This window comes from Artibeus jamaicensis, unplaced genomic scaffold, assembly GCF_021234435.1.
Source record: "Artibeus jamaicensis isolate MK-2021 breed Jamaican fruit bat unplaced genomic scaffold, CSHL_Jam_final scaffold_1964, whole genome shotgun sequence".
NCBI classification, from domain to species: Eukaryota; Metazoa; Chordata; class Mammalia; order Chiroptera; family Phyllostomidae; genus Artibeus; species Artibeus jamaicensis.
Window position 1 is genome coordinate 13354025 of NW_026522030.1, and position 244589 is coordinate 13598613.

At 40.6% G+C, this 244589-nt stretch overlaps 1 protein-coding gene across 3 annotated transcripts; it reads right to left on the reverse strand.

Annotated features, from left to right (window-relative positions):
* Positions 1-3020: 3020 nt before the first annotated feature.
* SLC44A1 (solute carrier family 44 member 1) lies at positions 3021-174345 on the reverse strand. 3 transcript variants are annotated; one of them, XM_037152845.2, is made up of 16 exons: positions 174031-174345; positions 129208-129297; positions 118691-118833; positions 93333-93469; positions 80403-80493; positions 72774-72943; positions 70867-70956; positions 68432-68571; positions 67078-67264; positions 66001-66166; positions 65056-65212; positions 64282-64365; positions 57809-57946; positions 49103-49339; positions 47259-47339; positions 3021-4360 (listed from the first exon to the last, which is right to left on the reverse strand). In XM_037152845.2, exons 1-16 carry the CDS (start codon positions 174064-174066, stop codon positions 4346-4348), a joined length of 1962 nt encoding a protein of 653 aa, XP_037008740.2. In that variant the 5' UTR covers positions 174067-174345; the 3' UTR covers positions 3021-4345. The 3 variants fall into 3 exon arrangements, with proteins under 3 accessions (XP_037008740.2, XP_037008739.2, XP_037008738.2); XM_037152844.2 differs by lacking the exon at positions 3021-4360 and adding an exon at positions 41969-44335 and having other exon boundaries at positions 174031-174344; XM_037152843.2 differs by lacking the exon at positions 3021-4360 and having other exon boundaries at positions 44352-47339; positions 174031-174214.
* Positions 174346-244589: the final 70244 nt, after the last annotated feature.

Consider the following 244589-nt stretch of genomic DNA (forward strand, 5'->3'; position numbering starts at 1 on the left):
TGCTAAGCCTCAATTTCCCATCTGTAATATAGCAATCATAAAATAATTTCCCCATAGGTTTGTTGTGAGGATTAAAGTAGATCACGTATGCAAAACGTCTGGTTTAGCACGCATTTAACAAACAGTAACTGTTACTGTTATTACTCCCCTGCACATAATTTCCTTCTGTGCTGCTCGTGCATGGCTTTCTCCCTCTCTGTCTTCAGGGCCTTAGAAGTCATGTTCCCACCTCTCACTCCCTGTCTGCACTGTTCTACTTGTTTTTACCGAAGCACAATCACTGTCCTGATCCTGCTCTTTGTCAAAGTCCAACATCTTCGCCTGCTGCTCCCTGTTAATATCTGGCCTGAGTCAGCATACACTCCCTAGCCTGGGAAAACCTTGAGCTGCTCTAAGCCTCCATTTTTTCAGCTGTGAAATAAGCATCATAACAGTACCACCTACAAGGGACGTTGAGTGGATGAAATGAGACGGTCCATGTTACGTGGTTAGCACAGTATGGGGCATGTAATGAGCATTAAAAAATATGTAGTTACTTTCTCTTCCCGACCATAGAAACCTCACTCTTTTTTCCCCCTGCTCCCTTCTGACTGAAAACAAACTCACTGAAAAGCTCTGAAACTCCTTGGAACTCGGAGTACTAATTTCTGATCCTAGGAATTTATTATAGACTTTTAAATTCTCATATTAGGGAAAGGACGGTTCTGCTCTAATGTGAGCTGGTGTTCTGTGCCCTGGTCTAGCTCCATACTGACAAAGATCTAGAAACCAAGTGAGGAGACACATTCAAATACCTGTAAGTATTTAGCCTGGGGAGGGATAACTTGGGGAGACATGATCATTCTATTCAAATCTTTCCAGAGCTTTTGCATGGAAGAGAGAGCTGGCTTGTTCTCTAGCATCCCAGAGGTAGAATTAGACCCAATTAACAGAAGCTGTAGGGATATAGATTTCCTCTCAGCAAAAGTCCAACTTTCTAACACAGCCATACAGAACTGGACTCTGTTTGGTTAATGAGGTCCCCATCAGTGGAGGTATTCAAGCAGAGGCTGGGCATTTGCTTGGCAGAGCTGTACCAGGGGAATCAGGCCATGCATGGAAGGTAGCTGGCAGTGATAACCTTTGACATCTTTCTGAAGCCTAAGCTTCTATCATTCTGCGAACTGGAGACCAATAACTATTCATTCCCTTCCTGACTTAGCTTTGCAATTGCACTCATCTTTGGAATGCACTCTGAATTTCTGCTCCCCAACCCCACTTGCATATGATTTTTTGCAGGAGGCCCTATTCCTTCCTGAAAGGGGACATGAGAGAGGCAGTGAACTAAAACCTGTAGCCATTGTGATGTTACTATGTCATGATACTTTCTCTGTGTTCGAGGGCCTGTTTTATGCTAGGCACTGGAGACTGAAAGAAGTGAGGTCTGGATTTTCCATCAGATCCTGCCTTGGATCTAGAAATGCTTCTTGGTCAGAGAATGACCAAGGACAAAGTAAATTTATCTGCCTGTTAATCTCCTCCTTGTGAAAGGATGCTGGCCTCCAGCCCCTCTCCAGCACAGAGGTACAGACTCAGTGTTGCTAGTGAGAACAGGGTATGGGCCCCACTGAGACTGGGTAATTGATACTGGGGAGATACAAGGCCTTAGTGAATTGACTGTGCTTGTGTTTCATGGGCTGAGCACCCATCCTCTGGTTCCCGAATATCTGATTTCAAATACTAAGTCTACCACTTACCAGTCATGCTGCGTTAACCTCTCTGCACCTCAGTTTTCTTAGCTGTAAAATGAAAGTCTTAATGGTACCCACTTGAAAGGGTTGTCATGAAGATAAATGACAATGTAAAGTGCTTCAAAGAATGCCTGAGATATAGAAAGTACATAATATGTGTCAGTTATGTAATATTATTTTCTAAAGTAAATAAATCATCTCCTGCGTGCAATGCCAGGAAGCAATGGTGGCTGTGAGCCCTCTGATACTGTGGTGATTGCTGTAAGGTTCAGATGGTGCTATGGCCACGCTTCCCAGGGGAGTGAGACTCTTGCAGTCCACCTCTCACTTTGAAGGTCAGTCTGAACTTTTCTCTAGAGGGAAGGTGGGGACAGGACTTTTGCAGAAAAGGTTAAAGTTTAAGACAAGCAGATGAGAAGGGAAGATGGGACCCTGGGCAAAGGTGGGAAACACTGAGAACAGCTCCAGGGAATGGACAGGAAGCAAATCGAACAAGCAACCTTTGATGCCCAGGTACCAGGGAGGTATTCAGAAAACTTTGAAACATATAAAAGATGGAATACTCCGCAGCCATGAAAACTTATCTTTATGAAAAATACATAGCAATGTGGGTGAAAGCTTATGATATTACAATTTTAAAATAAAACCTTAGAAATTTGCTTTCAAAACACAAATGGATAATGTCTCTGGTAAGAAAGTTAGTAGTACACTTATAAATTTTTCGTTTGTTTATAACTTTTACCTTAGCTGATGTGGCATCATCTCTGGAAGTTTGGCCTGGTTTCCTGCTGTCCGATACACCAAATACATCACCTACAGATATTACACGTTTACTTTTCTGCATACACAACAATGAATGAAAGACAAGTACATTGGCTTTGAAACATACACTCAAACTTGGCATGACGATCCTATGATTGAAAACAAGAAAAGGGGAAAGTGGGAGTGGAGAGAGAGAGTCGTAGGGGTCAGATTGTAATGGTCTCTCAACTCCAGACTGGGTTTGGGATTTGAGCATGCGATGACTGGAAAACCACTTATAAGCGTATGAGCAAAGAGTTATTTTAGGACACTTGACTTGGCAGGAGGAAAAGGAAGAATGAGTGGGATGAGCCTGCAGTGAGGAGTTGCCTGGGGACTCAAAGGCCCAGACCTGGCCCTTCTACTCCTTGTCCCTTCACCTTCCCTAATTAGATTCCCTACGGCCCTCCACCCCCTCCCCCCTCCCCCCTCCCCCCTCCACCATCACCACCACCATTAATGATTACATTAGCATCATAAACCTTTAAGTAGTTTTTCTTTTTTAAAAATGATTTTATTTATTTTTAGAGAGAAGGGAAGGGAGGGAGGAAGAGAGGGAGAGAAACATCACTGTGACAGAGACACATCGTCCATTGCCTCTTGCACACGCTCCAATTGGGGACTGAACCCCCAACCCAGGCATGTGCCCTGCTGGGAATCAAACTGTTGACACTTCACTTTACAGAACGATGCCCAACCAACTGAGCCACACCAGTCAGGGCACCTTTAAGTAACTTTTCAGTCAAATGGCAAAAATAATAACTTAGCCTTAATGAAAACTGTTGGCTTCCTTCCCAAGTCATCTAAAACAGAGGTCAGCAAACTTTTCCTGGAAAGGCCCATATAGTCAATAGTGTAGGTTTTGCAGGCCCCATGGTCTCTGTCATAACTACTCAGCTCTGCCGTTGTAGAGAAAAGGCTGCCATAGACAGCACACAAGGACTTGGGTCTGGCTGTGTTCCCATGCAGCTTTATTTACAGAAATAGGTTTGGGGCTGCATTTGACTCGCAGGTCATAGCTAATCAACCTTGATCTAAAAGAACATTGTGTTATTTTGGTTAGAAAATAATTCTGTGATTCTCTGTTGCCTTGAAAACCACCTCGAGCCTCCTCAGACACCTCCAGTATTCTGCCCTCCCCACCTCCATTTACGATGGGAAGACCGGTGATAATACGACAGGTTAACTATCTCTGGGGCAGTGGTGGGCAAAGCAGCGTGTTAAAGGGAAGGGGCTTTGAATTCAGACCTAGGTCTCAGCCCTGACTCTGCCAAGTGTGTGATCTTAGGCACAGCACACAACCCTCTGAGCCTCCATTTGCTCGGGGCAAAACAGGGAGAAGAGGTGCAACTTAACAGAACTTTTGTAAAGATTAAATGTTTATAAAGCATTCAGCCTAATAACTGGCATGGAACAGGCACTCAATAAATAGTTATTAACCCGCACTGGCTCTATAAATAGCGCTTAGATAGGACAGACACAGACTGAATAGAGAGAACTCCAGCCTGCAGACCGGCAGGGTCACTTTAACAGACCCAAGGCTGACTAAGAAGGCAACACTAAAGGTGAAGATGCTGCTGCCAGACAGGTTTGTATCAAATGCTTCTGGTTAATTCTTTATTAGGCAGCCCCACTGTACCAAATCCACTTGGCTGTTTGTGGTTTGGAAACATGGTTACAGGCTCCCATTGCTTCCACTGCCGTAATAGGATCCTGCTCTCCATCCACGGACTCTCGGCAGCTGGCGAGTGGGAGAACCTGGCACAGTATAAACAGCCTCCTCAGAGTTCATTCTTCTGGGCTCAGGGGACCAGTCACCTTTTCTTCATCTGAAAAAGAAACACATTGGGAAAATGAATGCTCGTCTCCTGGGGGGACACGACACCATGAGACGCAATCGATAACAAAAAATACCATGGGATCATCTTTAGGGAAGACACTGTGAAATGTAAGAAGGCGGAATGCACACACACACACACACACACACACACACACACACACACACACATTGACACAGGAGAGAAAGATATCTGAGAGCCGGGGTTCAAATCCTGATTTTACCTCCCCCCCACCTCATCAGCTGCTTATTTGTGGGCAAGTTATTTAAGTTCTGTGCTCACATTTCCCCTTGTGTAAAACCAAGGTAACCATGGTATGTTCCTTCAAGGTTGTGAGGATTAAACACATTAGTACGTACAAAGTGCTCAGAACAGGACCTGACACGTAGTTACAAATGCTAGATTAGCGTTTGCCATTATTGGTGTTGGTATTATTCTCTGACAAAGATGTTATTTAGAATATCTGAACAACTGAATCAAACAGACACATAATGAATGAAACTCAGACTAATCTGAAATATCTGATTCTATGGCACTCTCAAAGACCCAACCCCGCGATTCAAACGACGCTTTGGATTTTTCACGCCTGTGACTCAGCGAGCGGTGGGACAGGTCCGACCAGAGTCATGAGTACTTCCATATGTCCGTTCAATTCGAGAAGAGGTGACGGAGTAAGTGTACCAAGGCTTATAAAGGGTTATCCTAATTCTTAGGAAAAGCACAATGGAGTTGTTAGTACTAAAGGACCATGCTGTATGCAAATTATTCTCAAATAGTTAAAAAATATTGGATATTCTGCATTTTGCCATGTATAATGCACACTTTTTTGTCCATCCAAAGTATGATGGGAATTAGTACTAAAACGTGGGTGTGCATAGTACATGAGAAAACATAGTACATGCATTCACATATAATCATGTATGTGTCATATACACACAGTCATGTACATATACACACAGAGAAAGAAAGGAAGAAAAGTTTAACAACAGGTGTAACAAGGGACTATGGTGTCCTGTACAGTATTCTTATTCATGCAGCTTTTTTGTAAGTTTGAAGTCATTTCAAAATAAGTTTTTAAAAACTCATAAGGATGAGTTAAAAGTAAAAAAGAGCATTTTTCTCAAGTTTGTCTATCAAACAGACACAGGGCTGCTGCAGGACAAGCAGAGTGACAAGATGCAATCTGACAAAGCACCAGGGGAGTGTGGACTCGGAGCAAGGGGACCTACAGGAGTTTTAAGACTCAAATGCCCCATGGAGTCAGGCTAAGGTTGTGTGACGCATCCATCTCCACAGCAGGCTTTGCTCGTCCCCAGGGACCCAAAAGAGGCTGTAAGTGGCACTAGAATAACATTGCTTGCAACCTTTGTTGTAAGTGTCATTTTAGGGCTTTAGAACTGACACTTCCGTTTCACATGCCCATTATTGCCTCTTTGCTGATTCCCCTGCCTCAACTTTTCCCCAACTGCAACCCATGTTGCAAACTGCTTATAGAAGAAATCCCTAAGTTGTTGCTCTTATTACTTTGGTTTCTCAAGGAATTATATGAAAGCTTCCTATTTTCCGCAACAGCTTATCTAAACATTCCTGTCTAATCCAGTTCATGTTTTGTGATTTTACATATTTGACTGGCAGTTTCAACTTTCAACGGTCTTTTCCCTGTCACCGAAAATGACAAAACCGATGATTAGGCTGCTAGGGATTGAGGCTTAGTTACAGTCCTGTAGCCTGGACACTGGGCTCATGCCAAAGTTATGCTTTATCTGAGATCGAGATAAAAGTTCTTTCCTCCATTTTTTAAAAATTTACGTACACTTTCAAATTTTAGAATAGTTTTTGGTTTACAGAAAAACTGCAAAAAAAAATACAGAGAGGTCCCATGTACCCCACACCTAATTACTAGGTGCTTCCCTTATTACTAACCTCTTTCATCACCACGGCACATTGTCACAACTACGGAACTCACATTGGTCCGTAGTGATTCACTAAACTCCATGCTTCACTCAGATTTCATTAATTTTCCCTAGTGCCCTGTTCTCTTCAGGCTTCTATCCAGGAGGCCAGAGTACATGTAGCGTTCCTCCCATTTTAAATTTTAAAATATATGTTATTTTAAAAGCCAAAAGTAAATGAAGTGTATAGTTTCCATTCTGTCTCCACAAATAGAAAGAAGAAGCAATTCACATAACAAAAAGCCTTCCCTGTTCTCTCACTGCCCCCCCCCAAAAAAAAAGATGTCCAGGCCCAAAATAATTCCTTCTCTTTTGTTATAGCTCCCCTGTCTCACTCTTCTTCCTGTAAAAACCTTCCATTTTACATAAGTCATTGGAGAACCCTTCTAGTTACCAGATGGGATGCTGCCCGATTCGTGGCCAATTACCTATCCAGTATCCTCAACTGAGCTTTGTTCTTTCGAGACCCTCTTCAGAGACCACCCGTTTACTTGTCTGCTGGGGACATGAAGGGGCTGTTACCTGGCCTCTCAGAACAAATGGTGATGTCTGGAGAACTTTATTTTTTAGCACACCTTTAAAAGTTTTCATTATGCCTTACATATAATAAAGTGCTCAAATCTTAATGAATTTCAGGCTAATGACTGAATTTTCATTAGCTAAAGAATGGCTAATGAACTTTTACACATGTATTTATCTACATGACACCATCCAGACTGATCTATAAAATATTTCCAGCAACCAAGTCTCCCGCATGCCCCCTTCCCAGACAAAGCACCTCCTAACATAACCACTGTGCTGATCTTTTACCATAGATTAGTGTTGCCTGTTCTTAATTTTGATTGGAGTGCAATCACAGCGTGAGTACACATCTGTGTCTAGCTTTTTGCTCAACATTCTATCTGTGAGATTTAGTCGTGTCATTTCAAGTTAGCTGTAGTTCATTCTCTGGTTCTGTGTAGTATGCATGAGTATACTTGAGTGTACTGCAATTTATGAATTCATTCAACTCTTGTGGACATTTGAGCAGTTTCCAGTTTGGGGCTCTTAGAAACATTCCATGAACATTATTGAACATGTCTTTTGCTGCACATATGCATCTATTTCTTTTGGGCACATACTCACTCAGGAGTGAACTTGCTGGATCTGAGGACATATATTTATTTTTAGCTTTAACAATACAGCCAAACAAGTTTCTGGTGTGCTTGTATTGATCTATTTTCCCACGAGCAGTGTATGAGTTTCAGTTGCTCCACGACCTAGACCACCGCTTGGATGTTAGCCGTGCTGGTGAGTGGGCGGCAGTGCCTTATTATGGTTTTAATTTGCATGTCCCTGACAACTGACGGTGTGAAACATCATGTCCTCACTGGGCATTTGACCAGCCTCTTTTGTGAAATGCTTACTCAAGTAGTTTACCCATTTGGGTCGTCCATCTTATTGATTGCAGAAGTCCTTCATACATTTTGGATGAGTCCTTTATCAAGTGTGTTTTGCAAATACTATTTTTCCAGGCTTGTCTTTTCTCTCTTTTAATGGTGCGTTTGGATGAGCTGAAATTCTTGATTTTTATTCTGTCAAATGGAAAGCTCAATTTTAAACAACTTGAAAAGGAAGCACTCTATTTAAAAGTCTGGTTTTCTGAGTTTGCTGTAATGCCCTGTGATAAGAGCTTGTGCTGAGCAGAAAACTGCCTTGGTCCCAGGGTCCAGGGTTCTGATTATTGTTCCACTACCATCAAGATTCAACCTTGCCAGACACAAACTACACACACCATGCTGCCGCAGGATCTCTGGGGCCAGTGGAAAGGAAGACAGGGTCCATCTTTGGTTGTCCTGGTGCGATACCTCAGAGCTTCGGTCCCTAAAGCTTCCAGGCACAGAAAATCATCGTCTCTTCCCATTTCTTTACACATTACTTGTTAATAACCTGAAATCATTTTGGATAAGTTTTATGCCATCCTGCAGATGCCTCCCTCCCCCCAACAAAGTGAAACAGAAGGGCAAGCATTCTGTTGTGCAAGGATGATAAAGTTCCATTACCTTTAACAGGAAGTGGCCTGAATAGAGATCGTTGGCCCACTAGCTAATTATTGAATTATTGACAAAAAGAAGGGCTACAAATCCACTGTTCACAAACTACAGCCACCATTCAACTGTTTTTGACTTATAAAAAGGTAATTTTTATATAATCGAATTAATGTTTTTGGTAACTTTGCAAATAGATTGTGTCGGAAGTATGCCAGAAATAAAAGTCCTCAAAGCAAAGCTGCTTTACTGTGTACGGTGTAGGGTAGGGGCTCAGTAAATATTTACCAGATTAATGTAAGGGCACTAAGATGCATGTACAGGGTTATGTCTACCTAAAATTTACTAAGCTGCAAATCTTTAAGCCACTCTATATGGACTGGAATTTGGGCCTTATTTGTCTATTTGCCTTGAAGGACACTCTTGGAACTGATCAGATTTCCACTCACTTTTCAGATGCATTTCCTTCTTCTCAATGCTCATGTCTCAGAGGAGGGTATCGATCTCCCGCCCATGCCGGGTAACCAGTAAGAAGTATACGTCAGTGTTCAGTTATGCTCCAGGTACTTGTCAGAGAACAAAACATACTAATTTCATTTCTGTACTTACCAAAAGCTCAACTATGACAATATAGCCCAATGGAACAGATTTGCAAGTCCAGAAATAAACCCATACATCTGTAGTCGATTGATTTTGGCTTTAATGAGAGCGCTAAGACCGCTGAGTGGGGAAAGAATAGTCTTTCAACACAGGGCAAAGAGAAGACAGGATATCCACAATGCGAAAGAAGAAAGTCGAACACCTACCTCATGCCATGTACCAAAATAATTAACGAGAGCAAAGACCTAACTTTATGAGATAAAACTTCTCTCAGAGGAAAAAATAGTGCCAAATCTTTGTGAACTTGGATTAGGCAACGGTGTCTTAGATGGGACAACAAAAGAACAAGCTGCCCCCTGTAAGATAGATAATGGAACTTCATCAAAGTTAAAAACTTTAATGCTTCAAAGGTCACTATAAGAAAATGTTAGAAAATATTTGCAAATTATATATCTTATAAAGTCTAGTATCCAGGATGTTTAAAGGACTATTACACTCAACCACAAAGCCAAACAACCCAATTTAAAAATGGGCAAAGGACCCGAACAGACATTTTCTCGGAAGAAGGTGTACCTTGGGATGCATAGGTTCTTTTGAATTGGGTATGGGTGGGGTGGGGGGAATGACAGGGGGACAATGGAGACAACTGTACTTGAACAACAATAAAAATATTAAAAAAAGAAGATATACAAATGGCCGGTAAGGACATGGTACTTAAAATCATTAGTCCTCAGGGAAATGCAAAACAAAACCAAAAATGAGATACTACTTCACACCCACTAGAAGGGCCACAATCAGGAAGATGGAAAATAGCATGTTGGTGAGGATGCTGAAAATGGGAACTCTCACACCCAGCTGCTGGTCATGGAAACTGGTGCATGTGTAAAACAGTGTGGCAGTTCTTCGAAAAGTTAAACATGGTTACCAACCACATGACCTAGCAATTCCACTCCCAGGTATATACCCAAGATAACTGAGAACAGACATCCACACCATAATTCTTACACAAATGCTCTTAGCAGCATTATTCATAATAACACAGGGCAAAGAAAACAACCTAATTAGGCAAACAACCTAATTAGCATTAACTGATGAATGGATAAACAACAAGGGGTATATTAAACAATGGAATATTATTAGGCCACAAAAAGGAGTAAAGTACCTCTGTATGTCACAAACAACTTGGTTTAAACTTGAGAACATTTTATGCTAAGTGAAAGAAGCCAGGCAAGAAAAATCCCACCTGTTATATGATTCTATTTACATGAAATATACAGGACAGACAAATCAATATAGAGATAACGGTCAGTGGTTGCCAGGAGCTGAGTGAGGGGACTCGGCACTGACTAGAAAGCAAGGGATTCTTCTGGGGAATGATGAAATGATTTGGCATTAGACAGTAGCCATGGTTGCACAGTCTGTGAATGTGCTAAAAACTATGAATGGTACATTTTTAACAAAAGGGCAAATTTTATGATAGGTTGGTATATCTCAATTCAAAAAGAATTGAGATATGTATATCTCAATTCAAAAAGAGAAGGTAACTATGAAAAACATTAGTAAAAATTATTTAGCCTCACATAATAAGAACTGTAATTAAGGCACACATATTAAGAGACAGGAAATGAAATTGAAACAAAATTGAGATAATACTAAAATTCTGCATGGGAAGAATGATTTTTAAAATTTTTTTTTCAAATTAATTTATGTATCTAACAGTCTTCTCATTAAAATTGAAGAGACCTTTTTGACAAATAGTAAACAGTTAATGAGTGATTTTATATGGCAAAGGATAATAAGTGCTATATAGACAAATAAACGACACTCATGGAGACAGAGAAGTGGTGGTGGATTTACCATTTTACGTCAGTAGCTCAAGGAAGCCCTCACTGATTAGGTAACCTTGGCCTGAAGCAGCTGAGGGCGTGCGAGGAGTGGAAGCGAGTACCAGTAGGAAGGCCCTGAGACGTGGCTGGTTACCTAAAGAACAGCCAGGGCCAGCAGGTCTGAGGCATTCGCAGGCTGAATGAAGGGAGAGTAGGAGGAAATGAGTTGAGAGCTGTATTAGGTGGGTCAGTGGGGTGAGTCATGCAGGTATGTTGAATTTTATTCTCAGTAAGATGGCAAGCTCTTGGAGAGTTTGGAGCAGAGGGGTAATGAGATCTGGCTTAGATTTTTCAAGGAACACTCTGACTCCTGCGTTGAGAATAATATGTGTGCGTGGGGGTGAGGACAAAGCTGGAAGGAGGAAGACAACTTAAGAACCTATTTCTATTTCTCAAACAAGAAATAAAGGGTGAGAGATAATTGGATTATGAATCTCAGGAAACAGAGTCCCAAGTGTGGATGGAATGAATGGACATGGGTGTGAGAGAAAAGAGTCAAGAATCATTCCGCAGGTTTCCTTCTCAGCAAATAGGTCAGTGTTGCCATTTACTGAGAGGGGAGTTTGATTTGGGAATGTTAAATTTGACGTGGTTATCTGATGAATGGTAGGTCACTGGGAAGGCCTAAAGTGAATCAAAATTTCATGTGAAAGAAAAAATGGGCAAGAGTTGCTAAGTAAAATTTCACAGTGAAGATTAACATAGCGAATTTGCCCTTACAGATATGAAAATGCCATCTAAAACTATAATAAATAAAACTGGCACAAGGAAACAGACAGAATTTGGTGAAATAAGAGATATACCCTAAAAGGGTTCCTAAAAGGCCTGTGTATTTGCAGATTTCAGCATTGTTGTTTTACTGTTTGCAGTGAAATACGGGATGATGATCAGTCTCTAACTTTGTGGAGGTATGCACTTTTTTAGTAAACATCTTCATTGTTTCTCCCTGTAAAAAATTAATATAATGCAGAAAAACCCTGCCTTCATATCCCTCTAGCCTTGAGATCATCTGGTTTTCTATCCTTCCAGACCTTCCTGCTAAGGCACAATAGGAACCGTGTGCCCAGTAGATGTGGAAGCCCATCGCTTAGCTGTGAGCGAGCCACGCTAATGCCCATTGTGGAGATGTGAAGGAGTTTTGTTTTATTTTTCACATCCCCAGTACCTCATTAAAGCTTTCTACACTGTGTGAGAACATCAGGGTTTATTAAAATATGAAAAACTGTATCCATATTGTAATCATAATCATGTAGCTAATTATGCTCTATCAAGTGTTTCCCTGGCGGTACCACCACATGCTAAATGCGCGACCTGCCCCGTTTGCCATCCCTTTTTTACAGATGAGGAGACTGGGTTTCTATGGGCTAAGTAACTTGCTCAGGACAAAATAATAGCAGAGCCAGGATCTGAACCCACGGGTCGCTGATCACAAAATGCAGAGTTAGGGGGTTAAGAAAAGACCTTTGAACAAAAAAAATGGAAAAATAACACAAAAATAATCCATTTATCTATCGTAAAAATTTAATTCATTTACAGATAAAATATCACTAACCCAGTGAAAAAATAAGGTATGCAGAAGTATTTGATATGTGATTGAAAAATTTTAATATCCCTAATGTATTAAAATCTTTTATCCAACAGTAAAAATGCAGTGATATCCCAATAGCAAAATTGGCAAAGAACATGCATAGAGAATTTAGAGAGGAGGAAATATAAAGTGTTGATAAATTAATGCAAAATATTTAATTTGCTAATAAACAAATGCAAATGGAAGTGAAGGACTGTCATCTTCTGCCTCTAGGGCTGTCAAAGCTGAATGAGAGTGACGTCACTAGTGTCTGCCAGGCGTGGGAAACGGGGGTGTTCACAGACTGTACTACAAAGGTCAGCTGGAAGAGCACTTCTAGAGGTCAATGTGTCAGCGTGTATCCGTCTTCATAGCTTTACCTTTCGTCCTGGTAACACCGTTTCCAAAAGTCTGTCTTATGGAAAAAATCAGCAGTGTGACAGATATCTTGGTACAATAATAAAAAATATATAAATAATCTAAAATTCTATTCATATGAGGGAATATAAACCCCTTATAAAAAATATCTTATTTTTGAAGAATATTCAATGATACGAAACATGTCTACTATATCTATATGCTATGTATATAGTGTTATGTAATGTTAATTGACAAGGACAAGATTTGAAAGTTTCTGAATGTATGTATTTTTTATCATCACTGAAAAGGGGCATGTATGTAGGTACATATAATAAATATAGATACAGAAATATATAAATCTAGCAGAAAATACATAAAAATCACAAATTAGTTATTCCAATTAGCGAGATAGAGCATAGTTTTTCTCCCTGGAAAATGTTTCTACATATTTCAAAATGAGAGTTACAGTTATAATTTAAGAAGAGGCTTTTTTGTTAAAACCATTTTTTTAAGTTAACTGAATTTTTTCCATCATCATTTATCCCCTCCCCCTCCAGCCCCTTCCCCCACAATGACCACACTTCTTGTCCACGTTGATGAGATCTTTCTTTATTTTTTCTTTAAAAAAAAAACCTTTTAGAAGTTCATTTTTTTGGCCTCATAAATCATGTAAGTTCTAGGAATGTATCCTTTTTTTTTTTTTTTTAAATTTTATTTAGTTATTTTTCAAGTACAGTTTTTTGTCTATTTTTCCCATCCCAGCCTCCCCTGCCCCTTGCTCCCCACCTCCCTCCCATTTCCTCCCCCCCCCTTAGTTCTCGTCCCTGTGTCCTTCCTATTTGTTCCTCCAAATCCCTCCCCCTTTTTGCCCTTAACTTCCCTTCCTTCTCCCCTCTGGTCACTATCCCCTTGTTCTCTATTTCAGTGTCTTTGTTTTTTGGGTTTTTTTTTTCTGCTTACTTGTTTGTTTTGTTGTTTAGCTTCCTGTTAAAGGTGAGATCATATGGTATTTGTCTTTCAGCACCTGGCCTATTTCACTCAGCATAATGCTTTCCAGTTCCATCCATGTTGTTGCAAAGGGTAGTAGCTCCTTCTTTCTCTCTGCAGCATAGAATTCCATTGTGTATATGTACCACAATTTTTGGATCCATTCATTTACTGATGGGCACCTAGGTTGCTTCCAACTCTTGGCTATTGTAAATTGTGCTGCTATGAACATTGTGGTGCATAGGTTCTTTGATATCGATGTTTTAGGATTCTTATTAATAATGGACAGAGATACAAAGATTTCTCTACAAAGATGATCATTTTAGCATTATTAATGATGCCTTAATTTTGAGAGGAAATTGCTATATTCAAAGATATATAGCAAATATATTTTATTCAGAAAGACTGAATAAAATATAGTACATTCAAATGAAAGAATATTATAAAATCTATTAGTTCTGTTTTTAAGGAATTTTAATAACGTAGGGGAAGTTCTTATACATATTAAGAGAAAAAAGAAGATAGAAATTATTTAACCTGTATCTTATTTACTATTTTTCTTTTTAATATGACCTGAATTAGATAGTAGATAGATAGCTGAATACACACACACACACACACACACACTCTTTTATTTCTGTATAGTAATTTTGTTTATTTGCTTATTTTTTTTATTTACCCATTTAACAATTTCTTTACTGAGACTGGGCTTGAATTCAGATTCTGGCAAAAAAAAATAACTGAGTTTGGGCAAATAAACACTCTTCCCTTAGCCTCCCTTTTCTCATCTGTAAAATGGGAAGAATGACATCTACTCTGCAAGAATAAATGAAGTAATGTAGATAGAGACCCAGCACAATGACCTACCCATAAAATATTTTCAAGAAATAACAATATTATTTGACTATTATTTATTTTTTTTAAGATTTTATTTATTTATCTTTAGAGGGGAAGGGAAGGAGAGAAGGAGAGAAATATCAATGTATGGTTGCCTCTTGTGAGTCCCCTGCTGGGAACTGGCCCGCAACCCAGGCATGTGTCTTGACTGGGAATCAAACTATGATCGTGTGGTTCACAGGCCCGCACTCAATCCACTGAGCTACACCAGTCTGGGCTGACTATTATTTCTTAAAATGGAAAAGATTCAGGAAGCATAACAGTAGAAGAAAACTAAAAATGTGTGGAATTATTTAACTTATACTTAAAACATAAAGTGTTTTATATTTCTGGGACTTAAAAGACATGCTAATGTCAATGTAAATCAAAGATCAAACTATAACTAAGATGGAAATATAATGAATCAAAAATAAGGTTAGGAATAATGCAATACACCCCTGCAAAATTTCCAGTGCTTCTTAATAACTATGATATTGCCACCTTGTGGGGTAAGTGATACATTACATATACCAGGAAATTGGAGACTTTATTTTGCATTTATATAGACAGGCTAAATGACACAAATACTGTTACCCAAAATATTAATATTTAACAAGGTGAGATCATAAACAAATTGTTCAAGCACATACTTAAATGTAAAATAAAAAAAGTTTTAATGTAGAAAGTAATATGATAGAAAGTTTGACAAATATACAGGAAGTCACCATAAATCTATCACTGCAAAGCAACATCATCATTCTAAAATTATTTTATTATTTTATCCCACTTCCTTTTCATTTCGAAGTCAATATTACATAATTAGCATTTCCCAGGCAGTGGCGTTCTTCACAATGATGCTTAACAGGTGCCTAACGTATTACTGAGGGGATGTGCCAAACCCTGGCTCTGCGTCCCCATAAGGCAGGACATCCAGACTTCCGCCCAGTGAAATGTCAAAGGCCTGTGACAGCTTTTGTACAGGTAGATACGAGTGCATTTACCGAATTTCACTCTGTATCATGTGCACCCACGTTTCTGACCCAAACTTTCAGGGAAAAAACCTTTCGTTTCAATTTGTACATTTAATTAATTAATTATTTATTTATATTTAGATACTCGCTCTTTGTATTATAAGGAAATTTTAGCATTTAGTTTGGAACATATTATGGTACAGGAAATTTGATGTAACAAGTAATTACAAATCACGAGAACAGATATCAGGTATTCAGGTACTCCCCACGTATAACGCACATCCTTATTTTTCCCTAAAAAGTTTGGGCAAAAAGTGTGTATATGGTGTTTAGTCATAAGGATTAAAATATGTTCTTATTCCAAAGATAATACAAGGTTATTATTTTAAAAGAAAAGCAAATTGAGGAAATAAACTACACTCACAATTTCCTAACCCAAATAACCACTGTAGTAGTAACATGACAGATTTTCTGTTTTGCAGGTGCTTTTTTTATTTTTTAAAGATTTTATTTATTTATTTTTAGAGATAGGGGAAGGGCGAGAGAAAGAGAGAGAGAGAAACATCAATGTGTGGTTGCCTCTAAAGTGCCCCCTACTAAGAACTGGCCCACAACCCAGGCATGTGCTATGATGGGGAATTAAACCAGCAACACTTTGGTTGGCAAGTCAGCACTCGATCCACTGAGCCACACCAGCCAGGGACACTTAACAGATTTTTAAAACTCACACATATATGGGTAATATATATGTAGTATCTATTCACATTTTTAAAAACAAAATGGAGTCATATTACTATATGACCTTTCTCTCCTTTTTTAAAATAAATTCTATCATGCAATTTTTCTATGCCACTAATACCCATAGAAAACTTGACTAAGTGGTGTCCCATTACACAGATATATTATTTGTACACACATACTATGAAGTACTAAGTTCTAGTATACACTTTATTAAACATAGTGCCAACAGTTTGGTGGGGCATTAAACAAATAGACAAACATACATGCAGAAGACTGGTTTGTTAAGAAATACCATAAAGGAGAAGAACAGGATACCAGGACAGAAAGTAATAACGGTACACAAGTCGATTGCAGAAGGTCCATCTTGGGGAACAGAGGAAGTCTGGACTTGAGGATGAAGGACTGGCATGTGAACACCGAAGAACGTTCTAGGAAGGAGCAGTAGGTGTGAAGGCCCTCAGGTGGGAAAATTCTTAGCAAGCACTAGAAACAGAAAGATGGCCCGAGAGCTCACACGTAGTGAGGCTGGGACAGAAGAAGCTGGAAGGCTTCTATGCCATGGCAAGTAGTGTGTACTGTATTTTCAGTCTGCGGCCGGAACATGATCTGATTTATATTTTAGGAAGTTCACTCTGCCTGCTTTGTGGAGGAGAATGGACTGGGAGTCTAGGGAACAGCACTGGACACCCATTAGGGGAGTATGGTGATACCCCAAACGAGAGACGATGGGAGTGGGAGTAGTGGATATGAGATACAGTGGAGTGGGGGAGTTGGTTTGCTCAGATAGTCGTCGGCAGTAATCAGTGCGTCCAGGATGGCTGCTAACATTTACGGGTCTGAAGCAAGAAGGCAAGTGGAAGAAGACCCTGCTCTCTTCCTTTTCTCATCTTTTGCTCCAGCCCACATGGTGAGTTGCAGTTCTCTCTCATACTCACCTGTGGACACCTGAGCCCACTCGTCCAAGCTCCATCCACACCACCTGCCACAGCCAGGATCCACCCTCGGGAGGGAGTGCCTGGAGAAGAGACTTGTGCAGGCCTGGTGTGAGAAGGGAGTTCTAGGGTTCTGGGTTTCTCTGGTGTGGTCTTGGAGGGAGGAGGTGGGCCTTGGGTGGGCACAGATTCTTAGGCCAGTAGACTCCTTGCCCTTTGGGATGGGTCCAGAGGGAGGAGGGTGAGAGTGAGGACCCTGATGCTCAGGTTATTAAGGTGGTACTGACTACATCTAGTCAAAATTAACTTTGAAAAATCTCTTAAATCATCCATAAAGGATAGTGCTGTATGTATGTTTTACAGGTACAATCCCATATCATTATTTGTCTTCCTTGTCCATGTTTCTCTATGGCTTTCAGTTAAATTAATCCACCTCCCTGATGTTGGTGGCGTCATCAACAGCCACTTACCTGGCTACTTAACCAATGTATTTCCTCTGTGTCCACGGTGAGTAAACCCTTGGAAATATTAATTTCTTCTGTATACATCAGCTTTTAGGCTGGACGCCATCTATCACTCGCTTAAGTTAATATATCTATAAAATGACTCTCTGTATGCTTTGGAAAATTATAGGACTTGAAATGACAGCTTGAAAGAGAGGGAGGACATTTTTAAAGGGTTCTGTTTCCAGCTTGAGCAACCGGTTTAACGGTGGCACAATTTACAACTGGGAAAGACCAGGGGAAGAGATGGGTACTGAGGTACCGTAATTCACTGACCTTACTGCCTATTGTGGGACGTGTATGTGGATTGTTATATTTTATAATTAGAACAAGATGCTGAGTTACAGCAAAATCTTTTCATACATCCTTTCTAAGTACAGAATTGCTGGTTTAACAGATGTGCACATTCTTTAGATTTTCAATACACATTGCCAAGTAACTTTTAAAAGAGCTGACTGTTTTCTGACATTAGGGTACATTTTGAATACTGAATCTCTAAGTCTTCCTCCCTCTCACTTTTCCTTTGTCCATTCAGTAACTAAGCTTTTGTCAAGCACCTACTATGTCCTACACAGGGCCTGAGATCAGTCTAGCTCTGTTCCTTGCGGGGGGCTGGGAGATGACTGGGGAGGAGGAAGAGCTGTGGAAGACTCCAGAGTTTTGAAGTGGATGGCTCAGATACACTACCTACATACCTTTTTTCTCTATGAAGCCAAATGTGTTAAAATTCCTTCTTCATTTAGGTTGGTGATGCCGCTCTGAGAATCTGGCAGAGGAAAATATTGCCTTCATGCAGACCACAAACAGGACACTGAGAGCAGTCTTTGCCCCAAGGAACTGTAATTGGAGGGTCTGATTTTATAAGTTCTTAAAATATGATGCCAATTTTACCCACTCAAACAGTGGCCACATTACCTCTCCAGGTCACGAGGCAGGCCCACCCTAGCCAGGGGTTTGTCTCATGGCAGTTGATAGAGGAAGAGGGAACAGGAGACCCCAGGTCAGGGCCGGCGTTCCCCAGTGTAAGGCCCCTTGGTGCACACTAGGGCCAGCCCCCACCCTTTGATTGAGGGTAGATGTCACACCACTTGGCTTGAGCACCCAAGTTGCTAGATTTGACTCTGACCTTGAGTTAAACGAGGCACTGGTGGGCTTCCTTATTGTTGTAACTCAGTTAAGGAGTCCAACCCAACAACATCTTTTTTGCCCTCTCAGTTGGCACTTAGAGAAAGACTTCAGCATGCACAACACCGTGTACTGCCAACCATTGGAAGACTCAGGCCCTACACATGGCTGAAAATAGTGACCATGCACCTGTGCACCCAAGGAAGTAAAAGGAGATTCCTGGAGTATTGTGAACCTAATGCAAGAGTTGTTGTTTACCAGTATGGTTGCTCTATTCTCTGACCATTGGCTATATGGTCCACTGTTAATAACTGTGGTTCTGACACTTATGTAACTTGCTAGAGGCCCTCTGCTCTCTAATAAGTTCCTTAAGTCTCTGAGTCATTGTGTTCTCACCTTTAAAATTCTACGTCTCATGATGGTTAAAAGAATTTTAAAAATCTTTAAAAGGATATAAAGAGATGAATCCATAAAGCCTACAGTTCAGTAGCTTTCACTTAATAAGACTTCAGTAAATGGAGCAATGTATACCATTCTTACACATCTGATTCATAAAATGTTAATGCATTTTATTGATCAGACCACCTATTTGAAAACCAGAGGAACTATTTCCAGGTATTGTTTTGTAATGAAAAACAAGTTAAAAGTAAAATGACTTCTAACAGGCGTAACATCTGCCTTCTAAAATTATATGATGTGGCCCTGGCTGGTGTAGTTCAGCGGATTGAGTGCCAGCCTGTGAACCAAGGGTCACTGGTTTGATTCCCAGTCAGAGCACAGGCCTGGATTTTGGGCTGGGTCCCCGGGGGGCGTGCAAGAGGCAACCACACTGATGTCTTTTTCCCTCTCCTCCTTCTCTTCCCCTCTTTCTGAAAATAAATAAATAAACCCTTTAAAAAATAAAAATATGTGATGTGGTTAAACCTTTGGAACTTTAGATATCTGTCAGCTTATTCAACACTTGCTGAACACTTTTCATTCACCCAAATCACGCTGTATGTCTGTGTCTTTCTGAACGGGCTCTTGCAGTTCTTTGCTCAGTAGGATATTCAAGCAACACAACAGCTGATCAGTCTAGGCTGTCCTAGTCAAATAAGCATCACTGACTGTAATCAGCTCAACCTCCCACACTTTGCAGACAGATTGACTTTGGAAGAAAAGACAGAGATGGGTAAAAAGTGAAAGTTTTCCCAGTGAAAGGAAAGCGTCTTTTTAACTCCCCCTCATGTCTCCAGCAAAAATTATGTTGCAGCCATGGCTGGTGTAGCTCAGTGAATTGAGTGCGGTCTGTGAACTAAGGGGTCACCGGTTTGATTCCCAGGCAGGGCACATGCCTGGGTTGCAGGCCAGGTCCCCAGTGGGGCCACATGAGAAGCAACCACACATTGATGTTTCTCTCCCTCTCTTTCTCTCTCCATTCCTTCTTTCTAAAAATAAATAAATAGAATCTTTTAAAAAATTATGTTGCAATGACTTTAATGTTTGAGTCTCAATAGGAGGCCAACATTTCCTAAATAATAAATGTTGTAGATGACCATGACTGTTATTTAATCAAGTGCTTTAACTTCCTCCCTCTTCCTTGGAACCTAGCAAGAAGCAAATAGGGAATTTAGTCTCTCCTCTCTCTTCCTGCCAGAACACTGGGGTGCTGCAGGCAGTGGGGTGCATTCCACCCACATCAGGAGATCCTGGATGGGCAGGGCTCTGGAGACGGTGGCACTTGTCCTGAGCAATGGCAGACAAAGGAGACCTGCGATCTGAGGTCTGAAGGCCTGTCAAACAGCTCAGGCACCAGCTGTTCCAGGATACAGAGCGGAGAGCCCTGTGGAAGGCACTCTGCTCTCTGACCACTGGAGCAGACAGCACAGAAACACACCGCCTCGTAAGAGGACTCCGGAACTGGCCTAGGAATCACTGAATTAATTTCTCTTAGCGATTAACAGTTGGCTGCACCCGCAACTTAGGAGATCCAGGGCAAACAAGACGCTTCCTGCACTATAGGGTGTTCAAACCATCTAAGTCCCAGACTGGAACATTGTCCGTCCAAAGGATTTTTCTCTGAATGTGTGTATTTCCTGAAAAATACTCCCTTTGCAAAATTACAATGAAGGTATAATGTCTTTCCTACCCTTTGAGCTTATGAAACACTAAAACAAAAATTATTTTGAACATCCTTTAAAATTGGAAGTACAAACAAAGCAGGGTAATGTTTCAGCATCATTATCATCTCCCCACGTCCATCACCAGCTTTGTCTTGCAGCCCCTCCTGGGCCGGCATTTGTATCAGTGCCACTTGGAAGCACAGAAGCTGTGCCAACCAGCGCGCTCCCTGTCACACGTCTCTGCGCTAACACTAGGGTTCTTCAGCTTTTTCTTTTGTGGCTTTTCAGTCTTGTGTCAGTCACTTGGCTCTCTTTTGACTGTCCTGTTCACTGCCAAACTTTGTGCATTCGCAACTTGCCAAAACCTTGGCCTTTCCAGGATATTAAGAGTAGGTGAGTGCGGCGTTGCAGGATAGGTGCAACGGGGACTGTCCCAGTGCACACTTCCTGTTGTCCCTTTCAGCCAAAGATGAACTTGAACCAAGTCTTTGAGAATAACGTCCTTCAGGCTGCTGGCTGATGAGCAAGGTCTGTTAGGTAACATCTGCCAATAAGAACAGTCAACACACAGCACCAGGGGCGAGGAGACCCTCTCGTGATTGGAGGCCAGGCCCCTCGGGCAAAAGCTGTCCATCTACGCAGATGGGGTGGCCCCGCCCATAGCTCAGGGGCTCCAGGTTTTGGGGATCACATCGAGGTTGTGGGCCCTGTCCAGTGATGAGCAAATATTGACAGAACTGGATTCCTCTCAGAACAGCAACTGGGGACGGAGGGCAGGTGGCTGGTTAATGACCATCGGACTCTATACCTGAAAAAACTCAAAATCTTTACAGGGTGATTGGGGCAGAAAATCTGTAAGCTAAGAGAAAGTATATTATTGAATTAACCTGTTTAAGAGGTAAGCCCCATAGAACAGCACAGAACAGCATGAACTGATTAATGGCTACGTATCACCATAGTAGTCTAAAGGCTGTGTGCTTCCTGGAGGATTTTTTAAAAGATTTTATTTATTTTTTTAGAGAGTGGGGAAGGGAGGGAGAAAGAGAGGGAGAGAAAAATCAATGTGTGGTTGCCTCTCATACACCCCCATCTAGGAACCTGGCCCACAGCCCAGGCATGTGCCCTGACTGGGAATCAAACTGGTGACCTTTTGGTTCACAGGCTGGCTCTCAACCCACTGAGCCACACCAGCCAGGGCCTTTCTGGAGTTGTGATGACTTAACTATCAAATGAAGAGAGGGACAGACACAGAAGGAAAAGGGATTCAGTTTTATGAAGGACCTGGTTTGTCCTGGGTGTTAGTCTCAGGTATTTTTAACATATTTTTCTCATTTAATCCTCAAGAGATGGTATTATTCGCTCCGTTTGCCAGGTAAAGAAAGAGGAAAAGTCAAGTGACTTCCAACATAAGTGGGGAGGGGGGCCATGCAAAGCGTGCAAGGATATGCACGGTGTGGCTGAAGACGGGGCAGCAGGGGTGGGGAGAGACAGAGATTCTGCTGCTCCACCTTTGGTGAGGGAAGGTCTTGACTGGGCAGCACCACTGCATTTCTTCCCATTGTGAAATGCAACATGGAAATAGACCCATGATCACGTATTCACTTTAAAAGGTGAAAAATTATGCAGAAAGTGATGAACTGATTTATGTCACACCTCAGGCACTGGCTACAAACTGGTGCTCAGCTTTTGGTTCTAATGAGGCCACCTGTGGGGTTTTCCTGGCGTCTGCGTGATGGGTGAGGCTGTGTGGGGGCCCTGTAAGGACAGAAATGGAGGCAGTACAGACTCTAATGCATGCAGGTGTTTATATAAACTAATTCATGCACACGTTGCCTTGGGTGATGTAGAAAGAATGGATCCAGACCATGCTTCATTTTTTATTGTGACTTTTCCAGCACTTGCCTGAATATTTCTCAAGGTTTTATAAGCAAAACAAATGCTGTATTGATTAGCAGCAACAGGGCACTCGAGACATATTTGACAATTCAAACTTTCAAATTAAAGGCGTCAGTAACTGGCCAATACTAATGCTCCCCCTCGAAATTCTCAGAAATACAAGGCGCAGAGTTACAGCTCTGCCAGATATGTGCATACAAAGAACATCTTATTGCAACGCACAGGCCGAATCTAATGACCAGACTGGTAGGAGACTGTCCAAACCAACTGGGCCTCTTTGTGTTGAATCTGCATAAAGTTTTCAACTACTAGATATAACCTTAATCCAGAATTTGGACTCAGGTTCGACTACCAATCCATTAAAAAGGAGGTGCTATACTTTGTGCATTGATATTCCATTGGAATAAACAAACTGATAAAAAGCAACTTTGAAGCTTACACACACTCTGCAGGTGTTAGTCACCACCTATGGGGTGAAATCTGACCTCGGCAGGTAGGTGAGGCCTGCCCTGACTGATTGGCTCCATCTCTCATCACGTCCAGACTCACACTTGACAAGAGCAAATTATTTGGATGTGACTGCCTTCTACACACAAATACCCCATAAGCCATTCTGCACCTCTATATCTTAACACATACCAGTCTCTCTTCGGGGAACATCTGACCTACAGATTCCCCGGGTGGAATTTGGAAGACTTGAAACCCACCGCTTCTCCCTGACTGCTTCTGCCCATTAGACACACCCGCCCTGTCCCCCACTGAGAGGAGGGCAGATGCATATTAGGTGCTGACTCAAAGAAAGGAACCAGTTGCTCTAAGACATGAAAATGTTTTATTTTTGCCTGGAGTCCTCAATGACAGACAGACATTAGCTTCTCATTATGTCCCTAAAACAACCACAAAAAAAATATGTTCCCTTGTTGAAGGGCTCAGGAAACCCTTTGAGAGGAAATCTAAATAAAAGTGGGAATTTGTTGCAAAATGAGTGTAACATAGGAATACGTGTTCCAAGAAACGTAAGATAACCGAAGAACAATATTCTTCAAGTGCCTATTAATTCTCCCCACAGCAAGTGAAAAGGGAATACAGATATAACAGCAGGTGTCCCTCAGTCCCTGGGGCTTTGCGTATGGTAATCACTGTTGTTAGAATTCGCCCACTAAAACGCAACCCCCACGGTACCATAGACTCTACAAGAAAAAAGCACCGTTGTAGTTGGAGGGGCTGAGCGTTTGCTAATAGTTCTTCTCCACCAGTAGGTGTCGCCAGAGATAAGCCAATTTGCTACGGCCACCTTCTCAAGGACGGTCACCAAAAATCCTGCTCCCCTTGGAATCTGGCTGCCTCTGCAGGTTCTGTCCCTCTGTGCAAGCATCATCTGGAACAGCCAGTATACACACTGCAGTTCTCAAAGCTTATTACACAGGAGAATCGCTTTTTTTGTGGGGGGGAACGGGGGAGTGTTAAAATGCAGATTCCTGAGGTACTCTGACTCAGTAGATCTGGATGGGGCTCCAAGTGATTTCCCTGACAAGCACCACCTTCTCATTCTCCCTTTGTGATGCACTTGGAGAAACACTGATTGGCACCCAGGCAGACCCTGCGATACCATCTCAGAGGCAGCCAGGCTGGAAAAGAACCCATTTGTCCATTCGTTCCCCAGACATCTATCAAGCCTCTCTCTATAGCATGCCAGTCCTGTGGGCACCTTCCTTCGCAAAGTGGCGCAGCTCATCCTCCTGTTTCAGGCGTGAGATAACCATCAAGGGACCAACACAGAAGCAACCTTTCCCTTCCTGCATTCACCCCATCTGAGACCCTCCACCCCTTCCCTATAAAAAACACACGTTTACAGAAAAGTCTGCCAAGAAAACTGATCCTTAATGGTTAGTTCAGAGACATGTGGCTTAAAGGATGTAAACAATTCCACTTATGCAGTTAGAAGGCGATTGTGTTACTAAGACTCGTTTGTAAAACAGACAGAAAATAATAAATCCATGGCTTTAAAACACAGACAAAACAAATAAACCCATGAGCACTCGAGTATCATTTCACTGCCACGTTAACTTTATAAATTCAAGATAAATAAAAATCCTAGTAGCAAAAAAAGTGGGATAAATTACATTACTACAAATAAAACATAAGCCGAAATGCCAATAGAAAGTCAAAATCGCCGTGATGTAGTTGAGGGGTTGCCACAGACTGCTTCCTTAGAAACTGCAGTGGAAGTGGTGTGTTCTCCTACAGATTACAGCTGAAAACCACTATCTGCTCAGTGACCAAAACTTAGTCCATCCATTTTGTTTTAAACAGACCATTAGGAAAGTTTTTGCTCTGGAACAGCGTGTAAAGGTCATTGACTCTAACCTTTGACTCCCCACTCAATACTGCTTTGCAACATCCCAGCTGCGAAGGAGCCCCACAGCCTCTGGGCACATTCCTCCGGGGTCAGGGGAACACTTCGTCCCCCAGAGTTCAGTGCAGCCTGGGACTAGTCCAGCTTTTAGGACGTTCTTCCTCACCAACTGTTAGCTCAGCAGGAAAAGGCAGTGGCTCCGCAAGAAAGCCTTTCCCCCTTGAGAACTTAGCATCGTGCCTGGATTAGGACTGCCTCTAGGCTGCATTGACAAGAAACAGGTCACAGTGTCTACCACAAGAAAGGGACTGATTCTTCTTATGTAAGAGGAAATCCAGAAGACAGCAAGCTCAAGTGGAAGAAGCTGTGCGAGGATGTGTTCCAGGCCCCAGGCTGCTTCTGTCTTTCTGTTCTGCTATGGTTTGAGGGTGTTTTTTGTTCCTGCTTATTCAATGACTGCTGCTGCTCCGGGCATCATGTCTGTATTCCAGACAGGCCCAAGAAGGGGAAAGCCAGGAGGATGGGCGGCATCTCTGTCTAGAAGGCAAAGCCTTTTTGGAACTCCCCCTTATAGGTCAGCTTACATCTTGTCGGCCAGAACCATGTCAGATGGCCGCCTCAACCTTCAAGGAAGTCTGGGAAGGTGGGAATTTTAGCTGGGCACTTGGCTGACCAGAGCAACATCTGGGCTATATTTTCGAGAAACAAGGGCAGAACAGATGTCGGGTAAGGCAATTAGCAGCCCCCACCTCAGCCTGATAACAAGAGGTGATTAACATGTAAGTTGATTGATGAAATCTGTCTTTCCAGTTAATCATTAGAACTCTTTAGGGGCTTAGGACAAGATTATAGGAACTTTTTTGTTCCTGTAGCATCGCTTCAGACACTTGAATACGGTGATTGTTTCTTTTCCCTTCTCCCACCCCAAGAGGTCTCTTTTCCAAGTAGATGTCTTTTTCAGGTGTGACTGGGAAAACACTCCCATTTGTTTATATTCTGGATCCAACGGACCTATAAAAAGTAATGCAGAGTCACCCCCTTCCTCTGTGAGTACACCATGCTATTAACAGAACCTAAAATCCCTTGAACAGAAACATCCCACTCTCCACTGATACAAAGAACACTTTGAACTCAGATGCTTGTGGGGAAGGGGTCGGGCAGAGGGGACACACATCGTTGAATGCCTACCCTGTGACAGGCACCTCTGCCATCTCCTATATGATCCACCCAGTCAGAACCGCCCCCAGCCTTGGCCCAAGCCACTTGAAGCTCATTTGGCCACTGAAGGCTGGTTTGATAGAGCCAGGGAAGCACTTTACCTTATCATTACTGACCTCCATGCTCTCAGACTTAGTCCATTGCCCCAGAACTTTCCTCATTGCCCATTGAGCTATACAGCTAGCATTTTTAGCTCTAAGTCACCTTAAAATATATCTTTGGTAGCAATTAAGATTGTGTTCAGCTATAATTTAAAAAACAAATGGCAGTTGCTAACGTAAGACATATAACATAATTAAAAAGTCCGAAGGGCCTCAGCCCAGAGCTGACGTGATGGGCCAGAGTGTCTGGGACACAGGCACCTTCCGTCTTCTTGCTCCAAAATGCACGGCTTCAAGTTTCAAGGTCTTGGTGGCCCAGGCTGGACACTGGACCTCTTCCCATCATGTCTGAATTCCAGCTAGCAGGGAAGAAGAAATCGAGAAAGGGACAATGACCCTTCCCTTTTAAAACATATTCTGGTTGTTAACATGTCATTTCCACTTACATCTCACAACTGAGCCACCTGGGTACCACTTAGCTGCCCTTGCAGCTAAGGGCTGAGAAATGTCATCTTTGTTCAGGATGGCCAGATAGCTGTCTAAAAATCAGGTGGCTGGTTATCAAGGACTGAAACAAAGAATATTGAGTGAAACTGTAGTCTTGGTCACAAATTTCATTTTTTTTTAGCCACATCACTGGTGAAAATATTAAACTGTTCAAGACTAAGGCAAAAGACCAACAATAACAAGAGTTAATATTTCCTGAGCACTTGTATTGCCCTCTGGACTTTACCTATAATAACAGAATTAATCATCACAAAAACTATCTCCAGTTAGGCACCATTACTCTATTACCTGTGTGGGAAGGCAGGGGCCTAGAGAGGCTGAAGCCAAAGTCATATAGCTCATTTGGGACACGGGTGTGCTGGAGTTGGAGCTCATGTGACAATGAATCACTACAAGGGCAACGCGTGAGAGGCGTAACCTTCTTTTTTCAGCAGCGGTTATTTTGGGATTTATTTTTGCTACTCACATCTGGAGTCTGCCTCTTCTACTGGAGTCCTCCCTGGAGTTGAAATTAATTAGCAAGCTTTAGTTTTAGTCCTTCAGTTAATGACTATTCCACTCATATTCCCTCTCAGTCTGCTTAGCTCCCTAAGAGCCTTGGTCCTTTGTAATTTGCATCAACGGGATCAGATCCCAGAACCAGGCTGTGGAAAGACAAATGGAAGGTACGACCTAAGTGGGGGGAGCCAGTGAGGCAGCCTGGCGCAGGGTGGTGCAGCATGGGGACCCGCAGGGCTTTGGAGCAAGAAAGAACTCAGGTCGAATTCTGGATCTGCCGTTTGCCCCCCGGACACACTCCTTAACCTCTTTGTCTCTCAATTTCCTCAGATAAGAGCTACGTGGTACATCTGTTGTGAGGAGTAAAATACACATGCATGTGCAGACACAAGCACACATCTGTACACCATGTAGCACACCTGTACACCATGTAGCACGGAATCTGGCCCTTGGCGGGCACCCCTTGCTTTATTACTCTCATGATGACCAGCGAAACTCCAATCCACTGTAGGAGTTTCAGGCATCCATGAAGGAGAAAGAATTGTGAAAGATTGAAGGTAGAAAAGATAGGGAGGAAAATAAACTGTTATTTACCAAAAAAAATCTCTTCTGATTCCTGGGAACTTATCCAAAGGAACAAATCAACTGAAGCAAAAACATAAATGCTAGATTTTCAAGTCTCTCTCTTAACAGCTAAAATCTGAAAGCCACTGCATGCGCACATTGGGGGAGGAAGAAGACTTAGTGTGCTGGGTACAACTGCTAAGTGGGACTATGGGGGCCGTTTAAGGGGAGAAGGATGGGCCTTTGCAGCGGCACAAAGAAGTATTTAGGACTTACTGGAAGCAAAAAAAAAAAGGAGGACATAAGGAACTGACATATGGCTGTGAAATATATATATATAATTCCTATGCAGAACCAAAGGAATGTTCAAATAAAAACAGATTTGACGCAAAGATGTAGGCAAGGGGTGTGATTTTTTTTCAATATTTTCATACTGTCTTTTCAGTAAAACAATAAAAATAGTATTCCAATGTGGCAGTAGGTTGAGAGACAGTTTTCTATATTTTCAGGAATAGCTACCACAGTGAGCACATCCAGTGCCCACGTCTCAGTTTCTAAATACCAAGTTCCATGAAAGGAAACCAGGGTTCCTTGAAGACGTGACTGGTCACGGAGCTGAGACACAGAAACCTAAGACGAACCTGGTACACCTGCGTTACGTCAGTAAACAAGAAAGTGTTCAAAGAGCAATGGAGGGGAGTCAGAAGTACACAGAAGCCAGCATGACTGGGCCGAGATTGGCCAAATCTGAGACCACTGGGGCATAAGAATAATGATAACAGGAACAAAATAAGAGCCCACAATTAAGTACTTATTCAGTGAATAAATAAATAAGTGGGAGAGCAGGGAGAACCCTTCCTGACATAACACCACTTACTAAATGTGGAAGCAGTGATGGTGTTAGAAAACCACCCCAATAGTAGTTGTTCCGGAGAAGAATCATGAAGAGATAGATGCTCCTGCCTAGAAACAAAATGGGTTTCTGTGTGGGTCTTGTAACCCACACGGGGCTTAATTCCTCTAACTCTGACTGTGCATGTGTGAATTCTTCATGATTTTTGGTATATAAGATAATGTCACCTACATACAGAATATCCAGAGACACATGAAGAGATGCTCAATATCGTTAGCTATCAGAGAGATGCAAATTAAAACCACAATGAGATACCACTTTACACCAGTCAGGATGGCTATAATAGACAAAGCAACAAACAACAAATGTTGGAGAGGGTGTGGGGAGAAGGGGACCTTAGTTCACTGTTGGTGGGATTGTAGACTGGTACAACCATTATGGAAAACAGTATAGAATTTTCTCAGAAAAATAAAAATCGACCTGCCTTTTGACCCAGCAATTCCACTGCTAGGATTATACCCCAAGAATCCTAAAACATCAATTTCAAAGAACCTATGCACCACAATGTTCATAGCAGCACAATTTACAATAGCCAAGAGTTGGAAGCAACCTAGGTGCCCATCAGTAAATGAATGGATCAAAAAATTGTGGTACATATACACCATGGAATTTTATGCAGCAGAGAGAAAGAAGGAGCTCTACCTTTTGCAACAACATGGATGGAACTGGAAAGCATTATGCTGAGTAAAATAGGCCAGGCATTGAAGGACAAATACCATATGATCTCACCTTTGACAGGAAGCTAAAGAATAAAACAAACAAGCAAACAGAATAAAAACAAAGACGCTGAAATAGAGAACAAGTGGGCAGCGACCAGAGGGGAGAGGGAAGGGAACTTAAGGGGAAAAAGGGGGGAGGGATTTTGAGGAACAAGTATGAAAGACACAGAGATGAGGACTGGGGGGGGGGGAATGGGAGGGAGTGGGGAGATCGGGCGGGGGGGGAGAGAAAAAAAAATGTACTTGAAAAGTAACTAAATAAAAAATAATAATAATAATGTCACCTGAGAAGAGACATCATTTTACTCCTTCCTTTCTAACTTGGGCGCCTTTTGTTTATTTTTTTCCTACCAATTGCCCTGGCTGGAGTCTGCAGCACAACGCCGAGTAGGAATGACAGGAGGAGGCACACTCGTCTCGTTGCTGCTCTGAGGGGAAGAGCTTTCCACGGAGGACGAGGTCGGCTGCGGTTTCACAAACATCCTCTAACAGGTTGAGTACATTCCCTCCACTGCTGTCAGTAACTTTTTCCTCCTAAAATGCAAACATCACCAAGCACTCCCTTGCTTGACATTCTTCAGGGAGTCCCCATTTTCTTCAGCATGAAATCAAGTCCCTTAGTACGGCGTACAAACCCCTCGAGATCTGATAGCTGGTGACTTCTGCAACTTCATGGCTCCTGCAGTGCAGATTCAGTACAGGGCAGATAAAGACATGTCTTCACACACGCTGTTCCCAAAAGGCTGCTGTTGCTTCTTCTTTTTTTTTCTTACCACATCCCTGTTTCCCAGCCCCTCCTCCTTCAGGTAGTCTCCATGCTGCCCCCGAGTTAACTCTGTTGCAGCAGCCAATACATTATATTACAAAAATCTACTTACCCCTTTGCTTCCCAAACAGACTGTGAGCTTTTGGAAGGTGAAAGACTGGGTCTCTCCCTTCTGTATTGTTAGTCAATATAGGACTTGGTCAATGTCTTTAGAATAAATGAAGACAGCCTTTCTGTTTTATTTGTGTGCGGTTGGCCAAAAAGTCCGTTTAGTTTTTTTCCCATAAAATAAAAGACACATTTTTCATTGTCACCAACAACTTTATTGATTTGGATATTTTGAGTACGTCAGCTATCTTCCACATGGCAAAATACTGATTGTTCTCCATCAATGTCTCAATTTGATTGCCATCAATTTCAATTGGTCTACCCAACTGTGAAGCATCATCCAGTGAGAATCTCCAGCATGAAACTTTTCAGACCTTTTTTGACACATTCAATCAGTCACAGCACCTTCTCCGTACACTGCACAATTTTTTTTTGCATTTCAGTTGCGTTATTACCTTCCTTGAAATAATAGAGCATAACATGCTGAAAACATTGCATATTTTCTTCCATCTTCAACAGGAAAATGGCTACACAAAAATTCCCTGATTTTGACACATTTTTTAAAATGCACGCTGGCATGACAGCTGTCACAATGCAATCTAACAAAATTGTTTCAGATGAAGTTAAAGACAACTAAGCGCTACTAGAGCCATCATACGGAAAAAAACCAAATGAACTTTTTGGCCAACCCAGTACTTAAGTATGTGACTTATAAGCCCTTATTGAGGCATATTTGACTAAGGATGGGGTAACAAATTAAGTTAAAGAATCAAATCAAGAAGTCAAAAAAAAAAAAAAAGAATCAGGAAACTTCATGCTTGGGCTCCACCAGCTCACCACCACCAAACCCCAACCCGAGATCCACATGCAGATTACTTTCGCTTTCACAGGAACTTGAAGATGCATATGTCTCCTTCCATCAGACAATACAAATAAACCTTGGTGTTTTCCTTCCTTTTCAGGTGGCTAGGAAGCTTAAAGTATTTAATATTTCACTTCTCAGTGACCATAATAGTTTCAGAGTCTAGTATATTTGTTTCCTCTTGTTTATATCTTTGCTTTTCTATTTTTATTTTAATAATCTTATAGTATACAAGCCTGTTCAGAGAAAAATGGAACACAAATAAATAAATGTCCATGTAGTAAAAACACATTGCATGTTTATTGTTAGCATGAAAGCACACAGATGTTAAGGTGACAACATAGTTAAGGCCGAGTTAGAGCCAGTAAGAAAGGGTTTGCAGTTGCCTAGGCTGTCCAAGCCACGGTTAGATCAAGATCTCTTTTTTGAAAAATTAGGTAGATTTGATTCATCAGGGAGTAGAAAAAAATTTGTTGTCACAGAGGAATATTTTCAGACTCCCAAACTCTTCTCCAGCTGGCTCCTTCTTCTCGCTGCAGAGACTTTGCACCAGACGACATTGAGAAGAAAGGTAAACATTCCCAATGTTCAGCGACTTAGAGAATCAGAGGCTGGAGGAATTGAACACCTGGCACGAGCCCCTATCTTTACATAAGGCAGTGGCATATACCATGCTGAGTGGAGGCCTCCACGGTTTCTTCCCCCTCCTCCCAGACCTACTGAGTCATCAGGACTGTTCCATTTGCCACTGGAATCTTCCTCTTCCCCTGGCCTCCTCTCCCCAAGTCTTCCTCTTTGCAGCTTCCCCTCCAATCCCATCACGGGCTCCTGGCACCCCTCGGTAGGCCTGCATGCACATGCTGGACTTCTGCATCCTCAACAGTCACCTCTTGCGACACATCCACAAATCCTTGGCTCTGGACATCCTAAACCACTGGTGTTCCCTCAAGCTGCTGTGTGGTTGCCCATGCTGTTCCTCTGGGTAAACTCTCTCCTCCCCCGGCCTCGCCTTTCATCAAGACTTGTCCTTCAAGACTTAGCTCAGAGAGCTGCTGCTAATGACCCTAACACCTCCCTATGTGCTCCTGAAGCACTTTGTACTTACAACCCCCACTGCGGTCTGTCTCCTCCTTAGGCTGTGAGATACTTAAGATCAGGGAGTGAATATGTACCTGAGTTCCCTGAATATAAATGGGGCTGACCAGAGGAGGTCTCAGGAAATGCTGACTGAGTCAAAGAGGGTATGACCAGCACACTGCTACAGAAGGCAGCGTAGAGAAATCAGGGAGGGGCCTCACTCATCACATTCTAGACAAAGTGTGAGCCGTGAGTCTCCCCAACTCCCTCCAGTCTATCGTTTCTATTGTTTTCCTAACACTTCTAAATTTGTTAGGTCCTCCTCACTCCTTTCCCTAATTACAACAAAAAAAATTAATTCCTTAATCCATTTGGATTTGACTTGGATTTGTTTTCAAACTGAAAGCCAATTGTCCTAAACACCATTTATTAAATGGATTCTTCCCTTTCTTATTGATTTGACGTGTATCCTTAGCTTTTATTACATCATTACAAATGACAGAATTTGTTTTGGGAACACTCTCTTCTACTATATTGTCCTATTATCACATGGGTTTAATTACTGTTGCTTTATTGTACTTACCTGGCTGTTTTCTCCTTACTGTAACTATTTTTTTTATATTAGAAAATATACAGGAATACTTTAAACACACAGATATGAAAAAATTAAATAATTAGACTCTCCATAATCCCATAACACAGACATAACTGTAATTCTTATATTGATGTAAAAAAGGTGGCCTTTTCAGCTGGCTTGTGCTTAACCATCAGATTAGCCGACATTCTCCAGCCCTTTGTAGAACGCTCGGGCTGACGCCCGCAGCAGGCTGACCGTTCAGGAACCGGGCCCTAAGCTCAGGGCCCTGCGTCCTGTTCTGAGCATCCGTAGACGGTGCTTAGCAGGCGTGTTTATTCCAACATATAACGCCAGAGGAAGTTGTTAAATACTAATGGTGTAATCATTTCAGTATTAAGTATATTGATATAAATGAGTATGAAGAGAGTAATTTCTCTGAACACTAAGTTGAATGCTTTGGAAAGACTTTAGATACAAAATATAGTACTCTTGAACTATGTATGCATGAGAATTATACACATTGGAAAGACATTATAAAAATCTGGGAGCCTATGCTCAGTTGGCTTCATAAACACTTCTGAATTCTTGACCCATTCTACAGAAATCAACATTTCACATTTTTATATTTTTTGGGGGGGAGGGGCTGCATTATTTGTGTGGTTAATGCAAAAAAGACAATAGACAACATCAGAGGGGCCAAAGAGTCACACACAAAAAAAAAGAGTTATACCTGTGTCAAGGACTGGCCAATGAATACTTACTTGCAGGTTTTTTAAATGTTTCATTTATAATGATTTTCTTCCTGAACCAAAATTTTCAATCAACTCACCAACTACTGGTGCCTACAGAATCTGTTATACGTTTTGTCATTTAAAACTGTATACAAATGTGATTTTACATAAATGAGATCATGCTATAAAAACCGCTTTATTCCCTTTTCCATCGACTCTATTGTAAACATTATTCCAAGTCATTAAATATTACTTACATCATTTTAATGCCTCTCCAGTCTCTCCTGCTGAAGTTCAAGTCAATGCTTCTTTCTATTAGATGTGAAACTACACACCCTTCGGGACTGACAGAAAAGTGAGTCCACTCTTACACTCAGCCTAGGTTTTCTCGTGCAGCTATTTTCCTTTTCTCAATTTTCACATGCCTCTTCTTAAAATTAGATTTCTAGCTTTGTGTTAACATTGTTTTATTTGGGGGTGAGCTGTGAGAATCCTCTCCAGCAGATGGAGAATTAGAGCTGACACAACCCCCCTACCACCCCGTGCCCGAGTGTAAGGTATAGGATGCGTTTGGAAGGCTGACAGCCCTCATTTGGCCTTGAAGGCAACCCCTGACTGTCACCTCTTCAGTCCACGGTGCCTAGCTGGGGGGCATGAAACCACCTAGAGAGCTTTAAGACTTCTACTGAAACTGCTATAAGCCTAGGCCACGATCTAATAGCCTAGCTCTGCATTTTCTGGAATCCTAAATTTAAGCTGGGTGCACCTTGTACATTCTTTTTGGACAGTAAATGCACGGTGTCAAACTAAAGGCACAAAGCATTTCTCACTTCCACTGTACTTGCCACAACTAAAACACGTAATAACGTGAGGAGGTGTGGTCTTATGGGTTAGTCCCACAGCAAGCTCGTTCAAGGTTATAAGGCCAAACAACCTCCTAAGATACTGGTTCTTTCCACGCCTCTCAACACCTGCAAGAGGTAGGAGCTATACAGCAATTCGGAGAGGCTCAAATTTCAATCATAATTGCATATAAATCTAGAGGGCACAAATAGTATGCTTCGTAAAAGAAATCCTCTGGGTTTTTCTTTATTTTCTAAGACTTGAGATTGAATAGCCAAAAAGACAGAAAAATTCTGGGTAACTTCAGGAGATGTGAGGCTTTTCCACAAGCTCTTTTATCACTAGATGGTCTCTATAACTAGAAATTGTGTACATCAGCATCAGAATCACTGTCCCCCCCCAAAGAATTAATGGTCCAGACTAGTTAAGGTTCTTCAGTATCTCAGACACCTCTGGTGTGTGAGGACACCTCACAAACATTCTATAACAAGTTCTTTTGACAAGATGGTGTAGAGAAACCCCCAGGGCTCTGATCTGGGTATCACCCACATTTGGTGATAAAGGCCCCCTGCACAGCAACCTCTCTGGAAAAACCCCAATTTACAGAACATCTCAGAGAGGTTTATGGGTATCCCCAGAAGTCTTTTACTTCATAACACCCTTTCCTTAGTCCCCTGAGAGCCTTGAGAATAAATTAAACGAGTTGGATTTTTTTCCAAACCTCAGTGAAGCACAGCTACTGCCTGTTATGGCCAAAGTGCCACAAACCCACTAATTCAGCACAGCTGTAAGCTTCAATTTATGTGCAGGGCGTCCAGCACAGTGTCTTCCATGGTAAACCTTATCTAACAGAAAAGTAGACCTTTTCTACTCTGCCTGGTCACTGAACTTGGTGGCAACCACAGCTCACTCAGGATGACTGACTCCAGCTTGGAAGCCTGGCTGGGCAGTGGATGAACCTGGTCTTTCGGAAATTAGTTTTCAGTACATTTATATTTCACGCTTCAAGGCCCCTAGGCCATGCTAGCAGGGAATAGCTGGGAAATTCCAGGGTTTCCTGGCTGTGTACTGACTACATTTGAAACCAGATGCTATTCGCAATGACTTTCTACTGAAGAGTAGTAGAATACGCATGCCACTCCCAAAATATGACCGTAGGAGTTGGGACATGCCACCTCAAAAAAATGCTCCTTTGGTATATTGATTATTTTGAGCTGTAGGCGCTGGAATAACAGCAAACGCAGGGAGAGGCCTTCTCTGAATGCTCCTTATCCGCCTGGAGACAGATTCCTCCAAAAGGCGTTAGCTTGTCATTATGCCCTTCTTGGGAGTTTCATCCTCCAGGACAGACTAACTCTTATCACTGGAGAGGAGACTAGAAGTTGACACCACACAGGGACAAACTTTCTCAAAAGCCACCACCTTCTAAGGGCCCATCCATCTTTCCTAACAATCATTTACTCTCCCCATTCCCTATTCAGATGTTATTTAAACTTGAATTCTAAGCCACCTCCGGGAGTTGCTCATTCCTCCCTGGGTAGCTCCCATGTGTGCGTGTTAATACATGTGTGTGTTCTTCTCTCATTAATCTGTCTTTGATTACAGATGTCTGAGCTGAGAGCCCAGAGGGTAGGTGGAGAACTATTCTCCTGCCCTATACTGTCAATCCCCACCCCGGGAAGGTGTCACAACACAGTAGACAATGACATTCTTTCCTATAAAATTTTATTTATTACATAAAAAAGTCTATACATTTGTTAGACTAAAATACAGTTCTCGTTATAATTCTGGCAACTGCGTCAGTACACAGAGAAAACTTAGCATTAGACCAGCACTTTTTTTTTCCTAGTTCATATTTCTGCACAAGTAAAACATTTCAAAGCTCCATTTCCTATAGGCTCCTTGCACTCTGAAGCCGGATGGAACGCCATCCAATTCAGAGCTCTTGGAAATTAATTTCCCAGCAAGAGGAGGTAACTCCAGAAAGTTAATTGCTCAATGTACACATTTTCAAAGTCCTCCGAGAGCACAATGCTCTGTCCGTAAAGTGTGCACTGCGTCAACAACGACAAGTCACAAATACCAGGGCTACGACCGTGTCTGGGGGCGTGTTCGAGCACCTACACGTGTGTCTCCCCACACGAACACAGTGTAGGGACCCTACAGTAAGGAAAAACTCAGAATAATGCTCAGAGACAAGGCCTTGAACTACTGAACACGCGGAAAGCGTGCCGGTGATCCCACAGTTCTCAATGGACACAGACAGGACATGACGTAAAGTTCATTTTGACACTATGGAAGAGAATGCACATGGGAAAATAAAAGACCAAAAATGCGGCACCACAACACACTTCTCATGCCGGACTGCACCGCAGTGAGACATCAACACCCACTGGTGTGTGTTTCTGTTCATATCGTCGTCCCATATGCTGGGCCGGGCCTGACATGGAATGTGAGGGCCTGAGTGGTCCCTATTGCACTGACTGGTCTGTGAAGCTTGGCTGCCTTATTCTAGGAGCTTTACCCTAAACTCCAGGAGCTTGGAGAGGCGGTGTCAGCAAACACATAAAGTCAGACCTTTGGTCTTCAGAAGATATACTTTTGTCTTTGGTTGTTTTTTCAGAGCTTCCATCATTTTGTGAGGTGCCTCCCACACTTATCATCCCCCCCTTTTTGTCTGTTAGTTGCAAAGTTTTTTACCCCATAATCATATCAGCTAATAACCCACTGAACTGCCAGCAATGGCTCAGTACCAGTTCGAAGCACAAGTCAGTGGCCAAGAATATTTTGAGACAGTATAATTGAGCCTTCTTTTCATTATGGAGCCCCCAGTACCCATTTACAGGAGGAAAGAAATCAGGAAACCTCAACTAAGGAAATAGAGGAGAAAGCAACTTTCCCCATGTGACGTCTTTCTCTGAAAATCAAAACTAGCAAAAAACAAGCGGGGCCCAAGAGAAGTTCCAAGCACAGACGACGGGAACCCAGTCTGTCTCCATCGCCCCCCGGAGCTGACTCAGGTTTGTCTCATCCCTGTGGCAGGCAGAATGGTCTGCAGGCACTAACTTCCACCCCAGACCCGAGCCCATTTACTTCTCTCCTTTTCAAGGCTTCCTTTTCCTTACATGGAATGGCTTAACACATATTCCTCAAAAAACAACTCTCTCACATGAATTCTCTAACTGATGGGATGGGTGGGTCAGATTCATCTGCAAAGGTCAGGACATTCTGTTTGAAATCGTACACTTCTATGACAAAAGGACATACGGAATGTAGATACTTACACTGGACTTAGGCCCTTTGCTCCCCGAGAGGGGCATTTCCACCTGTGGTCTCTCCATTTGCTCCTGTGGGTGGTTTATGAAAGCTCTTCTGGGGATGGGTGAGGGAATAGGGGGCTGACTTAACTCACCGGCCAGGGATGGGATGTCCTAGGCTTTCTTGAGCTTGAAAATGTAGGTGGTCTGATGTCTGACCATTCAGTAATGACCCACATGTTAAGAGAAATTCCACCTCCTAAGGATTTCCGCCAGCTCTTTCAGGAGCCCTGTGAGTTCTCCCTGTCGACACCGCACCCTTCCCTAACAGCGGTAACGTCCAGACAGGAAGAAATCCACACGCTCCCCACAGAAAGAAGAGGGGGTGGCCTGTGGAGGCGGGGCCCCGTTGGCGGTCGTCCAGGCTGCTCTAGTGGGGACCGAGAAACATCGCGGGACACCTCGACTCACGGGGAGAGAAAACTCCTTTTGAAGTTCTACCCCTGGCATCTGCTCTTCCAGCTTTCCACTACAACAACTCTTATCAACTGCTCGACTACACCAAGTTTGCTAATGTACCATCGACTGTTCTCATCGTGCTGACAAATAGATTTTTGGACGGTCATATACTGATAACACCACACCACACTTCGTATCAGAGCTACAAGGTAAAAATATCGAGTGTTCTGATAGATGGAAAATTACAGGATTTCCTACTCATTTCTGCTTGGATTTTCTCGTCCACTGCAAATAATTTGGTACCTTGCCCAAAATCCACCTCTGCCCACCAGACACATACGCCCTCATGCCTCCAAGGAAACAAATCTGACTGTCTTGGAGATTCAGTGTGGACAGTCTTGTTATGTATTCAGATTAGTGTGGTTTCTATTTCCAAAGCCAGCACTAAATCAAAGTCTTGTAGTTATAAAAATGACTTCAGGTCAGACGTTGGCAAGTACCATCTTAAAAATATCTTCGGTAGAGGCTTAATCACTACCTTATTTCAAAACACATTATCAAACCAACTTTAGAAACGCCTTTGACTTGTGCTCATGAGGCCCTGAGGGCACAGTGGGGGTGAGAGCTGGCAGTGTGAGGGCCCTGAAATTCTTATTTGCATCTTACATGTTCATAGATGGGCTACATGCATTGGAGAGATGGTCTAGTGTTTTCAGAAGCCTCTCAAAGGGGCCCATGTCCCAGTAAAAGATGAAGAACCTGATTTTGAACATCAAATATTAAATTCAGGTTTTAGCAAATAAAAGTGAAAAGTTTCTGAAACATTTAGGAAATACAAGGTTTTCATGTTCAGCTTGATCTTAACCAGACTACAAGTAGCCTGAAAGCTTTACTATTCTGAACCCTCTAGTCTGGAGTGTTTATCCCTCAGGAAATCACATAAGTTGTAAAACTGAATAAAAGAGCCTAATATTTGGGTCCCTAACAATTTATCTTTTCCACAATTTTACCAATGAATTCCTTCACAAAATATCACACATATATCCTGCCTGCGTCATTTACAAAAGTGGTCATTGTCCTGCAATGCTGAACTAGAAGCACCCTTTGTCTGGTTTCACACACACAAAAGTCAAGATGAGGAGGAAGAGTCTGATGGGGTTTCTGCAGAAAAGAAAGGTTTGCCACAGAAATGCTCAAGTTTAAAAACTCTGCATTAAAGATTTTTATAAGCGAGGTGTTTTCAAAAATTTAAATCTTAGATTCAAAGTTTCCTCTTGGAGAATAAAAATTTGGCTCCAATTTATGGAACCTGAATGGGAGAAAGTATACTCACTTTAAATGTATATGCGTATACAACATGATTAGCCTTTCATTCTGTTGTTAGGTTTGTTAGCTTTAGATTTTTCTCTTGGCCCGGTTGAGGCTGCTTTTTCAGAACTTGGGCTGCATGCCACTGAACAAAGATGAGCTAATTCCAAAAGCAGCCGCTGCATCTGAATGGTGCCCACTTTTCAGAGGGGCTAACATGCATCCCTAGTACACAAGGTACATGAATATGCATTTAAAGCAAAAGGCATTCTATGCTATGAATATATAATACACAAGCTTCTGCTTTATGCATTTACTTACAAACTCACAATTTTCCAATATGTATTCAAGGACCATGTCTTAACTCGAGGCAAGCCATTACAGTGCACTCCTGTCTGTCAGATGGAATATATGAAAACAGCACAGAAATTAACTGTGGCAGATACACTGATAAGCCTCGGGATGTTTTTGAAGTTGCAGTAAAAAAGCAGTGGAGAACTTACTCACTGAAAGGTGAAAGTTGAAAGACCTTTCTGAAGATAACTTCTCAGAGGCTCTGTTAAAGGCTGCTGGAAATCCCCAGAATTCAAATGAGAAGGTAACTGACCAAAACCAAAATAATGTTCAGGTCATTATAATTGGCAGCTCCAGTTTGGGAGCTGACCCCGCAATTCTACCCTGCAGATGAGGGAGGGCTACCTCCTGAAATGGCCTTTAGTAGCTAGTAGTGGTGCATCTGGAAAGTGGTTGAAGCCTCAGGGGCAATGATGTGGCCTCACTCGTATTTGGCGCCTGCAGTTCCCTTAGTTGTTCTGAGGAAGCAGGTGAGGGAAGTATTACTCTGGTTTAAAGCAGCTCGGGACCAGCGTAAAGGAAGGGGCCACTTCCTCGCTGCTCCTGTAACTGCCCTAGGAAGACAAGGGAGCCCTTGGTACATACCAAGGCCAGTGGTGTTAGGAAGTGGCAGCTTAATGACCTTTGCTGACAAAGAAAGAAAAGAGAAAAGGAAGAAAGGAAGAAAGGAAGAAAGGAAGAAAGGAAGAAAGAAAGAAAGAAAGAAAGAAAGAAAGAAAGAAAGAAAGAAAGAAAGAAAGAAAGAAAGAAAGAAAGAAAGGAAAGGAAAGAGAAGGAAGGAAGGAAGGAAGGAAGGAAGGAAGGAAGGAAGGAAGGAAGGAAGGAAGGAAGGAAGGAAGGAAGGAAGGAAGGAAAGCAAAGCATCTTTACAAAGGAAAGACTTTTATCCAGGATAATTTTTTTAATAGACTCAGTGACTACCTCTTCCTTAACCGCGATGGAAAAAGGTGAGGACCAACACACAGCTAAGCCACTCACACCGCAATAATGTAGGACTTAATTATGCTACAGGATGACATAAAGGCTTCCACCCTACATGTTAAGCATTGCATTAAACAGTTTAAAGCAACAACCTTCTCTGAGCTCTGCTCATCCATGCAAGGATTATACAATCTCAATGCCCTAAATTCCTAACATTTGCTGGAAGCACTGGTAAGTTTCCCATAAAAGATGGGTCTCCTTAAATTTATACAGAAAGGTAATGTTTTCCCTTCCGTACTATATGACAGCAGAGCTTACTCTGGAGGCAGGAGCCTAGGAGCTCCACATCACGCACCGGAGCCTTGATGATCTGGTGGCAGGAACCACAACAGCACTGCCGTTACCATGGCCATGATTCACAGTAGAGGACGTGAAGGTGAGTCCTGGATGCAGCTGTGAAGATCCGCCACAGGAAGAGACACAAGACCACAACACTGAGTCAGTGGTTTATAAAATTATTCGGGTAGCCCCATTTCACAGGTAATTTTTGTTTTTCATCTATTCTTCCCACTTGGGCAGAAGATGGAGGCAGTGAGTAAATAGCAACAAGGCAGCCAGCCCACAGCTAGCTGAGGAATGACTCGCAATGGATGAGAGAGGCAGCAGGAGTATCCAAACATAACCTCAAAGCATTTAAATGCTGCTGTAAAAAAAAAAGCCCGTGTGAGGCTTTATAAAACAAATCAGAGAATGCAGCTCATATGAGAGTGATACTACATATATCGAATAGCTCCGTGTGTGCCTGTATATGATGTATGAGTATCGGCACCTATCTACCGATACGGCACACAAGTTCACTCCAGGAAACAGCCTGGCCATTAATTTGGAACTCAAATGACATGGTTACACATAGATCATAGTTTCTAAACACCATGTTAGTAAAACAAAATTTATTTGTAAAACAGGACCTGTCATATAAAATGGCACACAGTCGAGTTATACAAAAATACAAAATTTCTTTCCGATTACAGTTCTAGTTGCAAATGATCATTAGAAAGCATTCCTGGTGGCTTCCAAATAGTTGAGATTGTGAGCATTTGGAACAGGGAGCAGCATGAGTCCATGATGCTGGCTTGTCCAAGTGAGTAGGACCTAATTTCCAAATTCAGGACTTCCATCAGGTCGCTTTGGAGGGACACCTCCTAAAAGAGCTAGCTCCTGGAATGTCTTCTGTTTTGATACCCATCTTCCAGCTTTTTGCCAGTCCTAAATTTAGTTCCCAATGTTTCTTAATGTCCAAAATTCCTGTGGTTATGGAACAGAAGGGATTCTGAATTTTCTCAGATGATTTGCTCTCTCACCTATTTGGATAATTGTTAGTTACATAATTACGTTTATTCCTTTCAACTGATATAAAAGAGTACAATGATACAGTCTGTCAGTGTTAGATGTTAACTTCTGGAGAATTATTGTTTCAGAATAGCTACTTTCACAATGTTGGTTTCCCAGATTTTGCCAAGACATGAGCTCTTAACTGTGTGTTTTCTTTAAAAAAAAAATTCAGACTCTTATTGCAGATATTCTGAAAAGTCAGAAATATTACATGAGCTTTGAAAAGAAACCAAGGCATTTAGCAAAGTTTAGCCTAGCTAAAGAACACGAATACTTAAAAAAAATACAATTTACCTTTTGCAGCAATTTAAAGGTCCAACCCTTTGAAAGGAAGCGCATTAGCAAACAGCTGCCCAGTAAGCCCTACTGACATTAATTGTACGCATCTCCCTAATACACTGGTCTAATTCGCTGCCTCATTCTGGTAGGAAGCAATGTTTTCTTTCAAAAGAGTGTCCTTCCATGGAATGATAAAATGCTGAGGCTTTTTTTTTTTTTGTACAGAGCCTGTATTTAGTGCAATAAGTTTAAAAAATTTGCTCTGAAATAGTTACTTTACATTAACAAAAATAGCCTTTTTTTAAAAAAATTGTAACAAAAAGGAGTTATCGCATAAACAGATCATGAATTATTCTTAGCAAATTACACTTTTTTTTCTTAAAGCATTCACCATTACAACAAGCAGAACAATGGAATATTAGCCATTCATATCTGGTAAGCTTCAGGAATAATAATTAAAAAAAAACAACCAGTAACCCAGCCCCAAACAAACAAACAAACAAACAAAAAGGTTCAACACTTGAGGATCAGGACATTGATCAATTCTTCAGTTAAACATTGTAGAACTCTGGATACTTCATGAATGGCCAAGGAGAGGAGCACCTGCCAGTGCGCTTTCAAATTTCATAGCAAGTGTTTGAATAAAATGGCTCTTCAGCCCTGACCCACTCATGTCCCTCTGGAGCAGAAGCCCACAGCTGGACTTTTCAATGCTCTGTGTTGCATGCGTCTCTCCCTTCCTTATCCTGCCCAGCTTTACTTTATCTGCAGATCAATATGCAGGAACGCATAGACTATACTCATGGGGTGCTCCAGCTTCCTTTCAAATCAGGCACAAAATGTGTGAGAGATGCTACTAAAGACAAAAATGAAAGACGAACCATAAGAAAAAAGTTTGCATAAGAAAGATTATCTACCCTATTCTTTTTTACCTACTCTCTTATAGAAGCGTTAGGGTAAACTACAAATACCTGAGGAGTTGGTTACTTTTTAATGTTGGCTGACAAATGCATGAGTGAGCAGTTATGAAACTTCCCATACTGGGCCCACTTGTGTGTTTTTAAAAATAAAAATGACATGGCTTCTTTGATTGGGGAGAACTGATTGGAGTAATTCCTTATTTCCCTGACAGCATATGCCTAGTCACATCCCACTAGCAATTACGCTGCAGTGAAATAGGATCTTGATTTTATGTACACATCAGGGAACTCACCCCTGATACCCTTTAGACAGAGAATTCGGTACAATAATTTTACCTCATTTAAATAACTAAAGTTAAAAATCTCCTCTAAGTTATTAAAAATGTTAATCAGATATGAATCTTAACATTTCCATTAAGACAATTACAATTGAAAACATTAAATGACGGCAGTTGCCTTGTAAAAGCCACCCGTATGAAAGGGGTACATGTTCGACAAAAATAAGCGTAAAAAAGGTATTAAATCCCTGTTCCTTTTCTCTGATTTTGGCTGATTATGTGTGTGTGTGTATATACATATACATACACACATACATATACATATATACACACGCCCACACACACAGATACATAGTTATGTGTATATATTGTTTTGGAATGTCAATTGGTTCCACACGGCCAGCTAGGTTCAAGCGGAACTTGCTCCCGAAGCCTAGAAAACAAAGTCATACAGAGTATAATCTTAGACAATTACCATTAGAAGGAGATTATGCATGACGTTACAAATACACTGAGGGACAGTCACAAACAGCAACAACGCGAAATGAACTGAGAATCCTTCTCCCCTGAAACTATTTGCAGGGGCTGGAATTTGTGTGGACGGTGGCAATCACATTGCTGGTTGGATAACCTTCGAGATACGCAGAGAATACTTCTCTGGTCTAAGACGCTATAGTGGCCAGGGTTTTCCTCCCTTTCCTCTGTAGATTTTTCTCCTGTATAAGCAGGTGGCCAGATGTCTCTTTCTTAAACCTCTATATCACATTTGGTAAATTTTTCTAAATCATCTTCAAACATTTGCAGAGAGGCCTCACAAACCTTTAAAGTTTCCTTAACTAGTAGAATCTATCAAAAAAAAATGTCCAAGAGGAGAACTGGGAATATTTATATCCAGTTCAATGATCCCCCTGTCAAAAGGAAAATGTAAAACCTCATTTTCCTGAACATTATTTTATAGGCTAAAAATAAACCCTAAATTAAAATATTCCATTGAGGAGGAAGGCAGACGGCGAATTCAAACAGTAGTGTCTCTACAGATACGGCAAACTAGGTATGACATGCTTTAAAGAACTTTCATCTATGGGAATAACGTGACTTGGACCGAGCAAATACAAAGAAGCAATATGAATCCTACCAATTCCCAAACTTTAGGGGGAAGTTTCTCAGGTAATTCTTTAGGGACACATACACAATAGTAGGGGTCAACTCTTACCATGCATACTGTAGAAAAGAGATAAGAATTAGAGGGACCATGTGCTTAAAAATTTTAACTACCCTCTGAGCAACATTTCACTCTTCTCTCCTAAAGAGTTTTTTAACCCCTTAAAAAACATTATTCTTAGGTACCAAATGCTCCATGTCCAAAGCTCCAGAAGAAAAATGCACACAGAAGAGGTATTTGGGACTTGCCGTTCATTGCCAAGCAATGAACTGATGAATAACAAAGACATTAAACTGAAGACTGAATGAAGATTTTAATGCATTGTTTGAGTTAAGGGAAAGCAATATTAGGATAAAATCTTTCTAAATTGCATGGCTTCTGGTAAAATGCCACATAACCTGGGCAATTCTCCTAGTGTTAATTATGAATTGGGGGTTTAGGTAAGAGAAGGTACACTTCATTCTGGTCTACCACAATACATTTGCCTTTGCCTTAAGAATACAGAACTACATGCCAATTCGTGGTCAAACTAGTGAGTCCTAAATCTCCAAATAGTTCTCCCTTCCTTTAAATGCATATTACTGCGCAATAATTTAATGAAAGCTTCCACCACTAGACAGAAAGAAAAGGGGGGAAAAGATGGTTTACATTTTAAGATTTTCTATATCCTTTCTAAGTCTCAGGCTTGGAACCTGAGTTCCTGAATAATTAAGACAACGAAGCAGCAGCAAGAAAGGAGTCTTCCTCACTTTTCCATGCCACTGTAGGGCATGGAAACCCTCAACGCTGCCACCCTGGCCTGCATGACGTAAGACAGGTTCAGAAAGAAGGGGGAGGAGGCAAGGCACCTGACAGGAGGGACTGCTGAATGGCGTCCCTTGCCCACCCAATCCAGTTCCAGCTAATGCACACATTAAACTAAGGGCCATACCATTGTCTACATCTTTTTACTTATGATTAGAGTGATCTGTGCTTTGGGAATCTGAACATTGATATTTTACTTTATTATCATCAAAACTATTAAGAGCACCAGCAATATATGTACTGAACGGGTTTACAAAGGAAAGGGTTTCTGTCTGGACATTCTGCTGAGACTCTAATTTAAGTTGGTTCTGCAGTTATTTTCCATATACATTTATGGTCTCTCTCACTCCCCTTAATGGAACCCATTTCCTTTACTCTTAAAAACTTCAGTGGGCTAGTTCTCTATATTTCTTAAGTTGGAAAATGATGAATCAAACCATTTGTTATAGTGTAAAGAAGAAGAGAAAGTCTTTACCTTATACTTTGGACATGATATGCAATTAGAAGTTGCAGTATTTAAAATGAACTGTTTACAGATATAAGCAATGATAGAATATTTTGAAATAAACATGCCACTTAAAAATAATACATTCATAAAATAAGTAGTAATTAGATGAATATATGTTAGAGACATCTGTTGTTAGGTGGTGATGAGGCATCTATGGGAAAAGCAGCTCCGGATTCTCCTACACTGAGAAGTTGCTTTTTTTTTTTTTGAATAAAAGTGGAATATATGCATCACTGACCAGAGGTAATTTATCCTTCTTACAATCCAGCTGAGGGTGGTGAAGACCAGGCTGTCTTATTTAGTGGGAAATGTGGGTGTTGATGAAAACAGATTTGTTTGCTACTGAAAAATAGCTTAAGAAACAAAGAAAGTACAATCCAGGCAACAAAAGAAAAAGTCAGCAAAGGGGAGAAGACAGCAACATAAACAAACCAATGTTTAAAAATGAGGGAATATGGATTTTAGCAAGTTGAAAGGAATTGCCATTATCACCTTCCAAATGATAAGAATCAAACCGTCAGTTTAAACACACAGCCAGACATTCAGCCCAATGAAAACTAGCCACTGACAGTCAAAAAGAAAAAAAAAAAAACCCAGCAATTTCACCTTAGGGACAAGAATATCCCCTTCGCTGCCATGACCACTCTGCCTTGTGACAATGCTGTGTTCCTTTCAGCTTACTTTTACAGAAGGTGGTTTCAACTGTGATAAAAATTCAGCCATCCAATTGATGGGTAAACACACAAACAGAAAGAGCAGCACGTCCTGCGTGATACAGACAACAAAAGCTTCTCCGGAAGAAGTGCAGTCAGTGAAGACAGAGAGAGAGAGGAAGTGAAAGTGAAATTCTTGGAGGGCGGCCGCCTCCTCATCTCCACCTACCATCGGTTTTAGCTCTCTGGCGTCGGCCACGCCTCCCTTGCCAGCTTCTTTCATTGCTTTCCTACTGTTTTCCACAAACTCCTGCAAAATAGGGACCAGAGGGCATAGATTCTTAGGTTCTTTCACATTTCGGATGGTAGAGAAATTCTAAAGAATAGTCGCATATTTGACTCAATATTGATAAATGGATGGCCTAAAACCACAGCAATAAGAATATTCAGTATCAGATGCAAGAGGGGCTAAATTTGTGAGAAAAAAAAACAGCAATCTGTTGATATAAAATCTTTTCTCCATCCATTCACTGTGACAATCTCACTTATAATAATGTTGAGGTAATAGCCAAAGAGAAAATACCTAACTTAAAAAAAGAAAGACTATTTTCCTGTATTTAGAATATACTTTTATTTGTTGATTTACTTTTCGCTTGTTGTTCCGATCATGGTTAAACGGAACAACAAGAACATTTTACTCCATAGCCTTCTCTCTAAAATAGCCCTAGAAGGTAAAAGAAAGCATTGATACGACTGAGTACAAAATGCTGTTTTTACCAAACTATAAGTAAGTTACTTTAAAAAAAGTCTATCTGGACTTGAAATTACCCCATAAAGGAGGAAGATGGAGTAACAACCAGAACCTGTGGTCAGAAGTACTGAAGGTGGACTTAAGCCCCTAAGGAAATGTTTCTATGCAGTTGAAGCTCATAGAGTGCTTCTTCATTAAACTCTTCAATAGAGTCCTCATCATTCTTATAGAGAAAATGAAAGCGAAGCAGTACTTTTACTCTGCTTTTGATCAATGGCTTAAAAACAAATATAAACTCTTCTCCTAAATGCCCTAATCCCAAAAGAGATGCTATTATCATGGGCCAAATTCCATTGTGAAAATAATCAGTTAGAATTATACTTTAGACATTATGAAAATGTCCAAAATTTAGTTGATGATGTGTTAATACCAAATAGGTCAGTTAACTCATTTGGTATTTTTGCAATTGAAAAAAAAAGAATCTAGTCTATTTATTAACACATTTATTTTAAATGAATAAATTTAATTTAAAACCATGTTTCTGAAGATAAATGATTGCAATATATCTAATGTTTAGTCTTCAATATTATCCACTCCTAAGATAGAAATATTTCACAGCTTAATAGCCAGTATTACTACTCAAAGGCATCTTTAATTTTGTAGCATATGACACTGATGATGGCTTAAATAAGCCATTTTAATATAGTTTTTTTTAATTTTTAAAAAGTTTGAGGTTCTAATATAGAAAAACTGCAGAGGCCACATAACTGTAAAGAATCGGAACATAATCCCCATGTAAAGGTTCAAACCTGGAATAATATAAAATAATGCAATCTGCCAGTCATAGGTCTGTTAATTTATATTCATCACAAAATACCTCCAGTTTAGCCCGGCATCTTTCAGATAATGAGTTTTAATGGGGTTGGCCGCAATAATACTTGGAAAGGTGGTGGATAGAGAAACACAGGTGGGTACTAACTACCGTCCAGGAAATAAGGCTCTTTGTTGTTGAGCCCCACTTCAGGAAAGGGCACTTAGAACAGCAGTGGTCCAAGGTCCTCACTGAAGGGCTAAAAGACAGGTCTACAAAGTCAATTCAAATCCATCTAACTGCAGAGAGTGGGGGCAGCAGGATCACCAAATAGTGTGAACTCAGGCCTCTTAAAAGGCGTTGCTCTACGAGCACTTGAAATGGTGACACCCATGCTAAGAGGTCCTTCTTCGCTGGTTGCCCCAAGACTGACCTCATTCATGAGTGTGGCAGGTTTCATTCTGTTGCTACTTTTATCCCTAAAGCAGTGGAGAGCATCTGAAATACTCACCATCAGTACTTTATCCATATAGAATTCTCGGCCAGGGCTCCCATCATTGTATTTTGTATCGATGGCAAAACACAAGAACAATACATCCACTACCATTTCATAAATGGACAGGAAGCAATGAGCGACTAGGAAAGCAAAGAGGCAGACGATGATCAGAGGCAGCACCCAGACTGTGTAATCTTGCTGGTGGTTGAGCAGCATAATCCCAGCCAAACCTGTGCTGCAGACTATCAGCACCTGGAGCAGAGAGAACAAAGACCACATTTAATACCCTATGCTGTAAAAAACCACTGCTTCTTCACCCTCTGCAGGTTAAAATTCTTTTTACTACTTATATAAGATTGTGAGCACTGTCTCTCAAATTGCGAAGTCTAATCCATATATATATACCCTATACAGAGTTATACATGCATAATCACATAATAGCCATTTAAAAAGCCCTTGTTGACATTAAAAATAATCATGTTTTCCAAATGTGATCCAAGCTTGTTTCCTCAAGCTTCCCTTATTTAGCACCTGTGGCAATTCTTAAGATTAAAGTACACATATGTTTAAAGAAATACACATATTCTTAGCCCTCAAAAGAAAATTACTGACATTTCACGGTATCGGTATGGATTTTTTCCTAAGCATTTTTACATTTATGAAACAGTATGCTAGAAACAAATCATTAAAAGCTCTTCATTAATATGTATAGTATCATTATAAATGTTGCATAAATAAATTCAACTACATAATTTCATTTTATGGGTGATTTAAAATTTATTTAACCATTCTCCTACAGTTGGAGACTTATATTGTTTTCAGACATAAACAATGCTGCAGCAAACATCTCTAAGAGCTTTTTCTTTATTTCATATTATATTTCAAATAGAATATGGGGTAAATTTAATATAATTTGCCCTGAAGTTTAGATCTGGACCATCTCGTAGAAAAGGGGTTGCCAAAAACATCCATAAATAAGAGAAATAACCAATTTGATTGTTGTCGAGAACCATCGACTCTGATGCTTCATCACCTCCCAGGCAGCACTTCACATTTTTTTGTGGTTCTTTTGGGACGTTTTATTTCAGCTTTTCAACAACCTCATGAGTGGTTTATGGCATATATCATCATTCTCATTTTAGACTGGGAAACACGCTAGCCAGCCAACCTGCCCAAGGTCACCAAGTAGAAGAGCAGATACCATTCGAATAAGGGCCTCGCTCTCTCCAGGTAAAAACTCAGCAGGTACTTGGATACTGATACAAAGCAGTAATAGGTTATACTGAATCCCAGGCACACTCCTGCCCAGTCCTTTACTTGGTGTTGCATCCAGTGTTAAATAACAAAGGAAAAGCGTCCTCTAGAACTACATCAGCCTTTCCTCGTCCAGTGCTGAGGACAGTCGGCCTGAGAATTCTTCTTTTGGCTTTTCTTTACTATTTATCAACACCGAAGCACCTCTCATTCACCATTAATTTAACCAGGAGTTATAATGCAGTAGATGGTACACTGGCTAAGCTGTAAATTTATCTTTCTCTCAGACAATGTTAGGGGCAAATCTGGGTCTGTCCATGATTTTTTTTTTTAAAGATTTATTTATTTATTTATCTTTAGAGGGGAAGGGAAGGAGAGAGGGAGAGAAACATCAATGTATGGTTGCCTTTCGTGTGTCCCCTGCTGGGAACTGGCCTGCAGGGAACTGGTCTGCAACCCAGGTATGTGCCCTGACTGGGAATCGAACCGCGATTGTCTGGTTCACAGGCCCACGCTCAATCCACTGAGCTACACCAGCCAGGGCTGTCCATGACTTGGAAGACCCCTCCCTGCACACACAAACCATTTTTGGGGGCAGCTCTTATGACTCTTCTCTGCTAGTGACTTTCCTGAGGTGATTTCCAGCTAACCAACCACACTCATTTTCTTCTTTACTGGCAGCATTTTAGAACGTGTTATTTCTTACATTTGTGCTCAAATTTTTGATATCCACCCAATGGAAAGGCTGAAGTTCTTTATGCTCTCACTATGCCACTAAAAGTTAAAACACATTTGGAATGCTTGAGTTAAAGCTCGTTGGAAGGTGTGGCTCAGGAAAACTCGATGTTGAAAGAAAAGCTGTTGAGGTGGAAAGTGGGTACTGTCACGTGAGAAACAACTTCAATATTACGTTAAGTGAAATAAGCCAGGGGGTGAAGGACAAATACCATACAATCTCACCTGCAGGTGGAATCTAATGAACAAAATAAGCTAATGAACAAAATGGAATCGCAGACATGTAAACGTGGAACAGACTGACAGTGACCAGAGAGGAGGGAGGAGGGGGATGATGGTGGAAAAAAGGGGCAGGCAAAGGTTACAGTTTTGGTGTCAGAAAGACGGAGCTTTGAATCAGAGTTAGTTAGTACTTCGTAGTTGTGTGACTCTTAAGTTCATGTACCCCTTCTGAGCCTTTTATTCCACCTTTAAAAGATACAATACATCCCATAACTTAAAATCAGCACTTTAAAAGCATTAACACAGTGCCTGGCTACTTTAGTTCCTTCATTTTTGCCACCATAAATCTTGCATTTATGGTATCCTGTCCCCATGGAACCCCTGATTTGAAAGACTTAGTTTACCAATAAAATAGCATTTACAAGTAATAGTTCATATTCTCATTTTTATTAATCCAAAGCCAAATAAATTGCCAACTAGGGTACACAATTATTATTAGAAAAAGTATTATAAAATAGAGGTAAAAGTAATTTCACACAGAAGTGAAGAAACTTGAGATTTTGGTTCTTTATTATAGCTTTATGGGGGGAAATCTGCAATGTCTATTAGACTTAAGTCTTACCTTTGAGACTCAGAGCCACTGATCACCAAGTCACAAGTCACTAAACCAGAGGAGCTAAGGTCCCTCCAAACCCAATTTTCCATTCCATTAAACCATTAAGCTCCACGGAAATGGAGTCCAGGATATTTTATTTTGTATTCTTTTGCAAAATTCAGGGTTTTAAAATTAAATATAAAATTTTGAGATAACTGTGAATTTGCATGCAGTTGTAAGAAATAACACAGAATGATCCCAAGTACCGTTTACCCAGTTCCCTTTGAGGACAACATCTCACAAAACTATAGGACGGCACAGCCGGCACTGAGACCTACACTGTCCAGACACAGGGCATTTCCATGATCGCAGGCTCCTTCACCCTAGCCTTTTACAGCTACCCCTGCAGCCCCCCAACCCCATCTCTCACTGGGCAACCACAGATCTGCTCTTCATTTCCATAATGCCTTCATTTCATGCATGTTCTATCTATGGAATCATGTACTATTTAATCTTCTGGACTGGCATGTTTCACTCAGCAAATTTACCTCCAGATTCACCCAAGTCACTGTGTATGTCAACAGTTCATTCCTGACACTGTCTTTTAGACGACCTACCTAGTTGAGCTACTGGATCAGAAACTATCTCTGCACACCAGCAACCACCTACTTGCACTCAAAGAAACTCATTTCAAAAAGATGTACTCTACTGGGATCAGAACTATATTTTTAAAAAGTTCAACTGCAGAATTTATATCCAGACTGTGTAAATACTGAGAATTTATCTTAGTATTTTGGACACTCAGAAGATTTTTCTTGTTATTTTTCTCCTTTTTTAGATTTCTTGATTACAAAATGTTTATCTCCCATGGTTATAGGTCATTTTTTTACAATGTTATAATTATATTATTCAAATTTATATCTTCCTGGAAAGCAGTTTGGCAATGCATACCAAGAACCTTATTACATACTCTGGCTTGTTAATCCCACTTCTAGGGTTCTGGCCTCCGGAAAGGAGCAATGACGTGGACAAGGATTTGTGTACAAAGGTTTCACTGCAGCGTACTTCAGTTTAGTAAAAAAGTAAGACAATCTAACTGGGAAAAAGGCCCAGGGGCTTGGTTAAAAAATGATACAACAGTTGTATAATCATATTTAAAATGTTTTTAATAAAATAGGAACTGTTCATAATATAATGCAAAATTAAAAGAAGAATACAAAATTGCCCTTTCTAGTGGATTTTAAATCCTCTTTATTGACTAGTATATGACCAACACCCAGGATAGTCCCTCGGGCATTACTATAAATATTTGCTGAATGAATACAAATATTCATTACGTGATAAACCTAAAGAAAAAATTTAGGTTTACATTTTTTCTGCTGGAAAACTCAACCAATTTTAAGACATAGTATTTTATCATCCATATATATTTTCCATCATAAAATGAATGCATGCTTAATATACAGAACTTTATCTTACTAGTATAAAATAAGGGGAGGGGTAAATTTTCATTCTTCTTCTTATGCACATTGAAACGCAGTATTGCGGCAGTCTAGCAGTTTTACTCAGCATTTTCACTTACTGTGTTATAGGCATTATCATATTATAAACTCTTAATAAAAATGATTTAATACGTGAATAATAGTCTGTTGACCATTATTTCCAACCATTTCTCTGTGGTTAGGCAGTACACTGTTTACAATTGATCACTGCTATAAATAATGCTGTATTTTTCTGTATTTAAAATTCTGTTTTAGCAGCAGTTTACCAATCACTTGGATTACTGAATCAAAAGACTTAAAAAAAAAAAGGCCTAAGGGTAAAGTTAATGTCAGTGGAAGTGATTATAATTATAGCACATAGTGATTAAAAATGTAGAAGGCAGACAGACCTGAGTTTGAACTCCAGTTCTGTCATGTTCTAAGTCTCTAAATTTGGGCAACCTGCTCAGCTCTCTAAAGTTTGGTTTCTTCTGCTATAAAATGAGGATAATAATAATAGATCACCTGACAGAGAGGCCACACAGAACCCCTCCCATAAAGCACTTCCCTCAGCACCGATACCAGCAAGCAACTCAACCAGAGTTCACTAAAATCACCATCACAACCAAATGTTGCCACTTAGGATAATTTTCTCCCTTTGTACAATTTGTTTCCCTACATGGCTTCTAATTTCCCTTGTATTTTTTTTACTCTGTGTGTGTGTGTATATATATATATATATACTACTATATATATATATGTTTTTGAGTTGCTTCATATCTTTCTTAGCAGTACAGATAAATTATAAATATGTAAAAAATCAGTACAAAAATGTGAAGTCTTCCAGAATTAGTCATATAGCACATAAATGAACATACAGCATATAATAACATTCAGCTAATAAGTGTCAGGCACTGTACTCATCAGCCTTTAACGTGGATTCATCCATTCAGTCCTTACTACTAGAAAAAACCTCTTATTGTAAAAACATGACAAAACAAATCCAACAGTCATAATGTAAGTTTAGTCATATATTTTCAAAACAACTCTGTTCAGTTTTAGAATTCTGTTTAGATGACTTTTACTTAAGGACATACACCCACACGGTGCTATCATTGCCTTTTTACACCAAATATTTTTCCTTTCAAAAACATTTTAAAAGCACAGTGGCTATAGTAACCTAAACATTGGGCAGTGAGAGAATATTTAAGAATAGCATCTCAGTTTGGTCAAGATGGAGGCGCCTCCTTGTACAACCATAGCAGAAATTACTACCAGATTACAAAACGAATGCCACCCAGAATCATCAGAAAATCAAGCTGTATGGAAGTCCGACAATCAAGGGATTAAAGAAGCTGCATCTATCCAGATGGGTAGGAGGGAAGGAGGCGTGAAGATGCACAGAGACGTGGAGATGTGTGGTGGTGATGCACAGAGAGGCAGAACGGACATTCCCACACCCACGTGCAGTAGATAAAAATTGGGAGAGAGACCTCAGAAGTGAGGGACCCCAGGACCACAGCAGACTACTGAGCCCAGGGTTCCAGCGTCAGGAAGGTAAGTCCCCATAACTTCTGGCTGTAAAAACAAGTGGGGGTTGGGGTAGTGGAAGAAACTGCAGGATTCTCAGAGGTTGCCTCTAAAAGGGCCTGCAATGGACTTATGACTTACACAGACTCACCCCCACTCTGGGACTCAGCACCAGGGAAATAGCTGAAAGGGCACCAGTGGCATACGGGGAGGCACTAAAGTGACTGGCGTCAGGGCGAATGCAAGGAGACAGCTTCCTCCCAGATGCCAGGCAGTGGCATTGTCCCCTCCAGGAGCCCTCCCCTACAGAGAGCCACAGAGCAGCAACTTGGGTTGCTTCTGCCCTGGTGATTACCTAAGGTTCCTCCCCATGCAACTTACTGGTACACTTTTCTACATTAGGCCACACTACTAAGACAGGGAGTCAAAGCAGATCTACCTAATATGCAGAAACAGAAGGAGGCTGCCAAAATGAGGAGACAAAGAAATATGGCCCCAGTAAAAAAAAAAAAAAAAAACAGATTAAAATTCCAGAAAAAGAACTAAACAAAATGGAGACAAGCAATCTATCAGATGCAGAGTTCAAAACACTGGTTATAAAGTTGCTCAAGGAACTCAGTGAGGATCATAAAAAAGATCCAGTCAGAAGTGAAGGTTACAGTAAGTGAAATAAAGAAAAATTTACAGAGAACCAGCAGTGGAGGGGATGAAGCTTAGAATCCCCTGAGAACCAATGATTTGGAACATAAGAAAGAAAAAAAATTGAATCAGAACAGCAATAAAAAAAGGAATAAAAAAAAAAAGAAAATAGGCTAAGAAGCCTCTGGGGCATCTTCAAAAGCACCAACATCTGAATCATAGGGGTGCCAGAAGGCGAAGATAAAGAGCAAGAAATTGAAGTCTTATTAGAAAAAATAATGAAAGAAAACATTCCTAATTTGGTAAAGGAAATAGACATAAAAGTCCAGGAAGCACAGAGAGTTCCAAACAAGGACACACCAAGACACATAATAATTAAAATGCCAAAAGTAAAAGATAAAGAGAGAATCTTAAAAGCAAGAGAGAAAAACAGAGTTACCTACAAAGGAGTTCCCATATGATTATCAGCTGATTTCTCAAAAGAAACTTTGCAGGCTAGAAGGGAATGGTAAGAAGCATTCAAAATGATGAAAAGCAAGGACCTACAACCTAGATTACTCTATCCAGTAAAGCTATTATTTAGAATCGAAGGGCAGATAACGTGCTTCTCAGATAAGGTAAAAGCTAAAGGAGTTTATCATCGAAAGCCATTGTTATATGAAATGTTAAAGGGACTTATTTAAGAAAAAGAAGATCAAAACTATGAACAATTAAATGGCAACAAATACATATCTATCAACAATTGAATCTAAAAAACAAACTAAGCAAACAAGCAAAACAGAAACAGAATCTCAGATATGGAGATCATCTGGAGGGTTGTCAGTTGGGAAGGGAAAGGGGGAGAATGGGGGGAAAAGCACAGGGATTAAGAAGTACAAATTGGTAGGAACAAAATAGACAGTGGCAGAGGATCGCAGTTCAATTCCCAGTCAGGGCACATGCCTGGGTTGCAAGCCAGTTTCCTGCAGGCCAGTTCCCAGCAGGGGATGCACTAGAGGCAACCATACATTGATGTTTCTCTCCCTCTCTCCTTCCCCTCTAAAGATAAATAAATAAATAAATATTTAAAAAAATAGACAGTGGGATGTTAAAAACAGCATAGGAAATAGAGAAGCCAAAGAACTTACATGCATGTTCTATGCACATGAACTAAGCGGGGGATTGTTGGAGGGAATGGGGGGTACCAGGTAGAGGAGGACAAAGGGGGGAAAACTGTGACAACTGCAGTAGCATAATCAATTAAATATATTAAAAAAATAGCATTTGATGAAATATTGACCATAACAATGAGTAATTATGAAGATTATCAAAGCAATACAAAAAATGCATGATATAATATGAAGTGAAAAGGGCAGAAAAAACAGGTGTGTATGCTATGATTGTTATACCATAGAAATATAAGCCTATGACAAAATGCTGGGTGGGAACAGGTGACACCGTTAAGTTATTAGGTTACAGAGGTGGTGTCTTTTTCTTCCAAGTTTTCTGAGTATTTTATGGTTTGAAATATGGACGGACACAATAAAATCCAATTATAATGTTATTTATTATTTTACAGATTTTAATAGCAGAATAGAATAAATTACCTCTTCTCAGACACTTTTAAGGACATTTAAGTCTCACTCCCCAATAACTCTATTTTAAAGTGGTTTATATATAGTAACAACGACAGCTACCATTCATTGAGAACTTATAATGTAACAAACAATGTCTTAGGTAAACTACATGTACTAACAAGTTTAATCCTCACAACTCTAAGGGTTTGGCATCATTAGTACTTCAAATTTATAAAGCACTAAACTGAGGCACAGAGAGGTTATGTATGCTGCTTTGGGTCACACAGCTAGTCAGTGAAAGAGGTGGGATCTAAATCTCCATGGTCAAGCTGCAGACACAGTACCCCTAACCACTTACCCAGGCTGTTACTTAGTTCTTTACAGTTCAAAATATGTAAGCAGAAATATAGGCAAGTTACACTTAACCACCCTGTGCCTCAGTTTCCCCACCTGTAAAATGATGATAACAACAGATCTTCCTTTACAAATTTGTTGTGAGGATTAAATGAGCACAATACATGTAAAGTGCTTGGAAAAGTGCTTCACACATATTAAGGACTTTGTAAGTGCTTGCTATATATTAAGTTACAATACTTCTAGTTTTTTTTGGTGGGCTAGATATTTTTGAAATTAAATTATCTATATCTATATACCTATATATAGATATAAAAATTTACTGTATACCTCAAGATAATATACTTGGTCTTACCTTGCCTAGGAATAACATGAAATCCCCCACTGTGTTGATGGCGGCCACTCGCAAAGCATTCTCCACGAGAATGACAAAGGCGTCCTTTGCAGAGGTGCAGAAGTTGGTGCTGTTGATAGCTGTGGCTGTGTATGCATTCTGGACAAAAGAGAAAATGATATTTTCATCAATAAACAATCTCACTTTGTTAAGAGATAAACCAAGCATAATTAAGCATAGCTTATAAAAAATATTTCACAAACCCATGGCTTTGGTGAGGTATAGATTAATACGAAGCATAAAAAAAATACGAGCTATTTAAAAAACTACCTGATATGGTAAAAAGAACTTTTCAGTTGGCTTAGTTATTATCCTTGAAAAACACTGATATTTATTAAAATACATACTAACCTTTCCAACATCCATTAACTTCTTCCCCGTCTTGGTATATCAAACATAACTGAACCTTTCCTAGATGTCTTAGGTGCATCCCTGTGAATATCAGGGATGCATTATCACCATTTCAGTGATGCTCTAAAAGCTACACAAATATGTAACGGCATCAGACTGCTGTGCTGTTTCATCTGGACCACCCACCATCTCCTCCGTGGTGCTCTCTCCTATGCTGTCTCTTCCCACAGCTAGTAGATAGCTGTTTGCTGCCCAATTATTTTACACCCTCCATCCTGGGAGCAGGACCTGAACTGTTTGTTATCTGAGAAAGGAGCCCTTCCCCCATTCTTCAGAGTCTGAGTGAAGCCAATACCACCTTCAGCTGTGGGGGTGAGCAAGTCGGGTTCAGAGACTGGCATGCAAGCTAATCAGAGCCATTGAAAGTAAATGACATGCCCTGGGACTTCTGGGAAGAGGTTTTCTTTCTCATCCATCGGTGCTCCTGACAGAGCGGCTCTCTCATTTTCCTGGGTAACGAGTGAGTTGCGAGGGTTTGAATTGCCAAGGATGTTTTGCCAATATAATAGGCAGAGCCTAGAGGTGCTGGAGGTCACAGTGTGAAACCGAGAGTGAGGCTAACCCCGGAGAGAAACCAGGTACTTGCACTTGCTGATGACATTTTGCATCATTAGGAACTAGCCAGATTCTGGACTTTTCAGTTACAGTGGCTAATACAGTGCTAAGGATCTCTCCCTTCTCTCTCTCTCTCTCTCTCTCTCTCTCTCTCTCTCTCTCTCTCTCTCCTTTTTAGGTCAGATTGAGCTGGCTTTCTGTCCCTTATAGTGCCGAGTCCCAGATGACCCACTTTTATTCAATTACACCTGCTTCTGCTGCCCCAGGTCGTCTCTGACCCACTAATCACAGACTGATTTCCCCCCTCTTTTTTATATTACATTTTAGAATAGCATTGGCATTTTCTGGGAAATGTAAATAAGCACTAGTCAAATGTGTCTGAGTCTTAGGAAAGTATATGGATTTTGTGACTACAACTTTTGGTCCTGAGGAATTTTTGGTTTAGTGCTGACTTAATTATCAGTATGTCCAAAATGTTCAATTTGCCAGAAAACCGCTAGACGTGAAGGCTGACTTTACACTGTGTTGTCCACAAAACTTTAAAAGCCCTGAGCTAGACAGAGATTTTGGTAGCTTGGAGCATAAATCTTTAATTTATGAATGTTCCAACTGAATGCTTATTAGTTATTAGGAACCTGGTATGGAGATGAGATTTGACTTATCAAAAATTTAATTTGCCCTTATGTGATTAAATTCGCTGATTAAAAATGCAGAGCATTCCAGGGCCAAGGAAAGAGTACTGTCCTGAGCAGATTACTGCTGAAGGTTCATAAACTTTTGCAGCAATAAAGCAGCAGAAAATTATGGTACTCATTGGGAAACACAGTTAGGATTTTAATATATGAAATTGCATCACACAAACTGGGGTAATTTATTATCAGAACACATTACTATATTATGTTTGCCAGCCTTTTATCTCCAAAGCTAGTATATACAGTGTTTTAAAGAAATCATACTGCTAAGTTTTCCTTGGCATTCATTTGCTGCGTGGCCTCTTCCGCTGTTACCTCAGTGTTTCTCATCAGTTAAAGAAGAGCAGGCACCAAAGAGTTAACTGCCTCGCTGCCGTGGCCCACATTTCTTCATTTTTTACAAGGCTCCTTTTGAAACATTCTGCAAAATGCCTCAATGACATCAAAATAAACCATGCTTTTGATCCTGTGTAATAGTAACCCTGCTGAAAAACCATGGAAAATTGCCCTTGTCTGAACTCTTCTCCAAAATCAAAACCCGTTCCCAGTTCTCACCAGTTCCCTCTGTACTCACTAAAACACACACACCCCACTTAGCAATTTATCAGAAAGCAGGGGTTCTCTAACTATTGGCTGTGGGTGAAATCTTGCCTGCTGCCTACTTTGCAAATAAAGTTTTATTGAAACACAGCCATGCTCATTTGTTTACCTATTGTACATGGCTATTTTCATGCTACAATGGCAGAACTGTGAGAGATTATATGGCCCACAAAGCCAAAAACATTTCTTCCCCTATTCTAAGACATGATCATGAGACTAATGAATGAGTTTCTGCGGTTCTTCGGTATCTGCGGTGTTCAGTTCCCGATGCCCCAAGATACCAACATCCGACAACACTTACATCCCCCTCATAAAATGGCATAGTATTTGCATGTAACATGCACATCCTCCTGTATACCTAAACCATTTCTAGGTTACTTATAGTACTAATATAATATAAATGCCATGTAAATAGTTGTTACACTGCTTTATTAGGAAATAATGACAAAAAAGTCAGTACATGTTAAGTACAGAGGCAACCATCATAGGCCTAACTACACAGTACACACCAGCAACATAACAACCCCCCTGCCACCAAAAGCATTTTCCATCCAAAGGGGCTAAGTATGCAGATGTGAAACCTGTGGATACGGAACACATGGACACGGAGGGCCAACTGCATTTAATAACAGGTTTTCAGAGAAAAATACCTTATCATATTTAATATATAATTTATATACATATGTATATATATATAAATGAGATGCTTCCTAAAGTATAAAAAGCATTATGTCTAGTATCAAGGATACTGAACAACCCATTTAAATCAACAACGTAGCCTTAAATCCCATCTCCTCAATAAGGACAGACTACTCTCTCTTAATTACGCTGTTCTACCCTTTCCAGTTTGAACTTGATTTTCCTTGTAAGAGGAGACAGAAGGGAGGACCCACACACCTCCAGTCTCTCCCGTTGTCCTCAGACCAGCTGACTCCGAGGCACCGGCCCAACATTTCCGATGTGAACTGCAAAAGCTTTTTTGTTGTCCTCCTTAAGCTTCAGAAGCATCGGTTTATTTGAGAACTAGCCTCATTCCTCCTCTGCTGCTTCTTCCTCCCCCCCCAACCCCGCCCACCCATTCCATTTACTCTTACAGCAGAAGCCCATTTATCTGTAGACACGGAAGGAGGAAGGAATGATTTTTTCTTCACTCCGCAGTTCCAGGCTAGGCCAAGCTCATAGAAATTTGATTTTCTATGGCGATACTCCTATAGGTCTGTGCCCCATTTTTGTACTCAACCCGACTGAAAACACCAAGTGGCTATTTTACAAGCTTTCTCCCACTCCCAGGGCAGTTGGATGAGCTGCATGTGATACACAAAGGTCACGCTGACCTCTTCAGAAAGAAAAATGTGCTACAGGTCACAGCAAGTCAATAACATTTCTCTCTGCTCCCGCACCTCCTTAGTCTAAAAGGGTTCACGCTAAGATTCTCAAGAAATCCCGAGTCCTTTGTAGCTTCCCAGAGGAACTGCTCTCTGGGCTTTCTTCAGACTACTTAGCTGAGATTTTTAGAGCCCATCCGCCTTCTTCTCAGACAGCCTTCCTGATCCAGAGCTAAGCAGACACAGAGAGGCACCACTGACTCACATTTGGCTGGTGCCCAACATCTGCTCACGCAGGACACAGGCTTGAAACTAATGAACTCTCAGAGCAAGAGAAAAGTTGAACACCATCCAGGAATCTCTTTAAAAGAACACCTATTAGCACAAGGGGTCTCTGGTAGCATTTCAGTGTGACAGGATATAGTGAACAAGTAGTGGACACGTGGAAGAAATGTGTTGGGACAGAGGTCGCCATGCAGGTAGCTCAGGTCTGCTTGGCCACCTGTCCCAGAGCACAGCCTCCCCAGTTTCACCCCTCCTTGCCTTTCTCCACTCTTAAAGTTTAAAATCTTACATAATAGTTCAATAAGGGCAAGCTAGATAGTAATAGTAGGAAAAGGGAAATAGGATATGCGTGGAACATGCTAAATTAAATAAGGGAAAAGGCAATTCAAATTATCCCTTTCTTATTTTGAGTGCAAAATGGAGGAGGCACAAAGTCCAACTTATGCCATAGACTTCATTCAGTTTGGTTGTGATTTTTTTTACTTTTTAGGGGCTCATCAGAATTATGTTGCAAATCATAATTCAAATGAGATTGTCTTTATAACCATCATTTATCTAAGTTTGCAGCACAATACATGAAAATTTGAGGTGTTTACATATTCTCTATAAACTATAATTTTGTTTAGTGTTGCACAGAATGTGTATATATTTATACAAGAAGTAGCATGATATCATGGCAAGAGCTGGGCAAACTTAGATTGAAAATTTCCTCCATTCTAGGTTTTGTTGATCTGTCATGAGGTCCCAGTCTCAATTTTTCACCTATAAAACAGGGAATGAGCCTTCCTCAAAGAGTTGTAGAAAGAAAGAGACTATGGAGCTATATCTATTATCTATCTATACATATAGTCTGCCAGGAAGAAGTCCTGCCAGCCATTGTTAACATAAAAGAACAGTTTGTGCAACACTGACGTAACCTGGCAGCCAAGGAGAGTGGACTGGAATGTGCATGTGTGAACAACGACGACTTCACTGTACTAGTCAGTGGGGGTGGTAGATGCTGTCGAGTGAGCATGTGCACTGTGTGGCCATCACATTCAAAATGAGTGAGTGACTAGAGCAACAAATCCCCATCCAATTTTGCATTAAGCTTGAACATTGCTCCATGGAAACTATCTGGATGATACAGAAGGGCCGCAGCTACAGCAACTGGTGATTGGAGCTTCATCATGACAACGTGCCCTCTCACGGATCATGTCTCATGCAGAGCATTTTGCTGAAACATCAAAGCATTGAGGGACTCAGCCCCACTACAGCCCAGATTTGGGGCCCTGCGACTTCTGGCTTTTCCCAAAACTAAAATCACCTTTGAAAGGGAAAAGATTTCAGACCATCGATGAGATTCAGGAAAATACAATGGGGCAGCTGATGGTGACTGGGAGAACTGTGTGAGGTCCTAAGTGCCTACTTTGAAGGGAACTGAGGTATCATTGCCCTATGTACAATGTTTCTTGTATCTTACATCTTCTTTAATAAATGTTTCTATTTTTCATATTACATGGCTGGGTACCTTCTGGACAAACTGTGTGTGTGTATGTGTGTGTATATGTTTAGTATAGTATCAGTTACTGGCGCTCAAAAAATATAAAAATGTTCTCTTCAACTCCCACTCAATACTATATAGTGAAAAGCTTTATAATCTTAAGAGCTTATCAGCCAGAGAGCAGATACCCTCCAGGGTTAAATGTACTATCTTCAAACAGCAAAACAAGGCCTGAGTAACCCAATGCCCAAGAGAAACAGATTCTGATTGAAACAATCTCTCCACCTAAACTGAGTTCTACCTGTTAGAACAGACGTAAAAAATCACCTCCATGTCACATTAGCTAAACACCTACAGAAACGAAGAGCAGCTCTCAGTTCACTCTGCTTATCTGTAAAACTCTAACATTTATGCTGAAAATACTACAATAAAATGGCTCATTTAAAAAATCTAAAGCTTTCTTGAAGCCAGCTGCATTTCCCATGCAGTGTGGCACTGGAGCGTGGTTTGGGATTAAGGCTTCCACACTGTTCTGCAAAACGACTCTGACCTATTCTGCCTCCGTATCAACACTCTTTCTTCTTCGCTGTGATCGTCTCAATTCTTTAAAGCGGAGGCAACTAACTAATGGCCCCTGACAACTGACATTGCATGGCCTACAGACCTGTTTGTTCTGGCTCACTCAGAGTTTTATTTATTTATTTATTTGTTTGTTTGTCTATTTATTTATTTATTTAAAGAATTAAAGGACTATGCCTAGAGTAAACAAAGTCTTCAGAAAAATCAAAAAGGAAAAGATAGAAACTAAGTCATAAGAGACAAATGTCTTTCCCGAGAGATAAACCCTAATGATATTAATTGATGCATCACGATGAATTAATGACGAGCCTTGGTAAGAACGTATGTGACTTGGAAAAACAAGGACATGACTGAACCAGAGATTCCTGATCAAGGAAAGCACAGGGCAGACACTGTGAGAGCACATGACACCTTTCAGCTGGGCTCCACCATTTTATCTCGGAGGAAGAAATGACCAGCACTGTGTTGGAAATGAACATTAGATTTATTTTTAAAATAGTTTACCTGATTTAAGTAATTTAGGCACTTTTCAAGACACCAAAGGCAACAAATGCAGGACTTCAGCACACACCGAGCACAGGCATTTTCCTGGAGAGGAGGGACAGTTGAAGTCAATTTTAGAAACGAAAGAATTAAACCGTCATAAAGAATACTCCAAAGCTTAGAAAAACAAAAAGTTTAAAAATCCTAACCTATGCTTCAGAACCTCCACACCCACCCCCATTTCCCTTAAAATGTAATGGCTGAACTATTTTTAATCAGCTGAACACTAATTCAGTCCCTGTTGCACATAAGATATAGCGAGGTATAGAAAACCAGCAAGGATTTTACAATCTAGAAGGAGAGGGAAAAATGCTACTGACCATAAAAGGGGTTAGAATCAGACTATGACATAGATACTAGTGCTATGAGCGTGGAGAACAGAGAGGGACACCATTTGGGAGGAATCAGGGAGGACTTCTTGGAAGGGGTGGCATTTCAGCGATGCTATGTTGAAATGCATGTTATTTCTATAGACAGGGAAGAGGTTCTAAGGAGGATGGTGTGTGACTTGACACAGGAGGAGAAGTACAGGACACTTATGGAAACCAGTGATGAGATGGATTTTGCTAGAGCTTATGAGTGCAAGAGTGGGGTGCAAGGGAGGAAGGGCTGGGTTCCTCTTTTCGGGGACTGAAGAAAACATTCACAGCTTTGGACACGACATCATGTACTATGTGCAGAAGCGATGTCTGGCATGTGTCCACAGAAAGTCCAGGAAGCTATTTTCCCCCTTACCTTTCCTTTCAGCTGACTGTGAATATACATAAGGATCATCCGTGGAATTTTGACTAAGGTGATGATGAAAGATCCTTTGGCCACAGTACCAAGGTGATAACGAATAAGGCGATTCACTGATGCCAAAATAGGTGTAAATGGCAAATTCCTTTTATCCCTATTTCAAAGATGACCAAAAAGACAATTAACACAGAGACTAGACCAGGATGGAAACACAGGAACGGTTTAGAGTCCAATGGGATGAAAAACTGGTTCATTTTTCTTACTCTAGCTTTATGACGAAAGGGTAAAGTAATACAGTACAACTGATGTAGATACTAGGGAGGTACCAGAAAAAATTAAAGTTTTATTTCTCTATAGTAGTTTCATGGGGTTCCTATGATCTAATATTTTAAGTTAAATGAAAGTGTGCTTTGGAAGTCCTTATTAGTAAATACTTAAGGGGGATAAACAGTAATGAAAAAATACAATTTTAAGAAAAAGAAAATGGAACTTAAAAAAACATTCGGTCTGAACCCGGCACCTCATAACCACAGAAAACAGTGAGGCCGACAACTTATATGCGGCTCCAAAGTCAGGAGAGGTAGGCACACAACTGTTCTGATCCACACAAATTAAACAAATTGTTTTCCTTTGATAAACTTTGGTATAAAGAAATGTATATAAGGCACTACTGCAAGATTTATTCTTTTGCTAAATATAATTTGTTACACAATGGTTTGCTGTTCTGATGCATTTCTGAGAAAGTTTTAGAAAAGTGTAAAGAATAAAATGACAACTTCTCGTTTTCCCACCTCCCAGAATCAGCAACTATCACATTTGTTTTTATTCACTTCCAATTACTTCTTAAAGAAATGACATTTCTTACAAGGCTCGGTGCCATTCCTCTCAGGCACAATCACTTAGATGATGACCTTCGGTTCTCTGATAAGCAGAATCTCTCACCTAGTAAAATAGTACGTCACCACGGCTCCCGCCACCGTCATCTGCTGGCAAGCCAGAATGAACTCGCTGATCCAAATCAGGCCCACCACGTGGTACCACCACATGTACTGCAGGGGTCCCGACAGCCGGAACTCCACGAAGCCCTGCTCATTCTTCACAGCGCTGCCTAGGAAACATCAAGGAAGGAAAGAAGAATCACATAAAGTGTAAACCCAAAACATGGCTATTAAGTTGAAGAGATTAATTCCATATCCAACGGTAGGTTCCCTACCCCCAACCCGCAAACTTATGATCACAGTGCTATTTCATTAAGGGACAAAATTAATTATCCCTTGAAAAGATGTGAAGCCAAATATCATATGATTCAAAATTTTGTTTTCCCCAAAGCCATGACATATAGCTTTTAAATTTTGTTCTATTGAATATAGGTCTTGCCACATTAGGCATGTGTTTTCAAATACTTTAAATTTTTTCGGAGCTATTACTTGCCTAATAATTACAGAACTAATTATTAACAAAGTATAGAAATTCATATTCTATTCAATTGGTGAATGTGTGCTGAATGGCCAGAGAAATTACATATAAGTTTACTAACCTCATGTTACTCCCCTCAGTTAACTCCATTTAGGTGTAACCTTTCATATTAAGTATGGCTACAAGCAAATCCCAGAGTCTGTGAACTGAAACATCACCGAGCTCAGATCATTCCCACACTAGAAAATCCCATGGAAACAAGTTGATCTTGGCTATAACTGAGGTTTGGGACAACTGTGAAGAGGCACTGCGCTCATTAGTTCAACTCAGCATGGATCCCAGTGTCTGAGTGAGCACAGGAGTTCACTTCAAGTCCATGACCAGGATGGAACGCCAGGCCTTACCTGGTTTCTGCCCACTCCGCTAAGATGATCTACAAATAATGGTTAGAAATTGGGTTACTGAAGCCCCATGACCACTGGTGGTACTGATGGCTATTAGACCTTAGTCAAATGTCTGAAGAATTACATCTCTTTGAAGTTTTAAATGTTTTAATGGGAATACGATTCAACACCAACAGAAAGAAGCAACAGGTCCTCTTACCAGTGGTGCCGAGGAAAAGAAGGGTCATGATCCAGTACACCCAAAACAGGACAAGGGCGAAGAAAGTCCAAAAGGGCTGGAAGACCAGCAATGGCAGGTGAATGAAGACTTTGCCAGCCACGTGGAACAAGGCGATGGTGAGAGCGACACGTTTGCGCATGAACAACATGATCAGGAACAGGATAACCTGTGTGGAGAGAATGGAGGGAAAGGTTTCCGTCACTGTTGAAAGCGGTGAAAACCCAAACTGAACAATGGTGGGAATTTTTACTGTAACCCCTTCACTCGGAAACTTGGGAGTTTCATTCTGAGACCCAATAATACTTTATCAGTCTGTGTATCTCTTACAATACATATCGCTTTCAATTGCATATTGGAAGTGCCCTTTAAAGCTTAATAAAAGGATTTCTCAAGTTACTACTGAATCCTAGAATTCTACTTTTCCTTTGTGTACTCATTATAAATCAAAATGTGTGGTTTGTCAGCCAGGATGTGACACTTTATTTGAATAGTCCGTGCTTGTTGCTTTGAAAAATAGGGGATAGGACCACAAGCCATTACCACAAAAGCACTGAGGAATTTGTACCTCATTCCCCATATTGAACCAAGAGCTCCCTAAGACCAGGGTCCATGCCAGATTCACCCTCTGCCCACCGGCCCCCACCCTCTTGCTCTGGCACCCTGGCGTAGATAATCGCACTTAAAAGATGATTAATATATCATCAATCTGTACAGTAGCAAATATATTTTGGCACCAATGATTTTATGATAGTTTTATTTTAGTTTTTGTTTTAGTGCTTAATAAAAAACTTGGGTTTATTCCTAGAAGCCGAGAGAAATGTCTTTTTTCTTTTGCTCAGAGAGAAGGAGATGAGCCAAAGATAAGAGTATAGATTATTTAACCACATGTTAGTCAGTACTTTTATTGTATAGTGGCTAGGCAGTCAAGCTCACCTATACTTTTGAAATAATGCTGTGAAAAGAAAACTTTAAAAGGAAAATTGGGAAGTAATTAGTAAACAAGCAAATGAAATGACATGAGGTGACTTAGTTCTTAACACACTTTTTTATAGTAAAGGGGAACTGCTTTGTAAAAAGTGATTACATTATGTTGTGACAATAAGAAATGCGTTCTTCCAGTAAATAACAATGTAAATATTCCAGGTGAAAATCCTCTCAAAAAAGCAGGCAGTGCAGAACAAAAATACTACATCCATCAATGAAGGAAGCCTTCGGTGGGACGGAGATTTTATCTAATGGAGATCAAGGTTAGGCAAGTGATAGCTAGAGGTGAGTTTCTGCTCAGTTAATGATCTCCTTGTAAATAGATGCATAAAGCTGAGCCCATACTCACTGTGAACACTGTAGCTGCAATGGCGTAGATGAGGAGGGCTCGAAGATTGTCTTCAGCTATCTGAAGCTGTTCAGGAATAACTGTTTCTTTGGGAGACTTTCTTTGCTTTGCATACAGCCACCACAGTACACCTGTGCCGCCTGGAAACAAAAACCATTGTTTTTGCAATAATTAGCACACAAAAATGTGTCATAAATCCTCAATTTTCTGGACCCTTCCTGTGCATCACCATGGGACTAATACAGTAGCTATAACATGTTTTTTTGCCAGCCTAAAGGGAGCTCCAATTATTCCACTATCTCCTTCCACATTAGACACTCACAAATCTTTCAGTATATCAGATAAACTTCCTTCAATTGTATTTGTTATTGACTTTGAAGCTGAGAGATATCTGGCAAAGACAGATACCCCCAAGAGGCACTGGTCACAAAGAGCCTCTGCATCAGCTTAAGCTGGGGAGCCTGCAAGGAGCAAGCAAGGGTCACAGAAATCAGCAACAAAGCCGAGGAAGGCAAAGATCGCCTCTGCTGTACTCCTCACAGCCACCCCAGTACTCAGTACTGACAGTCATGCCATTGATGAAATATTCATACTGTGAATGAATGAAGATCAAACAAATAGTTCCCACCGAAGGTAAAAACAAGGACAGAAAATCTCTGATAGCAGTGGGTGTGAGGGCTGGAAATTTCTGTCTCCGTTACTACTAGCTCAGAGATTCTGAGACAAGACTGAAGACAGAAGCAAACCCTTCATTTGACTCATTCAGCCAACATGTCGAATAGAGAGTGAATAAAACCAAGTCCCCACCCTCAACCCCCATGGAACTTACATAGTAATGGGGAGACAAAAAATAGGAAAAAAAACCCCTAAAAAGTCTAAGAAATCATGTGGTAAGAAGGATAGAAAGTGCCGGCATTCAGAAAGTATTGTGATTTTATACACAATGGGTAAGCAAGTCCTCACTGGTGAGATGAATTTGAGCAAGAGAATCAAAAACAGGGAGAGTGAAATCTATGAGACTAAGAAAAGGATGTCCCAGGCAAGAGGTAAATTCTAAGATGCTGAAGTAGGACCACACCTGGCAAAGGACCTAGAGGAGGCCACTATATCTGTGCAATAAATAAAGATAAGAGATGTGGGTAACAAGGTAGCTGGGGACCAGATTACAAGTTAAGGGTTTGCCGGCCACAGTAAGGAAATGACCACGGAAGAGTCAGAGTAGCATGTATGTATGTGTGTGTGTGTGTGTGTGTGTGTGCATGTAGGTGGACAAGATAAATGCCTGGAAGATAAGAAACTGAGCTAAGTTCTATGCAAGTCAACCTGACCTCTATCTTCACTCAAGCAAAGAGTAAATGGGGTCAAAGGGAAAGTCCATACCCTCACCTGTTGACAGGTTCTGAACATAATTTTTTTTCTATCGAAGATGAGTAAACAAACCCAAACAATGATAAGTCTATGAAAAATATTTCAGAGCAAGAAAAATAGTTCTATTTTGAAATCTTGAAGGTATAAGAAAATTATTTTTAAAACTAATGTTTAATAGCTTCCAAAAATGAAATAAAATATATGTCTCACACACACACACAAACACACACAAGAGGAAAATCGTCTGGATTTCAGTGCTAATGGTGGTGAACTGAGAGGAGGGAGTAAAAATAATTATAAAATTTTAAAAGGCAAAAGTAAATAACTAAAGAGAAGATGTAGCATGTGAAGATATAAGTTTTACTTTCTTTTTGTATTTCTATTTTCTACTATGGAAGCAGTTAGATACCATGAGTAGGTGTCACATTTGTAACTAAGAAGAGGAAATTATTATTTTTTAAATAGATAATAAACACAGAAATCCAAGAAAGTTTCATTACAAACAGTAAAACAAAACAGAAGATACAACAGAATGTCAATAGACAAAAAAACGAGAAACAAACTTTTAAACACACACACACAATTATGCTGCCAGGAACACTTTTCAACCAGAGAGAACTTTGACACTGCAGACTGGCTGATTCGGGCCTTCACCAAGTACCAGATAAAAGGAAGGGGTTCCTTCACCTGCAGGGCAGGGAACATTGGGGGAATCAAGTGAAAATTAAAGAGCCAAAAGCAAAACAGAGCCCCAGTTGTTGTATTTTCTCTGGGGTTCTTCCCCCCAAATTAATACTGACCAAAAAAAAAAAAAAAAAAAAGGAAAAGTTAGCCCCTGGAAAAAACATCTCCACTTGCCAATGACCTTACTATTTTATTTGATTTAGTGTTCTCGCAGTGATATAATGTCTATGTAATCCACTCACCAGTCTTTTTACAGTTAAAATGAATTCACATGCAGAAAATTTTTAAAAATAATCGAAGTAGTTCTAAATTGAGGCAGTGACAAAACCAACTGTTAAGTCTCAATTCTTAATTACCAAAAAACAAAGAAATAAGCAGCTTACCAAGTGAACCCAGTATGACCAGAATTGTTACGATCCACACAAGCACTCTTGATATATACCTGATTATCACCATCAAAATCATGGATAGAACTGCAGGGAAGATAAATAGAGAACATGTAGAATATTACTTGAAAACACTGGAAAATACAAAACCCTTTTTCAATTGTTTTCTCCTAGGGAAATAATTTGTTGCTATTGACAAGTTTATGACCCCGATTTAGGTAAGAAAGGAAACTGGCTGGTTTTGCCCTTTGACCTTGGTACTGGTGCCACTTGAACCCAAAGGCACCTAACTGTAGGTTTACAAACACAGAAAAGAATACATGCAAATGCACACGGTGACTCAAAACAGCACAGGACTATTGTGGATTTGGCACAGGGAGGTATCAGAACTCACATGCAAACACACATGCTGACACGCCAAGTGCAGAGAATGACATGTCATGTGGGTGACCAGAAAAATTATCACACGCAGACAGAGATCAGTTCAGTTAGGTGCTAAACCTCCTTGAGTGATCTACTCAACTTGGGACCCGTTTCTATGGTGCTTGGTTAACAAAGTAGATGGTAGTTTATCTCTTTCTGGCTGTGTCTCCTCTGAAATTCCAAGAGAGGGTCTGACCCTATGGAATAACATCCTGACACCTAATGAAGCCAAAAATTCCTCAGCTGGGGTTCAGGGTCCCAATGAAGAAGCTCTTCAAGAAGGAGCAAAGCTTAGTGTGAGTTCCTTAGCTACCTCTTCTATCCATCCCCAGCTAAAAATAAAGTGGGAGAATTTAGCCCTTTTATGGGGAAACTTACTTCTAAAATTATAATTTGTTCATCTTTAGTTATCTAAAGGCCCACCTCACAAACAAATGGACAAAGAACTTAAGCCTCAAGAAAAGCATTCTAATAAAAAGATAGAATTCCAATGGCTCATTATTATCACTATTTTTAAGGTTTTCATTTTTTTTCTTGGTAGAGTATTCAACTATTTCAGAAACCAAATAGTTCTTATGTAAAACTAAGCTAATAGTCAAGCTAGGTAACATGATTAAGATACTCACTTTTGCAATAAATGTACAGGAACCCAAACCAGATAGGAGCAGTTCAAATATTACAGAAATAGCTTTTCATATGGGTAGCATTATTTCAAATGAGTTAAGTACTACCTAAGCAAAAAGAAAATACTCTCTAATGACAAGATGGACATATAGCTCATCTCCTCAACAACTATGCTTGCTGTTAACAGACATAAATACTCATGTTACTTATATAATGAAATGGTTGTTCGCTTCCTGCCACTTTACTTCTCCCAACTAAAAAGGTTTATAAACTCTGACATGGCTACATACAGTTCTAGGATAATACAGGAGTTTATATCTTGCAAATAAGAGTTTTATTTGATTATATTGTCTAGTCGATGATGAGGAAACTCAACAGCTAACAAGTGGAGATTTCCTAATTTTTCCAGCAATACAGTGATATTATGAACTATTGCAAGGGAAAAAATATTTCAAAAGTAATCAATCAGAAACTCTACGTTCTTTGGTGGAAATAGACATAAAAATATGTGGCCTCTTTCTTATAAGCAAATAAGCCAAAGATTAGATTTATAACTGAAAACAAAGGGGTGTTGATTTGTTTAAAAGAAGCCTCTTGTTAGAATGTTAAAGGTTGTTATAGACTTAGTAACCCAAGTTTGGGAACCCACCAGTTTTCTCCAATGAGAAAAAAAAAGAAAAGAAATGAGTTTCAGATATATATATAAACATAACTATATACAATCTGAAACAATTATTTGGCTATGGGAGGTGAAACATTTTACAAGTATCCCCAGTTGTATTCATATTTTGGTTAAGAGAAAAAACAGTCTTCTGCTGCAGAACTACCCAATAGCTAATAATGAGAAAAACAATTACCTAGTGATAACAAGCAAAGTCCCAATATAATTTCTTTGCTGGTCATTACTCCACTAATCAGCCTGTGTAAGACACTATTGTCACTGACAAAGGTGATCAGGGCCTCTGCAAACTTGGCATAGCAGGAAATGTTCACAGGAGCACAGCGATGGAAGAATGGAATAGGTGCACTGGTGACACAAGAAAAAAAAATCAGAAAAAAAATTACTCCTACTTAATATAAATGCCACATCAAACACACAAATGAAGGGTGAATATGACTGCAATACACTCCACCCTCCGCACGTCGTATGGGAGCTAAGAGCTGTGAGCTGGATGCTATGAAGATGACTATCATGGGGAGTGACGCAAATCTTACCACAGACCTTATCAAAGAGGGTGGAGTGCACATTCCAACGGAAGACATTACCCTCCCCTTCTAAAAGGAAACACACACATATACGCACACACATATAAAACTACCGAAAGCAAAACCAAACACTTAAACTCCTCAGCCTACACATCTGTCAATCAAGGGGCAGATGACGAAGCTTACGAACATATATTCATTAAACTGAAAATGAATTTTTGCCATAAGCTATTTAAAAATAAAAACACACATGAGCTATTGCTTGAAATGTGCCACCATTAGCAGGATGCTTCCTCTAGCAGAACAGCATGCAAAACCTTATGTTAAAAATGGTGTTTGGGCACCAGCTTCGGAACTCTCATATAATAAGGGATGTCTCAGCATGACTTAGTACAGCATAGTATGCAGCCATTTCAAACACTAACCATGACCCTGACTAGTGTGGCTCAATGGACTGGGTGTTGATCTGCAGACCAAAAGGTTGCGGTTCCATTCCCAGGCAGGGCACATGCCTGGGGTGCAGGCCAGGTCCCCTGGTTGGGGGCGTGTGACAGGCAACCAATCAATGTTTCTCTCCCCCTCATTCCCTCTCCTTCACCCTCTCCCTAAAAATAAATAAATAAAATCTTTAAAAAATAAATAAAACAATAGCCATGAATAATAATGTATGGAAGTATGTATGATGTAAGAGAACAAGGGGGAAAAAAAACAAAATTTATATCTAATGTGATGTTTGCATCTCTGTATAAAAGATATACATAATGTAAGAATCAGAACAAAAATAGAAACACATGAAAAGTCTTTCATTTGGTAGGGTCACTGAATTTGAGGCTATCTGCTTTCTTTTTACATGTTGTTACCATGAGATTGTTAATATCCCAAAAGGAAGTAATCTTGTCAGACTACAGCTTCTACTTGTGGAGGAACACAGCTACCTACGCGTGACACATGACATTAATCAGGTTTGTTATTGACGAGGTTCTACTCTAGCTTCCGATGGGATGGTAGACAACTAACCCAGAAGAGATTTCAAACAGAGCTCTATGAACATGGCCTCAGTTGTGCTTTGTGTGGATTCTAAGAGAGCCCATATGTGGGTCAATGCAAGAATACACACATGTGTATGTTAAAATTTAGCCATTTAGAACATAAATCCCACATCTTCAGAACTATTTGTAGGAGTGTCAGTCACAGCTCTAGTAAAACATTTTGACGGGAATGATACAGTAGGTTTTTATTCTTGATTGGCACTGTATTTTGGTCATCGGTAGTTAAGATTACGTGGTCAAACATCAAATTCCCAGGTTTCTAATCTCTGTGAGGCAACTTTGTATACACACAAGCAAAATACTACCCTATTTTCCTTCCCCAAATGTTGGTAAATGAGTATCACTGGGAGTAAGACCAAGCAATTTCTTCCATACTGTTAAGCTTCATGGAACAATAAAATATTATAATATAATTTTTTTTCAGATGGATTTGCATTTTATTTTTTTTCAGATATAGTATCTTTTTATTAAGTATATTCAAAATTCACAGAGATATAAATTATAACTTTAAAATATGAATAGCAGTCTTTAAAGGAACATGTTATTAAAAAGAATTCCAGTGTCAATTGTATTATGAAGAAATTTTAAGTGAATCATGGAACTTACTATTTATTTATTTATTTATTTATTTATTTATTTATTTTTTAAATATAATTTTAAAGATCCAGCCTTAGTTATACTTCATTAAAATGTATCCCAAAATGATGCGACAATATGACCTGAATGTTTATTTTTAAAAGTTTGCATCTTGTCACCTGTGGGTGTATTTGTGTAAACCTCTAAAATGGCGATGGTGCAAGTTTCAGCACAAGTTGATGACAAAGACTTGATATTTTGCAGAAAACTGCAGAAAGCCAAAGCATTCTGAGTGATGCTTTAATTGCAGGTATGCAAGTCCTTGTGTTTTCACCAAAAGTTGTTTCACTAATGATATAAAAAGGTAATTAATTACAAAATACTTTGAAGTGAAATGGGCTTAGTTAGACATATTACAAGAAAGAAAATCAAAGAGGATTAACCTTAAGGTCCTAAGTCAATGGAGGTTGATTTGGGAAGGAAACCACTAAACCGATGCTGTCTAGATACTGTGCCTACCAGATTAATGTCCCCATCTCAGGGTCTAACCATATTTTTAACTAAGGCTTCGTTCTCTGGCCTTCAAGACTAAAGTCCTCTCTGGCCCATGATTGTGTGCGTCTTCCCCTGCTTTATTTATTAGCCTATCATCTCTGATGTAGCCTCTGTTTAACTCACTTGCCTCTGACCTTAAACATAAAATACATCCACCTTAAAGACACTGATGTCTTTTCCTTATTTTTAATAGCCACCAGTTTTCTTGGCCTGCTTTTCCTGTTTCCTTTTTCCTGTCAGATAACCATCGTAAACTTGATCCTCTGAACAGACATGACTCCACCTATAGCTCTCATATCCTAGCAGGATGTTGATGCACTTTTATACTCAAAGAAACACACATCATTCCTAAAAGAAATAAAGGAAAAACCTGGACTCACGTTCAAAAGCTATGAGCGATTCTCCTAACATTGCACCATTGAACATCACTCCCTCTCTCCCTCTCTGTTTTTCCATCTGTTAAAAACAGTTAAAAGGGTAGGAAAAGTCCTCTATCTTTTCTGATATTAATAATAATAACAATAATAATATACCTACCCAGAAATCAATGATTCTAAATTAGTAGGAACAGCAAGCTCAATATCTTTAGTATGCTTCTGCTTTTCAGACTTTAGAATGAGAATAGATCATTTGAAAAGGTTTCTACTGTTAAAATTCTAATCCTTCATTTTTTTCAAAAAGGAAACACTGTAATACCTGCTCTGAACTTACCCTTTCAGGTAATTTTTATAGTATATATAAATGTATGACCAATTGAAAAGAATAATTTTTCCATGTATCCCTCAGAGAAATGAAGCAAAATAGTAATAGTCCCTTGACTTATAATTCAATCTGTGTCTGTTAAAAAGGAAAAAAAAAAACCTGAATACCCTAAATTTGAAGGTTATAAAATTAGCACAAGTTGATTAGCTACGTTTTTTTAACTGATGACCAAAATGATCAAAATATGCTCTTACTGGTACAGAATAACAAAAATAGAAGGCAAAAGATAATCTTTGGACACAGTAGTAAGAAATAAAATTAAATACTTAGCTTTTAAGTAAAAAGTACTAGATTCCCTTTATATCTCATTCTTTTTCTCAGCTCTTACCCCCCAAAAATTTAACCACCCATTAGTTAATGCTTGAATTATTTTCTTACTAAAATGTCTAAGTAATCATGGCATTAATACAGTGTCTTATATTTTATCATTTAAATCCCATGATATAATGAATATAAGATGAGTTAGCTGATTTCATATACCTTTCAGAAAATGATAGTTCTGAGAGCCTAGTATACGAGATTTCTACTACAGTGGCTAACCTACATGACGCAGCCTGTGCTTCTTCACTGAGCAGACAAGCATGAAGAATTCTATTTATAAGTTTTGTTACTTTTTGAAGCCCACAGAGCATTGAATCTTTAAGAAGTCAATGCTGTTCCATCAGGAACTGATGCTGTTTCATGTGATCGAAACACTAGTCAACAGGAACAAAATGAATTTATAACGAGTCTTTTAAAGACTTTTCTTTTTAAATTAGCCGCTCGTTGGAAAACATACTGTCCATTTGCCTTTAAATCCAGACTATCACAATTAATGAGCCCCCTCAAAGTATGGGGACCAACAGTGCCTAGTATCTATTATCCATATGCCTTTATAAGAGAAGACAGGAGTTGGCACCACACATAATTATTTTAGAACTTCAGATTATAAAACGAAAAACAAGAGCAGTAACTCATAGAGACAGACAACAGGTCACTGGTGACCAGTGGAGGGAGGGTGAAATGAGTGAAGGGGGTGAATTACACAGTGACAGATGGAAACTAGGCTTTTGGTGGTGAGCGTGACATAGTAGATACAGATGTTGAATTATAATGCTGCATACTTGAAACCTTATAACATTATAAACCAATGTCAACTCAATTTAGAAAACTCTTCAGGTTCTAAATAAGCAATTACACATGATTTCTAATTAAAAGTTTTATTTCAGAAAGAACAACAACAAAGGATTCTAGCAATATCTCCATAGCACAGAGAAGACAGGAAAAAAGTAAGTCAAGAATCTGATGGTAATATGCAATGATTTTCATACATTTTACTTAATTTTTTCTCTTCTTTAATTACTGTACTTTCTTTCTCTTAAAAAAAACCCAACTGTATTACAGATTTTACAAGAACTTAGATTCCAATTCTGATTCCCAACAATGAGCTGTGTGCTCTTGAATAACTCATTTAATCTCTCTTACCTTCTATGTCCTCATCTATAAATTAGGACAATATCTTTAATAGGCTTTTGTGAGGGCTAAATGAGATAATACATATGAGAAGCTTACTATGGTAGCTGGCACACAGTAGGTAATTTATAAATGTTAATTTACCTTGAAGCCTTCATTTAACAATCAAAATAGACAACAATTTTTTTCTTGGCTGTTAGTCTCTCATTTCTATATTATGTTATTAATTCCCCAACATCCAGCATCCTTTCTGACATCCAGAAATACCACAATCAATGTTTGATGAATACTGATTACATAAGCTGAATTTATGTAATCTAGCTCCAATGCCACAATTTTCTCTAGCTATGCTTAAACCTTTAAGCAGTGTAAGAATATAGACTAGCTAGTCTCCCTGTTGCTACCACACTTAGCATGTCACCAATACAGTATTATGAATTTGGGTAAATATGGCTCTTTCTAGGTATTTGTTTTTAAATTCAAAAGCTCTTTGGAATCACAACCATTTGGCAATTACATGGGACTAGTTTTTTCCTGAAAATTAATTTATGATTGCCTTTCCCTAAAACAGGCACTGCCTTCAGCTGCAGAAGGTGCCTGGGTGCCCAGCAAGGTTGGGGAAAAGAGGGGGAAGCTCAAGATTGAAAGGCATACTACTCTCAAGTCAAAAACCAAGCACAATAATGGATGTGTGACACATATTACCTTATTTAACTTTTACAATCCCATGACAGAAGTAGTAAATTCCTGTTTCATATACGAGGAAACTTGGTTTACAGAGAGATTAAGAGAGTTGCTCAAGCTGACAAATAGAAAGCAGTGACACAGAACTCCCATCCAGGCCTATCTGGGCTCAGAGTTCAGCTCTTTCTGTCCTACTAGGGTACTCCTAGGAGGATGGCAAAAGAGACATGAAAGATGCTGCCATTTGCCTTCGTCACAAGTTTGCCTAGTGCTGGTGTTTTGGACACATTTAAAAAAAAGTCACATATAAAGATAGTCCCTAATTTTTTTAAGGACCGAGTTTCTTAGGGACACACTAGATTTTAGTCATCGTTTTAGATTTGGTATCTAATGCTAGTATGAAACAAGGGAGCGTTCTGAGTTTTTTATTAGAACAAATTTATTCTGACTTCTGATCCTTTCATTTTGCATGCCAAATGCTAAATGATGCTATTTACAGGGTCCAAATCTGCCTTCCTCCTATCAACTCTTTCTTCATTTTCCAACAGCCTGAGTTAAGATGGAAGTGGTAAGACACTTAGATTGTAAGGATCTTTAAGGTACAAACATTGCATATACTCAGTTTTCAGATGGTACAGTTTTGGCACTGCATCCTGGGTTACTGACACATTGGTGGATAACCTTGTTAGAAGCCAAGTCTGTCCATCTCTACACTCCAAGCCCCTAATACTACGCTTCGCCGTTTGGTGAGGACCCTGAGGATGCTGTGTGTGAAATGTGCGTGTATGTGCAGCCAAGACTAAAACACACCAAATAATCAGTAACGGGCAGTTCTCAATGAGATAGAATCAGAGGTGAGAGGAGGAGCATGGTTTGCAATATGAGCTGCCCTGGGCTCCCACCCATGTTATACAGGAGCAAAGCAACCTTATTCCCAAAGCTTTGGGGTTATGCTTTTATAATAGGTGTATGCCTTCAAATAGTGACTGTACTAAAAAATATGCATTTAAAACATAATTTAGCAATTCAGGAGGACATAGCTTTTCTTCTTTCTACATTGACAAATTTTCTCCAGTGACTGACTCTATTCAAATGACCTCTTTCTCTCTCTTGTCACAGCCTCCCTAATGTTCTCAATTTTCACAACTGGAGTCTCCTTACCTATCAGTCTAAGCCCATAATTTGTAGATCCCTTTTACTTAGTATCATTTAAAGTATTTCCTTAATTTTTATGTCCCAAAGACTTTACATTATAACGCCAATGGCAGCTTGACAATAATAAAAGCTGAAACCAATGTAGCTGCTCTATCCTTTGTCTACTTTTCAACAGAAAATTTCAAATTCAAGTTAATACAGCACAAGTTACACCCATAAGTAATCCAAAGGAAAGCAGACACGAGTCTCAAATTTTTGACCAACAGCTTTCTATAATATACTGAGATGCAATAAAAGTAGTTCAAGTCAGTATTCCCGGAAACGCTGACTCATGTCGTACCTGGGTTAGAGGTGCACGCTAAGGTTCCTGAGATCAGACATGCTCTAAATCCTATAAACCGAAGTCTGAAGATGTGCTTGAAAATTTGTTTCCTTTCTTAAAAATCACTTTATAATTTTAAAATTTGCTTTCCTTATAACTACCATGAGATTTTTCCTCATTCTTGTACCCATTACATGCCGTAGGTACTTAGTAATAAATGTGTGTTGAATGAGACCCTGGGTAACATATGTAAATGACCTATTACAGAGAATGGACCTGAAGGACATAACCTACAATAAACTATGGAGAATAATCACCGGCATATTTTTTAAATTTGCCATGTAAATTTAAAAATGTCCCCATTAGTATCACTGGGATCGACTTCTAAGAATCTTTAAAGACTGTGAGACTTGGCTTGTAAGTTTACTATAGATTTTATATTGATTCTGCAGTTTTGTACACTTACACATTATGTCAAAAAATATAGTGAGCCCCCAAAAGAAAATTTAAAAACCCGATAATGAGAAAAGCTGTTTGCCTGCATTTTTTAAAGGTATAAATAACATGTTATCATTTCTACTATTACGTTACAATTTTTGATGTGAAAGTACGGGACATAGGCAACTGGTATCATCAAGTGACTCTTTTCTCAGAATAACATGTACAGTTTAAAATCTACCCACGAAAACAAAACTCACAAGTTAACAATATACAGTAACATTTACCTCGCTGGAACTGGTAGTTTGGGGCAAAGAGGAGAAGCTTTTGAAGATGTGTATTCAGAAATCTTTAGGTTGTAGCGACAGAGTGCTGAGCCTGTTGAAAGAAAAGTTATACACATTAGCTAGCAGAGTGTGAATAAATTCTCTTTATTAATGCACTTTAATTTTATTTTGTATGTGAATATTAACTAGGCATATGCAACTTTCAAACATTCTAGAACATTATAGAATTAATAAGAACCTGATTTGGTCCATGGTACCAGTCCTCCATCATTTAAAATATTTCTTCTGCAGTAACTTATGTACAAATTTTAATTAATACTATTAAGGGTCATAAGTACCAGAACCACCTTTATTAAGGGATCGTCTGTCATATATCAGGCTATGTGTCAGTGTGTTTATTTTAAAGAATCAACTTTAATCATAACTGACCAAACTGCATCCAGGAATGTCTCCAAACAACCGAACTGAAGAAAAAGAAACATGACAAAATTCTCCTGTTGACAAAGCCAAAAGTTTTCACCAGCACTATGACTTCTGAGAATTAGGCCAAGCAGCCCATTCCCAAGCTGGTCTGTCCCCTCCTCCCATTATGCTGGGAACTTTTAGGAAGTTACTGGTAGGGTAAGTCTCTACCGCTCATCTCATAAATATTTATTATATCTTTTACCAAAACTCTATAATGCAGGCATGTATTATTAAACCCACTTATAAAGAAGGAAACAGAGGCTACGAGGTAAGTAAATGAGCTACCCAGCAGTAGCAGTGAGCTTGAACTCTAGATCTCTTTGGCCACAAAACTCATACTCTAGTCCCTATGCAACCTCTCTTTTCTATGCTCCTTAGGAGTGAATATTTAAAATTATTGCACATAGCACACGTGCATTCAGATATTACTTTTTTTCTTATTTAAAAGGCAGGAAATGCTAACTAAATAAACTGAACAAATTGATAAAACTGCTAAACTGATAAAAGGATCCTCAATTTTCAGATAGCTTCAAACAGCTTAAATTCAGTCCTAGATTGGTGGTGCGACCATCTGTTCTCTGACTATACAGCTAATATGTATGTGAACAACATACAAAATTCGGATGAATGCAGTCCTCCAAGTTGTTGATAAACCTTGTTTTACTGACTTGTTAATTTTGTACAATAGATATTGTTAACTGAGGCAACCTAAGCTATAATCTAATTTTGCTAAGGATCCACAGCTTTATATCAGGTAAACTGCTTATATTTTATTAATTGATGTTCCTAACGGATTACTAATTTGGTCAAATACTTTATTATTAAATACAGACAGGATAGCTTTCCATTTATATCACATAAATTATGAACTTATAATGTACCACCATGGCAAAAGTTTAAAATATAGTGTGAAATGAAAATGGCAGATTTTAACAATGAAATAATTATAGAAATGTCATGTGAGGATGTAAGAAGAAACCAGAACGGAATATAGAAAAAAGCTCTGTTGGGACAACACCATTAGAAGCGATTTTATTTCATTCAGATCTTGTTCTATCAATCAAAGAAAATTTTAGAAAGCCACAAAGCCTTCATTTATTTCAAGAATGCTGCTCCCAAACCAGCAACCAACTTGTCAAGAGTTTCGATATTGGGCTATAATAGCATACTTACATAAACACATGTAGCATCTATTTTACATAAAGATAACTCAAGGAACTTAACAATGTAAAATGTTTTTAAAGAGAGACTTGAAAGTTACATGGCATTGTTCTTCAAATTTCTTCAACTTCTTCAGATAAGACTTAATAGGAAACTAAGTTTTTGAAATTGTTTCTGAGCGTTCTTTTCCATTGTAGTGACTTTTTTTAAGTTAGCAAAATATTAAAACTCTAACTCTTCTGAAAGTAGTCTTTCATGTGTGAAGATAATGCCACTTGATTCCATGTACAGCAACGGCAAGCAAACATTTCAGATTAATCCCTGAAATAGCTGGGAGTCCTATTATAGAACTACGCACGATAAAAAATAGCAACTGTGCCAATAACTGCAAAGCACCCAATGCGATCATCAACTTCCTGATCTGAATTGTCAACTTATTTCTTTCAGAGTCCGAGATGGAATCGATTTGCACAATGGGAGGCCCTAACTAAAGCACTGTTCCGGGCTGTCAAACACCCAGCTCCATCTGAATTCAGTGGACATAATCTCCATCCCCGCCCTTCCCCTGTTTCAAAAAGGAGGTCAGCAGGTGCAGCTGAGTTCAATCTTATAAATGCTTTCCTAGGATAATGCTCAATGAAAGGATAATAGCCTTATCTTTGATGGTATTCTGGGACACTGGCCAGTACTAAATAGATCCTGTACTAAATGGATTAAAGGGAAAAGATCTTACAATGTGTTCATCATAACAATTATAAGAAACCTTATACTGCTTCCTGCTTGCAGGACTGATGGACAGAGAAGCCTCAGTGAAGAACATTAAAACAACGCCATCATGGCAAACACAGTACAGTTGTTTCTTTCATGTTTATTAGCTAATGCATTTTCAGTGAACATTTTTAGGGTAGTATCTTCCTTATTTTTTTATAGGGAAAGTATAAACAATACTAGTACAAGAGGTTTGGTCACAAACAGTAAGATAAAATTTTTCTTCTAATGTAAAATTAGGAAAAAGATCACACTTGAGTAATGAAAAATCTAAAAGAAAAAGCAAAAAGCTTTATCTAAACCACTCTAAGAGAACTCAGCCAGTGTTAATCAAATGTCATCACAATGAATTATCTTAGGAATCTAACTTTAGTATATAAACATTTGTCTCAGTAAAAGGTTGTATAGCCCCCAGAGTGTTTAACTACTACAATTTTTTCCAATGCTTTATAATATTCAATTATTTATTCTTCAGCTCAATATCACTTATAACTCCCATAAGAGGTATGTTTCTATCACCACACTCTAAACATTACAGATGAAAAAATGAGGCCTTATGAGCATCCACTGGAAAACTTAGAAATAGAATTCTTTACTTCTAGGCCACAATGTTTCTTCTGTGTCATTCCTAATAATCATAATCAGACAAGTATTCAATAAGCTCCTGGGCAAAAGATGTATTTCCCATAGATACCTCAAAAAGAACATATTTAAAAACATTTCTATATCCCATTCTCCAAATCTGCTCTATCTCCTCCCATATTGCTTCAATACTGGCTCCGTCAACCATGAAATCCCCAAGATGAAATGTGGAAGTCATCCTTTCTCTTTTTAAGTCTGCTGTCTCCTCCCATATTATTCAAGATATTCATGATACCAAGTTCTGACAATCAGATCTTTCTGCATTGTCTCAGACCTTCCTGAGTCAGATAAGCTCCTCTCCCACAGGGCTTCCCATCTCCATCCTGCACACCACTTTCCTCCAGGACTGTCTTTGTAAAATGGGCATTAGTTGTATTACATCCCCGTCTTCAGGATAAATCCCCAACTCCTTGGCTTCAAGGCCCTCCTACATCAGGCCTCTGCCTTAAACTCCAGCCTCATCTTAACATAACAAACTACTTACAGTGGCTACCATTTAACAAGCTGCCAGGCTTTTTCACCTGCTGTTGCCTTTGTTTGGGCTGTCCTTCCCCAACTAGTACCTGAGTGTTCGAGTTCAACAAGAACTTCTATGAGCTACTCAATCTTCACCTCCTCAGTCAAGCCTTTTCTGACTCACCCACACAAGGATATATACCGCTTAGCTCTGTGATAGAGTTATTAGCATATTACCTTGTAACTTTTTGATCTATGAGAGTATGTATCATCTCTAATTCTACAATGTGATCTACAATGTGAGGACTGGGGCCTTATGCTTCAAAACATCTGAAACTCCTATCTCGGGCACATAGGCAGTATTGAAGCCCAATATGTGGTGAGAGAAGACAGTGTGACTGTAGGTGGAGAGCACCTAGTGCAATGTACAGATCTAGTATTGTAGGAATGTACACTTGAAACCCATGTGAGCCTGTTAACCAATGACACCCCAACACATTTAGTAAAAATTAAAGAAAAAGAAAAAAGGAAAAAATGCCTATTTTAATCTCACGTTTTAGTCTTACATGCTATGTATAATGTTCATATGCTTTCCACTATGCACTACAAAACATGCTATCTAAAATTTCTCAGTCTCAGTGATGCTTTGTATTAGGGGATGTCCTTTGCATGGCAGGAATGTTAGCAGCATCCCTGGTCTCTACCCACTGATTCCTCAGTCAGTGGGGACAGTCAAAAAGGTCTCCTAACACTGCCGAATGTCCCCGGGTGAGGATGGCAAATGACCTTCACTTGTGAACCACTGGTCTAAAACACCAAACTATCTGAAACAAAGATACAAAGCAAAAAGTTGGTTAAGCTTGAGGCTAATTCTTCTTGCTTTAAAATTTTGCTTGATTTACTATTACTGTAATATTTGTAAGATACACTAAAATTAAGATCGAAAGATTCCTTAAGAAACATGATTTAGAAAATTCTAGTTAATAAAAAAATAAAATCTCTCAATACAGAACAATTTCCCTTATGAAAACCAAATTGCATTGCCATGCGAAGTCCAATGAATTTAATTCCTTTCTCTAATAAGGAAGCATTATATATTTACACACTGGAAAAATGCAAGGCAATTTTCAGTTTCAATTTGGAGTAACTAAGGAAAAGGATGGACATCTTTGCAATTCCCAAGAAGCACCCTTTAACCAGCTGCTGGTGTGACATCATGTCAACCACATTGGCACACAGCAGGCACACGATACCTATTTGCTGAATGAATTAACTTTGGACAGCTACATGCAAGACTTCTACTATGTACTGTGGATGACAAAGGGAAATCTGTCTGCTCTAATGCAAGCTCCTTAAACATGAGGACTGTTCCTTGTCTCTGTCTCTTGGGCACATACTTAATGAGTGCTATTTCATTATTTGTAGAATGAAGAATTAGTTTCAATTGCATTACCAAATGTAAGAATTTTTCCCACTTTTTAACAATCAAGTGTCCCTTGTGCGTCTGTGATTTAGCAGCAATCAAATCAGTTGCTAGGGTTTCTCACTTCATTCATGATAAATGATATCAACTACAATCTTTTGATTCACTGCATCAGAAAAAATCCACGGCTCTGTGGTTTAAGTTATATTGTTACTGACTAGATAAGGGTAATCACAAGTCTCAATATTCACAAATTTTATCTAAACAGATCAGTTAATCTGTCAAGGTTTTCAACGGCAAAAGGATGATCACCAGGGAAGCACCAAGTTGCATGGCTCAATTCAGAATGTGAGCATGGTTCAAGTGGCAAGTCCCCAAGCTCTCAAAATTTATACAAACCATGGTACACTGAAGAAGCACTGTTAAATGGGAGTGCTTTTTTACAAACTGCAAATGGGGCAAAACAAAAGGAGAATAAAATTTCTGCCAGTTTACTACTACGTTACGAAAACAACGTATACATTATAAAATATTTTGATAGGAATAATGTAAAAGGTCCTAAGGAATTCCATGTGAAATATTAGCACCCACTGAGAACATGCTTAATGTCCCCAAGTTAATCACAGGTTATTTTCATTTCTAAGCTGCTGTTTGGAATTTCGATGGCAAGTGAAAAGAATGAAAAAACATGCAAAGCATCTGGCACAGTGCATGGCACAAAACAGGCACCAATAAACAATATGCTGAAAGAAAATGCAGGTCTTAAGTATGAATGATCTGCTCTCAGCTGGATGCCCACGCCGAATAATGCGGCAGTGGAGTTGAGTGAAGGGTGGTCTGTTGGCCAGAGGTGGTGGAAAGGCCAGAATCAGAGAAGGGAGAGAGGGGGGGGAGAACTGTCTGAGCCCACACTCTTCCCCTCTCTTCGTCACCTGTCACTTCTGGCGGGGTTGGGATGAAAATCTCATGGAAGCTGACGTTAGCAACAGAGGGAGAAGGATAATTTTCCCTTCTTCAATGTACACGTTATTTGAGTTTTCAAAAATAATGATAATAAAAAGGACAGAAACCAGTTCATCAGAAAGTGGAGGGAAGGAAAGTTGATGGAATTCATGCTCTGCTGAAAACAAGACCTCAGATGGGAGCTCTCGCCAGCCAATCTCAGTTTCTCTGCGGGGCAGATGTAAGGTTAGGAAAGGGGACTCGAGAAAGAAGTGGCATGAATAATCACTTGGAGAGTACGTGCAAGACAGACGAATGAATAAATAAGATGAATTATTTAAGAGATGAATAAAAAGAACTGATTTCACAGCAATTCTGCTTACACTGAAGCTAAACAATTTACCTGCTGGTAACAACTTGGATACAGAACTGAGTACATTGAGAGAATGGGAAATTACTAAGTGGCAATAGCGAGGAAGAGGGAAATTCAGTCCATCATTCGTTCGGAAAACATTTATGAATAGCTACTATGTGAAGTCCTATATTAAGGCTGGAATATTCTGAGATGAATGCAGTGTGATCTAGCTCCCAGGAAACTCATGCATTACTGCAGGAAAATGATAAATGAAGTTTCACACTGAGTCCTTGTGGTTTTGGCAACTTTAATTTTTTTAAACCAACTTTGAAACTGTTTTATTCCCTCGCATCACGCACTATGAGTTGTATCATACATAAACTACGAACCATAATAATAAAATGCACATTCGTTGACCTACCACACAACTCATGCATAACAACTTATACTTTTATATTCATCTAAATTCTTCTGCTTGTCTTTCCAAGCTCTTGGCAGTGAGGCAGCATCTCGACATAACCAATCTAACTTTCAGCTGTTTCCTGCCAACTTTCTATTCTAGTCATGCATACTTGGCAGAGTGGTCCACAAGCTTACATGTCCAAGAAACCAACTCTACTTTCTTGTCTAAAAGACACAAAGAATTGAAAAAAAAAAAGAAACAAAGAATTGAGAAATATTTTATTTGCCTAATACATGCATTTCTTATAGGAACCAATAGCTTTCCTTTATGAAAAATTTAAATAATTTGTAAAGGTAATAGAAGTTCACATGAATAAATGGTTGTACATACTAAAAAGTACTCTCAAATGTTGTTGTGGAAGCTTTAACTTCTTTGAAAAGGATTTATATTATCTTTTCATTCTGGTAAAAAAGATGTTATTTTACCTTGCATTTTAAAATAAGGTTTAAAAAGATCATTTAAAAATTTACTATCATGCTTTCTCCTCAAACATTTAATTGAGGCAGAAGGCACATAAAACTTTAGCATCTTACTCCTGTGTAAGTGTGCCGTCCATGTGTAAGTGTGCCGTCCATGTGTAAGTGTGCTGTCCGGCAGCACTAAGTGTGTTTACACTGCTGTGCAGCCATGACCACCGCCCACCTCCAGAATTCTTCGTTTCTCGCAAACTAAAACTCTTTATGAATAACACAACTTCTCCTTCCTCTCTCCCACAGCCCCAGCAATCGCCATTCTACATTCTGTGTGTATACATTTGATTACTCTAAGTACTTCACATACGGGAGCTCATACACTATTTGTCCTTTTGTATTGTAACTGGCTTATTTCACTTAACATGGCACCTTCAAGGTCCATCTATATTGTAGCATGTGTCAAAATTTCCTTTTGTCAAAAAAAATTGTGGTGTAAACAACAAAATGTATCATCTTAAACATTTTTAAGTGTATCGTGTAGTAGTGTTAATCATCTGCACATCGTTGTGCAACAGATCTCTAGAATTTTTCACTTTGCAAAACTGAAACTCTGTTTCCACTGAATACCACCTCTCCACTGCTCTATACCCTCAGCCCCGGCAACCACCATTCTACCTGCCAAGAGGCTGACTCCATTAGATACCTACCCTGCAATATTTGTCTTTTTTGTGACTGGTTTAATTTACCTAGCACTCTATCCTCATGTCCCTCCATGTTGTAACATGTAACAAGATTTCCCTATTTTTTTAAGGCTGACTAACACTCCACTGTAAGTATGTGCCACATTTTCTTCATTCATTCATCAATGGATGTTTAGGTTGCTTCCTCCTCTTGGCAAAATAATGCTGCAGTAAACATAAGTCTGCAAATATATCGTTGAAATCCTGCTGATAATTCTTTCAGATAGACACCTAAAAGTGAGATTTCTGGATCATACAGTGATCTATTTTTTAAAAAGAATTTTATTTTTTAGAGCAGTTTTAGGTTCACAGCAAAACTGAGAGGAAGGAACAGAGATATTTCCATATGCTTCCTGTCCTACATATGTCTGGCCTCACCCACTATCAACTCCCCCAGCACAGTGGAACATTTGATACAGCTGATGAACCCACAATGACACATCAGAAAGTCCATACGAGGGGGGGGCCCAACAAAAACAGGAATTATCTTCTGAGAGTGCAGTACAGGCTTCCCCCACTAGGTAAGTGTTCTAGGAACTCATCTGTATCAGTGTACCAGCTGGTGTTGTTGTGAGAGGCTATGCTTGGCTTCAGTGAATCTTTTTGAAAACTCTTTGGTCAATGCTTCTTCCCATTTCATGATGGGTGACTTACAAGTGCACCTGCCCACACCACAGAGTGTTCAGCAGTGTTTGACCAAAACCAGCATGACCCCCATGCCCTAACCTCCCTATTCACCCAGTCTTACCCCATGTGACTTTCTTTTGTTTCCTCGGATGAAAAAAGCACTCAAAGAGAAATGCTTTGCTGATGTGGAAGAGGTGAAACAAAAAACAGCAGCCTTGACTGGTATGGCTCAGTGGATTGAGTGCCAGCCTGCAAACCAAAGGGTTGCCAGTTCAATGCCCAGTGTAGGACACATGCCTGGGTTGCAGGCCAGGTCTCTAGTGCAGGGCATGTAAGAAACAACCACACATTGATGTTTCTCTCCCTCTCTTTTTCCATCCCTTCCCCCCTCTCTAAAAATGAATAAATAAAATATTAGAAAAAAAACAAACAGCAGAAGCGCTAAAAGGCATCAAAACCAAAGAGTTCAAAACTGTTTTTGAGCAGTAGAAAAAACATCTCCATAGGTGTACTGCATCAAATGGACAGTACTTTTAAAGTGACTGAAGTTTAAAACATATAAGAATAAATACACAATTTTTAATAAACTAATTCTGGGGTCCCCGCTCACAGTTTACATTAGGTTTTACTCTTGGTTTTGTCCATTTTATGGGCATGGCCAAATGTATAATTCCACGTATCCAACTTAGGGCACTCTTACTGTCCTGACAATCCTCTATGGTGATTCTATTTTTAAATTTTTCAGGAACTTCATGCTGTTTTCCATAGTGGATGCATCGTTTTACATTCCTACCAACAGTGTTCCAACTTCTCTGTATCCTGACCAACACTCATTATTTTCTGTTTTGTGGGGTGTTTTGTTTCTGATTGTGGCCAACCTATTGGGTGTGAGGTAGTCTCTCACTATAGTTTTAATTTGCATTTTCCTTATGATTAGTGATGTTCAGCATTTTCTGATGCCTTTGTTATTAACCATTTGTATATCTTTGGAGAAATGTCTGTTCAAGTCATTCTTCATTATCTAATTAGGCTGTTTTTGTTGGTGGTGGTGAGCTGTAAGGGTTCTTTATATAATCTGGGTATTAACTCCTTACCTGGACATTACCCTTTACAAGATTTGCAAATATTTTCTTCAATCCCACGGGCTGCTTTTTCACTCTGTTTTGCCCTTTGATGCACAGAGTTCTGAATTTTGATGTGGTCCAATTTATGTATTTTTTTGTTGCCTGTGCTTTTGGTTCATATTAAAGAAATTATCACCAAATCCAATGTCATGAAGCTCTCTTCCAGGTTTTCTTCTGAGAGCTTTAGAGTTTGCTCATGCACTTTGGGCTCTTTTGTCAACTTTCAACAATTCTCTCTTACAGATTTGGAAATTTCCAACTTAAACCTAAATTATCTCTTAAAGATATTTCTCTCTGAAATTAATGATTGAGATCTATATGTTTGAGGTCAAAGGACCTATATATCTTCTAATAGAAGTACAGTTGCAACAATATGTGGACACCTGGGATTTCCTCTCTATTATAATTTCATAGTTTTTCTATTTGCTTTTTAAAATGATGATCTTCTCCATCTTCCATTGCTGGGCTTCTTGATGTTGCCATTATTGTTACTTTTTTAATATCTAAACTGTTTGCAAACAGCTGCCTCAAAAGGCTGAGGGTGTGCCTTTTTTGCTAGTTACCAATTTAAGAAGTCTGTTTTCTGAATAATGTTTATTCATTCATATGTGTGAACATCTGCTTTGTGCAAGACACTGTGGGAAATACAAAGCTGCAAGACTCACCAAGAGGGTCTTCTAACAGGACCTTCCTAGGCCACACTCAGTATCATATTGCTTGGAAGGCTGCTGGCCTGGGAACAGAGCATGCTGGCAGGAAACCAGGGCCTTTCTTCCCTACGGATCAACACAGTAGGGAACATAGCCAACAAGGAACTAGCTCCCTTTTGGCCTTCCGGATGACAAGCCAGGTTCAGGGTCCAAGACACATCCAGTAGGTTCAGGAGAACATGTTACAACAGCCATCCCCAACCTTTTTGGCACCAGGGACTGGTTTCATGGAAGACAATTTTCCCACAGACTTGGGCGGGTGGTGGGGGATGGCTTTATAGCCTGCCACCAGATGCAGGTTAGTTGTTACTTGCCACTGACTAATAGGGTTCTGATAATGAGTCTGCCAGCAATTGATTTATTATGGTCTCTGTGGTCAAACCTGTCTGCTGATGGTGGTCTGTATTTGCAGCTGCTTTGCAGCCCTAGCATCACCGCCTCTGCTCATCAGTCATTAGATGCTTATAAGGAGCGCACAGCCTAGGATCCTCACATGCACAGTTCACAGAAGGGTTTGTGCTCCTGTGAGAACGGAATGCCCCTGCTGATCTGACAGGAGCCACGCTGCTGTGTGTACAGCTATGTCTGGAAGCTGCGCAGGTGGTAATGTGAGCAATGGGGAGTGGCTGTAAATACTGATGAAGCTTTGCTTGCTCGCCTGCTGCTCATTTCCTGCTGTGGCCCAAGGATTGGGGACCCCTGTGTTAGAAGATAGTTCAACACTACATCATAGCTTTAAATGCCAGGGTAAGACACATAAAGTTTCATTTTATTACTTTACCACTGATATCTGGGCAATGGATTAACACGATTGAAGCTCCAAGAATATTAATACGGCAACAGCATGTAAGAGAGCTAGAAGTAGAGAGAGACTGGAGATAGGAAGACCATTACATTCCACTGGTGGAATAATAAAAAGATTTTCACAAAGGTAGCAATGTACTTTTTGCCAGATGCTGATCTAATCATGTTATGGAGAGGTATTAACTCTCCATAACAATGCTATGAGGTAGTTTAGGTACACACATTATCCCTATTTCATAGATGGAGAAACTGAGGTATGGGGAGATCAAGCAACTTGTCCAGGGTCTCACAGCTACTACATGGAAGGACCAATGTGTGAACCCAGATAATCTAGCTCTAGAGGCCATACTCCTAACCACTCAGTGACCCTACCTCCCAGAGTACACGGTATATGCTTACACTGTCTACGGTTTTAGGAAAACCCTTAAAGAGTGTCCCTCCCTAAGAACTCTGATAATACAAGGCTGATCATTCTGATATCAGACTCAGCACATCAACACTTTGGAGGATGTCATGTGGGAATAGAAAATGAAATCTTAAAGAGTAGCCAATACCTCTTTATTCAGTGCCCACAAGTATCCAATACTCTTCACACATCATCTCATTTAATCCTCACAACACTCTATGCCAGGAGAATTATTTTAAATTCACATTTTATCAGATGAGGCTGTACTTCCTGTCCTTCATTACAGAGCCAGTCAGTGGCAGAAGCAGAGTTAGAATCCAGATCGAAACAAACCCATGCTCTTCCTGCCATCATTTAGCTGTGGACAGGAATACCTCCAGTCTGTGGTGTCTCTCCCTCAGAGGCTAGCACCCCATCAGAAAGACTTCGGAGCCACGCTAGTGTGGGGACAGCTGTGTCCCCTAAGCTGCTTCTCCACCCAGCTAGAAGTCATCGCGGAGTCAACCCCCATTCAGACGAGACCGGGTGAGTTCAGGGTGGTGTGGCCGTAGACATGAGACAACCCTTGTTCAAGGAAACTAACCTAGTCTGCATCTGGGCAGGACTGAGGCAGCTCTGAGAAATCCTAACACACAAAATAGAAACACAAAACCTCAAAAAGTCCAAAAACACAGGCTTTGGGGGTGACCAGTACATGGCCCTCTGCAAAGAGAGGTTTGAAAAACTCTCCGAAGAAGAGTTAGGGGAGTCGTAAGGAACTGGGGACAGCACCTGGAGGTTAGAAACCTGAGTTCAGGTTAGGAAACTGACTGCTGGTTTTCTCGGCAAACTCCCTATGTTTAACCTTAAAGTCCTTCAAGACTTTGTTTTTTTTTTTTTTTAGAAAAGTGGTTAAGACATAATGTTAAATTAAAAAGGGAACACAAATTTATTTACATCAACATACTGAAAATTGGTGGAACTTTGGTTTTTACTTCATTTTTTGGTGAACTTTTCAAATTTCCTATAAAAGACATATATTACATTGTTATCCAGAGGTAAAAATAAATATACTAATTGAAATACTTTTCAGAAATACCACCCCCCCCCAATTTTACCTGGAGTAGTCTAGTAATTCCCAAATACTCAAACAGGATACACAAAAATCACCTGAGACATCTGTTAAAAATCACCAGAGTCCAAAGACCTACTTAGTCAGAATTTCCCTGGGTGGGGCCCAAAGTCTGGAGTTTTAACAAGCGCCCTAGGTAACTATAGCTTTTTTTTTTTTATCAAGGAAGTCCAAAAGTACTTTCAGGTCTCGTTTTCTCTCTAAGGTTCTTTGATGATTTCTTTTTAAAGCCAGGTCAGATTTGTACTGAAATGCAAACACATGAAATTTCACAGTGAGCCAGTGTCTGGGGCACTGACTCAAAGGGCCTCAAGTCTCACCATTCATCTCTGCAAACTTCTGAACATCACTCAGGGTTTTCAGTTCTTGCCTTGGACATGCTGCTACGCACAGAGCTTCAGACTTGATCTTCCGGTTTATCAAGTCCAGATTGCATGGATCCAAAAAGAATACATACCTAAAGCATGGAGAAAAATATTGAAATGCTATTTTGCAGAACAGATTCTGGTTCACTGAGTATAAGCAAAGAACATCTATTCCATACTCCTTCTCAGATGTAATCATAGATGTGCAAACACTTCACAAATTTAATCACAGGTAATTTTTTTAGAGAATAATTTCTTAGCCCTGGCCCATGTGGCTCAGTTGGTTGGAGCACTGTCCCATAAACCAGAAGTGGCAGGTTTGATTCCTGGTCAGGGCACATAACCTAGGTTGAGGGTTTTGTCCCCAGCAGGGGCATAAATGAGAGGCAACCAATCAGTGATTTTCACATCAATGTTTCTCTGAAACTAACTCCCTCTCTCTCCCCATTTCCTTTCCTTTTTCTCTTGTTCCCTTCCTCTCTCTCTAGAAGCAATGAAAAAAATGTTCTCAGGTGAGGATAAAAAAAATTTTTTAAAGAATAATTGCTTATAAATATACAATTAAAAGTAAAAATAAATTGTAGGACTCATATTTTTCATTATTTTTATAATATTTACATTTTTGTCATGTGACTTTATAATTAGAAATTATGTACTTTAGTGTTTTTTAAATAATTGATTTTAGGATTTTTTTGCAAAAATTACTGTAACATCCTAATACTGCCTTATAACATGAATTGTAGTTCATACGCAAACTTTAGTTAATAAATATATAATTATATAAACTGTCTAATTATAAAAATGAATATACAAAACTTTGGCTAATGAATATATAATTATAAAAATGCATTATTAAATAAATAAAGTTGAATAAAGACTAGAGGGAAATATACCAACATAGTCATTTCTGGGTATTAGAATAAAGTAATTTTAATTTTCTTTATTTTTTAGAATTCTCATCATGTAGAAAAAAATGAATATTACTTTTGAATTGATAACTATAATAAATATTATTTATTAAAATGGCCCACTTCATATAAACAAAATAATCCCCAAATCATAAATTATCCCTTTTGTATACTGTACATTTATATTTTAGAAAAGGCAAGATTCAGTAGAAATTACATTAAATCAGTTGTTTAATGTTAGGAAGTTGAAGAGGTATCAGATTGCAGATATTGTCATTTGCTGAAAGAGAAAGTCAGAGGCAAACATTCTTCACTGAGATCAGCAAAGCCTAATATTGATTAAGGGAGGGCGTCCAAACAGGAATGAGAGATAACAGTGAAAGAACCCCAGCCCTGGGCTCACATCTACTGGGTCCATGGAATCTTTCATCAGCCAACAGCCTTTCCCGCACTGTTAAACTGTGTTGCTACACAAACTATAGTTCAAATGAGAAAATATAGCAAAGTATAAGAATTAGGTGAGAAAACTGAAAAGTAAAAAAACTGATATAAAGTCAATCGAAACCTACATAATTTTATTTAACTAATGTCATCCCAACCCATTTAATTAAAAAATATAAAGTCAATACACGTGCAGGGACAAACAATATGAAGGGATACTGGAAAAAATTAAATAGAAAAGACCAGTGTGTGTGTGTTGGTGGGGGGCTGGGTAGGCTAGACTGGCCTTTGCAGATGGACTAACACTTAACATCGCATACTTCCATGGAGCAGGGGACCAGGGACTCGGGGTGAAGTGCAAGTATAAGCTACAAACCACCAAACTAAAAAAAAAAATTTGTAACTTCCTTAGAGACTCCAATGCCATTAATATCTGTGCAGATAAAAGGAAAGGAAAGAAGTCAGGCAGAAAGATGTGGTCCCGAAGGAGGATTCACGGACTGCTTCTGTGGCTGATGACAGGGAGCTGGAGCACACAGAAGACTGGGTCAACCTGTCTGTGGGAGCCATGGCTCCCTTACTAACTGTCCCCCCAGCTGTCCTGTCCATCTTATGCAGCATGCCCATCTCTGGGACCCTGCCGAAGCTAGCTCCTGGCTAGGGAACACTCACATCCTTGATGAAGGTGTCATAAAACTCTTGAATTATATACTACCACCACTAATAATAATAATACTATTAACAATAAAAATAATAATGAGAATGGTAGCCAATATTTATGGAGTACTTACTATGTACCAGGCACTGTATTAAACCCTGTACACACATTTATCCTCATGACTGCCCATTTTATATTTCTGTAGGGGAAGGTAGGCAGGGAGGGGGGGCAGCGGAACTGGGGTGAGGAAGAGGAGTTAAGTGCACAGTTCTAAGTGATGAGCAATGCCTTGAAAAATATCTGGAAAACCCACACAGCAGTAGAACAGCAGGTTTGAGGCAAAGAAGAGAAAGCCAGAGGCTGCCAGGACCTTGCAGCTGGACCAGAAACAGTGCCTTTCACTGAGAACAGATGCTTTGTCTGACGGTCCTGCAGGCTCTGCCCAAACCTAGGCCAAAAGTGCCCTCACTACCTCTCCAACTTCTTTGACTTGTCATAGTGACTGGGCAGCAGCCTTAGACCTCGCAGGGGTCAGACCAATCTGAACTTGCTTTCTGGTTCTCTTTCTTACTAGCTGTCTGACCTTGGGAAATATATGTGTCCTCCTGAGCCTCAGTTTCCTTATATTTAAAACTGAATAGCACCAATTTTACAGATTGTTGTCAGGTTATTGGTAATGTACATAAAGCACCTAACAGTCAGTATGTATTCAGTGATTCATACCATTAAGGAAACTAACTTTACACACTTTACATTTGATGGTATGGTCCTAAATTCAACGCTTTGTTCTGATATGGACATAAAACAGGACTAAATACTAATATTCAGCTTTCATTTGGAAGAAAAACCTGTGTTGGCATATTCATGACTGTCGGGTCATTAGCCTGGACAAGGACGAAGGATGCCCCCAGAACTGATCTAGCACAAGGAGAAGGACACGGTGGGAGAGAAGAATTCTACAACGGCTGTGACACTGTAGAACTGACAGCGCTCATGTTTTAGCCTGTGTGTGGTTTGTGAGAATCCACTTCAGCAGAACTACACAAAACCATTTTAAATGGTTTTCTCGGGAGATGCGCTCACAGACATAAACCATTACACTCAAAACCATCACCCAATTCCTTACACGCTGCACGTATTCACAGACACATCCATGCAACACATGCGTGCACCTGCCCACACAATGTTTTAAATAATTTATAGGTGTCAGATTAAGATTCTACCAACACTGACTGGATGTTTGGGTGCCGGGAACTGTCACGTTCACAAGTTTATATGATCCTCACAACAACTTTTGACAGAGAGGCCATCACCATTCCACAGAAGACAAAACCGAGACCCCGAGGGATGAACCACACAGCCCAAGAAGGCTGGTTGGTGCTGAAGCACGAATTCAAGTCGAGTCGTCCTGATTCTGAGTTTCACTCTGTCTCCAATCTGCTCGACTCTCAAATTATTTCCTACAAACACAATAATCTTAGCTGTTCTGTATTAACTTTGCATATTGTTTCCAGTGTTATGAAGTTTATCCGGTCCAGGGCAACATGTTCATAAGTGGTTATCATTCGACTAATTAGTATTTAACTGAATATTTCAGAGTAGGAAAAGTGCTTGCATCTTTTCAAATTTGTGAAAATTTATGATTCACTAAAAGCGCACTTTCTTGCATTTTGATTTGAAAATGCACTTACCCAGGCAAATAAATCCTTAGGTTCAGTTTTTACTTCGAATGAAATGAACTATTTGTGGCAACTATATTATTTTTTTTAAATGAAACAAAAACCCAATTCTAAAATAAGCATGGCACTGGCAGACCAGATTATTATAAATAACAAGTCTACAAATCAGTGTTTTTCAGCTGAGAGAGTGACAGACAGCTGGTGAGGGGCTATAAAATGTTCTAGAAAGGTCTCTTAAAACTTTCAGCTACTTTTCCTATGCCACCAGGCAAACAGCTGGGAGAGGGATGGGGCGTATGAATTCTGAAAAAGCGCCTCGAGAAACCCGGACTGCGTGCCATGGCCCCTGTGCCCTAGCCTTGCAGGATGGAGCCCCACTGTCAGAGATAAGCCAAAAACCTAAGGTAAGAGTAAATTTTTATTGCTATCCTCACTAAATCTCTTACTACATCTATTAATAAAAACAACTTTGTTGACGTTTCACATCCTTTAGGAGTTGGAATGAATAAAATACCAAAAGTGGGAATTAAAGAAGGACGAGAAGCAAAAAGAGAAAAATACTTCACCAAGTAGACAGTTTGACACCTGCAGGCATTGGTGTATATAACACACACACGGCATGATCACATGGTATTGAGAACATTTGCAAAAAGAATTGCAAAACAGCCTATGCCAGCTTTGACCTTAAAAGTTAGGGTAATGAAGAAAAATGCTTGGACTAAACTGTAAAGCAAACACTACAGAGGACCGCAGTTAGGGCTTATAAATACATATATTGCAGTCAAAATAATTAAAAAGACAAAAGAAAAAAGAAAACAAACAAAAAAGGAAAAATCATGGAATAAAGAAAAAATATTGTAGTAGAGGTAGTTTCTGGGAATTACTGAATGGGAGAAAAAGGTAAATTCATTTCAACTTGAAATTTTTGAAAAACAGTAACAAGTCATCCCCCAAAATGCAGGACAGGAGAGATACCTAAATACAATGTCCATCTACACAGCGAACTCCAGGGGACAGACAACCAAAGATGAGAGCAGGGCCATGAGATGAGGAAAGGGCACTGAAGCACAGGAGCTCATGAAAATGGACAGAAGGCACAGAAAGGGGTGACCTTTAAAATTGTGCTCTGAGCAAGAAGATAACACTGGCCCTGGTGTAGCTCAGTCGGTTGGGTGTCATCCTGCAAAGTGAAAGGTCACCAGTTCAATTCCCAGTCAGAGGCACATGCCTGAGTTATATAGGCCAGCTCCCCAACTGGGGGCCTGTGAGAGGCAGCTGATTCAGCACATCAATGTTCCTTTCCCTCTCTTTCTCTCTCCCTTCCCCTTCTCTAAAATAAATAAATAAATAAATAAATATCTTTTTAAAAAGATAAGGGTTTTCAGAAACAACTATAAAGGACACATGGACAAAACCAAGGGGGGTGGAATCAGGGGAGGGAGGCGGGGGTGGCTGGGGTGTGGGGGAGAGGTAGGGGGGAAAGGCAGACAACTAGACTTGAATGATAATAAAATTTTAAAAAATGGAAAAAAGATAACATTGAATGATCTGATGCAGATAAAGATACAAGAGAAGGATCAAAACTAAAAACTAGTTTAAACTCCTATTTTGCTTTCACTTCCTTCACGGAATATAAGGCAAGGTAAAGAAAGGAAGATTTATTAAGAATTTAGTCTGGGCCACAAAGCCTCTTAGGCGCTGTCCTCACACATCCTAATTCAACAAGAGGGAATTGAGACTTACAAATTGGGCAACTGACTTGCACCCTGGGAGGACTGACTCCCAAGTGTTGCTCTTTCCACCACGACCATTCATTCTAGTTCAAACACGAAAGTGAGAATCAATGCAATGGAGAGTTGGTTACAGAGCCAACAAGTCGGTCAATTAAACTGGGTCAGTCCTCTGGGACTCCCGGGCAGATGGAGCCCTTCCTGGACATGACAGTGCTGTCCTCTGTGTGGTATGCAACACTCCACGATAAGGACTGAATGGGATGTTATGACAATCAGCCGTTCAACAAACATCACCAAGTTTTCACTGCGGGCCCACTCCTGGGCGAGGCCCTGGGGATGTGAAATTTATTTAAAAAATAAAAACAGTTCTTGAAAGCAAGTAACTTACAGTCTAGAGAAGAAAACACAAAAACAGTCACTTCAAAGTTGTGTGCCGTGTGGCAAGGCTGAGACAGCTGAGGATAAGGGGTTAGAGGAAGCTTCATGGAGCAGGAGGCAGTGCCTGAGCCACATTTTCAAAGTGAGCAGGAATTTTTCTAGACAGATGGGGAAGGGAGCATCCTAGGTAGAGGAAACTCCATGTATAAAGGCACAGAATCACCCTGGCTGGTGTGGCTCAGGGGACTGAGCACCAGCCTGCGAACCAAAAGGTTGCCAGTTTGATTCCCAGTCAGGGCACATGCCAGGGTTGTGGGCTAGGTCCCAAGTCACGGGCATGCAAGAGGCAGCCAATAGATGTTTCTCTCACACATCAATATTTCTCTTCCTCTCTTTCTCCCTTCCTTACCTTCTATCTAAAAAAATAAATAAAATCTTTTTTAAAAGCACAGAATCATAAAAGAGCATTATTTAAGGAGCTGCAAATAATATGATACAGTGGACTCAGGTGAACTCTGGGATGGGACATCGAAAGGCCGTGCGCCAACAAGGAGCAGGGCATGGAAAGAAACTGAAGGATCTTACAGCTCTATTCCATTACAGCTCCATTCCTATTTCAAATGACCATGGCACAGTGACGGCCTGGGAGAGCCAGCCCCTCGGGTTGAGGGCCAAGAGAGGGGGAGGCCGGGAAACCAGCCATGCTGCTCCAGAGACAAGCCTTTGCCATTAAATTGCCTCCCGCTGCCATGGCAACTCTCTGCGGCAGGGCTTTTTGGAGCAAAAGGTGGCAAGCAGGTACGAGGTGTGCAGGCCGCCTCCTGCCGAATTGGGCTTCTCTCCTCTCTCATCAGGATAGAAATACTAAAGCAGGGAATTGGGCTGAAAAACCCCTCTGTCGCCTTCTGCTTCAGTGATTCCTCACCGGTGCCTTGCCCAGAGGGAAATAAAAATGGAGTTCGATCATTTTTCCAATTATTACCTCCTATCAATTTACAATTTATAGCTCCTTTGTACAGAGTATGGTATGATTCACTAATCATTCCAAAAGGAAAAACATGACAGCCTAACAGAGGCTTCTGCCATTGCTAAATATAGACTGCAGACAGCTGGGATCTATCTGTACACGGCCCACATGGAATTGCGCCAGGAGAAGGCCTGCTGCTTCCTCTGTGGGCGCCAGCAAGGCAACTCCGGTCATGCCCTGGGGGTGGGACCCAATGGCCTCACCAAGGGGCTGGCACAGTAATGTCGATAAAACCCAAGCTGACCAGACCAAATGTAACAAACACGTAATCAACTAAAACTTTGTCGGCCCTCAACTTTCTGGAACAAAGCTAAGGGGGGCGGGGGAGAGAAACAAGTTGAGAGGAACAATCTGTCTTTAAAAATCACAACTCTCAATAGTGGCTGAGAGTGTTCTACAATATTCAAAATGCTCCGAGACTGTACACACTCAGACCAGAGAACGAAAGAAAAAGACTGAGGTGAACCGTGGGAAACCAGGCTCATGAGGCTGATGACAGTGATGTCCCACTTTCCCACTGCCTTCCCAGTCCCAAAGAGGAAAATGCAGAAATATCCTGAGAAAGAGGCAGCAGCTGTTAAAAATACCTAGACATGCACCTCCCCAACCTCCAATGAAGCAACTGAACTCTAAACATCACAGCTGCCTTCATTCTGCCTTAGCACTTGTATAGCCCTCGCTTGACAGGTAACCGCTAAGAAGACAAACTTTTCATAGCTTTTTCCAGTAAATCCATAGCACTGAGAGCTGAAAACAACTTAAACCTGTGGAGGAAGCCCGGGGGTCAGATCAAGACACCTACACTCGGACAATGTTTACCCTCTGACCTCACCTCCCACTGGCCTCTCCTTTCTGCTCCTCAAATACTCTGGTACAACTCTCACCTTAGGGACTTTGCACTTTTACCTGCCTGGAATGTTCTTTCTCCGGAGAAGCAGGACAGCAATTGTTAGCTCCCTCCCTTGCTTCCCGTCTTCACTCAAAAGCCATCTTCTCAGCGAAGCCTTCCACAGCCACCCTATCTAAAACGCCAGCTCCCCGTTCTGATGTGTCTTATCCATCTTTCCTGCTTTATTTGTTTCTCCTCGCCACTTACACTCACCACCACACTGCACAATCTACTCAATTTATCTGTTTATTATCTGTCTCCACAGGTAGAGCCAGCTCCCCGAAGGCAGAGATATCTGACTGTCTAATTCATCACTACATTCCCAGATCCTAAAATAGTGCCTGGAATAAGGAAGATGCTCCTTTCCTATTGGTTGAATTAATAAATAGATGGTAATTGTGTAGGATTTTGCCAAGTGAGGTAGAGGCAGAGGGGAGGTAAGGAAGAAAATGTATTGGGTAGAATGAAATACCTTCATTCATCCAAGAGAAGTTTATTAACGTCTCTGCCAGGTGCAGGGCTAAATAAACACTAACGATGCCATGATAAATAAGACCAACACAAACAAGTGTCTCCCCTCTCAGCATTTATGGTCTGGAAAGTAGTGAGGCTATCATGAAAGGGCATGGAAATGAAATAGCAGAGCAAAGAAGATAGCCGGGGATGCATCAAAGGGCGCCCTACATGGAGAGTCAGGATGGGAGTCCAGAAGAAGGTAAATCTAAAGCCAGGGCCTAGAGAACGAGTAAGAATCAGTGGGTGTGGAGGAATGGAGGTGGGAGCCGGGAGGGCACAGAGCAGGCAATGGCTCACAAAGTGAGAGCACAGCATAACTGAGAAAATGAAAACTGTCAGGACGGCGCAGATAACTGTGATGAAGGACACAGATGGCTGGACAGGCAAGCTGGAGCCGCATGATGGAGGGCCTTGTAAGCGATATTAAAGATGTGAGAATGTTCATCCCAATGACACTGGAAAGCCACTGAGAGTTCACCAGCTGCAACGTGGAGACTGAATTAAAGGCAAGCAAGAAAGTAAGGAGACACAGCTCAGGGGCTACTGACTCTCTACCAGGGAATGATGACTAGACTAGAGAGGCATGGGAATGAGAAGGAAATATCGAAAGCATTCAGGCACAGGCTTAAAACCTGATGGCTAATTATATGTGGAAGGAAAAGAATAAATTAAGAATGATTCTTAGCATCTGATTTAGACCAGGGAGGCGAGGGCATTCTATTCTGACGTGGACTCCTATTGCGTTCAATAAGACAGGGGACTCAGGAGGAAGAGTAGAATATCAAGGGGTAAAGGTCACATTCCAATTTTAGACAGTTTGATCTGGGGTGTGTGTGGAGTGCCTAAGTGACCTCTGACAGCTAGCAGGACAGGGACTTTGGAATTATCGATGTGTAAGTGAAATGCAGGAGTTTACCAAAGTGAGTGTAGGGAGTGAGATTCTTATCCTGGGTAAAAATCTGTGACTTTGGAAATTGCAAGCAAAATTTCATGTACAGATTCACATGTAGTTTTCCAGAGAGACTCCGCACTTCTTAGCTTTGACCAGATTGTCAAGGGCCCCAAAGAGATTAAAACTAAGAGTAAAGTAAGACATGCAAAGAGCCAAAAGAGATACTACCATCAGGAAACAAAAACGTGAAACTGGAAATGTGTGGGGCAAAAACGACGCTCCTAGGTGGCTACAGCAACTGTCTGCTCCTCACACAGGTACTACAAAGCAAGAAGTCACTGCCAGAACAGTAACCAAGTGCCAGACAGCAAATTGGGTTCCTCAGGCTACACTGAGACAAGAGAGCAAATTAACACACCTTTCAGAAATATTTCACAAGTGCTACAAAAAAAGTTTTCTATATAATATAGTTAACTGAAAAAAACACTCCTAAACCCAAGTTCATTGTCAATGTTATAGTCAAAGGAAGTCATCCCAAAATCAACACGTTCCAATACTGATCCTGAGAAATATCTGCTAAAAGCCAATACCCAGAAATTTACTTTTCTTTTTAGTTTAACAACTTTATTGATATATAATTTACACACTCTAAAATTCACCTATAAACTGTGCAATAGTGTTTTGTACAATTCAATGTTTTTAAGTATATTTTATGATGTTGTGCATTTATTACCATAATCTAAATTTTAGAACATTTAGTTAGCCCCAAAAGAAACTTCATACCCATTAGCAGTCACCCCTCATTCCCTAATCCCCAGGCCTATGCAGCCACGAATCTATTTTCTGCCTCTACAGATCCGCATGTTCTGGACAGTTCACATAAATGGAATCATATATGTGGTCTTTTGTGACCAGCTTCCTTTGCTTAGCATAACGTTTCCAAGGTTCATCTAGGTTGTACTTCATCCATCAGTACTTCATTCCTTTTCGTGACTGAATAATATTCCACTATGTGGATCTACCACTTTTGTTTATCCATCCATCACTTGGTACACATTTGTATTGTTTTCCCATTTGGCAATTATGAATAATGCCACTGTGAACATTTGCACACAAGTCTTTGTATGGACATATGTTTTTATTTCTCTTGGGTAGGTACCAAGGAGTAAAACTGTTGGGTCATATACTTACACTATGTTTAACACATTAAGAAACTACCGGTCTGTTTCCTGGATGAGTACACCAATTTTATGTTCCCAGCAGCAATGTATGTGGAATCCAATTTCTCTACATCCTTGTCAACATGAGTAACTATGTGCCTTTTTTATTGTAAGTACGCCAGTGGATGTGAAATGGTTTTGATTTGCATTTCCTTGATGACTAATAATGTTGAGCATCTTTTCATGTGCTTATTGGCACATGTATAATTTGAATCCTTAGGCTTCCTTCAATTTCTTCTTAACTTTTGAGAAAGACAAAATAAAGCAGAGACAGGCACTAGATAATGTCACAAGATTATGAAAAATTCTATCACAAGAGGAAATAAGGATAAATGTCAAGAAAGAAGAGCACTTAGGCAGTGTAAACATCAAAGAACCAGAGGTGAGAGAATCGCTCTAGTGGGCAAAGAACAGCCACTGGGAGGAGAGGGGCTGTGGTCAGAATGGAGAATTCCTCCATAATCAGTCTGAATTGATTTTACAGGTGGAGCAATTAAGGGCGATGACAAAGCCCAAGCTGTGACTCTGAAGGAGTGAATCCTGAAGGCCCCGCTGAGAAGAAATTCACACAGTTCCCAGGGCTATTGTAAAAATCAATGGGACAGAATCTGTGAATGTTCTTTGTGAACTACACAAATGCAAAGTTGGTTGAAGTAGCTGTGTTTGTCCCATCTGGAGTAAAAAGGAATGAAGCTTTGATATGTAACTTTAAAGCTTATTTTGGATGATGATAATGATGAAGATGATCGTAATAAAGAGCAGTTAACATTTATGGTTCCAGGCAATGTGTTAAGGAGTATGTATTATTTATCTTATTAATTCTCCAAAACACCCTAGCAAGTAGGTATTACAATTATCCTCATTTTGCAAGTGAAGATCTCTAGGCCAAACATATTATTGTTGTTATCTTCTCCAGTGTAAACTGCCATTGGTTACCTGTCTACTGGATCTAACCTTATAGATATATCCCCAATTACATGACAAATTTTACCACCACAGAAAAAATGCAAATACTATTCCCACTGCATTGCTTTTATCTTTATATCAGAGAATGAAGCTTTTTGATCAAACATGCCCACCTTGTACTACTTTATTTCTTTATAGCTTCAACAATGCATAAATGATGTCCTCTTCACAACAAAGGTAAGTACTGTATAATGTTTGCTTTAAAATATTTAACTCATCTGGAATTTATTTTGTGGTATGAGATTAAAATAGATCTAAGTGTAGTGTTCTTCATATCATCACTCAATGAAGTCTTTTATTGAAACACTGACTGCTTTCAGTTTTTCTTTTACTTTACTGTTCATACATTCATTAAACCATTATCAGCTTATTTCTGCTATTTCTATTGTGTTTCCATCACTGTAATTAATCAACATTCAGGTTGTCCTGTTAATAATATACTTTGGAATAGGTTTTAGTCTTAAATGGCAAAACTCTTTTGTTCCTCTCTAGGCTACACAATCATTAGACAGTGACAAGTATAGATACTAACCCTTACTCAGGCAATGAGTAAACCCCTCCCCCTGCAGGTTTGGTTTGGCCTGCACACTAATTGCCAATATTTAAAAAACAGAGGATGGATAGGTGTCATGATCTGAACGAGTCCCCCTTAAATTCATATGTGAAATTGTAACTTCCAAAGATGGTGGTAGTAGGGGCCCTTAGGGGGTGATTTGGCCATGAGTGTGGTGGAACTTTCGTGAATGGGATTAGTGCCCTATGAGAGAGGTTCCAGAGAGATCCCCATCCCCTTCCACCGTATGAGGGCACAGCCAGCCGGTGCCAACTTGGACCAGAAAGAGTACCCTCATGAGAATGCAGTCACACTGGTGCCTTGATCTTGGACTCCCAGCCTCCAGAACTACGAGAAGTAAATTTCTGTTTGTAAGCCACCCACTCTGTGCTGTTTCATAATAGCAGCCTCAAACACATGTACCTCTACTCTCCCTCCACCAATAGATTTCTTCTAGCTTCTCTTGAAAAATCAGCATCACTGTACGCACCAATCCACTTGCCAAAAATCAGCTAGTACAGGATTAGAAAGCTCCAAGTGCCCAACATTTGTCTTATTGCCAGCCCATGTAAGTGACTTACATTGTCTGACTAGAGGTCTTTGGATTTGCAACCGCTGGTGAACTCAGTTTTTCTTTCTACCATCAAAGCCAGGAAGTTCACAGTTAATTTGGTCCTCAACTTCAATAACTAATTTAGCCTCCATTTCTGGTATAATCTCTTCTCTACTTCCTGGCATGACTCCTGATATCTTACCCCCATTTAATTGTCTTACAATATATGCACCTAATTCTAATCGTGACAAATTATTCTGTGAACAAGAATAATTTCTAAAAAGGTTTTCCTCCTGAAGTTCTTGTCTGCTCCTTTACTCTGTGATTTATGCCATCAATCAAGTTCAATTTAACATCCTATTGGGATCTTAACTGGTATTGTATTAAATCCATAAATTAACTTTTTTAGTATTGCCATTTTTATTATAGTAAGACTACTCAGCAAGGAGTAGATCATACATCTCGTATTATTTGCTTTCCTTTTTTCTATTAAAATATTATATGTAATTCTCTGCATTTGACCCCATGTCTTGTTAATTTTTATTATTTAATAAAACAAGTATTAGCTTTTTCTATTTTGTCTACTGATAAAATAAATGGCTGAATTCAGTTAGGTGTACATTTTATAACCCATGATTTAAGCACCTCATTTCAAGATATGTTTCTGTTTTGTTTCTTAAACATGTAGGTTATATCGTCCCTCGTAATTGGTTAATAGTATTACTTTTCTCTCTACTGACCTACACACATTCCACGGATCTCTTTTAGATATTTGTTGCAACTAGTTATTTAAAACAATGGTATAGAAAATGTGGTATCCTGATTTTGTTTAATTTTAGATACACTATTTTTTGCCATGACTAGAAATTCCATCAACTTCCTTTCATGCCCTCAGACTTAAAATCTATTTTGACAAAGGTGCCAAGGTAATTCAATGAGGAAGATAGTCTTTTCAATAAAAGATGATGAAAAATTGAATTTCTGTATCGGAAAAAAGATTAATCTTGACCTCTTCACTCTGTATGCAAACAGGAAATCAAAGTAGATCATAGACATACACATAAGAGCTAAATAAAAACTTCTAGAAGAAAACACAGAAAAAAATCTTTGAGACTCTGGGATACACCAGTAATTTCTTAGCTAGAACACAAAAAGCATTAAAAAGATACATTTTTGTGTGTCCATGGTTTTAAATGTATTTAAAAGGCCCTGGCTAAGTTGGTTGGGTGTTGTCCTGCAAAGTGAAAGGTCACCAGTTTGATTCTCAGTCAGGGCACATGTCTGGGTTGTGGGTTCAGACCCCAGTTGGGGAGCAAATAAAAGGCAACCAATCCAAGAGGCAACCAACTGATGTTTCTCTCTCACAATGCCATTTCTCTCTCAACTCTTTCTCCCGCCCCTCCCCCTCTCTAAAAATGAACAAATAATATCTTTAAAAAAAGAAAAAACCATAAATATATCTAATGGGTAAATCGAACTTCATCAAAAGCAAAACCTTTTTCATGTCAAAAGATACCATTACAAAAATGAAGGGACAAACACAGATTAGAGAAATATTAGAAAAATATTTGCAAAACATGTATCCGACAAAGGTCTTGCATCCAGTGTGTAGGAAGAACTCCAATAACCTTTAGAAACAAATACTAATTTGTTTCTGAAAAAGTAATAAAGATCTGAATAAACACTTCACAAGAGACACGTACACAGTCAAGCCCTTGACTTTTCACATCGCTGGTCACTGGAAGCGTGAGATTGGGAATGACTATGAAATACCACTGCACACACCAAAATTAGTTCGAGTTAAAGAGACTGACAGTACAAAAGGGCAGTGAGAAGGTGGGGCAACTAGAACTCCCCTCCTTTCCTACGAAATGGTATAACCCCTTTGGAAAACAGTTTGGCAATTCATTAGAAAGTTAAACATAACCTCACCATATGACTCAGCACTCCCAACCCTAGGTAACCATCTAAAAATAATGAAATACATGTCCATGCAACATCAGTACACAAATTTTCAAAGCACTCTTTCACAATAGAAAAAAATTTTTAACGTGGAAATAACCCCACTATCCAAAAAAATGATGAAGAGACAAACAAAATGGGTATGCCCACAATGGAATACTTCTCAGTTACTTAAAAAGAACAACTTACTGATATATTTAACAACATGGATGACTCTCAGTAACATTTTTACATTATACTTAAAATGCTGGGTAAAGAATTTAACTGCTCAAAAAGAGGTCTGGGCTTTGCCCTGGGCTTCTGGGAGTTAACCTCTACGTCTCTTCCAGGAGTGTGGTTGGGGCCTTGGGTCAGAGAGACTAACAAGGTGGTTGGGGGTGGGGGCAGGCTGCACCAGGTAGAATTTAGGGTGTGGGTTGACCAGTCTTAGATCAGTGATGTCATGTAGACTGAGAGTTTTAGATCACGCGGTATCAGCTTGACAAGAGGGGCAGGAGGCTGAATCAGCCAATGGGCAATGAACCGTGCCTGAGTCGTGCAGCCCCAACCAAAATTCTGAACACTGAAGCATGGGCGAGCACACCAGTTGGCAGTACAGCGTGTGCATTGTCACACATCAATGACAGGAAGGTAACATGCCCTCACTCTCCGGGGAAAGAAACAGCGGAAGCTCTGCCCCATGCACTTCTTTCATTGACTGATTTTAATCTGCAGCCTTTCCTAGTAATAAGCCATTAACTGTGAGTACAATAGATTTCCATGAATTCCGAGAGATTTTCTGGCAAATTATCGAACCTCTAGGTTGTCTTGTTGGACCCCTGAACCTGCGACTGGCGTCAGAAATGACAGCGGTTATGTGTGGACCGTGTACGCTCTGACTTCTCAGTTGCCCTCAACTCTCACATCCGGGTAACATACACAGGTGGCAAACTGGTGACTGCAAAAATTCCTAGCTGAAAAAGAATTCATAGTTAAAGTAGTTGATAATTATCTAAGTCTATGAGCTTATTTACAATGACACAAGTTTTTTTTAGAATCTTTACAGTAGCCTGGTTAACTGGGAACCAAACCAAGTAGGGACACTTTAGATTGAACGTGCATCACCAGCCATTTAACTCAGCTATGTCCAGTATACACACCGAGGCAGGTAGCACAGAGAAAAACCACCCCGCTTATCCTTGCTTTGGTACATACATGCCCGTCATCTAATTCTGTTAATAGCTTTTTACTTTCCTATTCAGAATCTGCAAAACATTACAACTTTTGGCTTTTGCATTTTCTAAGATATGCAGTTGAATTTCAAATTACTAGCAGTATCATCCATAGCAAGTATGATTCTAGAGGTAAAATTACACTTGTAATACAGATGTTACCTTTGTAAAGAGGTTAAAAATTTTTAGGCTAAAGAGTGCTGTGGTTACAAATAGAAAAAAAACTTTTTTTCTAAAGATGACTCCATAAATTCACCTTCTGAAAATTTACCTATCGTTCTTACAAATTCTAACATTTGCCAGAGAGAAAAATAAAAGTTTAAGAAAAGTTGCATAGTAATATAAGAAGTTTCCACTTAGAACATCATAAATGTTACTATTTCCAAATGTTTATAAATTTGTGAGAAAATGGGTCCACATACCCAGGCTGCTATCTTCCATGTTGAGCCAAACAAGGAGAGGTGGGTTAATGTTGGAATCAGAATTTTTTGACAGGAGGGATAGGGGAGAGTGTTTCCCTCAAAGTAAAGCCAAAACAGTCAAAGGCTTAGAGTATCTCCATTTGTTCAGACTCATCCCTGAGCGTGGGAATGAGCAAGTGATCTACTGGGCTGCTCTGAATACCCCAAACACTCAGTAAAATTCAAGCATTAGCACAGTGGATAAATGTGCTACCACTCCTAAGCTGCTTCAATTCCACAAGACAGACTCAGACGCTCCTTCCGTTTTTGCCAGTTTTCACTCGGCTTTAGCCTGGCCGACAGAACTCCAGTCTGAAGACCCAGCCCATGTGGTTCCTCGGCCAACAAGAACTGAGCTTGGCATTCTAATCTGAATCCCATCGCCACTGGAGATGGGCTCTGGGAGCCACGGCTGCAGAACCCACAGGACCATTCATTCGCCAGGTCCCACTCCATCATCTCTACGTGAGCCCTCCTTCCAGAGACCTATTTTATTTGATTTCCCTCTGCTAGAATGCAAGCTCTTCCCTGAACCACCCCCCTACCTACATGGGGCTTTAAAGCCCTACTTAAAATGACTCTGTCCGTGAATGGACTCTGTCCATTGCCTGAGAGATTCTTCAACCCACATGGACAATCTAGAACCAAGACACTACTGTGAAGAAGAGGAGGTCAGAGACTGTGAGGCATGAACAGGCTTTGACCTACTGTGACAGAAGGATAAGGGCCATAACACACGGAATATAGTGACAATATACAGGCTGCCTCTAGCAGCTGAGAAGCCCTAACTGATAGCATGGAAAAGGGGCCTCAATCCTACAGCCACACGAGAACTGAATTCTGCCAACAGCCTGAGGAAGTGTGGAAGAAGACTCATCCCCAGAGCCTCTGGTAAGGAAGGCAGTCCTAAGGACACTTCAGTTTCAGCCCTGTGAAATTTGGAGGAGGGAACCGACCTCATGAGCCATGTCATGCACAGATTTCTGATTTATAAAACTGTGTTGTTTTAAACCACTTTGTGGCGATTTGTTACAGCAACAGTAGATGCTAACCCTAGTGATGGCGATGCTACCACCAAATTGCCTTATTTTCCTCTCCCCACCAGACTGCTGTTAGGAACCCAGGAAACCAGAGGCACCTGGCTTTCAATACGCAACCCTTTCATAGGATGTCCAACACTGCACTGTCGTAGTTTTATCTGTGCATTTTGTCTTCCTCGCTGGAATGCAATCCTTTCAAGAACACTGAGAATGCCTTTTTTTCTTTTAAAATTTTTTCATTATCCAAGTAATATTTATTAATTGTAGAAAACTTAAAAAAAGAAATGCGTATAAAAGAAAATTAAAAACTACCCATAATTCAACAGTTGACCACACTGTTAACATTTTCTTGTCACCCTACACTTTTCTATGCACACGTATACTTCTATGTGTAAATAAAAAAAATCACACAATATGTACTGCTTTTATACCTATTTTCTATTAATGTTAGGCAGATATTCCATGTCAATGGACATAATTCTACACTGTGATTTTTACTGCTTCATGGTTCCCCAAACTGGGCCAGGTTTTCCTATTAGTGCCTCTCAGGCCTTTACACCTCTTCCTTCGTAACACCTCTGACGGCTGTAATAACGCTGTGATTGCAAGATGATCTTATTAAGTTCTATTCTCTCCATTGATTGTAATTTTCATAAAATAAAAGTGTATGCACATGTTGCTCAACTGCATAATTGCCAGTGCCCCACCCAAAGAAGATGGCCAAGGAGAATAATTCAAGAATGAGTGAGCAAGTGAATGATTTCAACCGAGCCTCTTTTCTCAGCCATTTAGGTTGTATCTTATTTTATTTTGCCTAATACAGGTCTCTTGCACACAGATTTTCAATAAATGTTTTGCTGAGGACTAAATAAATGCATGAATAAATAAATAAATAAGCAGAACTTCCAGGAATGGTGAAAGAGTCATTCAGTAAAGAGTGATTTGATTTGTCTTCAGGAGGAAAGGAAATTAAGTCTTAGTGATGTAAACACAAAAAACTATACTACTTAGGAGAAGAATTCTCAAAACAAATATTTTACCAAACTGTACTTCTCTAGTTCTTTTTCTTTTTCAAACAGGGACAGGTAGGAGGAGTCAACAAGATTTGATAATTCTTTAAAAGGTTTTCAAAAGAGGTGTGTTTTAACTAAAGAAAAATGTTCTTCCTAAATGAGATGGTTATACTGTATGGTGTAGGCCCAGAAAACTTGGCAATCTTCTCATCAGTAGTTTAAATAGTGAACGGATTCTCCTTGTTGCTATAATATCACTACAACCCCCTAAACAAGCCTTAATAAAAGTTAATAAACTAACTAGCAATCCTGGGGTAGACTGCACCAGGCACTAAACCTATAGAGCTCGGAGCCTTAGAGAAAGTAAGTAACCGGTGCCACTACATCCCATTCCATATTCATGGAGAGATGATAAAACTAGAGTTTCCCAAAACACAGTTTGAAAGGATATGTGCACCCCTATGTTCACTGCAGTATTATTTACAGTAGCCAAGGTAGAGAAGCAACCCAAATGCCCATCAGGAGGTGCATGAATAAAAAAGCAGTGGCACATATATGCAATGGAATATTACTTAGCCATAAAAAGAACAAACAAAACCTTACCTGTTGCAATTGCATGGATGGACCTAGAGGGTATTATGCTAAGTGAAATAAGTAGTCAGAGAAAGTCAAATACCATATCATTTCAGTTACATGTGGAATCTAATGAACAAAAACAAGCAAAAAAATTCAAACAAACTCAAACACAGAGAATGAACTGATGGTTGCCAGAGAGGAGGCTGGTTAGTGGGCTTGGGTAAAAAGATGAAAGGATAAAAAAGTACAGATGGGCAGTTACAGAACAGTCATGGGGATGTACAGGTCAGCACTGGGATTAGAGCCAATTATACTGTAATAATGATGTATGATGCCAAGTGGGTACTGGAAATATGGAGGGGAACTCTCTGTAATGCATTTGATTACCTAACCACTATGCTGTACACCTGAAACTAATATAAAATAATACTGAGTGCAAACTATAATTAACAAATAAATTTTTTTAAAAACATTTAAAAATAGGTTTTTTTTTAAATAAGGCTATTATTATCTATTAAACGATCAATCATTTACTAGAGGTAACATTCTTGGTTTAAGCTACATGTTTTCGAATAAATGTTTAAAATACATAAACAGTAGAAAATAGCCCAATATGAAATGAGAATAATGCATGTCATCATTACAATTCATATTCTTTATCTGGCAGAAAAAGAAACAAAGATTGCCTTCCAATTATTCAAAGCCTTCATAGATCACATACCTAAGGGCATTGGTTCCTTTCTAAGTTTCTGTAGTTATAACTTCATTAATTTATATCACCTGCCCCTTCTTCTCTGCATGTTCTCCCCAAAGTTCCTTTCATCTTTAAATGCTGGGAGGGCGAGACCCCAGTGGTGACAGCAGGTGGGAGAGAAATCTCTGTGCAGATTATCAGCAACAGTGCAGCACTAATGCAAAGAGCACCAGAGGAGGCTGGAGAGGGCGGGGCTAGTTTTGACAGCACGGTCCTCATCGCGTCACCCCGGCTCCCTACACCCCGGTTTCTTCCCTCGTAAAATGAAGGGGCTCAGGGACCTTACAGGTCCTTCCATCACACACATTCTAGGCTGTGGATTTCTGGGGAAGGAGACAGTTAAAGAAAAGCGGTGAAACTCACACTACGATTTTCACTAGATACTCTGCTGGAGGTTATGAAGGAAACTGAAAAAGGTCTCAAATAAAATGCCCCCTATAGATAAGGAGCTGCATGCCATCAACCTCCTCGGACCTGCACTGCCTGAACATCCCCTTACCACTGATTATCTGAACTCTCAGAGGCGCCTTAGGGGGCCTTTATCAGTGATTGGGACATTAACTGGATTCCTTAGAAAGAAAAAAGACAAAAAGATAAAGAGAGTTAGACTTGTACAGAGATACTTTTAAAACCTTTATGGAAAAATCAATATTGATAAGTAAGATATGATGGGGAAAAATTTTGGAGTATCCTCCCATCATCATCTCCCCGGGAACCAACAGACCTGGATGCTTTGCCCTAGCAGAGTCCCCTATCTACTAATTCAAGTATCTTAGAACTAGAAGCAATCCCACTTTATCAAAATTGATGTGAAAGACGGGGTGGGGGCTTCCTCTCTGGGGACAATTACTATAATTATCATCATCTTCATCATCTGTCTAAAAATTGACACATACGCTTTAAGGCTAGATTATGGTTTGGAAAATTGTAGGTGATCTAGAATGTGGCCAAAGAGATGTTTTTGGAATTGTCAATCATAGTTCCAAATATATTATTACTGCCCCATTCCTCAGAACCAAAAACACTGGCTGTAAGCCATATATGTATAGCCTATAGTCATGGCCTATAGTACCATTACCACCAATCACCATAGCTTAGTTGCAAATGAGACAAGTCATTTTCTTCTCCGGGCCTTAGCTGGCACTCACAAATATTCGAGAGGATGTTTTAAGGAGGCTACACACTAGGTCGTCTTAAAGGTCCCTTTCATCTCTGGCACTCTATGTTCTAAGAAAAATGAGCTATTCTAAACACAGCCAGCCTTAGAACCTTATTTGAAGTATTGTTTCTATGCAGAAAAGTTTTATACATCTCAAACAACCAACTTAAAAATCAACTTTGGGAACATAATCTATGAAAATGGGGCCTTCCTTTTTTTCAAAAAAAATATAGTATATGACATTTTCCCATATATCTTGATTACTATCATAAATACATTACCAGGTCAAAAATACCATTTGGAGAAAAGGAGCACCTTAAAATTAAAATGGTAAGAAAATGGTCATCCTCCAGCTGACAGCCAGTCAAGCACTGCGGCTCTCGGTCCAACCGTCCTCAAGGACTGTGTGCTGCCAACAACTACATGAGCTTGGAGGGGAACTTTCCCAGTAGAGCCCAGTCCTGAGTAATACCCTGACTACAGCCAGGGAGAGACTCTGCAGTAGGAGATGCAATTAAGCCACGTCCAGATTCCTGACTCATAGAAATTGTGAAATAGTAAATGTGTCTGCATCTTGTTTTTTGTTTACTTTTTAATTTATTGATTGATTTGAGAGAGATCCATTTGTTCCATTTAGTCATGCATTCACTGGTGGATTCTTGTATGTACCCTGCCCAGGGGTCAAATCCACAACCTTGGCATATCAGGACAACACTCTAATTAACTGAGCTACCTAGCCAGGGCTGCATCTCATTTTAAGCCATCAAGTTTATGGTAATATTGTTACCTAGCTACTAATAATTAATACAGGTAAAAACACAGAATATAATTAGAGAAGAACTTAGAAACAACAGAAAAACACGTGTGAAATAGGAATGAATGTTCTGATAATAAAGGAAAGATCGCTACAAGATCAAGTTAATTTTGAAATATTTCATAAAGAATTTAGTTACGAGACCCACCTTAAAAGCCTTTCAGGAATTCACTGGCAGAGAGGAAGAGGAAATAACACAGAGGAAGAACCAGCTGAATATCAACACGACTACACTGAGGATCAGGGAGAGAAGGCGGAATAGGGGCAATGGGTCTGGATCGTGGGAAGCCTGGAATGGCAGGCATTGAGTGGGCTAAGTTTTGATACTGTAGGCAACTATACTAAAAGAAAGGCTCCTTGGGCAGGGAAAAGACAATAAACTTTTTTAAAGAACTTAATCTTATCACAGTATAAAGGACAGAGAAGATTAGAGGTAAGACAAGAATACACTGGCTAGCATAAAAGCTTCCTGAGAGGCCAACAAACACGTGAGGGCAGAAAGGTTCACTCTCATAAATAATCAAAGACACACAAATTAAAACTATAAAACACAGCATTTTAGTTGAGCAAATTAGTAAAAATTAAAGAGTAGTATTACTAGTAAAAAATAAAGCAATCCCAGATGCAGTTGGTAGGAATGTTAACAGAATAGCCTTCATGGAAAGCCATTCGATAATATCCATTAAAAATCTTAAAATAAGGCCTGGCTGGCGTAGCTCAGTGGATTGAGCGCGGGCCTGCGAACCATGTAATCGCGGTTCAATTCCCAGTCAGGGCACATGCCTGGGTTGCAGGCCAGTTCCCAGTGGGGGACACATGAGAGGCAACCACACATTGATATTTCTCTCCCTCTCTTTCTCTCTCCCTTCCCCTCTCTCTGAAAATAAATAAATAAAATATATTTTTTTAAATCTTAAAATATTCAGATCCTCAAACTCAGTAATTCACTTCTTAGAACATACTCTAAAAAGAAAATAAATTTATCTCCCCATTCAATAAACATTGAATTGAACGCCAACTATGTTCTAGATACCGAGGATACAGAAGTGAACAAGACAGATCTCACCTGTGTTCTTGTGGAGATTAGAAGAGACAAACATTTAACAAATAATCACAAAATAAATGTATAACTACACATATCACAGGACCCCTTGTAAGAGTATTTTTAAATACTTGATTTAACTGGTGTGATCAAAAACGACCTTTTTTGGAAGTAACATTTCTACTGAGAACTGAAGGATGAATAGAAGGTAGTCATGTGAACAATGGGAGAATTTTTTTTTGATAGAGAAAAACATTCATGATAGCAAGAAAGAGTTAATTGTATTTAAGATTTTAGAAGATCCATTTATTAACTTATTTAAAAATATGAATGGAGATCCTAGTTAAGTATTAGGTACTAGAGCTGAGGATGAGGGATAGGAAAACATGATCAAGGTCAAGTTGAGGTTATAGCAGACAAAACAGGTGTAAAAAATTCTATAGCTATGGAAGGGACTGGTTTTCATAATAAAGCTAAAGACATATGAGGAAATAAATGAGTGAAAAAGGAGAAAACCAATGCACTGAAAAAGATGAGGATGGAGTAAAGGTAATAAAGATTTTCTGCCTCTTCTCAAATCCAAATACACTTACCTGAGAAAAATACGTTCAAAATGTACCTTTCGTGTTATTAAAATTACCATTTAGAATAGAAATACTTAGATGGGTCAGCACCAAAATGCTCATAAGCAGGGAAGGGGCAAGTAGAGATAAAAAATGAATTTTAGATATCTATACATGAGTCAGGGCATCTCTGTACTTCGGAAACTACCGTATTTTGCCATGTATAATGCACACTCTTTTGTCCAAATTTTTAAGGGAAAAATAAGGATGCATATGATACATGGGCAGTAGTAATTCCATACCTCTATAAATGTTTTTAACTCTTTAATGTATGCTTATGCATTACAAGTATAACTCTAGAAACCAATAATGCTACCTGTATACAAAGTAATACCCTGGAATATGATAATTGGCTTGGTTTCTAAATATAAGTAAATAAATAATTGAATTTAAAAATTAAAATGAAAGGTTTTTTCCCTGAAAGTTTGGTCCAAACACATAGGTATGCGTTACACATGGCCAAATACAGTATTTCCCTACAGCTAAGCTATCCATGAATGGCTCTTGACTATGTTCAGTGTTCAAGAAAAAGTAACCACCTTTTTAAAAAATAATCATAGCAGACTCTGCCAGAGGTCAAAATGCACATAGAATAACCCAAAGATTTGAAATTAAAAATTAACCAAATGAACCCCCCATCAAGTCACATGTGAAGGGTGACATTTACACAAACCCTATGGTGAGAATATGCTTGGAGTCTTCAGCAAGTTATAAAGGGAGCCTTAAAAATAATTACGACCTCAGTGAGTGGTCGGCTGAGAGAGCAGAGCCCGTCTCCTCCTGTCTCCTCAGTCATCTAAGCGGTAACCCTTTACATTCAGAGCATGTCAACAGCATTAAAGATTAAACAATGTCCGACAGCATAGACGCTAGATACAAAAAAAGATACGTGGAACGCTGCGCTTTTTTGTGCAACTTCTGTATGAGTCTAAAATTATTTCAAAATAAAAAAGAAAAGCCAACAATATATGGGTTGTCTTGCTACAAGAAATAATATCGTACAAGGCCTAAAATCTGTGTCAACTGCATGAGGCAATCACAAAGGAAAAATGAAACAACCCTTCCCATTACTCTGTAAGAGTCCCGTTCTCACTTCCGTCGGGGGATGCAGGTACAAACAAGAGAAAAGCTCGTGGTCTGCACCGGCTGTTCCACTGCCCACCAGGCTTTTAGAAAAGTCATTTCAGTATCTCCAAGCTTCTACCACCCCCACCGGACAGGGCGGGTGACGACAGTGTGCTACACACATGCTCATTATTATTACTTAAATTTGTATTTATTTGAATTTTGTCATTCCTTTGTTCCATGGAGGAGTTTCTCTGAGATGTGATTAACTATTTGGATATCTTTACATTTGTGAAATTACCAAATTAATCTAATACTTTCCAGTAGGGGCTCAGATTTAAGCAACGGATTTATCTAATAACAAATATAGTTATGACATCCTGGGAGATGCTTCAAAATAGAAATACAGCCATAAAAAATGTTTGAAAAAATCTACTTTGCCTTTCCTACAAAATTCATTAATTGAACTGGTTAGTTTGTCACCTTAAAATTAGTGTGGTTAATTCTGAAGTCCTGTCTTTGTTAGACTTGTGTAATAAAGGTTGATGGGGGCATAAACAGGCAGTTTAAACAAATATACTGATCATACATAAAACATCACTGAGAAAATATATGTTCCCCAGAGACATTAAAAACGAATAGCTCTGCTGAAGAAAAAAAGGCAATTAAGTCAGAAATTTCAAGAAATCCAAAAGATGAACCTTGAGAACCCAAAACAAATTTTGACGCCTGAAAAGCAAATGCATCTTTTATAAAAGTGGATTGATGTGTACTTATAAATTATGCATTATAAAATGTTTCATTATAGCTTTAATGTTTCAAAATCCATTATCATCCCTCTGTCTCCCATCAAATATAATCATAGGAAGAGAAATGTTATTTTTCTGGGTTAAAACTTAGTGTACAACCTAAAAGCTAATGGGAAAACAAAGGACGAGAGCAACCCTCTCAAATCTCACCTTTAACTCATTAAAACCTCGAGGTTTTAACATGGCAGCTACTTTTGTTTCCTGGAGAGTTTATAGGTCAGCAATGATTCAAGTGGACAGTTTGAAAGCAAAAAAGCCCAGGAGTTATATAAAAATAATATTCAATAAGATAACCTTATAACAAACAGTTCGAACAGCAGAACTTTCTCCCCCCACTTCAAAGTGTCCATGGTGTCCGTCATTCTACTCACTTCCGATGGGTGTGGTCCATGCCACTGTTTGGTATTGATTCCAACTTTGCATTTTTCTGCCCACAGATATTTCCATAGCTGTCGTATCCTGACACTAGTCTCGCTGCTGCACCTGTTGCTACTGAAAAGCCACAAATAAATCCCTAGGGAAAAAAACAGAAAAAAAAACATACAAATAAACCATTTCAATAGCAACAGTCACCACTTGATACGATAATGAGCTTCTTTGTCTGTCGAAGGAAACAAAGAGCTATCTTTCCTTCTTGCAAACACTATTCCTCTGTTATCCTGGGTTTTCACATTGGCAGCCCAAAGAAGTCCCCAGGGAAACACTATTTACTACCATAACAAAAAAAAAGTCTCTAAGCTGTTACATCATAAGATCGTCTCTGCATTTTTACGAATAACAGCAGCTTCTCTGTAGGGAACATCTGCTCCGTGCCAGGCTCTGTACTGGGCACTTACCATACATTACAGCTAATCCTTGTGATGTGGCCACTGAGGCCCAGGGAGGTTACATAAGTTTTCCAAGGCCACAGAAGCTAGTAAAGATCGGAGCATAGAATCAAACCCACCACCCTTCATTTTTTTTTAAAGTTTTATTTGGTTGAAGGAGTTCTATTAAATGAACAATAACAATGCATGAAAGAAAAAATTCAAAGAATAATAGGTATGTGGGTTTTGAATGAACAGTTCAGTGTACACAACACTTCTGTTTGCTTCCTGCAATAAAGCTGTATACAAGCCAAAGAATGACGCCATGAAGTGCTACCATGCTCTTAATATTGGACAGTCGAGGACAGTGAGGCACTGGGTCTGTGTGCCACACAGGTCACTCTATCTCACGGGAGCATGCTTCCCCACAGTGCCAAAGGCAAGTGGTAGATGCTTCAGAACCACATCACGCTTGCTAGGTCAAGTACCATATTTTACTGTGTGTAATGCGTCCCTGTGTACAATGTATACCCACGCTTTTGGCCTAAACTTTCAGGGGGAAAAAAATCTTTTGTTTCATTGTTTAATTCAATTATTTATTTATTTATATTTAGATACTTGTTTTTTGTATTATAAAGAAATCTTAGCATTTATTTTTGAATATCTCGTGGTACAAGAAATTGTATATAACAAATGATTATAAAACACAAGAACCGATCCAAGGTATTTGAGGTACTACCCACGTATAATGAGCACCCTTATCTTTCCCTCAAAAACTTGGGTAAAAAAGTGCACATTACGCATAGCAAGATACGGTGCATGCCGACCAAAACAAAGCAGCAGAAGCCCATACTCAGCTGCAGGCTAGTGAAACTGAGGACAGGGGGTAAGGTGAGTCACTACGGATAAACCGATTGAAGTCAGAGGAGAGATGGGGGTTAAGAACTATTCCTGCAACTTGGTCCTTCTAAGCTTGAGTTCTTGTCACCTTTACTAAAGTGGCTAATGAAGGCAGAGATTACACTGTTGACCCAGGATGGCCAAGTATCATGAGAGCACCCACTGGCCCTGGTAGATCTCAGGCCTACGGTGGTAAGAACAACACTCCTACGTCATTCCTCAGAGAAAGTATACCCCTCTTAAACATGCTTTCCTAAAAAGGCAAACAAACTCCTTTTTTTTTCCAAAATAACCTATTTCTATAATTCAAGTAAGGACAGTGAGGGGGGAAGAATAGAGTACACCTCTAGCTAGTAGAAACTTCTTGAAATTACACTTTGTAAGAAAGCAGATTCCGCAGATACTATTCCTGATTTGCTACTATCTTGCTCTCTGATCCTTGCCAAGTTACTTTAATTCCCTGTGCCTCAGTTTACTGACCTGTAAGATGGAGATAATGGTAGCTCATGGGGCGTCTGTAAGGATTAAATGAAATAATCCAGTAAAGTGGTAAGATTCCCCAAAGTAAGACCTCAATAAATATTAGCTATTATTGTTGTTCAAAATGAGAACATACTGTGAGGGAAAGTCCATGGGCTCTGTGGCCAGATAAACCTGTATTGATCAATGGAACACGACGACTCAATTTTCTCCTTGTGTTAACTTGGACACACTTGCTTAATTCTCTGTGCCTTGGTTTACCCAGCTATAAATTGGGTCTAAAACCATTTACCACAAAGGCTGCTGTGTGAACTACATGAGATAGTACATGCAAAGTGTGTATCTCAATAAATGATAGTACCCTTCTGCCTCCAAACCACGGCTGCGAGTGCTAAAGTAGGCACAGGTGGTCAGCACTCACTCGTGCATCCTCACCCTGTTGCTCTCCTCTCTCCCCCGCCCCAGACGTCTCCAAGGAGACTGCAGAGCAGTCAGCCCCATCTCAGAACTTCGAGACAACACTAAGACATGAGAATAAGATGTAACCCCCCCACGTACATACACCTATGCAAGTCAACACATCATTTTAAGCATATTCTTGAACATCAAAATAGAAAACCCTACAAGTGAGCAAAACCTGTAAGTGGAGGTAACTAACAGGAGGTCTGATGACTAACCTTTCCAATATGGCTCTTTAACAAGCAACATCATTGGTAATAGGAAGGGAATCTGGAAAGCCCTGGATTCAAGCCCTCACTCTGCCACTTCCTGCCTGTGTGACTCTGACCCTGCTATCTACTTAGACTGTTTTCTCCTCATACCTAACACAGACCACTGAAGTGTCTTATCTGAGGTTTTGGTCACCCACAGTCAACCATGGCCTGAAAATATCTAAACAATTCATGTGTTTTAAATTGCATGCTGTTTTGAGAAGCATGATGAATCTCACTCCATGCTCTACCCCATCTGGGACGTGAATCATCCCTTGGTCCAGGGCATCCATGCCGTATAAGCTACCTGCCCATCCATCGCTTAGTAGGTCTCTTGGTTATCAGATCAGCTGCCACGGTATCACAGTGATTGTGCTCAAGTCACCCTTATTTTATTTAATAAGGGTCCCAAAGTGCAAGAGTAGTGATGCTGGCAACTCGGATATGATAGAGAGAAACTATCAAGTACTTCCTTTAAGTGAAGTCACGTAGGTATAAAAGAACACATAGTACCTGTAGGGTTTGGTACTAGCCATGGTCTCAGGCATCCACTGGAGCATCCTGGAAGATGTCTCCTGTGAATAAGGGCAGGACTAGTGTAGCATCTATTTCACAGTCTAACGATGAGAACTGAATGTGATGATGCATATCGAGCCCCTGGCTGGTCTGGCCCATGGCAGGTAATCAATATATGGTAGCCGTCAGTGGTGCATTTGAATAAATCAGACTAAAGAGCTTGACAGCGGTAATTGGGGACTAACCCCAAACCCTTTCTTGACTTCAGAACAAAAATTCCTGGGGGGATTAAAGTGAGAAATATTGTCAGTAATTTTGTTTCTACATAAAAACATTTAGATCACAATTACAATCTTCTTTCACTTCTAATCTAAAACAGCAAAGTCCTTGCATAATTAAAAAGGTTATGTTCTTCTTTCACGTTTCATAGAAATTTTCTTCTTATGCTTGATAAGTACTTTTTTATTCCAGGTTCCTTTAAATAATTTCTTTTCTGACTATTTTTAATAGTATTGTTGGACATGTGGTTTAGGTGGTGTTGTTGTTTTAATCATAAGTCACCCCACATCCCTCTGGGATGCAGGTGGAGCATAGATAAATGTCACAGACATACAGTAAAATGGGATGCTGACATATTCTCACAGTGGCCACGTAAACTTCTTGGCAGCTTCCAAAGCATCAGAATAGAGAGGGTAAGAAGCTTCGGGGAGAATGGAGAGAGGAGAATATGACAATAAGCTAGAAAGAAACCACGCCTGTTCTCCCAGGGACTTCCCACACGGTACAAGCATTGACAATGGGGAAGTAGGCCAAATATACGGTAATTAAAAATACAATCTCTTTTTTAAAAAAGTCCTGAAATCCAAGTGCAGAAAGCACTATAGTTTCAGATGAGAAAAAATGGGGTACATGACATCAAAATAGGGTGGGAAACTTTACAGAACACACTCAATGGCTCCACAGAAGGTGGGGTGGGGACTGGCATTCAACAGAAGGAAATCACATCAATAAAGCAAATGATAAGGGAGATGAAGAAAGCTTTCATATTCCTATAACAGGGAGCAATCACTAGAGGGAAAAGTAAGCCTATTAGTAAGAGAGAGAAGCATGGCTAAAATCTTAAAGTGACTGATTTACTAAAGTGCTTTCACAATGGCTATTTTAAGACAGAGAAGAGAAACAGACAAATCTAGTCATAAACAGGAGGTGACTCAAATCAGATGAAGGTATTCAGGGATGGTGCATCGTAGGCAAAATCTGGCGACTACTGAACACCTACTGCTAAGTGGGAGAAAGACAATTTGCTAAAGAATGAACTGTGTTCATTTTCCCTTCACATCCCAAGGTTTAGTTCAACTTAAGAGCCTTTGCTCAGTTTCATTCATTATTAGTCAAAAAAGAAGACATGTTTTATTTCACAAGCTTGTTGAATTTCACACCTGGAGCCTTTACTGTACAAAAGCCTTAGTTTAGTTTTGGGGGAAAAAAAGGCCAACAGAAACATGAAGGTGGGGAGAGGGAGTACAAACAGCAAAATGTTTCAAAATAAAAAGATGAGGGAAAAGAGTTACGCTTGTAGCCCTTTCCCAGGATGTAATGACCTTATATCCAGATTCTATTTTTTTCTCAAATAGTGCCTACCTCCTTCAACCCTATACCTCTCTTATCTCAATCAATGCTTACAATCAGTCCCTGAATAACCAGTTTGTCAGACCTTGTAGCAACAGTTGGCTTGCTCCTGCTGAGTACCCTGAGACAAGGAACAGCAGACAAGGAACTATCGGGCCCAGCAGACAGCGTAGAATTAGAACACCTGATGCAGAGTTATGGTTTATGCAAGCGAACTAAAAAAGCTAATTTAAAATTTCTGCCAAGCTGGTACATTTCTAGATTTCTTTAAAGTTAGATAGGATGCATTACTGTAAGAAAGAGGAGAGTGGAAGACAATAGTGATTGGAAGGCTAGGAAATATCCACCCAATAAGCCCTTGATAAGCACATACAAGTGCAAGACGTCAGACAAGGCACAAAAGAGTTATAACACATCAAGTCCACCCTAGAAGAACTGCAATGTCTCAGAAGAAAATAATGTGGTGTGAGGGAGTGGAATCGGGGAGAGTCAGTTTCATGAGCAGCTCAAGCAACTAAAACAAACAAAGAAATACTAGGAACTGAACCCAGCTCTGCTGCAAATACCCCTTATGATCCTGTGCCTCGGTTTCCTCCCCTGTAACAAGGATTGAACTAGATTAATGTCAAAAGCATTTGTTGCTTCCACAATTTTATGATTCTAAACAAAAGTAGTACAGATTAAGTTTTTCCAGTGTATACTTAAAGAGAGAAGTAAGTGTAAACCCATTTGGGCCACTACAGTGATTGAGGAAAAAATTAACTAGACTAAAAGCAAAATAGATTTAACTGAACTGTACACTTAAAAATAGTTAAAATAGTAAATTTTATGTTATGTAGATTTTACCACAGTTTTTTTAAAAGGAAAAAAAAAAAGAAGATTTAGCAGAAAGTCGGCAGTCATTTGGATCAGGTAACCTTAAAGTAGTTCGTGGTGTGCTGCTTCCTGCCTAGTCTACAATCCCGGCAAAGCACAGACCATCACACAAGTGACAAAATACTGCAGTGACTCTTTGAATCTCTCACTCTGTGCTGCCGCCAAGAACAGTTAATGAGGTAGAAACACTGTGCTCCAGGAACTTGACTCATGCTACAGACTAAAAAAGGTCCTTGAAAGCAGTGTGAAGGGAAAAACTATGCAATGAGGCCTCCTAAATCCAGTCCAAGTCCAGACCATTCTCCCAAATTTCAGCTCTGCATTTCCGACTGCTTACCCTTACCCATACATTTTAGGTGTCAAAGTCACCCTCTCAATCCCTCGTTTTGCCCAACCATTTGCCTTTCCCATGTACACCCCGTCTCCTTTGTAAGTGTAGCTATTTACCAGACCACACATGTAAGGTACAGAGTGAGAAGATGTTTCAGTTCTCTCTCCACACTCTGGCCACCACCCTAGCTTCCTAACTCTCTACTAGAGGAAATGCTAATGCTCAACTATTTGCTCAGAGTCTAAAATATCCATTAGACTGCATTTTACTGGTAGCTGAGCTGTGTGCTATATAGTATAGGCCCATGTTCTGAACTTTTTCTTTCATTCCCAGTTCCAGGTAACAAAAAGAGATGATCTCTTAAAGCCTCACCTTCCTCTTCTCTCTTGGGCTCAATGTTGCCACAGACAAGTTATAACATATCTTGATAGTTCTGTTCCCTTATCTGTAAAATGAGCATGGTGATAATGTCTACTTCATTGAGCAGTTTTGAAAATTAAATACATGTTTGTGTCAAGTGCAGAGCAGAGTACCCAGTAGGTAGTAAGCAGCATTATCAAGGATAAGTTGCAGAGGGTTTTTGTAGCTTTCATTTTCCATTGCAGACACTCCTAAATATTCCTGCCTTGTTATAATAAGTTGATCTGGGCTGATTTGGTCCAGGTAGACCCCTCTTCTCTCCTATTCTCATATAGTCTTCTCCCTGAGACCGAATGAGGTCAGACCACCCGAGATGGAGAAAGGACCTCTAGCCCAAGATTTATTCCACAAGTCATTTGACAACAGAGCACTAAGGATATAATCCGGTATCTGCTCGGCTACTAATAAAGTTCCATATTTTGCCATGTATAGTGCACACCTTTTTGCCCAAATTTTTGAGGGAAAAATCGGATGTGCATTATACATGGGTAGTATTAATTCTGTATCTATATAAATGTTTTTAATTCTTTTACTTATGCCTATGCGTTAAAAGTGTAAATCTAGAAAGCAATAATGATATCTGTATGCAAAATAATACTGTGGAATATGATAATCAGTCTTGTCTCTAAATATAAATAAATAAATAATTGGATTAAAAAATTTTTTAAATTGGACTAAAATTTTTTTTCCTGGATGTTTGGGCCCAAAACATGGGTGTGCATTATACAAGGCAAAATACGGTAATACCGTATTACCATCCATTCTTGTTCCTTCATGTGCACAGAAGCCACAGTTTAGAACCTATGAGGAGGTGATGTAGGGTTTGAACTGAAAACTCTACCCTGAACTTCTAACACAAGAACCTCTTAGTCACCCTTAATCAATCTCTCACTTGCCTGCAACATTGATGACACCAAATCCTACTTTTTAACCTTTTTTAAAAGATTTATTTATTTATTTTTAGAGAGAGGGGAAGAGAGGGAGAGAAACATCAACATGCAAGATAAACAATCACACATCCCCAACCAGAGACCTGGCCCGCAACCCAGGCACATGTCCTGACTGGGGATCAAGCTGGTGACCTTTTGGTCCAGAGAGTGATGCCCAACTCACTGAACCACACTGGTGAGGGCCAAATCCTACTTTTTAAAATCTCTCCTCCTCTTCTTATTTCAGGCTTTCACCTCTGATGGGGTCTCCTGCCTCAGCCCCCCACAGTGGACCACTGGGAATCTCTGCCTCCGTTACAATGGCTCCTGACTACCAGGGCTGTCTTTCTCAACCTAAATCTTATCATTTCTTGCTCAAAACTCCTCCGTGGTCTACCAGTGCCTACAACAGTGGGTCTCAACCTTGGCGGAGCAGAGAATCAGAGATTACGTCAGACTCACTCAGGTGGAGCCCAGAAACCAGTGTTTTTTAAAAGCTCCCAGCTGATTCTAATGTGCAGGTAAAGTTGAGAACCCGTTTACAACTTTAGTGAAAAATAAAAATTTAGAAGTACAATGGTACACGTAATTTTTTTTAGAGCAGATTAAGCATGTGCCCAATAATTTCAAAAAAACTGGTGAAAGTTTATGTGGAAAGTGATAGCTCTAAAGCAGGCTGAGAACAATTTACTTGGAAAAATACCCTAAGTTCTAGACGATTCAAGCATGGAAAAACCTCGAAGGGGAGAAATAAAAGGGAGTACAAATACTTATGAAAGGATGCATACGCATGTATAAAAAGTATTAAATGGAGACGATGAGTGAAAGAAGACAAGATCCTAAAATATTTCAGAGCCGGAGCAGAGTTACCAAGAAGTGCTCCGAGAACCGTGAGGAGAGGTGGTGGATAAGGGTTTGGTGTGAGCATCGGGCGGCAGGATGACTGAGAAAGATCAAAGCAGCAGCTGCTAGGCTGCAATGTGAAAAGAACACAGGCAGAAAGTTCCAGTTCCTGCTCAGTCTTTGGCACTCGTGACCGTCGGTAATTCTTAGATAGGCTAGTATTTAACCTCACCGTACCCTGTCTGTAAACTGGGGATAAAACCTATCTCACAGGCTAACTGGAGGACTTAATGAGGCAAATATGTGTACGGAAGCCTCAAGCACATGTTAATGCTCAATGTTTGTTGACTGTTTCTCTTTAAAGTAGTAACAGCATGAAATCAAAGGGAAAAAAATCTTTAAAATACATGAATATATGAATAAAAAAGTAAATACTCAGAAGACAAACCTTGAACTACGGTTGTGCCTGTAGGGTGGCAACAGAACTTTGATTTCTCTGGTTCCACATGACAAAATTTGATGTTAGCTCACCTCCGTGAAGGCAATCCGTTAAAAACATCATTCCAAATCCATGCTATGTCCACACTTAAGAAGTGTACACAGTGGGTCTTAATTATCACCGCACTGAAATCAACATTATATTGATCACCGCTGCATTAAAGCGTTTCGGTGCGCAAACAGCTCCTTACTCCCAAGTCAGCCTGTTAACAGCAGTAATTGCACTTTCCTGAGCTAGTCTGGCAGAGAATCAAAAGCATCTTGGGTGGCAGTTACATGGTTTTATGAACATATCTCTGAAAGGTCAGCTGCTTCTTGTCCCAGAGTTAAATTCCGGGGTGGGGACAGGTTACAGACTAATTCTGTTAGCAAAGACTACCTTTTCCATGCTCTGTGCGTGTTCATGCACGCTGCATTTCAGCTGCCACTCCATTAAACTAAGTAGACTCCTGAACACTATCTTAGAAGTCCTGAATTAGGAAGTGGTGTGGTCACTTTTCAAAATGTCCTGGGTTTGCTGAAACTGACCTGTTTTCTTTAAAACGAATACCACTTCTCTTGCTGAATTTATTATATCTAGTTAAAATTTACTTTCTTTCCCTTGGTTCAGGGGCAGACCTGGTACCTAAGAGTAGGCCTAGTAGCCACAGTTAGGGTTGTTCTGTGATTCTCAAATGGCATTTGCAAGGTGGACAGTTATAGAGAGACACAGAATAAGAATTTCCTAAGGAACATCTATGAAAGGTATGAAAAGGGGGCGGGGTAAACATACTATGCATAATGGAGAAGGGCTGCCTGAGCCAGCCTAATTTTGGTTTGAGTTGTAAAGACATGGAAGAGAACAATACTGCCTGCACAGTTCTGAGGAAGAAGAAACAAGGCAGCAGGAAGAGCACTGGCCTGGGACCACTGGCCTGGGGACAGACTGGGGCTCTGTCCCCAGCTCTGTCATTAACTAGCAGCATGGCCCTGGGATGGTCATATCCATGTCTTTACCTGATATTTTTAATCTGCAAAACAAGGGCCACGGACCACATGAGGACTTCCAACTCTTTTCTAGCTGCAAACACCAGTCAGTGCTGCACCAGCTGTTTTCTATCTTTTTTCCAGCCCAGCACACAGGCAGTGGCTCTGAAGTCCCCGAAGCCTGTATCAGAAACCCCTGCAGGGCAGAGTGGGTATGGCAACTGGGATGAGGACACTTCCACCACTTTGCACCAGGGACTCTGCTCCTGCCACCTCCGTACCCTTAGGAAAGTCACCGGGTTCCTGGATCTCAACTGAGAGGTACCACTCATTACAGTAGATGCAGCAGGCAGCAGGGGCCTGGTGTGGGCTGCACAAGGAAGAAGCAGTGAATGACCAGCCTCCCACTCTAGGAAGAACTAAAGAATGTCCGAACTGGAAACACTGCAGATACCAGCTAGCAAAACCTCCCATTTTATGCAAAGGAATACCAAGCCCCTGAGAGGAAAACTGACTGACACGAAAATAACCATCAGGTGTGTGTGACCAGGTTGGACAAAAACACTCAGGACTCTTGACCTCCATGGTCAGTGCACCCCCCCTTAAGATCAGAATTTCCAGAGATTTATGTTAAATGATCTGGCTTTCTGAAATCATAGGGTCAAAGAGATGTGAGTCCCACTGCTTCTTAAATTCTGATCTCTTTTCATGTATACAAAAAAAAACCAACAAAAGAATATCAAGAGGTTCTAGATAGTACTACTACATTGTATGGCAGAAAAATAAGGTGCTTTCAGTGGTATTCTACAACCTCCAGCTATAGAAGCAATTCAGGTGGAATTAAAACTAAATAAGTAAATAGGTAGGTAGGTAGGTAGGTAGGTAGGTAGGTAGGTAGATAGATAACAAAATTCCTCTTCAAACCAACACCCATCCTTCCCTCGGATCTCAGGGCAGGTTCTGTTCATCTGGGGGTTCCCTTACCATCCCAACGCAGAAGAGGATAAAAAGCAGCAGCCACGGTATGTCTGTGCAGCTACGATCTTCTAGTGGCTTCCATTCTCGTTTGGAGCTCTGATTGAAAATATAAAACAAGAGAGTGGTAAGTGTTAACTTTGGTTAAAATTAGGAACGCATTAATAAACCTACCATTTATACCTAGACCCCTTCTTTGCCTGACAAGTTTCTGTTAAACCTTGAAGCTGCAACTTGGATACCCGTCAGTGTTCTGTGAAGTTCACCCTCACTGCCACCCCTCTCCCTGGCCAGCCACAGTACCCATTCCAGTGCTGTTTGGCTGCCTCTAGTCGAGTCCTTGGCATGCTGAACGGTTATTTGCTGAGCTGTGTCAAAAGATCACGACCTTCACCAGAGACCACTTCTCATTTCTTAGCATCTAACACAGGGCCTGAGGGTTCATGACAGGCACTCGTGATGGGGTTTTTAACACGAATAAACAAATGCGAAGATTCTTCCAGCTTCCACCTTAGTGGTAGCTTTTTCTCAGTATGTCCAGATGACAGACTCAAAAATTTAGAATGTGCTTTCTATATGTTCTCTCCTAGGAAAGGAGCCCATTAAAATGAATTCCTGTTCAGAGGTAGATTTTTCTAAGTCTTATAAAATTCAGGGAGAAAAACTAAATTAAGACAATTTTATAGACAGATCTGGGCAACTCTGAAATTACCATCCATAAATTTTCATTCTGTTCCTGGAAAATGTCAAGAGTTTCTATATCAAACGCAGAGTTTGCCAAACTAAAGGACTAGAGGAATTCTAAGAGTTCATTTGCAAAGTATTAGATTGGAATTTGGATGACATTTTTCTTATAGCTACTGTCTTAGATTCTCAAATCAGCTCACACATTCCTTTTAACCACCATGTAGTTGAAATAACATTCGAGGTTTCTAATGAACAAAAATCCCTGACTCTCACACCCTCTCCTGGAAACAGTAAGCAGAGAAGGAGGGAGAAGGGAGGCTTGGGAAACCTATGGGAAAAGTTCCTGCAAAAAGAGGGTTGGGGCCTCCAGTGGCTTCCATGGCAAGATCCGGGAAGCCATCTGGGGAAGGCGTGTCAGCAGGAAGGGGCACAAGAGGGAGGTGGCTAGAGGAGAGGAAGTCCTCCAGTATATTCTGAATTGAGAGTGCAAAAATGGGGAACCAGTCCTTAATCAGGTTTGCTTAGCTTTTCCTCTCTCTAAAAACAATGGTTTTTAATGATGTACCCTTTGATAACTTGATGAAAGCTGCAGATGCACTTCTTGGGAGGTAAGCATATATTTGCATAATTTTCATAAATATTTAGGGGATTTAGACTCCAGGGTAGGAAATTCAGCCTTGAACACCTGCCTGTCAACATGGAGGGTGGAGAGTTTGAGCTCCAACCACTTCTTCCTGACCCCTTAAGTGCTAACCAGACAAATGCCTTTTCTTTGTTTGGTGCCTTACATGGTTCCATTGTTCAACAACAACAAAAAAACACCACCCTTGATCGTAGGCTCCCAGACGCCCACACAAGAAAACCAAAGAGCATGGGTTAGTCATGGAAAAAACCGTACCCCAAGACTCCAGCAGTAAAAACCAAGAGTGAGTAGGCAGTTTTTTTCCAGAGGACCGTAACATTATGGCAAATAGATAAGGGGCTCTGCTCTCTCCCTGGCTCTGTCATTAGTCAGCTGCGTGGCTTTAGAGGAATTGCCTCATACCTCTGCGTGGCAGGAAGGAATTAGATTGGATCTGGTAGGTTCCTTCCAACTCTAACAATCTATGATCAGGGATGCAGTTTTGTGAAAATGTTTGTCATGACAAGAAAAAGAACTGTAAAAATAATTTGACATTATTTCCTGTGTCATTCAAGTAAGAAGGCCTATATTATGGGCTGTGTTTTGGATGACAGGTGCTCACAGTATGACTAAGGAATGCTTCTTTGTATTAAATAATTTCTATCTCAAATAATACCCATTACAGTAAAATTACTTAGAAACACAGAATTTCAACACCTCTTTGAAAGGCCTTACATTTACTCAAAGGTAATTTCCAGGGAAACAGTTACTTTAAAATACTACATTTGTTTATCTTAACAAACAGTATGTACTGGGGCAGGGGGTCCAAAGGGCCTCTTATGTATTGAGCACTTTTCTTTAACTGACCTATTTTCTTAGTATTTTTTTGCCTCAGACATTTGACTTTTAGTGCTTTAATTTTTATCTGTAACATAAAGAAAGTGGGATTTCAGCCTTGACCAGAAAATACACAAAGATTCAACATGTTAGCAATTCAATTCAACTTCATGTGAGGCCATTTCTGGGCCAAATACACAGAGAACCCGTCAGTGGGGCTGAGACATGGAGAGGGGACAGGGGTTACATATGAAAGTTAGTGGTAGAAGACAAAGTGGAGTAGAACACAAAGGATGGGGGTGGTCACCCTCACTATGATGAAGAAAAGCTTCTTAGAGGAGAGGCAGCTGACTTCCCAGGGCTGTTCTGAGGATTAAACGTGAGCACCTGTCACGTAGTACGTGCTAATTCCTGGCCGTTATTCTCATTTGGCAACACTGGCTTTTCAGTTAACCCTCTCCCCATTGTTCAGCTAACCTTTCCACTAAATGCAATAAAAAGAATATAAAACTTGCTTTTCCCCTTATATGAACTAAAAACTTAACTGAAAACAACAGTGGCAAATTTCATTTTAGCTATTGTTTTAATGCACCAATTGCTACTAACTAGGAATTATACCCAGAGCTTTATATACATTATGTATTCTACCTTCAAAACAGCTCTCTGATGTAGGTATCAACACTATTTTCACAGATACAGAAAACTCAGGCTCTACAGTTAAATAATCAGCCCAAGGTTCACAGCTGTGCAATCAGAATCTGAACCCAAGAGTGTGGTTGCAAAGCCAAATCCAATGAGAATATCATTCATTTGCACTACTCGGTAAAGAGCAAAAACGTCCATTAATTTTTTTTCCCACATTGAAAAATCTGGGAGCCAATCCAATAATTAAAAATCCTATAGGTACAGGAAAAGAAAGTGAGATGTTTTACAAACCATAAAATTTCTCAAATGAGTCAAGAAACCCACCGCTGAAAAAGTCTAATGATTCCTTAGCAGATTTAACCAAGTGGCAATTGCATTTAGTGCTGTCTACTTCCTCTTATTAAAATCCACATAGACCTAGCAAAAGTAAAATGTTTTGCAAAAGCATTTTTTTAATGTGATTTTTATCCCCTTATCAAATTCTACATGAGATTAATATAGGCTGTCAATAAATGTTAGGTCCCTTTCGCTTCACAGAATCATACAATTTAGGAACTAAATAGGACCAAAGTAATCACACGGTCCAAGCCTTTCAATGAGGGCCGTTGAGATTCGGGGAAGGGAAAGAAGGGACTTGTCCAAGGAACCTCACTTGATCCTCAAAATAATTCTGTTCGTTATTATTCTATATTCCCATTTTTTTAGTTAGTCAAAGAGAAAACTATGGCTCAGAGAAAATAAGTGGCAAACCTATTTCTGAAACCTGAGTCCTCAAGCTCCAGCAGAAAGTCAGAAACTGTAAGAAAGAGTTAAGGAAATGCTGAAAATAAAAAACATGGTAACAGAGGTAAAGAATGCATGGTCAGGCTCATCAGTAGAATAAACATAGCCAAGGAAAGAATCAATAAACTCAAGGATAGGTCAATAGAAATTATTCAAAGTGAAACACAAAGCAAAAAAAAAAAGGTGAAAATTTAAAACCCAGAACAGAGCATCCAAGAATTATAGGACAATACCAAATCATCCAACATATGTGTAATGGAATCCTGGATGGGGAAGACAGACAGAATGTGACATGAGATAATGACTGAGAATTTTCCAAAATGACAAAAGAAATCAAAGCACAGACCCAAGAAGCTCAGCGAGAATCCAGGATTAGTACAAACAGGGTTAACACACATGCGTGGAGGAAAGTGCACACACACACAATATGTATTCTAACTGCAGAAAACCAGAGAGAGAGAGATCATCTCGATAGCAGCAAAAGGGGAGAAAGGACACAAATTAAGCAAATGTGTTTATAGAGAGAAACACAAATTAAGCAAACTTGTTGTCAGAAACTATACAAAGCCAAAAAAACATGAAGTAACTAAATGACTAAAAGAATGTTTTTTTAAAGATTTTATTTATTTATTTTTAGAGAGAGGGGAAGGGAAGGAGAAAGAGAGGGAAACATCAATGTGTGGTTGCCCCTACCAGGGACCTGGCCTGCAACCCAGGCATGTGTCCTGACTGGGAATTGAACCAGTGACCCTTTGGTTAGCAGGCTGACACTCAATCCACTGTGCCACATCAGCCAGGGCCTGAAAGGATTTTTTAATCACTATTTACACAGATTCTCCACCCAGAGAAAAAGCCTGTTAGAAATGAAGACTTTTTCAGATAAACAAAACCTAACAGTATTTACCAGCAGCAAACCAAAATCACAAAAACTGTTAAAGAAAGTCCTTCAGGCAGAAAGAGTATATACCAGACAAACTTGGATGTACACAAAGAAATAAAAATTTCCAAAAATAGGTAAAATGGAGGCTTAAAATTTTCCACAGTGAAGTTTTTTTAATTTAAAAAATAAGGGTGTGAATATGTTTATAGTGACATTCACACTGTATAGTCTTTTTGTACACTTACACAAAGTTAATAACAAAGTAGAAGGCAGAATTATAATTTTTCATATGGTAATAGACTATAGAAAACAGTTTAAAAATTCTAAGTCAGAACACAGCTGACGTCTACCTCATATTTGTCTTATATCCTTCAGGTTAGGAGAAAGAATGTTTAACATCTTTACTACTTTGAAAAATGTAACAATTTGTACAGCATAGACAAAACAAACAAACAAACTTCCATAATATCTCTTATAGAAGTCAAAGTATAGGCAGCTATGTCCTAGTCTCCATATTCATTCACTATGAGCCCTAATAGTTAAACCCAAGGCCTTCCAGTGAATTTGATACGCTCTACTAGGGGCATGTGTTTTTTCGGAAATAAACCTGTAAAGTTTTACCCTATATTTCCATGTCATTTCTAATGAAGATACAGTTGCCGAGTAAAAGTATCTGTAGATAACGGTAACATACAAAGGTTGACAATGGTATGTTATGACTAGTTAGGTCAGATTGGGTATCTCTGGAGAGCATCAAATAACAGGGTAGGCAGGGGACCAATCGGGCAGGAAAAGGTCCAACAGAATCTTTGAGATTCTACTGCACAGAAATGGGCAGGGCAGGAAGGATTAGGAACATAGAAAAAGATCAGAGGCAACAGCAACAATCTACACTGAAGACAAGACAAAAAGAGTCTACTAGGTCTCAAATATGTAAGTAAGTAGGGTCCAAAATCTAGTTAGGAGAAAAGTGAAGAAGACACAAGTAAGTGGAAGCATATACCATGTTCATGGATACGAAGAATTAACATCAATAAAATGTCCATGCTTCCCAGAGCAATCTATACATTCAATGCAATTCCTATCAAGATATCAATCATATATCTTACAGAACTGGAATATTCCTAAAATTTATATGAAACCACGAAACACCCTGAATAGCAATAGTAATCTTGAGAAAGAAGAACAAAGTTAGGAGAATCATACAACCTAATATAAAGTATATACTAGAAGGTCATGGTAATCAAAATAGCACAGTACTGGAATTAAAAACAGACACATATGTCTGGCTGCATAGCTCAGTTGGTTAGAGCATTGCCCCGATATGCCAAGGTTGTGGGTTTGATTCCCAGTCAAAGCACACACAAGAATCAACCAATGAATGCATAAATAAGTGGGACAACCAACTGATGTTTGTGTCTCCCCCTCCCCCCTCTCTCTCACACACACACACACACATACACACACACACAGATCAATGGAACAAAACAGAGAGCCCAGAAATAAACCCATGCCTTTATAGTTAATTAATATTTGACAGAGGAGGCAAAAACATACAATGCATTAAAGATAGTTTATTCAATAAATAGTGCTGGGAAAATTGAACAGACACATGCAGAAAAATGAAACTAGACCACCTTCTTACACTACACACAGGAATAAATTCAAAATGGATTGAAGACTTAAATGTTAGACTCGAACCATAAAAATCCTAGAAGAAAACATAGGCAGTAAAATCTTGGACATTGCTGGTAGTGATTTTTTTTTTCAGATATATCTCCTCAGGCAAGGGAAACAAAAGAAAAAATTAACTACATCAAACTAAAACTTTTTGCACAGTGAAGGAAACCATCAACAAAATAAAAGACAACCCATGGAATAGGAGAACATATTTGTTGATACATCTGATAAGGAGTTAATATCTAAAACTTATAAAGAACTTATAAAAGCCAACACCAAAAAAACAGTCCAATTAAAAAATAGGCAAAGGACCTGAATAGACACTTGTCCAAAGAGGATACTCAGATGGTCAATACACATATGAAAAGATGCTCAGCATCACTAATCATCAGAGAGATGCTAATTAAGACCACAGTGAGATACTATCTCACACCTGTCAGAATGGGCAACATCAGTAAGTCAACAAACAACAAGTGCTGGTGAGGATGTGGAGAAAGGGGACCACTTCTGCACGACTGGCAGGAATGCAGATTGGTACAGCCACTATGCAAAGCAGTGTAGAGTTAACTGAAAAAATTAAAAATGTCCCTGGCTGGCATAGCTCAGTGGATTGAGCGCGGGCCTGCAAACCACATGATCACAGTTTGATTCCCAGTCAGGGCACATGCCTGGGTTGCGGGCCAGTTCCCAGCAGGGGACTCACAAGAGGCAACCATACATTGACATTTCTCTCCTTTTCTCCTTTCCTTCCCCTCTAAAGATAAATAAATAAATCTCTAAAAAAATTAAAAATGTAACTGCCTAACAACCCAGTGATTCAATTTCTGGGATTTTATCTGAAGAAACCTGAAACATTAATTCAAAAGAATATAAGCACCCCTATGTTCATTGAAGAGTTACTTACAATAGCTGAGATTTGGAAGCAGCCTAAGTGTCCATCAGTAGATGTGTGGATAAAACAGATATGGTACATTTATATAATGGAATACTACTTGGCCATAATAAGGAAGAAAATGTTACCCTTTGTAACAGCATAGATGGACCTACAGAACATTATGCTAAGTAAAATAAAGTAGTCAGAGAAAGACAAATACCATATGGTTTCATTCATGTGTGGAATTTAATAAACAAACTCAGCGAACAGGCAGCTAACAGATTCATAGAGGGCAGGCTGACGGCTCTGTGTAGGGGCAGTTGCGGGGTGAGGGACTGAACAGAAAAGAAAAAGAACTCGTGGACGACAGTGTAGTGATTGTCGGGGGAGGGTAGACAGAGATGGAAGAGTGTGTAAGGGGGATAAATGGTAATGGAAGAATATAATAAGAAAAATAAGCTATTAAAAAATAAAATACCCAGGTGATACTTAAAAGCAAAGATAATGCTCCTTGCCCTCTTTTTATCCTCTGAGCTTACTGTCTCTATGACTTTCTTCTAAATAAGACAGAAAGACCACGGCCCTGGCCAGGTAGCTTAGTTGGTTAGAGCACTGTCCTGATAAACCAAGATGGCAAGTTTGATCCCCTGTCGGGGCACATACAAAAATCAACCAATGAATGCACAAATCGATGTTTCTCTTTCTCTGTCCTCCTCTCTATCTCTATAACCTATAAATAGAAATTTGAAAAAAAAACTAGAGGTACAAAGCTTCCCAAAAGATCCTTATAATAGTCTAATAGCAGTATTACCTAATGCTATGACTCTTTCCTTGATACACTGGATTTTGGTAGCCATGGTTTGAAAATAATGAGAAATGTACTACAAAACAGCTAAAGTCAATTAAACTAAGAAGTTACCTGATTTTCAGACAATGCTCTTTATTCTTCAAACAAATACTGAGCACTATAAAAAGTACCTGAGATTCAAGGCCACATAAGGTAAGCCATGGCCCTCACTGAACTCTAGTTTAGCAAGAAAGGCAAATTTTATGAGATCATGAGTGATGCCAAAACAGCGATGTACAAAAAAGTACTGCAGGAATAGAGATGGGAGACCATTAAGCAAACATTTGTGAGATCTGTTGAAATTACCTCATAAATTCCTGAAGCAAACACTAACAAATGATCCTTTGGTATCTAAAATAGAATGTGTTTTTGTGCCCAGAACATACTAAAACTCTTGCTAGCCATGATGGGGAAATCCTGACTGCCAAATAAGAACGATCTTATTCAGAAACGCTCAGTAGTAAACAAATAGAACATTGGGCTGGGTTAAAAAAAAATCAGCCATTTGTCATGTCGTATCCATCGAGATTCCTTTGTACTGAAGACGTATGGCTGCTCCAGTTAGGAAGAGAGCATTCTGTCTTGGGAGACAGGAGATATTGCTGCCTTTGTTTTCTGACACAACGCAGGGAGGTATTTACTAAGCTACTAGTACAATATTTTCATGTTGATATCATTAGCAAGAGTCCCACTAATACTAAGTATCAACTGGTCCCATCTAGAATTGCTGCAACTTGGAACTGTTGAGCTAATGACTATCGGCTCCCTTGTCATGTCCCCAGAGTAAGCCAGAGACCTGCCTTGTCCTACATTCGAGGCAGTAAGTGACAACCTGGGAGGCTGGTCCAAGAGAACCGATGTACAGGCAGCGTTAAAAGAAAAAAAAAGGATAAAGCAGAGTCGACTTCAATAGCGTGCGGGCCAGAAATCCACAACCACAGCACTGCTCACATTTCTGTGTGTTTATTGGCTTGCAAGTACTCATTACTAATAATGATGTATTAAAGCTTAGAAATGTAAACAGAATCAAGATTATCCTCAACACAGGCTTATACTCCTACAGGCCAGGAATAAAGGAGAGTTAAAACTGGTTGGCTGGGAATTACAATAACCGAAGCCCACACCTAATGACTGGCATATAAACACCATCCTTTGTGCGTGCTGAGGTGTCTGCCATGCAGATCCACACTGCCTTTCCTGGATCCCAGAGAGAAGCCAGCTCTGCACATAAAGGCCAAAGCAAGCTGACATGTGGCCTCCCACCCAGCACAGATTCCCAGCATGTGTCCTTGGAAAGTATGCATTACTTTGTTGAAGAATCAAATTCCCCCCTCCCTATTTTTTTTCTTGCCCACTCCTGTCTCTACTTTCTGAGTTAACAGATTTCCCCAAAACAGTCTCACAGTTCCAGGGGCTCTGCTGTAGTTTTTATTGTCCTGATTACTGCTTGGCACACTCAGTCGTCACTGAATGTATCTGCAAAGTCACTGCTTACACAGACATTTGTGTGATTTAAATACGCACACGCAAACAGTGGCCTATCTGTGGGAACCTTATTTTGTTCATGCCCATCTGTTTTACATGAAAACCTTCAGTATTAAAAACAAATAGTCATACACTCCAAATCCTCAAAGCTACTTCCCAGGACATACTGCTTCATTAAATTCCCCAATATGCTTTTATTTGTGCAGAGTAGTAACAAAAGAATAAAAGAGCTGATGTGTATCATTTTTGCCACAATTTTCAATAGAGCGAGCAGACCTGATGAAGTTGGGTAGCAATAAAACATGGAGGCTTTCAGCTGCCTGTCCATAAGCACCGGCAAATAAAATCTTGTAATAGGATTTTGAAAGACATTGCCTGTCCTTTGGGAAAGCTGTCAAGGATTTGGAGTGCAAAACTACTTTAAGTAATCCGTTTCATTTGCTAAGCCCGGTGATGGCGATTCATATTTGAAAGGTAAAAATAAAAGCATGGTTTTAGCAGGAAGTTAAAGGTAATAAGATACATGGAGTGGAAATATACAGGCATCTGTGTCCAACTGCTTTTCTTAGTTCATGAACTTTATGCTAAATCACAAACATTCATCCATTTAAGAGAAAAGGGGAAATGGCACCTAGGGCTGCTTTGCGAGTTATTCATTTATGTAGTGACAGAAAGATCATGAGGACATCGTTGTCAATGTCTTCACTCTTCCTCTGCTCCCAAAATAACCAGAAATATGTCTTCACATCAGAAGACATATGTAGGTTTCCAGAAATATGTCTTCACATCAGATTTCTCAGTGACTGTCTTTCTTGCACACGAGCACATGATAATTACTGGGCAGAGGTCAAGTTCATCCTGTTGTGCAACAGAGCTAACAGCATCTCTTACCTCCATCATCAAAATTACATAGGCCAAGACTTGTCTGCTCTCCTCAGACAACATTTCTAACTTGTCTTTCTTCTGGATCAGTGGTGAGCAATGTCTTTAATTTTAAATTACTACTTCTTTTTTAAATTACACCATTTTTATGGGCTTCATTTTTCCCCATCACATCCTATGAGTGTCAGAACTTGTTCAGTACTTCATGATCTCAAGGACAGGCTGATGGGACCCAAGTTCTACTTCGCACCTCCTTCTGTTACAGTACAGCCATCTCCAGATAGCTAATGGATTTACCAACTTGTCTTGCTGTACCGTAGCCATTTTTTTAAAGCAGAAATTCACTGGTACTCAATGTAGGACTTTTATTCCAGTCTTGCTTCCTTTCCATAACACAAAAGTAAAAACTGATTTATGAAGACTATCCTGACTTATGGAGAAGGAACATGAAACTTACACTGATCACAACACAGCTAATGGGTGACAAATGCAAGAAATTTATGTTTTAAAGCAAAATCAGATATTGTCTTTGCCAACGAAGAAGTTTTAGTCCACAGCAATCTTGCACAGAAACAAATAAATGTTCAGTTGGTGGCAGTGCCTAAGAACACATAAGCGGCCAAATCCCCATTATAGTTAAGATGTAATTTAGGAACCGCCAAAGTATGGGTTCGATGCCCTTCCTTTATGTTCCTGTAGAACACTATGCATATCATTTCACTTTATTATTATTTGCTTCCCCAGTAGTCTATTAACTTCTTGAGAGTAAAGATAATGTGTCTATTTTTTTTAAGATTTTATTTATTTATTGTTAGAGAGAGGGGAAGGGAGGAAGAAAGAGGGGGAGTGAAACATCAATGTGTGGTTGCCTCTAGCACACCCCCTTCTGGGGACCTGGCCTGCAACCCAGGCATGTGCCCTGACTGGGAATCGAACCAGTGGCACTTTGGTTTGCAGGCCCACGCTCAATTCACTGAGCTACGCCAGCCAGGGGTATTTTTCATTTAAATTAGGAACCAGCACTGTTTACAGTAGGCATTTAAAATTCTTCACATGAAAGACTATTCTATGCAAAACCATGTATGCAGAATCTTCCCCTAAGCAGTTAAACATGTCATGTCCATTTTCCTACCTTACTCCCTACTTGGAGGCAGGGCCTTGTTAATTTTATTCACTGCTATAACCCCAGAAGATGAACAGAGTCTGACAGACAAGAGGCTCCAGTACATTTATTTAATGAGTGAATGAACAAGGCTAGGTCTCCTACCATTGGAGCAAACATCCCACGGTCCCTCCTCATAAGATCATTTCCCTAATAAGTATTCTATTGAATCAAAGCCTAGCTCCTTTCTCCACAGATATTATAGAGAATGGCATTTCCCCAAGATGTTTGTTAATAGGCTCTACAAGAAAAATAAATTCCAGATTTAAGTAAGTTTTAGAAATGCTGATTAACAAAGTCTAGTCTTTCAAGCAGGACTTCTCTGAGGCCTACTGTGAGACTCTCCAAAATTCACCTGGTCATGCCCTCAGGAGGAGACATGAATACAGACAGCAACTGTATCTCTCACGGTTCATTTCTGGAAACCAGAGCCTAGGGTGTTCATCATCCTAATGATGATGTTCCCACATTCAGAAGTAAAGGAGGGTAATGCCTGTTATGACTATGCTGAAACTGAAGGCCATGTAAACTAGTTAAACACTTTAGGAAAGTGATACATTTCAAAAACTCAGGGAACTAATCTAAAACATTTAGATAGCTGTAGGTGAGATGTTCAATACAGTGCTACTAAGAGAAAAAGTTAGAAATTATCCAATAATAGAAAGTAGCTAAATATGAAAATGAAATATTCAGCAATATAAAAATTATTATAAAGACTTTGCATAGTAATATAAAAATGGCTATGATAAAAAGTTGTATCTAAAAACATGGTATAATATTTATGCTCTGGTTTATCAAACTATGTAAAACATAGTACACAGTACATGTTTTTACTATGATAACAATGTTTAAATAGTTTGATTTATAATGCTTTCGCCTCATTTTGATTTCCAATAATGCTATTTAATTATGGAAGAAATAACAAAGAAAAAAATAGTGGCTCCCATTTTTCCAGATTTTTTTCCACTTCCTCAGTATAATGCCAGCTATAAAGAGATGAAGTTTCACCCTGGCTGGTATGGCTCAGTGGATTGGGTGCTGGGCTATGAACCAAGAAGTCACTGGTTCCAGTTCCTGGTCAGGGCATATGCCTGGGTTGTGGGCCAGATCCCTGGTGGGGGGCGTGTGGGAGGCAGCTATTGATGTGTTTCTCCCACACTGATGTTTCTCTCCTCTTTCTCCCTCCCTCCCCGTCTCTAAAAGTAAATAAAATCATTAAAAAGAGAGAGAGATGAAATTTCAAAACCACTAGCAAATGTTTAAGTGATTCCATCTGATATTTGTTGACAGGAAATCAGAACACTTCAAACTTCACTAGAAAGCTATATACTGAGGATCATCTAGGCAGGAACAAGATTTCTGCTGAAGGACACAGGAAAACTGGCAACATTAGAGAGGAATACACTCTAATAAGCATAGAGAGAATATCCTGGTGTAGTGAGAGGGGACACAACCTCCCCTCCTTGCGTGCTGGCTACTCCTCTAAATAAGAGTATGCTCAGTTGCCCTCACCTCCCCTCCTGTATAGATGACTATCACTATACCATGTCCTGTTGTTTCCAGGACTAAACTGTTTTAAGTAAAGCTCCCAGCTAGGATCAGGCCCTAAACCATGGTTCGTTAACACAGTTACCATTGTTAATGCCCATTCCAAATGGGCTCCGGGGATAGTATTCTCTATGAAGCATCTTAAAAAGCGAATTCTCACAAATATTCATCTCCAACACTTTAAAACTGCTCCCATACTGTATACACTCTAAAAAAGTAAGACTGAAAGGTGAAAAAATGAGCTATTAAGGAAATACAAACAGGAGTGTATACTAACTAGTACATGGTTCTGTGTCATGGCGGCAAACACAAGAAACAAATTAACAGCAGTTTCGTAATGGTAATACAGTGAGCTTAACATTTTAAAGGAAGCTGAAGGAAACTTCAATTCTATAACTCATCCCCAAAAAACTACACAAAAAAATGCACTCACTCAAAAAATAATTATTACCACATGAAAGGAACTATGTTGGAACTTAGGAAGTTCAGTTACTTTACCTTCACCTTTCTACTGTTCTCTTAAGTTGACCTTCCTCACCTCTGGGTTCCAACGTTTGTCCTCCCTTTCATAAACATAATTTATTTGAATTCACTCATGAAGGCTCATGAAGTGATAGACAAACATGTGCATATTTATTTAAGATAAAAAAAGGTCATGGATCGACCTTCATTAAGTAGTTCACCAGATTAATCTTAGTGACTTCCAAGTGAGCCGTGCACAACTCGGTGACTATACAACACTGAATGCTGACAGTAGCTAATATTAGTGAGCATATTCCATGTAGTACCAGACACTTGACCTATGCTAATCCATCTGATTTTCTCAACCGCCTATGCAGTTGATATTCCCATAGTATTCCCATGTGACTGATGAGGAAACTGAGACAAAGAGGAGTTCAGTAACTGGCCCAAGCCACATAGCCAAGAAGTACTAAAACAGAGATGTGTGGCAGGAGGCTGGGTGCCAGACACTCTGCTGTGTTGCCCGTGGTTCGCATGCCCTGCTGCGCACTGTGGATGATGTGTGTGGGGGAGGGGGAACAAAACGAAAATGAGAGACGTAAGAATTACAGCAAAAACCCTACAGTATTCGCTGTGGATTTATTTATCTGGACAGATTATTTACATGGTTAATATTTTTCTTATAGGGAAATTGTAGGCCATAAGCAAGAATAATATATTATTAACATTTTTATACTTTGATTTCAAAGATAATTTCCAAATGCCCAACTATTACTGTCGATATCTGAACACCTGCAGGCATATTTAACAGGTAGAAACAAATCGACATTTCCTTCCAGCATCTATAACTTCCATCTGCATTTTATGTAACACTTGTTAGGATTCCAAAAACAATAATAGTACCTAAAGTGCTACTGTGCTATTAAGAAATCATATACAAATGCCCAACTGATGAATGGATAACTACAATGTGGAATATCCTGATCATGAAATACAAATATTGGAATAAAAAGGAACAAAGTAATGATACATACTACAATTTGGAGGAAATTTGAAAGCATTGTGAGTCAAAGATGCCAGACACAAAACACCAGATTTAATTTCATTTATATAGAATGTCCAGAGTAGCCCTGGCTGGGTAGCTCAGTTGGTTAGAGCACTGTCCCAATATGCCAAGGTTGTGGGTTTGATCCCCAGTCAGGGAACATGCCAGAATCAACCAGTGAATGCATAAATAAGTGGAACAGCAAAATCGACCTTTCTCTCTCTCTCTCTAAAAGTCAATCAATAGATAAAAAATTTAAATATCCATAGTAAACGAATCTATGCATACAGAAAGTCGATTAGTGCTTGTCTAGGGCTGGATGAGAGTTGAGGGAAATGAGGATGACTGCTAATGGGTATGGCATTTCTTTTGGGGAATGAAGAAAATGTTCTAAAATCGACTGGTGATGGTTGCACAATTGTGTGAAAATACTAAAAACCACTGAGTAGTACACACTTCAGATACTTGAACAGTATGGTATGTGAATTATATATCAATCCAGTTGATATATAAAAGAAATCACACAAAACACTTAAAAGGGCTCCACATTGTTCACTTCACACATGTTCGATTGATTTTGTGATAGACTCCATATGAACCCTTTTAATATAGCTACACTATGCATGCAACAAAATAAAAGCAGAACAGTTTTAACTAAGGTAAAGAACTGAATACTAAAGAAACTGGATGGAAGAAAGCATTTTTCTGAGAAACCAGAAGTACAAGAATTACCAGGCAAAGTGCTGGTTTTCACAGAATAGTTCAACCCTCTGTAGGCAGTACAGGGGATAAGAAAAATAAGGTTGCAGAGAACTAAAAGAAAAGACAAAATAGAACAAAGTAGAAATAGAAAAGTCATCGTAAAGAGACCTAAGGACAGACACGCTGAAGCACAACCAGACTGTGGTATAAACACAGCTACAGAAAAAATGGACTTGTCAGGAAAAAAGGGGCTGGACAAAGCAGGATATGCACAGCCACTATTTATTTAGACCTATTAGGTGCCAGGATCTGTACTTGGCCAGTCACACTAAAAATAACAGTGAGAGACACACACTGATAATCTGCCCTTCCAAACTGTCTTGGGAAGGGGTGCCGGCAGCAGACTCTAGACTGCTGAATAGACAAGTCTGGATTCTGTGGCTCCCCTGAGTCACACAGCCTACTCCCCTTTTTGTGATTCCATGTCATTAGGCAACCTCCTGACTCTCCTCTGGCTTCCCACAAGTTCATGAGTAGAGAGCTACACAAACGTAAAGCAGTAGAGCAAAAGAGGTTCTTGCATGTGCCGAGAGTCTAGAAGAACACATACAGACTAAGCTGTTGACAATTGTTATCTCAGAAGGTGGGACCGGAAAGGACTTTCTATTTATACATTTCAATTTCAGACTGGGTTTTTAAAAAATTAACCATACTACTTTTCTATTAGAAATAAATATGAAAAATCTTAAATAACAATGTGGCTTTAACTTAATGCTAGCTAATCCAGCAAAAATTTTCTGGTCTGTATGTCAGTTTAATAAATTAGCCTCCTGAGCCAATGCATGTGTCTTATGACTTTGGTTTACACGAATCTACTATTAACAGAAGGATGCACTCTAAATGTATTAGCAAAATTAAGTCCCGAGTCTCCAGAGCCCTAGGTGACTTTTAAGATACGTGACACTTGGTAAAGCCTCTTGGCAGTCATCAGCTGGGCTTCCTTGGGGAAACCTGAACTGCACCAAGTATTCTGCCTACAAATCTGTAAGCAGAAAATATTAAAGAGGTATAATTTAGATTTTTTCAGATAATTTCTCCCAGCATTTCAGCATAATTTACAAGCAGGCAGCTCCTGGATCTACAGACTGGCCTTAGCCAGCTAGCTTTGGAAGCAAAGGAACCTGTTTCACACCACCACCCATCACCACTGTCTCTCTCTGCCCATGAATAGATCAGAAACATGGAGGAAGCCCTAGGAACTACCTGGCTCTCAGCCACCCCAAAGTGTGACCAATAGGTTAACTCTGAATGATTGCTGGGTCTGAGTGATAGCTAGATTAGAAGGCTTTTACGGTCCCTTCCAACCCTAAGATACAATAAATGGTTGGTTCCACAATCATCAACGGTTTTCAGGAGAAGCTAAATCAATGAAACCAGCTAAAGTTCTAAAATGATTAGAGAAAATTCACACAAAATGACAAGAAACATCCAAATAAGTAAGAAGAAATAATGAATCATCAAATTAATAGCCCTGTAAATGACAGATGTTAAATTTATTCTTTAAAAAAATCAACTGAAGCCCTGGCTGGTGTGGCTCAGTGGACTGAGCATCGGCCTGCAAATGGAAAGGTTGCTGGTTCAATTACCCATCAGCGCACATACTTGGGTTGTGAGCCAGGTCCCCCACTGGGGGCATGCAAGAGGCAATCAATTGATGTTTCTCGTACACATCAATGTTTCTCTTACTCTCTTTCTCCCTCCTTCCCTTCTCTCTAAAAATAAATAAAAACTTAAAAAAATTTTTAAATCAACCATAAAAAATGACCATTAATGGACCAACCTTAAATAAGCACTCTAAAAACATTAGCATCTGTAAATCTCCACACCCAGTGAGTCACTAAAGTATCCCACTCATAAGAAACCATTTTTTGTCCATCTTCAAAGCCAAGTCTCAAGCTGATGCAGACCTTGTATATATCTTGACTGGTCTGTATCCAATTCTGTCAACCTATCTTTCTCAGGCAGTCTTCTATGTATCTGTTAAAGCTACTTTTCTCATATTTTAATGTTAATTTTCATTAATGCCTTAAAAATAACTACATCCCTATCCTACTCCAATTAGTTCTTTCTGTATTGCCCAAAGTAATGATTCTCAACCACAGGTTTCAAACAACTATACGACTTCTAGCAATATTGCTCCCATATTCAGAAAGTCCCCACTTCTCTGTAATGCAATTAAATATCTCTTCCCACACAATACTGACCTTGTAACAAACCAATCTTCTATTAGAACTACAGACATGGTCTCAAGAAAACAATGCAGTCTAAATGGCACCTCTAGCCCTGGCTTCCAAATGACCAGCTTGTAGTCCATTGTGGAATAAGAGCACATGTCCCTTATGGAATCCAATAAACACGATATAGGACCTCAAGGCTCTACACCTTGAAGCTTCCCTCCCTGTCAATACCATGAAAACCTCATCCTTGGCCATGATGGGACACATCTTTGGCTTCCTAGTTTATTACAAAATATCACTTGGGCCACCTTCCCCTTGTCTAGACACAAGCATTCATATTTTTGCATATTACCCCTCCCTCCAGGATTGAACTTTCTGGTGACCACACTTATGAAAACTATTATAGAGTAATTTAACAGTTTTGAAGGGAAAATTAAAAATAGAGATGAAAATTCAAGTACGTAGAGACAGAGGAATACAGCAACACACACACCACTGCCAAGAGTTTCATGGGCTTCAGAAGAAGAGACCAAGGGTGAGACACTCTCTGTTCTGGTCTAACTGGTCTTTGGCTAAGCCTTTGCCTAGCAACACCTCTCCCCTTAGTTCTTAGCCAGTGAGTAATCTGGCCCCAAGGAGGCTGCTCCCAGGGCATGCCCCAACCGCCTTCCAGGGCACGTTCTACCCCAGAGACCATTTATAGGTCCAGTGTCCTTGTGCTGGTGTAGATCCAGCTCAAGGTACCCTCCATGACAAAATACAGTGGATTTTTATTCTCATTTATGCTTATTTGATGCTTCCCAGGGAAGGCAGCTTCAAGCAGGAATGCGGTCTGGCCTGGGCTCTCTAGGTGGTTTTTCGGCATGCTCTGCCATGTCTTTGCAAGTGGTAGGCTGCAGCCAGCTGGCAGCAGCTCATGAGAACCAGCGATGCACACCTCTCCCCAACTCCTGCTCACAACTTCACCTTGGAAGCCTAAAGCAGTCAGACTATGGAAATTTGCCAGTGTGACAAATCTGGGCAGTGTCTTTCTTTCCTCGCAGAGCTGATGGTTGAATATTTACTTATGTACCAGTACTGGTGCCTCAGTTTGCTATCCAATTGTGAGTTTTCCTGTCAAACAGAAACAAATGTTTATATAGCCAAATGAATTAGACTTTGGACCTTTTCCCACTGCTTCTTTTTTCCTGTTTTCATTTCATAGTGATTGTATTTTTTTCCATTACCATTTAGTCCCCTCCACGTGCCCCCCCCCCCAATCGCCACACTGTCGTCCACATCTCACTAGTTCTAAAACCTCTTCAACTACTGGGATTTCTTCCTGTTTATGGTTTAATGGAATTTATTTTGATGTATGAGTTATCAAAAAATTTTATCTAGATACCTAGTCAATTGTCTGTAGATTCAATTGGCCCCTTCAATTGGCCCATTAATACATAATAAATTCTTACTTATACTATGGTCTATGTTTAGACTATTCTTTCCAACTGACTTATTTTACTTTTGTGTCAATGAAACAAGAGCAGCTAACTTGTTTTGAATACTTCCCCGTACCAACAATTTGCTCAGCTCTTCATTTATATTTATCTCATTTAATCTCATGCTTTAGTGGTGAGGAAACTCAGGCTTGGAGAGATTAAGTACAGGGTCACGTCTGGAGCCCGAGAACTCTGCCTCCAGCACGGCCGGTTATAACCGCTGTGCGAACCTTCCACACCTGACTGCTGCGGCATTGGTTTATTATCTGACATCAGCCTCTCCTTATGTTTATTGCTTAGAACCGTTTTGTAAAGCCTCTCTAAAAATATGTGCAATTTCTACTCAGATCATGTTAAATTTACAAATTAATAAGAAAAAAATATATATCTCAATATTCCCATTTTTACATCCAGCAACAAGGTATGTCCCTCTGGTTCATTCAGGTTCCATTTTATAAATCTCAAGAAAAGCTTTATAGTGTTTTCCATTTCAAGCAAACGTATTTCTTGTTAGGGTTATTCTAAGTATTTTGTATTTATTGTTACCATGGTGAATGGGATGTTCCTCCCATTATATGTTTCTAATTGGTTCTTGGTGATATTTTAGAAAGCCACTGATTTGTATATATTTACCATATACAGCCCTTATTAATCGTTTTAGTTGGTTTTCTTGATCTTTGTATTTTACCTCTGTTTGATTATTACACTTATTTTTGTTTTATGGGTTAATTGCTCTAGTCCGAACTTCTAAAACAATGTTAACAGTGATAAAAGTCTTGCTACTGTGTCACCAAAATAAACAGAAAATGCACTAGCATGTCATTGCAAAGTACGATACTGGTTGTTGGTTCTAGACAGTGGAGCTTATTAAAGATGGAAATTTTAGTTCCTACTTTTTAAATCACTTTTTAAAAAAATAGTGGTTGAAATTTTGTCTAACTTTTTTGATAATACTATTGAGATAATTTTAGGTCTTTTCTACCAGATACCCTCTTTCAAACAGAAAAATTCTAGACTATCCAAGAAGGAGGCAGACGTGAGTTTGGTCGGTCCTGGGGTTGTGTCACCCTTAGGACTCCTACGTCAGCAGCAGGGTCTGCTCTCCTGCAGCGAGTCCCTTCGGAATGCATTACCTCACACACGACTGGCAGACAGAGGAATGGTATCGGTGTAAGAGATAAGTCACACTTAGGTCACACGCCACGAACGTACTGTTCTCCATAGAAGCAGTATCTTACTCTGCTAAACTGTATATTTTACTTATTTATGGACCTGTCTTGTCCACTACAATGGCTTCGTGCTCAGTACTTACAATACCTACAATAGTTCCTGGCACATAGAAATGCTCAGTAACTATTTACTAAATGAATGAGTCAGGTCCACCGAAGGACGTGATGAAGGAGGCAATAAATTATGATTCTTGAGATTATGACCTTCATCACCACAAATTCGAGAAATATTTGGAAGGTGAAGCAGTGCACAGAAATTTATTTTAATGCGGTTGTATGGCTAGGTTCTGAAAGCCTATTCAAGAGATTTACGGAGCAGCTTCCGCAGATCAAGGACACTTGGAATTAAACAGCTTTGAGTGGCTTGACTTGTCAGGCCCCCTGGCGACTCATGAGACTGTTCTTCCGTGAAGTGACAAGACGTGTGAACACACTGCACTGAAACTGCAGGGAGGAAGGGAGCTCTGCTGGCACGACCACAGGAATACAGTGTCCCACTCACACCAGACACGTGGATCAAGCACCTGGAGACAGCATCCCTTTCCCAGCGATGACCAGCCGCCACACTCAGTGGAATTGCTGAATTTAAAAATGAGAAAATCTAGTCCAGAAGAAATTCAACAAGTTTTTGGAAAAAAGAAGCACACTATCAGTGTTTGAGGTCGCCTCTGAAGTACATCCTTCAGGGATAAGCCTGAATTATCAAGTATTTGTCCTGCTGGCATGGGTCACATTTTCGCAAAATGCAAGAGCGGAAAACAAAACTTGACCAACAAAAAGTCAATTTCATGAGATTCTAAAGATGAATTTACGAAGCATAAAGCAATCTTAAAATTCTGACACGTACTCAACTCTGGAACAGGTTTACTATCCTTGGAGCTGTAAAAACATTCATTTTCATGAAAGACCTGAAATCCACACTGGAGCTACTGTCTTTGAAGTAAACCTAGACTCATGATGAACCAAAACATCTGGACGATACACCCACAGTTGTAGAGTGAGGTTATTTCATGAATGCCACTTACTTGCTATTACATCAAGAATGCTTCAGACTAGCTGTAGGCCTGTTACTTTGCACTTTGGGAGTTAACAAGTTTATTATTTTACTGATTCTTGAATTAATTTTGAAGTTTTACTATTATAGGCCTGTTTGTATCATTATTGTTAACAATTTAAACTTCACAAAATAAAGAAAAAGAATTTACACTTCACATTGGCCCACACATGTATAGATTTCAAATTATATTGCGTTGGCAAAAAGTTTGTTTAGTTTTTTCTGTACAATGGCTTTAGTAGTGGGGAGTCATCTTTAAATTCATACTAAACAATTTTGTTAGACTACGTTGTGACAGCTCTCATATCAGCATGCATTTTTTTAAAAAAAATCAAAACTGGTGAATTTTTGTGTAGCCATTTTAATATTGAAGATAGAAGAAGATATGCAACATTTTTGTCCTATTATGCTTTATTATTTCAAAAAATGTAAAAATACAACTGAAATGTGAAAAAAGATCTGTGCAGGGCATGGAGAAGGTGCTGCGACTGATTGAACATGTCAAAAGTAGTGTGCAAAGTTCCTTGGAAATACTGATATTTTGGCCCAATAGTTCTTCACTGTGGGTCTGTCTTATGCATTGGGAGATGTTCAGCAGTACCCCAGCCTCTACCCACTAGAAGCCAATAGAGTAAGATCGTTGACGTACTCAACATATCCAAATCAATAAAGTTTTTGGTGAAAATGAAAAATGTGTCTTTTATGGAAAAAACTGTACAGACTTTTTGGCCAACCCAATATAACGCACGACTTTGAAAGCATAGGCACTTACTTGTCCCTGTTGTTTGGACAAGGTAATGAACTATAAGGATGCCTGAGAAACTATCACATATTTGAGGATTTAACTAAGGAGCTGTCCTCAGCTAAATGCAATGTGGGGTCCTGGACTAGACCCTGGGATAGAAAAAGGATGGTAGCAGAAAAACTGAATAAAGACTGTAGTTCAGTTAGTGGTACTGTACCAAGGTCAGTTTCTTAGTTCTGATAAATGTACTGTGGCCATGTAAGGTGCTAACCTTGGACGAAGCTGAATGAAGGCAATACAGGAACATTCTGTAGTCTTTGCAACTCTTCTGACCATTATTTTGAAATAAAAATGAAAAAGAGGGTGCTGATTCTAGAAACACAAAAAATTAGCCATTTTAGGGTAATTGATAAAGAAACCAACTCCACAAAGTTGGTTTCATTTAGTTTTTAATACAGAAGGGCTACAGAAACCTGGAAATTCAGCTCTTCTCAATAAGCAAATTGTGAAAAATGGATACCCTGAACCAAAACCACATTCTTTCATTGATCTAGCACAACAAAATATAAACACCTGAGCAACTAAAGGAAAACCACCGCAAGAAAATAATAATGATCACATTCACAAACTTGAACTGATGTGAAAATTAGAATAAACCATTACTTCAACTAATATTGGGTATGAAGGACATTCTAACTTTGGAAGGAACTTAAAGCCTGTACTGGTTCTTTCCATATGCTGGAATTACAAACGACTATTTTATTCTTCAAACTTTTCTCTACGATGAGCACACAAACATTTTTTAATCTGAGCCGTAAACATAAACACATTTTAGTATCGGTGTAGCAATCTTGAGCTAAAACAAGAGGAGGTCACCTGTGCTCCTGCAAGCCCTCACTCTCAAGACCCTCCTGTCCCCATCAGCACCGACTGAGTCTCCCCCCGGTCTGCTCCATCGCCAGCCCACCTCCCTATTCCCCTCCACTCCTCTTTAGTCTATTTTCCTCATTCTTGTAAGTTATTCTCCTACAATTCATGTTATAACACATTATTTCTCTGTCAAAACAAAAACTCCAATGTCTCTCTCTGTTAAGTGTGAAATGATTTGCTGAGGCTGTAATTCCCAATCTACCTTTCTAGGCTCCCACTACGTCCCATCATACTTAGTCCCAAGGAAACTAAACCCTTCTACACCCTGAACACCTGCCACCGAACTGTCTCTAAGCCTTTGTTCATACCTTTCCCCTTATTAAAATTACTTACTTTGGCTAACATTTGCTAAGCACTTATTATGTGCTAAACATAATGATAAGAGACTTACATGTAATTTTTTTCCTACGATCATCTCATAATCCCCAGGGGTAAATGCTACTAAATAAAGAAAGGTCACAGCTATCAGCTAATTTTTTTTCAAGGTTACCTGGCTAGCAAGTGATGGGGTAGGAAAAGGAACCCCAATCTCTAAGTTCCAAAGTCCAAACTCTGACTATCATCTTTCCAGTGTTTATCGTTCCATCAAGACCAAGAACAAATGCTAACTCCTGGTACCACCAGTAATTCCTCCAGTTGGAAACGATAGTCTTCTCCAAGCACCCACACAATTACTTAGTTTCCTTTTTTAGATCTTACTTCATCCTGTTGTATATATATGCCTATATTACCCATTAGATTCAAGAGCTTTGAGGACAGAAACTGCTAAATTATTACCCTTCACAACATGGACCCACAACAATGCCAGGTGGATAGCAATACTCAAGTGTCTATCAAAGAAGAAAGTCATGTTAAGAGAAATAAAAACTTCCATTTATTTCTTTCAGTTGTTCACACATACACAAATGTTTGAGCCAGAGGTACAAAGAATTTTGCATAGTACAAAGAACACAGGTTTTGAAGCTGGGCAAACCTGTTTACAAATCCTGGCCCGACTACAAAGAAGCGATCTGATTTTGGGACAACTCACTTAACCAATGTGTCTCTAATTCCTTATCGGTAACATATGAGACTAATGATAATATGTGTAACATATTTAGCCCTATATTTAGGAAACTGAACACTTGATAGTTAAGTGTCATTGTTATTAAATTCTGGCCATGAGGACTTGTTTTGTGCCCAGAATGACAGGACCTCCTCTCTATGCCTTCAGAAAGACAGTATTTCTATAGGTAAACAACATGAAACACTTAGATAAGGATACCCAGGCCAATGTGTAATTAAATGACAACACTCAGAGAAAGGACTGATCAGTGTGGACTAAAGAGAAGGCCTTCTGGAAAGGAAGGGATATGAGCTTGATCATCAGGACCAGATTTGGACAGAAGGGAAAAAATTCCAAACAAGTATCATGAGAAAAAAGCAGTGGGGCAGGAGTAAAGCTGCTTGTTCAAAAAGTCTGCCTCCAGTACAACTCTTGCTCAGTGGGCAAAGGCCAGGTGAATAAACTGAGGGTAGAGTCCAGAGGGAATTTTGAATCTAATGCTGGTATAACAGAAATACTGCTACATAGAATGAAAGCAGGCAAGAGGAAGCTTCATATTGCTTATAGGGAAACACCCTGTTAAATGAGAATTTGTGGTTTAGCTACTGAATACATGAATAAGAGTTGGCTCTAAGGAGCATAAGCAAAATCCTACTGATATATCTTTTGTCTTTTATTAGCTTTAGTCACTATTCTTATCGCTAACATCTATCTCCGTATTCCTTTAGCACTGTGAAATGTATTTGTATGTGTAAAGAAATAACTTAGAGAACTATCGTATTCATTCATATTCATCCACATGTGACAGTGAGCGTGGAAAAAATGCAGAAGACAGACAACAGGGCTAAGGGTTCCTTACAACACACACATGCTGCTTGAGTAAGGACGGTCAGAGCCAGGAAAAGTAGTTTGTTATTAGTATCACCAAGGGCAAATAGAACTAGGCACATTCTGTTGGGGAAAACACAAAAACAGTAACTCTGGAGCGAGACCGAACTGGTTAATGAACTACGGTGCTGATATACACAAGGGTATGGGTTATCGCTGTTCTGTGCCGCAGGGAAGGAACAGCACAATACGCACGGAACCACTGCTTAGCAGTGGACTCACATCCTGGAGATGCCTGTGGCCTGAGTGAAATTCATTTAGTTATAATTTTCCACAAATCACCCACCACGATACGGTACAAGAGCCCAGCAACCTGAGTTTACATATGGATTTTTCAAATCAATGAGCACCTGTTCAGTCAGAGCTTGAAAAACAAAAAGGGAAAAACCGAGCTGACAAATATTAAAGAAATCACAATGCAGTCCACTCATCTCCACAGTCCATGCCAACACATTAACCATGGTGACAATAAGGAGTAACACCCCTGCCTCTAGTTTATCAACACTGTATGTCTCAGAAATAAATTCTGGTTGATTCTAATTAAAATTATCAGTCAATAGCAATAGTCTATGCCAAGTGGAGAAAGCTCTTCAGAATTACATCACTTTTGGAAATACGGGCAAGAAAATTTAAAAAAAAGTATGATGAATGAAATTATTTTAACACAATGTGTAATGCGGTATATAAAATACTTATTTTTCCATTATCTTTTTCTTGCATGTGTCACAAGACTGGAGGTTCTTCTGCATTTGCCTACATCCCTCAGCAGTCGGGGAGGTAAATACATAAGCACTAGCCAGTGCTATATAAACTACATTCTCTAATTGGCCAACAGGCCATTCATCAACCTGAAGTGGAATTTGGGATACCTAAAAAATACAGGATAAAGGACAACATAACACCTTTGTGCCACATCTAGCTCATCTACTTGCCAGCTAAATAATCTTAGATCCTTAACCTGATGAACTGGTTTTCTCATCTGTAAACAGGATAGTTATACACTACACATAAGGTTGCTCTTAATGGTAGCTCTAGGTTTTCTTCTTTGAGTGACACAGAGGCAGTTCTCTCATTGGAGGGGGTGCGTGAAGATGCCTCTGCACAGCACTGCACTGAAGATTATGTAAATATTAACTTTCCTATCAAAGGATGAGGACTTGATAAAGATATTGAGGAAGCTAAGTATCTCCCAGGCCCCTCTCCTTGATGTCAGCACTGCTTGTTGTGATGATCACATACATGAATGGAAAAAGCGATATGGGAGATACAAAGACAGAAAATGAGCCTCCACGGTGCACACTCATCTAAAACATGGTGCACGCGCACACACACACACACACACACACACACACACACACTTTCTAAGATTAATTCAGTAGAAAAAGACTGGCCTTATAGATTCTTGGGAAGATTAAACCCTCTTACACGACTCAACATTTAACACCTGTTAAGTGCAGTATTGGTGCTATTAAAGATAGAAAAAAGTTGAAAAGGTGCTCATCTTCAACTTGCCAATATAAAAAAGAACAAAACCATTCTTGTACTAGAAATACAAAAATATGATGAGACCAGAGTACCAAACCTCCATAATCCCGAGGATAGCATTTAAGGCTACAATCTACTTTTTCAGCAAGATCTCACACTATAGATAAAAACGTGCTCCCTTCATCCCAAACCACTCTACCAAATACATTTGCATCTGACACTTCTATGTTTTAGCTCATGCCATCTCTGCAGGCTAGAGTTCCTTTACCTATGTCCCACTGAAGTTATTATTCAATATTCAAAATCAAATCCCACTCCTTTTCCTCCACAAAGCCTTTCCCAGGCCCAGTGGAAACTACAGAGATTTCTTTTAAAAAATATGACACCAGGGAATATAGAAGAAGAAGAAGAAGAAGAAGAAGAAGAAGAAGAAGAAGAAGAAGAAGAAGAAGAAGAATAAAAATATCTGTACCAGTGGAGCTACAGCATAAATACGAGATCAAGGATTTGTCAGAACTTTCCAGAAAACCATCAGACCATGCATGCTTCATAGAAAATTAACAAGTCTAACAAGGTTTGACAAGAAGAATCCAAGAGGTGAAAGAAAGGCTGCCAAGATTATGAAATAACAAACAGAAAACAAAACAAAAAAATAGCAGCAGAAATCTGAGAAATGAATCTTGGAATTATAAAACCATGGGACTAGGAGCCACAGTGGGTCTTTTTATCTATTATTCAAACAGGACTAAGAAGCACGTGGGAAATTAACTACTGGTTACACAGATGGCATCAAAGAACAGAAGTTAGGGCCTTACAGGTTTAAGACACTGCAAAGAGGAAGCACTTAACTCTACCAGAGGGCGACTAATTAAATCTGGAAGAACGCCTCTGCCAGGAAACTGGCCTATCTGAACACAAGGGCTTTGATGTACAAAGGGAGGGGCAGGAGAAATGGTGTGAACTGATTCTACAGTGCATTATTCACTCAACAAACAAACACTGGCTGACCTTCTTCTAGGTGCCAGGCCCTAGTCCAACAGACGGGAGACAGCAATCAACGAAAGAGACAAATCCTTGTGCTGATGGAACTTATGAAGGGAGAAAGGCAATAAAAATACATGTGACGTCAGGTGACGATGAACCCAACGAAAAATACAGCTGGGTAAAGAAAGAGAAAATGACAGGGCTTTGGAGCGGAAGGGCTACTCAGGACGGAGGGAGCAGGTCTGACAGATCAGAGGGTAGAGCCAGGCAGAGAGACGACAGGCCTGACAAGGAGGAAAGACCAGTCCCTTCTTTTGGAAAAAAGGGAAGCATCACCTGGATGGCCCTCAATGTCACACTGTAACACTTCCACAGGATGGGTTGTGCACAAAACCTCACTGCTGGCATTTTGCGACTCTCCTTATACACACACTCAGAAACTGAAATTAAAAAAGTATCTCAGGTGTCTGAGCTGACTCAAAGAAATTCACACAGCTAGGCAAGAATTTAGAGGTTGGTTAGTCATAAGCACATAGAAAAACGGGTAAACAGCAAAACAAGACGACTATTATCTCTAGAGCAACAAAAGACTACGTAGGAATGATGAACTATTACATGACTCAGCTGTGAGCTCCATGAGAGCAGGAGCTGTCTTATTTGCTGCTATTTTTTCCAAAGCCCAGCATAATGCTTGGAACACTAGCAGGTACTCTTAAAAACCTTTTTTCAGTAAATCCTGATACTTTCAACACAAGTAAGAAAGCCTACCCTTACAGGTATCACCAAAATTTATTAAAATGAGACTCAACATTGGTCTGTAGACAGTGAAGCCCTGGTAGGTGAGAGATTTCAGAAAGAACTCTATAGTGTTGCGAATAAACAAGCTTACTCAAGCATTTACAGAATGTCTTCTACATGGTACACCAGTGCAGTATTGTGAACACAGAGAGGTAAGACACTGCCTCTCCTGTCTCCCAAGGAAGAGTTCACACCCCAGGGATCCAGACAAGTTACATGCCTGCGGACTTGTCCAACACAAAGACTAAGGGGATGCCCAGTCTGACGTGAAGGGAGATCTCAGACTGGCAACTTTGCAGCAGGTCTGAAAAGGGGCCAGCCCACATTAGAGCTGTGGGAGCAGATCTCATCAAGAAAGTGAAACTGATGTTGCACGCACTCACCAATTGAAATTGAGATTATCTAAGGTGTCTGAGCTGACTCGAATTCACACACTGGGCAAGAATTTAGAAGTCAGTATAGGTAAACAGCAAAACAGGCAACTCTTACCTCTAGAGCAACAAAAGATTACGTAGGACGGATGAACTATGACATGACTCAGCTGTAAGAACATTTGCATGGTCATAAAGATTGAACACTGATCCAAACAAGAGTATGATCTATCCACAGGAGAAAAATAAGGGGACATATGTACATGGGATAGGGACAAAAATAGTGTTGGAAGACAGCATGATCTTTATCTTCCATAGTGGAGGCCAAAATTAATGTCCAAAATGGAAGAATCAGGAGGTGGCATGTTTGGGCACAAAGGGGAAAAGCAAAAGACAGTTTCAAGATTTAGAAATGATGGCCTTGGGGCAGCAAAAAAAGGGGGAGAGGCATTTTTCCCCTTTTCATTGAAGTTATTGGGGTGACGCTGGTTAACAAAATTATACAGGTTTCTGGTATACAATTCGATAATGCATCATCTGTACACAGTATTGTGTGTTCACCAACCCAAGTCAAGTCTGTCCACCACCATTCATCCTCCCCATACCCTCTTCTACCTGCCCCTATTGCCTCTTTTTCTGGCAATCACCATAGTGTTGTCTGTGTCCATGAGGTTTTTTTTCAATTCCTCCACATCCCCCACCCAGCAGCCCCTCCCCAACAGCTGTCAGCCTGCTGTGTCTGTCTCTACTTTGCTTGTTCATTAGAGCCCACATATGAGTGAGATCATATGGCACTTGTCTTTCTCTCATTGGCTTATTTCACTTAGCTTAAGGTTCTCCAGGTCCATCCATACTGTTGCAAAAGGTAAGATTTCCTTCCTTCTTAAGGTTGAGTAGTATTCCGTTGTACAAATGTACCATGGCTTTTTTATCCACCATTCTATTGATTGACACTTGGGCTGTTCCCACATCTTGGCTATTTTAAATTATGCTGCAATGAACAGAGAGAAGCATATATTCTTTTGAATTAATGCTTCAGGTTCCTCTGGACAAATGGGGGAGAGGCATTTCTTAAAAAGATAGTAATAATCCTGATAGAAATGTTGGACTCTAAAAAATACATGTAGGTGTAGCTTTGATAAAAATAAAAATTAAATAAAAAATCAAAGTATAAGAAGAATAGTACAGGATCTGGAATCATAACATTTAGAAATAGCTGTATACATTAAGAGTTTTTACATTTAAAATGTACCCACACACAAAACTTGGGAAGCACTAAAGATTTCAGTGGATTTCAGCTGTTCTTCAGTTGTTATTTTATCTGGCTAATGGGTAGAGAATAAGAACCAACCATAAAGTTATACAAACACAGAGCTCAGTGGTGCAAAATATATATATATTTCTAATAACTGCCTGAAAACAGACTTAACTGTTTCAGGAAGCAGTTAGTTCTCTGCTGACAGAGGTATTTAAGCTGAGCCTAGATAAAATCCACCTAGTGGATGTGATACCTTCGTGGTGAGTCAGATGGCAGACCTCTTAAGCCCTTGTCTGTTTGGGATTCTGTAAGAGGATTCCATGTAAAAATCTCCTTTGAATTAGTAACAGTATAAAGTACAACAGGATGAGAAACCTTCGTATGTAAGGAAGCTCAGGAACGTCAGGTCACGTGGGCTTTTTCCTTCTCCCCGACCTCCATCTCCGTTTAGCTTCTGATTTTTCATTTTAAGTCTCAACTATATTTACACTTGACTATAAATCACTTTATATCTTTTTGAAAGCAAATGAGGTATATACACGTAAAGAGTGGAGGAAGAAATGCATGCCTAGACACCTAAACGAGAAGGTGGTCTGATGTAGCAGTCAGAGAAGAAGTAAATAGTCACCCAGGACCCTATGGTTCAGCAGCCATTGGACATTCAACAGGTCACTGTACCCAGTCAGGTATGAGACTCTGGGACCACGACAACAGCACCTGGGCTTCCTGGCAGCGTGAAAGGGCAGAGACCTGTGATTTAGTCCACAAATGCAGATGAGCAGCAAGAGAGCCACCAGACATTCGTGAACAACAAAAGAATACTTTTGCCCTGGCTGGTGTAGCTCAGTGGATTGAGTGTGGGCCTGTGAACCAAAGGATCGAGGTTCAATTCCCAGCCAGGGCACATGCCTGGGTTGCAGGCCAGTTCCCAGCAGGGGACACACAAGAGAGCCACACATTGATATTTCTCTCTCTCTCTCTCTCCTTCCCTTCCTCACTGAAGATAAATTTAAAAAATCCTTAAAAGTTTTTACAAAAAGAATACTTTTGACCTGCCCCACTTTAAAGTTTCTAGAATTTTGTGTTAAGAACAAAAATTACACCTTTGCTTAAACGGTGGCCATTTCGACATAAATAAAAATTAAACATAGCACAGGTACCATCCTTTCTATGGGACTGCCTTGACAGTCAATACACCACATCTATAGGCTCCTGAAACTTTATTGGTTTCTACTAAAAGACAGTATTTTCTTCCTTTCACTTGGTATAATAAAATACCATCATGCCTACAGGTCAAATATATTTATCCTACAGTTTATTGAACTCCATCCTCACCAGGTAAGTATAGACACAGATCACACCTCAAAAATAATGTCTATGTTCCTTTAGGGCACTTTTGTATTATCAGCTTAGTTTTAAAAATTAGTTTAGCATCTACCAAGAAATTACCAGTACTTTACACACTGTAAACCAGTATAAGTTCTGGCTCTTTAAGAAAGAGATTCAGGTTTGCTCTGACACTCTGTGGAAGCCCCTCCTGCCCTCCCCACTGTCTCTGGTAACAGAGTGCAGACTTCTGGAGGGAGACTCGCATTCTGGTGGAATCAAGTACTTAGCAGCCTGTTGAACTGAACCGAAACATGCACTGGGCCAAGAATTTTCTCTTTATTCTGTCAACATTCTTGATTCTTGTATTTTTTCTTAGCAGTGCCCTCCTACTGCCTCAAGGTCAGGTTCAAAAGCAGCAGAATTAACTTAAAACATTTGGAAGAGTCACTAATTTTAATGCTCAGGTTCACTCCTATTGCTCTCCACTGACACATTTTATTTTAAAACAGCAATTTTTGACAAGTATCATTAGCATCATAAACTAAAATTTTAGTCTCTGAATACCCCATCCCCCACATGTATTCAATAAACATTTCTTGAGGATTATTCGCTTAGCCCAAATAACATCATCTCTGTCCTCGATTCTTTCTCCAACAAAAGACAGTCAGCATTCATTCAGCAGGTCCCACCTCTGAATGGCCACTTGGAGAGCTAAGCAACAACACAAGTGCCCCTAGTGTCTCCACCGCAGACCCAGAGGAAAGAGAAACCGCCCCCCCCAACACAGATGGCTGGTTCCCGCTCGCTGCTGGCCCAGCTGGCCCCCCCCCCAGCAGTTCAGATTCTGAAGTTTCAGACGTGAAGGATCCTTCTGTAAACCTCTCACTGCTCCCTGACTTCGTGGAGATCTCAAAACTATTAATCTGAGAAACAGTTCACAAGGCATTTTTTACATGATCACAATATACTCGAGTGACTTGACATTTATTGACATCATTTTGCCTGTGTCTTAAAGAACACACTGAAGCTCTGGTTCAGGTCTGCCTGGCGCTTCCTGGCCATGGGTGACCTGATCCAGTCACATTCTTGTTGCTGCCACACTCACTTTTGTTGTCACTTAAAAGAATGTAATTGAGAAGGAGTATTTTAAGCACTGTTTCTCAAAATGTGTTCTGCAGAACAGCAGTTCGAGACATAATGAAAAAAAGTTAAGGACAACTTAAGTTCAGTGAAGCCCAGTTAAGCAAAGTTAAATTGGTTTCCCAGAGGTCAGGGTACGAAGCAGAGCCTTAAATATGCTAGTAGGCACGATGACTCTACAAACGTGGAGAGAAAGGGAGGTGAGTGCGAGGTGTCGGCAAACTGGTATGGAATGAGCAGGAATTTCTCAAATCTTTCTTGACGTCAGACCCTTTTTGGAGTTTTGGAGGAGCATCTTGGAGGAGCGTCCTGGTGCTTCGGGAGCACCTCCTTGGGTGATTACGGTATCTTACACAAGAACATCTGTATCCTTAAACAAGATGGCATGTAGACCAACGTCCCTGAGTACAGAGCCCGGTGAGCAGCAGGTCCCGGGGAAGCATTTCTGCCCACCAGGAGGCCCCCTGCTTCTGTTTGCTGGTCACTACAACAGAAGCATGTATCTCCACTTGATCTTGGCTTACTTTCTCAGATAAAACTGTGAATTTTTAAAAACTATCACCAACACTAGCATTGCATTCAATTTTAAAAGGAAGTGTCTTATTAAAGTATTATTTCTAACCCTTCAAAACTGAAACCCAAAATATTTTTCTTGACGTAAATGTATGGCTAGTTTCAAAGTATATTTAATATGCTCGACTTAAAAGTTGATATCTTTAGAACTGTTTTTTCAACACTTGACGTTTTTAGAATTGTCATGCAAACACAAAATCACATGCAGAAAGGATGTGAAAAAGCTTCAAGGCCTAACAAGCAAGGAATAGACTGCTTATAAATATGCTGAATGTTTTAAAGTGCAGTTAAAAAAAATCCAGTTTTTTCCCTGGTGGTAAAAAACCTCTGCCTTCATATTTAATCCTAATGTGCATGCTAATCATTTGTGCCAGTGAACTTCACTGTGGCCATTTCCTTCACCCTTCCCTTCCCTAACAACTCTCCAGAGCCTTGTTGGTATTCATTATTAAATGATGTTAGTATCAATTATATTAACCCTTTCAGAGACCACGGCTCTCCAAAACTGACTAAATATACACATACATTCTTTTTCTAAAACTGTAGTCTCAAGAATCTGAGTTAAGGGGAAGGGACACAACACGAGTCCCAATGAGTAAACATATTGCCATGACGAACTTGTTCAGACTGCAGTTCTTAGAAGAAAATGCAGGAAGGCCCAAGAGGAAATGCACAGCGGTTGAGGGTCCCCAGAGTCTGAAGTGTATAACCATTACTTACACAGACTCTGCTCCAAACTTTCACACTTTGACCTCTAGTTTGAGGTGCATTAATTTAAAACCAACAACCCCCTACACAATACCCATATGCATCCACACATACACTCTTTAAAGTGACAGTAAATGCTACACCCACAATCTCTTAATTTAAGTGACAGAGAAGTGATATCTAGGTACATTCAATGTGCTGCTTCAATGTAGTACTTCTCAGTACAGCAGAGAGAGGGAAATTGCAAGGCAGCAGGAATGACGGGCTTTCAACTATTCTGGCTTTCCACTAATTGGGGGAGCTTGGGCAAGCTAGCGAAACTTTCGGAGCCCATTTCCTAATCTGTACAATGGGGATGACACCAGTGCCCATGTGAGTCACTAGGATAAAATGAAATTACATGAGAGCAGACAAGTAGAGAAGTGAGCGCAGGGAACCCGCTGGTCACCACCATTCCCTGCACTCGCTCCCTAGTTGTCGGCTCTCATATTTCACGCCCTGTCTTTTGCCTCAGGGACCACCCATCCTCAAAACCATGTCCTCTCTGCACAGAACCCAAAGCATTTTCTGAAATCTAGTACTGGGTTTTCAAGTGCCTGCGGGAGTTTGCCGCACAGAGACATTAATGTCAAGATCCCCTCAAACTCTCTAAAGTGAATTCATCTTCTCCTTCCCAGATGCTAGTCTCCATCTCAACTTCCGTGCCTGTCAATTATAATACCTTTCTCCAATTATCTGACGTTCTAAACTGCTTTGTATCCCTCTCCTTCGTCCCACATTTCCCGACTCAGAAAAGTCTGTCCTAGTTCAACTCCATAATGTCTCTTCTCGTTCTCATTTACACTGTCTGGTTCCAGTCAGTGAACTGCCCAGGTCACTTGTTACCACTTCCCTCAGAGACAATGCTGTCAGATGACTCTCCCTTAAGTCATCCACATCAGCCCATTTCCCTCCCCTTTGAATATTAATGCCTTCCCTGGACGGTAACATCTCTCTATGCTGGCTACAACTACTTTTGAAACTGACAGTAAGTTAAAGGTTTCCTTGCCTTTGCTCTTAACTGTTCCTTTTACTGGTATGTGTTCTCCCTGATTTCCACTAAAACCTCACTACCCTACTCTTTCTAAACCCCATGCTTCAAGGCCAGATCAAGGGTCATTTCCATGAAGCCTACTCACCAACTAGTCCTTCCTTCTTGGTTGCCCCATTCCCTGAACTCCTAACCACCCGATTTAGCCTGCTCTTATTATTGCTATTCATTTCACCCACAGCATTCATCTTCCTGACACAATTTAAAAGTCAGGGTCCCTTTTCCAAATCCCAAATATGGGATTTTGGGAGGAGATAGGAGGAGGGTTAATGAATACAAGGACATCCAAGAGAGATTTAGTTTATATTAATATGGTAATGTCTGAGGTATCTTCATGGGTTGTACAGTTTGCTACAAGCCTATGAGGTAGGTTTTATCATTGTTCCCATTTTACAACTGGGGAAACTGAGGCACCAAAAGTTAACGGATTTGGCCCAAATAACCCAGCTGGTGACAGAGCTGAGATTCAAAGCCTTAGAGTCTGGCTATATAGCCAGTACAACATGGTGTTCAATTCTCTGAACTCCAGGAGCCCTCTAGAGCAGCAGCGGGGGGAGGACTTCTTATCAGGAGCGCAGGTCCATTAAGGGAGGATCATTCAGTTGGGAATGATGGCGAAATGAGACACATGTAATAGGCTAAGTTCAATTAAATTTTATTTTAAGAAATTTTACACCAGAAACATTTGTGTTTAAAATTAAACTTTTTTGCTATTACAAGTAATGCCACATGGAAAGACTCTTGCATATGGAATAGCTACACTTTGGGGTTACTGAAGGGTGCTAACTTTTTATGGTATCAGCGTGTGCTGACAGCGCCCCGACAGGGTCATTCCAATCTACCCAGCACCAATCAATAAAGTATACTCGAGTCAAAACCACATGAGCAATTAATATCCTTCTGTTAACTTTTATCAAAGTCACAGACGTAAAAGGGTATCTCTATGCTTTAAATTGAGTTAATCTGGTTATCAGCAAGACTGATCATATTTAAATACTAGCTTACTGTTTCCCCTTCTGTAAATTAGCTATTTATTACAGAAATGCAATTTTTATACTGAAGCTCTTTATAGCATAGATATCCTAAATAGTGATGTGAATCTTCAGCTTTATTATTGCTCACATAAAAATAAATAAGGCGGGCAGCACTCTCTTTATCTTTCTCTCTTCTGGTACATTTCATTCAGATAGGATGGGATGAAAAGGAAAAAGAAAATTTTAGGGAAAAGAAGGAAAAAATGAGGAGCAAACAAAGATAAATACATGGAAGTGAAAAGTCAGAAGAGGACTTCTCTAAAAAAAAAAAAAAAGGGAAACTGAGGAAACCAGAGGGAAAAGGTTATACTGACCCCCTCACAGATCTCTGGGGGCCCACTGTGTGTGGGAATACTAATTAGCTACTTAACCACTGTTCCAACCGTAAATGCTCCTCTTTATCCTGAAGCCACCCTTGCCTGAGAGGGGAAGAGCCAGTGGGGGTGGGGGAGAGCAGTGGCTGGGGCAGTACCACTGGGGGGAACAGGAAGATAATTGTGTGCCTTGCAACTATGAACTGTGACAAGTTTTATACTGGAGCTATCAGTGAAGTATTAGGGAACACTACAGAAGTGTGATTTAAAGCAGAAAATGGCAGGACTGTGTAGCAGATACTACTGGCTGCCTACCGAGTCATGAGATCCTATTTTTGTTCCTGTGTTGCTCTGCCCTTCACAGGACTCAAACGAAAGTCCTGGTACGTCCAAGGCAGCCAGCCAGGAGGTCCTCTGCCTCCCCATCACTAGAAACTGTTTAGGGATGAGTTTTCCAGTTAAAGGAAAACCACTGGAGTTTGTCGGCTCAGCAAAAGACAGCTTGGAAGAACGAACCAAGGGGATCATGACAAGAGCTAAGGGAGGAATAGCTACCTTCCTCCAAGTGACAAAAAGAGAACTCAGGTCCTCGTTGACATCATCGAGCCACTGAACTAACCAACCTGGAAGTCACCCTACCTCCAACATATATAAAGCAATAAATTTTCCTTAAAGTTCCAGCTATTTAGATTTAAGGGATTTTGTTTTCTTTCTTATAGAGGAATTCATCCTAAGTGGTTCATAGTGAAAAAAAACTTACAAGATTACAGTCCTACCAAAAAAAAAAAAAAAAAACCAGCAAGCTTTAACACCTTTACTGCTACTGGAATGTCTTAAGTAACCTCCTATTTTCAATTTTTCCATCTTTTTGTTATTTTCCTTATTTTCCATTATAAAAATATATCCAGAAATCAAAAACTTCTGTTTAACAACTTTCAGAATATCTGTCTGGCAACCTTAAAAATTAAAACAGAAATAACTTTCAAGAGTTTCCTGACTAAATTAATGTCTAAATATTTGGCTGTGGGATGTTGCAGAGAGCAGCTAAAAATAATAAAATTATTATTTTTACAAAAAATGCAGCAGTTTATTTAACAAATAAGTAATTGTTAAATTAAAATAATAAATATTTATTAAATTAAATATTTGTTAAATAAAACCCATGCTATGACTGATAAGAAATCACAGAGAAGTCCGCCAGGAGGGGAAAAAATCTAACACATCCCACCCCAGAGTATATTTAAACATTCTACAAAATGCAAATCTCTTTCAAAAATCACCTCTTAAAAAAGCACTAAGTTTGATGCAATGCATTGGAACATTATGCTATGCTATATTCCAAATAAATGAGAAAACAAAAAGTACTAAAAGGGAAGACATATCATCGTGCCAGAAACCTTGGGCCATTTTCATGGAGTGAATTCCTGCAGTAGAGGTAACAGTGCCTCTTCAATGAGTGAAGCTTTTCCTGAGCTTAAACACTTTTTCTTTATAACACTACACATCAAGTTCCATCAATCTACACATGCTGGAAAAGCACCAGCACTGTAAATCCAAATGGCCCATTATTGGAGTGGAGTGGTTTTCTCCCATCCACCTTGACCTGGTAACTAATACCTCAGAAAGTATACCTGCTTCATCATACATGAGGTACATACCGGCAACATGTAAGCTGCTTAAGACTGCTGCAAAAATTCTGTTCAGAATCTTCTAAGGCATTTGTCCTTTAAAAAAAATTTTGTATTGAATTGTAAAACACCAGAATTGCTAAGATAAAAGTTCATCAGCATCCACCCTTAGATGGGAATTTATTCACATACTGCATGAGCACTCATCATAGACCAGATACCAGCTAAGCCCAGAGAATAGCAGCAGTGAGCAAAGCATGTGCGGTCCACCATTACCAGCTGCGTCTAGAAGACCAGGGTCAGCAAACTTTTTCCGTAAATAGTTACGCTTGTAGGTGATAAGGGCTCTCCCACAACTAACCACTTGACTCTGCCTTTGTAGCATAAAAGCAGCTACAGACAACACCAGGGAAACTCTACGCCCCCAGAATATACTTATAAAAATTGTGTATTTATTGTTACATGTTTAAGCTTTAGTTACCTTCGAAGTACTCTCCATCTGATGCAATACCCCTATTGAGACATTTTTCCACTGCTCGAAATAGTTTTTGAACTTGATTTTGATGCCTTTTAGAGCTTCTGCTGTTTTTTGTTTCACCACTTCCACAGTGGCATAACATTTCCTTTTGGGGACTTTTTCATCCAGGAAGACAAAAAAAAAGTCACTCGGGGTGAGATCAGATGAATATGGAAGGTGGGGCACAGGGGTCATGCCACTTTCTGGTCAAAAACTGCTGAACACCTAGCACAGTGTGGGCAGATGTGCTCAGAAATCACCCATCAAGAAGTGGGCAAACACACTGAAAGTCCTCCACAAAGTTCACTGAAGCTGCACACAGCCTCTCACAACAACGCCAGCCGGTACACTGATACAACTGACACAGACGGGTTCCCAGAACACTCACCTGGTGGGGGAAGCCTGTGCTGCAAGGGGCCCACCCTCCATAAAATAATTCCATTTTGCGGGGGTCCCCCCTCATATATAAATGAATGTGTGTATGTCCCAATAAACACTTTATCTGTAGACCAAAAAATTCAAATTTAATATAATTTTTATGAAATAAACTTCTCATGCAATAGTGTTCTTTTGATTTTGTCAACCATTTAAAAAATATAGATACCATTTTTAGCATTCTAAGCTTGCAAGCCATACGAAAACAGGTAGCTGACCAGATTTGGCCAATGGGCTATATAGTTTTGCCAACTCCTGGTTTAGACAGTAATATTAACTGTGTAATTATTTGCTCAAGTAGAAAATACACAAGGCTGTGAGAGTTTCACGAGGAGACATGGCCTGGTTTGAATGATCAAGGAACCCTTTCTGAAGCAGTGACTTCCAGGCTGGAACTTAAAGGTTAAGTGGTAGCCGGCCAAAGGCAGGGAGAAAAGCACAGGGCCTTCCAGACAAATGAACAGCATGTGCAAAAGCCCGAAAAGAAGGAATGCAACTGAGGGAAGAATCCATGAGGTTAAAACACAAAGACTGAGAAATATGGCGTGAGATGACGCTGGAGATAGAGAACAACCACACAGGGTCTTGCTGGCTAGGGTCTGGGATTCTGGCCTTTGTCCCAAGAGCAATCAAAAACCACTAAAGAGTTTCAACTAGGAGAAGGTCACAATCAGCTCTGTATCTTTAAAAGATCACTAAGACAGCAGTATAAAGAAAAATTAGAAGGGAGCATGAATGAATAGAGGGAGATCTATAAGCAAGGTTCTGGCCAGAGAGGACAGAGGCCTGGACTGGAGCACTGGCAGGGGTGTTCAGGCTAAAGAGGCGAGATGCCATGACCAGATAGGAGCTAATGAAAGGCAAGCTCCCTCCGTGATTCAGGTTTCCAGTTTCCACACCAGGGGAACTTCAAAAACTTCTGATGCCCAGGCAGCACTCCCGGACAATGAAATGAGAACCTCTGGGAGTGGGACTTTGGCATCAGTGTTTTCAGAGTTCCCAAGTGTTGCCAATGTGGAGCCCAAACTGCAAAGATGAGAAGGCCTAAGACATTAACAATGAAAAGTACCACAGAAAAATCAAGAGAATAAGGCAGTAACCAGGTTTCTAGTACTTGCTACCTCATAAGGTATCTAGCTCTCTGCCTCAACTACTTCATATCTCTTAAATTCTAGTTTAGCTTAACAGAAAAGTGAGGTAGCAGGGCAAGTTCTTCTCTAACACTACCCAGAATTCCAAAAACCGGAGCCAAAATTATCAAATTAAAATATTTTTCTCCCTAGGTGTCGAGGGGGTGGCAATAGAAAACAGCTATTAACTGATCACCAGTAGCAGAATATAGAATATATTCTTATAAATAATCATCTTCCCCAGTCAATAACATTTTTAATGACAGAATTAACACATCAAAGAGTATTTGATAGTATTTGTTAAGCCTGGGAACATTCTAGCTAAACTACATTTACTATGTTGCTCCTCACATAGTAACTGCAGAGGTTCACAAAAAAGTTCACAATAGTTGCATGACTTTAATTTGGAAGTTACTCCATCCAAAATTTTATTGAGTGGACCTTTTCTAAAGATAAAGTGAGCTTCAATGTAATATCTGGGAAGCATGCATGTGAACACAAATAGCGGCAGAGTACTCAGATTCAGAAGACCTGAGTTGAAGTTTGGGTCACTCAGAAGCTCTGTGACTTCAGCCAACTCTCCCTGTCTCCGGGTCTCAATTTCCTTAGCTATAAATATGGAAGCAAAATCAACCTCAGAGTTATTGTAGAAATTAAAATATGAAAATGGCTGGGAAAACAGCAATGCATTTATACATTACTTCCAGACAATTTTAACACTACCTTTCATTTACATATTTTGAGGGTGGACCTTCTCTGCTACCAGCAGTATTCTGAAGAAGTAAAAAACAGTCTTCGTGCAATGACTTGCCATTCCAGTTAGCACAGATCTACTCTGCTGGATGTACTTTAAGGGAAAAACTTAGTTCCTGCTGGTAATTCCAGCCACACTCTTCCAATTTCATTTTGATCATCTGACTTCAAATTCCACAAAGCAGATGGGAGACTACAGTATTATTAAACATCTGTTAAGGAACAGTTAGCCTAAGCAAAAGTTAACCAGTATCTGGGAACCACTCGATTGTTTTTCATTACTCCCAAGACAAGGTACGAAAGCTTTAAAGAGACAGTTAAATACATAGCTCTCAATGTGAAAACTATGGGACAAGGCAGTAGACAAGTACCATTTCTCCCAAAGTCAGACAGATGGGGCAGTCTGCTCAATCAGAAAGACTGTCCTCCATCTTTTTCACAATTTCTAAGGTGAGAACTGAAGGACATAACCCTTCAGAATACTTGCCAAATCTCCTGACCTCCAAAGCACTGCTGTGAGAAATAATAATCTAGCCATTAACAACAAGGACTTAGGGCAATTTGCTAAGTAATCTTTCAAAAGCTTCCTTCACTCCAACTGGTTTGTCAATGGGAAAAGAACATTTAATACATCTGAAGATTTCCAAGTGAACTTTGAAGTTTATTATAGGAGTAGAAATTATGTCAGGTTATAACAGAACAAACAAATTATGGAGAGTTGGGAATACATTTTAGGAGTCTTAGGGAGGATCAAGGTTGGGAAAAAACACCCCAAGACTACCTCACTTTTACGTGCACTTCAAAGAAATTTTTAGGGCAAAACTATCATATGTTGGCTTGTTTTGAGCAAGTGCTATTATTACCGAACAACTTGCAATGGTCACTAAAAAGAAAACAAAGCATAATTAAGAGTCTTATAAGAGCCCTGACTTATTAGCCCTGGCTGGTGTAGCTCAGTGGATTGAGTGTGGGCTGTGAACCAAAGGGTCAAGGTTCAATTCCCAGTCAGGGCACATGCCTGGGTTGCTAAGTCCCTAGTGGGGGCCACGTGAGAGGCAACCACACACTGATGGTTCTCTCCCTCTCTTTCTCCTTCCCTTCCCTTCTATCTAAAAATAATTTTTTAAATCTTTTTAAAAAGAGCCCTGACTTATTAGACACACTTAAGATTCTTAGGTGTACATACTCAATACAGCACAAATTATTTTGCCAATAATTTACTCCTTCGGCAATGAAATACATGTTAGTATAGAATGTGACAATTTCCTTTTATCTAAATCTGAAAATAGGATAATTATTTTGGTGACAAACTATGATACCCAGATACTGCCAAGAATATGAAAATACCAGGACAGACTGCAAAAGATGAAACGGTTTGGAAGACCATAAACTCTCTTAAGAGAGTCTAAAACAAAGCAAGAGATGAGCAAAAATAAATTTATTTCAAAAGTGAATCTCTACTAGAAAAAAAACACGCTATATTTACATTGATAAAACTTGCCAGGGCTTTACCTCTGTTGACAATACCACTGAGAAAAGCTAAGATGAAATGCAGATTACCTCAAAGCAGTGTTTTGATGTGCCTCGCAGGTTATCATTAGAGTTTGCAGACAAGCTCTTTCAAGATGGTATAACCACTGTTCCATTAGAAATATAAGCATTGAGCAAAACACCCAGGAGAAAAGGAAAAACCTGCTCAATTTTGCGAACTGATACTACCACTAAGAAAAGGTGAATTTCAAGTTAAACAGTTCATATCTGAGCCTAGAAAAGGATGCCTGGAGGAATTAGTCAACCAGCCCATGAAAGTGAAACAACACTTGGATCAGGGCTGAATTGACATTCAACGTGACTTGCCAGCTAGATGTTCAAATCTGTGTATATAATTCTCTTCACTGACTGAGCAACTATTGCTGAGCAACTATTATGTACAAGGTACAGAAGGCACTGCAGTGGATACAAAAATACAGAAAACAAAAGTAATTCCTCTACTCAAGAAGCTTACAATCCAGCAGAGGGGATGAAAGAAACATTCTGCCTGAGAATATAATAGAGGCTTCTCAGAGAGGTTCAAAGTGGTATGGAGGTTGCAAACTGAGAAGATTTCATCCTGCTTCCCTATTTTGTTCTGATGCAGTATTATTCTAAAGCTGGTGATGCTCCTGAAAGGAGCGTTAAAAAGTCAGCAGACTGGTAATATTTCATAAATGAAGAATGATGCCAAAATCTCAAATAAGGGGGAAAAATGACCTCTTTCGCACAAAACCTGCTCCTCCACTGAACAAAACAAGTCCCTAAAGCTGAACTTAAAGGCATGTGACAGGGGCTGGTTGGTTATAGGAATTCACAAGAAAAAAAAACACACCCCTTGGGGTGCATGACATGTGTCTTGTCTGCAGAACATGGCTTTAAGGAAACAGGTCTCCGGGAGGAGGAAAAAGCAAAGAGAATGCATGTGACAGCATTCTGAAAAGTCGGATAGTGAGCTAGACAAATGCCAAGACTCACTCACTACCTGTTATTACAGCAGCTTTGGTGCGGCATCCATCCCTCCCTAATTTAACTGTTCAGGGACCGAACAAGCTATCCATAAACTTAATACTTTCCTGTCTTACAGGTATTTTACCATCAAAAGAGGATGTAAAGTTACCCAGTTCCTAAAAGGAAGGATAAAGATACCTTTTTGGCGACAATAACATCTAAGTAAATATTTGATGAATAACACCCAACTTGATTCCCCCTCCATCCAAAAATCCCCACCCAGTTGAAAGGTATTGTGTAATTTTACACCTTTACTTGTTAATATGAAAACCATGGTCTCACACTACATATGGTTTTTCTTTGTTATTTTAACACAATGAGAAGGTTTAACTAAACCAATCAGCCTATGATCCTACTTGGGGAAAAAAAAACTACAGATAAGCAAACATGGAAGGAAGGAAGGAAGGAAGGAAGGAAGGAAGGAAGGAAGGAAGGAAGGAAGGAAGGAAGGAAGGGAGGGAGGGAGGGAGGGAGGGAGGGAGGGAGGGAGGGAGGGAGGGAGGGAGGGAGGGAGGGAGGGAGGGAGGGAGGGAGGGAGGGAGGAGGAGGAAAAGGGAAGGTGAAGGAAGGGGAAAAAAAAGAACTGGAAAAACAGGATGGATACTTGATAAGGCATAAATGTCCTCCATTCATCTGCAATTCTAGTCATTTTTTAACAGATCTCAGATTTTCAGAACAAGTATGCAGGTTATTTAAAACTGAGTTATATATAGTCAGTTAGCAGCAGCAAAACACTCTGGCATTATCACAGATGCTAGATCTCTGGAGGAATTTTTTTCCCCAGACTAGAATTTCTCTTCGCTAAGAACCGACCAGCCTTTATTTCTAAAAACAAGAGCCCTTGTCACCCCCTAAAACAAACAAATCGGAGACCAGAGTAAAATTCTGCGCTAATGAAACTGTGAGATTACATCCCAGGCGTTGTCAGAGCCTATTTTTCATGCACCCCCACCAGACAGTTTGATGCAGTATCCCTGATTGCTTTTTATCGTATTTGTAAATACACTCACTAATCCACTAAATTGGGTAATTTACAAACAGGTCCTCTCAGTTATTAGTGGCTAGCAGTCAAGTCCTATTACATTTGATCCTTATACAGTCGTCTAAACATTTCCACCCAGGTTAAAGGCTCTGATCTGCGAGAAGAGAGGGAGGTTGGCAAAATTTGGATGGGGGCAGGGTAGAAGCTAGGAGAAATCTCTGCATCTCAGCCCTCGGCGACAAGACTCAGCCAGTGCCCACAGAAAACTAAATTCGGCACCTCTTCCTCCTGTTACACTGGCAACAAAGAGGGAGTTTCCGTAACGCTCCCGTCACCCACCAGGTGCCCAATCTCCTTCCCTGCCCAGTCCCGGCGCTCCCGCAGGGGCCTCAGTATGCACAGAGGCCGCGGGGCCCGGGGGCAAGGCACAACGGGGGGATGCGGTGGGAGACAGGCGCGCGGGATCTAGGAAGTGGGCCATGGACGGGCTCCGGGACCAGCCTAAACGCCTGAACCCGTTTGGGGGGCGGCGAGCAGGAGAAAAGGGACATCTAATAGAGCAGAAACTGGAAAAAGGTGGAAGAGGGGTGAAGAGCCCCTGCTGGGGGCACTCCTCCGGGGAGCACGGAAGAGTCGGCGGGTGGGGAGCGAGGAGACGCCACCAAGCTAGGCGCAGACCAGCCAGGCCCGGAAGACGAGGGACGGGGGCTGCCACCTGGGGCAGAGAGGAGGCGCCAGTGCAGCCTCTACCTGCAGGCGGGCGGGGCGGGCCGCTCAGGTGTGACTGGGAGGAGGAGGCCCACTGGGGAAGGGGGGACGGGGGGCTGAGGGCGCCCTGCGGGCTGGCAGCCGCGGAGCCCGCAGGGGGCGTCTGCCGGACTGGCGCGCGGGAGAGGTCGGGGCTCCGGAGTGCAGGTGGGCTGAAAGGAGCAACGCGGACCGCGGGAGGCTGCGGGCGCCGCGGCGGCGCGGGGGAGGCATCCGGGCGGGCGGCCGGGAGGCGGGCGCCCCTCACCTGCGCGGCGGAGGAGGCGGAGCTGCAGCAGCCCATCGCGGGGCCGGGGGAGCCCGGAGGCGGCGCCGGGCGCGCAGCTACGCCCCGGAGCCCCTCGGCATGCGAGCCGGCGGGCGCCCGGGGAGGGCGCGGCCTGGCCCCGCACGGCTCGGCGGCGGCGGTGGCGGCAGCGGCTCGGACAGCGGCGGGTACTCAGGAGGCGGCGCGGCTCGAGGTGGACGCCGGCCACATCCCACGGCGGCGGCGGCGGCGGCTGCGCGGCTCCGGCTCCGCTCCTGCTGCTGCAGCTGCTCTCCGGCGGAAAGGGGCGGGCGGCGGCGGCGCCTCCCCCTGTCCCCCGCCTCCCGCCTCCCGCGCCCAGTCCCTCTCCCGCTCCCTCTCCCGGGCCGCCGCCTCCTCAGCGCCTCGCGCGTCTCCCATCAGACTCCCCGCCCCCAGTGCAGCGCCGCGCGGGCGGCCGAGCGGCGGCGGCCAAAACGAGGCCGGGCCCTTTGGCGCGCGTCGGAGCCTGCGCGGTGCCGATCCCATTTAGCGGTGGCACCGAGGCAGAGCGGTGCCTCGGGGCGAGAGGGGCGCCCGGGGCTGAGGCGCCCGAGGGCTGGGCAGGCTCTCAGCGTAAATGGGGCCGGGTTGTTTCCGGACCCGGGAGACACAGGCGAGGCACGCGGAGTTGCTCGCTGTCCCCGCTAGGAGCGCAACGCGAGGTCCCCGATGGCTTCTTACTGCTCCGACGGCAGCTTTTTATCCAGAGGAAAGGGTACACAATAAACCTTCCACGAAGAAGGAATATGTGATAGAATACCAGGAGAAACAGGCATCTGTTGCTACCGGCCCCGTTCTTCGGTTGTGAAAACTGAGCCTTGAAGGGGACCAAGAGCCTAATGAAGTGCACCCAAGGTCAAAATTGTTATAAAGACATAAAGTTCTCCAGGTCTCTCAACGCAGAGCAGTACTGGATCTGAACTAAGTTTTCTTATACAGATGGTAGTCCACAACAATCGAGTATTAATTCATGCGTATTTTTTGAAATTTACAGAGGACACACTAAGTTCCAGTAACTTGTAGGTACTGTGAGTAAAGAAAAAGAGAACAAAAGAGACAAGCTTCTGCTCTCTTACGAGCCCCCGTGGTTCCTGTAGGGTGGCAACAAGTTATAGCAGACCTGGTCACTACCTTCAAGAAATTTGCAGCCCCAAAGGAGTCCATGGGAAATAGTGTGAGATGTGAAGAGTTATTAGATGACAGGAATAAAACTAAAGATTGTGGTTAATAATAAGAGAACCATCAATACCAAGCACTGTTATAAGCCTTTTATGCTTCATCCTGTCAAAGAATGTCTCAAAGACAGAATGAGTTAAAAAAAAAAAAAGTTAATTTGCAAAAATGCGAGGGAATGAGACTCTAGAAGGCATGACTATAAAAGACAGCAAGTTTTAAGGATTACCAAAAGTTTACGGGGGGGGGGGGGGAATAACACAGAAGTAAGTTGGCTTTAATGTGCTTTGGAAAGGAAACCCAAGCAAATAAAAATAGGAACCTGGGGACAGCCAAAGAAAAGGCCATAGAAGAGTTCCTATTTGGTGTGTTCCAGTATCATTCCTAGGTCTATGACTGGATGAATCACTTAACCTCATTCTCCTCCTCTGTGAAACATGAATGACAGGGATGACCTCGAAAGATTGTCAAGATTAAATAACATCAGTAAGCACTCAAGAAGTCCTGCTTGAGATCATTAAGTTTTCCTCTGCATTCTCCCTATGTTTTCTTTCAATTTGATTGGAAACTCCATTATACTGCTGGGGTGGTGAATCCTCAGTATGTGTTACCAGTAACATTAGGTCATTAAATAGGGGCAAAAAAATAAAACTTCAATGACTCCAGTCCCAATTCTGCACAATTAGATTGCAAACTCCCTGAGAACAAGGGAAAACATTTTCTCCTTTGTATCTCCCTTAGCAATCTCAAATGTTTGTTGAATTATTCAATACAGCCAGGAATAAAAAACATTCCCTTGAAATTTTCCCTCAAAGCCTCAAAGTACATCTTGTTTTTAACTGAGGGAGGAGGCTGAAAGTAAAATTAGAGCCTTAAACAAGAAGCCATCTGTCTTCCTTCTTTATAATCAAGGAAAGAGGAGTTGTTTCTCTTAGCAGAGTCAGTATGGGAGCATTTCTCTCAGATTATAAAAATCTTTTTGGCTGCTGTAGTTATTCCTTGTAATAGCTAGTGCTTATTTTGTAATTAAAACTACAGAAGTAGATAAATATGGAACAGACTGTGGCAGTTCTTCAGGAAAAAAAATGTAGTTAACTTTTTTGAAGGTCTCTTTCCAAAACATGGATGCTGGGCAAACATAATGGAAAGGGAACATATTACTTTGTACCAAAGTGATCCGAACTCCAGCTTTCCCTTTCAGGGTTAATAGAACTATCAAGTTCAAAGATTCTGTAACAGTGCTTTGCAAATATACAAATTATGTATGTGTGTACCATATATGCATATGAATGTAAGGTTTTAAAATTATACCTCATCATTAGCACGAGAGAAACTAACCCTCCTGAATTTATAGTCTGTACCTTCTAAGGATGAGTCTCTTTCCCAACCTCCCTCATATCCAAAGAAGCCTCATAAAAGGAATGATTTAGAGGGGGCCAAATTACTGTTCCTTTTCATTCGTTCTGGTAAACAAGCACACCCAGCATGCACTGAAATTAAACTACTGCAAATTTGGAAATCTCGAGGGTTTTTTTTTTCCCTAACCAGTGATCAGGGTACTGATCACACCACCAAGAGATGTCTATCATCAAGGCAAGTCATTTGGGAAAGGCTTAGCTTTGTTTTTCTTTTGAGAAAAAGTGTGTGTGTGTGCACGTGTATTTAAATAAAAACTTATGTAAGAATAGCATCTGCACTAACCAGGATAAAATTATAAGGTCTATCAATCTTGGTGCTGCAGGGTAAAAGCGGATCACCAGCTGAGCCAACCAGAAATGCTTCCCAGTGGTCTAGTATTGCCTAATTGGCCATGTGGATTCCAGGATTTCCAGCTTCTGACGGAGGGCTTAGTGCTGGTCACTCTTGGGGGGAGGGTGAGGGGATGGAGGGAAACATTGTCGTAATGGTCTTTCTGATTATAGTAATAAAGCCTGACTCATTGTCCACATGATTTCAGGTTTTTTACGTAACATAAATATAAATGCATCTACATATGTATGTCTATAACTGCTCAGAATAGTCCTCCAATTTAAAAAAAGGATGGGGTAGGGAGGGCGTTTGGTGCTCCTGCTGCGTTATTTACATTTTAGCACATACTGCGCTTACAGCCACATCCCACAAGAGCACATTTACCTCAGCAGAGCCCCAGCTTCCAGATCAGCCTCACAACTTCCTCCTTCAAGCATTCACATATCACCCTTGGGAAATGCTCCAAAAGCGAAAGCTAATTGTAACCAAGGGCTGTTACTGTTCATTCATTTCCAGAGAGGCAAGAGCAGGTCTCTATTCTAGAAGATGGAAATGTATCTCAGCCACCCAGTTAAGCTCTGCAGTTAGAAACCCCTGAAAAGAGCTTCCCTGAGCTCAGGCGTGTAACAGAACAAGACAATATTGTTCCCAGCAAGACTCTGGTGAGAATCATAAATCCTTAGCTCTGCAACTCTGTTTCTGCCCACACTTGTAAGCTGATGTTTCTCCAGTGTTAATGAATAACTCTGGCTTCCATTTATGGTTTCACTTAGATTTTCATTACAAGTTCAGAAGACTTGTAAATTCTCTAAAAATACTTCCTGAGAATTTGGCTTTAGAAGGGTATAGAATTCTCCTATTGCTTTTCTGAATGACATTTTTTTATCTGTAGCTATTCAATATTTTGTAAAATATAAGTGTGTTTGATTGAGTATCACATATGCAAACACCAGTCTTTGGGGATTTGAGCTGTTTTCAGCATAGAACTAGTGTTGGTTTTTATTTTGGGATGGTGGGCTAACGAAGGAAGGAAAAGAAGGCAGGACTACGAATATTCATTTGTGAAGGAAAGGGGCAATTTATAATGCAGGGATAGTTATTGAGCCACTATAATGAGCCAGCTACCTGGGTAGATACCTGGGATTCCGAGATGAATGAGGTACATTCTTGCCCTTAAGTGGTTTACATTTTAGTGAAATGGAAAGACATTTAAATCAAGAATTAGAGCAAAGGCCCCAGCTGGTGTGGCTCAGTGAACTGAGTGCTAGCCTGTAAACCAAAGAGTCACTGGTTCAATTCCCAGTCAGGGCACATGAATGGGTTGTGTGCCAGGTCCCCAGCAGGGGTGTGAAAGAGAAAATCACACATTGATGTTTCTCTCCTTCTCTTTCTCTCCTCCTTCCCCTCTCTCTAAAAATAAATAAATAAAATCTTAGAAAAAGAATTAGAGCAAAGAATAAATGTAATGAAAGAAATAAGCCCACACACTATAGAAGCTCAGAGGTCCACAGAGATTAATTCATTTTATTTATAAAAATGCTACATGATGTTTTTTGGCCCGTTACCCCTTATATTCTTACCTCCACTAGATAAATCCCATTGTGATCAAAAGCCTAGAAAAGAGTTTGATATCCACGAATGTGTCATAAATATTCCTTCAAGAATAAACGAATTTTATCAAGTTCCTAGAATTTAGATTCCTTGCTAATATGTAAGAATGTCTAAAAAAAGGTTATCTAAAATATTTAATAATTGCTTTTTTAAATGTTTGGCTTTTTCTATAAAACATCTGAAATAACATATATTTATATAATATTGGAAATATAGAAGGCTCTTCTTTGGAAAACACTACACCCTCTAGTGAGACAAATAGGATTAATTACATAAACCTTTTAAAATATATATATTTAATGATTATGCTATCACAGTTGTCCTATTTTCCCCCTTCACTACCCTCTACCCCCTCCCACCCACATTCCCCCACTTCAGTTCAGTTCCATGGGTCATACCTATAAGTTCTTCGGCTTCTACATTTCCTATACTAGTCTCACCCTCCCCCTTTCCATTTTCTATCTGCCATTTATGCTACTTATTCCCCGTACCTTTTCCCTCTCTCTCCCCATCCCACTCCCCTGTTGATAACCCTCCATGTGATCTCCATTTCTGTGGTTCTGTTCCTGTTCTAGTTGTTTGCTTAGTTTGCTTTTGTTTTTGTTTTAGGTGTGGTTGTTAATGATTGTGAGTTTGCTGTCATTTTACTGTTCATATTTTTTATCTTCTTTTTCTTAGATAAATCTCTTTAACATTTCATATAATAAGGAGTTGGTGACGATGAACTCCTTTAACCTGACCTTATGGGAGAAGCACTTTATCTGCCCTTCCATTCTAAATGAAAGCTCTGCTGGATAGAGCAGTCTTGGATGTAGGTCCTTTGCCTTTCATGACTTGGAATACTTCTTTCTAGCCCCTTCTTGCCTGCAAGGTCTCTTTTGAGAAATCAGTCAACAATCTGATGGAAACTCCTTTGTAGGTAACTGTATCCTTTTCTCTTGCTGCTTTTAAGATTCTCTCCTTGTCTTTAATCTTGGCTAATGTAATAATGATGTGCCTTGGTGTCTTCCTCCTTGAGTCCAACTTTTGGGGGACACTCTGAGCTTCCTGGATTTCCTGGAAGTCTATGTCCTTTGCCAGATTGGGGAGTTCTCCTTTATTTGTTCAAATAAATGTTCAATTTCTTGCTCTTCCTCTTTTCCTTCTGGCACCCCTATGATTCGGATGTTGGAACATTTAAAGATGTGCTGGAGGTTCCTAAGCCTCTCCTCACTTTTTTGAATTCTTGCTTCTTCATTCTTTTCTGGTTGTATGTTTTTTCCTTCCTTCTGGTCCACACTGTTGATTTGAGTCCCAGTTTCCTTCCCATCACTGTTGGTTCACTGTACATTTTCCTTTATTTAACTTAGCATAACCTTCATTTTTTCATCTAATTTGCAACCATATACAACCAATTCTGTGAGCTTCCTGATTACCAGTGTTTTGAACTGTGCATCTGATAGGTTGGCTATCTCTTCATTGCTTAGTTGTATTTTTTTCTGGAGCTTTGATCTGTTCTTTCATTTGGGCCATTTTTTTTTGTCTTGATGCACCTGTTACGTAGTGAGGGGCAGAGCCTTAGATGTTCACCAGGGTGGGCGAACCCAGTTGCTTGGTTGTGATGCTGTACATTGGGGAGGAGTCTAAGAGGGAACAATGGTGCTCGCTCTGCTCTCTGCCGGATTTCACTTACTTCCCTTGCTTCCCACAAGCAAATCGGGGCCTTATGGTGCTGGGTGGGACGGTTTGTGTATGTCCTAGGACCCTGTCGGTCTCTCCAACAAACTCTCCTGTGAGGCTGGGAGTTTCTCTTACTGCTGCCTCAACCTCCACAGGTGTTTTCCATCAGTGGTTTGAGGCTTTATTTCCTGGTGCTGGATTTCTGGGTTGTGTGGTCTGTCTTGCTCCCCAATTTCACCTGGTTTATCTGCACATGAATGTGGGACTGCCTGGTCTGAAATCTGCTGCCTTGCTGGGTCCGCCAGCTGCTGCCTTGCCAGCCAGCTGCAGCCTTGGGTGGCCCGCTCCACAGTCCACCACCTCACTGGGTCTGCCAGCCTCCACCTTACTGTGAGTCCCCTCTGTCTAGCTGCCCATCTCCGCCCCTCCTACTGGTCTGGATGAATGTGCCTTCTTTAACTCCTTGGTTGTCGGATTTCCATACAGTTCATTCTTTGTCAGTTCTGATTGTTTTTTTTGTTTTTAAATTGTTGTTGTCTTTCTTTTGGTTGTGTGATGAGGCACGGTGTGTCTACCTATGCCTCCATCTTGGCCACACATCCCCCATAAACCTTTTTAAACTCCTAGATGCAAAAGGTAGCATAAATAAATGCAACCAACAAACAAGTAATATTTGCAAAACAATATGGAAAAGGTTTGCTGCTGTGATCTCAATGTCTGTGTCCCCGAAAATTCATATATTGAGATTCTAACCCCCAAAGATGATGATGTTAGAAGGTGGTTCTTTGGGAGGTATGTGGCCATGAGGGTGGTGACCTCATGAATGCAATTAGTGCCTGTAAAAGAGGGTCTAGAGAGATCCCTAGCCCCTCCACCACGTGAGGACACAGTGAGGAGTCAGTGTTTCCTCATGTGAGGACACAACCAGGAGAGGGCCTTCACCAGAACTCAAGCATGCTGGGACCCTGACCTTGGACTTGCAACCTCTAGAACTGTAAGAAATACATTGATGTTGTTTATAAGCCACCCAGTCTATGGTCTTTTATTATAACAACCTGACCACTAAGACATTTGTTATCCATAATATTAAAAAATCTCCTGTAAAAAAAAACCCTGAAACTAAAAATTCCATAGAAAAATGGGTAAAGAACATAGCAGACAAACTACACAGTGGAAGAAATACAGGGACTCGTAAAATATGAAATGCTGCTCAACCTCACTAATAACAAAATTGTAAGTTAAAAAAATCAGGAGCTTTCATTCCTCATCTAACTAGTTGGCAAAGATGTAAAATCTTGATACTACTCAATGTCAGAGAATGTCACAGTGTTCTCATTCATATACTATTGATGGGGATACAAGTACCTCTTTCTGAAAAGGAATGTAAGGATTTATAGCAAAAATTAAAAGGTACATTTTATTAACCACCACAATTCTTCTTTTAGCTTTGTATCCAGCAGCAATGCAGTCTTGTTTTCAATAAGGAAAAGGGGCGGGGGGGGACACCTAAATTTCTAAAAATAAAATGTTGGTTAAATAATAGGAAATACTATACAGCTATTAAAAACTATGAGGTCAATTGGTGTTAATTGACATAGAAAGATAACTACGATACACCTGTGACTGGAAAAAGCCCTTTACAAAACAGTACTGAGATGGAATCCTGTATATATGAATTGTCTGTGTGTGTGTGTGTGTGTAGAAGAGATTTTGAGGAATACATACCACTCTGTTAGAGCAGCTACCTTCGGAGAGGAGGTGGAGGTAACTTGGAGTGCGATAGACCAAGATGGACTGGAGATGCTTTCTGAATTAATAGATTTCTATGTTGCTTGTAGTTTTGATAAAACCCTGTACTGTTTTTTAAACCATATTAAAATACTTTTATAAAATGACAGTAGGGGGGAAGGGAGTCCTCCCAAACGACTTATTAATCATAGTGACATTATGCAAAGTGTCCAGAGTACAGAGAAAGAACAGATCACCATCAGTGTGATGACTAGGAAAGGCTTCGGGAAGGAAGCAGCATCTTAATTATGATAAGTGAAGATGAGGGGGATGGGTGGAGTCTCAGGTGTAAAATGATTTAAGAAAAGAGGTGGTCTTAGAAATGAATGAGGTCTGTTGGGTGCTCCAGTTGTCTATTGTTGCATCACAAATCAAACTAACACTTGACCTAAAACAGCGATTATACTTCATCGTCTCCCACATTTCTGGGGACTGAGTAGGCTTGAGGAGGTTGGCGGTCTCATTCCGGGGCTCTCGAGTGGCGGTAGTCAGTGGATGGAGCAGGAGTCACCTCCAAGTTTCCTCACTCCCATGCCTGGTGACGGATGCTGGCTGTTGGCTGTTGTCCAGAGCACTTACACAGAGCCTTGCTGTTGGGACCTGGGCTTCCTGGTAGCACAGTGGCTGGGTTCTGAAAGGCCCAGGCTGGCACCGCATTACCTTTTATAACCTAGCCTCATAAAGCAGATGGTGTAACTTTTGCTATATCCACAGCCTACCCCCCCACCTGCCCCAATTCAAGGGAAGGGACCATAGATGCCGATCCAATTGTGCCCAGTGGAAGAGAGGTCAATGTCACATTGTAGAAAGAACATGTGGGATGGGAGATCTTGCCGGGACGTGAGCTCTCCAGTTTGCCAGAGTACCCCGCACTCTCTGGAGTCTCTTCTGACAGTGGCCACCTTCTGCCATCTGCACTGTCCTCGGCACCCATAGGCCTTGGACTTCGCACTTCCTACGCACAAGAAGAGCAGGGGATTTGGAGCAGAGAGGTAATAAAGGGAGCTTTTGGTTTTAAAAAAATCACTACAATGATATATTACAGGGCGGTTTAGAGGAAGGAGAGATTAAATAACAAAACAGTAGGTACTAAAGCTGTTGCCCGCACTCATCAACTCTGCAGCTCAATTCACAAAAATGATGCCTCAGTATGATTTATGGCAGTCTTCCATATTCTGCTCAAAGCGTTCATTCTTCAGGATGCTCTCAGTGGGCCTCAATTCTTATAGGACCAGATGCTCCTATGCCTGGCAGGAAATTACTAGGCCATGGGAGGTAATTGAACTTTTTGAGAATACCGAGGGACCACTTGGGGGTTACTAACTAATATTTCTCCGAGTGAAGGACACAGATTACCTGGGAAGCAAGCCCGATCGACCATCCACTCACTCACTCACTCCCCAAGCACTCCGACAGGCTGTTTCCTAGGGTGGTGATACCGAACAAAATGAAGGGAAGTGGGAGGGGAGGCCGTGAGCTCTGACTGGACTAGCAATTTGAAGCTTAGCTACAGTCACGTCCAACTTCCCTCAAGTGCTGTTAAGAGATTTGTTTCAAGCTATAAAAACTGCAGCATTAGCCTGATTTTTAAAGTAGCCCTCCCCGCCCCCGCCACACACAACTGTTGTTGTTTTATTGGACAAGCTGTCAAAATCCACCTGCTCTTTTTCTCAGAGCTCCTTTCTCATGGGTGCTAGACAGAGTCATTTTCCCTGATACTGTGTCATTTAGTAGAGGCTGTGTCAATTGCATAAAATATTTCTAATCTCCATAATTAAGATGCTGCTGGTAAGACAGCTTCACTCCCTTACTCTCCCCCTCCACTAGTTGCAGGGATGTAAAAAGACATTTAAAAAGAGTACTAAAGTAAAAACGACATGTTGTTTCCCCCTCCCCACCCCCCAAGGGCCATCTCCAAAGCTTTCACCAGCCTCTTTAGGTTCCCTCCTATAAAGTTTCATTTATGGCTTCTTCAAAAGTAGGAGAGAGGCTTTGCCAAGGTTCTCCAGACCATCATCTCTCCATTCCCAGAGCCCATTTTCATTTTGGATTTAGAGAAAATCCATATTGACCCTTCTTATGACTCACCTTTGAGGTCAGCTCCTAACACAGTGTTCGACACAGAAATTTTCACCAATAAGTTTGGGTCAAATAATTGAAAAACCAAGGTTAGAAGTCGAAGAGAAATCTAGAGGTGAGAAGTAACAGAACATTACAGTTGGTGGCCAAGAACTTTTTTTTCAAATGTATCTTATTGATTATGCCATTACAGTTGTCCCATTTCCCCCCTTCATTCCCCTCCACCCTGCACACCCCCTCCCCCACCATCCCCCCCTTTAGTTTATGACCACGTGTCTCAAATTCTTTAGATTCTATATTTCCCATACTATTCTTGCCCTCCCCCCTATATATTTTCTGCCTACCATCTATGCTACTTATTATTTGTACCTTCTCCCCCCTTCTCCTCCTCCCACTCCCCTGTTGCTAACCCTCCATGTGATCTTCATTTCTATGTTTCCACTCCTGATCTAGCTGTCCTCATAGTGTGCTTTTGTTTTAGGTGTGGTTGTTAATAACTGTGAGTTTGCTGTCCTTTCACTGTTCATCTTTTTTATCTTCTTTTTCTTGGGTCCCTTTAACATTTCATATAATAAGGGCTTGGTGATGATGAACTCCTTGAATTTGATCTTATCTGAGAAGCACTTTATCTGCCCTTCCATTCTAAATGAAAGCTTTGCTGGATAGAGCAATCTTGGATGTAGGTCTTTGGATTTTATGACTTGGAATATTTCTTTCCAGCCCTTTCTTGCCTGTAAGGTTTCTTTTGAAAAATCCGCTGACAGTCTGATGGGAACTCCTTTGTAGGTGACTGTCCCCTTATCTCTTGCTGCTTCTAGAATTCTCTCCTTCATTTTAATCTTGGCTAATGTAATTATGATGTGCCTTGGTGTGTTTCTTCTTGGGTCCAACTTCTTTGGGACTCTCTGAGCTTCCTGGATTTCCTGGAAGTCTATTTCTTTTGCCAGACTGGGGAAGTTCTCCTTTATTATTTATTCAAATAAGTTTTCCACTTGTTGGTCTTCCTCTTCCCCTTCTGGTACCTCTATAATTCGGATGTTGGAACGTTTAAAGATGTCCTGGAGGTTCCTAAGCCTCTCCTCATTTTTTTGAATTTTTGTTTCTTCATCTTTTTCTGTTTGGTCATTTTTTTCTTCCTTCTGGTCCATTGCCTTGATTTGAGTCCCAGTTTCCTTTCCATCACTATTTGTTTCCTGTGCATTTCCCTTCATTTCAATTAGTTTAGCCTTCATTTGCTCCTCTGATCTGTGACTAAAATCAATCAGTTCTGTGAGCATCCTGATCGCCAGTGTTTTAAACTGTGCAATAGGTTGGCTATTTCTTGGTTGCTTAGAAATAGGCTTGGTTTGGTTTCTTGGTTTCTTGGTTGCTTGGTTGGTTCTGGGTCTTTGAGCTGTTTTTCTTGAGCCATAATGTTTTGATCTGTTCACAACTGTTACGTATAAGGGGCAGAGCCCTAGATGTTCACCAAAGTGGGGCAACTCAGTCACTGGGTTGTGATGCTGTATGTGGGGGTGGGGTCAAAGAGGGGCAATAGTGGTCCCCTCTGCTGCTTGCCTCGAGCCTGTGTGGTCTGTCTCACTGCTCACTCCTTTGCCTGGTTTATCTGCACTTGAATGTGTGACTGCGGTCAGCCGGCTGCCGCCTTATGCCCTCACTGGGTCCACCCATTGCTATCCCACACCTGGGATTTGCCAACTGCCGATGGTGCCTGGGTTGGTCCGATGGATCTTTCCCGCCCAACCCCGCTCCGCCAGCCACTGCTCTGTTGCTGGCTCTGCCCCTCTTACCAGTCTGGCTGAACGGTTCGTTATTGTCGGACTTCTGTATAGTTCAATTTTCTGTGTTTTGGTTGCGTTTTTGTTGCTAAAACTTTGTTGTTTTTAAACTTGGTTGTTTGAGGAGGTACAGTGTTTCCACCTACGCCTCCATCTTGGCCGGAAGTTGGTGGCCAAGAAGTTTTGAAAATCATGTGCTCCATCTCCTTTATTTTTGGAGAAAATAGGCAATGATTCCCCAAGATTGCCATATATTTAACTCTTTTCTCCTGCCTTTTGCTAGTTTGACAATATATTCAGGCGTAGCCTATAAAAAGTCTCACTTTATCCTCACAATAATTCTATTAAGCAAACATTTTTATCACTATTTTAGAGATTAGGGAAATGAGATGTAACACAATTGCTGCTACAACAAATTTATCCTGAACTCTAAGTGGTTTTAATAGAACAAAGGTTTACTTTTCCTTCACAGTATGTGTCAGACAAGAGTTGAACTGGCTGGAGGGAGGTGGGATGGTGGTATCGGCTCCATATAGTCATTCAATATCTTTTGTCATTCAAGATGTTTTAGCAGCAGCTTATATAACCTGAGGTCCTTCAGCTTCTCAGAGAGAATAAGAAAAGTGTGTAATTAGCCAAGAATTTTGCACTTCTTCAGCCCAGAAATGACACACATTCTTTCAGTTGTGTTTCATTAGCTAGTACTGTTCACGTGTCCTCACCGAACAGTAAAGGGGAGGAAATGTAGAAAAAAGGGAATATATGGTAGCGTCACTACCACTACTTCATGAGGTAATAATTTGCCCACCCACACATAGCTATCAAGTGGTAAGATGGGCATCTAGACCCAAGCTGCCTGACGCTAGAGCCCAGGCTCCTAACCATTGCATTTTCTTCTTTCGTAACTTCATCCTGCCATTCTGGGCATAGAAGCGGCCATGTTGTGGGAGGCAGCTTTCGCACAGTACACACGTCCCTGGACTTGAAACAGGTGGGTTTACATCTTGATTTTGCCACTTAACTGGCTGTGAGACCTTGGGCAAGGCCCTTAGCCTCTGTACTAAGAACAGTTTTATCATCTATAAAGTAGGGATGAATAAAACTCATTTAGATCATTATGAAGATGAGAATATGAGAACCTGCCTTGGCTGGTGTGGCTCAGTGAATTGAGTGCCAGCCTGCGAACTGAAAGGCCTCTGATCTGATTGCCGAAGGAGGGCACCTGTGTGGGTTGTGGGCCAGGTCCTCAGTAGGGGGCGTGTGAGAGGCAACAGATTCATGTATCTCTCATACATGAATGTTTCTGTCCCTCTGTCTCTCCCTCCCCTCCCCTTTCTCTAAAAATAAGTAAATAAAATCTTTTAAAACAGAGAAATATGAGAACTTTCATGATACGTAACGTCCCCAAAACAAATGCTTAACTGTGGGTTCTGTATTGTTTCCTCCCTCCCTCTCTTCCTTTTACACAGTGCCTTCCTAGGATATAAGTATTCCTGTGGTGAGTTCTTTGACTCAAACTTCTTGTTGAAATTTGGCCAGAGGAAAGACTTGGGTAACCTGATCCCAACACTTCTAGCAAAGAAATACTGATTCTGTCACCAGTCCTTTTCTTTTCTTTTTAAAAAAAATTTAATTGTTGTTCAAGTACAGTTTTCTGCCTTTTATCCCCAGTCCAGCCCATCCCCACCCCCAGCCCTCCTCTTTTCTTGATATCAGCAATTTTCTTCATGTGTTGCTAAGCACAACTCAATCGTGACTTTAGGAAAAGGAAAGCATAATGTCGCAGTTGACTTAAAAGTTGTGGCTTAAGAGCAGTTTTGCATCTAAAAACACTGTAAATGTTGGAATCTCCAGAAAGTAAATGTCAAGGCACATTAATATGGAGAGATCACCAATGCCTTCAGGTGTCAACCTATTGAGAAAATCCATTCAGTTCATCATTGCAGCCTCTTCTAAACTCCAAAAATAGGTCCTCTACATTATTTTAATGTTATTTAGAAAAAATCTAAACATCTATTAAAGCAACCAGGTAATAGGAAAAAGAAGTCTTATTTAGAAGCTTAATGAGCTTTTTTCTCCTGGGAAAAGAAAATAAATGGTTTCCTCTGGGGAGGTGTGTGAACGCTTTCAGAAGGCCCCTGGGAGACTATTGGTGAGATAATTTACAATCGTAGGAGTCAGGGTTCATGGCAAAAGTAATGAGCCTTCCTTTTTCCAAAAGAAGCCTGAAGCACCACAACTTTTGTTTCTTACTTTGCTTTCTTATTTGCATCTCAGACATCCTGATGTTCTGGTTGCAGTCTTGGACTCTGGCAACAGACAAGTGTAGATTTGATAACCAGCTCAGCAAACTACTAGCTGTGGGACCTTGTGCATATTAAGTAAGCCTCTGAGCACCTGTGTCCTCATCTGTGACATTGCATCCTGATCATTAACTGAAGGATAGCACTCTACAAGGTTAAAAATGGTGTACCTGCCATGTTTGACACCTGGAACAGATCATTTTTAAATGCCTCTAGATGATAAAACTGTTTTCAGTAATAATCATTCTCTTGCACTATTGTTTAGTTTCAAAATAGTTAATCACTTATAAGAATACATTTAATTTTTAAGAACTAAAATATGCACATTTCACATTGAAGGGCAGCAGAATGTATTACCTCTTTGGCATATTAATTGATTTACTCTAATTATTTTTAAAGAAACAGCAGGCACAGGCCAAGCTCTGAAATTGAAGTAGAAGTTACCCTGTGTAAGAGACATTTGTACAAGGGAAATCTCCATTCGTATTGCCTTTCTCACTGTATTGGGAAGAGAGGATGACCAAATTTCTAAAAACTCTTGTCAATGCAGAAGGTACTGACAAATCTGTATAAAAACCATACCTTTGTTTACTGTGCCTTCCTGGTAAAGTCCCCAAAGTGGATCCCCAACCCTCAATGTCTTTCTTTTGTCTTTAGCTGCAGACAGGATTTAATGGTGGCTTGGCGCACCATTTCAGAGAGTTGCTCATTTTCCTGGGTATCTCCCATATGTACTGGGGGTGTACATCTTATTAAACTTGTTTGTTTTTCTCCTGTTAATCTGTCTTTGTATTATATGCTGTCTCTGCTGAGAACCTAGGAGGGTAAAGGAAAAGTTATTTTTCTTCCTCCACAGTTTGAATTTGAATATACATTTACTAAACAATTGCACCTTGCAGTTTTACTGTTGTAGGTTTTAAACTTCCATTTTAAAAAATTGTCACATAAAATGATTGAATTAGATGAATTCCATTTTCTTTCTTCATCTTTAGAACCACTGTGCAATTGTGGTTTATTTAAATTTACTGTGTTAAGCATAGGGATATGTTCTACCCCAGCAGCTGGAGACATGAACAATGCCTTCAGTGAGTTTGAACAATTGCTCACCACTATGAACTTGCTCTTGAAGCAAATCCATGAAGCTGTGTCCACATGTGCCAGGGTTACACATCACCGTGTAACTAGGGGTTCTCTGGATTAACTTCCATTTAGAATACAATGTTTATTAAGAGATAAGTAATAAACATTTGCTCATTTGAAGTATTGAATTGTATAAGTGTTACACATACATATTATATAATAAACTGATACATCTATAAGTTTATATATACATACAATATAATAAGTATACACATTATTAAAACTCAATGATTTTGAAGGTAGACCAACCAAAGATTTTTAGGAAAGAACATTTCATCACTGACATTATTGAAAATTGTGATAATAAAAAGCATGATAATAAAAGCATGATAAGCAATAAAAATGATAATAAAAAGCAGACAGGCTAGGCCTGATTGTTTTTAAGGATTCTTTACAGACAATGCATGTTCTATTACACCAGAGACAGCCACTCCTACTGGCCCGCCCTTGGCATACCACAGCAAAGTTCCTGGCATATAGTAAGCACTCAACATGCATCAACTGTTATTATTCCCCACAAGTCTTTTAAAACCAGAGCAATTCCTAGGGTCTATTGTGTTGCAGAGAGATAGAAGAACAAAGACATGGAAATATGACTGAATTTCCCAATAAAGAAGTATCACTCATTATCTTTTAAAGAGAGTAATGTTTTTCTGTAATAATAGCAACAGATGCTTTTTAATTTTTAAAAAGTACAAAATTATTTAAAAAGTTACAAGGGGCAAAAAAAAGCCTCTGTAGTCATGTTATCCAAAGACGACAACAATACTGATTTATTGATCACTTACTTAATGTATACATCTTAGGAGCTGCACATTCATTCCATCCTTTTAATTTTGGTTATGAACCTGTGAAGTAGGTTCATTGTTTTACTGGTGGTTTTTAATTTTTTTTTTTTTTTACAGAACAAGACAAATGAAACCTAGAGAAGTTCTATAGGGAGCCCATAGTTATAAGCCTAAACTCAGAAGAGGCAAGTTGGTATTCAAATAAAGCTGTTTGAAGCCCAGACTCTTAACAACTCTGCCATTTTATACATTCATAACCTCACTTCTAGAAATGTGTCCAAAGAAAATAAACAGAATTGTTTTCAGAAATTTATGAATGAGGATATTTATCACAGTTATAGTTGTAAAAACATATTTATGTACATGGAAGAATAATGAGAAGAAAATAATAATACATTACCAATGATATTGAATTACTGTTGTTTTTAATTTTATTCCATATATTTTCCAATATTTTCTGAAATTTCTATAGTAAAAATGGGAAATTGGTATGTGAAATCTTCTAAAAATGTTTAATAAATTTATTTTGTTAAATATTGGTATGTTTTTGGTGAATCGTCAGCTCATCGGTCATTGAATCCTGATCTTTCGTACACAGTTTGATTAAAATGTCCTGTCCAGCTCACACTTTCTAACAGTGTCTGGACTAGGCTGCAATTAAATGTCACTTTATTGTCTTCTCTCATTTAACTCTCCTTTAACCCTCCACTGTTAGTGGCTTTTTTTCTTGCACACTTGTTCAAATAATCACTGTACCACGTCTCTGATGGCTTCTAACCTTCCCAGGGAGAAGGCCTTTATTTACCTTTCTGACTGCTCTCCTTAAAGGACGTCCAATTCCTTTTTCCCATTAGGAAATTAAAGAAAGAACACAGCCCAACCTTCTCTGATCAGAAGAAGTATTTTTTCTCATCTTGTAAAATTTTCTTCTTGTCCCTAGATGCTCTCTCCAGAAATTTCTGGCCAGAGTTAGCAGTTTCCATCACAAACATAGCTTCCTGGATATCCTGGCAATGATATGTTAGTAGTAGGATCCTCAGCCTGTATCATCAGTTTTCTCATATGTAAATGAAGACACAAAGTCACAGAGCTCTTAAGCCCCTGCCTAGAATTAATGCTCATTAAAACAGAACAGGGTATGTATTCTTATTGCCCCAGGGCTGAAGGAGGATGTAAATAGATCAACTTTCTGAATGGTACCTAAGCAAGGGGCTTATAGCAGAAAGGCTTAACTTAGTATTGAGGAAAGGTGTTGTGTTTAGAACTAAATGACCCTAAAAGAGGCTTGACTGTAATTTATGAGCTACATGGCCTTGAGCAAGTTATGTAAACTCCTGGTTGCTTTTCAGATTATCTCTCTTGGTATTCTGTGGTTTCTGTATGAAGTATCCAGCTGTGAATTTCTTTTTGTTTATTCTGCTTAGGAATGGTTGAAATTTTTGAATCTATGTAAATGGTATCTTTCATTGGTTTTGGAAAATTCTCAGCCATTCAGTAACCAAATAATGCCTCAGGCACGATGATATCAACTCTGGGAATGGCTTTAAAATACAGCAACAAAGAGAGAAAGAAAATGAAAACAATGGGGCAAAATCTTGATAATCATGAAATCTGGGTGACAATAAGGGGGTTTATAGTAACATACTTTACTTTTTTCTCTCCTGTTTGTTTAAATAATTTTATGGTAAAAAAAAAAAAGATATGTGACAAAACAACTTTTTATCTTTTTCTCCTGGATCTTCTATGGCGTACACATCAGACCATCTACTCTGTGTATCTGTCCTCCATGTATCTTAATGCTCATAGTTTCCATATAGTTATCGCCTATGTACCATGCTTGGTGATTTCTATCCTAGTTTTAGTTCATTTAGTCTGTATATAATTACATTTAATTTGTTACCAAGTACTTAATTTTGGTTAATTTTTATTATGGACATTCTTGGTATTTTTTTTCTTTTTTCAAATATTTTAAATTACTTTCTTCATTACTCTTCCCAGCTATTAAAACAAGAGCAATGGGCATCATTGTTATATAGCCTGGGACTCGTAATTCTGACATCGGAAATACCTGAAAGTCTGTTGGTGTTATCTGTTTGTTCTTCTATTTTTAAAGATTCTTGTTCATGGCAACTTGCTTGTGTGCTTGATTATTTTTCAACTGTGTACTGTTCATATATTTGAAAAATTATATGGGGGATCCTTTGTGGCCTAGGACAAAGGTGTTTTCCTCTAGAGAGGACGTACATTTGATTCTGTCAGGTGCTCAAAGGCATTTCCGGTTTGGCACCATTTTAAAATAAATTCAGAAATTGCAACATTTTGGGCCAACCAAACTTAATGGTGTGAATACAGACTGCAAACTTGAGTGTAAATTTTTGCAACTTTCAGTCTGTCTATCCTGGAATTAGGGCTTAGCAACAAGGCAAATTTCTTGCATCCCCCGAAGTGGAGGAGAGGTATAATAACACTCTGGTGCTTCAGCTTCTTTAGGATGAAGGGGTCTCTTCTTAGGGAAGGATTTGGGCTTTGATTTCCCTCCTCCTTGCCTTGGAAAACCAATACTGAGAAGATCTGGGAGGTGGGGAGAACAGCCTTAGTGCTTTCTCTTACCCTCCTGGAAAGAGATGAGTCGTAATCTAGGTCCAATTTCTTCATTTATAAGATGGGACTAATTTTGTTTCACTCAGAGTTGAAAGTGTTAAAGAAGATTTAAAATGCCCTTTGTAAATTGTAAATCACAATATAAACTTGTTCTGGAACCCTGGGCCTTTGAGATTTAGGGAACCTCCTTGAGTTGCATGCATTACTTGGAGGATATGTGTATTTGACTATATTGTATTCTATATATTTCATATGATTCCAAAGGATTCATTGGCTTTCAAAATATGTTTAAGATGCAATTGAGAATAGAAATTATTATTAGAAATCAAGCAAGTACAGGAAAAGGGCAGTAGATTTTGCAAGTGCTTGTTCATTTAGGTGTTGCTGAATTTTCAAAATCTCTGCCCATGACCAAAATAATGATCATTTGCTCAATAAAATCATATGTTTTTCTGTTTTCTTCTAAACTATACTTCCACATGTGTGAAGTTCAAGGGTAAGAAAGAAAAAAAATGATATTCCAAATAAATGCATTGGTCCTAGTTCAAGTTTATCATCTGGTAGTAAGAGCATTTTGTTTATTTCATAATTTATTCCTTGCAGGCTTCCATTTATGAGTGCACAAGCTCTTGGAATGTTAGAGCTGGCTGGATCTGCACAGATCATATCACTGACCTCCTTAATTTACATTTAAGGACATTGAGGAAAGGACAAAGATAAATTTATGAGGATTATAAATGCAGCCAATATTCCAGAGGCTTTCTACTAATTAAAGCATTTCTTTCCTCTTCAAAAAAAGTAGTTATTAGAGTCTGACATGCCCCCCCACAACCCTCACTCCCCACCCCATGTCTTTCCTTTATAGCACTTCCAGTATCATCCTTTGAGGCCCTGATTAAATATATTCTCTTCTGTGAAGCTCTTCTGCCTCAGATAAGATGACCCGTCTGAGCATACACAAAAGCTTCTTGATATACCAGAATTCCTACTATAACTTTTCATCTTTTTCTTTCAAATAAAACAAGTCTTTCCAGAATCAGAGTAAAAGAGAAGTCAATGATGGAAAGCTTGAAAATGTGTAAATTTAATTCCCAAACTGAAAGTTGGCAGTCGTCATTCATTTTTCCATCAGCAAATATTTGTTGAGTATCTTCTAATGCTCTAGGTGCTGAGATTGTAATAATGAGCACAAGATATATATTATCCTTATCTATTTCACCACCTCCACGTCACCATTTAGTCGCCATTATGTATCATTTGGGCAGCTCCATTTATCTTCTAACTCTATTTATCTTCTGCTTATGCTCTGATCTCCCTTTGATCCATTCGTTACCCAGTAGCCAGAAAATTTTTTTGATCCTGTTCAAATTCTCTCTTTAAATTTTGGTAGGGGTTCCACTTTTAGAACATAAGGAGCTTTATGGACCCACTCCTCAGAGTGGTCCCTGTGAAGAAAGATTTATCTGACGTGAACCCTCAAGAAGAAATTTCTCTGCTAAGAAGAACTTGCCATGGTCAACCAAAGGCCCAAATTTTATAAATAATGATAAGAGCAGCCATTTGTGGACAAGGGCTCCTCATGTACTCCATATGCCAAGAAGAACTTCAGTTTGAAGTCTTGGCTTCCTATACTATACCCTGCTTAATTACGCTGTCTGAGTCAACCACTGCAGGAAGTCCTGGTCTCACCTATCAATCAGTGGACTGAGATGTGCCCCAACCAATCAGAACTGTTCTGTAAAGACCACTCAGAACACCTGACACAGACTCATGAGAGCTGCATGATTCCAACTAGTCAGAACTGTGTGAATTTGGAAACCTCATTTGCATAAAATTGGACCAATTGAGAACTTGGGCAGGAACTTTTGCTATAAAATGTAGCAAAATGTAGCCTCCCTTGTGTCTCACTGGAGCACATTTTTGGTTATGCAGTTTCCTATTTTGTAAACTGTTCACCTGAATAAATTCTTTCCTTTTACTGCACCAATTTGAGAAATTTTGTCAACAATCCCAACCATTAAAATTTCTGGAAATTGTCCTAAAGACATGGCAAATGAAGAAATCTTTATTAACTGGGGGGCGGGGGGGGAGCAGAAGTTTCTCTTGAGCCTGGAGCTAAATTTTCCTTTAACTTAAAATAATCTGCATAACACTAAGGCGCATCTTGGGGTGGCTTATTCTGAACCCTCACAAAGAAACTAGCATTTCCCATCCTCTGGCTTTGGTGACTGTGGCTGAGAGGTCAGGGGCTCCCTTCTTCCACTCAGGTCCCACATACAGGTGGAGGCTCTCCAAGGCGTGGTAGGCCAAGAACACTGGGGACCAGAGAACTCTTGCTCCAGCTTGTTTACAGGGTGGTTTCACAGAGATGTTAGATAAGCATAGGATACAGGATTCTGGAACTCAAGTTCTTTAACTTGAGGGTGCAGATATCCAAAGCCAACCTGGAGCAAGTGTGGTTGCTGTTGGCAGAATGAAGGGGTTCATTTGCCTGCACGCATCAAAGCCCAATGAGACATAAATAGGAGTTTGCAGCCAAGAAAGTAATGATTTATTAATTCAGGTAGGGGCACGATGGCCAGAGTCACAGGTGAGCTAATAATGCTCAAAGGCCTTGCTCCCCCATGGCTTCCAGGGGATGGATTATATGGAGGAAAGAAATCATTAATTGTGGTGATTAAAGGAGTTAGGGTTGTGGGCTCTACTGATTGGCTAGTGCTAAGGTAAGGAGCTAAGGTGTTAATCAATTAGCTAAGGTGCTAATTGATTATTGCATTTGGTCCTGATATCAGCCATGGAGTCCTGTCTGATTGCACAAGGACTTATTCAGTGGGATCATTTCACTTTTCTGGGTCTGGAGCTAAAATGCAACTGAGGCCAAGATATTGCCTTTAGTTTGATCAAAAACTCTGTCTTTGTAGTCAATAAACCTGGACCTTTTTCCTAAGACTACTGGATGATCATCTCATTGTTCTGAGGCCATAATGATTAAGCAAGAGTGAGGGAGATGGGTGAGTCAGGGTGCTGGGTGAGACAAGTTTGAGTCAAAAGAAAAACATCCGAAAAAAAGGCCAGATTAAAGAAAATGAGTTTCTCCAGGGTTACAATACTTTTGGGGAACCATCCTTTCTTCACTGCCAGGGCTGAGGTTCCAGAGAAGCAAATGATCCTCACTGTTGCTGTTAGCCCTCCTAGCTCCAGTTCTGCCTTTGCCCAGCCTGTCAAAGGCCTGGAATATTCTTCCTCTCAGCATCCAGCTGGTGAATTTCTGCTCATTGTGCAAGCCTCTTCCTTCTTTGAGTCCCCCTTGCAGTAGAGGTGTGTCCCAGCTCCTTGGGATATTTTTGTAATGAGCTGGTCCCAAGGAGAAAACAATTTCTAAGAGTTAATGAAAAGCTCCTTTTGTACCTCCTACTTTAATTTGATCCTCGAAGCTTGAATCCCAGAGGATGTTTGTGTGTTGAATTCTTAGGGCTGAGGGAGTGTTTTTTCTCTTAGTCCTCAAAGGTCAGGCAGCAAGCCTTAGTCATGCTGATGGAGATCTAACCTTTCATGGAATCAGAGCGTTCTCTAGTTCAAGGGATTTTTTTTTCTGGAATCTTCCAAATAAGACCTTTGTCTCCAAAGTACAGTGATAATTACTGTCAAAGCCAAAACCTTAACTCAGGTGTTCTCACTCGACGCCTAGTTCTTTTTCTATCCACAGCACTCTCTGTGTATATAATATCTGGTTGTCTCCGTGGTTCTTTCAGCATCAACCACCACCATTCTTGGTACATAGTAGTAGCATAATTGTTGTTGAAATAATAAAGAAATAACAGATCTTCTACTGACCAATTCTTCCTTTCCCCCCTAGTATATTAGAGAGTAAAAAAAAGCAAATGCACAGAATGTATTTTTGAAACCAGAAAAGTCAATGTTCATGCTTACTACATGTATTAATCACTAAAACTATCAACTATAACTAAAGCTGGGAATTTTTAACTCTTGAGTTCCCCATCATTTTGAGTTTTCAGACAGTGTTATCAGCATGAATAAATGACTTTGGGATCTCTGCCACTCAAAAGTCATTCAATCAAATGGAAACTGAACCTTGGAAAAATTATTTTCCATTCTTAGCACAATCCCTAAAGGATATAAAGTTGTATAATCCAGCTGATAGAAAAGACTACATCTAAACTATTGTATAGGTGATATCACATATGAAGATGAAAGGTCAGATACATTTCCAAAATAAGGTAATTTGCCCCGACTGGTGTGGCACAGTAGGTTGGGTATTGTTTCACAAATAGAAAGGTTGTCAGTTCAATTCCTGGTCTGAGCACATGCCTGGGGTGTGGACCAGGTCCCTGGTTGGGGGTATGCTAGAGGCAACCAATCGATATTTCTCTCACACATCAATGCTTCTCTCCCTCTCTCTCTCCCTTCCTTCCCCTCTCCCTAAAAATAAATAAATAAAACCTTTAAAAAATAACAATTTTTGTGTCTAGCACATGTATCTGCTTAGAAACAGAAGACTTCCAAGTAATATTAGGGTATGTGTGTACTGAAAGTGATAACTAAATTGGATTCACTGCTGCTGTGATTACTCAAGGGGTCAAAGCTTTAATCTTTCAAAGTCCTGGGAGCAGGAATCTAGGGCAATTGTTCCCAACATATTTGGCACCAGGGACTGGCTTCATGGAAGACAGTGAGCTCAGGTAGTGATGTGAAGCCTCACTGGCTTGCCCTCCAGTCACCTCCTGCTGTGTGGCCGGGTTCCTAACAGGCCATGGACCAGTACCACTACTCTAGAGGATATCTATTGTTTTCTGATGCGGTACAAAAATTCACCCTCCTTCTAGGAGTATTCTGCTTAACCTCTGGGAGACCCCTCCTCCATTCTCCACCTCTGTGGTGTGGCCAAGGATATGCTGACAGAAGAGACCTGGACTTTACACACAGCTAGTTAGTTGTCCCAGAGTCAATGAGCCATAGTGAAGGATCTTTGTAAGACACATGAGACAGAGATTCTTACTCTTTACCCTGAAGGTAGACTTAAGAGTTTATAGGGACTTGGCCTACTGCTGCCCTATTGCTATCACATACACCCCAAGGCTGAAACTAGCATAGTAAAAGGCAGAGTGAAGAGACTGAAGGAAATTAGATCCAGATGACTTCCACTGAAGCCTGAATCTGTGGTAGGCAGTTAGACAGGCATGAGCAGAGCAAGGATGATGGGCCAAATCAGAAGGTCACCAAGGCAGAAAGCCTTACATGCCTAGCAATGGGCAAAACTGGGATAATGGGGACCTCACCCCCAAGGTGACCTTTCCTCCCCTAGCAAATTTCTAGATCACATGGTTTAGACCCCCTGACCTCTTATATTGCTGGTCATGCTGTTCTGACTGTACCCTGATCTCTCCTCCCCTGACATGTCACTAGTCATGTGATAGACTCCCTTGTAGGAAGAACAAGGGGCCAAAGAGTGGACTTACGTGACCTCCCTGTGAGCCCTTGGACAACCACTCCCTTAAGCTTTAACCCCTAGGAATGACATCTAGGCCTCAGTTGTGTTTCAGCTCTAGACCCAGAAAAGCAGCAAAACCAGACAAGCGCTGAACAAGCAGTGGAGACCACCATCCTGAAAAGACACACCTGGAAAGCTAATGAATATTCTGTTGAGATGCTTCCTGGGACCTCTCCTAAAATTCCCACCCTTAAAAGTTCCTAGGATAGAGGACCCAGTTCACTCTCCCTCTTGGGAGCGTGCCTGTACCTTTCCTGTTTCCCTCTTCTCCCCCTCACCTTGTGTTACCTGTAAATTTCTCTCCTGAGCTCTAAGAGCCCTTTCTTGTGACTCTATAACTTGTTTCCTAAGCCCATTTCTTCTATGACTCACTTCTTCTACCTCTGTGACTTTCTAAATAAACTTTCTCTTATTGTTGGAGTTTTGCCTCTGAATTCTTTCTAAGCCAAGACTCAAGTCTGAGGTTGAGTCTTGGCTGGAGTTTTGGCTCAGCTGAGGTTGCTGAATCAAGGTCTGGTCTGACTTCACTGGTCTAACATCTGGTGCATTTTGGTGCCAACAAATCCACTTGCCCGAAGCCAGCACTAGGTGTAAGGGTTAAGATTTGAACCCACAGTATCCCTTTTTTGCTTAAGGCAGGTTTAGGTCGAATTTTTCTGCCACTGGTAGTCAAGAGGGTCCTACTTTGCCTCTCTTCTGGTGTTCTCTTCTGAACAGGCTTCTACTATACAGACAACAGACGCCCAGGCAACAGGAAGACAAGGTGATCTTCCCTGATTTCTCTCCAATATCCACCCTGCCATCATCAGCCTGATACTTTTTAAACATAATTTAAGTTAAGAAACAAATGTTTTTTAACTAAGATCGCATAGCTAAGAACTGGTGAAGCTAAAACTGTGGCCTGGGATTACAGACTCAAATACTTTGCTGTTCATTTGTCAAACTTTTGATCGTTGACCCCTTTTCTGGCTGTAGCCATATGCTTTAGAGCTGCACTGTACAATATGGTAGCTGCTGCTCTCATGCAGCTACTTAAATTTAAATTAATTAAAGTTGAATAAAATTTAAAATCAGGTCCTCAGTCACTCTAGTTTCATTCTGAGCAGACACTAGACACATGTAGGTAGTGACTGCCATATTGGCCAGCAAAAATATAGAACATTTCCATTACCAGAGAAAGTTCTGATTGACAGCATTTGCTCTAGAGACAGATTTCCTTCTTGGTCCAAAGTCAGTAGTGTCAGAAAACCTGATAGAATCTTTCCTTTCTCTGAACAGCAAATGAGGCCAACAGGTGGAGGGCCAACAGATGCACTATGAGACATTCAATCATCTATCCCATACTCTCTAAACACTTACACGGGAATGGTAGGCTTTAACTACTTATCTCTGGGATGTGTAAATCAAACATGCTACTTAGTGAGGGGTGATTAATCTGTTGTTATGTCAAGAATTTTTAAATTATTATATAAATCTGTATCAATTAAAGCGTGCTACTATATGAATATAGTAGCACCTACTCTATGCTAATATATGAATATAGAGTTCTTAGGATTTCGAAGAATGTGATGTTTCATTCTCAGGCTAGTGGTTTATTGAGGATACATTTCTTACCCTGACTGCTGTGGCTCAGTGGATTGGATATCGACCTGCAAAGCAAAAGTTGCTGGTTTGATTCCTGGTCAGAGCACGGGCCTGGATGCCTGGGGTGTGGGTTCAGTCCCCGTTTGGGATGCATATGAGAGATTGATGTTTCTCTCTCACATCAATGTTTCTCTCTCTCTCTTTTTCCCTCCCATCCCCTCTCTCTAAAAATAAATACATAAAATGTTTAAAAAATGTTTTAAAGAATATGTTTCTTAATGACATGCTCACACATCATCATTCTCCAAGCAGGAACTGTCTTCCTAGGTCTGGGCCCATTTCCTTTTCAGATTGAAACTAGCTGGGGAAAACGATCTAATCGTTTTAAATCAAATGGGAAGGAAAGCTCTCCAGCTGGAAATTTTAGCAGATATTCAAACTGGGAAATGATAACTAAGGTATAAAATAAGCCATTATTGGACAGAATATACAAATGAAAGATTATATTGTCACCAAGACACCACAAGTGATTTATTCTCCCAGGAAAAAAAAAAGCTAACTTTGATGTGTTTTATGTCAAATGAAAAAAAAATGATGAATGGATATATGCAGGACCCATGGTGACCATTTCTTTTTGGTTTGACGTAAACAGTTTGTATTTACAAACATTTCCCATTCACTTATGTGGGATAATTTTTTTTTAAGCACACAATTTTCACAGTATTGGAGAAGGAGGGGTCAGTTTTCAGCCCCCGTGCTCCCTCATTGGATGGGTAATTTGGTACCAGAAGGTAGCCATGGCGACCATAAAAGTTACTCATGTGACTAATGATGCAACTAATGATGCCCACAATTACTTAATTGCAGGCATGCTTAACTGCTTTTGCCATTTTTGGAGAGTGCTTATGGCTAATTGTGGCTGCAAGTGGGTAACTACAGGTGCGATCAGATGTGTTCCTAATTTTCACATTTGTGTTGACAGCAGCAGATTAAACTGTCCCTTCTAAAGAGGGGAGTTATAAAAGGAGGGCTGAAATTAGTTTTTTCAAATCCAGAGAGGATAGGACAGCCTCCAACATGAAAACAAAATGAGCCATGTAATATTTAAGCCGAGGAAAGTCCTGCTTGTCAGCTGACCTTCAGGCAGAGTCTGGCCCCATCCATGCATCTTTCCCTTGTCCCTGCGGTTCTCCCACTTAGAATCTTGCTACTCCCCTACCAAAAGGGGCCTTTTACTTTTCCTTACAACTTTACAATTCCTGTCCCATGTGGAGGCCCCAGGGAAGGACTTGGGGGACTATGGAGAAAGGGGTGATGGACCCTCAGCCCTCAGCCCTCAGCGTTGATGAAGCCTGAGTCCTCATTTCTCCTAATTCCTTTGGCTATCTTGCCTCCTCTGCCTGACTTAAGCCTGAAACAATGAGAGAGGGCGGTTCAGCCTTGTGCTGGAAAGAGCAGGCTCCCCAGGTGATCAGGCCTGAGAAAAGTTATGTAAAATCCTGTGAAGCCTGCTTTGCTAAGAATGCTCTTAGTTAAATGATAAAAATGGGAGCAGGAAATGAGTTTGTTTCCCAAAGTTTTGTAACCTTTTAGCTGATAGACCCTGACTCAGAAGAAGCCCCAGTAGTTGTTTGTATGCTATCTACTGTTTCGATCTTTACTGCCTGACAATGATTAATGAGCTGTACCTGTATTCCTGTACAAATTAAACCCAATAAAAGCCTGTCTAGGCAAGGGTCAGTGCACTCTCCGCTTGAGAGAGTGGCCGAGCCATTCTGAGGCACTTCCCCCTCTTTTCCTCCACAGGACTCGGTATTACATGTGAATTTCTCTCATATCTCATCCATGACACTGCAGGCACCAGGAGCTGGTGCCCACACCATTCGTGGTCATTTACCTTACAAATACTTTGTATGCGTGGTGTAATATACATACGTGCAAGTGAACTCTAACATACAAGGTGAGCATATAAGGTGACTTTATAGATTAGAATGGTTAGTTTTAAATTTCTCTTATCAGGAATGAACTTCCGAAAGGTGACTTCATAATACTTCAAATATTCTTATCAAAATTTCTCTTGGAGTTTTTAAATTCATAGAAGGAATGTTAAAAATATTTTGAATAGGTTAAAAATAAGCCATGGTCCAAGACATATGGCTGGTTAGGAAGACTGAAGCCTCACTGCTCTTGCGTGGATGAGTGTACAGCACCAGCAAGTTCAACGGTCTGCCTTTTGGCACAGTGACTGGGGTCCAGTGTTCCCTTGGTCTTGGTATCTCATTCACGACGGCTGTGACTTGACCCTATGAAGGCTGGCTGGTCCTGTCACTACCCTGTGTCCACCTTAAGCACCTGAATTAAGCTTACGTTACCTGCAGTGCCTAAAGCAGAGAATGGGTCCCCAGAACTAAAGCAGAGAACGGGTCCTCAAGAACCAATTGTAGGATTGTTCTTGTACTTGTTTGGCTGGTAAACATTTGTAGTTTTGGCAGAATTTCGTCTAAGACCTCACTTGGTAGAGAGGTTCTAATGTGAAGGGTGTGTGTCACTACCCACATTTCGGCACCAAAGACGACCGATTTCTACCCACGGTCCTGGCATTTGTTGAGTGACCAAATTAGCTTGGATTAGTTCGGAACATCTTGATTTCTCTTTAAATAGCTCAGGCTTATATTTCCAAAACAAATTAAATTTAAAAAAATATGCTATGTGTAACTATCATATAAATAATAAAATGAAAAACAAGGTCATAAAGGAAACGTGCAGAGACATAGACACATTTTCTAGGCACAGGAAATCACCTACCCCAAGGCAGGACATGTAAATGACTCCTTTCACCCACTCTTACCTGGCATCTGGATCTCATAGGCCCTCCTAGGCTCTGCTTTTCTCCAAATGCTGTGTATAATCTTTTTCCTGCCTCCTAAAAGATGCTGCTTAATCACTCAAACTACCCCATACTGCCCAGACAGTATCAAATAACCATTATGTGTGCTGGACACTGTTCTGGGCAGCGTGGTGACTCAGTGGGATGAACGGACAGGCTCCTCAGCCCCGTGCTCTCATAGTCACCCCCTCCGCTTGATCCACTGCCAAGTGTGGGGACTGACAAGCAGGGAAAATGAAGTAGAGAAAATGTGGCCACCAGAACTCTCGTAGGGAGAGCTCTCTATTTGATTAGAATACTTTGAAATGACATCTGGAGTGGAAGGTGAAGTCCCAAAGGCCCTCTCCATCAAGAAAAAATGTCTGCTAAACTGCTTTGCATGAGACAAGGAGAGGAGTAGTGTTGCTCCTAAGAGAGGGCAGGAAAGGGGAGGGCAGGAGGTGGAGGAAAGAGAGTCCAACAGCAGAGCCACACCTGACCAATGTCTGCTGCATGGTAACCCTTCGTGGTGATGCATGGTCTTTGGTGAGATGTATCGTAAATGAATGGGAGGATTAGTTTGCAGGATACCTTAGCGAGATTGGTGAAGAGGTTGAGTTTGGTATTGGGACCGAAGCCACACTCTACCTTCCTTTTTTTTTTTTCTTTCTTTCTTTTTTTTTTGTTTAAGGCAGTCTCTCTCTCTTTCTCTCACACACACATGCACATACACTGTCCTACCCACCCCTGTACTGCCCCCCCCACTCTAAACACGTTGTGGTAGAGAAGGCGCACTGGGTGGAGGCAGGGAAAAGGAGAATGACTCTACCACACAGTGACATTACAGGCTGAGGCTACCAGTGATCTTGGAGAAATGGGCATGGTGCCCAGGGCCTAGGCAGCCACGAGTCAGAGGACGATCAGACAATGCAAATCAACAACTCATACAGCTGTTGAATGTACCTGTGATTTTACTCAGGCCAGTGTCCCTTCAATGGTAGGCAGTGTAGCCTACTGGTGAAAAGAGTGGAATCCGGAAACAATCACAGGTGTTATGGGCTGAATTGCAATGGGCCACACGGCAGGAAGCTGGATCCCTAATATCAAGTGTCGATCTCTTTGCTCGCTGCTCCCTCCACTCTGGAGCTCACCCTGACCCATTTCAAAGGTGGGAAACCAAAGCTGCCTCACAAGCAGCCTCCTCACAAAACCCCAGCGCGTTTCGTTGTTGCTTTGTTTTGTATTTTCACCTTTTTATTGCGGAGTACCTCAAACATACACAAAAGTAGACAAATTAGTTCAAGAGCCCCGGCTGTTGATCAGTCAGCTTGTGACCAGGCCTGTCTGTCTGCCTCTACTTCCTGTGTTCTTTTTTTAAAAATTCCAAAAATTATACAATTTCACCACTAATATCTAATTCTGTATCTTTTAAAGAGACAGTCTTTTTAGTATTATCACATGACCCATGTAATTAGTAACAATATCATATCATTCTTTAAAAAATTTTTATTTATTGCTTATTTAGAGAGAGAGAGCGACTGTTCCACTTGTCTATGCATTCACTGGTTGTTTCTTGCATGTGTCCTGACCAGGGATCAAACCCACAGTGTTGGTGTGTTAGGATGATGTTCTAACCAGCTGAGATACCCAGCCAGGACTTCATAATATTCTTAATACTATTATAATATTGAGTCAGTATTCACATTTTCTTTCTCATAAATTCATAATTTTTAAATTGCTTGTTTGAAATAAGATGGAAATTATTGTCATTATTTAAATAAGATCCACACACTGCAATATGTTGTAGGCCTTTTTTAGTCTACAGCTTTGTCTTTATTTGTTGAAGAAATCCACTTGCTTCTTCTGTAGCGTTTCCCACAGTCTGGGTTTTTCATTCGTCTCTGTTGTGGCATTTAACATGTTACTCTGTCCTCTGCATATCTTGCACATCAGTGGAGAGAACTAGAGTCTTGATCAAACTCGAGTTCAATTTTTTAGCCAGACTAGTTTATAAGTGGTGTTCCGTTCTTCCTTCAGGAAGTGGATAGAACAATTGTCTGGCTGTCGCTCTCCTGCCTGTCTTCCCCTCCTTCCTTATGTCATTCCTTCTTTCCTTTCTGTATCTCATCTTTCTGATTCCCAGCAGGGGAGCGAGAGTTTGGGGGTATGGAGTGAGGAACCACCAGCTTTTCTGACTCCTCCTGGGGCACTGCCCTGCCTTATCCCCTTGCTCCCTGTCTATGCTGTCAACATGACTTTTTATTCCTTTGGGGACATTATGATGCTGCTAAATCTCTTCTCAGGGATTGGGTGGGCAATAGACATGCTGAGAAAAGTTTGGAGGATAACATTTAACTGCTTTTGCTCTTCCATACTAAGGAGTGCAAGGTTTGAGTCCTGCCTGACTTTTTTTGTGATTTAGATGGCAAACGGCTGTCAGGCAGGTGGGGGACTCCTAGACAGGGAAGTAGCTGAAGTTCTTCATTCCTGACCCATGCAGAATGGGAATGTAATTTCCAAATACAATTTGGTGCCCAAAGTTCACATTTAATGCTTGAAGCCTGAAGTTCGGCCATAGTTGAATCCTGTAAAAATGTTCTAGCCCTGGCTGATGTTGTTCACTGGTTGGAGTATCATCCCGTAACTGAAAGGTTGCAGGTTCGATCCCTGTCAGGGCACATACCTAGGTTTCAGGTTCATCCCCAGCTCAGGAGGCACTTGTGACCCCAGGTCTGCACACATACAGTCCCTGGTACTGGTGTGGATGACCGGTTTGGGTACGTAGGGAGACAACCAATTAGCGCTTCTCTTGCATTGGTGTTTTCCTTTCTCCCTTTCTCTTTCCCCAGCTCTCTCTAAAGAAGCAAATGAAAATGTCCTCGGGTGAGGATAAAAAATAAAAAGAAGAATGTTCTAGATCCCCTAGACCGTGGTCAACAAGGGGCTGCCATATACAAAGGATTTGTTCAACCATTTATTGCCCACACTAATATAGAAATAGCCTTGCCCAAGTTCCAGGCTACTTTGTTGTTTAGAAGTTTAGGAAAAAGGAAAAAATTAAGTTATTACAACTAGCCTTTCTACAAAATAACCTTTTTTTAGATTCATCAACATTTATGGAGCATCTGTTTTTATTTGACTCTACTTGGTTTCTTCATCAACTAATGTTACCTTGTTGGGTCCTGAGTGTAGCAGATTCTGTGATGTGTCGGTTTTACCTCTTTGTCCCCACTCCCCACCCTCCCTGTGGGTTCACACACAGCTGGATAGGATAGTCCTTGGGCGCACAGGCAGGTTCCTTCCTTATATGCCCATAGTTCCCTGCTTCTCTTCCTGAGGGTTTTCTCCTCTTCTACAAGAAATTACCAGTCTGCTTAGGGCATTGTGAAGGTGCTGGTTATTTAAGGCTCCCAGGGGCAAATCTCCACTACTGAGAGATGACAGTTCATAGGTAAATAACCTATGCTTCCCCATCCCTCAGAGAGAGAATTCTGAGATGTGTTCTACATAGTCCTCCAGGAAGTTCTTAGCATGTGGATTCACAGTGGACTTCCTTGCTCACTGATGTACCTTCTATGAACTTTTCTCCCTTTCTAGTCTTACTTTCTTCACTGACTCACTTGAACTTTCTGGTATTCCTTCAAATAAGCCACCGATATTCAAGTCCTTGTGTCAGGGGCTGTTTTCTTGGTGGGGCTGGGGGAGGGGCAGGAGAAGAGAAAGTAAGAGAGGAAATGATTTTGTAAGCTAGTTTAAAATCTTTTGGAACAAGTGATTGTAAATAATTAAACAAATTATTAACTATGAAGTGCTGAGTACATTCATATGTTCATGATCTCTAATTCCATGTGTCAATAGCCCCATTTTTCAGATGATAAAACTGAGACTAAAGGACATTACAAGAGTTGCTCAAGATCATATAACTAGTGAAGGCTGAGATGCAAGTCCACGACCGCCATTAACATTGTCCTGCCTCTTGTTCTCCATTTTCTTTCAGGTGAAAGACTTTCTCTAACAGCCAGTAGATTCTGAATTGTTCTGTTTGCTTATCTATATTTTGAATGGGAGAATTTCCTGCCAGTTGAACTTCAAGTTGTAAGTAAAAAGGTCCATCTTGATGTGGTCTCCTAGCAACAATTTATGGAACACTTTAAAGCAATTATTCTCCTCAAGCACGTTTCCAATGTTGAAGCATATTCATTCACTTCGATCATTAAAATTCCCAAGAACATTCATTGTGGAGCACACAGTTCTGGTAATTATAAGCTTGTCAACAGGTTGCTTAGTGAGCTGAGAGGAGGACAGACCACATTCCCGTCAAGGAGCTGAGGCCTTTGTTTCCAGCCTAGCAGGGCAGGGCAGATCACTCTTCTCTGAAGAAGTCTTAATTGACTTGTGGGGTAGGGGCAGGGGTAGAATATTTAAACCCAAGATAGCCATCTGTGAAATGTCAAGTCCATGGCAACACAGGATTTGAATACTGAAGGCCCAGTCAGCTCTCTGCTCTTCCTCCCTCCTCTGGACCCACCCCTTAGCCCAGCCTAGATCTGGACAATCAAAGTCGGGCAGAAGACCCATCTCCTCCCTTAAAATGGTTACTTAAAAATGCACTTCTTAAAAATACTTAGTTAATGAACGAATCACACTGTAACATTGATGTACATTTTGAAAATATGAATTAAAAAATCACAATATCTCCACCATAATAAGTCAACTTTATTTTTACATATTCTCATTTAATCCTTTTTTCTACACATCTATACTTCTAGACTAGGGCTGAGCAAACTATATTTTGGAAAAATAATGCTAATTTAGGATTTGCATCACACACAGTCTTTGTTGAAACCACTTGGTCATAAACGATACATATACACATGAGCATGGCCATGTCCCAATAAAACTTTATTTCCAAAACAAGTGGCCATGACCAGCTCTGTTTGCTGATTCCTGTTTTAGACTATTGTTCTTGTAATTTAGATGAAAGTATTTGTTTGGTCATTCATGAACCAAACCTCTAACTTTCTGAAGCTATTTTAAATTTTGAATGATCTAATTCCACTTACTGTTATTTTCCCCAGATCATTTTAACCATCCTAAAATTATGAAGCTGAAGTTCCTTCCCATGATGGCTTGTTAGTAGTAATACAATAAGTTCAATGAACTTACTGATGATAAAAATACAGAATCGAGGACTTCCACCAAGATGGAGACGTAGGTGGAAACACTGTACCTTCTCGCCCAACCAAGTTTAAAAACAACAAAGTTTTAGCATTGAAAATGCAGACAAACCACAGAAAATTGAACTATACTGAAGTCTGACAACAACGAACCTTTCAGCCAGACGGGTAAGCGGGGCAGAGCCAGCAGTGGAGAAGGGCCGGGCAGGAAAGATCCACCGGACCAACCCAGGTATGCAGGCAGCCAAGGATGAATCCCAGGTGTGGAATAGCAATGGGTGGACCCACTGAGGGTGCAAGGCGGCAGGCTGATCTAGCTCACACATTCGCGCGCAGATAAACCAGGCTAAGGAGCTAGCAGTGAGACAGATTGTGCAGGCCCCAGCAGCAGGAAGCAGCAGAGGGGACTGCTATTGCCCCTCTCTAACCCCGCCCCCACATACGTCACAACCCAGCGACCTGGGTGGCCCCACCCTGGTGAACACCTAAAGCTTCTCTCCTCATACGTAACAGGAGCAGACAGATCAGAACATGGTTCAAGAAGAACTCAGAGCCCCAGAGCTGATAAATCTAAGCGAACAAGAAATTGCCAACCTATCAGATGCACAGTTTAAAACACTGGTAATCAGGATGCTCACAGAACTGGTTGATTTTAGCCACAAATTAGAGGAACATATGAAGGCTAAACTAATTGAAATGAAGGGAGAGGCACAGGAAAGCAATAGTGATGGAAAGGAAACTGGGACTCAAATCAAGGGAGTGAAACAGAAGGAAGAAAAAAAGGGCCAAACAGGAAAATATGAAGAAACAAGAATTCAAAAAAATGAGGAGAGTCTTAGGAACCTCCAGGACATCTTTAAACGCTCCATCATCTGAATTATAGGGGTACTAGAAGGCGAAGAGAAAGAGCAAGTGGAAACCTTATTTGAACAAATAATAAAGGAGAACTTCCTCAATCTGGCAAAGGCAATAGACTTCCAGGAAATCCAGGAAGCACAGAGTCCCAAAGAAGTTGGACCTAAGAAGAAACACACCAAGGCACATCATAATTACATTAGCCAACATTAAAATGAAGGAGAGAATTCTAGAAGCAGCAAGAGATAAGGGGACAGTCACCTACAAAGGATTTCCCATCAGACTGTCAGCGGATTTCTCAAAAGAGACCTTACAGGCAAGAAGGGGCTGGAAAGAAGTATTCCAAGTCATGAAATCCAAAGACCTACAACCAAGATTGCTCACTCTATCCAGCAAAGCTCTCATTTAGAATGGAAGGACAGATAAAGTGCTTCTCAGATAAGATCAAATTCAAGGACTACACCATCACCAAGCCCTTATTATATGAAATGTTAAAGGGACTTACCTAAGAAAAAGAAGATAAAAAAGATGAATAGTGAAAGGACAGCAAACACACAGTTATTAACAACCACATCTAAAACAAAAGCAAGCTAAAAGGACAGCTAGATCAGGAGCAGAACCATAGAAATGAAGATCACATGGAGGGTTAGCAACAGGGGAGTGGGAAGAGGAGAAGGGGGGAGAAGGTACAGAAAATAAGTAGCATAGATGGTAGGAGGAAAATAGATGGGGGGAAGGCAAGAATAGTATGGTAAATATAGAATCTAAAGAATTTGAGACACATGGACATAAACTAAAGGGGGGAATGGTGGGGGAGGGGTGTGCAGGGTGGAGGGGAATGAAAGGGGGGAATAGAACAACTGTAATGGCATAATTAATAAAATATATTTTAAAAATATTCATTCTGCCTTGGTTTAGGAGCTTACTTTTTGAGATTATGTTAATGAAAAGATCACACACCAAGGGTGACTTTGAAAAAATAATCACTTCTAGTCCCACTAACCTAACAAGTACATTTCTAGTTTTTGTCCTCTTGCAAATGTATTTTTACAAGGTTTATATATTACACTCGTTAACTTGTCTTTTTTTATCTCTTTTAACCTAGAAGAGAACCCTGACATTTTTCACCCCTACGTTGACTTTTGTAGTGACTGGGATGCTCATCTTTATTCCACAGTCTGGGTCATCTGACTGTCTCCTCGTGATGTCATTTAGTCTGTTTATCTGCCGGGCTCGCTGACACCTAAAATGATAAAGATATTTCACCGTTCACCCTATTGACTTTGATTCATTAGACATCCTCTGAGATATAAAAATATGTTCCATTTGTCATAGCAGACAAGATCTGCTTTGGAACCAGAAAGGTTTTACACCTGGAGACCTTGGGAACATTACTTAATTTCATTAAAAAATGTTTAAGGAAGTTGAAGGCATTTTATTTTATTTTATTAAATATTTTACTTATTTAATTTTAGAGAGAGGGAAAAGGAAGGAGAAAGAGAGGTAGAGAAACATCAGTGTGTGGTTGTCTTTCACACACCCCCTACTGGGGACCTGGCCCACAACCCAGGCCTGTGCCCTGAATGGGAATCAAACTGGTGACCCTCTGGTTCACAGCCCATGCTCAATCCACTCAGCCACACTAGCCAGGGCAAAAAAAGAATTTTTAAAAATTCTCATTCAATTTTTTAATTTCTTTGAGCCTCAGTAAAAAGGGGAGTGAAAGACACTCAATAAACTTTTTTTCCTCTTTGCCTGGTCTGCAGGTTCTTCAGGATCTCACAAAGCACCCCCAGGATACAGGGTGGGGCAAAGGTAGGTTCACAGTTGTTTGTATGGAAAATAATACAATAATTAATAAATAACAATACCAGAATGAACTCTGTGTTTCGCATACTCACAACTTAAACCTCTTTTGGCCCCACCCTGTAGATACCCGAGCCCATGGGAAGAGCTCGCGTTCCTAAGTAAGACAGCAGCAGGGAGATGGCAATCATTTCAGCCGACGCAGTATCATCATAATGCAGTATTAGCCACTGTGATCTTCTATCATTTCCTTTCTGGAGAGTTATGACTGTGGCATTGGGGATTTAAGACCTACAGCCGGAACACTACTTACTACAAATCTCTCACAAAGCTGCTGCAATAAATCTCGTAGACGAAAGTCATTGCATAAAAAAAATCCCCAACTCTAGGGAGCTAGCCATTTATTTTCCTAGAAAAGAAGGGCCATGATGAGAGACACTCCATGCTCCTTTAACTCCATGGAACAGAACCCAACAAAGCATTCATCATGGAAAACTGAGTGACAGGCCCACGGAGACGAGCTGGGAGAGGAAGACGGAAAGAGAAGCACCCCTGCCCAAACCTGCTCAGGATTTCCCCTTAGCCTGATGACTGGCTCGGCAGAGGATCGGCACAGATGGAGGTGTAGTTCCTGAAGACAAACTATCTTCAGAAAAATACTAAATGACCTAAACCTGGGCCAAGTCTCATCCACAGATTTGTCTGCAGAGTGTTTAAAATGTTATCTAGTTCCTAATGTTTAAAAATGGGACATTTGATAGAGAAGGATTAAATCCAGGTTTCTGCTGCCTCTAAACAAATCAGAATATCTGACAACAGAGGGTGAGATTCCTGCATTCCTGCCCTCTTCAGATGGTGTGCATGCTCCAATGGGCCACACTGCTTTCCTCCCACTATACAGGCTCTTTACCCACTGCAGTTTGCAGTCTCTATGCTCGCCCATTGCCCTGGGGCCATTCTCTCACCTTCACTCCCACCTCTGTTCTCGCATCAGACTTAGTGAACAGAAAATACAACCGACTGATCCATCTTAGCCCAAGACCTCATATACATTTAGAAGCTATTCTAACCTGGCAGGGAAGCAGCCTGGGGTGAAGCAGAGAGTTTGGGCTTTGCTTAGAGGCAGACTTCCTCTTGAACTCCATCTCTCTCTTACTCTGGGATGTTGCCCAACTTGCTAATTTCTATCCTCTTGAATCTTTGCTCAAAATTTGCTCATTGAAAATGGCTAAAATAAGATCTCCCACTTTTGGTGAGGACTAAATGTAGTAATGTATATAAAGTGCCTGATGCCTTGAACATGCCATCTTTTTCCAACTTTTATGGCCTCGTGCTCTTAGTTCACTCCTTCTCTTGGTTTCTTTGCTTTATCTTTTCTGTATCTCTGAAGGCACCCCTTCCTGGAACACTCCATAGACGTCAGTGTTCCTCATGGTTCTGTCCTTGACTTGACCCTTGCCCCCCACATCCCTCACTTACCTCAGACACACACATTGAGAAGTAGGTTTCAGCACAATATGATTTTCTGGCTTTTCGCTTACAACTTCACTGCACAGACATTTTTTCTTTGCTGTGACACGTTCTCCTAAATAAACATTTAATTGTTGCAAATAGACTAGTGCATGAATAGATTATAATTTACCTAATTATTTCTGCAATATCAGACATTTAGGTTATTCTAATTTGAAAAGGGAAGAATGCCAAGAATTTTTTTATACCTGGCTTTTTTCTGCTTTGGATTATTTCTCAGTGTAGTCCTTTTTTTTTCCTAGTATACTGTACCTCCCTCTTGGCTTTTTCTTCTCCTCCCTCTCTCTCCTCCTCAGGACCCTCATGTACCCAGAGGTTTAAAATGTTTTCTCTGGTGTCAACTTGAAGAAGAAAGGCTGGGTATCAATAAGGAAAAGAGTCATAAGCTTTGACAATTCACTTGTCAGGCCCTAAGCAAGCCCACTGTCCATTTGGAACTGAGCAGCAACGGCTTAATGTGTAGCTACTTCCAACATGGGTTTAGAACAGTGAATGCCTGGGATCTTTACACGTATGTGACACCCAGGTGAGACAAGGGCTTTGAAGGAGGGGATCGCTTGTCTTCTTTCCTCATGTGGAAAGTCCTGGTACAGAGTCAGAGGAAACTGCCTCTGGATTAAAGAAGGAATAAGTCCCATCCAGCTGAGAGAAAATCTTAATTTGGAAGTAATGGAGGCCATGTTGGATTCAGTTAATGAATTTTAAGTGCTTGCTATGTGCAGGCAAACAGACTAGATGGTACCATTCATTGGTCTGGGACAGCTTGGCTACTGAACGGAAATGCCCCGATGAAAGTCAGAAGTACAAAGTCAGCTTTGACAGGGGAGACGGGTGCAGCCTCAGACACAGGGAAGGCTGCCAAAGAGGAAGTAGTGAGTAAATGGATATTTGTGACAGTTTGTGTGTCGGTAATTCAGTGAGTGGCTGGATGGCTGTGCTGGGACTCTGCTTCTCCTTATGGAGTGATGTCCCACCTGGAGTCACCAGGGCAAGTTAATGAAGGCAAACAACAATCCTACACAAAGTATTTTGGGGGACTTTATGGTCCATGTGAAGCCAGCTGGTGGCACCAAAGTAGGCGAAGAAATGTCTCAAAGTCAACTCAAGGTAATAAGCCTTTTTCCACAAAGTGTTTATAGGTTAATTCCCTTTCCCTCATTGTACTATCTTCTCCACCCTCCACCAGATTTAGCAACCCCTTCCTGTTGTAGATGAACAGCCATATCCTTTAAGTGGAACTATTACTGAGAGAGGCAGACAGAGGAACATTTGCTATTTCTCTTGGAAGAGCCCATTCACATGCTCTTTCTCCTGTGACCGCTTGGTAACTTGGATCCCAAGCAGTAAGCTGAGGTTTCTGTCCTCTCCTGACATCTTGGAACCAAAGATACAACTTAAATGGACACAACTCTTCACTGAATTTGAATAGCAAAACCTATTAAATCTTTAACGAGGGAAGCGTAAAGCTTCCTGACTGGTTAACAACATTTTGTTAAAAAAAAAAAAAAAAGTCTCTAGCCCAGAGAGAGCCCGGACCTGCCTTCAGCTGCTTTCAATCTTTAAAATGGAAAATGCAGTATGTTTGAGAGAGTAAAAAAAGGAAGCCTTTGAGTTCTCTGTCTTACAGGCAAGGACAGTAAAACTAAATAAAGCGGTTCTGCCTGCGTGCCCTCCTTTTAGCCTAAGTAAAATCTATAGGTCTATTGCCAAAGGAATAAAACATGGAGGGAGAATTTGGGCTGATTTTTCTTTCCTTACTTTCTTCTTACTTTTAGTTTTTCCTTTAAGCAAAATTTGCAATTACAGTTGATATACATTATAATATTTGTCTCAGGTGTACAGCATTGTGATTAAATATTTATATAACTTACAAAGTGTTCCCGATATTTCCATTACCCACTTGGCACCATACATAGTTATTATAATACTATTGACTGTATTTCTAGTGCTGTACTTTACATTCCCATGACTATCTTATAATAACAATTTGTGCCTTTTAATCTCTTAATCTTTTTCAATCGGTCCCTCAACCCACTTCCCCTTTGACAACCATCAATCTGTTCTCTGTATCTATTAGACTGGTTTTTTGTTCATTTATTTTGTCCATTACATTCCACATATAAGTGAAATCATATGGTATTTGTCTTTCTCTGACTGACTTATTTCACTTAGCATAATACCCTCTAGGTCCACCCATAGTGTTACAAATGGTAAGATTTCATTCTGTTTTATGGCCAAGTAATATTCCATTGTACATATGTCCTGCCACTTTTCTACCTACTTGTCTACTGATGGGCACTTGGGCTGCTTCCATATCTTGGCCATTGTAAATAATGCTGCAATGAACCTAGGGGTGCTTATATTCTTTGAAATCAATGTTTCGGGTTTCTTCGAACGGTTTCAAGGGGGGTTAGACCACAGAAGAAAAGTTCTAGAGTCAGGAGTTTGTTGTCGTTGTTTTGAGACTTAGAAAAATTTCAGTGTGTTGATGAATTGAGTGCATTCCTGACTACTCTGACACAGGAAATAAAACTTGGATTTGAAGCCAAATTGCAGGGACACCCAGGAAAAGTTTGTAAACCCAGCAAAATCCCAATTCAGCTGCTCTCTGGAGTTCTTTACAAGCACTTCAAATCCTGTCCTTTTTTTTCCCCTTGACTCAAGAGGCTGTAGCATGAGAGAGTTCACCAGCCAAGTTTATGGGTAGAATGCAAAGTGGCTCAGTTTCCTGGATCACTCCTCCCAAGCAGCCACCCCACTGTGGCATCCCATCTGTGATTGTGAAAGCAATTGACTTCTGACCTACAGCACTGTAAGCTAACAAGTGGGTGCGGTTTGAAGCTACTAAGTTTGCGGTAATTTGTGACAGCGATAGAAAATGAACACACGTAAACTTCCTCCTTCAGTACTCAAGAAAACACCATGAGAAAGAAGGCCCATTACTCAGCTACACACTCCAGGAAAAAAAGGGCGTCTCCAGAACACAGCACCCATACTGCCCTCTGGTGTAGCACTCTGGTAAAACAGGCATGTGCAAGTATTGGCGAAACTCAGAAAGCATCTCATCTGAATCCTGAATCCTGAGTCATAAAACTGTGGAAATATTGATGCCAACCCACCATAGGAATCTCTTCTTTTTAAAGTAAAGCAGATCCAGCCGAACAGTTCCACTGCATCTAAAGTTCCCTAAAACATGCAGTGAGGAACCTATCCCACGCAGTAACACCACATTAACAATAATAGGATGAAAAAAGGGACCGCTTATGAGGGTTTATCAAGGACTTACATCCTCCCACGGATTTACAAATTTAAATTTACCGAAACATTCTAAAAATAATACAGGGAGTTCCCACATCAGTTCTTCCTATTATTAATATTATACATTGGTTTGGTATATTTTTCAAAATTAAGAGGCTTGAGGGCAACGCCCCCTCCTTGAGAGCAGAGTAACTACATACATTTTTTGGAATTTTTCTGCACAGGAGATTTTTCTCTTCTCCACCCTTTATTTATTTATTGAATCATTTATAGCAGTATAAATTCATGGATATTTATTCTATATTTGGGGTTATTAAACAATACTACTTAACTTTGTGGCACATAAGTTGATTTTAAACTTCCGCTCTTTATAATCTATTGCTTGTGGTCTCGCTTCCATGACGTGGGGATGGCATTTGACCAGAACTTAAAGTCCTGTGGACTGGAGTCCTTCCTGTAACAGCTACATCCTTTTAAGGTTCCCAAAGGACATAAATGCCAGAGGACAAGGCCAGCCAAGAAATTCTCCCTCTCACTAGATCGATATCTGGTTTCTGTCAAGATACAAGAGAAGTTCCAAAAGTTGAAAACACGACTCTCTTAAAAAATATGGAATAAACATGGGTCAGGGATTTGTACTGAACTCATCAATTAGTGAGGGAAGCAGAGAGGTGGTGGAGCTGGTTCAAAGAGTCACTGAGGAACAGGGTTCGAGTAGGACCCCATCAGGGTGGGATCACTGGCTCAGAAACAAAATTGGTTTACTGTCTACAGGGCAAGGACACCACGGCCTTTGGGGTTATCTTATCTACTACTCAGACATCTTCTGCATCTCTGCTGGTCAGAAATCCACAAGTGAACATTCAACATTACTGAGTCCACCCCTTAATTAGCAGTAAATAGCATACTCACGAATGGCACCTTCTCTTGAGAAATCAAAGAAGTCTGGGCTAGGCCTGTAAAACAATGCTACAGTATGGCATGGAGAGGAATCTCTCACATTTTGGATAATTTCCCTTAACCACTCATTCCCTCATGTCATCTCCTGTGAAAGAGCAAGAAAACACTTTGCCAGACTGGTGGCCTCCCACTGGGCCCCACTGTGGTTCCAGGACACAGAAGGTCCTCCTCCCCAGCGGGAGGTGGCCCCAGGCCTCTCTCACGGCTCAAGTCTAGGGAGAGAGCAGATTGAAGGGAGGCCAGGGAGAGCCCCAGGGGGCCCCTGCACTTGAGTTTCTCTCCTCCTCGCATTAAAAACACTTTTCTGCACTGTGGTCCAAGTAATATTAAATCTGATCAACTCCCATCAGCACCCTCAATGGTGGGGATAGAATGAGGCTTGGCAGAATGGATGGAACCTTGATTTTTCTTAAGAAAGCAAAATGCCCTACATGGCTTCCAATTGTTAATCTCACATAATGGGACTGATTTGTATTTAATGCCCTTTAGACTGCGCGGTGAGGGCGGGACCATGGCTTGCACGGCTTTGCCTTCTTCACAGCGCCCGGCATTCTGCCTGGCACATTGTGTAAATGCAGCTGTGTGAATAAGGGGAGGTTCTGATCTGGGATCAGATCAGATCAAAAACGGGATCACACAGGAGAAAGTGTTTTGAGCAGGCCGCAGGATTGTTCGCTACTCGTGAGGCCATGCTGAAAGGGGACGGTGGGGGGGGGGGGGATGTCTTGGGGACACACTATTCCGGAAGAACCAGCTTTCAGAGGCACGAGAAAGACTTTTGTGTTTTTTTTTTAATGTGACCCAGATGGCCACACCAAATGATAATAATTATGATACTACATTTTCTAGAAATGAGACCAGGCTTGACAACGTCTGGCTTTAGATTATAAATGGGCTCATTATCAGAAAAAAAATATTTATTGAAACACAGCAATGATTAATGGTGCAACATAAGCCTGTTGTAAAAATCAGGCAGTTACTCGTACGTGTGGTATTTGGCGCATAGCTTCTCAATAGGGATAATTTTGTTCCAAGAGGAGCGTCAGGGACAGGAAATCGGGCGTTGGGGTCCTGGTCAGATCGTCTGGAAAATAAGGCTAATTGGGATACCTCCCTCAGAGGTTTGCTTCATTAAGGTTCAGTTGAGAGCTCAGGAAGTTTGAATCAAAGACTCCTCAGTGCTGTGCTTGGCTTTATTATTAAAATACAAAACCCCAAACTGCTTAGGCTGTTTGACTTGCTGTTCAAGCCTCTCTTTTTCCTGTGACATGAAGGTCTTCCTAGGAATCTCTAGGTTCAGCGCACCACCTCTTTACTTCCTTCTTCAAAGGCATTTTGAATATTCGTTAGCATAGCACGTGATGGAAGCGCCTCCAAGGTCACCAGTGACAAGAGGATGCACTAGAAGACCAACTGGCGCAGCGCTTGCAACAGCAGTCAGCCTGGTGGAAAGAACACGGGCCCTACTGTCAGATGGCTCCGCAGTAGAATCGGGGGTCTATATCTAACACACACCAGGCGTGTGACCTTGGACACCTTATTTAGTGTCATTGGACCTCGATTTCCTTGTCAAGAAGAACGGGAATAATCCCTGCTTTATAGGGCGGCTTTAGGAATTCAAACTCCCGTGTGCTCGGTTGTTGGAGCATGGCAGGTACTCAAAAGAAAAGAGCAGCTATTATCGTCCTTCTCCCAAACAGGTAAGGAGCTTGGTGGGGAGGAGTGCGAGTTTGGGAATTCTTTCCTTCAGGGTGTCCTGAGCTGCCTGGGAACTCGAATAATAAGGATCTCTTGCTATAAACATCATGGTAGCACCCCTAGGCAGCTGCGAACTCCTCAGTTTTCTTGAACTTGACCAGCATCAGCTATAAAATAAATATGCCGAACATGTGTAAAGCTAAAAAAAGAAAGCAGGCCATGGAGTGAGTGAAAAACCAGATAATGGGCCTGAATGAAACATTGCATTCATTTCTTCCGCGTGGAGTGCAGATCACCCTACCTCGTAGCGGGGAACTGAGGCCTATTGAGATAACAGGTGGGCGGGGCGAAGAGCACAGACTGAGCCAGATTCCCTGACACGCTCTAAACGTGCTCAGTTTCCTTACCTGCTGTCAAGGATTGTCCCTCGAGAGAAAGTCAGGCTGCAATAACAAACAACTCCAAAAATCTCAATGACAGACGAAGACCAATGTTTCTTTCTCATTCACCCTGCGTGTCCTTCGTGCATCCCTGCTCCACACCGTCTTCACCCTCAGCCCCAGGCTGACCCAGCAGCCAGTAGCGGGGACACTGCCAGACACCCTGGCCCGGGGAAAGGAGAACAGGGCAGAACAAGCACGTAAAGCTTCTTCCAGGAAATGACGTGGCACGTCTATCCTCATTTTACTGGCTAAAGAAGAATTCTAAGATTACTCCTTATTCCAACAGGGAGGGGATGTTTCAGTTTGCTACAGGCAGGAGCACTGCAGGGAGGGACACCAAAATATTTGGTGAATAGTAATCTTCTTTACCATAGGCAAAGATAATGATAATAAAAGTCCCCACCGCATTGGTTGCCTTGACAACTCGATGAGTTCATCTTATATATAATGCACTTAGAAGAGCGGCACATGGTGAGAATGCATGTTTCCCGTTGATATCATTGCCGGACATTGCACAGTGTGTCAGTGACAGCGCTGAAATAGACCCCAGGTGTTGTCATGAAAGGGAAAAAAATTGTGCGGACTGGGAACTAGGGGTCCACAGACAACCACAGAAAAAAACACATGTAAAAACCAATGCAAAGCAGGTTTTATTTCATCTGGGAGTTAAACGACAGTTGTGTATTTTCTCACAGTTCTGGAGGCTGGGAGTCCAGGATCAGGGCTGGTTTCTGGTGAGACCTTCCTTCCAGACTTTGAGGTAGTTGCTTTCTTTCTGGCCCTTCCTCCGCGCGCACACACTCCGGTGTCTTTTACTCTTTTTCTAAGGACTTAGTCCTGCTGGATTAGGGAAGCAGGTTTTAAAAAGAGAGAGAGAGCGAGGGCCTGGCTGCTGAGGCAGAAGGTATAGAGGGAAAGGTGAATAAGGAGAAAGAAAGGAAAGAGAGACCCTATCCCATGAAAGCCTGGGGAGAGAAAGTTTCCAGGAGACAGGGAGACTCAGCAACTGATGTCGCTGGGCCACAGGGCACTGACTTCCTCTGTCAACACCCTCCTTTCCCTTGGACTAAAGTCATTCCAGTAGGTGTGTTATGCTTTCGTGAACATGCCGAGCTCCTTCAGCTGCTAGTGACTCTTGTACATTCCTTTAATCGTTCTCATCAACGTGGAGTCAGGGCTGGATGGGACGGTCAGAGCACCCAGGAGCAAACACATTTCCCCTGGCTTCCAGCCCTGGGTGAGCGAGGAATCGAGGCTCAGAGGTGCTCAATGCCGGGCTGGAGTCAAGGTGAAAGCGAGGCTCCAGAAAGATGCTGGAGTGCTCTCTCCCCTGTGGCAGAAGGTAGGGATGCTGTCTGGATCTTAACTCCGGTCAGTGTGTTGACATCTATGAACCCATTATATTCACAACAACTCTGTATTTGTATGGCAGCTCCATTTTGCACATGGAGAAACCAGGGCACAGATTAACTCACTTGCTGGGGCTCCAGGTTTGAGAAAGCTGCTGAGCTGGGATTTGAACTCAGGCCGTTTGCTCCCGAGTCCCTGCTCCTGATGACTGTAACCTAGCACCTGCCTTTCTAATTCCTGCTTGTGGCGCTACTTCAGGTTTGTTTGTTTGTTTGTTTGTTTGTTTGTTTGTTTTTGTGGCTAAATAAAGCAAGCAAGCCCTGAGTTGGGGCTCTGGACATGTAAAATCTAGACCTTAGTTTGAGGGGCTCATATTATCCCACCTCCCAATGGTAAGGACATTTTTCCTTATAACACATTTATTGCATCCAGAAAATGTTCTCAATTGTTATTATTTCACTGGCTCCATTAATTTGTTTCCAGAAGCATAACTGGCACAAACACTAAAAGTTTTTTCCTAGCCTGGGGGGGGGAAGTGTTGGTTGATCTCAGTAAAAGGTGCTCCTTTAGGAGGTGGCTTCCTTGAGCCCTTGGACCCACACTCTTCTCTCTGGTCTGTGCAAACATCATTCTCTGCACTGATTGCCTGCTCTGGGCTCTCACCAGCAGCTTGCTGCCCCTTGACAATCATTAACTATCACAGCCTAATTTTATTGCTGAGTCAGGCAATCAGTTTTAATTGCCTGTTTCCACCTCCAGCTGTGTCTCTTCCTTGCTGGAGGAAAGAAAACCCTCTCTCTTAGGGCTTGGTGCCTGCCCACCCCTTTGGATCAAATGCCCAGGGTGATAGTGCAGGTTCCTTAGAGAATCTCCTATAACTTCTGAGCCCTCAGGTCCCCCATTTTCCTGGGCTGTGCTGGAGGAAAAGGAGGGTTTGTGTGCATGCTGAGCCTCTCCTAGCCTGCCCGCACCCCACCTTCACTTTGTCGTCTTCTAGTGGCTGGCCAGTGTTGTGCCCATGTCCCATTTTTGTCCCTCCAGACTTGCTGTCACTCTTCCCCACGCTGCTACCTGCCCTGGGAGGTGGACCTGTTTGGACCCCATCAGAGGGCTCCTTTGCTTTCTTTCCATCTGGGTCCAGCAGCTGAGATGTATGGGCAGGACCTGGAAGGTCAGGACGTTTATTCCCCTGGCGCCCTCCTGTAGGAACTCCTTAGGTCCTCTGATGGCAGGTAGAACTCTTCTCTGGTGTGTGTGAGAGGAGCACTTTTCTCAGGCCTCTTTCCAAGTGTGGCTAAGCTCCCTTCCTTGACCATTGAGTATGGGATAGATTGAACTCTTGGCCTCCATTCCTTGCCCCTCCTGGTATCCATGCTGTTTGCCTGGATGTGACTTTGTAGTTGTTCCCATAAAAAGAGGCGTGTATTTCCCTGCCCCTGGGCTTGGCTCTATGACTTGCTTTGGTCAATGGAATGTGGGTCGAACCAATTGTTTATGCCAGTTTCAAGCTCAGGCCTTTGGAAGCATCGTGTTTCTGTGTGCCTTTCTGTGTGTCTGCACCTCCACGAGAAGCGCTTTCCTTGGGCACTGCTGCCTTGTCCTTCCAGGCCCCAGGATGAACCCATCTGGAATAGACCAGAGCATAGTCTGCAGCCAGGAGCCAAGCTCGGCTGGGCAGCCGCTTGAAGTAGAGCCCCGCACTGAGCCAGACGAGCTCTAGTCAGCCCCTGTGCCCATGAGAAATACGTGCTCATTGCTGCATTCCACCCAGATGGCATGACAAAGGGCCATCTTTCCAAGGGCCACTGCAGTGTTCCCGGGCCCTCCCACACTCTGCTCTTACACCATAAACACTCCCTCATTCAACCCCTGGGGAATCATCCCAATCTGAGTGTCATCTGTGCCCTGTAGTGACGCTGAACGAATGATACAGACACAGGGCCCAGTTCCTCCCAACATTATATCACATGGCCAGCAAAACTCAAAACATCATACGTGATACCACCTGCCCCCTCTTGTTTGCTTCCATTTGCTGTTTCATATTCAACTGCATTCCTAATCTTAGAAGAAAATAATGACATCCGATTTTTATTCTTTTTAGATGTTAATTTGTTAAAAAGTTGAATTTTTCAACTTTTTATTTGGAGAAAATTTTCAAACATATACACAAGTAATTATAATAAACACCCTTGTATCCATAGCTCAACTTTAACAATGATGCACATTTGCGCACCTTATTTCACCCATTCCCTTTGTTTTCCTCTTCTACATTTAGTGACCTTCCAATGTCAGAGGGAATCCAGAGGTCCTGCCCCAGGTCTAACCCTCTGTGGCCTCTCTGCAGCAGGGGCTGCTATTGCTCACCTTTTCTTCTCTGCCCTTGCTGTCTCCTGGGTCAGCTTTTCTATCCACTGCTCTGTTTCCTGCTTTTGATTCCTGGCCTGGCTCTTAAATGTCAGTGTTCTTGAGGGCCCTCTCCTTCGCCTGTTTTCCTTCTCTCTATGGTCTCTTTCTAGGTAGGCTCGTCTATTCCCATGGCTTAAATCAGCCAGCCTGCTCCACTTTCCTGGGCCATACTTTCTCTCCACCCACCGGGTGTCTTCACTCGGATGTTGCATGTACGTCACACTGAGCCCATCAGGCCTAAACCAAACTCGGTGACTTCTTCCTGAAGCTTCTCCTTCTCCACCGCTTCTTCTGGGTTTCCTATCTCAGCTCAGACCTTCCCCAGTGTCCAGTCACATAACCAGATGTCTTACACCTCTCTCTGACCTGACGATTCCACTTCCGAACCATCCTTCCAATTCATCCCGTTTCCACTTCCACCTCCTTGGTTCAGGCCCTGATCATCTCTCACTTGGGGCATTTTTTACTCCCTCTGACTGGCCCCAGGGCGGTTCCCCTCCTAAGTGCTAGTATCTTCTGTCTAAGCCACATGCACCATCATGCTAACCCGAGGCCAACTTAAAAACCTTCTATGGCTCCATTCAAAACACAGGATGCAGCAAAATAATGCCCTTCTAAAAAATTACAGAATCATTTATTACAAAATTATGAGCATGTAATTCTGTAACATAACAACATCATACTCAAGCACACCACATGACACCTTAGGTGAAATGCTCAAATGAAAACTATAAGTTATACACCCAGATGATGACCCCACCAACCACATTTAAGTGGGCCTTCCTTCTACGGGACCCTGCATATTCTACACAGTGTTGGCGGGACATTGAAGCCTCTTCACCACCTTTCCTTCTAATCTCACGTCCTGGACCCGGTCCTCCAAAGGTGGGGCTCTGTTTGTTCTTCCCCTGAGATGCCACAAGCTTTCCCGTGGCCTCTGCTCGGGCTGCTCACTGTTATACACATTTTTTAAGATTAAAGAAAAGGAGGCTCTGGTTCTCAGGCCCTAACTTCAAAGTGTCCTTTCCACAGCTCTGGAATCCCCTCTGCCCTTTGGAAATTCTTGCTGGCATTTAAATGTGTTGTTCCTGCCAAAGGAAATAAACATGGCTCATTTTTTGAGCAGTCTCGTTGGAGTTTTTCTTTTCCAAAGGGGCCCATTTGGTGTTGCAATGGGTATTGTCTCCATAGAAATCCGGGCAGTGTCACGTTCCTGAGTCGTCTGTAGGACTTTGAGTGCCCCCAAGGCAGGAACAGAGTGTTACTCATCTTTTTAGATGTCCCCACTGCCCAGCATATAAGAAATATTTCGAAAGTGTTTGAACTGCATCTAAATTAGCGTTGGGACCAGGAAGCGAGATCTGGAGAGGGCACAACTGTTGCCAGCCAATTGTGGAGGAAGCTGCCAAACATGTAATCTTTGAACTGAGAGGCTGGGGTCACCCAGTTCCCTGCAGCGAGGACCTCCAAGCCCATCAGATGTCAGTTGCATTGGCAAAGCTGGGAGTTCAGGTGGAAGGTTGGATTTTTCTTCATTAAACTTGTCATTCCCCAAGGTGGGGCTCTGGCAGGAACCCAGTGAGATGTCAGGCTGAGACAGCTGTTGCCAAACCTGGTGGAGGCTTCTCAGACGGCTGGGGATACAGCTGCTGCATCAGGCTTCCTGCACAACAGCCTTCTCTTCTTTGAGGAGGTCGAATGCTTAACAAATGTAGAGCAACAGCGAGGCAGGCAGGGTATGATGACTGAGGCTGAACCGGGTCCGAGACAGATCCTGTGGATTTGAGCCTCAGCACTGGGTCTTACTAGCTGTGTGACTTTGAGCGGCTTTTGTCACCCCTCTGAGCCTCGTTTTCCTCATTTGTAGTACTGGTCCCTGACCCCGAATGAGATCATGTGTATGGAAATGTTTTATAAATGGTAGGTCATTTATTACCTACAAACTGTTCAAATATTAGATAAAATGAGACTGTATTAAAAGTGTGTTCAGTTTTCAAAACACGCACATGCACTAAGTGTAGAATGGCCAAGTCCATACATGTTAGTTCGATGTCTGTTTAACGTCCCGCTCTCGGCTTTCAACTGTGATAGATGCAGAAATTTATGATGTCAGTTTCCTGACTCTAAGAAATTTATGATCTAGTTGGAGATGGGATCAATTTATTGTCCACTCACCATGCCTCTATAGAGGGGAAGAAATTTCTACTCCACAATCAAGGGGGAATATTTCTCTCCATTTCTCTTCTCATTCTTCTTGAGAGAGGAGGGGTAATTTATATGATTGGTGAGCTTGGGCGGAGGGACTGAGCATGGTGGCTCAGCACCTTTCTTCTCTGTTTCTGAATTAGGGTCATTGGGCCGCATGCTTTCTCTGCTCTTGCCACAAAGTAAGCCTTCGGCCGGCTTGTGGGTGGAGGAGAGCAGTATTTGGCCAGCTCTCACAGTGACTGTGTGGGTAGGTTAAGTTCTGGGGGCAGCATTGGGGGGTGCATTGTATCTTGGCACTTAATTCCAGTTCCTGCCCTTGATCCCATCCTAAGGTACACTTCTTTAAACCTTCAACATCTATATTTCCTGCCATTTTGGGGAAGCACCTGCTACTTACCCGCAGGGCCTGGACTTACTCCAGGATTTAACCACCTCTCCAAGTTTAGAGTATTTAAACTAGACCAGTGTCTTGTGAATCCTGGAGTCTCCCAGCGGGGCTTGCCACTCCAAGTCCGATAGTCAGTTTAGAATACACTCTACATCAGAGTCGAAAGAGTGCTTCCTTGTGCTTGGTTTTGAACTCTGTTAAGTATGTTTTATCATTGTTTATGCTATTTGGGGTTTGTTGACATTCTTGGCTTTGTGGCTTAATGTTTTCCACCAAGTTTGGGGAGCTTTGGGCCTTTATTTTCTAAATTAGTCATGGTTCCACCAGAGAAACAGACCATTAGGTTATACAGTGGGATACGTGTCCCGTAGGATAGGTGTATGTGTGCATGTAAAAAGATTTGTTGCGAGGAATTGGCTTAAATGATCATGAAGCCTGGCTAGACTGTTCTGAAATGTGCAGGGCAGGCTGGCCAGAAGGGCATGCTGGGATTTTTGGGGGCAGGAACTGATGCTATATAGTCTATGGAATGTCTTTTTTCTCAGGGAAATCTCAGCTCTGTTCTTAAGGCCTTTCAACTGATTGGCTAGGACTCACCAGATGATGCAGGATGGTCTCCTTTATATCAAGTCAACTGATTATAGATGTTAATTGCATATTAAAAATACCTTCACAACAACACTAGAGTAGTATTTGCTTGAATAACTGGGTGCAATATTAATAGTACATTATTTATATTAATATTAACCTTCCTTAAAACTTTTAAAATCATCATACGTATAAAATATGACATGCAAGTGCATGTGTAGAGTGACAGTGAAATAAATAAACTCATACACTAACTATCCAGTTTAAGAAACAAAATATTAGTAATCTGAAGTCCTATGAGCCTTTTTTCAGCTGTGTCTCCCTGCCTGCTATATGCAATGTTTAAAACTTGAAAAACAATACAATACCTTGTTATGTAAAAGTATAAAAACATGCAAACAATGATGAACACCAAATTGAAGACAGTGTTTACCTCTGGGGAGGAAAGGAGTGGGGGCGGGCAGAAGCACACGGTGGTGTCGATCACATCTGCAAGGCTTTGTTTGTTTTTTTAATGATGCCAAGCAAATGGGGCAGAATTTTTAGATGTGATTAGGCATCTGCTGTGTTATTCTCAGAGGGCTTAAAGGCAGAACAGCCTGATGGATGGAGTGCACAGGTTCTGGGGCCAAACTGGTTTCAAATCAGCTTTGGCTGCAGGATGTGCTAGCCATAGAAGTTATACAAATTACTTAGCCTCTCTGTTACTCAGTTTTCCTAATTGGTAAAATGTAGATCATAATAATATTTATTAATAGTACTGTTGTAAGGATCGCATGAAGTAGTTTACAGAAAACATTGAAACAGTGTTTGGTATATGATGTGTACAATAAATGTTATTATTAGTGATAATTTTTACATATCTCATGAATTTATCTTAAGAAACTGCAAATACACACACACACACACACACACACACACACACACACACTGACCCAAACCCTGAAACTATAGGGTTACAATCATTTGTTTGAAAATTTGGGGGTAGAGATATTTTGTAATTCAGAATTTTTTGTTGTTTATTATGCATCATCACTAGTGGGGTCTGGAGCCACACTCCTTGGTTAAATACGTTATTATTTCTGCAATGAAAATTATGAATATTCACCAAGTACAGTAAATTGGGACTCTGAAAAGATTCAGGTCAGTTCAGGTCAAGTTTTATCACCAAGTGAGTTTGCTGCAAACTTTCCAAGAGCTTTGAGTTTTCAGAATGTTTTGGAATCTGGAATTGCATATAAAGAAGTTTGTGAACCTGTGCATTTTACAGTGCATTCATTTTAGGAATATCAGTTTGTCCTTGGGAAAAAATGAGACAGAGCTATCCATGTTGAAATGAATAGTTAAGGCATATTGTTAAGTAATAATACCAGTTACGTTATACCGCTTGGCAAGTGGTCAAACAATACATATTATATGATTCCCATTACATTTATACAAACAGGCTTCCACATTTTCATATGACAAATGTGTTGAAAGGACTGGAAGGATACCTGCCAAACTGGTGAGAGTAGTCCCCTCTGGAGAGGACAGCGGGAGGCTGAACAAAGGGGAGGCTACCGCATGTCTACACACTTTTGATTATTTTTTAATCTTTTATAAAAAGGGATTCACCTCTATTTGGGTCATAAAAATAGAAAAAGTGCTTGGAAAATATACTAGGCAGTGTCGTGGAGAACCTGAGAAGTTTGTGTTTACATTAGTGAATCTAAAGAGCTGTGGGTGCCTTTGAGCAGAGTAGTAGCATCAGGCTCAGGAGAGAACTTGAAACTATACGGTGTGGGTTTAAGTATGGGAATGAGAGATATCCTAGAATCAGTCACAGAAATTTTCCATCTGAGTTCCAGCCTTAGCATCAGAAGAGTAAGACTCGGATTATTGTCCCCTTGTTTGTAGTTAATGAAGAACCCAGGAGATGATTTGTAGGAACAACAGAAATGAACTTGAAGGGCTTATTAACCACTCTCAGAGAGACCCCTAATGTTTTGGTGTCACAGAAAGCAGGAAAGGAGAGAATTTCATTAAGGAACTGACCAGTGGGGTCAAGTGGTGCTTCTGTTTTTGCTTCTATCCAATTTGCTCTTCAAACAGCAGCCACAGCAATCTGTGTAAAGCACAACCCTGGTTGTGTTGCAACTTCAGTGGTTTTCCTAGGATCTTCCGAAGTAGAGCTGGTGAGCAAGAGCTCTCAGTTCCTTTCTGGTTGTAAGCCTAGAGCTCCCTGGGGTCCCCTCCCTTCCCCTGCTTGGAGAAGCCAGGTTGAGAAAGAGATGCTGACAAAGCAGAGAGCAGCAGAGATAAAAAACAGAGACAAGGAGGACTAACAATATTTAAGCCCCTAATCCAGTCTCACTTTGAGGCCTCGTATGCCAGAGCTCTTTTTGAATTTGGTCACAACTTTTTTGCCTATGCTAGTTTGAGTTGGATTTCTATCTCTGGGGTCCCAAAGAATCCTCAGTAATAAACTCCCCTTAGAACATTTAACGGGGACTCAAATTTTATCTGTTGGCAGCACATTTAAATGGTTCTTTTGTCTATGGCCATACCGCCCTGAACGTACCCAATGTCACCTGAATTGTTCTTTTGGTGAGGTTTATGAGGATTTATGGAATCTAAAGTCTCTATGTCTGATATATATATATATATATATATATATATATATATATATATATATATATGGAATTCTTCACAGCTAAAGGGGGAAAGTACTGGGAGGTGACTCAAGGTGTCATGACATTTATATCTTAAGATACATCCTGTCACCTGTTAGTCATTAGGGCTGCTTACCATTATTCCAATTCCCCTTTCTGTCATTACTCTCCTTAACACTGAATGTGACCATGTGATTTGCTTTGACAAATAAAATGCAACTGGAAGTGACACAGGAGACTTCTGGACAGAATCTTCAAGAGGTTGTATGCAATTTCCATGCTCCTTTCCTTTGACTCTGGAGATGGTAAAGCACATGTTGGGGTGAGACCTCCATCATCTGAGTGATTATGATGCCTGAACCCCCACTGCCAGCCTCCTTTGGTCATGTGACTTAGAAATAAATGTTTATTAAGTCACTGAAATTTGGGGGTTGTTTGTTACCACCATACAACCTATCCTATCCTTATTGATACAACCATTTAAAAAAAACACCTGAGCATTATAAGTTATAGAAGACATTGAATTTGGGCATGAGCATCTATAATAAAAATAATCCTGAAAACAATGGAAGTAAGATTTCAATTGTTGTCTGCAAGAACCATTTCTCCCAATTCCCTCAGATTTTGTAGATCTTATGTTACTTTTTTGGTAAGGTCTGCTAATTACTTGCCTCAAATTCATATCAAAGCCCTAGATAAAGATTTTATTGTGCTGTATTTTTTTAAAATTCAATATTTTATTATTTATGCTATTACAATCGTCCGAATAATAGTTGTCCAAATTTTTCCCCTTTGCCCTCCTGCACCCAGCCCACCCCCTACTCACACAGTTAGTCCCCTCACCACCATCCATGTCCATGGCTCATCCATCTATGTTCTTTGACTAGTCTCTTTACCTTCTTTCAACCAGTCCCCACCTCTCCTTACTCCTCTTGCAGCTGCCAGTCTGTTCCATGTTTCTATGCCTCTGGTTCTGTTTCGCTCATTACTTTATTTTGTTCATTAGATTCCGCTTATAAAAGTGAGATCATATGGTATTTGTCTTTCACTGACTGGCTTATTTCACTTAGCATAATAGTCTCCGGTTCCCTCCATGCTGTCGTAAAAGCTAAGAATTTCTTTTTCTTTACTGCTATGTAGTATTCCATTGTGTAAATTTGCCACAGTTGGGTTTTTTTTTAATCCACTCATCTGCTGGTGGGCACTAAGGCTGTTCCCAGCACTTGGCTATTGTAATAATGCTGCTATGAACCTGGGGTGCCTATGTTCTTTTGAATTAGTGTTTCGGGAGTGTTAGGGTATATTCACAGTAGTGAAACCAGACTCAAAAGGCAGTTCCATTGTCAATTTTGTGAGGAAACTTCATACTGTTTTCCACAGTGGCTGCACCAGTCTGCATTTCCAAGAATGGTGCACCAGGGTTCCCTTTTCTCTGCATCCTGGCCAGTACCTGTTTGTTGATTTATTAACGATAGCCATTTTGGCAGGTGTGAGGTGATATCTGTTATTGTTGGTGACTTCTGGTCTTTACAAAACATTTTTCATTATTAGCTTCTCAAGTACAATTCAATTTAGGTATACTGAAAACAAAAGTCAGTCGGTTTTTAAATAAAGGGAAGCCTTCTAGCCTTTTAGTTTGCATTTTTATTTATGGTGGTTCGTTGTATTTTTCTTCAACCTTCCTACCAGCCTCACTCTTAAGAAAGTGCTTGTTTGGGTCTCCAGGAGAGAATTTTATATGTAGAGTGAATGAATGGGTTTTAGGTATACTTTATACATTATTTCTTGGAGAGAAGCTACAAAGGGGATTTCTAATGGATTTGGGGTGAGTTGTACTCATCCAGCCTCGGGGCAGAGGTTGTGATCACATCCTAATACACAGCACATTTGCTGCTCTATCTCCTGTGTGGACATGCAAAATCACTGCATACGATCACTTTATGATAATTAGAAATTCCCTAATAAGCAGTTGTACTGTCTCACTCAAGTTGGAATTCTCAGTTTTCCCAAAGTTGATATATAGCTTTTGTGATGTATCTTATGTATGGTTGCTTGTGATAGGAGAAGACAAATATATGTAAGTAACACATTGATGCCAAGATGCCAGGAGCCCCTAGATCCACTGAGGTACTTTTCCAATGTTTGTGAGCATGTGTTAACAATGTTACAAGATGCCAAGATCCCCCCAAAAGATGAAATAATTGGATGAGACCTTCACATAGTGGCAGCTCCAGCTTGGAGGTGCAATTCAAACTTGTAGATGGTTCTGTGTGTATGTGTGCGTGTACAGCACGCATGTGGGTGTGTGCATGCAGCTTGAATTTAGAGATGGGTCTGTTTGCTTACACTGCCAATCACATGACACCAGGAGCTCTCACAAAGTTGATAACATTTGTACGATTCTGTGAGCCAAACTGCCTTTAGTCTCTTTAATCATCTAGGCAAGCCAGGGAGGCCACAGCTAGGAAGGGGAAAGGAAATCCCAGAAGTGGTAACATTGATCAATGTACAGAATGATACTTGTACAGAAATCTGGCAAGAACAATGTAACTGGAGCCTTTATTGACCTTCCACTGGTCTGCCAAGTGTTAAGAGCTCAATATAGACACTACGTTATTGATGAATCTACAAAATCTGCATTGTAATACTTCTCAAGCATTTAGGATTGATAGAAATAGTCTTATTCCTAACAATTTAAACCAGTAAATAAAAATAGATGCCTGCCTTCCCAACAACTAGAGGGTTAGTGTCCTCTTGGGTGCTGATGACTTGGTTTTAATGTTACGGCCTAAGAGTGACCTCAGTAATTGGCTGAGTAATTAACCATCATCAGTGCTTTTGATGCAAAGAATTACAAAGCTAATGTCATTATCATTGGCAGACATTTCTCAAAGTCAAATGATTTAAATAAATAACAAAATAAAAACACCAATTACATTAAAGCAGAACCCAAATCCACGTAACAAGTTTAGCCTTTCCATTTCCTTGGGGCTAATTCATCATGCAAATCCACTGGGAAGCCATGTGATTTACAGATATATACTTTTTGTTTTTTATTGTATTTTTCCATTACTATTTATTTATCCACCCTATATCCCTCCCACCCCCAATCACTACACTGATGTCCAATTCAAGAGGAGGGAAGATTCCCAAGCTCACTTTATGAGGCCAGCATTATTCTAATTCCAAAACCAGATAAATACACTTCAAAAAAAAAGAAAATTATAAATCAATGTTTCTGATTAACATAGATACTAAAATCCTCGACAAAATATTAGGAAACCAAATACAGCAATACATCAAAAAGATGATATTCCATGATCAAGTGGGATTTATTCTGAGAATGTGAGGTTGGTACAACATTCACAAATCAACAAATGTGATTCACCATGTAAACAAAATGAAGGATAAAAACCACATGATCGTAACGACTGATGCAGAAAATGCATTTGATAAAATCCAGCACCCATTTATGATAAAAAAGAAACTCTCATCAAAGTGGGAATAGAGGAAACATACCTAAACATAATAAAGGCCACATATCACAAATCCACTGCCAGCATCATACTCAATGGGAACAAACTACAAGTGTTCCCCTTAAGACCGGGAATAAGGCAGGGATGTCCACTTTCACCTCTCTTATTTAACACAGTACTGGAAGTCCTAGCCACAGCAATCAGGCAAGAAGAAATATTTAAAAGGCATCCAAATTAGAAAAGAAGTAAAACTGTCTTTATTTGCAGATGACATGATACTGTACATAGAGAACCCTAAAGATTCTACCAAGAAACTACTGGAACTGATAAATGAATTCAGTAAAGTACAGAATACAAAATCAATATCCAGAAATCAGTTGCATTTTTATATGCCAATAATGAGCTATCAAAAAGGGAAGTTAAGAAAACAGTTCCATTCATAATTGCTTCAAAAAGAATAGCATACCTAAAAATAAATCTAACAAAGGATATAAAAGACCTGCACTCAGAAAATTATAAGGCAGTGAGGTAGCAAACTCACAGTTATTAAGAACCACACCTAAAACAAAAGCAAACTAAGAGGACAGCTAGACCAGGAGCAGAACCATAGAAATGAAGATCACATGGAGAGTTAGCAACAGGGGAGTGGGAGGAGAAGAAGGCGGGAGAAGGTACAGAGAATAAGTAGCATAGACGGTAGGTAGAAAATAGATAGGGGGGAGGGCAAGAATAGTAGGGGAAATGTAGAATCTAAAGAACTTGAGACACGTGGTCATAAACTAAAGGGGGGAATGGTGGGGGAGGGGTGTGCAGGGTGGAGGGGAGTGAAGGGGGAAATAGAACAACTGTAATGGCATAATCAATAAAATATATTTAAAAAAATAAGACAGTGAGGGAAGAAATTGAAGAAGATACAAATAAGTGGAAGCACCTACTGTGTTTGTGGATAGGAAGAATTAACATCATTAAAATGTCCATACTACCCAAAGGAATTTATAGATTCAATACAATTCCTATCAATATATCAATGATGTATTTCATAGAATCAGGTCTAATATTTCAAAAATGTACATGGGGCCACAGAGGGCCCCGAATAGCAACAGCAATCTTGAGAAAGAAGAATAAAGTTGAAGGAATCATGTTACCTAATGTCAAACTGTACTATAGGGACATATTAATCAAAACAGCATGGAACTGGCATAAAAAGAGACATATAGATTAATGGAACAGAATAGAGAGCTCAGAAATAAACCCACAAATTTACAGTCAATTGATATTAAACAGAGAAAACAAGCACAGACAATAAGCTAAAGATAATTCACTCAAGAAATGGTATTGCAAAAATTGGACAAATACATGCAGAAAAATGAAGCTGGACTACCTTCTTATGCCACACACAATAATAAATTTAAAGTGGATTAAAGACTTAAATGTTAGACCCAACCATAAAATTTCTAGAAGAAAACATAGGCAGTACAACCTCAGACATAACTGGAAGCAATATATATTTTTTTATCTCAGGCAAGGGGAAAAAAGAAAAAATAAACAAATGGGCTTGACATATTATTGAGAGTTTTTAATAACCACTGGGGTTACTGGTAACATCTGCTTTCTATATTTTCTAGTTCAGAATAATTTCAACCATGCTTTTGTGGAACATAACTTTGTCTGGAGGGATCCAAGCTGCTTCCTGAAGAAAAACAAAACAAAACAAAACAAAACAATTTTGCCAGTGGGTTTATCCCCGGAGAAGGGATAACTTTTGGTTCAGATGAAGATCCTAGCTAGGTATCTCAGTTTTTAAAATATAACAACAGGGAAAATTGGGACAACTATATTGGAACAACAATTAAAAATAAAAATCAATAAAATAGGGCAACAACATTAATACATATGCAAGTATGTTCTAACACAGTGGTATGCTGGTGATGGTTTCCTCTGGCTTGTAACTGTATACATCACTTCCTACATCCATGGTCAATGATGTCAAGTTTGTAGCTTGAAATGGTCATAGCAGAAATATTTACCCCATAGGTTCTCAGTGAGGATGATTCTGTCCCCTAGGAGATATTTGCCAATCTCTAGAGACCTACTTTGTCACAACCGGGGGTTTGCTACTGACATCTAGTGGGTAGAAGCCAGAGATGCTGCTCAATATCCTATAGTGCAAGGGACAGCACCCCAAATCAAAGATCAAGCCCAAACCGGCTGAGGATGAGGAACTCTGATTTATACCATGTAATTTGGCAAACGTAACAAGTCAGATCACTTTTTCAGTGCCAGTTTACCAACCACTAACCCCCAAAATAAATTCTGACACCATCATTACTATACAACCTCTAATCCCTACCAGAAGGCCACTGGGAGATGCTGTCCCCTGGGTAATTCATATGGAGCATGGGTTGGCAAACATCTTCTGTGAAGGGCAGATAGAAATATTTTAGGCTTTGAAAATCATATGGGATCTGTTGCAACTACTTGTTTCTGCCATTATAGTATGAAAGAATCCATGGACTATCTGTAAATGGATGAGCATGGCTTGGCTCCAATAAAACTGTATTTACCAAGCAGGGTAGTAATTTGCTCACCCCTGACTTAGACTATTAGTTAAGCCTCATCTCTTAACAACCGTCTCTGATGCTAAATTTTTAGATTTTATTAAAGGTATAAGAAATTTTCCAAATTATGTTTGCTGCAACATTGGGCACAAGAAAAAAGTCAGAACATTTTCCACTGGGTCATTATGTGTCTCATGTGTAAGGCCCCACAGGAAAAATTTCTTAAAATGCATGGCTTCCCACTTAGGAACTAATTATGCTTACTTTTCTCTGATTTCACTCTGTATACAAGGAGGCACAAAACTATAATTGATATTCACCTATAGTTCTTTCCTAACTTTTCTAATAAGAATCAGCTGCAGGTGCTTAACAGCTACAGGCTGCTGAGCTCCACCCCAGAGTTCCTGAATCTTGTCTTCATTGGGCTGAGGGGTGGGGGAGCTAGGTGAGTGGTTCTCAAACCTTCCGTACATACAAGTCACCTGGGAATCTTGTTAAAATGCACATCCTGACCCAGTAGGTCTGGGTTAGGGCCTGAAATTCTGCCTGTCTGAGAAGCTCCCAGGTGATGCTGATGGGGTTGGTGTTAGAACCACAGTTTGAGTAGCAAGGTCCTAGAATATCAGTACTTTGGTAGCAAATGCTACCAAGATGATTCTTATCACTGAACTATAGTAGCTCAGCTGTTTTTCCTTATAGCTTTCCTATTATGTTTGTGTTCTGCTTTTTCATGATCTTGGTTTCTGCTTTAAATTATAATTTGAAATTTCATTAGGTATGTTCTTATTTTAACTCCCTTAAATCCTTTGGAGGGGGTGGGGGGGACATAGAAATAAATCTAAGAGAAATAACTTCAAATGCACTATTTTTTACAATTGTGAAATAATAAGTTTAGTCTGATGCTAACTAGTTGTACAAATAATCCAGACATAACAAATAAACAGATTGATTTTTATGGTGTTTCTTTAGGACTAGGGTTTTTCAATGCTTTCAAATTTGGTATACTCGAATTTGAAGTTAGGGAATGCGTTTATGTCTGGCTTGACATATATCTATCTATTCAGGTTTAGACACCTCCTTCTCCAGCTCCTGCTGATCCTATCAGCCATTATGAAAAGGCCCTCAAGATGCCAGTTGCTTAAATTTATATTCTCTAATCTTGTCCATGAAGAGTTTATGCAAAGGATCAAGTTTCTTCTTAAATGCTGCTGTTACACCAATGGTCTTCCACAATGAAGTGAGACAGCTGACAGAAGGACAGAGGAGAACCCGAAGACCTCTGAGGAATCACTGCGCTTCTGTTACTTGCATAGAAACCCTAGGGTCCTCAGTGCCAGGACGGCCACAGTTCTACCTCCGGCCCTGGCCCTGCCCCCACCACCTACCCACCTCGCAATGCATTATGGGGCGCCCCTTCAGTCAGACAAAGCAGCTCCCTAAACATGAAATGCTGCAGAGGCCTTGTGCAATTGGACCTGAAAGCACTTTAACAACATCCACTCCTTCAGTTCGTATTTGGGAGTCAATAGGAATTTTTGTGTCCATCACCTTGTGTGATCTCAAAGACTGGCGAGTAAAAGCTATCTGTTTAGAATGTAACAGTTGTTACTCTTCCTTCTGTGTAACTTCGGGATTAAAAACGCCCAAGTTCAGCCAGTCTTTTCAGTCTTGCTGTTTATTTCCCCTTGAAGCCCTTAGCAACGGGCAAGCGATAGCAACAGGGCCTGGGGACTGAGTTGAGTGGCAGAGGCTGGACCTTCTGGCTCCAGGTGAAGTGTGTCAGCCACAGGCTGCACAGCGACTTGGGCTGTGGACCACCTTTGCAGCGTCTCCTAGAGCCGTGCGCCACACACTGCAGGGGTCAGGTGGTCCCTGAGGGGCCAGGCCACGCCCTGATGTCCAGGTGTTGGAGGGCAGCCCTCTCTGCGCTTGGAGCCTGGCTGAGCAAGGATGTTAAATTCCCTTTGACACTAGGTGGCAGAATATAATTAAGATGTCAGAATTTTTTTTCCATAACACTGGAAGGTGTTTCTAGTTCCTTCCTAATGACCTCTTTTCATTGCTTTGCAATATTTGCAAACGTCACTTAGGGGTGAGGCAATGAAATAAAATTTGCTTCTGCAAACATTTGCTATACTTAGCCAGGATTTTACTTATTTCATTTAACTGGCTTGCCTCTTAGCGGGAAGCACCCTTAACATAAAGCACATTCTCTTCCTAAGGGCTATCATTTGGACAATCCAAGCTTCTTATTTTTACATGTTATTCTTTTGCAGCAAATTTTAAATATCGTTTCACTTCATTTATACCTCTTCCAGGGTACTCGTATATCTCTAAAATAAGGACCATTGAATTTGTTTTGATGATGTTCATCATCAGTTTTGATGATGAACACAATTAAAATAATGAAAAAGATTACTGTGGATCCTAGTTTAAGGATGTGCACAGTTTGCCACAGAAACCCAGTTTCGTAGGGGGTGGGACGTGGTAGTGTGTGTGGTCTCACTGGGGTGGGCCAGTTTCCCTGCCTGTGGAATCCGAGATTTCCTCTGCTGGGGAGAATACATCCCTTGCCCAATGTGGATCTCCCTTCAGCCCTCAGATGAGTGTTTGCAGAGTTTAAATGAACAGAAAGCAATAGACCTAAGGTGTGGTTGACATGAACAAGTTGAGAGTCTCCTCCGGTGTTAATCTTTTCACATGCCCTCTGACCACTTTCAGTCATCAGAGGGGAGGAGAGTGGACAGCTGACCCTCTGGTGGCTGGGCATCCTCACTTCTGGAGTCTCAGTCCTGCTTCTGTGGTTTCAGTCTCGTGTTCCATTTCCTGGTCTTCCACGGTCAGCCTCAGCTCTCACCTCTTTTCCACGTAGGGATTCTCCTTGCTCATTTCCCCTGATTAGCACTGGCCCACAGTGCCCTTTTTACTCCTTTGCCTTAGCTGGGTTGGGTACACCTTTTCTGCAAGGATTGCTGTATTTTCCTCTCTTCTCACTTCCTCTTCAAATTCCCATTGTTACACGAAGGCCCCAGTTGATTCCCCTTTCCACAGTGCTGGTACCACAAACGTGGCCAATCTACTCCCCTTCTTCTCCTTTCCCACTTTCACTTCCCCGTGTTCTGGCTGCACCACACATCACAGACTGCACTAGCTGCTGGGGATACAGAATGAGAGAAACAGAACCCTGCCTTTGCAAGGCTGGGGGCAAGGTGAGCAGGGGAGTGGGGCATAAATGAGAACAGTGCAACATAATTATGTACCAGAAAAAACTGCACACACAGGGGATAAAGGAAGATAGCAGGGGAGTGCTGCTTGGGAGGGGAGTCAGAAAAGGCTTGCCCAAGGAGAGAATTTTCTTTCTGTTATTGTATTTATTTAAATTTTGGATCAGGTTATATATTCATACAGTTCAAATACATGTGCAAATATTTAAAAATAATTTTCTAAATATACTGTATACCTCTCCTACCCCCATTACTCTTCTGCCCATCCTCATGTTCTCCAAAGGGAACTACTGCTACTAGTTTTCCTGTGTGTCCTTCCAGAATTTCTGTGTGCCCACATGAGCAAACATAAATATCCTTTCCTTTCTCCTTTCTTCTTACCCCACAGGTAGCATATTACACTAATAGGTCTGAATGTTGTTTTTTTAAAAACTCATTATTATAATTTAATGGTTAATAAAATGGACTCTGGAATCAGAATGCCTGCATTCAAATCCCAGTTGTAGAATTTACACCATGTGCGAGCTTGAAAACTTATTTAACTTTTCATTGCTTTAGTTTCTACACCTGTATCTGAGGTTTTCCAAATCTTGCAACTTTATCATATACTAAAATCTCTTATGGACATTCTATTCTGTTCCATTGGTTTGTCTATTCGTGTACCATTGCCACACTGTCTAACTGTCTGGTAGGGTTAGTCCCCACATGGGGATTTGAAGGATGAATGGACTTCTCCAGGCAGAGATGATGACCACAGCAATGGCAATGAATATTATTAGTATAAACTACCATGTGACATCATTTTATTTTCTGCCTACCGTGTGCAAAATTCTATAATTCCCTGCTTACTCTATTTTTATTATGCTTGTTTTCCCTTTGTTCTGAAATTACTACCTCTTTATTTTAGATTTATTTACTCATTGTAGGTAACTTTTAAGCCACTTTAAATCCTTTTAGAAACATAGAGAGGCATAAATTGAAAGAGAACCAGGAAATATATTAGGTGCTTTGCATAACAAATCCCTAATCCCTTCTTCTGTTCAAGATGGTGGCATAGGCAGACATGGCTCACTCTTTGCACAACCACATCAAAATTACAACTAAAATATAGAACAACCATCACTCAGAACCATCAAAAATCAAGTTGAATAGAAATCTGACGACTACTGAATTAAAGAAGCCACACCCATCCAGACTGAGCCAGCAAACTGTGTCATATCTGAGACTCAGTCGACCTGGCTAACACTGTCTGGCCCACCTTGGAGATTCCTAGACACTCCACCCCACCCAATTTATGGGCCCACCCAGGCTACTTTTCCATATGAATGGCTGGTCTTGGCTCATGCTGCACAACTTCCTAAATCCTATCAGACAAGCAATAACTGGCCTCAGTAAGCCCCGGGCCCAGCACTAGCAACAGCCAGCCTAGTTTCATAACTTACTTTCACCTGGGAATCTCCAAGCCCAGCATAAGTAGCAGCCATCTCAGATTGCTTTATAGCTCAGGAAGGGCAGCCCGGGCAAAACACAGGTGGGGGCTGATCTTGGCCTGTACCACTCAGGAACCTGCAGGAGCAGTGCACCCAGCAGACAGCTGTAGACCACATCAGAACAACACTAACCTGCCACTGCACAGCTGATCCACCATAGAGGACTGACGTTGGTGGTCAGTGGTCACAGCCAATCCTTGTAGCTTACTAGCCTGGGTAAATCCCTCCCATTGATCTACCAATAGCACCAAGGCTACACTACCAAGACACAGAGTCAAAATAGCTCTACCTAATACATAGAAACAAACACATGGAGGCTGCCAAAATGAGGAAACAAAGAAACATGACATCAATGAAAGAACAGATCAAATCTCCAGAAAAAGAGGTAAACAAAATGGAGATAAGCAATCTATCAGATGCAGAGTTCAAAACACTGGGTATAAGAATGCTCAAGGAACTTAGTGAGGACCTCAGCAGCATAAAAAAGATCCAGTCAGAAATGAAGAATACCCTAATTAAAATAAAGAACAATATGCAGGGAATCAATAGTAGAGTGGATGAAACTGAGAATCAAATCAATGATTTAGAACATAAGGAAGCAAAGACAACCAATCAGAGTAACAAGAAGAAAAAAGAATACAAAAAATGAGGATAGTACAAGCAGCCTCTAGAACCACTTCAAGAAGTCCAACATTCACCTCATAGGGGTGCCAGAAGGAGCAGAGAAAGAGCAAGGAAGTGGAAATCTATTTGAAAAAAGAGTGAGAGAAAACTTCCCTAATTTGGTGAAGGATAGACATGGAAGCCCAGGAAACACAGAGTCCCAAACAAGATGGATGCAAAGAGGCCCACTCCAAGAAACATCAAAGGTTAAAGATAAATAGAGAATCTTAAAAGCAGCAAGAGAAAAGAAGTTAGTTGCCTATAGAGGAGTTCCCATAAGACTGTCAGCTGATTTTTCAAAAGACACTTGGCAGGCTAGAAAGGATTGGCAAGAGATATTTAAAGTCATGAAAATCAGGGACCTACAGCCAAGATTGTTCTGCTCAGCAAAGCTATCATTTAGAATCAAAAGGCAAATAAAGAGCTTTCCAGATAAGAAAAAACTAAAGGAGTTCATTATCACCAAACCATTATTATAGCAAATGTTAAAGTGACTTAAGAAAAAGAAGACCAAAACTATGAACAATAAAATGGCAATAAATACAAATCCATCAGCAATTGAATCTACAAAACCAACTAAGCAAACAGGAAGAACAGAGACAGAATCATGGATATAAAAAGTGTTTTGATGGTTGCCAGATGGGAGAAAGGTGTGGGGGAATGGGTGAAGAGGTGAGAGTGTTAGAAAGTATAAAATGGTAGTCACAGAATAACCATGGGGATGTAAAGTATAGGAAATGGAGTAGCCAAAGAACTTATACACCTGACCCGTGGACATGAACAAAGGGGTAGAGATTGCCCGAGGGAGTGGGGGTACTGGGTGGAGGGGGGCAAAGTAGAAAAAAATCAGGACAATTGTAACAGCATAATCAATAAAATACAATTTTAAAAAATCCCCAATCTTCATAACAACCCTAGAAGGTACATATTATTGTTCCTTTTTATTAAAGACATTGAAGTTTACAGAGGTCAAGTGATTTTTTTCAAAGCTACACAGCAAATAAGTGTAGATTTTGAATTCAAATCAAGGTCCTTGGTAATTCCTGATGCATTTAAACTATACTGGACAAAGTTCTTTATTAGGGTATTTAAAACACAGCAGAAAAAAGAGCTCAGAAAGAAACTGGACCCATAATAGCAAACAATTATATATTTTTTTCTAATTTTATATATATATATTCATCACTATCTTGTGATTTTGGTGTTAGCTCATTAATTCACCAAACATATCCAGAGTCTACCGTGTCAGGCGCTGTGCTAGATGCTGAGGATACAATGACTAATGGGATCTGGTTCCCAGCCCTTAGCTACTCCCATGAGAATTTGCTAGCAGGCCTTCCTGGTCTGGACCCTTTTCATCTGTTGCACCCTGAGAAATATCTAGTCTATTTCTTCATCCTGTGCTGCTTTGCACCCAACTTTTTCATTTCAAAGCTGATAACACATTTATTATTAACTCACAGCAGCTTCCTGGAGTGTTGTTTTAAAGATTATAACTCTATATCTGGAATCAGCGGCAAAGAGTGCAGTAACTACTCATGCCTGCTATGGGGGCAGGAGTGAGAAATGAAGGCAAATAAGCCATGTGCTTGTCATACCTGAATTAGTTGTCCGGAATGATCTGTTTCTCTCTGCAGTTGTTATATATTATACCAACTGTATGTTATGGCTTGAACTCACCATTCCTTAAACTGCTCATAAGCTATTCACCTCTTGAGAAGCCCTGGAGTAAAGAAATCCATTTAACTTGATTGAAACTCAGTTTCTCAAACATGTTTTGTCCAAGGAATCTTGTCTCTTCTTTATTGTTAACTGCACATAGCTCCAGTTCTATAAGTATATTCACCGTGACTGCGAGTGTCTTTGATTTCCCAGTGTTGTAATAGTGACTTTTGTTGGGAAGGAAAAGTCCTGGGCTGAATGCTACTCTGTTCAATGGAAGCCCTTTATTCATTAAATTTTTCCTCTATCTTGCTATTTTTTTTAATATTTTTATTTCATTTATTGCTAGACAGAGGGGAAGAAAGGGAGAAAGAGATTGAGAGAAACATCAATGTGTGGTTGCCTCCTTGGGCCCCCGACTGAGGACTTGGCCTACAACTCAGCATGTGTCCTGACTGGGAATCGAACCAGCAACCCTTTGGCTTGCAGGCCAGCACTCAGTCCACTGAGTCACCAGCCAGGGCCTATCTTCCTATTTAAAAGTCCTCTTGCTACCACAGCTGGAGTTAAAAATGGTCATTGGTTGCCCATCTGGATTTTTCATGATTGCCTTTTTCAAGACTATATACAAATGAGTTCTTGTATCTCTGGGATACATTAGAAGGTAGTTTTGTTCATTGTGTTTGTTGGCTGAAAGCCATGCTCATTAATGAAAAACTTCCTCTAAGACGCTAATTCCCAGATGGCTGTGGCCTCGTGAGAAATACATTTGAATTGCCTGGCAGGTTTCTCTTTGATCACTAGCGGTCCCCTCTCCTGCCACAGAAGGTAGGGAGGTGGTGAGAGCTGTGCTACATGTGGTGCAGTCACAGAAAGGGTATTGCATCTGGAGCCACCAGCTCTGGGCACAAGTCTCCGCACTGTTCCTTGGTCGATACGTGTGAACTTGAGCCAATCACTTAAACTCTGAACATGAGTTGACTTAACTATAAAATGATGATTCTAACAACAATTCTGATTCCCTACTTTAGGGAGATTTTGAGAGGGCTACGTGAAACGACATATAGAAACCACCTTTGCAAAAGCATGTTTTTATGTTTAGGTGTCTGGGTTTACATTTGTCCCTGTTCTTTTTTCCATTGTTCTTGTCTTAGCCAGAAACAATATGTGAAATAGGGTCTTTCTGGCAGCTTTTCCATATGTGCTCTTTATGAGAAGCTAGTAGACCAAACACCTGATTCTAAGTCCAACTTGATTTGGGGGTAGACGTCCTCTCGTTTTTTTCTTTCACACTCCTTTTGTTCACCATTGTTCATAGATTTTGAACTTAGTGTTGACCCTAACTCATAAATTATATCTCAACGTTAATACCTTTTAACAAGTCTGTGAAGAGAAGGAAAAAAGAGTTGTTCTCCTCTCCCTCAAACCTTTAAAGAAATTTAGTTGAATAAATGCTTCAGCTAGCTGAAGCTCTGGGAGAAATGAGAACCTGAGGGCAAAAGTGGTAGAGTGTTAGAATAGAATTTCTTAGTGGACAAAATGCTGAGGGTCTATACTCTGTGCCTTAACGGAATGCAGATGTGAGCAGTTACAAAGTGGGACCCCCTTACATACGGCACAGCTTTCTGCCATCTCACTGGCTCTGTTTCACTTGCTCTTTTTCTTCAGTCAGTTTCTCTTTCCTTTCTGGAACAAATATCACACTCCTTCCCTACTGGCCTGCAGGGTGTTTACACCCAGACCCCCTTCCAAGAAGAGCTTGCCCAGCCCCAGGAAGTGGGTCAGCAGACTGACTCCCACTGGTAGCTCCTTTTTCAGAGTCTGCTTCAGCAGCCGGGGCTGCCACCACACTGAGGTGCTCCCCAGGGTGACCCGCATCCAGTGACTGAGTGAGGCAGAGGTACAAAGGCAGAGCCACTGCAGCCTCCTGTGAGACACAGAGGGCTCTGCTCTCCCCGGAGCTCCCAGCCTGGCTAGCTGACCGTTTGTTGGGCTTGTGCCACAGGTGAGGTTGTTCTAACCCTTCCTGCTTCCTCCTCCTTTATTTCACAGACATCAATCTCTTATGAATACCCCTTTAAAAATGTTTTAAAAACTTTATTGAGATATAATTTACATGCCATACCATTCACCCCTCTCGAAATGTTCAACTCAGTGTTGAACAGTTTTTTTACAAAGTTGTGCAACCATCACCACTATTTAATTCCAGAAGGTCATGACCCCCAAAGACACTCCATGCCTATTAGTATCAGCTCCCTGTTAACACCTCCCCCAGCCTCTGGCAACTGTTAATGTAGTTTCTGTCTCTATCGATTTGACTATTCTGGAAGTTTCATATGAATGGACCATACAATATGTGGCCTTTGGTGGCTGGCTTCTTTTACAAAATATAATGGTTTCAAGGTTTATCCTTGTTGAGACATGCATTGGTACTTTATTTATTTTCATGGATGAATACTATTCCAAAATGCAGTATATAGATATATTTTGTTTATCCATTCATCAGTTGATGTACATTTGGGTTGTTCTAATAAACATCTTGCACCCCAAACTTCATCTCAGCATCTACTTCTTGAGAGTCCAGCCTGAAAACTACCCATGCTTAGAACCCTAGAATCCCAACTTCTATACCAGTGAGGGTTATCAAGAAATTCTTCCGGTAAAGGTGGTTCTACCCAAAGAGCAATTCTCGCACCAGATGCCAAGATAACAAAAAGCTCTCTGTCTTACTACCATAAGTACTGTAGGCCAACCTGTTGGCTACTTGGTCTTACGGTAGGCTTGTTTGGGGGAAGAGACTTAGTGTAATTGAAATATTGTTTAAAAAGAAGACAGAAGGATCAGGTAAGAGGCAAGGCAAGAGAGACCAATAGTATGAGGCCATATTGTGAATGGCATTTATGGCATAATGAGATATTTAGACCCTTTCCGTTGGGAGGTGGAGACTCATGGAAGGCAGGTGAGGTGTGATTAGTTGTGCTTTCACTTCATTTGTGGATTCCAAATGGTGGGCAACACTTTTATTTGTAAATATTGTGAGTTGGCTCAGGGAAGACACTATAAATGGAGAGATAAACTGTAGGTTGAAGAAGGGGTTAAAATGAAATCAGCAGTGGGGAACATGCAAATGAGACTCTAGGAAAGGTGGAAAGGAAACATGGAAAAAGAGGCAATGTGTTATATTGGAAAGAATATGGTCTCAGGGCATGATACACCTGGGTTTCATTCCTCTCATCCTTTAGCAGCTTCCTGACTTTAGGCAGATTACCTAACCTCTCCTCATCTTTAAAAGAAGGCGAATAATCCTTATCTCTTAGCATGGTGTTGTGACTGAAGTGACAACCTATATAAGGTGACCAGTGCTTCTTAGGTCACTACCCCTGTTCCTGTAACCAGGGCAGCAGGTCTGAGAGGCAGAACGCAGGATGGAGATCCAGAGTTGCATCATCAGATAATAAGGTCTGAGGTCAAGAGTGGTCAGGGGAAGCTGGGGACCAA

Bases quoted from the DNA above. Each gene is read 5' to 3' on its own strand.
- SLC44A1 (XM_037152843.2), bottom strand. From the start codon at position 174,066: ATGGGCTGCTGCAGCTCCGCCTCCTCCGCCGCGCAG. The intron at 72,944-80,402 runs GTAAATGTTACT...TTGTGTCACCAG, and splicing joins AAACTACCAGTTCCAGCGAG to TGCACCTATTCCATTCTTCC. The intron at 65,213-66,000 runs GTGAGAGATTCT...TCTTTGAAATAG, and splicing joins GTGACGTACTATTTTACTAG to GGATAAAAGGAATTTGCCAT.